Below are 288,358 nucleotides of genomic sequence, written 5' to 3'. Positions count from 1 at the left end.
CGTCGTGTGTGCGAGCGGTTTGCTGATGTCAACGTTGTGAACAGAGTGCCCACTGGTGGCAGGGGGGTTATGGTATGGGCAGACATAAGCTAAGGACAATAAACACAATTGCATTTTATCGATGGCAATTTGAATGCACAGAGATACCATGACAAGATCCTGAGGCCCATTGTTGTGCCATTCATCCGCCACCTTCACCTCATGTTTCAGCATGATAATGCATAGCCCCATATCGCAAGGATCTGTACACAATTCTGGCAAGCTGAAAACTGTCCCAGTTCTTCCATGCACTGCATACTCACCAGACATGTCACCCAATCAGCATGTTTGGGATGCTCTGGATCAACGTGAATGACAGCGTGTTCCAGTTCATGCCAATATCCAGCAACTTCGCACAGCAATGAAGAGGGGTGAGACAACATTCCACAGGCCACAACCAACAGCCTGATCAACTCTATGCGAAGGAGATGTGTCACGCTGCATGAGGCAAATGATGGTCGCACCAGATACTGACTGGTTTTCTGATCCAACAGATGCATTTCTGTATTCCCAGTCATGTGAAATCCATAGATTAGGGCCTAATTAATGTATTTCAATTGACTAATTTCCTGTAACTCACTAAAATCTTTGAAATTGCTGCATGTTGCATTGTATATTTTTGTTCAGTATAGTTACCAGCAGTGCATATAGGAAAATACTAATAAATAAATAATAAATACATTTTTGTCATTTGGCAGATGCTCTTATCCAGAGTGACTTACATTGGAACATTCATCTTAAGATAGCTGGGTAAGACAACCACATACCACAGTCATACATTTTCCCTTAAAGTAGTTATCAGCAAAGTCAGTGCTAGTAGGAAAATACTTTCTCCCTCTCTCTCTCTATCGCTCTCTTCTCTCTTTCATTCACCATCTGTCTTCTCCCCCTCATCTTTATCCATCTCTTTCTATCGCTCTCTCAAGAATTATCCCATAATAACTCATCTGTGCCATCAGTTTACCTGTTAGGAGAAACATCGTCAATACTTGGCAGCTGTGGATGTCTCAGTGTAGAGTGACTGCTCAATATTCTCTCTCGCTATCTTTCTCTCTCTCTCTCACACACAGAAACACACACACACACACACACAGTAATGGCTGGAATGGATTTAATGGAACGGTATCTAACACATCAAACATATGGAAACCACATGTTTGACTCTGTTCCAAAAATACCACTCCAGCCATTACAATGAGCCCATCCTCCAGTAGCTCCTCCCACCAGCATCCTATCACACACACACACACACACACACACACACACACACACACACACACACACACACACACACACACACACAGTCAGTCAGTCAGTCAGTCAGTCAGTCAGTCAGTCAGTCAGTCAATGCCATCCGAGTGAGGGAGACTGACCTTTTAAGAACCAGTGTATCTTTCATTTGCCATACAACAAGTATTTTTATGTAAAGTTTATGATGAGTTCTTTGGTCAGATTAGGTGAGTGTCCAAAATAGCTCCGGACATTCTGGGGAAATGTTGCTACATATTCACAATGTATAACCACGGTTTGCAGCTCTAAATATGCACATTTTCGAACAAAACATAAGTGTATTGTATAACCTGATGTTATAAGACTGTCATCTGATGAAGTTGTTCAAGGTTAGTGATTCATTTTATATCTTTTGCTGGTTTTTGCGATAGCTACCTTTTGCGGTGAATAAATGCATTTGTGTGTTTGGCTATTGTGGTAAGCTAATATAATTCTATATTGTGTTTTCGCTGTAAAACACTTAAATAATCGGAAATATTGGCTGGATTCACAAGATGTTTATCTTTCATTTGCTGTACACCATGTACTTTTCATAAATGTTTTATGATGAGTATTTATGTATTTCACGTTGCTCTCTGTAATTATTCTGGCTGCTTTGGTGCTATTTGTGATGGTAGCTGCAATGTAAAACAATGATTTATACCTCAAATATGCACATTTTTCGAACAAAACATAAATGTATTGTATAACATGTTATAAGACTGTCATCTGATGAAGTTGTTTCTTGGTTAGTGACTAATTATATCTCTATTTGGTCGGTTTTGTGATAGCTACCTATGCGGTAGAAACATGGTGAAAATATGCGGTTGAGTCTTTGGCTATTGTGGTTAGCTAATATAAATACATATTGTGTTTTCGCTGTAAAACATTTTAAAAATCGGAAATGATGGCTGGATTCACAAGATGTTTATCTTTCATTTGCTGTATTGGACTTGGGATTTCATGAAAATTATATTATATGATATCCCTGTCCCGTTAGGCTAGGCTATGCTAGTCAGCTTTTTTGATGAGGATGCTCCCGGATCCGGGATGGGTATCACTGAAAGGTTAATGCAACCGCCGTGTTAGATTTTTTAAAATAACTTTACCATAACAAACAGCTTGCGTTATTGCAAGACAGTGCTCGCCAAAATGGTGGAGAATAGGAATCAACATTTTCCACAGAAATACGAAATAACATCATAAATTGTTCTTACTTTTGCTGAGCTTCCATCAGAATCTTGTACAAGGAGTCCTTGGTCCAGAATAAATCGTTGTTTGGTTTTAGAATGTCCTTTTCTTCTGTCGAATTCACGCCACAATGCTAGCCAATGTTGATAACGTTCCCATTTTCTCTCGACGCAAAGAACGGAAAACTCCAAAAGTCCCAATAAACGTTGAATAATCTGATAAAACTCGGTTGAAAAAACCTACTTTACGATGTTATTATCACATGTATCAAATAAAATCAGAGCCGGAGATATTCGCCGTGTAAACCGAACACTTATCAGAAGACAATATCGAGGTACTTCGCGCGCCTTGGTAGACAAAGGACATTCCTGACCTGCCACTCCAAAAGCTCTTGTTCGACCTCAGATCAAGCTAGACACCCCATTCCACCTTCCACTGCCTGTTGACATCTAGTGGAAGGCGTATGAAGTGCATGCATATCGATAAATATAAGGCAATTGAATAGGCAGGCCCTGAAACAGAGCCTCGTTTTCAGATTTTTCACTTCCTGCATGGAAGTTTGCTGCAAAATGAGTTCTGTTTTACTCACAGACATAATTCAAACAGTTTTAGAAACTTCTGAGTGTTTTCTATCCAATAGTAATAATAATATGCATATTGTATGATCTAGAATAGAGTACGAGGCAGTTTAATTTGGGCACGATTTTTTCCAAAGTGAAAACAGCGCCCCCCTATTGACAAGAATAAGCTCTGTGTGTTCATCCATCCATTTAGTTTGTTGAATCCTAATTACTTCCAGAAATAATGTGCAGACAATAAAACAGTCTTTCCCTCAGCATCTGTATTTCTCTCCAGGCTCTGTTTGGGCTCATCTCCAAAACAACTCACTGAGGAAAATGTTGCCAGAAAAATTACTTCTCTGCATGCAGACATTTTTTACATCTCATCCAGAAAAAGGGAAATAGCATCTACAGTGGGGATTTGTTGATATCAGAGAATCACTAATTTGCTTAGAAAGCATAAACTTCCCTTACTGGGAAAGGCAAAAAAGAATGGCAAATAAGAAATGTACAGCATACATCAAGGAGCAGACAGTTCTTTGGATTGGACACTTGATGTTTGACCGGCGCCTCTGATAGGCCTACTGGCAGCTCTACAAAGCTAAGGCCAAAAATATTTATTAACAGAGGATAAATTGATAGACCGACAGATCTCGGATTAAATCCCCCACAAACCTTTATTTATTGCATTAATAAAAAGGCGCTGAGACGGAGTTTGGTTAGCAGCTCACAATGCCAGAGCCGTGATAATGCACATTGCATTGGCACCTTGGCTACTTTGCCTGGCAGTGCTATCAGAAGGGAGAGGACCCAAGAGGGAGAGAGTCAGGCTGACACTTCATCAATATCTCAATCCTTCAATCTCCCCCAGACACCCCATAACCCCCCTCGGCTCAGCAGGAACTGGATGTTTTAAAAGACGAGTCATCCTCTGTCCCCATAGATCATAGAGGCTGGTGTAGATGAGGGAGGGACGACGGCTAATAACAATGGCTGGAAAAGATTCAAAAATTGAATGAAACGGTATCAAAAACAAGGAGACCACATCTTTGTGTTTGACGCCGTTCCATTAATTCCATTCCAGCCTTTACAGTGAGCCTGTCCACCGATATCTCCGCCCACAGGCCACGCTTCCTTCCCTTCACCGCCCACGGACCAGTCAGTACTGATGGTTGAGTGACGTCACGTCTACAACCTGTCGTGACCCCTTCATTGGAGGAGGGCGCATCAATTACTGGTGTGTAATGGCATGACTAATGAATTCGTAATTAATCTGCCAGGATTCATTTGCTCTCTATCGCAATTTGTGTCATCCGGGGTCCAGTAGACAAAAGACAGTTAATCAGAGTCAATTAGGAGTATTGTTGATGAGATTAGTGTGGCTCACCACCACCTGAGAACTTCCTAGTCATCAAAACAACTTGAAATATACACAAGACCAGAGGGACATTACAACTGACACATAATGTGTGTCACAAATGGGACCCGATTCCCCATATTGTGCACTATGCATATGAAGACCTAGCACACAGGGTTAGTCCTGTGACCTCCTCTTCATTTACAGTTTAAGTTTACATACACTTAGGTTGGAGTCATTAAAACTTGTTTTTCAACCACTCCCCAAATTTCTTGTTAACAAACTATAGTTCTGGCAAGTCGGTTAGGACATCTACTTTGTGCATGACACAAGTCATTTTTCCAACAATTGTTTCCAGACAGATTATTTCACTTATAATTCACTGTATCACAATTCCAGTGGGTCAGAAGTTTACATACACTAAGTTGACTGTGCCTTTAAACAGCTTGGAAAATTCCAGAAAATGATGTCATGGCTTTAGAGGCTTCTGATAGGCTAATTGACATCATTTGAGTCAATTGGAGGTGTACCTGTGGATGTATTTCAAGGCCAACCTTCTAACTCAGTGCCTCTACCAAACTCAGTGCCTCTTTGCTTGACATAAATCAGCCAAGACCTCAGAAAACAAATTGTAGACCTCCACAAGTCTGGTTCATCCTTGGAGCAATTTCCAAATGCCTGAAGGAACCACGTTCATCTGTACAAACAATAGTACGCAAGTATAAACACCATGGGACCACGCAGCCATCATACCGCTCAGGAAGGAGACACATTCTGTCTCCTAGAGATTAATGTAATTTGGTGCGAAAAGTGCAAATCAATCCCAGAAAAACAGCAAAGTACCTTGTGAAGATGCTGGAGGAAACAGGTACAAAAGTATCTATATCCACAGTAAAACGAGTCTAATGTCGACATAACCTGAAAGGCCGCTCAGCAAGGAAGAAACCACTGCTCCTAAACCACCATTAAAAAGCCAGACTACGGTTTGCAACTGCACATGGGGACATAGATCGTTCTTTTGGAGAACTGTCCTCTGGTCTGATAAAACAAAAATAGAACTGTTTGCCATAATGACCATCGTTATGTTTGGAGGAAAAAGGTGGAGCTTGCAAGCCGAAGAACACCATCCCAACTGTGAAGCACGTGGGTGGCAGCATCATTTTGTGGGGGTGCTTTGCTGCAGGAGGGACTGGTGCACTTCACAAAATAGATGGCATCATGAGGGAGGAAAATTATGTGGATATATTGGAGAAACATCTCAAGACATCAGTCAGGAAGTTAAAGCTTGGTCACAAATGGGTCTTCCAAATGGACAATGACCCCAAGCATACTTCCATGGTTGTGGCAAAATGGCTTAAGGACAACAAAGTCAAGGTATTGGAGTGGCCATCACAAAGCCCTGACCTCAATCCTATAGAAAATTTGTGGACAAAACTGAAAAAGCATGTGCGAGCAAGGAGGCCTACAAACCTGACTCAGTTACACCTGCTCTGTCAGGAGGAATGGGCAAAATTCACCCAACTTATTGTGGGAATCTTGTGGAAGGCTACCCGAAACGTTTGACCCAAGTTAAACAATTTAAAGGCAATGCTACCAAATACTAATTGAGTGTATGTACACTTCTGACCCACTGGGGATGTGATGAATGAAATACATCATTCTCTGTACTCTTATTCTGACATTTCACATTCTTAACATAAAGCGTTGATCCTAACTAGCCTAAGACAAGGAATTTTTACTAGGATTAAATGTCAGGAATTGTGAAAAACTGAGTTTAAATCTATTTGGCTAAGGTGTTTGTAAACTTCCGACTTCAACTGTATCTTGCTTAGAAAATACATTGACCTTGAACAGCTCTACAGACCCAGGCATACTATTCAGCTCTTCTTACCTGGTTAAATAAACGTAAGCAAAAGAAAACCACAAAAGCGGCCTTTGAACGTTCTCCTTCCAATATTCAACAGCAGATGCCCAAGGCCATCGCTGAAAACATCAAAAACCTGAGGCAAATAAAGGTGCTAGCTGCGAGGAAAAACAACCAATGTTTTCACAACCAACGTTTCTCATTCAGACCAGCCAATTCATTATGAAATGTCTGCGCTCCACCACAAACTTTGATCTAGTGTTCCTGTGAATTTGAAGTAGTGTGGACGTCTGAGTCACGTGTAAACTCTACCACACCTATGGCTCAAGAGGGGTGATGTTTGTTCATCTCAGACTGTACAAATTTGCGTCCCAAATGGCACCCGATCTACGTCACAAATGGCACCTTAAGGGCTCTGGTCAAAAGTACTGTACTATGAAGGAAATAGGGTGCCAATTGGGACAAATGCTCTCTCCACAGAACACAATTAACTCTCAGAAACGCCACAGGGCATTCCACAGGATTAACACAGGCCTCACTGAGAGAGTCTCCGGTTACCTGGGCAGAGCTTCCTGACAGTCACTACCAGTCACATGCACACACCTGCGGTTACAGTACGTAAGCCAAAAACAAGGCTCTGTGTCTGAGTTGAGCTACAGGAAGCCTCCCAGGCAGCCAGTAAGAAGAGACGTGAGCCTGAGAGCACTTTGGCAGCAACCACACAGCCTTTACCAGAAACTCCTGTTGTTGATTCCCATCCTTGTCATACATCTTAATCAGCCCTCCCTATGCATGGTTTATCCGGGTCGTATACATTAGGCACCAAACGGAAGAAAACGGACTGAAACAGGGAGGGGACGCCTGAACTAGAGGTCTGCACAAGACTGATTCACTCGTCCCGCTCCGCTTCTTTTCATACTGCGCCCGCCCACTTCTGCTGACTTCTTGTCCGACGCCCACCTGAACTGGTCCCGAACCCAACCGCAGTCCCACAATGTTATTTTAGATGTGTAGTTTGCTTTGCAGCCCCGGTCTCAGAATTCTTGCCATGCAAGATCAATAAATTGTTTGAAATACCAGAGATTCTTACCCATTATGTTAGGCCATCGATATTATTGGCCTACATCTGCCAATAGGGTAGACATAGTTTGAAACAGAGTAGAGTTGGGCCAGAAAATAGGAGGAGAGTGGACACTTACCTGACTTGAGCTACATTTTGTATAACTTTTAGGAGCAGGACGATTTGCAAGCAGAGTCAAATATATTTATTTCCAGTCAATGTCAGAGTCTAAACTAAAGCCCATCACATTTGGGGAGTTAAAGACAACTGCACGGTGTTTCTCCGCCCACATAGCCTAGTCTACAGGCTATTTAATTGAGACTACACATACAGGCGCACTTGATCTCGCACACCCAGCAAAAGAGAAGAAAGATAGGATACTGAACATAAATCATCAAGAATTAGGCTATTAGGGTTGATGAATATTGCAACAGAGGTGCTTTTAATACAATAGATAGCAAATAGCCTACAAAACAGAAATAATCTTGCACAACTTTCTTTGGGAACGGGACCAATTTCAGGCGGAGAAAAAATAAACGTGTTATCAATATTTATTTCCAGTCAATGTCGGAGCCTAAACTATTGCCTATAATATTTAGGAAGTTAATTAACATGGAAAGACAACTGTGTATGCTTCTCTGCCCATGCATATAGCCTACAGGCTATTTCATTGGCACCACGCAGAAGCATATTTTATCTCGCGCACCCAAGAGAAGAGAGGAAGGCTACTGAACTTGCAGCAGAATCATCCTATGAGCGTGTGTGATTAGTGCGACAAAGAGGTGCTCGAAATACACTGACGGTGGCCCAATACTTTCTGTCGGGACACGCAGGTGCAGTGCAGCTCTCTAGCCTGAATTTATCTAATAAGAAACGCTCATTTTCCTTTTTCGAATACGACTCCGGTAAACAATCACAGTCATCGTGTTAACGAAGACTCCCAGGGAAGGTTTTTTGCTTAATTTTTTGTGTTTTTGTCATGGTGTCATAATATCAGCCAGAGGTTGATCACTCCTCTACATTGTGTAAATATTTCTAATCATCAGGTTAATGATCATTAGGTTAAGTAAGAATCCCAGAGTAGATATTTGGTTTGAGTGAGAGTCCAAGAGAAACACACATCCTGTGGATTGTGGGGAGGGAGGGATGAGTTCTCTGCCGACAGACATTGTCCCAAATGGCATCCTATTCCCTATGGGCCAGGGTCCAAAATAGTATAGGGAATAGGGTGCCATTTGAGACCCATTTAGACAGGGGCAGGGTCCCAACAGCTGGGAAACATCAGGACAGATCAGAAGCGCCAGGCAGCGAGCATTCGCTCAAACAAACACTGTTGGCGAGTCCTTGAACCAGGATCCTCCCTTTCCAGTCAGCTCCTCAGAGTCCCTAAGTATCTCCTGATCGGCTGGCCTACACCAAAACAGCAACCACTAAGTAGATCACCAGTGAAACTATCACACTTAGGGACAGGAGTTTTTTTCTAACCCTGTGACTAGGGAAAACTCCAAGCCTAACTTTGGAGCCCATACAAGCAGAGCTGCGCTCGTAATCCATCTAGTCACTTAGCCTGCAGTATACAGTATGCACAAACAAATGACCAAACAAAGTTTTCCTCTTGCTTTCCCACACACACGATAGGCGACACACTTTCTCAGTTCTCCCCCAGAGGCAGGTAGACACTAAATCGGAGCGAATTTATTTTCTGCTGCATTTAGTACTCCATAAAATCACATTTAACACAAATGACATGAAGAGGAGCACCCGCCCATCTCTGTGAATGGAGAATCTGACGACAACCAAAATAACACCCATACAGTAAACACCCATGTGACAATGAAATATCATCTCAAAGCTAACTGACTATGGGAATCGTCCTTATTATCCGTAAGGAAAATGTCTTAAAGTTATAGAGAGACAATATTTACCCATTTGCTGACAGAGGTGGTTGTTCACAAAAAATATGACTTTGATTTCAGCATCTGTCCTCCCCATTTCTGACCCAGAAATGTACTTGTGGTTGTGTGAATTATTTTCTTTTAACCCGACACACTTCATTGACTGTTATTGCTGCATGGCATGTTTGCTGGTTGTAAGGATGAGTTTGTTTGGGAGAGGGAGAGACATTTGGGCAGCAACACAGCCTCTTTCCAGGCACAGAAACAAAAACTGTGTTGTTGCTCCCAGAACGAAGGAATCCCATAGTTCTGCTTGTACTTGCAGACAGTTCAAAACATCTTTACCACTAATATCGCTGCGTACAGAGCAGCGTCAACAGTAGAACGACTCTACGTGAGAAGCTGGGAAGCTGGATACCCTTGGAACTTGTTTGGAAACCGTCCTACCTTTTACACTGAATTATTATTCCTGGCAGGTTTCATTTCATATTACAGGAAAAAGGAAAAAATAAATATGAGATATGAAAATATCTGGTGATTATCATTTCGAGTTTGATATTAAAACTCAAATAATAGATCAGGATACAGTTGGCATTGGATCAGGAGAGAGGTTTCTGTTTAACTTTACAGAAAATATTCTTAGTGCTGGAGAAAAGAAGAGGGGAAAATAAAACTTTGAGAGAATGACAACACCAAACACACACCTAAATACACTCTCTTACACACACACACACACACACACACATGCTACAAAGACATGTCGCATCATGTTGTTAGCCCCAGATAGTGACACAGCTTGGTCTGGTACAAAGGGAAGCCACTGCTCCTGCTGGGCTGGGGAAATGAAGCCTGCTGACGGGCCGTGGTGAGATGGTCCTCCCCTGGCCCTTTGTGTTCCGTTCAGCATGCCTGGGCACACTGAAAGGCCCCTGAAGGCCCTGGCCCTCCTTCATGAAACACCCAGATGGGTTATTCAACACTCCACACTCTCCCATGACTATCAACACTCAACACACACACCAAACACACAAAGAGAGAGAGAGTTAGAGAGAGACAGAGTCACTTGCTTTCGAAATGTAAACACATGTTTCCCATGCCAATAAAGCCCCTTTGAATGGAACTGAATTGAATTAAGAGAGAGAGAAAGAGAGAAATACAGAGACAGAGAGAGAGCGGTATATAACTGTCAACACAACACACACACACACAAAACAAAGCACGAGAGGGAGATGGAGAGGGAGATGGAGAGAGAGTGGTATATAACTGTCAATACTCAACACACACAAAATAGATGGAGAGAGAGAGAGTGGTGTATATACGCACATACAGAAACGCACACAGACACACAAAGTGAGAGAGAAAAGACACACAAATACACAGACACACACTTAACAGGACGTTTTCGGTTTCCCTCTCCACGGGGTCCGTCCCAAACAAACAACCCGATGTCCCATCTATGTTCCACAGCATTAATAAAAAAATATATTGACAGTACCAGTCAAAGTTTGGAAACACTTACTCATTCAAGGGTTTTTCTTTATTTTGCCTATTTTCGACATTGTAGAATAATAGTGAAGACATCAAAACTGTGAAATAACACATATGGATTCATGTAGTAACCATAAAAAGTGTTAAACAAATCAAAATATGTATTAGATTTTAGATTCTTCAAAGTAGCCACTCTTTGCCTTGATGACAGCTTTGCACACTCTTGGCATTCTCTCAACCAGCTTCACCTGGAATGCTTTTCCAACAGTCTTGAAGGAGTTCCCACATATGCTGAGCATTTTTTGGCTGCTTTTCCTTCACTCTGCGGTCCAACTCATCCCAAACCATCTCAATTGGGTTGAGGTCAGGTGATTGTGGAGGCCAGGTTATCTGATGCAGCACTCCATCATTCTCCTTCTTGGTCAAATAGAACTTACACAGCCTGGAGGTGTGTTGAGTTATTGTCCTGATAAACAAATGAGAGTCCCACTAAACGCAAACCAGATGGGATGGCATATCGCTACAGAATGCTGTGAAATTTCAATTAACACCTGTTAATTGAAATGCATTCCAGGTGACTACCTCTGGTTGAGAGAATGCCAAGAGTGTGCAAAGCTGTCATCAAGGCAAAGGGTGGCTACTATGAAGAATCTCTATTTTGACTTATTTAACACTTTTTTTGGTTACCACATGATTCCATATGTGTTATAGTTTCATAGTTCGGATGTCTTCACTATTATTCTACAATGTAGAAAATAGTAAAAAAAAAAAAAAAAACCTTGAATGAGTTTGTGTCCAAACTTTTGACTGGTACTGTATAATATGCCATCAGGCAAACGCTTTTATCCAAAGCAACTTACAGTCACGTGAGTATACGTTTTGTATGCATTACCTCATTGAGGCGGCGTGCTAACTGACGCTACCCACCTGGGACCACTAATACGGAGTATACAGAGTAGACAACACAACACATAACTGGCTGATATACCATTACACAGGCAGACAGTTCCTCCGAGGCAGCGAGCTGCTCTCTCTGCTCTTGTAAAACCCAGTAGTCTGCAGAGCTGACTCTTAGTTCAACTCAGGGAAATGTGTTCTACTTGCTGAAGTGTATCACGTTTCAGGGCTATGCTCCTTTATCTCTCTGTTGACTGGCTGGCTGCTTTAAGATGTTGCTTCAGCTAAGATCAAAGTAACGCTGGATCACTGTCTGAAGAACTACCCACTGCCCCTTTATGTACTCTGACAATGTCATGACTGTAGGACCAAGAAAATGTATCAAAAGTTGCTCCTAATGTTTCATTAATGTAGGTTCAAAATATGTTTTTCCCCACATTCCGGAAAAGTGTAATTTTTGGAGATAGACGTTTTTCCTCCGACAGAACGACTGATGTGTTCAGGTACTTCCTCTATGATACTGCCATTTCCAGCAGTTATGAGGTATTTGAGAGCTCAGCTACTTCCTATGGTTTTGTTGATCGCTGAGGACAACATGCAACCGTACATGATTGAGTATGGCCTTTCTAACACGGAACAGACTATACAGGTGCAACATACTTCCATTTATAGCCCGTGCCCTATTACCATGTGGTCTTGCATACTACAATCCCCAACTCACTCCACACTATCACCCCTCTACACTAGTACCCTTGCATGCCCAGGAAAGAAAGGAGAATATGGGGGAGAGGTAAGGGAGTGCACTCTCCCCAAAATCTCCTCTCCTCCTTTGTCATCCCACACTCACATCTGCCCTGCATGCGAATGAAGCCTGGTGCAAAATCCTTCCATCTCAGAAACACATTTATCTTTCTTGTTAAGACTATCCAGCTGAGCCAAAGGAAGCATCGTACAGATGCTGGGACAGCCAGACGACAGATAAGGCTCTACCTGTGGATTCAACTCCGTTTTGGTGGCTGGTCTGAGATCAGTTGTCATAGACTATGATAAGCCTTTCCTGCTGGGTTGTTTATCAAAGGATTTATCATGCATGGCGAATTGAATTCTAACACTTCAGTTCTATTAACAGAGCGGGCACTCAGTTAAGCCCATTCAGATCCAGGTTATTCAATAAAAGTCACTTATAGCCAACACCAATCCTTCAATCCACCAATTCCTGCTTTCTCAACCTTTTATAGGGGGCCTAATAAACCCAATCCAGTCTTAAGTGCTTATATTTATCTAAAAAACACAAGAAAAAAGCACAAAACACACCCCACTGAGAGTGATTACTGTAATTCTAAGAAAAGGCTAAGACAATGACTGTGTGAGACAAAGGGCAGAGACGGACACGAAAGAGATTGGAAACGGCATGAAAGACAATAGCTGTACATAAATAGCAGCTTAACTGCACCGGGTTTCATTAACCACTGCCTTCTTTACTTTGTCTCTGTACCTACTGAGCACCTCTCGCCCCTCTCTCTCTGGCTCTACCCTTAAAGATCTATCCCATGCCCCCTACCCCCCTACATCTAGAGGGGTTCTTCACAGAGCGAAGGGGCGGACCCGAGATGACAGGGTCCGTGGTGTGACTAACGCGAGAGCCTGGTGTTGCCCTGTTGCAGTATGGGACCGCACCATCGAGGTCCTCTGTGGCATAAAGGGCTTGACACCACATATAGAGCAAGAAAGACAATGACCCACACCACCCATTCCTCGGCTCCTACCACCCCACCCCCGTCCGTCCATTCATGGAAGCTTCAGAGAGCCAATAAAGAGACTGGAGTTGCATCACAAATTGCCCAAGCAGCCCTAACGGCCCTGTAGTGCACTACATAGGGAATATGATGCCATTTGGCACGCATCCTGGTTCATTGTGACCGGATAGAGAATGTGCAGTGAGAGAGATAGAGAGAGAAATTCCTTCCGAGAAGGCTTATAAACTTCCCGCACTTCTCCTCTTTCTGACTCAACATCATTTTCTTTCAGAACAGACAGAAAGAGCTCTTTTGTGACCCGTTTTGCCAGTAAGACACCGTAAGACACCTCGCCAGAAAAGTTAGATAGACTGTATTAGCCGTGAAGGTCAAAACTGTATTCGCTTTTTGAAGGTTATGTGTGGCGCTGCTAAGAAACCACTGCATCAACTCTGCGTCTGAGTGCGCACAAGTGTGGCTTGTATCTGTCTGTGTCAGTGTGTGTCAGTGTGTGTATCAGTGTGTGTGTGAGAACGGAGGCAGCCTGTGGCACTATGATGGATGAGAAGCAGGGGTCCCAGAACTAGGGTCGTGGATAACTGCCTGTCATGGTTAAGTCACTCGCTAACTGAGAACCCATTCAACTCTGCATAGCACAACGTAGCATTGAACAGCACTGTCCCTGAATCCCACACAGCAGAGCACTCCACTTCCACATGGCATTCCACAAACAACCACAATCTTAGCACATTAACAGTCGTCAACGCAGGCATTTAAATCAGACCGCATCGTTAGCGAGCAGCACACACTGAAGTGGCCTACACTATCTCTCTCTGAGAGGGAACCGGAGTGAGAATTAACCCCAAAATCATACCTCCGTGTTCTGTTCTGATCAGTGTGAGCGTGCCACTGGCATCCCCACAAGCATCACGTCCCATGGCTATGAGGATGAGTGGGAATGTTTCAAAGAAATGTGTTGAGCCCATGGGGTCATCTAATGCCGTCCAGATGTAAGCCACAGCTCCTCTCACTGATAGCTATGAGAGGAAGTGTGTGTGTGTGTGTGTGTGTGTGTGTGTGTGTGTGTGTGTGTGTGTGTGTGTGTGTGTGTGTGTGTGTGTGTGTGTGTGTGTGTGTGTGTGTGTGTGTGTGTGTGTGTGTGTGTGTGTGTGTGTGTGTGTGTGTGTGGCTGTGCGTGTGCGTGTGCGTGTGCGTGTGTGTGTGGCTGTGCGTGTGTGTGTGTGGCTGTAGCCAATAAAATGTGTTTATTTTCCCTGTCCTCTGCTGCTGTGGATGCTGGCTAATGACAGAACCAGAGTGTGTGAGTAAGTCTCCACGTGATTTGTACACAACATGGTTCCAGATATCAGTGAACTTCAGATTGGAAAGACAGTGTAAAGCAGCGGGTGGCCGTCCTATCGCTCCTGACCACAGATCATCGGCCATCATTTTCTATGAATCTTCCAATGATTCTACATGTTGAATCACCACCGTTCATCAACACCCAGCATGTGATCTACTGTCTGATGTTGATGTTCATTATCGTATTTCTTGTCTTTTACTCCCTGTCTATTATTAATGTACTATCTAGGAAAGGAGAAAGACTCTACTCGCCATAAAACAGGGGTCTTCAACCTGTTCTTACCCAGGGACCCTGTCCCAGGCAAACTAGCAACCCAGGGACCCCCATCATTTATTAGCAAAAAATAAATAAATGAACATCTTGTCTAATAATCAGGTAAATGATAATGGCAAGGATAAGTTATCAACATTCTAAAATTAATAGATTTGGTAGATTGTTTTTTATTATTTTGACCTCCCCACATTATAATTGAAAGTGTAAACTTTAACATAGCCTCCTATGCCGTGTTCACTTGCTAGTCGGAACTAGGAAACCATGACATCTCCGACTGGTTGTAGTTATACACGTGCCACGTTCAACCAGTTAGCAAGTCGGCAATGTCCAAGTTTCGAAAATGCACGTGAAGGCGGCACTGGCTAGAAAGGTTATTTCAAACACATTATCACTAAGAGCAGCTGTTTAGCTGGTTAAATGATGGTTAGCCATGTGTTAGCAAAAATGTACAGTGGCTTTCGAAAGTATTCACCCCTTGGCATTTTTGTTGCCTTACAACCTGGTATTAAAATAGATTTTGGGGGGTTTGTATCATTTGATTTACACAACATGCCTACCACTTTCAAGATGCAAAATATTTTTTCTTGTGAAACAAACAAGAAATAAGACAAAAAACGGAAAACTTGAGCGTGCATAACTATTCACCCCCCCAAAGTCAATACTTTGTAGAGCCACCTTTTGCAGCAATTACAGCTGCAGGTCCCTTGGGGTATGTCTCTATAAGCTTGGCACATCTAGCCACTGAGATTTTTGCCCATTCTTTATGGCAAAACTGCTCCAGCTCCTTCAAGTTGGATGGGTTCCGCTGGTGTATAGCAATCTTAAAGTCATACCACAGATTCTCAATTGGATTGGAGGTCTGGGCTTTGACTAAGCCATTCCAAGACATTTAAATGTTTCCCCTTAAACCACTTGAGTCTTGCTTTAGCAGTATGCTTAGGGTCATTGTCCTGCTGGAAGGTGAACCTCCATCCCAGTCTCAAATCTCTGGAAGACTGAAACAGGTTTCCCTCAAGAATTTCCCTGTATTTAGTGCCATCCATCATTTCTTCAATACGGACCAGTTTCCCAGTCCCTGCCGATGAAAACATCCCCACAGCATGATGCTGCCACCACCATGCTTCATTGGGGGGGGATGTTGTTCTCGGGGTGATGAGAGGTGTTGGGTTTGCGCCAGACATAGCGTTTTCCTTGATAGCCAAAAAGCTCAATTTTAGTCTCATCTGACCAGAGTACCTTCTTTCATATGTTTGGGGAGTCTCCCACATGCCTTTTGGCGAAAACCAAACGGGCTTCCTTATTCTTTTCTTTAAGCAATGGCTTTTTTTCTGACCACTCTTCCATAAAGCCTAGCTCTGTGGAGTGTACGGCTTAAAGTGGTCCTATGGACAGATACTCCAATCTCCACTGTGAAGCTTTGTAGCTCCTTCAGGGTTATCTTTGGTCTCTTTGTTGCCTCTCTGATTAATTCCCTCCTTGCCTGGTCTGTGAGTTTTGGTGGGCAGCCCTCTCTTGGCAGGTTTGTTGTGGTGCCATATTCTTTACATTTTTTAATCATGGATTTAATTGTGCTCCGTGAGATGTTCAAAGTTTCAGATATTTTTTATAACCCAACCCTGATATGTACTTCTCCACAACTTTGTCCCTGAACTGTTTGGAGAGCTCCTTGGTCTTCATTGTGCCGCTTGCTTGGTGGTGTCCCTTGCTTAGTGGTGTTGCAGACTCTGGGGCCTTTCAGAACATGTGACACTTAGATTGCATTTTATTTAACGAATTATGTGACTTCTGAAGGTAATTGGGGCTTATTTAGGGGCCTCATAGCAAAGGAGGTGAACACATATGCACACACCACTTTGCCGTTTTTAAAATTGTTTGAAACAAGTAATTTTTTTAATTTACCTTCACCAATTTGGACTATTTTGTGGATGTCCAGTACATGAAATCCCCCAAAAAATCAATTTAAATTACAGGTTGTAATGCAACAAAATAGGAAAAACACCAAGGTGGATGAATACTTTTGCAAGGCACTGTATGTCCAAGTGTAGAAAGCTTACAAGCAGCCATAGGCACTGGTAGCCTATTCACATGTGCTTTTTCAAAGCCTATGTTAGATATTCCAGTGAGTGTAATTGGCTCCAAGGTGTGTAGTTGAAAAATAAAGTTCACATCATTAGCAAGAAACATTGTCCTCTTTTCTACCGTAGGTATGTAATTCAACATTTGTTTATTCTGTTGTTGCTAGCGATATTTTTTTGCGGGACTCCCTGCAGTAACTCAGCGGACCCCTAGGGGGCTACAGATCCCCAGTTGAAATCCCCTGCCATACAATATAAAATATGGTCAGTCAATGCTATGACATGGGATGCACCTCACTGGATAGCTACTCTAAAAATAATGCCCTATATAGAACAGAGGCAGAGAGAGCAGCACCTGGAAAGATCTCTGAAGTTGTGGATTTCTCCCAGCCTTTTAGACGTTGACAGATAGATCCCTTTCCATGTGTTTGCTAGTAACTGTTGAGGTTGGAAAACTTTGCTGCATTTGAGGAAAAACGGGTCGTGGTTGGAATCGATGGCGTGGTAATTATTTGATTCTATAACCTCAGGGTGACATTTTAATCCACACCTTATCTCTGAAAGGCCCAGATCCTGAGTTCTCGAGATAGAGCGTGAGCTCATGATTATTCTAACAAGGATCTAATGTCAGATGATCCACATGCAACACTGGCTGACCAAGGAGATTGTTTGGCTCCATAAACCAAGACAAAGTACCTGACATGGTGAATAGTGCAGGAAAGACAACACAATATCTAGTGTGTGTGTGTGTGTGTGTGTGTGTGTGTGTGATAAGGTAGGAAAGCAAGAACTTTTTTCAGGTTAAGGGTTAGGTTTATGGTTTTGGGGTAAAGGTTAGGGTTAGGGTTAGGGTTAGGGTTTTTGGGGTTAGGGTTAGGTTAAGCGTTACGTTTTAGCGGTTAGGGAAAATATGATTTTGAATGATTTTGAATTTATACTGAAATTTCACGAAAACAAAGCTGTGCGTGTGCACGCGTGTGTGTGCATGTACATTTCAAACAATCACATACTAATAGTTGTTTTTCTCTCTCAAATAAAGACACGCATTCAGAAGAGCTCTCCACAAATGCCCCCAGACACACGGAGGCGGCTTTAATTTACTGTCGCTGTCAGGAACCATACATTTCTCTAACCACTATCCGATATGTGATGAAATTCCCCCGCCAGCAATTAATAGTCTCTGGGAAACGGGAGCATGTCTGCAAACAGAACCAGTGTTGGCATAAGGTTCTCAATAAGTTAACTTGAGAGTGTGCACTCATCCACTAGAGCCCTGTGGAGATTGGAGTCTTCTCTGTGTGGACAGTATGGACTCATCCACAAGAGCCCTGTGGAGATTGGAGTCTTCCCTGTTACAAAGGCTCATGGGCTGTGTTGAAATGAACGGAAACGATGCTGTACTACACGACCAGTTGAAAATGGGGGAGGGATTGGGTTGTGGGTTGGGGAACGCTGTCAGCATGGCTACTGCCCTTTAAATACATCACTCATTGCTTCAAGCCACACCTCGCCACGCTCACCAAATGGGAGCAAAAGTACCTCAAAATCTGTACAAAAACATTTTGGAGAAACGTGTCGTTTAGTACAAACCGTTCCACAACGTAGCAAACGTTCAAGCAAATTGAACACACCTCTGGTTTTCCCGCACCTCCCTTGCCACTCACTTCACCTGTCTCCATTGCTCATTAGCACCATTGACTATTTAAGCAACAGTGTTTTTGCTCCATTCTTCCTTATTCCTGTTGGTGAATACATGGGGCAGCCAGCTTATGTTTTCCTTTCCATGTGGTGTGTGACTGACAAGTGAGTACTTTCCATTATTGAAGAACATGTATAAATGTTCATATTAAGATCCTTTTAATTTCCTGTCAGTCCATGTATAGTAAGATCCATTTGTTATTTATCCCTTTTGCACTTGTCAGTCATGCTTGTATGTTAACATGTGTTTATCTCCCTCCTGAATTTCTCGAGTAAACTACAACGTTATCCTGCAACCTTTCCCCATGTGCTCATATGTCTGTGCAATAAACCCCCCTATTTGGATCCCTGCTTCATCTCCTGACCTCATTTCATCTGCATCTTATCAATGAGCCAAGGTGGCACTTTGAACTCTGCACCAGTCAAACCCTGATTACAGTCCACCTTTTCTATACATCCGCTAGAGGCCTGTGGAGATTGTAGTCTTCCCTAGGTGGACTCACCCACTAGGGCCCTGGTGGACAGTATGACCTTGTCCACTAGAACCCATACTGGAGAGTGTGGATCATCAAGTTTCCTCACTCAATTTAAAGATTTGCATCTCCTTCAGGAATATCAATACTTGCTACTCTAAATTATGGTTATTGATTAAAAGTGTGTGGTTGTTGAACTTTGGAAGTGGAGACTGACAGACTGGTACAGGTTGTTCTAGGTAAACTTAGAGGAAAGAGCAACTCTCCCATAAAGCTTAAATACCTGCACATCTTATCTCTCTACACTCCACAACAGACGTCCTCCAGTGAGGTTTGAACTTTTACTGTTAAATGATATCCCAAGTATAAATATAGTAAAGTACACACACTAAATAGTCCCAAACCCTAGGTAACACTGCGACTCTTTTGGGATAGAGGAACTTCGTCGATGAGAGAAAATAAATTCTGCGGACAAATCACGAGGCAGAACGTCATGATTCAAAACAAGTTTGCAGGCAAAACCTTTGCAGAGGTTTTAGTTAAGGTAGTTGGTGTAAACTAGCCACTTGCGAAGTTCACTCATTTAAAAATGACCTCTGTGATCTCCGTCTTGCTAGCTATTTTGTATTTTATTCAAGTGGATAAAGTATTGACATAGTTCCTCTATGCCAAGTCAATCATTGAAATCAGCCCCTTTTCCCTGTGTTGCCTAGGGTTTGGGTTTGAGACCACACACTAAAGGATAAAATGTTTTGAGCAATATATATATATATTTTTAGACAACTGCAAATTTCAAGGAGTAGGTAATTCAATGACTTGCAGTGGAGGCTCCTCAGAGGAGGAAGTGGAGGACCATCCTCATTGAATTTCATGAAAATAAAATGTTTAAAACATTCAAAAAGTTATCTTTTTTTAGATAAAACAAATATAATCACGTCACCAAATAATTGATTAACAGCACTCTGTATGGTAGCACCATGGTGTAGCTGGAGGACAGCTAGCCTCTGTCCTCCTCCGGGTACATTGAATTCAATACAAAGCCTAGGAAGCTCGTGGTTCTCAACTGCTTCCATAGACTTACACAGTAATTAACAACTTCAAGAGGACGTCCTCCAACCTATCAGAGCTCTTGCAGCATGAACTGACATACTGAAAGCATAAGCTACAGCTTGCTAGCACTGCAGTGCAAATGTGGTGAGTAGTTAACTGAAAGAGAGAGAAAGAACAGTTTTGAACAAATTAATTTCCTCCAAAATGAAGGAGAAGCAAGAGAGAAATAGAGGTCGAGAGAGTTTTCGTCATTTTGTTTTCAATTTCAGTATCACTTACTTAGCTAGCAAATGCAGTTAGCTAGTTTAGCCTACTCAAACAACCTGCTCAAACAGAGGGATGCTATGTTAGCTAGCTGGCTATGACTATCCAACACAATACTGGAACTCTTCCAAGTCATGGTGAGCTTTTGGTTTTACTAATTTATTGCCACCAGGGCCCGCCGGTGTAACTGCTTACTCACTGTAAACTGTAATGTTACTGCATGATTGTAGCAGGTTTACTAATGTATTAGTTCTATTAGCTATGTTGGCTATGACGTTACTTTAGCTAATATGGTGACAACGATGTAGGCTATGTGTGGCGGTTATGATATGGGTTGGCTTGGAAAGTTTTTTTCGCCTGGTCACATACAGCTGATGTGTTGTGCATTGAAGTCCAGAAGCAAAGGGACAAGGTGAGAGGAGGAGAGTGCATAGATGCGAGAAGGAATACAACGTGGTTACTATGAAAGTGAACTGTGTTTACACGTGATCAAGGGTGTATTAATTCCACCGATTCTGTTGAAAAACGTTTCTTAAAACGGAAGCAAATGGAACAAAACAGGGATGAACATACCTGAATTTGTCCAATAAAAACTCTCGTTTGCAACTGTTGGAGTAATGATTACACCCTATATCAGCTAGATGGCAAGAGTGTGCAAGGCGGCATTGAATGTGTCACTGTCTGTAACCTCCAATTTTTCTCTCAACCTGTGTGCACTTACATTGTAAACTTTCATTCATTGGCTAGGTTGTAGCAACCGCATGATGGGTATAGGTTAAATTCTAATATCATGTAGTAGCCTAAACCTATCGCTTTTACAATTGAACTAGGTGAATGGAATATGAATGACAGTCATCCAATATGCTGTAATAGAAATAAAAAAAGGACCGCCACTGATTACTTTGTGTAATGGAAATCTGATGCCATCGACCTCCCACCTTACTTGAGGAACAATGGAGAAGCACAAGAGGAAAGGCCAATCCCCCCCACCTGTGTGATGTCAAAACATACCTGGACCACTTGAGATGCGCCTGTTAAGTCATTTAAACTCAGAAGGTTGAAGGGGTGCACCACTGCCAAAACCCTATTGCTATTTCCTATCATGGAGACAATCATTTATTGAAGGATTTTGTGAACATGATAGTTGGGCCAAAGACTGCAGGTTGTTAGATTTTATGTAAATGTGAATGTAAAGCGTTTTTATTTGATTTTCAAAAATCCTACCCTAGATTGCTATATTCATCGAGCCCTTCATGAATCACATCTAAAACATTAAATGTGATAATGTAAAACGAGAAAAAAATTCAACACTTTTTACAATATACTATTATATAAATAACTATGACAACACGTTGGGACACAGGCTGTGCTGTGCTAATTGTTCTAGTAAGACTAATAAAGTCTCTGACGTAGCCTATATAACAGCTGGATCGATCACTGAAATAAAAATAGCAGAGAACAATAGCTTGCACACATTCAATAACAGCAGTCTTCAAACGCGGACGCGCGCAGAACACACACACACACACGGACGCACACCACGAATCTCATCAACCCTCACAAGCACACAAATCTTTATAACCCATTTACAACGTGATAAAAAACATGGAAATTATTTCTGGTGGTCATGGATGGTGATGGTTAGATTTTTTGTAAATCGCAATATCACAGCATGAATCAAAACTATATACTCTAGGTTATCATATAAGTTGGTCTTTGCCATACAAAACATTTTCTGACAATCTTAAAGACAGTCGAATATAGAGTAAATGAGTCTACAAATAACCTCGTTTCATTATTGTACACCATTAGAGCTATAGTGAAAAAAATGGCACCATATTGAACCATATTACACCACAGCGCACTTGGCAATAATACATAAAGCAAGGTAAACGTTCCTCTACAGGACATCATGCATAGTGTTATATTTTATCATTGTCTATGAAAATATGGAGAGGTCTTCATGGTGAAAATATTAGGTAGTGCGAGGTCTTCTTACCGTTTGTCAGGTCCCCTCCAGGCACGTGAAACGCATTTCCAAGAGACTGCAAAACTAAAACAACTCCAACAACAAGGTTGAATATTTTCAACCCCGCCATATCCGAGATTCACGACTGATTGCACTGCTCCTCTTTTTAGAATGTATTTTCTATACACCAAAGTCGTAGGGGGTCCAAAACGTACACTCCACTCCGTAACTCTTCTCGAGTGTAGTCTGCAAGACAGCCTTCTGCAGAGAAAACCCTGTCTGCGCTGTTCGCTGGTTTACAAACGGCAAATGTGATGTGTGGTGTTTTGTTTGTGTGTGTGTGTGCGTGTGTGTGTGTGTGTGTGCGAGTGGGTGAGTGAGAGAGGACCCTAGCCACCACTAAAACAAGCAACACGGTTCAAAATATTGAGGTCATCCCAGCTCCGCAAACATAGGTCTCATTCCTACCCGGGAAAGAGGTGTAATGTGAGTTGCGTTCTCAGAGAGGACGGTGAGCTGCCCCCGCTCCCTCGTCACACCAATTCCCCACCACTAATATAGTGTTTTGCTTTTGACAGTCAGTGCAAACCACCAGTCCCGCAACAATACCGTGCCAGACTCGCAGTTGATGCGCGTATTCTCTATTCTGGAATATGGTATCCACCAATAACTACATAGTAATGGCCTTTGCTGTGACACACAACAGGGACATATCAAACTCTAAGGCAGTTTCTTTCATTAATTTTTATTTTTATTTTTTACAATCAACCATCAAATCTGTTGATAAAGCGCTATCCTTATCAGTCATATGCTGCTTGTGCTTGCGCGCTCACTTTGCGCGCTCCTAATGACCTATGCTAATGTCTGATATTGAATTGTCTAATATTTCTGTCTTTTCCCGAAATAGTAGTATGCATACATTTTTTGGCACGAGTCTTGTGTGAAAATATTTTGTCATTACAGTCAAGATATAGTACAGGTAGGACCTTCTTAGCGCCTGATTGGACGGTAATGGCGCCCTCTTTTGGCGAACGACTGGCCAATTTCCCCAAAAAGGTCAGGAAAAATAGGGACTGTAGGCGTTATCATTATCTTCCAATAAATCATGATGAAATAATTTAATAATTTAATATTATTTCAAGGTAACAATACAGATCACCAGACAACGTAGACATTTACGGTGTCCACATTAGGACAGCCTCAGTCTCAGCAGGACTTGTTTCAATCTCAGCAGGAGTTGTGCTGTGATCAAGGGACAAGGTTGTATTCCTTCTGAGGAGTTTGTCGTTTCACCTTTTAAATAACTGGCAACCATTATTACAGTAACGTGTGTCTGGCAGCAGGCTCGGAAAGTCTTGTTTGGTGCCTTTGCCAGACGGCTCCGTTTGGTCTAAAATGGCAGCACTCCATGTCTTAGAACTCACCGTCTTTTTCTCCCCCTGTACTTGGCTCTGCTGTTCAGGAAAGACAAGTTGGACCACAGAATCTTTCCAATTAAGACTTTTTCCCCCAAGGGAATTCAGAGGGCTGTGCGACTGTAGGCTACCGCAGTCATGGAAAAGCTTGATGATGAACAAGTCATTTTCTGGTCATAAAGGGGTCCTTTTACATGTGATTTAGGAGACTTGGAAATGGAATGGAAATAATCATTTAGGCAGGTCATGATTTCCCACACATCCTTTCAAAGTAAGCTCTGCATATCAGTCATTTGGCCACAGTTGAATTATGTCAAGTGGAATATTTAGTATTTTCTTGTTGTATAGCAGAGGTTTTCATGCCTTTTGTTGCAGAGGGACCCCCTCTCAGGCAAAATGGTGACCCAGGGACCCCCATAATATATTATAAGAAGAAAAAAAAGAATGTCTTGTCTTATCATCAGGTGAATGATAATGGCAAGGAGAACTAATCATTTTAAAATGAATAGATTTGGTGTATAGTTTTTCATTATTTTGACCTCCCCACATTATAATTCAGGATTGTAAGTTGGTGGTTGAAGATATCCCTCTAGTGGTGCGGGGGCTGTGCTTTGGCAAAGTGGGTGGGGTTATATCCTTCCTGTTTGGCCCTGTCCGGGGGTATCATCGGATGGGGCCACAGTGTCTCCTGACCCCTCCTGTCTCAGCCTCCACTATTTATGCTGCAGTAGTTTATGTGTCGGGGGGCTAGGGTCAGTTGGTTATATCTGGAGTACTTCTCCTGTCTTATCCAGTGTCCTGTGTGAATTTAAGTATGCTCTCTCTAATTCTCTCCTTCTCTCTTTCTTTCTTTCTCTCTCTCGGAGAACCTGAGCCCTAGGACCATACGTCAGGACATGATGACTCCTTGCTGTCCCCAGTCCACCTGGCCTTGCTGCTGTTCCAGTTTCAACTGTTCTGCCTGCGGTTATGGAACCCCTACCTGTCCCAGACCTGCTGCTTTCAACTCTTAATGATCGGCTATGAAAAGCCAACTGACATTTATTCCTGATTATTATTTGACCATGCTTGTCATTTATGAACATTTTGAAAATCTTGGCTCTCTCTAATTCTCTCCTTCTCTCTTTCTTTCTCTCTCTAGGACCTGAGCCCTAGGACCATACGTCAGGACTACCGGGCATGATGACTCCTTGCTGTCCCCAGTCCACCTGGCCTTGCTGCTATTCCAGTTTCAACTGTTCTGCCTGCGGTTATGGAACCCCTACCTGTCCCAGACCTGCTGTTTTCAACTCTTAATGATCGGCTATGAAAAGCCAACTGACATTTATTCCTGATTATTATTTGACCATGCTTGTCACTTATGAACATTTTGAACATCTTGGCCATGTTCTGTTATAATCTCCACCCGGCACAGCCAGAAGAGGACTGGCCACCCCTCATAGCCTGGTTCGTCTCTAGGTTTCTTCCTAGGTTTTGGCCTTTCTAGGGAGTTTTTCCTAGTGTAACAGTATAACTTTAAACCGTCCCCTCGCCCCGACACGGGCGCGAACCAGGGACCTTCTGCACACATCAACGGTCGCCCACGAAGCATCGTTACCCATCACTCCACAAAGGCCGCGGCCCTTGCAGAGCAAGGGGAAACCCTACTTCAGGTCTCAGAGCAAGTGACGTAACCGATTGAAATGCTATTAGCGCGTACCCGCTAACTAGCTAGCCATTTCACATCCGTTACACTAGCCACCGTGCTTCTACACCTGCATTGCTTGCTGTTTGGGGTTTTAGGCTGGGTTTCTGTACAGCACTTCGAGATATTAGCTGATGTACGAAGGGCTATATAAAATAAACTTGATTTGATTTGATTTGATAATTGGGATCACAGACAATGATGGGACAGCCTATAGGGCGGAGGTCAGAAACCTGGCCGTGTGGTGCCAGGATAACAACATCTCCCTCAACGTGATCAAGACAAAGGAGATGATCGTGGACCACAGGAAAAAGAGGTCCGAGCACGCCCCCATTCTCATCGACGGGTATGTGTGGAGCAGGTTGAGAGCTTCAATTTCCTTGGTGTCAAGGCACTAATTGATCATTAGAAAACCCTTTTGCAATTATGTTAGCACAGCTAAAAACTGGCCTTCTAGACAGAGTTGCAAAGAAAAAGCCATATCTCAGACTAGCCAATAAAAAGAAAAGATTAAGATGGGCAAAAGAACACAGACACTGGACAGAGGAACTCTGCCTAGAAGGCCAGCATCCCAGAGTCGCCTCTGAGTCGCCTCTGTTTTGCGGGTACTATTTAATGAAGCTGCCAGTTGAGGACTTGTGAGGCGTCTGTTTCTCAAACTAGACACTCTAATGTAGTTGTCCTCTTGCTCAGTGTTGCACCAGGGCCTCCCACTCCTCTTTCTAAACTGGTTAGAGCCAGTTTGCGCTGTTCTGTGAAGGCAGTAGTACACAGCGTTGTACGAGATCTCCAGTGTCCTGGCAATTTCTCGCATGGAATAGCCTTCCTTTCTCAGAACAAGAATAGACTGACGAGTTTCAGAAGAGTTCTTTGTTTCTAGACATTTTGAGCCTGTAATCGAACCCACAAATGCTGATGCTCCAGATACTCAACTAGTCTAAAGAAGGCCAGTTTTATTGCTTCTTTAGTCAGAACAACAGTTTTCAGCTGTGTTAACATAATTACAAAAGGGTTTTCTAATGATCAATTAGCCTTTTAAAATGATAAACTTGAATTAGCTAACACAACCTGCCATTGGAACACAGAAGTGATGGTTGCTGATAGTGGGCCTCTGTACACCTATGTAGATATTCCATAAAAAATCTGCCATTTCCAGCTACATTAATGTCTACAGTGTATTTCTGATCAATTTGATGTTATTTTAATGGACAAAAAAAAAGTTATTTCAAAACCAAGGACATTTCTAAGTGACCCCAAACTTTTGAACGGTAGTATACATATTACCTCAATTACCTCGACTAACCTGCTCATTGACTTTGTACTGGTATCTCCTGTTTATAGCCTCGTTACTGTTGTTTTATTGTTGCTCTTTCATTTTATTTTTTATATTGTTTAAAAAAAATCTTTATTATATATATATTTTTTTAAATCAAAGCCTATGTCAGGTACTCAAGTGAGTGATTGGCTCCAATGAGTGTAATTAGCTAAATATAAGGAGTTGAGAAATAAAGTTGACATCATTAGAAAGAATATATTATCCTCTTTTCCACTTTTTTTAAAATCCACTTTTTATATAAAAGCACCCAGGAATAGGCTAACAGTCACTCCCACATCTAACTGTGCTGCTCACCAGGTATACACAGACTGAGTGACTGCCAACAAAGCAAATGCAGCAGTGCTAACGGGATTTATCTCTGGAAGGCATAACGCGGCATTAAGTGAATGGAGCTCATGATCTGTGCCAGGTTCTGTAAGTGTCTGTGACAGCTAAGTGTCCCAGAGCTGAGGGAAGTGGTGCATGAATCTCACTTTAGCTTTGAGAAATGTACCTTACCATGCTTTGTGAGACAATGGGTACACCTTGGTATGGGCTCTTTCCTTGTGTCTGACTTGATTTGTAATGTGTTACAGAGTACTTTCTGTTCTGCCCTGAGCAGGGCTCAAACTATTGCTCAAGTGCAGCCTGGACTTGAAATGGGGATCTGAGGAAACGATTTTTGAGGGTATTGTTGAAGGGAATTTCTTTCACTTCTCTGTGACAATGTTTTTACCACCAGACTATGAGGTCACCTCAGAAGTCCTGACCAGGTTACTTTCAGATCCTCTCTCCCACAGTTTTGAAATGCATACAGTGCATTCGGAAAGTATTCAGACCCCTTGACTTTTACACATTTTGTTATGTTACAGGCTTATTCTAAAATTGATAACATTTATTTTTTCCTCATCAATCTACACCCAACATTGGAGGCTCCTCAGAAGAGGAAGGGGAGGACCATCCTGCTCAGTGAATTGTCATAAAAATACAAATAGTGAAACATAAAAAAAGTTATCCTTGTTAAATAAAACGATACTAAATATATTAATATGTCACCAAATAATTGATTAAAACACACTGTTTTGCAATGAAGGTATAGTACCTTCAACAGCACTTTCCGGGGTAGCACCATGGTGTAGCCAAAGGACAGCTAGCTTCTGTCCTCCTCTGGGTACATTGACTTCAATACAAACCTAGTAGGCTCGTAGGCCTCCCCCCCTTCCATAGACCTACATAGTAATTATGACCACTTCCGGAGTACGCCCTCCAACCAATCAAAGCTTTTTCAGTATGAACTGACATGTTGTTCATCCAATCATAGGATCAGGATCGGAGAACGGACCTAGTGCGTTGTATTGGGGTTGTGCCGCAGAGGAGCAATATGAGAGGGTTTGTGTTAAGAACCCTTTCATTCTCTGGGGTACAAGGAAAAGGTGCGAATTAAAACCAAGGGTCGACCTCTGCCTGATATCAGTTTCATGAAGAAGGATGAAAAGGTAGCTGGTAAACAGGGAGCGTTTCATCAAGCCGCCTGTATTGCTCGCCTTGCCTGCTTTTTAGAAAATCTGAGCCTTGTGGTTACAGTGACCTGAAGAACATTGATCGTTCAGCTAAACGGCAAAACAAAAGCAGGGAGCATATAAATGCCCACATCAGATTCAAGCTTCTGAGGAAAAGCCATATTGATCATGACGAAGGTTTGCGTATTCAAACTACGAAACACAATGAGAGAGTAAGAAGGAACAGGGATGTCTTCATGCGACTTATCAACACCACCACGTTTTTGGGCATGCAAGAATTGGCTTTTAGAGGACACGACGAGAGGGAAACTTCCACTAACAAGTGCAACTACAAGGAGCTTGAAGGGTTAATCGCACGTTACGATGCTTTACTTGCTGAACATATGGAACTTTCTACTGTCTATTCTGGGATGTCGAAATCAATTCAGAATGATTTGATATCGTCCATCTCATCATCCATTAAAAGTTAGATTAAAGAGAGAGGTTGATGCAGCATTTGTGTGTCAGGAGAACATGTGAATGTAATCAAATTGGGTTTATATTCAACATTGGTCTGGCTAGGCTGCCTATATGTTTTCAATCCAAAATGATTAACTGGAATTAATCAATCAACATAATAGTGCTGACAGATGTGAGTTAACAATGTTTAAAGGCCTACAGTTGCATAGGCCTGCATGATGCAAACATTCATGAAGCAAGCTCCGCCCTGCGAGTTACATTGTTGATCATTTGTTGTCTCTGTGTCTGGGTAGAGGAAATTCCCTTCCTAATCTAGTATAAATATAATTCATAGAACAAGTATTAGGTTGCTGCAGTTTGACAGGCCAGGAGTTTCCCCCAGTTTTTTTTAAAACCATGTGAGAAACTGGTCCCATCATAGCCCTTATAAAACCTTTTTGCAACTGATTAATCACTGTCATACTCTATAGGGTCTGAAGTTTTTCTGGTTAGGTTACCAGATAAATTAAACTCCTGGCCCCAGGGGGAACAAATTGCCCCACCACTCTGGGCCGCATGATGCCACCAGTCTGCTCCAGTCTGCTCGCAGTTGTTAGTTATCGCCAGGCATGTGGGGGATCGGGGCTTTATTCAGGAACGTTTCTTGGGCTACTTTGATGTGTCAAGTGGGTGAGATGCGTAGTCTGTGTTTAACTTCATGGACAAACGTGTTGTTCAAACCTACGAGGGCACAGCTGTAATGGAATGTATCTGCTATTTGTATTCCCAGCTAAGTCCCCTCCTGTTCCCTGTTCAAGAGGTGATGACCACTCCACTCCACTACCATAGTCAACTCTCTCCTGACGTGAACTGAAGCTGCGTCTCATGTGCCCGCTCATCCACTGGCACATTGACTGTTTCCTCTCCAAGCACTGTGAGTACCCCTATAAATGTCGAGTCAGTCACATACAGTCAGTCACATACACATCATTACACATCAATGATTTTACTCCTTGCTTGGACTAACACATTCTTAGCTCTGTTGTCTAACTCTGTCGTGTGTTGTGTTATTGTCTTTTGTCTTCCCAGTCAAATCCTGTCCCCCTCTGAAGTCAAGCCTCTGAATGAACACTTCAACTCATGCCTCATACCCTCATTCAATCCCTGCTGTGATCCCTTCCCAAAACGGTGTAAGTAGCCCTCTGATTCCCATTCCCCATAATATTGTACTATAAATGTCTTTATTACATGCTTTAGGTTAAAATAAATATTATTTGACGATTTTTGAAACACACTTTGACGTCTCCGTGCGTTCCGCGCCTATACCGTGGGTCTCCCATCCTCCTCAAATTTTCAAGTCACCAGCCTCCACTGATACACAATACCCATCATGACATTTTTCAAATGTATTAAAAATAAAAAACTGAAATATATAATTTATATCAGTATTCAGACCCTTTACTCAGTACTTTGTTGAAGCACCTTTGGCAGCGAATACAGCCTCGAGTCTTCTTGGGTATGACACTACAATCTTGGCACACCTGTATTTGGGGAGTTTCTCCCATTCTTCTCTGCAGATCCTCTCAAGCTCTGTCAGGTTGGAATAGGAGTATCACTGCTCAGCAATGTTCAGATCTCTCCAGAGATGTTTGATCGGGTTGAAGTCCGGGCTTTGGCTGGGCCACTCAAGGACATTCAGAGACTTGTCCTGAAGTCACTCCTGTGTTGTCTTGGCTGTGTGCTTAGGGTCGTTGTCCGATTGGAAGGTGAACCTCAAATCAAATAAAATGTTATTGGTCACATACACATATTTAGCATATGTTACTGCGAGTGTAGCGAAATGCTTGAGTTCCTTCGACCCAGTTTGAGGTCCTGAGCGCTCTGGAGCAGGTTTTCATCAAGGTTCTCTCTGTACTTTGCTCGGTTCATCTTTCCCTCAATCCTGACTAGTCTCCCAGTCCCTGAAAAACATCCCCACAGCATGACGCCATGCTTCCCTATAGAGATGGTGCCAGGTTTCCTCCAGACGTGACACTTGGCATTCAGGCCAAAGAGTTCAATCTTGGTTTAATCAGACCAGAGAATCTTGTTTCTCATGATCTGAGAGTCCTTTAGGTGCCTTTTGGCAAAGTCCAAGCGGGCTGTCATGTGCCTTTTACTGAGGAGAGGCTTCCGTCTGGCCACTCTACCATAAAGGCCTGATTGGTGGAGTGCTGCAGAGATGGTTGTCCTTCTGGAATGTTCTCCCATCTCCACAGAGAAACTCCAGAGCTCTGTCAGACTGACCATCGTGTTCTTGATTATCTTGGTCACCCCTGACCAAGGCCCTTCTCCCCCGATTGCCCTAGCAAGAGTATTGGTTCCAAACTTCTTCCATTTTAAGAATGATGGAGGCCACTGTGTTCTTGGGGACCTTCAATGGTGCAGAACTGTTTTGGTTCCCTTCCCCAGATCTGTGCTTCAACACAATCCTGTCTCGGAGCTCTACGGACAATTAATTCGACCTCATGGCTTGGTTTTTGCTCTGACATGCACTGTCAACTGTTGGACCTTATATTGACAGGTGTGTGCCTTTCCAAATCATGTCCAATCATGACTCCAGTGGTGTTGTAAAAACATCTCAAGAATGATCAATTGAAACAGGATGCACCTGAGCTGCATTTCAAGTCTCATAGCAAAGGGTCTGAATACTTATGTAAATAAGGCATTTCAGTTTTTAATATTTAATACATTTGCAAATGTAATACATTCGCTTAGTCACAATGGGGTATTGTGTGTTGATTGATGAGGGAAAACATTTATTTAATACATTTTAGAATAAGGCTGTAACGTAACAAAATGTGGAAAAGGGGAAGGGGTCTGAATACTTTCCGGGAACCAACTCAATGCACCCCCCTCCCCAACATAAAAAAATATTTTCACAAACCTCTCCTTGTACTGTAAAATAAATTGTAAACCCTCCCCTTTCATGGAATTAAGTCAAAATAATGTTTACGGCCACAAATATCAATCATTGTAGCGACCCTGTTTATACACATGCTAACACACACTCTACACACACGTACACATGGATCCTGTACTGTAAATATGTGGTAGTAGAGTCCTGGCTAGAGGGAATACACTTAATGTATTGTGAAAAGTGTTATGAAACGCACACCCTAATTGTAGTCTAAGTTTCTCTTAGAATAAAACACCTTAGTGTAACAACAGTTTTAGTAAGTAATACCGACAAGTAGTAACAAAAGAATAAGTGTCTTTTTAGAGATACAGTAGCGACTTGGGGCCGAAAAGCATAATCAGTGGTCTAACTCCCCCTTGCGCTGGTCTGGAGCAATGAAGTAGTGAGGCAGGGTACCGCACTAAACCACAAATTACCTCTCAGTCCCGCAGCATAATCGCAACATTTTTAGTTGAGCAACCACTGTAATGTCATGTCATATTGTTAAATGTATATAACTGCCTTAATTTTGCTGGACCTCGGCTAATGGGGATCCGTAATAAATACAAAATACAAAAACCCTGTGTTTATTAACGTGGATATCGACTTTGCGGCACAGATGATGCAACGCAAAGCTACGGGCCAGAAGGTTGAGGGTTCGCCGACCACCACGCACGAGCTCACTCTCCCTATCTATTTCATTACACTACCATCAGACCCAGGAAATCAGATTTTCAACATTTTTATGCCATATTAATAATTATATAAAATATATGCAACGAATTGTCCACCAACAGGTTTCGGTGCCAATGCACCACGCAACCAATAAACAAAACATACCGACTTCGGGGACATCAATATCATGGTTTACGTTTTCAACACCACAATAAATAGACTATGTCAATCTCCACAAACAGAAAACACATCCCTCCCTACTTTGTAGGCTTACCCAGTAGCGAAGGCTTGGCTTGACAATCTCCGAATGTCATTAAACTTGTTGGTGTTATGTAACAGATGTCTCTTTCCCTTCATCAAATGGCCTCTGCACAGTTTGGATTGATTGATTTTATTTGTCAGTTAACAAAATACATATATAAAGTACAAAGATTTCACAATAAAGTCGGGGACTTATTTCCATTGAAGTCTCTATTTTTTACATAAATACATACAATTACAGAGATACAGACACATTACAGAGATACAGACGCATTACAGAGATACAGACGCATTACAGAGATACAGACGCATTACAGAGATACAGACACATTACAGAGATACAGACACATTACAGAGATACAGACACATTACAGAGATACAGACACATTACAGAGATACAGACACATTACAGAGATACAGACACATTACACTGATACAGACGCATTACACTGATACAGACGCATTACACTGATACAGACGCATTACAGAGATACAGACGCATTACAGAGATACAGACGCATTACAGAGATACAGACGCATTACAGAGATACAGACGCATTACAGAGATACAGACACATTACAGAGATACAGACGCATTACAGAGATACAGACACATTACAGAGATACAGACACATTACAGAGATACAGACACATTACAGAGATACAGACGCATTACAGAGATACAGACGCATTACAGAGATACAGACGCATTACAGAGATACAGACGCATTACAGAGATACAGACGCATTACAGAGATACAGACGCATTACAGAGATACAGACGCATTACAGAGATACAGACGCATTACACTGATACAGACACATTACAGAGATACAGACGCATTACAGAGATACCGACGCATTACAGAGATACCGACGCATTACAGAGATACAGACGCATTACAGAGATACAGACGCATTACAGAGATACAGACGCATTACAGAGATACAGACGCATTACAGAGATACCGACGCATTACAGAGATACAGACACATTACATAGATACAGACACATTATAGCGACACAGACACAATACAGAGATACAGACACATTCATGCTCTACCACCAGAGTAGTATGAGGGGACATGCCTACAGGAGACTTTTGAGGTAGCTTAATCAGAATAAAACATTGTGACTGGTTGTGTTTATGCCACATATCAAAAGGTAACACATTTGAACAGTGAAATTAGAAACATTTTGACTATATTGAAGCGCTAGGTTCTCGGTGCGCGAGGAATAGCTGCTTCGATTGGGGAGGAGGGAGAGCGCGTGTTAAGCTTTCCTAAATAACTGGGAATGCCGGGAGCATATGTGGCCAAGTTAATAAATGATAGGACGACTTGGGAGAATGATAATCTGCAACAGAAAGCATCTCAGTATCAGAAGTAAAAATAGAGCCGGACTGGCCTGCTAAGGTGCCTTTCTAGACCTTCTGAACTGTAGAGTAGACCCACAACTGATCCAAATGGAATGAAACATTCAAATCTCAGGGCTTTTGCGCCGTTATAATTGGTATTGTTGTAACGGTTCTCCTCTTCCTCTTCATCCGAAGAGGAGGAGCATGGATTGAACCAAGACGCAGCGTGATACTTAGACATGATATTTATTTAGACACGACAAAACAACGAAGACAAAAAACGAACTATACTTGAATTAACTAACAAAATAACAAAACGAATGTAGACAAACCTGGACTTGGCTCAATGCTCAATCTAGCCCTACCAGTGCGGGGAGGTGGAATAACCCGCACCGGGCTATGCACACGTACAGGAGACACCGTGCGCTCTACTGCATAATACGGTGTCTGCCCGTACTCCCGCTCTCCACGGTTAGCCTGGGAAGTGGGCGCAGGTCTCCTACCTGCCCTTGGCCCACCACCTCTTAGCCCCCCCCCAAGACATTTTTGGGGTTTCTTCACGGGCTTCCGTGCTAGCCGGGTACCTTCATAAATCCGGTCTCTCTCTCCCGTTGCCTCCGCTCTCCTAATCGCCTCCAGCTGTTCCCATGGAAGGCGATCTCTTCCAGCTCGGATCTCCTCCCATGTGTAGCAACCTTTTCCATTTAACACGTCCTCCCATGTCCACTGCTCGAACTCACGCTGCTTGGTTCTGGATTGGTGGGTGGTTCTGTAACGGTTCTCCTCTTCCTCTTCATCCGAAGAGGAGGAGCATGGATTGAACCAAGACGCAGCGTGATACTTAGACATGATATTTATTTAGACACGACAAAACAACGAAGACAAAAAACAAACTATACTTGAATTAACTAACAAAATAACAAAACGAATGTAGACAAACCTGGACTTACGAACTTACATGTAACACGAAGAACGCACGAACAGGGAAATGACTACATTAAAACCGAACGAACAAAATGAACAAACAAACCGAAACAGTCTCGTTTGGTGCAACATAGACAGACACTAACACAGGAGACAACCACCCACAAACAAACAATGTGACCCCACCTACCTTAATATGATTCTCAATCAGAGGAGATGAAAACCACCTGCCTCTAATTGAGAACCATATTAGGTACCCAAACCAACATAGAAACAGAAAACATAGACTGCCCACCCAAACTCACGTCCTGACCAGCTAACACATACAAAAACTAACAGAAAACAGGTCAGGAACGTGACATAACCCCCCCCCTCAAGGTGCGTACTCCGAACGCACCACCAAAAGTCTAGGGGAGGGTCTGGGTGGGCATCTGACCACGGTGGTGGCTCAGGCTCAGGGCGAGGTCCCCACCCCACCATAGTCAATCCCAGCTTACATCTCCCCCTTAGAATGACCACCCTCTTTTTCCACCCACCTAATATAAGGGGCAACACCAAGATAAGGGACAGCTCCGGGACAAGGTAGCTCAGGACAGCGAGGTAGGTCGAGATAGAGAGGTAGCTCAGGATAGAGAGGTAGCTCAGGATAGAGAGATAGCTCAGGATAGAGGGGCAACTCCGGACTGAAAGGCAGCTCCGGACAGAGAGACAGCTCTGGACTGAGGGGCAGTTCCAGATTACTGGCAGCTCCGGGCTGGCTGACGGCTCTGGACGCTCATGGCTGGCTGACGGCTCTGGACGCTCATGGCTGGCTGACGGCTCTGGACGCTCATGGCTGGCTGACGGCTCTGGACGCTCATGGCTGGCTGACGGCTCTGGACGCTCATGGCTGGCTGACGGCTCTGGACGCTCATGGCTGGCTGACGGCTCTGGACGCTCATGGCTCACTGGCGGCTCTGGCAGATCCTGTCTGGTTGGCGGCTCTGGCAGATCCTGTCTGGTTGGCGGCTCTGGCAGATCCTGTCTGGTTGGCGGCTCTGGCAGATCCTGTCTGGTTGGCGGCTCTGGCAGATCCTGTCTGGTTGGCGGCTCTGGCAGATCCTGTCTGGTTAGTGTCTCTGGCAGATCCTGTCTGGTTGGCGGCTCTGGCAGATCCTGTCTGACTATCGGCTCTGACGGCTCGGGACAGACGGGCGGCTCTAATGGCTCGGGACAGACGGATGGCTCAGACGGCGCTGGGGAGACGGATGGCTCAGATGGCGCTGGGGAGACGGATGGCTCAGATGGCGCTGGGGAGACGGATGGCTCAGATGGCGCTGGGGAGACGGATGGCTCAGATGGCGCTGGGGAGACGGATGGCTCAGATGGCGCTAGGGAGACGGATGGCTCAGATGGCGCTGGGGAGACGGATGGCTCTGGCCGGATAAGGCGCACTGTAGACCTGGTGCGTGGTGCCGGAACTGGAGGCACCGGGCTAAGGACACGCACCTTCATGCTAGTGCGGGGAGCAGGGACAGGGCACACTGGACTCTCAAAGCGTACTATTTGCCTGGTGCGTGGTACCGGCACTGGTGGCACCGGGCTGCGGGCACGCACATCAGGACGAGTACGGGGAGAAGGAACAGTGAGTACAGGGCTCTGGAGACGCACAGGTGGCTTAGTGCGTGGTGCCGGAACTGGAGGCACTGGGCTGGAGACACGCACCATAGGAAGAGTGCGTGGAGGAGGAACAGGGCTCTGAAAACGCACTGGAAGCCTGGTGCGTGGTGTAGGCACTGGTGGTACTGGGCTGGGGCGGGGAGGTAGCGCCGGAAATACCGGACCGTGCAGGCGTACTGGCTCCCTTGAGCATTGAGCCTGCCCAACCTTACCTGGTTGAATGCTCCCCGTCGCCCACCCAGTGCGGGGAGGTGGAATAACCCGCACCGGGCTATGTAGGCGAACCGGGGACACCATGCGTAAGGCTGGTGCCATGTAAGCCGGCCCAAGGAGACGCACTGGTGGCCAGATATGTAGAGCCGGCTTCATGGCACTTGGCTCAATGCTCAATCTAGCCCTACCAGTGCGGGGAGGTGGAATAACCCGCACCGGGCTATGCACACGTACAGGAGACACCGTGCGCTCTACTGCGTAACACGGCGTCTGCCCGTACTCCCGCTCTCCACGGTTAGCCTGGGAAGTGGGCGCATTTCTCCTACCTGCCCTTGGCCCACCACCTCTTGGCCCACCACCTCTTAGCCCCCCCCCAAGAAATTTTTGGGGTTTCTTCAAGGGCTTCCGTGCTAGCCGGGTACCTTCATAAATCCGGTCTCTCTCTCCCGTTGCCTCCGCTCTCCTAATCGCCTCCAGCTGTTCCCATGGAAGGCGATCTCTTCCAGCTCAGATCTCCTCCCATGTGTAGCAACCTTTTCCATTTAACACGTCCTCCCATGTCCACTGCTCGAACTCACGCTGCTTGGTTCTGGATTGGTGGGTGGTTCTGTAACGGTTCTCCTCTTCCTCTTCATCCGAAGAGGAGGAGCATGGATTGAACCAAGACGCAGCGTGATACTTAGACATGATATTTATTTAGACACGACAAAACAACGAAGACAAAAAACGAACTATACTTGAATTAACTAACAAAATAACAAAACGAATGTAGACAAACCTGGACGTACGAACTTACATGTAACACGAAGAACGCACGAACAGGGAAATGACTACATAAAAACCGAACGAACAAAATGAACAAACAAACCGAAACAGTCCCGTTTGGTGCAACATAGACAGACACTAACACAGGAGACAACCACCCACAAACAAACAATGTGACCCCACCTACCTTAATATGATTCTCAATCAGAGGAGATAAAAACCACCTGCCTCTAATTGAGAACCATATTAGGTACCCAAACCAACATAGAAACAGAAAACATAGACTGCCCACCCAAACTCACGTCCTGACCAGCTAACACATACAAAAACTAACAGAAAACAGGTCAGGAACGTGACAATTGTCCCTAAACAAGATCAACAGCGGAGATTTTTTGAGCTGCATCTTCACTGTTCTTTCATGCGCACTGATGCACCGGGCCCCTCCGGTGCATGCACCGGGCCCCTCCTTATGGTAAAACTAAAATATCATCTTCAGCATTAAGATCATTGTTCCTCCATTGCCTATGGACAAACATTTGTAATTGGACACATGTACTGTACATTGACTCATTTAGGCTTTAAAGCTGATTGAGATCAAATTGTGTTTTTTAATACCAGGAGTGACTTCACTCAGTAGCCTGCCTATAATGGGAATTAGGCCTTGTCAATGTGGTTGCCCAGGCCAACGCTTGGTGCCAAGACGCCTGCCTGCCCGCTCAACCCAAAGGCACTATATCTCCCTGCTGCTGAGCGAGCATTTCTCCTCTTCTCCCCCTTCGCTCCTTTTTCTTCTCGCTTTGTAAATCACTTCTCTTTTCAAGCAGTTAAGTCATCACACGGCGGTTGAGACAACGGTCACAGTCGCTCCGTTGTTCGCCCTAATCATTGTGTTGTGTTCCACAACTCAGGCAGAAGGAAGAGTAGTGTGGTTAGGTCAGGAACTCCCTGTCCTTCTATTTGTTCCTTCTCTTCCTCTCTTCTGTCTCTCACTTCCTTTATCATAACCCTGATGCCCTTCTCTCTCCACCTCAGTGTGGCTAGGTCAGACAACCCCTTTGCCTGTCTTTGTCTACCTCTTCCTCTCTATCTCTCACTTTCTGTATCATAACACTGGCCTTTCTCTCTCTCCTTTCTTTTTCTCCATCCTCAGTAACATAGTTGCTCTCTCCCCCTTTTCTCTGACATCAGAGAGATCAGTGACTTATTCCATAAACTTCTGCATGGTGGGAATATTTTGTCGGGAGCCATCTTTGAAATACATATATAAAGGGAGAAGAAATGTAATTAAATAGGAAAAATATATTCTTGTAACACCCAAACTCTCTACGTCTCTTCCTCCTCCACCTCAGGGCAGCCTTCAGGCAGGTTTCGTGAGCATCCCAACAAAATGATTTGAGGTTTTCAACAACATTAAGGCCTACTGTTTTTGAGCCCAGCGGTACGTGTTCATTTTCCTGAGTCTGTTTATTGTTTGGAAATGCGTCGTACTTGGTGAGTGTCAGCGATTCGTTTCGCCACAGCATTTATGATGCTTGGCTCCTTGCGTCCCAAACGGCACCCTATTCCCTATATAGTGGCAGCAGTGGGCTCGGGTCAAAAGTAGTGCTCTATTTAGGGAATACGGTGGAATTTGGGATGCGGATCCTGACTGTGTGGCAGTGTCACAGCAACAGCAGCAAAAGTCAAACATGCTAACGGCGGTTAGCCACAAATGAGGACAAGGTCAGCTCTGTCTTTGTCTTTCCATTTCACCGTCGCCTGCCCACCGTTAGCTTTTCCACTTTACGATAGGGAATTTTTGCCAAGTTGGGAGTCTATCATTCGGCCGGCTTGGGTGGAGATGGAAGCTTCAGACGCATTGTAATTCACTTGGGAAAAAGGGCGCGCCATTTGCAAGCCCTATCTGTGAGTGGTTTAACATTGACGAAACAAAACACATCTTCCATAGACTTCATTGTCTTTCGAGCAGGTTAAAAAAGAGTTAAATCGCACATCCTTTCATAGAAGGATCAATCCATAGAGGATTTCTTGTCAAGAGAAGTTCTGTCAGGAAGTGATTGCCAAAGGGACAAGGCAAGGATGTCCTCTCAGCAAGCTTACTCTTTGCTTTAGCATTAGAACCCCTAGCTCAGGTAATCCGTCAGTCCACACGCTCCTATCACTGCTCACAACTCTGACCATCATATCTTCCTTTATACAGATGATATTGTATTATATGTTCGGAACGTTCCTCGTTCTCTACCTCTCCTTCTTAAAATGTAAAAAAAACTTCAGTTCAATCTCAGGTAAAAAAAAATTATTGGGCCAAATCCGCACTATTACCGCTTAATGAATTGATGAGAAATACCTCCCTGTCCCCTACAACCCAATAGTAATACCTACAGTTGAAGTCGGAAGTTTACATACATAGCCAAATACATTTAAACTCAGTTCTTCACAATTCCTGACATTTAATCCTAGTAAAAATTCCCTGTCTTAGGTCAGTTAGGATCAACACTTTATTTTAAGAATGTGAAATGTCAGAATAATAGTAGAGAGAATGATTTTTTTTTTTTTTCTTTCAACACATTCCCACTGGGTCAGAAGTTTACATACACTCAATTAGTATTTGGTAGCATTGCCTTTAAATTGTTTAACTTGGACCAAACACTTCGGGTAGCCTTCCACAATAGGTTGGGTGAATTTTGGCCCATTCCTCCTGACAGAGCTGGTGTAACTGAGTCAGGTTTGTAAGCCTCCTTGCTCGCACACGCTTTTTCAGTTCTGCCCACAAATTTTCTATAGGATTGAGGTGAGGGCTTCGTGATGGCCACTCCAATACCTTGACTTTGTTGTCCTTAAGCCATTTTGCCACAACTTTGGAAGTATGCTTGCTTTCGGAAGACCCATTTGCGACCAAGCTTTAACTTCCTGACTGATGTCTTGAGATGTTGCTTCAATATATCCACATAATTTTCAAGCCTCATGATGCCATCTATTTTGTGAAGTGCACCAGTCCCTCCTGCAGCCAAGCACCCCCACAACATGATGCTGTCACCCACTTGCCTCACGGTTGGGATGGTGTTCTTCGGCTTGCAAGCATCCCCCTTTTTCCTCCAAACACAAAGATGGTCATTATGGCCAAACAATTCTATTTTTGTTTCATCAGACCAGAGGACATTTCTCCAAAAAGTACGATCTATGTCCCCATGTGCAGTTGCAAACCATAGTCTGGCTTTTTTATGGCGGTTTTGGAGCAGTGGCTTCTTCCTTGCTAAGCGGCCTTTCAGGTTATGTCGACATTAGACTCGTTTTACCGTGGATATAGATACTTTTGATACTACAAGTGATGTAACTGATTGAAACGCTACTAGCGCGTACCCGCTAACTAGCTAGCCATTTCACATCCGTTACACTCACCCCCCTTTCAACCTCCTCCTTTTCCACAGCAACCAGTGATCCGGGTCACGGCACCAATGTAACAGTATAACTTTAAACCGTCCCCTCGCCCCGACATGGGCGCGAACCAGGGACCTTCTGCACACATCAACAACGGTCACCCACGAAGCATCGTTACCCATCGCGCCACAAAGGCCGCGGCCCTTGCAGAGCAAGGGGCAACACTACTTCTAGGTTTCAGAGCAAGTGACGTAACTGATTGAAACGCTACTAGCGCGTACCCGCTAACTAGCTAGCCATTTCACATCCGTTACACATGGATGAACCAGACTTCTGGAGGTCTGCAACTTTTTTTGGAGGTCTTGGCTGATTTCTTTTGATTTTGCCATGATGTCAAGCAAAGAGGCACTGAGTTTGAAGGTAGGCCTTGAAATACATCCACAGGTACACCTCAAATTATGTCAATTAACCTATCAGAAGCTTCTAAAGCCATGACATCATTTTCTGGAATTTTCCAAGCTGTTTAAAGGCACAGTCAACTTAGTGTATGTAAACTTCTGATCCACTGGAATTGTGATACAGTGAAATAATCTGTCTGTAAACAATTGTTGGAAAAATGACTTGTGTCATGCACAAAGTAGATGTCATAACCGACTTGCCAAAACTAGTTTGTTAACAATAAATTTGTGGAGTGGTTTAAAAACGAGTTGAATGACTCCAACCTAAGTGTATGTAAACTTCCGACTTCAACTGTATGTATTGACGTCTATCTGTTCTTACAGATCAACAGCACTATGAATTGTAATAGTTTATAAACAGGTAGAGTCAGACCTACAAATATGATCTCAATGCACAAATTCACACCCAAAGGTGTTTGATGGAGTTGAGGTCAGGGCTCTCTGCAGGCCAGTCAAGTTCTTCCACAATGATCTAGACAAAACATTTCTCTATGGACCTCGCTTTGTGCACGGGGGCATTGTCATGCTGAAACAGGAAAGGGCCTTCCCCAAACTGTTGCCACAAAGTTGGAAGCACAGAATCGTCTAGAATGTCATTGTATGCTGTATCGTTAAGATACAGCATACCACCCTGCATACCACTGCTGGCTTGCTTCTGAAGCTAAGCAGGGTTGGTCCTGGTCAGTCCCCTGGATGGGAGACCAAGTGGTGTTGGAGGGCCAGTAGGAGGCACTCTTTCCTCTGGTCTAAACAAAGATCCCAATGCCCCAGGGCAGTGATTGGGGACACTGCTCTGTGTAGGGTGCCGTCTTTCGGATGGGACGTTAAACGGGTGTCCTGACTCTCTGAGGTCATTAAAGATCCCATGGCACTTATCGTAAGAGTAGGGGTGTTAACCCCGGTGTCCTGGCTAAATTCCCAATCTGGCCCTCAACCATCACGGTCACCTAATAATCCCCAGTTTACAATTGGCTTATTCATCCCCCTCCTCTCCCCTGTAACTATTCCCCAGGTCGTTGCTGCAAATGAGAACGTGTTCTCAGTCAACTTACCTGGTAAAATAACGGTAAAATAAAAAAATAAAAAAATAAAAGATTTCCTGGAACTAAGGGGCCTAGCCCAAACCATGAAAAACAGCCCCAGACTATTATTCCTCCTCCACCAAACTTTACAGTTGGCAATATGCATTTGGACAGGTAGCGTTCTCCTGGTATCCGCCAAACCCAGATTTGTCCTTTGGACAGCCAGATGGTAAGGTATCACTCCAGGGAACGCATTTCTACTGCTCCAGAGTCCAATGGCGGCAAGCTTTACACCACTCCAGCCGACGCTTGGCATTGATCATGGGGATCTTAGGCTTCTGTGCGGCTGCTCGGCCAAGGAAACCCATTTCATGAAGCTCCCGACGAAAAGTTATTGTGCTGGCATTGCTTCTAGAGGCAGTTTGGAACTCGGTAGTGAGTGTTGCAACCGAGGACAGACTATTTTTACGAGCTACGAGCTTCAGCACTCGGCGGTCCCGTTCTGTGAGCTTGTGTGGCCTACCACTTCGTGGCTGAGCTGTTGCTGCTCTTAGACGTTTCCAATTGCCAATTTACAGTTGACCGGGGCAGATCTATCAGGGCAGAACTTTGACGAACTGACTTGTTGGAAAGGTGGCATCCTATGGCGATGCCACGTTGAAAGTCACTGAACTCTTCAGTAAGGCCATTCTACTGCCAATGTTTGTCTATGGAGATTGCATGGTTGTGTGGTCGGTTTTATACACATGTCAGCAACGGGTGTGGCTGAAATAGCCAAATCCACTAATTTGAAGTGGTGTCCACATACTTTTGTGTATATATAATGTACAGTACTTCCTCGGATAAACTTTTACAGCTCTATGATTCCCTTCTAGCTGAGGCTGGGATATTGGAAGAAACGGCACACTTTGATTTCCAAATTTATATGGAGGGGATCAAAATGTCCACTTTACAAAGACAGAAGTGTTCTGAAGGCCCCAATCTTAAATTATATTTTGGGGCCTTTATTTTACGCTCGCTACTTGTGTGGTTGAACCCCAATGTCCCAGTGGCCTGGAGACCCCTTGAGGAGAATTTAGCAAAGCCATATAGTTTTCAAGATCTGGTATATTCCAACATCTCTATCAAAAAATCCGAACTCACCTTTGGGCCTATCATCACGCAAATGCTTCCAGTACAGTGTTCAATGGGGAGCCATTGCAAATATATTCCAAGACTTGAAAAAGCAATACGATCTGCCTGGTTCATCTTCTTCTTTTTTTTGCAGCTTCGTTCGGCTCTACGTGCTTATGGAGTAGCCTGGAGTTCAGAACTAGTATCTCATCCTATCCACAAAATAATGACAGCAAGAGTAAGGGCATAGTCTCCTAATGGTATACAGTAAGGGCATAGTCTCTAAATGGTATACAGTACCAGTCAAAAGTTTGGACACACCTACTCAATCAAGGGTTTTTCTTTATTTTTACTATTTTCTACTTTTTCGAATAATTGTGAAGACAACAGAACTTTGAAGTAACACATATGGAATCATGTAGTAACCAAAAACGTGTTAAACAAATCAAAATGTATTTTATATTTTGGAATCTTCATAGTAGCCACCCTTTGCCTTGATGACACTCTTGGCATTCTCTCAACCAGCTTCATGAGGAATGCTTTTCCAACAGTCTTGAAGGAGTTCCCACATATGCTGAACACTTGTTGTCTGCTTTGCTTTCACTCTGCAGTCCACCTCATCCCAAACCATCTTCATTGGGTTGAGGTTGGGTGATTGTGGAGGCCAGGTCATCTGATGCAGCACTCCATCACTCTCCTTGGTCAAATAGCCCTTACACAGCCTGGAGGTGTGTTGGGTCATTGTCTTGTTGAAAAGCAAATGATAGTCACACTAAGTGCAAACCAGATGGGATGGCGTATTGCTGCAGAATGCTGTGGTAGCCGTGCTGGTCAAGTGTGCCTTGAATTTTAAATAAATCACAGACAATGTCACCAGCAAAGCACCCCCACACCATCATGCCTCCTCCTCCATGCATCACGGTGGGAACCACACATGTGGAGATCATCCGTTCACCTACTCTGCGTAATCACAAAGACACGGTGGTTGGACCCAAAAATCTCATATTTGGACTCATCAGACCAAAGGACAGATTTCCACTGGTCTAATGTCCATTGCTCGTGTTTCTTGAACCATTGGTGTCGTGTTTCTTTTTATTGGTGTCCTTTAGTAGTGGTTTCTTTGCAGCATTTCGACCATGAAGGCTTGATTCACATAGTCTCATCTGAACAGTTGATGTTGAGATGTGTCTGTTACTTGAACTCTGTGAAGCATTTATTTGGGCTGCAATCTGAGGTGGCGTTAACTCTAATGAACTTATCTTCTGCAGCAGAGGTAACTCTGGGTCTTCCTTTCTTGTGGCGGTCCTCATGAGAGCCAGTTTCACCATAGCGCTTGATGGTTTTTGCTTCTCCACTTGAAGAAATGTTCAAAGTTCTTGAAATTTTCCAGATTGACTTACCTGTTCTTGACATAATATGAACTTGGTCTTTTACCAAGTAAGACAATCTTCTGTATACCACCCCTACCTTGTCATAACACAACTGATTGTCTCAAACGCATGAAGGAAAGAAATTCCACAAATTAAATTTATCAAGGCACACCTGTTAATTGAAATGCATTCCAGGTAACTACCTCATGAAGCTGGCTGAGAGAATGCGAAGCGTGTTCAAAGCTATCATCAAGGCAAAGGGTGGCTACTTTGAAGAATCTCAAATCTCAAATATATTTAGACTTGTTTAACACTTTTTTGGTTACTACATGATTCCATGGGGTATTTCATAGTTTTGATGTCTTAACTATTATTCTACAATAGTACAAATAAAAAATTAAAAAACTGTAATGAGTAGGTGTGTCCAAACTTTTGACTGGTACTGCATATTCCTACTCAAACCAACATATTACCATTACCAATCTATTCTAAATGGAACAAAGATATACCTGCAGTAGATATTACTTGGAGTACTGTCTGGTCTAATATCACGTTCGTCAAGAAACTCAAATCGCCAAATTACCCACTACAATTTTGCCCATATGAGTTATGCGACTTCAAAAAAACTCAACCCCTGTCTGTGTGCTCTGGCACATTTTATTCATATGGTCTGGAAGCGCCCAGAGGTTTTCTCCCTTTGGCAATCTGTGGCTTCATCATTATCAGGCATTTTGTCTAAACCCATCCCATGTCTGCCCAATGTGCTACTGCTTAATGATGACTCTTCACTGAACGTAACATACAGTACAGAGAAACAGCAGCCGAGAGAATGGTTGCCTTACAATGGCAAACCCTACCCTGTCACATCAGAAATGTATTTATTTATTCATGGTACAGCTTATCTTGAACTGTCAGTCTCTTGACTGCACGTTTCAAAATCATAGAACGTTAACATGTGGACTACAACACTTGGCAGCATAAAATCATTACTTTAAGATGCAATATATTCTTAGTTCTCGCTAGCGCAGATTAGAATATGTTCCGTGATTCATCCGATGGCATTGAGGAGTTTACCACATCAGTCAGGCTAGTAACGACTGTGTGATCACGCTCTCCGTATCTGATGTGCGTAAGACCTTTAAACAGGTTAACATTCGCAGGGCCAGATGGATTACCAGGACACTTACTCAGAGAAGGCACTGACCAGCTGGCCAGTGTCGTCACTGACGTTTTCAACCTCTCTCTGACCCAGTCTGTAATACATACGTGTTTCAAGCAAACCACCATAGTCCTTGCGCCCAAGAACGCCAAGGTAACCTGTCTAAATGACTATCGCCCCGTATCACTCATATCTGTAGCTATGAAATGCTTTGAAAGGCTGGTTATGGCTCACATCAACACCATCATCCCAGACACCCTGGACCCACTCCTACTTGCATACGGCCCCCAACAGATCCACAGATGACGCAATCTCTATTGCTCGCCACACTGCCCTTTCCCACCTGGACAAAGGGAAGACCTATGCGAGAATGATGTTCATTGACTACAGCTCAGCGTTCAACACCATAGTGCCCTCCAAGCTCATCACTAAGCGAAGGACCCTTGGGCCGAGCTCCCTGCCATCCAGGACCTCTATACCAGGCGGTGTCAGAAGAAGGCCCTAAAAATTGTCCCCCCAAGCCATAAGACTGCTGAACAGTCAATCAAATGGCTAACCTGGACTATTTGCATTGACCCTTTTTTTTAACTGGCTCTATGCACACTCACTGGACTCTTCCCACACACTCCCACATACTACACTGACACTCCAACACACACATACACACACTTACAAACACATCCACATACACACACTACAAATGCTGAGTAGAGAAAACATGAGGAATGCCTGCTCTTTCCATGACATAGACCAAAGGTACTCAACTCCCACCCTACGAGGTCCGGAACCTGCTGGTTTTCTGTTCTACCTGATCATTAATTGCACACCCCTTATGTCATGTTTAAATCAGTCCCTGATTAAAGGGGAACAATGAAAAAATGCAGTGGCACTGACTTCGAGGTCCAGAGTTGAGTTCGAGGGACATAGCTTTCACCTGGATTCACCTGGTCTGTCTATGATGCCTTATTGATGTCACCTGTTAAATCCATTTCAATCAGCGTAGATGACGGAGAGGAGACAGGTTAAAGAATGATGTTTAAGTTTAAGGTATGGTAGTAGGTGCAGACACACTGGTTTGAGTACGTCAAGAACTGCAATGCTGCTCGGTTTTTCACATTCAACAGTTCCCCTGTTTATCAAGAATGGTCCAGCACCCAAAGGACGTCCAGCCAACTTGACACAACTGTGGGGAAGCATCGGAGTCAACATGTGCCAGCATCCCTGTGGAATGCTTTCGACACCTTTTAGAGTCCAAGCACTTACACATAGATACACTTTCACACTCTTCACTGCTGCTACTCTGTTTATTATTTATCTAGATTGCCTAATCACTTTCACCCCTGCCTACATGTATATATTACCTCAATTACCTTGTACCCCTGCAAATCAAATCAAAGTTTATTTGTCACGTGCGCTGAATACAGTAGACCTTACAAGCCCTTAACCAACAGTGCAGTTTTCAAGTAAAAAATACGTATTAGCTAAACAATAGATAAGTAAATAAATAAAAAAAACTGTAAAAAATAACAGTAACGAGGCTATATACAGGTGGTACCGATACAGAGTCAATGTGCGGGTGCACCGGTTAGTCTGGCTATTTGAGGTAATATGTACATGTAGGATTAGTTAAAGTGACTATAGATGATAAACAGAGAGTAGCAGCAGCGTAAAAGAGGGGTTGGGGGGGAGTGGCGGGACACATTGCATAGTCCGGGTAGCCATTCGATTAGCTGTTCAGGAGTCTTATGGCTTGGGGTAAAAGCTGTTGAGAAGCCTTTTGGTCCTAGACTTGGCGCTCCGGTACCGCTTGACATGCGGTAGCAGAGAGACCAGTCTATGACTGGGGTGGCTGGAGTCTTTGACAATTTTTAGGGCCTTTCTCTGACACTGCCTGGTATAGAGGTCCTGGATGGCAGGCAGCTTAGCCCCTGTGATGTACTGGGCCGTAAACACTACCCTCTGTTGTGCCTTGCTGTCGGAGGCTGAGCAGTTGCCGTACCAGGCAGTGATGCAACCAATCAGGACGCTCTCGATGTTGCAGCTGTAGAACCTTTGAGGATCTTAGGACCCATGCCAAATCTTTTTAGTTTCCTAAGGGGAAATAGGCTTTGTCGTGCCCTCTTCACGACTGCCTTGGTGTGTTTTGACCATTCTAGTTTGTTGGTGATGTGGACACCAAGGAACTTGAAGCTCTCAACCTGCTCCACTAAAGCCCCATCGATGAGAATGGGGGCATGCTCTGTCCTCCTTTTGCTGTAGCCCATAATCATCTCCTTTGTATTGATTACGTTGAGGGATGGGTTGTTATTCTGGCACCACCCGGCCAGGTCTCTGACCTCTCTATAGGCTGTCTAGTCATTGTCAGTGATCAGGCCTACCACTGTTGGGTCATCTGCAAACTTAATGATGGTGTTGGAGTCGTGTCTGGCCATGCAGTCATGGGTGAACAGGGAGTACAGGAGGAGACTGAGCATGCACCCCTGAGGGGGTCCAATAATGAGGATCAGCGTGGCTGATGTGTTTTTACCTACCCTTACCACCTGGGGGCGGCCCGTCAGGAAGTCCAGGATCCAGTTGCAGACGGAAGTGTTTAGCCCCAGGATCCTTAGCTAAGTGACGAGCTTTGAGGGCACTATGGTGTTGAACGTTGAGTTGTAGTCAATGAATAGCATTCTCACGTAGGTGTTCCTTTTGTCCAGGTGGGAAAGGGCAGTATGGAGTGCAATAGAGATTGCTTCATCTGTGGATCTGTTTGAGCAGTATGCAAATTGGAGTGGTTCTAGGGTTTCTGGGATAATGGTGTTAATGTGAGCCATGACCAGCCTTTCAAAGCACTTCATGGCTACGGACGTGAGTGCACGGGTCTGTAGTCATTTAGGCAGGTTACCTTATTGTTCTTGGGCACAAGGACTATGGTGGTCTGCTTGAAACATGTTGGTATTACAGACTCAATCAGGGACATGTTGAAAATGTCAGTGAAGACACCTGCCAGTTGGTCAGCACATGCCCGGAGCACCCGTCCTGGTAATCTGTCTGGCCCAGCAGCCTTGTGAATGTTGACCTGTTTAAAGGTCTTACTCACGTCGGCTACAGAGAGCGTGATCACACAGTCGTCCAGAACAGCTGATGCTCTCATGCATGCCTCAGTGTTGCTTGCCTCGAAGCGAGCATTGAAGTGATTTAGCTCGTCTGGTAGGCTCGTGTCAATATGCTGCTCACGGCTGTGCTTCCCTTTGTACTCTGTAATGGTTTGCTGGCCCTGCCACATCCGACGATGTGTAGTACAATTCAATCTTAGTCCTGTATTGGCGCTTTGCCTGTTTGATGGTTCATCTCAGGGCATAGCGGGATTTCTTGAAGCGTCTGGGTTAGAGTCCTGCTCCTTGAAGGCAGCAGCTCTACCCTTTAGCTCAGTGTGGATGTTGCCTTTAATCCATGGTTTCTGGTTGGGGTATGTACGTACAGTCACTGTGGGGAAGACGTCATCGATGCACTTATTGATGAAGCCAGTGACCGATGTGGTGTACTCCTCAATGCCATCTGAGGAATCCCTGAACATATTCCAGTCTGTGCTAGCAAAACAGTCCTGTAGCTTAGCATGTGCGTCACATGACCACTTCTTTATTTATTGAGTCACTGGTGCTTCCTACTTTAGTTTTTGCTTGTAAACAGGAATCAGGAGGATGGAATTATGGTCAGATTTGCCAAATGGGGTGCGAGGGAGAGCTTTGTACGCGTGGTGTAAAGGTGGTCTAGAGTTTTTTCCCTCTTGTTGCACATTTAACATGCTGATAGAAATGAGGTAAGACTGATTTCAGTTTTCCTGCACTGACTTCCCTGGCCACTAGGAGTGCCGCCTCTGGGTGGGCGTTTTCCTGTCCCCGGCCACTAGGAGTGCCGCCTCTGGGTGGGCGTTTTCCTGTTTGCTTATTTCCTCATACAGCTGACTGAGTGCGGTCTTAGTGCCAGCATCCGTCCGTGGTGGTAAATAAACAGCCACGAAAAATATAGATGAACTCTCGTGGCAAATAGTGTGGTCGACAGCTTATCATGAGATACTCTACTTCAGATGAGCAAAATCTAGAGACTTCCTTTTATTTCATGCACCAGCTGTTGTTTACAAACATACACAGACACCCCCCCCCCCCCTCGTCTTACCGGAGTGTGCTGTTCTAGCAGTGTATATCCCGTCAACTGAATGTTATCCATGTCGTCATTCAGCCACGATTCGGTGAAACATAAGATATTACAGTTTTGATGTCCCGTTGGTAGGATATTCGTGATCGTACCTCATCTAATTTCTTGTCCAATGATTGTACATTGGCAAGTAATATTGATGCTAAAGGCAGATTTCCCACTCGCCGTCAGCGGATCCTTACAAGGCACCCCGCCCTGTGTCCGCTATACCTGCGTCTCTTTCTCTTGCCAATGACGGGGATATTGGCCTTGTCGGGTGTCTGAAGTACATCCTGTGCATCCTGCATTGTTGAAGAAAAAATCTTTGTCTAATCCGAGGTGAGTGATCGCTGTCGTGATATCCAGAAGCTATTTTTTTGCCGTAAGATACAGTGGCAGAAACATTATGCTTATTTATTTATTGAATTTAACCTTTATTTAACTAGGCACAAAATGTACATGTACAAAATAAGTTACAAATAACGCGGGAAAAAAACACATAACAGCACAATTGGTTAGGCCCGTAAAACGACTGCCATTTCTTCCGGCGCCATTGACTTGGTACCGGTACTCCTTGTACATAGCCTCATTATTGCTATTTTATTGTGTTTCTATTTCCTATTTAGCTAAACGTTTGTACTTTTTAACTCTGCATCGTTGGGAAACGGCTCGTAAGTAAGCCTTTTACGGTGAAGTCTTCACCTGTTGTATTCGGCGTATGTGACAAATAGCATTTTATTTTATTTCTGATTTGAATGATTAACCTTTACGGTCCATTGTTGGAGGCAGTTAAAAGTAGTGTTAAAATGGACTGATGGAAATCAGACCATTCGCTCAGTTTTATATTCCCTGTGCTCTCTTGGAGACAATGGGAGCTCCAATAAAACTCACTCTGAACATAGTGACAACAGTACTGTACTGAGTGGCAACAGGTCTTCAGCCTAGAATGCTTGAAGACAACACACAACATGCGTCTGTCTCTCTGATGGTTGTCGTTTGCAAACATCAAGTCATTAGTGAAGATAGAGGTGAAAGATCGGAGTGTGCTGAATGAACAGTGGGACGGATTCGAAACCATGCTGGCAGCCATACGTCGCGGTACACAGTGGGGCATTGCAGTACGTGTGTACTCTTATTTTTGTATTTCTTTTATATGACTTAGTATTACTGCGTTGTTGAGGAGGAGCATGCAAGCAAGCGTTTCCACTATACATGTTGACACCTGCTGTATCCTGTGCACGTGACAAACAAACGTTGATTTGATTTGTACATGTGCTTCAGAGGCAGAGGCTTAGATCGCTAGACCACCCAGGCCACCCTCAAGCCATTCATACAGTTATACTATCGCAGCGATGGTAAACTTCATTGTGCCAACAAAAAGTACTACGCAGCCAATTCTTTAAGGTTCTCATTTCTAATCCGCTCCTGGGGTTTCGAAATCGCTTTGGTTAGACAAGCGCCTTGGGCATAAATAAAACAATGACCTTTTAGTTTCACTCCGTCACCAACATAATTGGAACAACAATAGCCCTGTTTTAAAAAAAAGGCTGACTCCTGTTTGCTTTATGAAGTGGCATCAACAAGCGGACAATGGCTTTGCATGCTGGTCTGGCTGCAGCATGGTTCTAGCAGCACTCCTCTCTCCTATTCAGCACATTGAATAATATCCACGCTTCCAGAAACTGACTGAATGACTGACATGGCTGCGCAGCACAAAGAAAAGGCAGATAGGGAGACAGGAGCTAGGGGGAAAAGCCTGATGGCTGCACATTCCCAGTCAGCTGGTAGGTAGGTGAAGAGGGGCGGTGAGAGGGCTCTGTTGTTTGTGTTGTTTTGTTATAGGTCAAATGCCACCGGGTCGAAATAAATACAAACACCATTAACCATCAGCTGAGAAAGGGCTGAGCTGATGTGTTTTTGTAATTGTGTGAGAGAGAGAGGGAGAGAGGGAGAGAGGGAGAGAGAGAGGGAGAGGTAGAGGGAGAGGGAGAGGGAGAGGGAGAGGGAGAGGGAGAGGGAGATATATATATATATGACCTTGAGGTTATTGGCTTGGCAGTACCTGAATGGAATGTTGGCAGTCTACAGTGGGTCATGAATGGAAATACAGTCAGGAGGGACAGAGAGACAGGCAGGCACACAGACAGGCTAAATTACACTTTAAACTCAGCAGAGGCTGATCAATAGACCTTTCTATAGACAAGGGGAACGATAGGATGACTATCACAACAAAAGTGTGCGTGTGTAGCAGCCGGACTGGTAAACAGAACAACAGTAAAACAGAGCCAGTGATGAAACTGTGATCGATCCTGTGACGCTATGACCCATCAGTGGATAGGGGGCATTTTCCATCATAAACCTAAGCCTTTGTGTCAGGACCCGGTGCGAGAAACAGTCACTAATAATCGTCAGAACCCAGAAGATGAGGCAGACACAGCAGTACTAGAGATGGTGGTTTAATTAAAGAACAAAATCTTCAGGCAAAGAAACTAAATCCACAATGTCCAAAAATAGAGCCAAAAGGCACAAAATGGAAATCCTCCAAAATACAAAAGAAACTCCACAAAGTGGTAAAAAACAGCAGGGAAAAACAAACCTCAAAAGACTACTCAAATAATACACAAGAACTAAACCAGAGAACCTCTGGAAAATCCAACAAGGGAAATATCTGAATAAAACAAGGCTTGGGCTGGGGCTGGGTGCTAACTTACACTGGATGAACTCCAAGGTGCGACCTACGCCCGGGTGACAGGTGAGGCGAGAGGAGTGCCCCCACAGAAGGACTTGGGACCTTGCTGCCTTGGGAACAAACAACCGATTAGCAGGACCTCCTCCAGGGCCCGGTTCGATGGCTTGAGCTTGTTTCACGGTATCCTCCACTTGCCACGAGATCGGAGCCACGATCTTAGCGGCCGGAAGGACAGTCATGTCAGTATCTTCTCGAATGGCAGGAGAGTAGATTCGTGACAAGGCGTCCGGTTTGAGATTCTTCGACCCGGGTCTATAGGTGAGGATAAACTGAAATCGGCTGAAGAAAAGAGACCATCGAGCTTGTCTGGAGTTCAACCGCTTCGCCTGCTGGATATACTCCAGATTTTTGTGGTCCGTAAGCACTTGAAACGGTTGAGAAGCCCCCTCGAGCCAGTGTCTCCATTCCTTCAATGCCATCTTAACCGCTAGGAGTTCACGATCCCCCACATCGTAATTCCTCTCGGCCGGGGTAAGCCGGTGAGAGAAGAAGGCGCAAGGATGAAGCTTCTTGTCTTCACCCCTCTGAGACAGGACAGCTCCAACCCCAACCTCTGATGCGTCTACCTCCACCACAAAAGGTTCATCCGCCGTTGGTAGTGTCAGGATGGGAGCAGAGAGGATGCGCTGCTTGAGTCCTTGGAAGGCCGTCTCAGCTTCTCTTCCCCACAGAAACCTTGTGTTGCCACCCTTGGTTACAGCTGAGAGAGGGGCTGCCACCGAGCTGAAGTTCTTGATGAACTTGCGGTAAAAGTTGGTGAAGCCCAGGAAACGCTGAACTTCCTTAACGGACTTGGGGGTGGGCCAATCCGCTACCGCCCCTACCTTCTTGGGGTCCATCTGGACTCGACCGGGTTCCACTATAAATCCCAGGAATTGTACTCGAGAGGAATGGAATTCACACTTCTCCGGCTTAACATACAAATGGCTGTCTAGGAGGCGTTTGAGCACTTGTCTGACATGCTTAGTGTGTTCTTGAAGGGAGCTCGAAAAGATGAGGATGTCATCCAAGTAAACAAACACGAAGATGTTAAGCATATCCCTAAGCACATCGTTTATGAGCGCTTGGAACACAGCCGGAGCGTTGGTCAGGCCGAAGGGCATCACCGAGTATTCGTAGTGACCAGTAGGCGTGTTGAAAGCGGTCTTCCACTCGTCCCCGGGTTTGATCCGCACAAGATGGTATGCGTTCCGCAGGTCAAGCTTAGTGAAGACAACTGCTTCCTGGAGCAGCTCAAAGGCTGTGGCCATAAGGGGTAGCGGGTAGCGGTTACGGACGGTTATGGCATTGAGTCCCCGGTAGTCGATGCAAGGTCGTAATCCACCGTCTTTCTTGGCCACAAAGAAAAACCCTGCTCCCGCCGGCGAGGTAGATGGACGCATGAGGCCTGCTGCCAGAGCGTCCTTGATGTAGGTATCCATAGCAGCTCGTTCGGGAGGAGAAAGGGAAAAGATCCGACCCCTGGGAGGGCAGGTCCCCGGAAACAGGTCGATGGTGCAATCGTAAGGTCTATAGGGTGGTAGTTTGGTGGCCCTCTGTTTGCTAAATACCAGTTTGAGGTCATGGTAACACTCGGGAACTCGGGACAGGTCGATGGATTCTAGAGACTCGGAAGGGGAACTCGGGGAACTCGGGAAGATACAAGTGGCTTGGCACGTAGGACCCCACTGCTTGATAGTGCCCACAGACCAGTCGATGTGAGGGTTATGGCTGTGAAGCCAGGGATAACCAAGGACGAGAGGGAACTCGGAACAGGAGATCAGATGAAAGTTCATCACTTCCTGGTGTTGGGAAACTGAAAGTCGCAAGGGGGTAGTGGCACGAGTAACAAGTCCAGATCCCAAAGGGCTTCTATCCAACGTAGTAACCCTTATGGGGTCACTCAGAGGTTCAGAAGGAACGCCATTCTCTTTCGCCCAGACCCCATCCATGAAGTTACCTGCGGCTCCAGAGTCTACCAAGGCTTGAAGAGAAAACTCGTAGTCGTCCCAGGAAAGGGTAACTGGAATGAGCAGGCGGGAGTTGGATGGATGGGAGGAGGTTATGTTTCCCGTTACAGTCCTCCCAGGCCTGCACGGGAGAGTGCGTTTCCCTGGAGCCCGGGACACGTGGAGCGGAAATGGCCCGGTTTGCCGCAATATAGACAGCATCGCTCCCTCATCCGGCGGTCTCTCTCAGCCTGGGAGATGCGTCCAACCTGCATGGGTTCTGGTGGAGCCAGCGAGGATAAAGGTGGAGACTCGGAGCTGGAACCGATAGGAGCTAGGGTGAGCGGTCTACGGTTGAGTTCTCTCTCTCTCAGACGCTGGTCTATGCGTGAAGCCAACTTGATAAGGGACTCGAGGTTGTCCGGTGGTTCCCGAGTGGCCAGTTCATCTTGGATGGTATCAGAAAGACCCTTCAAAAAACACACTGTGAGCGCCTCGTCGTTCCAGCCACTTGCTGCTGCCACAGTGCGGAACTGGATGGCATAGTCCGTCACGCTGCGCCGACCTTGGCGGAGAGTCAGGAGCTGTTTGGCTGAGTCAGGGCCGTTAGTAGGACCTTGAAACACTCGCTTGAATTCTTCAGCAAAGGTAGAGTAGCTGGCACAGCAGGGACTTTGGGCATCCCACACAGCAGTAGCCCAGGCTAGGGCCTTTTCCGACAGCAGGGTGATGATATATGCTATCTTGGACCGGTCGGTGGGAAACGACGATGGTTGCAGCTCAAAGGAGAGAGAACATTGGGTGAAAAACCCCTTACAAACACTCGGATCCCCTGAGAACCGTTGGGGAGGCGGCAGACGAGGTTCAGCCAGGGGGTTAACTGCCAGGGGCACTTGAATCGGATGAACTGGAGCAGAAGCGGTTGCCGGGGAAAGTCGATCCGAAATCTGCTTTATGGAAGTCAGCATCTCTGACAGAAGTTGAGAATGTCTAGCCATTAAGGCCTCTTGCTGAACCAGAGCAGCTTCGTGGCATTGGACAGTCCCCTCGTGGTGGGACAGCATGGGAAAAAAATCCTGGGTACTGGCTGCCTCTGGGTTCATTATAATGGCTCAGTGTTTCTGTCACTTTGGAGTTGATATTGAATACTCTAACCCAATGAGTTTTGTTAAATGTTATATGTAAGTGTGCCGTTGCAACATAAATAGCAGAGTTGATCACACAAGTTACGTTTGCTGAGAACCCGCAACTTAAAATACTGTGTTGGATAAAAATAAATGCGTCTCATTGACTCATTTCCCAGTGGGCCTTTTGGCAAGTTGTATTCTATTTTATTTTTGCCAATTTACTTGTCAGGGGCCAGTTCCCAATTAAAACACATATTTCTGAGTCTAAAATACAATTAATTTAACCAGATATAGCAAAAAGGTATATGGATTTGTTCAAACCATTAGTGAGATTGTTGTACCTGTGTCACGACTTCCGCCGAAGTCGGACCTTCGCCTTGTTCGGGTGGTGTTCGGCGGTCGACGTCACCGGCTTTCTAGTCACCATCGATCCATTTTTCAGTTTCGTTTTGTTTTGTCTGTATTATACACACCTGGTTTCAATTCCCCTATCATGTTCCCTATTTAACCCTCTGGCTTTCATTTCTGTTTTGTCCATGATTGTTTGTGTGTTAGTGGTTGTGGTTTATACGTTGTGTTTGTGATTATTTCCATTTGTGGAATTTTTGCCATTAATTTTGAGTGAAACACTGTGGTTTCGCTCAACACCTGTGTCCTGCGCTTGACTCCGATAATTCTCCGCACACAACCCTGACAGAATCACGGACCTCTTCAAATGGAGTCAGCAGGCGCAGCCAGCCCTTCTCTACCAGTAGAGGAGCAGGTTCAACAGCACGCGACCATGTTGCATAGTTTAGGGACAGCCATGGATCGCGTGCTGCAAACTATGGACAGATGGGAGAGAGGAGGTTTCCCAGTAAATCAGACCCCAGCACCAACACCCGCACCTCTACCTACACCACCGTCCATCCCTCCACCGGTCGGACCCAGTGGGATTCGGCTCTCGCTCCCAGGAGCGTATGATGGAACAGCAGCCGGGTGCCAGGGGTTCCTCCTACAGCTGAAGCTCTACCTGGAATCTGTTCATCCGTCCCCTTCGGGATCCGAGAGGGTGGGCGCCCTCATCTCCTGTCTGACTGGTAAAGCCCTGGAGTGGGCCAACGCCATCTGGGGAAGAGAAGGTTCTACCCGGGATAACTATGATGACTTCTCTCGCCGCTTCCGGGCAGTTTTTGATCATCCACCTGAAGGGAGAGCGGCGGGAGAGCGATTGTTCCATCTAAGACAGGGGATGAGGAGCGCTCAAGAATTCGCCCTGGACTTCCGTACTCTGGCCGCTGGTGCGGGATGGAATGAGCGGGCCCTGATCGATCATTACAGGTGTAGTCTACGAGAGGACGTTCGTAGGGAGCTAGCCTGCAGGGACACCACTCTCAACCTGGACCAGCTGGTGGATTTATCTATCCGGCTGGATAACCTGTTGGCCTCCCGCGGGCGTCTAGATCGGGGTCCGCCCATTCCATTACCCAGCTCCTTGGATCCAACCCCTATGGAGTTGGGAGGGGCTGCTAGGAGGGAGACCGGAGGGGGACCCACTCCATGTACCAACTGTGGACGCAGAGGGCACACTGCTGTCCGGTGCTGGGGTGTTTCTCCTGGAAGTCGAGGTAGCAGGCGGAGCACTGGTGGGTTGTCTCAGGTGAGTAGGCACATAACTCACCCAGAGCCTTCTGTTGCACACATGTGGTTACCTATAGAATTTCCTGAGTTTTCCCCACATCCCCAGCATAAGGCGCTAGTAGATTCAGGCGCAGCTGGGAACTTTATTGACCGCTCTTTGGCTCATAGCTTAGGGATCCCTATTATTCCTGTTGATGTTCCCTTCCCTGTACATGCCTTAGATAGTCGTCCTTTGGGGTCGGGGCTGGTTGGGGAGGTCACAGCGCCCATCGCTATGAGAACGCAGGGGGATCACGAGGAGAGAATTAGTCTCTTCTTGATCGACTCTCCTGCGTTTCCTGTTGTGTTGGGTCTTCCCTGGTTGGCCTCTCATGATCCGATTATTTCGTGGCAACAGAGGGCTCTCAAGGGATGGTCCTGTCAGTGTTCAGGGAGGTGTGTAGGTGTTTCCTTAGGTGCCACTACGGTGGAAAGTCCAAACCAGGTTTCCACCATGCACATTCCTCCCGAATATGCCGATTTGGCACTCGCCTTCTGTAAGAAGAAGGCGACTCAATTACCACCCCATCGACCGGGGGATTGTGCGATAGATCTCTTGGTAGACGCTACACTTCCCAGGAGTCACGTATATCGTCTGTCACAGGAGGAGACGGTGGCTATGGAGACATATGTCACCGAATCTCTGGGACAGGGATACATTCGGCCTTCCATCTCACCTGTCTCCTCAAGTTTATTTTTTGTGAAGAAGAAGGATGGAGGTTTGCGCCCGTGTATTGATTATCGCGGATTAAATAAGATCACGGTAAAATACAGTTACCCGCTACCACTCATAGCCAGTATGACCGAGTCATTACACGGGGCGCGCTTCTTCACAAAATTGGACCTCAGGAGCGCGTACAACCTGGTGCGTATCAAGGGGGGAGATGAGTGGAAGACAGCATTTAGCACCACTTCTGGGCATTATGAGTACCTCGTCATGCCGTATGGGTTAATGAATGCTCCATCAGTCTTCCAATCCTTTGTGGGTGAGATCTTCAGGGACCTGCACGGGCAGGGTGGAGTGGTGTATATAGATGACATTCTAATATACTCCGCTACACGCGCCGAGCATGTGTCCCTAGTGCGCAGGGTGCTTGGTCGACTGTTGGAGCATGACCTGTACGTCAAGGCTGAGAAATGTCTGTTCTTCCAACAGTCCATCTCCTTCCTAGGGTACCACTTTTCAGCGTCAGGGGTAGAGATGGAGAATGACCGCATTTCAGCCGTGCGTAATTGGCCGACTCCAACCACGGTAAAGGAAGTGCAGCGGTTTTTAGGGTTTGCCAACTACTACCGGAGATTTATCCGGGGTTTTGGTCAGGTAGCGGCTCCCATTACCTCACTGCTGAAGGGAGGACCGGTGCGACTGCAGTGGACAGCTGGGGCGGACAGGGCGTTTGGTCACCTGAAGGCTCTGTTTACCTCAGCTCCCGTGCTGGCTCATCCTGATCCTTCCTTAGCATTCATAGTTGAGGTGGACGCGTCCGAGGCAGGGATAGGGGCTGTGCTGTCTCAGCGCTCGGGTACGCCACCAAAACTCCGCCCCTGTGCATTCTTTTCGAAGAAGCTCAGCCCGGCGGAGCGAAACTATGATGTGGGGGACCGGGAGTTGCTGGCTGTTGTCATGGCCCTGAAAGCGTGGAGACATTGGCTTGAGGGGGCTAGACACCCTTTTCTCATTTGGACTGACCACCGCAATCTGGAGTACATCCGGGCGGCGAGGAGAATGAACCCTCGCCAGGCAAGGTGGGCCATGTTCTTTACCCGTTTTGATTTCACCCTTTCCTACAAACCAGGTTCCCAGAACGTTAAGGCAGACGCACTGTCCCGGCTGTATGATACTGAGGAGCGGTCCACAGATCCCTCTCCCATAATTCCAGCCTCTCGCCTGGTGGCACCGGTGGTGTGGGAGGTGGACGCGGACATCGAACGGGCGTCACATTCAGAGCCCATTCCACCTGACTGTCCAGCTGGGCGTATGTACGTTCCGTTTGATGTCCGCGATCGTTTGATCTGTTGGGCTCATACGTCACCCTCCTCTGGTCATCCTGGTATCGGTCGGACGGTGCGCTGCCTTGCTGGGAAGTACTGGTGGCCCACTTTAGCTAAGGACGTGCGGGTTTATGTTTCCTCCTGTTCGGTATGTGCACAGTGCAAGGCACCTAGACATCTGCCCAGAGGGAAATTACAACCCCTTCCCGTTCCACAACGACCGTGGTCACACCTATCGGTCGATTTTGTGACGGATCTTCCCCCGTCGCAGGGTAACACCACGATCCTGGTCGTTGTGGATCAGTTTTCTAAGTCCTGCCGTCTCCTTCCTTTGCCCGGTCTCCCTACGGCTCTACAAACTGCGGAGGCTCTGTTCACCCACGTATTCCGGCACTACGGGGTGCCTGAGGATACAGTTTCTGATCGGGGTCCCCAATTTACGTCTAGAGTCTGGAGGGCGTTTATGGAACGCCTGGGGATCTCGGTCAGCCTTACCTCAGGTTTCCACCCCGAGAGCAACGGGCAGGTGGAAAGAGTCAACCAGGATGTGGGTAGGTTTCTGAGGTCCTGTTGCCAGGACCGGCCGGGGGAGTGGGCGGTTTACATACCCTGGGCGGAGATGGCCCAAAACTCCCTCCGCCACTCCTCTACCAACCTATCACCGTTTCAGTGTGTGCTAGGTTACCAGCCGGTCCTGGCACCATGGCATCAGAGCCAGATTGAGGCTCCTGCGGTGGATGAATGGTTTCGGCACTCAGAGGAGACTTGGAACGCTGCCCATGTGCGGTTACAACGGGCCATCAGAAGACAAAAGGCGAGTGCCGACCGCCACCGCAGTGAGGCCCCGGTGCATCGGGGGATCGGGTCTGGCTCTCGACCCGAAACCTACCCCTTCACCTGCCCTGCCGGAAGCTGGGTCCGCGGTTTGTGGGGCCATTTAAAGTCCTGAGGAGACTGAACGAGGTTTGTTATAGGTTACAACTCCCCCCCGATTACCGTATTAATCTCTCGTTCCATGTGTCTCTCCTCAGGCCGGTGGTGGCTGGTCCGCTCCAGCAGTCTGAGGTGCGGGAGGTTCCTCCGCCCCCTCTTGACATCGAGGGGGTCCCGGCGTATATCGTAAGGGCTATCATGGATTCTAGACGTCGGGCGAGGGGCCTTCAGTACCTCGTGGAGTGGGAGGGGTACGGTCCGGAGGAGAGATGCTGGGTACCGGTGGAGGACATTCTAGATCCATCCATGTTACAAGAGTTTCACCGTCTCCACCCGGATCGCCCTGCACCTCGCCCTCCGGGTCGTCCCCAAGGCTGGTGTCGTCGCGCTGCTGGAGCCGCGCGTCAAGGGGAGGGTACTGTCACGACTTCCGCCGAAGTCGGCCCTTCTCCTTGTTCGGGTGGTGTTCGGCGGTCGACGTCACCGGCTTTCTAGTCACCATCTAGTCACCGTGGTTTATACGTTGTGTTTGTGATTATTTCCATTTGTGGAATTTTTGCCATTAATTTTGAGTAAAACACTGTGGTTTCGCTCAACACCTGTGTCCTGCGCTTGACTCCGATAATTCTCCGCACACAACCCTGACAACCTGATTTTCTGTTCTGTGGTTATTCTTTTTTAAACACTGTCCGGTCAATTAATTGGATCATGGCTGAAACTGGAAAGGATTCAAAGATACAACATCAACATACTTGTCTCAAACAAAATAGAATAGCAGCCATCTGTTAATAAGAAAATCATTTCCAAAGTTCAGCAAACATCTAATATGTTTCATAGTTCATCCAACGTAGAATGTATAGTTCAGCTGATGATATCTTTAAATGTTTAAGTTGAGAGGACCTGAAATCAAAACTTCAGTCACTTGAAAAAGCAGAAATGTACAGTGTACATAGTGCACTACTTTTGACCAGAGCCTATGGTCTAAGCCATTTGCTATGCCCCCTATACCATGCAGAATAGCTGGAGTTTGAATACTGTATGTGGATTTACAACAGTACAATACACAGTATACAGTTTAGAAGGGTGGATAACTGGACTGAATATAAATGTGGTCCCTGTCGTTAGGTGATAACTCTGGCATTTCCAGTCAGAAAGCCCTGGCTTCGTGAAATTGGCAAAGAAATTCTGTAATTTGTTATGAGTGGAGAAGAGACATCATTGTTCGCGATGGGAAAGGAGTCAGAAATTGCTCAATGCTTTCAAACCATTTCCCTTCCCTGTTTCCAACCCACGCATACTTCATATAAAGCAAAGACAAAGAACGCAAGATTACAATACATGAAGCTAAACACCTCCTGTCACCAACCAAGGTGATCTGATATTTTATTAATATACGGTGCTTTCAGAAAGTATTCACCTCTTGACTTTTTTTTCACATTTTGTTGTGTTACAGCCTGAATTTAAAATGGATTCAATTTAGATTTTTTTAGTCAAAGTTAAAAATTTATAAAAAATGAAAAGCTGAAATTTCTTGAGTCAATAAGTATTCAACCCCTTTGTTATGGCAAGCCTAAATCAGTTCAGGACTAAAAATGTGCCTACAAAGTCACATAATAGGTTGCATGGACTCACTGAGTGCAATAATAGTGTTTAACATGATTTTTGAAAGACTACCTCATCACTATACCCCATACATGCAATAATCGGTAAGGTCGAGGGCTGTTGCAGTGACAGTATTACGCCACACCGGCGGTCACGAGTCATGAAGGCAGTCAAATTCCATGTGACTGTTTAGTCACGGTAATTAGGCTTCTCCAATCTCTGATGCTGCTGATGGTCATTAGTAGCCTACCAAACTTGCTAACTGGCTGGTACTCAGCACTCTATTGTCCCTCTAATCACTCTGACATCAATGCAAATGTAATCAAAAATGAGAGCCCATGAGCTCAAGTTGCGCAACATTTCTATAGGCTATGCAATTGCGCGAGAAAACAGAGTGATGGCCTTCACAAAAAGAGGAGGACCATCAGCTTTCTATAAACTAGGAATACTTTATTTATTTCTCAACTTTCCTAATATTAAGCACATTGTTTATCTTTACAACAGGAGTATAGCCTACCTGGCAGGCATGACAATGAACCACAGGAAAAGCATCCTCCATACTAAATCAAAACAAATTTCACACATATATTGTTTAGTATATGTAAAGATTAAATCAAGAATTGTCACGTTCCTGACCTTATTTCCTTTGTTTTGTCTTTGTTTAGTTGGTCAGGACGTGAGCTGGGTGGGCATTCTATGTTATGTGTTTCTATGTTGGGTTCATTGTTATTAGCCTGATATGGTTCTCAATCAGGGGCAGGTGTTTTACGTTTCCTCTGATTGAGAACCATATTAAGGTAGACTGTTTCTCACTGTTTGTTTGTGGGTGATTGTTCCTGTGTCAGTGTTTGTGCCACACGGGACTGTTTCGTTCGTTCGTTCGTTCGTGTTTTCCTTCCTGTTCGTGCGTTCTTTCCTGTTCGTGCGTTCTTGTTATATGTTCTCAAGTTCAGGTCTGTTAACGTCGTTTATTGTTTTGTAGTTTATCAAGTGTTTTTTCGTGTTCGTCTTTCTTTAATAAATAAATTACTGTTAATCTAACTGCACTGTCCAATTTACAGTAGCTATTACAGTGAAAGAATACCATACTATTGTTTGAGGAGAGTGCACAATTATAAACTTGAAAATGTATTAATAAACCAATTAGGCACATTTGGGCAGTCTTGATACAAATTTTGAACAGATATGCAATGGTCCATTGGATCAGTCTAATACATTATGGCCTTTCTCTTGTATTTCAAAGATGATGGTACAAAAAAATTCATGTTTTTTCTTTGTATTGTGTTTTACCAGATCTAATGTGTTATATTCTCCTACATTAATTTCACATTTCCACAAACTTCAAAGTGTTTCTTTTCAAATGGTATCAATAATATGCGTATCCTTGCTTCAGGTCCTGAGCTACAGGCAGTTAGATTTGGGTATGTCATTTTAGGGCAAAATTGAAAAAAAGGGTCTGATCCTTACTGGCATACATAAGCAGCGCGTGAGTTTCAAGTTTGGGAAGATCATTTTCACCATAAAAATGCACCTTTATAATAAAACCATTACATGCATAATCACATTTCCAGTCACTTTTGATAGTGGTGTTTTCCCACTAATGGAACATTCACGCTTATAGCCTACTGCCACGTGCACATTGCTGCGCTTATAATGTGAAGAAATAGCCTAATAGTTTATAAATATTTTAAGCTAAATGTTTAAGCAAATTGCGCAAAACAAGTTTTTTGATGCTAGTGGTTGTATTAATTTGGGATCTATTGCACCCCACAACTGTCCCAGACTATGTTTGGTATATTTATTTATTGCACAGAATAGAATAGGTCGACTTTTTTACTAGGGGGGATAGTAGATTGACATAGGCTAGTGCTTTTGCTGTTCGTTAGGCCTACTCATCTTGTTGGCTGACGAAAAGTTAATGTGGACAGTATCTTCAATATGCTCCTCAGAATTGGATAAGGATACTCGCAGACCCCGATGGGTCGGTCTTCACTTGTAGCCTGTGAGAAATACCTGATCATGTGATGGAGAGCCATGTGAGTGAGAGGCACTTCGGATTGCACAGCACTCAAGGAGAAGGGCACAACTCAGCAGTCTAGGCCGCAAAAGGCATGGATTTTTTTGGGGTGCATTACGGCCACAAAGTGGATGCTGCCGTGAAATTCAAGGCATTATCAAGTGCTTGTCAAATTGTGAATGAGAGACTATTCAAGTGTACAGCCTGCTCAAAAAACAAAATGCCTTTCAAGCTACATTTTTCAAATCATCATTAGAGTCTCGTCACGCAGCCTTACAATGTATTACAGAACATATAGCCCAACGTTTGTAGAACAACTAAAATTACATTTAAAAACTCTAAATTTAGCTTATAAGAGTACATATTTCTTTGTTAAGCGCTCAACACAGAATAGCTGTCAGGGAATTCTAGGAGTGGTGGGTGTAGAGTCAGACGCAAAGAGCAATACTTCCAATGGATGTGTTTATTTCCCTTGGTCTAGCCAACAATCAGGCAATGACCACAAATAAGGTATGTCTCCAAAAACCAGGAAATAACATACAACAAATTACACAGGAGAACAACTACTTCACCACTGACAGTAGGAATAAGCCCGCACAAAAGCAGGCGGGCACTGGAAGTTTAAATAGACCATTGATGAACCAAAATAAGCAACAGGTGAAAACAATCAAGACAAAACCAACAGAAAAGAAAAAGGGATCGGTGGCAGCTAGTAGACCGGTGACGACGACCGCCGAGCGAACAGGGAGAGGAGCCACCTTCGGTGGAAGTCGTGACAATAGCCGCATGCTCAAATCGTTTGGAGAAAATATTTTTTTTTCAGCTTTGTTCAATTGTATTCTTCATACTATAAAATACTATAAAATAACGCCATGGAATTCTAAGCAAATCTTGTCTGCTAAATGAACAAGTGTAGCCCACAGGCATTTGGCATAGCCACATCAGGACCTAACATAAGGACAAATCAGAGTATGCTATTCTTTTCTTCTGAAATAGACTACGATTTCTTCTTGTCATGCTTCTTTAGACCTGTCTAAAATAAATAATGGATTTATTGTGAAGGTGTAGGCTTTATTACATGGATTTATTAGACTTTTTCAAATGTAGATGTTCCAAATGTCTGCATCAGTGGCTTGTGTGGAAGCCAGGAGATGCTAAATGTGTTTATGTTAATTAACGGTCAATTACCGTGAGACCGACAGTTATTTGCTTGACAATCACCGGCTGACAAAATTTTGTGACCTTCACAGCCCTAGTAAGGTCCCTCAGTCGAGCGGTGAATTTCAAACACAGATACAACCACAAAGACCAGGGAGGTTTCCCAATGCCACGCAAAGTAGGGTACCTATCGGTAGAAGGGTAAATAAATAAATAAGCAGACATTGAATATCCCTTTGAGCATGGTGAAGTTATTAATTACACTTTGGATGGTGTATCACTATACCCGGTCACTACAAAGATACAGGCGTCCTTCCTAACTGAGTTGCCGGAGAGGAAGGAACCCGCCCAAGGATTTCAACAGCAGGCCAATGGTGACTTTATAACAGTTACAGAGTTTAATTGCTGTGATAGGAGAAAGCTAAGGATGGATCAACAACATCGTAGTTACTCCACAATACTAACCTTCACTTGACAGAGTGAAAATAAGGAAGCCGGCACGGAATAAAAATATTCCAAAACATGCATCCTGTTTGAAACAAGGCACTAAAGTAATACTGCAAAAAACGTGGTAAAGCAATGAACTTTTTGTCCTGAATACAAAGTGTTATGTTTGGGGCAAATCCAATACAACACATTACTGAGTACCACTATCCATATTGTCAAGCATAGTGGTGGCTGCATCATGGTATGGCTAACTTTGTAATCGTTATGGACTGGGGAGTTTTTCAGGATAAAAAAATTAACGGAATGGAGCTAAGCACAGGCAAAATCCTTGAGGAAAACCTTGTTCAGTTTGCTTTCCACCAGACGCTGGGAGATGAATTCATCTTTCATCAAGACAATAAACCAAAACACAAGACCAAATATACACTGGAGTTGTTTACCAAGACGACAATGAATGTTCCTGAGTGGCCGAGTTAGTTTTGACTTAAATCCGCTTGAACATCTTTGGCAAGACCTGAAAATGGTTGTCTAGCAATGATCAACAACCAATTTCACAGAGCTTGAATCATGTTGAAAAGAATAACGGGCAAATGTTTGCTTGCCAACCTATTCCAGTCAGAATAGTTTTTGGTATTTGCTAGATGTTAGACATGATATTGTAATTTATTGTATGCATCTGAACCCTTCTGGACCCATATAGCAAGGCCAATGACAGCAGCTATTAAACAAAATAAAACAGAGCAAAACAACAGTTGGTTGGAGTACAGAAACCACAATCCCAAGGGCACAATGAGACAGAGAGAACGAGAAGGTAAGACTACAACATTGGTTTGGATCATCTGTATCATTTTATTACCAAACACGATGATCTCAGACTCATATGATTTCATTTACATTTGAAATGCAGTCAAATTGTAGTCAATATAAAGTTCAGAATGAAAGGATTATACTATAATTACATTTGATCTGTGCTTTAATAAGAGACATTATGCTGCATGACATTCCCAAGTTGGTAATACACACCACATGCACTGGAAGAGAGTCAACTTAAATCCAGTTCACACTGGTTGGAACGGTAAAACTAATGTGTGAGTTATGTTCCAGGTTAAATTAATATTGACTCTTACATGCACACTCATGGTTTCCCCTAATGTGGTCTAAAGAAGAAAATAGTATAAAGATTTCCATTAACATGACACCATGAAAAAATGTATGTCATTGTGAGCCAATAATAGACTGACAATTACTGCTAAGAGGACCCATAACCCCAAAGAGATCTTCATTTTCCATGCCATGGGATACAAAACGACCAGGTTGCAATGTAAAATCGTAATAGTGTATTGAATTCCATTTAAAGTGACAGCATGCTATTATATGTCTTGTCTTCTGCTCTCAGAACATGGACATTGCAAACAGTCACCAGATACACTTACTGTAACATTTCACTCAACAGCTGAGCTAAACTTCAACCTTGGCTATAGCCTGTCCTGTTTTTTTAGATAGTTACTCCTACCATGTACGTGTTTCCGAGAGCAGAAGACAAGGTTGAAGTTTAGCTATTGAGTGAAATGTTACGGTAAATGTATCTGGTGGCTGGTTCTTTGCTGATGATTCGGTCAATGTGACTCGTTTTAGGAAACTGGGCGTATGTCGCACGTCACTACTTCACAGGAGATGTATTTGGACGTGGATCTTTTTTTTAATCAAAATTTGTTTTTTGCTAGAAATTCCTTCTGGAACATGTGGATTCTCATGTGCCTTAATAACAAACTTGTATCCATCCGTAAATGCGAATAAAATTGTTCAATTACGAGCCTAGTTGGTTTAGCCACGGAAAAAGACAGGAACCTTCCCGCTAGCCATGATTGGCTGAGAGAATGGATCAGCTGAACATGCCGAGAGATGAGTTTGGATTGGTCGGCCATGTAGCATGAGCTGCTCAGTATGTGTTCATAGTCCTTTCCACCGCGCCGTTTTTGAAAGATATAACGTTAGCCATCGAGAAGTACACAAGTTTTGCTACTTTTCTCAACAACATTGATGCCCTGAATTTATCAGGTGCTATCGACAGATCAGTTGGACAAAGTGATGGGCTACTTTCTGCGCACGCCAGTCAGTGTGAACCGGAGTGACTTGACACAATACTGTCCAAACAAGACGTAGCTACAAACAAAACTGAGTTAAATGGTTCCAGTCTGCCGTGAAGCGTTCATCCATGTATACGGGAAAGAGTCTAGCTACATTTTCAGATATTATACGTTTCTAATTTGGTCAGAAAGTCGTTTTCATTGCAAGTTAAAGCGTACTGTTAGCTGTACGTCTAGACAATAGTGACCCATCCACTTAGCTAGATGTGGCTGGGGGGTGGTTATATCATTTCTTTCACATGACCCATCAATTTAGACAAGTGTGTCGGGTAAGGGTCATCTAATAATTATACAATATTTTTATCTGGACACTTTCTGTTTTTGATACTGCTACTACGCAAGTAAGCATTTTACTGTACTGTTTACATATTGTGTATCTTGTGCATATTACAAATAAATGTGTTTTTATTTGATATAGTGTGTGTTTACCAGAGATGGTAATGTGAAGAATAACATGACCTGCACCAGTCAGATTAGGATATATGCCAAGGACTAGATAAAGTGTATTTTTACCTGGAGGTTTCCTTATGGTAGGCTACTACTTTTACCACTTTTAGTCTTGAAACCTTTGGTTGTTTACTAGACTACTCACTCTGTTTAGCACATGGCCTCCTGTGTGTATCCTTAAAGAGATGGATGGGGCTAAGGCTTAAGAGGGTGTGAATGATGCTGAATGGGTGTAGACAAAGAAGAGCTCTCCAGGTGGTGCACCAAATTATTCAAGGGACGTTTTCTCAAAAGTGGGGTTACAAGTTTATCCACTTTCAAAGCAGAATTGCTTTTCCATTGTTCCTCAACTGCAGTATGCGATATACCATTTTCTAGCTCTGAGTCTCTACTTTTATCCAATGTAACAAACAATTTCAAATGTTGCTACGTAAGACCGAATCGAGGTGGTCGGTCACAAATGTATACAGTAAAGTTGACATGAGTATTGGCTATGGCACAGTAGTGTATGTAGAGTATCTGTTGTTTTTATGCTTCAGAGCTGCTGCAGTCAGCCCCATTGGCAGTGGAGGGGTACTGGTACAGAGGGTTTGGGAAGGACAGTTTGGCATCTCTCCGGACTGGACCCTGCAGAACACACACACAGCATTACAATTTGACAGAGAGACAGTGAGACAGTTGGCAGACAGGTCAACAAGAGATGGAAGCCTACCTCCCACTCCGCGTCCCTCCTCCAGGGGTAGACACTGATGGGATGCCCAGGACCCTCCCTCGTCTTGGGGTTAAGTCTAGGGCAAGTTCCCAGACTGGGGAGCTGAAGGGAGAGAAATAGTGAGAGACAATAGAGGAACTACCTTTGTCTCTAATCACTCAACCCACACCTCTGACTTCTTTTTGTTTCTAAAGGTTGCTCTTTATACAGAGTGAGCTCATGATAAAATTTCCCATTGACATCAGTCATCCTCTTTTTCCTTGTCAAATAGGCTGTGTCTCAAATGCCAGTATTCCCTCTATAGTGCATCACTATTGACCAGGCCCATAGGGCTCTGATCAAAAGTAGTCCACTATATCGGGAATAGGGTGCCATTTGAGCGACAACCATAGACTCCTCTCCTGTCCACTTCTCTGTGGATAAGGTGAGTGTTGCTCGCAGTGTGAAGCCTGTGTGATTGAGGTACCCTCTGTGTTGTAGCCTGTTATAGTATGCACAACGGAGAGAGACGGATGAACCACACATACCTCTACCCGTCACAGCAGAAATCAACACCCTCCTGCGCACACACATGCACATGCACATACATACACACACGCACGGACGCAGAGAGACAAATGCACGCACGCCAGAACACACGCGTGCAACGTTGTGACCCCCGTCATCGACACTGTGACAGTGATGACTCTCGCAATCACTCCCGCTTTTACTACCGCTCAATAACACACACACAAATATAAACACACTTCAGAAAATGACAGCCATCTCCTGAGTGAAATTGCTGTGATGGCATCTACTCCCCTGCAGGGTACGTTCTCAGTGGTGGTAGAGGAGAGAATGATTGCGCACGCGCGCACACACACACACACACACACACACACACACACACACACACACACACACACACACACACACACACACACACACACACACACACACACACACACACACACGTATCATTGAAGAAGCGGAGGTGTAGGGCTTTGCAGACATTCCACTGACCACAATTACAATCATGTCTGAGAAAGATGTCATCCACTCACACACAAACTAAATGAGTATCTAATGAATTCTAAATCATATGGTTTAAGAACGATACATTTTATATGGGAGCTTGATTGTCATTGAACAGAGAAAGGCGGTGTGCTAACCTCTGCCCTCCAATCAAAGGCTGGGTTGTCCATCACCTCAAAGTCCTTCAGGTCACGTTTGCTGTGGAAGCAGACAAAAATCGGATTCGTATTTTTCAGTAACAGTAATAATAATAACAGCAACAGCAGCAATAATGGGGCGTCAGGTAGCCTGGTGGTTATAGCGTTAGGCCAGTAACCGAAAGGTTGCTGGATCGAATCCCCGAGCTGACAAAGGTAAAAATCAAGACAGATCACACAGGTGTTTGATTGAAATCACAGTATTTTCCGACGTCATTCATGAAAGCAACGTCATTACCATCCCCTTTATCAACATTAACATCCTAACCCATGACTTACTTCAAAGAGTGTCTCTTTAGGAATACAAACAGGACACAGACAGCAATACCAAGAATCAGCAGGGTCAATCCAATGGCTATGCCAGCATACACAGTCTCTATGGGTGAGACAAATACATGGATTTACAATCAATAAACACCCCAGAGACTCACACAGTCTTACGGTACATATAGGGTTGCAACATTCTGGTAAGTTTCCCAAAGTTCCCAGGTTATCCTGAAATCCTGGTTGGAGGATTCCTGTATATCCTGCTTATTCCCTCCTGATACCGGAAAACTTCCAACTGCGATTTATGGAAAACCTTGGAATTTTCAGAAAGTTACCAGAATTGTGCAACCCTAAGTTCATATAATAATAGGGTATGTCCATATTACCTAGTCCAGGTTCCTCTGGCAGGGCTGTTGAGATTGAGGAAGAGGGAGAGGGCTTTGGTCTCACGTGGCAACGGTTTCCTGTCCAACCATCCTGGCACCTGGAAAGGGTTAATATTAAGGTGAAGGGAGAACCGGCCACCTTTTCCCTCCATTCTACTGGCCAGTCTCTTGATAACAAGATGGATGGATTTGCTACAAATGGGACTATCGAAACTGGAATATTCTCTGCTTTTCTGAAACATGGCTCTCTGACAAGATACCCCCTATGGCTATCCAACTCGATGGATTCTCCATTCACCATGCCGACCAGACAGTGGAGTCGGGAAAATTGAGGGGGGGGGCTGCCTCTTCATCCACAACAACTGGTGTGCTGACTCGAGTGCGGTAGAAGTGACGACCCATTGTTCACCTGTCTTGGAATACCTGATGGTCAAATGCTGACCCTTTTACCACACGAGGGAGTTTTCAGCTGTTGTATACATTCCACTTTAGGACAAGACAAATAACAATCTGGCACTTAAGAAACTGTACTAGGCTATAACCATCCAGAGGCTGCTTTTCTGGTTGCCTGCGATTTTATTTCAGCATCATTAAGACATTTCCATCAACACTTCTCCCTTGCCACTAGGGGTGATACAGTCTAGAGCACTGTTTTTCTACCCACAAGCAAGCACACAAGGCCCTCCCTCGGCCGCCGTTCGGCAAATCAGATCATGACTCCGTACTCTTGCTTCCTGTTTACAAGCAGAAGCTCAAACAGGAATTACCTGTGACTTGCATGGTTGAGAAATGGTCTCCAGGATCAGAGATTATGCTACAGGACTGCTTTGCTAGCGCTGATTGGAATATGTTTCGGGACTCCGCAGATAACATCGACAAGCTAACCACCTCCGCCACCGGCTTCATTTGGAAATGCATCGGCAACGTTGTCCCCGTAGGATAGGGCTACCACACACAGAGCTATCGCGGACAACCCCGAGGCTACGGCTGAGGACAGGAACAAGTACAAGAAGTCCCACTGTGACCTCCACAAAGTCATCAAACGAGCAAAAGGACAATATAGGAATAAAATGGAATCATATTACACAGGCTCTGACGCGCGCCGCATGTGGCAGGGGCTACAGTCCATTTACGGATTACAACGATGTCTCTCTACCAGACGAGCTCAATGCATTTTATGCACGCTTTGACAACAACATCGTGCCGGGTGTGAGGGCCGTCACCAACCCAGAGGATTGGGTGATCTCGCTCTCCAAGGCTGATGTGAGTAGTCTTTCATCAGGTCAATACCCGCAAGGCCGCAGGGCCCCATGGTATTCCAGGGTGCGTTTTCAGAGCATGCGCAGAACAACTGGTATATTCACAGTAATTTTCAACCTCTCCTGGTCCCAGTCTGTAATCTCCACAACTTTTAAGATTACCACTATCATCCCTGTTCCCAAGAACTCTAAGGCTTCATGGTATCTGTAGTCATGAAGTGCTTTGAGAGGCTGGTTATGGCACACATCAACTCCATCATCCCAGACACCCTAGACCCACTCCAATTTGCATACGGTCCGAACAGATCCATCGATGAAGCAATCTCAACTGCACTCCACACTGCCCTCACCCACCTAGATACGAGGAATACCTATGTGAGAATGCTGTTCATTGACTACAGCTCAGAGTTCAACACCATTGTCCCCTCCAAGCTTGTCACCAAGCTTAGGACACTGGGACTGAACACCTCCCTCTGCAACTGGATTATGGACTTCCTGACAGGCCGACCCCAGGTGGTAGGCAACATCACCTCCACCACGCTGACACTCAACAAGGGTGTGTGCTTAGACCCCTCCTGTACTCTCTGTTCACCCACGGCTCCAACACCGTCATCAAGTTTGGTGACGACACGACGGTGGTAGGCCTGATCACCGGCGACCATGAGACAGCCTACAGGGAGGAGGTCAAGTTCCTCCGTGTCCAAATCCCTAAGAGCTTAAAATAGTCCACACACGCGCGCAGTCGTGAATAAGTCGTGACAGCATCTCTTCCTCCTTAGGAGGTTGAAAAGGTTAGGCATGGGCCCTCAAATCCTCAAAAAGTTATACAGCTGTACCATTGAGAGCACCTTGACTAACTGCATCACTGCTTGGTATGGCAATAGGACCGCCCTCGATCGCCTGGCACTAGAGGGTGGTGTGGACAGCCCAGTACATCTCCCTGCCATCCAAGACCTCTATATCAGGCGGTGTGAAAGGAAGGCCCGGAAAATCATTAAAGACTCCAACCACCCAAGCCATAGACTGTTCTCGCCGTTTCCCCAAGGCAAGCGGTACCAGTGCATCAAGTCTGACACCAACAGGCTCCTGAACAGCTTCTATCCCCATACCATAAGACTGCTAAATAGCTAATAAAAGGGCTACAAGGACTACCTGAGTTGACCTTTTGTATTTTATTCTCTCTGCACACTCACAGGGTCATACACACTACGCACACTGCTACTCCAACACACACACAAACACTCACTCCATCACTTGCTCACACACACACACACATAATATGTACATACATTAATACTGACTCTACACATACCGACTCACATACAATCATCATATACGCTACTGCTACTGTTTATCATATACGCTGACGTCTAGTCACCTTACCCCTATACATATTTACCTCTATCACTCCAGTATCCCTGCACATTGGAAATATGGTACTGGAACTTATCCTGTATACAGCGTTCTTCTTCTTTTTATATATTTTTTGGTTTTACCTCGTTATTTTTAGTATTACGTTGTTATTGATTACTGCATTGTTGGGGTTAGAGCTTGCAAGCACGACATTTCACTGTACTTGTGCAAGTGGCATTGAAACTTAAGCACAAACCTCACACTGAATGTCCACACTGAATGAGCGAACAAAGGCTTGGAAGAAAGTAAAGGAGGTGCAACCTCCTCAACGGAAAACAATGTCCCTCTTATGTGGAGAATCCTACATGGACAGTACCAGTCGACGGAACAAGGAGCTTCATTCAGACACCTCAGTTGAGTGATTAGGGTGCCTCTCCATGGCACTGCCGTTGAGAAAACAACCCATTTATTCAAGTCCACATCTGCTTAATAGTTTTCGGGGTAGAAATGTGCCGCCGTGGGATTTTTCTAATGCAAAACAAACATTCCTGGACGAAACATACGGCTTGCATTAAGCTGTGTTATATTCTCATTCCGAAGGGTCTCTTTGCATATTGTGTGGCAGGCTGGCCAGGACTGTAGGCTGGGCTCTGGTCCAGCTTCTCGGAGGATCCTGCCCAGAGGACCAACATGACCTGCTAAGTCTGAACCTCTGACTCCCTGACATATATAGGCCCCAGGCACCACTACATGCTCGGGTCTCTGACTCCATATTAAAGCCTGCCGTGGCACAGCACTGCACAGTCTGTCACATAATCATGAAAGAGAGAGTGAGAGAAGGAGAGAAATGGGAAAGGGGCAGCAAGAGATTGAGCAAGGGAGGGAGGATGAGAAACAGGAAAGAGGAGAGCAAAGAGAGAGAAAGGTGAGGGAGGGAGAGAGAGAGGGGAAAGGGGGGTGAGGGAAATAGACAGTATTTTTACTGCCAAACACCAGTGAAATATCACCTCCCCAGAGTTTGGCCGATTTAAAAAATGTGGAACCATTTGCATCTCAATGTGACATTCACATAGCATTGTGGGAAAAGACACATAATATATTCCAGTCAGTCATGTGGCTTTGGAGTGCAGATACCAGGAAGAATGTGAAATGCCAGGTAGTAGTCAACATTAAAGAGAGAGTTCACCCAAATTACAGTAGTCAGGTAAACAAAGTCAGGTAAGCAAAACCATGGATTGCTGTCTTATCTTGTCCATGTATTGCTTACAGGTTAAGGAATTTAGTCATTTGGGTGAACTTTCCCTTTTATGTTGACATCAGCAGGTAGCTATAGTAAGTATATTGCCTAATGTTTAGACTAGGCGTTCTATCGAATGCAGAATATTTTATTGAAGATTTCACAGCGGTTAACTACCACTTGTCTTGCATGTCGTCAACTCTTTCCCTTTAATATCTCAAGTTCTAGTTCCTTAGCTCCTTAGCCCAGTATGTGGTTTGTGTAAGATAAAAAAAATGTGTGTGTGTGTGTGTGTGTGTGTGTGTGTGTGTGTGTGTGTGTGTGTGTGTGTGTGTGTGTGTGTGTGTGTGTGTGTGTGTGTGTGTGTGTGTGTGTGTGTGTGTGTGTGTGTGTGTGTGTGTGTGTGTGTGTGTGTGTGGTGGGCGACCACAAAGAGTTGGAGTTGAACTCTATCCACACGGGGTCACGCTAGCCTCCCTAAATCCAACGGATTAATCTAATGTGAAGGTCTTACGCGCTCTTCCCTCAAGACAATTTGCGGTGGGGGAACGTTCAAATATTGACCAGCGAGTGTCCATTGCAAAATCCCTCTGGGAACGTTCTGGGAACGCTGCGCTTGTCCGTGGCGGATAAATGAGCAGTGAGCCCCCCTCTAAAATCTGTCTGGGATAAACCGAGATTCCCCCATGGTCCGCCGAGCGTGTCTTTTCCAGGGTTGGAAACAAGACTGATGGGATTTCCATGTTTTGAGGCAGAGAGAGAGAGAGATAGAGAGAGATATATATATACACTGCTCAAAAAAATAAAGGGAACACTAAAATAACACATCCTAGATCTGAATGAATGAAATATTCTTATTAAATACTTTTTTCTTTACATAGTTGAATGTGCTGACAACAAAATCACACAAAAATTATCAATGGAAATCAAATTTATCAACCCATGGAGGTCTGGATTTGGAGTCACACTCAAAATTAAAGTGGAAAACCACACTACAGGCTGATCCAACTTTGATGTAATGTCCTTAAAACAAGTCAAAATGAGGCTCAGTAGTGTGTGTGGCCTCCACGTGCCTGTATGACCTCCCTACAACGCCTGGGCATGCTCCTGATGAGGTGGCGGATGGTCTCCTGAGGGATCTCCTCCCAGACCTGGACTAAAGCACCCGCCAACTCCTGGACAGTCTGTGGTGCAACGTGGCGTTGGTGGATGGAGCGAGACATGATGTCCCAGATGTGCTCAATTGGATTCAGGTCTGGGGAACGGGCGGGCCAGTCCATAGCATCAATGCCTTCCTCTTGCGGGAACTGCTGACACACTCCAGCCACATGAGGTCTAGCATTGTCTTGCATTAGGAGGAACCCAAGGCCAACCGCACCAGCATATGGTCTCACAAGGGGTCTGAGGATCTCATCTCGGTACCTAATGGCAGTCAGGCTACCTCTGGCGAGCACATGGAGGGCTGTGCGGCCCCCCAAAGAAATGCCACCCCACACCATGACTGACCCACCGCCAAACCGGTCATGCTGGAGGATGTTGCAGGCAGCAGAACGTTCTCCACGGCGTCTCCAGACTCTGTCACGTCTGTCACATGTGCTCAGTGTGAACCTGCTTTCATCTGTGAAGAGCACAGGGTGCCAGTGGCGAATTTGCCAATCTTGGTGTTCTCTGGCAAATGCCAAACGTCCTGCACGGTATTGGGCTGTAAGCACAACCCCCACCTGTGGACGTCGGGCCCTCATACCACCCTCATGGAGTCTGTTTCTGACCGTTTGAGCAGACACATGCACATTTGTGGCCTGCTGGAGGTCATTTTGCAGGGCTCTGGCAGTGCTCCTCCTGCTCCTCCTTGCACAAAGGCGGAGGTAGCGGTCCTGCTGCTGGGTTGTTGCCCTCCTACGGCCTCCTCCACGTCTCCTGATGTACTGGCCTGTCTCCTGGTAGCGCCTCCATGCTCTGGACACTACGCTGACAGACACAGCAAACCTTCTTGCCACAGCTCGCATTGATGTGCCATCCTGGATGAGCTGCACTACCTGAGCCACTTGTGTGGGTTGTAGACTCCGTCTCATGCTACCACTAGAGTGAAAGCACCGCCAGCATTCAAAAGTTACCAAAACATCAGCCAGGAAGCATAGGAACTGAGAAGTGGTCTGTGGTCACCACCTGCAGAACCACTCCTTTATTGGGGGTGTCTTGCTAATTGCCTAGAATTTCCACCTGTTGTCTATTCCATTTGCACAACAGCATGTGAAATTTATTGTCAATCAGTGTTGCTTCCTAAGTGGACAGTTTGATTTCACAGAAGTGTGATTGACTTGGAGTTACATTGTGTTGTTTAAGTGTTCCCTTTATTTTTTTGAGCAGTGTATATATAGAGAGAGAGCGATAGATAGAGAGATAGAGAGAGAGCCAGAGAGAGAGAGAGAGCTATAGAGAGCGATAGAGATAGAGAGAGCTAGAGAGAGAGAGAGCTAGAGAGAGAGAGAGAGCTAGAGAGAGAGAGAGAGAGCTAGAGAGAGAGAGAGATCTGTATAGCGAGAAGGGTCGGAAGAGAAAATAAAAATAGAAAGCATCCACTGTATATCATATGTGTGGCAGGAGGGTTGTGTGTAGTGAGTGTGTGCATGTGTGTGTGTCCATGTGAATGCATGTTTGCTGTACTCATACTCACATGCACATTGGCCCATGCCTCTCCACATGGCACTCTCCATGATGCAGACAGTATCTTGGTGGGCATTCTGCAACGAAACCAAACATATGTTTCAACAACACCCCTCTCTCATCGTACAGAGCCAGTTGAGACCAGGGCAACGTCCCAAACGAGTGTAGGTTTTTCAGAAGGGGTGCAACTCTCGCTCTCTTGAAGACGGAAGGGACGTAGCCAGCGGTCAAGGATGAGTTGATGAGCGAGGTGAGGTAAGGGAGAAGGTCTCCGGAAATGGTCTGGAGAAGAGAGGAGGGGATAGGGTCAAGCGGGCAGGTTGTTGGGCGGCCGGCCGTCACAAGACGCGAGATTTCATCTGGAGAGAGATGTCCACCATGTTCACACCCCATTCCCTTTGTAGTGCACTACTTTTGATGGGCCCTGGTCAACATAGTGCACTACATTAGGGTGCCATTTGGGGTGCATTTCCAACTCTTTTGGTGTAAACGATTCTCCCAATCTCCTCTCAGCCCCCCTTCTCTCCGTCTCTTGACACCACCTGTTAATCATGTCCACACCTAGGAAGTGGGAAATATGATCCACGCATCCACAATGTTTCTCTGACATCACAACATGCCTGGCAGAGAGACAGGGAATTGCCTACGGAGAGCAAAGTGGAAAAACCTCTTTAGTGAGAGTGTCAACATGTTACAGGTTTCTCCTCTCTTCCATCACAACTGCTTTTGTCGCTACATTTCTCTCTCTCTTCCCTTACATGAACAACACATGGTTTCACATGTGGAAACGTGTTATTGGAACACTTCTCGAGTTCACTTGTGAAATGCATGTTTTTTTCCCCTGAAGCGATGCTCTCCTCTCTCTCTCTCTCTCTCTGTGTCTCTCTCCTCACTTTCGTCTCAACAGCATTGCTTATCTGGATTGTTCAAGTGTTGGAAATGATATCTCAGACCTGAATCCACTTAATCCTCCAATCACTGTACGGAGCGATTTGTCCAATCCCTAATCGTGTAACTCCAGGGTTGCATTTCAGGTGGATTCCAACCAAATGGGCGGTTCCGTTTGGTTTAATTTCTCGAAGGCAACGGAAAAGCTGAGGTTTTGAAAAGTGGTTTTGGCACTGCACAGAATGACCTATGAGGTGTGCTTTGAAGGCAGAATTGCTGTAGTTGAGAATGTCATTACAGCCAAAGTTGGCACATTTGAGAGCCACAAATGGAACAGAGTAAAGATGGGAAAATAATAATACATTGGAAATTCAAAGACGGACCTTTACAGTGGGAGCCAGGAGATAACTTTATTAATCCCTTTTACGGTTGCAAAATTCCGGTAACTTTCTCAAAATTCCCAGGGTTTCCAGAAATCCTAGTTGGAGGATTTCCTAAATCTGGGAATTTTCTATTTGAGAAAACCTGGGAATTTTAGTAAAGTTACTGGAACCCCCCCCCCCCCCCCTCTCCAAGTCCCCCCTTCCCAACACCCTCCACCCTGACAGACCATGTAACATAAGAAAAAGGGAGACAATATGAAAGACCGTTCAAGTCTAAGCAGTCTAACTTGGAGGAAAGACGAAGATAGAGTATGGGTGTGAGAGAGAGACAAAGAGAGAGAGGGAGACATAGAGAGCGAGAGAGTGTGATAGAGAGAGAGTGTGATAGAGAGAGAGAGAGAGAGAGAGAGAGAGAGAGAGAGAGAGAGAGAGAGAGAGAGAGAGAGAGAGAGAGAGAGAGAGAGAGAGAGAGAGAGAGAGAGAGAGAGAGAGAGAGAGAGAGAGAGAGAGAGAGAGAGAGAGAGAGAGAGAGAGAGAGAGAGAGAGAGAGAGAGAGAGAGAGAGAGAAGACAAAGTATAGTAGAAGCAGTCAAACGTTACCATGGCAGCTGGACTCGTCAGAGTCAAAGGGTAGACAGTCAACGATCTGGTCACAACGCTTCTGGAGCGGGACACAACTGGACGAACTCTCACACACCAGAGACCCCAACGCACACTGCTGGAGAGCTGGGGAGGAAGAGGGAGATAGAGGACCGAGAGATAGAGAAAGTCAGCTCTGTTCTCAATCGCTTTCAATGTATTATTCAACACAATAGTGCTAAGAGAAGAGGAGCGTTCACACTGGTTTAAATGAAAATATTTCATCATCCATAATCATGTACAACTGAGTATGAGTGTGAAGGTGAGGCTGTGAAAACACTCTACATTCTAACTGTAAATGTCATGTTCTGACACTGTATTTTTCTTGTGTAATTACAGGGTAACGACACACATGTGCGCGCACACACACACACACACACAATCCCCCCTCAACACACAGAGTCAAGGACCCTTACGGCAGCTGTATTCATCCTCTCCATAGGGGCAGTCAGAGACTCCATCGCATCGTAGTAGGGAGGGGAGACAGGTGTTGTTTAAACACTGGTACTGGTCAGGGTGTGGACAGTGGTCCTGGGGAGGCAGGGTGCCTGGGACAAGGCTGGGACACTGCTCCTCATCTGACTGGTCACCACAGTCCTCCTCCCCATCACACCTCCAGGACAGAGGGACACACTGGAAGGAGTGGACACACTGGAACTGACCCGCGCCACAGGTCAGAGGCTCTGGAGTCACAGGACCTGTGGGAAGACACACATGGGAGTTGATGTTCTCTTTAATGGTCCAACTATTACACATGAACAAACACAACAATGCTAATGTTCTCTATGATCTTCATGGGCTGCGTCCCAAATGGCACCTTATTACCCCTAGGGCATGTAGGGCTTTGGTCAAAAGTAGTGCCCAAAAAGGGGTGCCATTTCAGCTGCATCCCATGTGAGAGGTGACTGTATACAGCTGAGGATAAGAAGCGGATGAAGCTACAGTAGCTAGAGGAGGGAAGGGGAGGGAGGGGTGTGTGAAAACAACACAATACAAAATGTAATTGCTTTTCTCCTCCATTGCTCTCTCCTCTCCCCCAGCGGCAAACCCAGACTCCACAGTGAATTTATACAGGCCCGCAGGCCAACAGGCTTCATTAGTTCCCTACACTACTCTACTCTTCCCCTGGCACAATGGAACCCGTTTATTGTGAGAGAGGGAGGGAGGCAGGGAAGAGGAGAGAGAGATGTGCACATCAGAGGAAACGGCAGGAATGTAGGGTGTCAAGACGGGTAAAGGAAAGGAAAGGAGCAGAGGGAGGAGGAGAGGGAAAATATAATCGAGGAGTGAAATGGGGGAGGGAGAGCGAGAGAACACGACAAAGAGAAGAGAACTCTCACCCCCCACCACACACTGAGTGGTAAAGGAGATGTCATCCAGGGCGATGTCCGTCCACACGTCACCCCCCACCTCTGCCTGGAAGGTCACTCTGAAGGGAGTTGTGTTGGACAGGATCACACTTGCGTAGGACCACCGGTCGCCATGGTTACCACTGGCGGCCCACATTAACAGGCGGGCTCCGCTTGAGCCGACGGTGTAGACCTGAGAGACACGCCAGTGAGATTACAGCACTATAAATGTCACTTAGCTGTGGCTTAACAAGGGACACACACACTTATTGTAACAACCACAGAGTGTGGAGGACAGGGATCCATGGCTACAGTTAAGTTATTTATTTTTTGTAAATATTTATAGTACCTGTCAAAAGTTATTGAAGGGTTTTTCTTTATTTTTACTATTTTCTACATTGTAGAATAATAGTGAAGACATCAAAACTATGAAATAACACATGAAATAATGTAGTAAACATAAGTGTTAAACAAATCAAAATATATTTTAGGTTTTAGATTCTTCAAAGTAGCCATCCTTTGCCTTGATGACAGCTTTGCACACTCCTGGCCTTCTCTCAACCAGCTTCACCTGGAACGCTTTTCCAACAGTCTTGAAGGAGTTCCCACATATGCTGAGCACTTGTTGGCTGCTTTTCCTTTACTCAGTGGTCCAACCCATTCCAAACCATCTCAAATGGGTTGAGGTTGGATGATTGTGGAGGCCAGGTCATCTGATGCAACACTTCATCACTATACTTCTTGGTCAAATAGCCCTTACACAGCCTGGAGGTGTGTTGGGTCATTGTCCTGTTGAAAAACAAATGATAATCCCACTAAGCGCAAACCAGATGGCAAATCGCTGCAGAATGCTGTTGTAGCCATGCTGGTTAAGTATGCCTTGAATTCTAAATAAATCACAGACAGCGTCAACAGTAAACCATCCTCACACCATCACACCTCCTCCATGCTTCACGGTGGGAACTACACATTCGGAGATCATCCGTTCACCTACTCTGTGTCTCACAAAGACACAGTGGTTGGAACCAAAAATCTCAAATTTGGACTCATCAGACAAAAGGACAGTGCATGTCAGCGCAAAAACCAAGCTATGAGGTCAAAGGAATTGTCTGTAGAGCTCCAAGATAGGAATGTGTCGAGGCACAGATCTGGGGAAGGGCAACAAAAAATGTCTGCAACATTGAAGGTCCCCAAGAACACAGTGGCCTCCATCATTTTTAAATGGAAGAAGTTTGGAACCACCAAGACTCTTCCTAGAGCTGGCCGCCCGGCCAAACTGAGCAATCGGAGGAGAAGGGCCTTGGTCAGGGAGGTGACCAAGAACCCGATGGTCACTCTGACAGAGGTCCAGTGTTCCTCTGTGGAGATGGAAGAACTTTCCAGAAGTACAACCATCTCTGCAACACTTCACCAATCAGGCCTTTATGGTACAGCACCCAGACGGAAGCCACTCCTCAGTAAAAAGGCACATGACAGCCCACTTTGAGTTTGCCAAAAGACACCTAAAGGACTCTCAGACCAGGAGAAACAAGATTATCTGGTCTGATGAAACCAAGATTGAACTCTTTGGCCTGAATGCCAAGCATTACGTGTGGAGGAAACCTGACACCATCCCTACGGTGAAGCATGGTGGTGGCAGCATCATGCTGTGGGGATGTTTTTCAGCGGCAGGGACTGGGAGACTAGTCAGGATCGAGGAAAAGATGAACCGAGCAAAGTACAGAGAGATCCTTGATGAAAACATGCTCCTGAGTGCTCAGGACCTCAGACTGAAGCGAAGGTTCACCTTCCAACAGGACAGCGACCCTAAGCACACAGCCAAGACAACGCAAGAGTGGCTTCGGGACAAGTCTCTGAATGTTCTTGAGCGGCCAAGCCAGAGCCAGGACTTGAACCCGATCGAACATCTCTGGAGAGACCTGAAAATAGGTGTGCAGCAACTCTCCCCATCCAACCTGACAAAGCTTGAGAGAATCTGCAGAGAAGAATGGGAGAAACTCCCCAAATACAGGTGTGCCAAGCTTGTAGCGTCATACCCAAGAAGACTCGAGGCTCTAAACGCTGCCAAAGGTGCTTCAACAAAGTTTTGAGTAAAGGGTCTGAATGCATATGTAAATGTGATTTCTAAAAACCTGGTTTTGCTTTGTAATTATGGGGTATTGTGTGTAGATTGATGAGGGAAAAAACGGTCAATTTTAGAATAAGGCTGTAAGGTAACAAAATGTGCAAAAAGGCAAGGGGTCTGAATACTTTCTGAATGCACTGTATTTACCATATATTTTAACTGTGCTGTGATCTTTCATAATAGTTCTGAACCATTCTCATAGTTTCTACAGATTGTAAATTAAAGATATTTGCTCAGGGTATTATTATATTATTGATCGATTGACTATGACTTTTTAAATAACCCATTCCTGAACATCAAAAACAAGCTACATATGGACTGTACCAAAACAAATGATCTAATAATGCTGTCTCTGCAGCAAAATCTGCAGAGCTGGGATGGTTGTATCCCCTATCAGTCCGTCTGTCCGTCCGTCTATCTATCTATCTATAAATAACATTCCATTGGTTGCAAGAATACGTTTTGAATCTTGCATCGTTTTGTGTATCAGTTTATAAACCATGTGCCATTGAATCGGTACATTGAAAATCTCTTCCCAACTATTTTGAAATCTATATGGCACAGCTGTCAATTTTTTGATCCTTAAATTAATCTGGTATACTTTTTTTATTCATCACAATTTTCTTTAACCAATTTTGGTCTTTAATGCAGGGCCTTACTTTCTCCCCGTTCCACTTGCCTCTTCCATTTTTTTCATTAAAATTAGTTGGTTATAATTTTGAGTAGAGCAGACATTTCCATATATTTTTGTTAGCTGCATGTGTGACATAACACCACCAGTCCTATTTATTATATAATTTATAAAGATTATAAAATTTAAAAAAAATTATTCAAAATATATATATATTTTTTAAATCAATTAGCATATTTGAGTTTAACCATAATATTTTTTGTAATATTTGTTCTATCTTTTCTGGTGGATTAAACTGATTTTGCAACAAACTTCAGTTTTATCCAGTGGAAAAGACAGAACAAATATTACAACAAAATGATTTATTAGGGCTTGACTTAAAGGGCAAATTCAGGTTATTACTACTTAATGTTAGATGGTTGTTCAGCCTGAAAGGAGTCTTTAGGAAAGGAGAATCGGTAGTCCATGGTTCGGTTTTCCTAAAACAGCTAGCTACATAACAAAGGAAGTTATGTGGGAACCATCTATGTAAAATACTGAACTACCTTTAATTAAGCTTTCCTCCTACCTTTAACGTCCCCATCCTGTCTGATCCATGCATGTAGAACCAGAATCGTAGGTGACATAGGCCAATACTGGCTGGGAATGGGTTCCGCGTCGTAACCTTGGCGATGTCACCTTCTCTCTCTGTGGCAGAGTGCACATACAGAAACTTCCCTTCTCCACCTGTGGATCATGGAGAGAAATATGGAACCACATACGTCTCTAGCCATATCTCCAGTAGTGAGTCAAATCAAATGTGTTTGGAGACTAGCTATGCTTACAGGTTCAAACTTAGACCCAGAATATTTCCTGATAAAGTCATAAGACAACTCTCTGCCCTAAATGTGAACAGTATCGGACCACCCAAAACAACTGGAAGTCAAAGAACATTTTGTGAAGACGGTGTTACTGTCTAAAAGCCTGTTTCCTGCAGACATGCGTTGCTGAGAGTGTTCTTCTGATCTGCTTCTATTTAGTCTCTCAGACTGAGACTGAGAGGCCACTGAGGCGACGCCAGAACTAAGTGGGAGTTTTCCACATGAGCTAGAGGGGATTTGGGATCGTCTCAATGCGTGGTGAGTCCCACACCACAATATTCCCACCCGAAATACTGTATTTCCCTGGAGAATCTTCTAGAATCTTCAAAGTTCTTTATTCCTCATTTCTGTCTCTTTCATTCTAGGAAAGAGCTGTGTGCTGGTTTTTATTGTCTTCTAAACTTTTAATCAGCTTTTAAATGCAACGGTTAATCAGCTAATGCATGACTAGGGGATGCATGTCCTCTCCACCCCTACCATTCTGATGGTGGAACTAAGAGAGGTCCACCACTCACTGTGTGTTACCCATTTTCTTTGTGTGATGTTCTGCATTCTCTCTATTCTCTATTGTAGAGTATCTAAGCAGTGTGTGTGTGTGTGTGTGTGTGTGTGTGTGTGTGTGTGTGTGTGTGTGTGTGTGTGTGTGTGTGTGTGTGTGTGTGTGTGTGTGTGTGTGTGTGTGTGTGTGTGTGTGTGTGTGTGTGTGTGTGTGTGTGTGTGTGTGTGTGTGTGTGTGTGTGTGTGTGTGTGTGTGCGTGTGTCTGTGTGTGTGTTGCCTGACTGTGTGTATGTGATACAGCTGGCTAGGCCCATTGATCTGCCTCCCCAGTGAGATCATAAGGTCAGCCTGTGCCACAGAGCCTGGTGTCCACATTCATCTCCACGATCAATGAGTTGGGTGGCCAGTCACTATGAGCTACGTCCCAAATGGCAACCTACAATCGTTGTTATAGGTGAACACATTCATCCAGAATGTATAGCATTTTGTGTCCATACACTATTCCCTATATAGTGCACTACCTTAGTTTGTGGCCACAATATGCTATACATTCTGGATGAATGTGTTCCACTATAACAACGATTGTCCTTGTAGAGTTCATGGGTCGACGTGTTGTGATGTAATGCATCATTGGATGGTGTAAAGGTTGGCTTTCTACTTGGTGTGTGTGACCCAGCACACATAAACACACACAGACAGGCATAGAAAGTCTCACACGCACGCACGCACGCACGCACGCACGCACGCACGCACGCACGCACGCACACACACACACACACACACACACACACACACACACACACACACACACACGCACACACGCACACACACACACACACACACACACACACACACACACACACACACACACACACACTCTTCCAGGCTAACACTAGCCTGGGCAGCCGTGCTTTTTTTTAACAGTACACAATCCAAACAGCTGTAAATACCCCTTTAGATTCCTAATAAACGGAAGAATGCCTGAATTTCCGGTGCGGAAATCCTCTCATTGCCACAGGAACATTGTCAATCTGCTCCAATGCTTTGGGAGCGTCTTAAAACCAGCCACAGAAGATTGCATTCTGTGTGGTATACAGAACTAATAAGTAATGGACTCCCTGAACTCAGGCAGAATGATACTCCATGGCTGTGTCCCAAATAGCACCCTGTTCCCTTTTGTAGTGCACTACTTGGACCAGGGAAAATAGGGTCCTGGTCAAAAGTAGAGCACTGTATATGGAATAGGGTGGGACGCATTTGGGACGCATCCCACTACTGTAGTGGTATAGAACCCAGAGTTTTCCCTGGACATGTGATCTGTTAGTTACAGCCTATTTGTCCTCTTCAGGTCATTTGGTCCGGAACAACTCAAGTTATATGCTATTCTACCTGTTCAGACCATGTGCACTCAGAACAAATGCTGGGTTGCATGCATTGGGGACATTAGTTGGGTTGTTTTCTTTGGGTTGTTCATGCCGGGTTGTTGAGATATGACCCTTCTGTTCAGATCAGAAAACTAAAGGTGTGGCTTTCAGGGGGCGGTTCATCTGTTCTGTTATATTGTTAACATACGTTCAGGTTGAACACTGACAGTTTGGTAGCTTTAATGAAGTTCCATAAAAGCCAATGCAATCCCAATGTTGGGATATTTACCACTTTGTTACAATATGTAAATAATGATGTTACTAATATAACATTAGAATATATAAGGTATAAAAAGTATTGAATAGAAAATTGAAATTTGCACTGTACCAACTTAACGTGATGATCAAGAATGACATTTACTCTCCTGGGTGGCAAAAAAGAACTATCTGAAAGCCACACCCCTAATAAGCCATGCCTCCTGTAAATAACATTGCATTAAAAAGACCCAGCTGCTGGGTCAGCCCAGCATGAAAGTGATATATCTCAATTGATGGTTAAATTAACCCATGTTTGGGTAATCCCAACAACCCAACATGTTGGGTTATTCACGCAACCCAACTGGCTGGGTCAAAATAACCCAGCGTGTGTTCTGTCCAATATTTACCCAGCGCTGGGTTAACAAATTTTAACCCAGCTTTTTTCAGAGCGTGGTCAGTAAAATATCAATGTCCAAGGAGGGCAGTACTGACCAGGGCTGTGGTCAAATGGGGGTCCAGTTCCTGGGGTGTCTCTCCTCTGACCAATCCTCCAGTCAAGGTCATCATCAGGGTCCTGAGTCAGCTGGCAGATCTCCTCCCACATGTCCTTTGGCATGTCAAAGTTACAGGCACCTGGTAGGCCTACAATGTGGCCTGGGAGCGAGAGAGAGATTGGGAAGAGGGAGGAAGAGCGAGACAGCGAGAAAGAGAGAAAGACAGAGAGGGCAAAGAAATAGCAAAGTTGCAGATGACTCCTTAATAGCTCTCTATTGTATAGTTCAGTACTCCCTAGTTCTGGTCCAGGGCGTTACCTGCGGCTTGCTGACGCTGAGCCATCAGCAAGCCGCACGTAACGCCCTGGACCAGAGCTAGCTCTACTCACCACAGTCTACCTCATCCGACTCGTCTGCACAGTCAGCCTTGCTGTCACACACCAGGTGGGACTCGATGCAATCACCGCTCTGGCAAACAAAGTCTGTGACCGCCGGACATGACGCTGGCACCATTGCACCTGGACCACACACAGACACACAAACACGCGTGCACACGTTCAAACCATACACTGATGTCTTTCATCATAACAAGAAAGCCTTTGCTGTTTCCGCTGTTAGAGGCTGTTTCTGCTGTGAGCCAACTACCAAGCTGAACGAACAACCCCCCATAGTGGATCAAAAGACAATGTTCCTGAATAAGAATCAGAGAGTGTGTGCTGAGATGAGGTGACGCTCTGGATGACAGTGTTCTCAAGGTGTGTGCCAGAGAATTTGAGCAGCTAGGAAGCCTACAGAGCAACGCACACACCTCTGTGTTAAATTCAGGACCGGTTACACAACAAGAAACTAGGACTACAATCAAAGTATCCTCCTGCAGCTCAGCCACTTGTTTGAGAAGAGGGAGTACAGAACACGAGAGATGGAGATCAGGTGGATCAGAGGTGTGTGTGTATGTCAAAGGTGCTTGTACAAAGTATTGACTCACGGGTGTGAATATCTATGTAAATTAGATATTTCCGTAATTTAGATTTCAATAAATTTGCAAAGATTTCCCCCCAAAAAAATTTACTTTGTCATTACGGGGTATTGTGTGTTGATGGATGCAAATTAGTGTATTTTTTATTCATTTTGAACTCTGAAACACAACAAAATGTGGAATAAGTCAAAGGTATGAATACTTTCTGATGGCACTGTAAATTACAGAGTGAAAGGAAGTGTGTACAGAATAAAAATATTCAAAAACATAACTCCTGTTTGCATTAAGGTACGAAAGTAATACTCATGGTGGTGGCTAAATCATGTTATGGGTATGCTTGTCATCGGCAAGGACTAGGGAGTTTTTTAGGAAAAAAATAAATAATAGAGCGAAGTACAGGCAAAATCCTAGAGGACAACCTGGTTCTATTTGCTTTCCAACAGACACTGGGAGACAAATTCACTTTCAGCACGACAATAACCTAAAACACAAGGCCAAATATACAATGGAGTTGCTTACCAAGATGACGTTGAATGTTCCTGAGTGGCCTAGTTACAGACATAAATCGTCTTGAAAATCTATGGGAAGTATTGAAAATGGTTGTCTAGCAATGGTCAACAACCAACTTGACAGCGCTTAAAGAGTTTAAAAAATAATAAATGGGCAAATATTGTACAATCCAGGTGTGCAAAACTCTTAGAGATTTATCCCAACAGACTCACAGCTGTAATCGCTGCCAAAGGTGATTCTAACATGTTTTGACTCAGGAGGTTGAATACATATCTAATCAATATTAGTGTGTTATTTTTCATAAATCTTAAAAAAAAATTATAATATGTTTTTCCATTTTGACATTACAGAGTATTCTGTGTAGATAAGAAAAAGGGCAAATAAATCAATTTTAAGCGCAATTTGTAACACAACAAAATGTGGAAAAAGTTGAGGAGTGTGAATACTTTCTGAAGGCACCTCCATCAAAGCTACAGAAACAAGAAAAAACCCAGTTGCACGTTGATAAGCAAAGACAAACCTGACTATTTTAATTCAACGTCTATAGAACCTGAAAAATTAGAGTATGAGCAATTTGAGAGCAGACTGGGTTTGAGTTAATAAAGCTTGTTTGATGAAAGTGTGTGTGAAAGTGTGTGTGTCTGTGTGTTGGAGGGAGCATTGCAGGGGTCTGGACAGTTGCCACACATTGCAAAGCCCTCTGCCAGCCCCTGCTTAATGTAAGGTTGATCTAATGTGGAATACCTATCTGTAGCAGAGCCTCCTAATAAAAAGCAATGGCGTTACAACAGGGTTGTATTCAGTAGGAACCAAACGGAAGCAAGCTGAAATGGGGAAGGACCTACTTGAATATACTACTACACTATTCTCTTGGTTACACTATTAGTGAGGTTGGGCACTGATGTTGGGCAATTAGGCTCGCAGTCGGCATTCCAATTCATCTCAAAGGTCTTCGATGGGGTTGAGGTCAGGGCTCTGTGCAGGCCAGTCAAGTTCTTCCACACCGATCTCGACAAACCATTTCTGTATGGACCTCGCTTTGTGCATGGGGGCATTGTTATGCTGAAACAGGAAAGGGCCTTCCCCAAACTGTTGCCACAAAGTTGGAAGCACAGAATTGTCTAGAATGTCATTGTATGATGTATCGTTAAGATTTCCATTCGCTGGAACTAAGGGGCCTAGCCTCGAACCATGAAAAACAGCCCCAGACCATTATTCCTCCTCCACCACACTTTAGTGTTGGCACTACACATTTGAGCAGGTAGCGTTCTCCTGGCATCCGCTAAACCCAGATTTGCCGTCGGACTACCAGATGGTTAAGCGTGAATCATCACTCCAGAGAATGCGTTTCCACTGCTCCAGAGTCCAATGGTGGCGAGCTTTACACCACTCCAGCCTGGTGATTTTGCGAGCAGCTTGTGTGCAGCTGCTCGGCCATGAAAACCCATTTCATGAAGCTCCCTGACGAACAGTTCTTGTGTTGACAGGCGATTTTTACGCACTTCAGCACTCGGCAGTGCTGTTCTGTGAGCTTGTGTGGCACTTCAGCTGAGCCGTTGTTGCTCCTAGACGTCTCTAATTCACAATAACAACACTTACAGTTGACCAGGGCAGCTCTATCAGGGCAGAAATTTGACGAACTGACTTTTTGGAATGGTGGCATCCTATGACGGTGCCACGTTGAAATGAGCTCTTCAGTAAGGCCATTTTACTGCCAATGTTTGTCTGTGGAGATTGCATGGTTGTGTGCTTGATTTATACACCTGTCAGCAATGGGTGTGGCTGAAATACTTCTGTATTTATAGTGTATCTACCTAGATAGTTATTTCTTGATTAGATTTGTTTTATTATTTGAGGATTTGTTTTGTATTTGCAAGACATTCTACTGCACTGTTGGAGCTAGTAACATAAGCATTTTGCTACACCTGCCATAACACCTGCAAATATGTGTACGCTTTCCAATACATCTTGATTTTATTTGATTTGAAGAGAGATGCGCATTTAAACGCTGCTGGACTACTTGAATGTCTTTTATCCACATTATTAAAAGTGAATCTAGCCTCAGGTGCTAGTCTGGCCTTTTGTTGCTTTTCTCTACAGATTTCAATGGGTTCAACTCCAATTTCAAGGCATAGAATCTGACATGACTTAAAACGAATTCAATTTATTTTCATGCCAGGGAATTATATATTTATTTCCACGTTGTCAGAGGATCCCGGGAGCTTCGTTGGAACTAGCCAATGAACTTCTGTTCACTTCTAATTAACTTGTACATTTTAATCCCTGATTCTTGGGGTAATGGTTTTTAGAGTCATGTTCTGTGTCCAGAACATCTTCAAAGACTAGAGCGAGCCTTTCCAAGAGAAAGTTACATTGTGCATTGCAGAACTGTGTCAGTACCAAGAGTAACTCTAGGAGTAACTCCTAGCACAAGGAGTAACAAATCCAATCCTGATAGGAGATTCCCAAGAAAGACAGTACACACCTGACATGTGTGTACTAACATATAAGACAGAGATGAATACGAGATATATAAAGATGTGATATAAGTCCTGATGAGACTGAGGCTGTCCTAATATGGACGCCGTAGAACCTGTTATACAGTATACGTTCACGTTGTGGATGCATGGCTCACTTACTGGGGTCACAGTCTGTGAACTGGAGGTCATCCAGTGCAGCCCCTCCGCTCACGTCTCTGGAGCGTATCCCCTCGAAGATCAATTCAAAGTTCCTCAACTTCCGCAGGGGAACCTCCGCCCAGTTCCACTCCTCCCCCTGGTTCCCCGTCTTGTTCCACACCTCCGTCACCCCATTGTTCTCAGTCTGTGGAGAGGTGGAGAGGTCAGGCGTAGAGAGGTCAAACACAATGTTCCATAGCATACATTGGTACGCTGTCCATATTAAGTACTCCTGCTGAGGCTGTCATAATATGGACGCTGTACATTGATTATTCTACCGCAAGGCTCTCCAACCCTGTTCCTGGAGAGCTACCGTCCCGGAGGTTTTCGCTCCAACCCTAATCTCGCACACCTGATTCGAATAATTAGCTGGTTGATAAGCTGAATCAGGTTAGTTACAACTGGGGTTGAAACAAAAACCTACAGGAGGGTAGTTCGCCAGGAACAGGGTTTGAGAGCCCTGTTCTATAACCTATATACTGTATATAAATGACCTACTCTGAGTCATTCAAAAGTGATTTATATGAAAATATACAGCACTGCTGATTATTCTGTAATGTAATCATACAGAGCCCAGATCATTCAATCACATACAGTATGGAGGAGTACAGAATATGAGGTCGCATTGAATTGAGGACGAGTTATGGAACGCTTTCCGCCGCTGAGTAGCACGGAGGTCATTTAAGAAGAGTCATTATAGTCACATTAGCATAACATCACAGTAATAAATGCTCTTGCCCTTAGACCTCCTATTAAATCTGTAACGGGCCGGTTCTCTCCCAGGCTGAGTCTCAAATCGCACCCTATTCCATAGGGCTCTGGTCAAAAGTAGTCTGCTATTTAAGGAATAGGGTGCCATTTGGGACTCAACCCCAGTCATCTTTAATGTATTAGACTCATGCCACATATGGAACAGATTAAAAGCCAGGCCAAATGGCATTAGTTGGTAAATCCTTTCTGTCTTTTCCCATGGCACTGCAGAGGCACTGAATGATATCTAATAAAGCTGACATTATGAATGCGACTTAGAGCAGGGTACTGTATATCACGACAGGCTAGATGATCAGGTTTTGAACATAATGCTGTGGAGTTGCAGTTGGACACCTCCCCAGTCAAATCAGGCAAAATGTCATTAAACATGCTAATGTTAGTTTAGGGACAAGAGGTTTTCCTCATACCCTACGTTATAATAGGTGAAGTGTTCAGGAAAATCTCTTGGCCCTAGTTATTCTGTCTTAATGAACTATGTTAGATTATAGATACATTAGTATTTGTTGTTTCTTATATTTGCTCCACCCACACAGTAATAAAGAAAATTCCATTCAGTTGTCCAAGCAGGCCTAATTACGCTTATGGGGCTATTTCTTCGTCCCTCTGCGATTAAAGGGGTAATTTGGGATTCAGTGGTCACTCCACTTAAAACTCAACAAAAATCGATATACTAATCCTATATTACCCCTTTAATGCAGTAGGATTGATGCATATCAAAGTAGTGTAGTGGATGTATACAGTACGCTGTATCAATTATGTAGTACAATAGAGAACTCATGCACAAAGTAGCCAACACATCGCAAAGCAACATAGCCTAGTTTTAGGGTCAAGTAGCAAGAGAGGGCCGTTCTCAACTGGTTGTGCCACCTGGTCTTAGAGCGTTCAGTATTATTCTGTACGTAAATCCGAGGCACTCCATTTAGTATGAAATGTTACGTTTGGTATGGTTACATAAAACAGATGGTTACTTAAAGGCAAAAACGAAAGGAGGGTGGTTGTTCGGGGTAGATGGGTGGGCGTATAATGTGAACGTCTAGCAACCAAAAGGTTGCGAGTTTGAATCTCACCAAGGACAACTTTAGTATTTTACCAAATGAGCAACTTTTCAACTACTTACTACGTTTTAGCTACTTTGCAACTACTTAGTATGTTAGGAAACCCTTCCCCTAACCCTAACCATTTTAGCTAACTCTTCACCTAACCCTAACCTGAATCCTTTTAGCCAACCCTTCCCTTAACCCTAACCCTAACCTTAACCCTTTAACCTTACTCCTAAACTTAACCCTAACCTCTAGCCTAGCTAACGTTAGCAAGCCAGCTAACATTAGCCACCTAGCTAGAATTCAAACTGAGCAATCAGTGTCAAACTGAGCAATTGGGGGAAAAGGGCCTTGGTCAGGGAGGTGACCAAGAACCCGATGGTCACTCTGACAAAGCTCCAGAGTTCCTCTGTGGAGATGGGAGAACCTTTCAGAAGGACAACCATCTCTGTAGCACTCCACCAATCAGGCCTTTATGGTAGAGTGGCCAGACAGAAGCCACTCTTCAGTAAAAGGTACAGGATCGTATGAAAGATGAACAGAGCAAAGTATAGAGAGATGGAGAGACCTGAAAATAGCTGTGCAACGACGCTCCCGATCCAACCTGACAGAGCTTGAGAGGATCTGCAGAGAATAATGGGAGAAACTCCCCAAATACAGGTTTGCCAAGCTTGAAGCGTCATACCTAAGAAGACTCAAGGCTGTAATCGCTCCCAAAAGTTGCTTCAACAAAGTACTGAGTAAAGGGTCTGAATACTTATGCAAATGTGATAGTTTTTTTGTTTTTTATAAATTTAACCAGTGTTTACTTTGTCATACTGGGATATTGTGTGTAGATTAAAACAATTAGGTTAGGTTGTAGCATGGAGCATCTTAAAGAACGACATCGGTAGCCAGTAGAGTAGGTGGGAAAGACATTTCAGCTTATGAAATCAACCAGTTAATGCTAACTAAGGCAACAATGGGTATTTGGTATTTTGGTATTTTATTAGGGTCCCCATTAGCTGTTGCAAAAGCAGCAGCTACTCTTCCTGGGGTCCACCTTAAACAAGAAACATAATACAGAATGACATAATACAGAACATCAATAGACAAGAACAGAACTACATTTAAAAAAATGAAAGGCACACATAGCCTACATATCAATGCATACACACAAACACACAAACTAAGGCGTTGTGCCGCGAGGTGTTGCTTTATTGTCACGAATCCTGCCGAAGATGGTGCCTCTTCCTGTTCGGGCGGCGCTCGGCGGTCGTCGTCGCTGGCCTACTAGCTGCCACCGATCCCCTTTTCTGTTTCATTTAGTGTTGTCTGATTAGTTGCACCTGTTTCTTGTTTAGGTTTTGGTTTTGGGCTATTTAAACCCGATAGGCCCGCCGGCTTTTGTGCGGGCTTGTTTTTCTGTTATTTGCTGTGTGTGATTTCTGTGGATGTTATTTTTTCCCGAACCGTTTCGTCGTGTTGTTTTGGACTGGGTATTTTTGCACCCGTGTGTTGACCGCCACTGTTGCTTTGGGAATAAACTATCCCCGTATCTACTACCCTGCTCTCTGCGCCTGACTCCTCCACTCACTACGTCTAGAAGTACATGACATTTATCTGTTTTTTTAAACCAGGTTTGCTGTTTATTTGAGAAATATGAGATGGAAGGAAGTTCCATGCAATTAGGGCTATATATAATACTGTACGCTTTCTTGAAATTGTTCTGGATTTGGGGACTGTGAAAAGTCCCTTGGTGGCATGTCTGGTGGGATAAGTGTGTGTGTCAGAGCTGTGTGTAAGTTGACTATGCAAACAAGTTGGGATTTTCAACACATTGATGTTTCTTATAAAAAGAAGAAGTGATGCAGTCAGTCTCTCCTCAACTCAAGAGAGACTGGCATGCATAGTATTTATATCAGCCCTCTGATTACAATTAAGAGCAAAATGTGCCGCTCTGCTCTGGGTATGCAAACCAGTTATTGAAAAAGTTTGGTCCGATGTCTTGGTTGAATCTTTGCCTTGCACAATACAGTCATCACGCACTGTTTCAACAAAAAAAACGTCCCAATTTAATGTTATCTGCAGAGTAGGCCTACAACGGCAGATTGATATCATGATGATTTGTGTCAATCCAGAGGGCATTTGTTTTGCAAACTCTGCCATCACAAGTGCACTGTAAGCCAGGAGTCGGCAAAAGGTGGCCTGAGGACCAAAACCGGACAGTGAGTGATTTTATTTAGGCACACCAAAAGTTTTAAACAATATTTTATTTATTATTTTACAAAAGTATATGGACACCCCTTCAAATTAGTGGATTTGGCTATTTCAGCCACACCCGTTGCTGATAGGTGTATCAAATCAAGCACACAGCCATGCAATCTCCATATACAAACATTGGCAGTAGAATGGCCTTACTGAAGAACTCAGTGACTTTCAACATGGCACCGTCATAGGATGCCACTTTTCCAACAAGTCAGTTCGTCAAATGTCTGCCTTGCTAGAGCTGCCCCGGTCAACTGTAAGTGCTGTTATTGTGAAGTGGAAACGTCTAGAAGCAACAACAGCTCAGCCGCGAAGTGGTACGCCACACAAGCTCACAGAACGGGACCAGCGAGTGCTGAACCACATAGTGCGTAAAAATCGTCTGTCCTCGTTTGCAACACAAACTACCTTTGGAAGCAACATCAGCACAATAACTGTTCGTCGGGAGCTTCATGAAATGGGTTTCCATGGCCGAGCAGCCGCACACAAGCCTAAGATCACCATGTGCAATACCAAGCTTCCGCTGGGGTGGTGTAAAGCTTGCCGACATTGGAACGCAGAGGCTGTACAGTAACATGCTATACATGACGTCAGAGCTCAGGTTTCCGCTTATAAACTTGAGCACCGCGTGTCACAAGAAGATGCCCCCATCCCTTCTGCTAATTGGGCAACTTTTGCATATTTGTTGCGGTCAGAGTGAGGGAAATGCTGTAAATTGAGAGGAGTCAATGTGTTCTGAAAGATTAGACGTTGGAGAATTATAATAAATACCACTTTGATGTCATACAAGCAAACCACACATCCAAATGTGCACTTCACATTTCCATATTTGAAAACTTATCCCACTGGGCACACACTGGTTGAATTAACGTTTTATCCAAGTCATTTCAATGAAATTAAGCAGAAACAACGTGGAATAGACGTTGAATTGACTTCTCTGCCAGTGGGATGTAATTTACTATGATTGCTATGTTTAATGTACAGATACAAGGATGACATGGGTTATACCCTGGGTTGTCCTGAACAGAACGAGTCTATGTTTTTGGTATTGTGAAGAACATTTGCCACGGAACACACACTCATGACTCCATTCTACGTGCATCAAAATTACATCATCTGTTTGTCTGATAAGCCTGATCAAATCAAATTTTATTTGTCACATGCGTCGAACACAACAGGTGTAGACCTTACAGTGAAATGCTTACTTACAAGCCCTTAACCAACAATGCAATTTTAAGAAAAAAAAGAAAAGAAAAAGACATGAAGTAAGAAATAATTAAAGAGCAGCTGTACTGGTACAGAGTCAATGTGCGGGGGCACCGGTTAGTCAAGGTAATTGAGGTAATATTTACATGTGGGTAGAGTTATTAAAGTGAATTATGCATAGATAATAACAGAGATTAGCAGCAGCGTAAAAGGGGGGGGGGGTGGCAATTCAAATAGTCTGGGTAGCCATTTGATTAGATTTTCAGGAGTCTTATGGCTTGGGGGTAGAAGCTGTTTAGAAACCTCTTAGACCTAGACTTTGTGCGCCAGCACTGCTTGCCGTGCGGTAGCAGAGAGAACAGTCTATGACTAGGGTGGCTGGAGTCTCTGACAATTTTATAGGCTTTCTGGATGGCAGGAAGCTTGGCCCCGGTGATGTACTGGGCCATACACACTACCCTCTGTAGTGCCTTGCGGTCGGAGGCAGAGCAGTTGCCATACCAGACGGTGATGCAACCAGTCAGGATGCTCTCAATGGTGCAGCTGTAGAACCTTTTGAGGTTCTGAGGACCCAAGACAAATCTTTTCAGTCTCCTGAGGGGGAATAGGTTTTGTCATGCCATCTTCAAGACTGTCTTGGTGTAATTGGACCATGTTAGTTTGTTGGTGATGTGGACACGAAGGAACTTGAAGCTCTCAACCTGCTCCACTACAGCCCCGTCGATGAGAATGGGGGCGTTTCCTGAAGTCCACAATCATCTCCTTTGTCTTGATCACGTTGAGGGAGAGGTTGTTGTCCTGGCACCACACGGCCAGGTCTCTGACCTCCTCCCTATAGGCTTTCTCGTTGTTGTCGGTGATCAGGCCTACCACTGTTGTGTCATCTGCAAACTTAATGATGGTGTTGGAGTCGTGCCTGGCCGCGCAGTCATGAGTGAACAGGGAGTACAGGAGGGGACTGAGCACGCACCACTGAGGGTCTCCTATATTTGGGGCGACAGGTAGCCTAGTGGTTAGAGCGTTGGGCCAGTAACCGAAAGTGGCGGCGGACTATATATTTTTGTAAATAACAGTTGGTGCACAATATATAAGGTAGTCTCGAGGTTTTGCTCGCCTGAGGTAGAGTACCTCATGATAAGCTGTATATCACACTATCTACCAAGAGAGTTTTCATCTGTTTTTTCGTAGCTGTCTACATGCCACCACAGACTGATGTTGGCACTAAGACCGCACTGAATGAGCTGTATTCCACCATAAGCAAACAGGAAAACGCTCATGGAGAGACAGCGCTCCTAGTAGCCGGGGACTTAAATGCAGGGATACTGAAATCAATATTAAATTCACATACTTTTTGCACCCTACACTGTGAATGTTTACACGGTGTGTTCAATAAAACATGAAAACATATAATTGTTAGTTTAAGCAGACTGTGTTTGTCTATTGTTGTGACTTAGATGAAGATAAGATCACATTTTATAGATCACATTTTACAGGTACCCCCTGTACAGTATATAGCCTCGTTATTGTTATTTTATTGTGTTACTTTTTATTATTTTTTACTTTAGTTTATTTGGTAAATATTTTCTTAACTCTTCTTAAACTGCACTGTTGGTTAAGGGCTTGTAATTAAGCATTTCACGGTAAGATCTACACTTGTTGTATTCGGTGCATGTGACAAATAAAGTTTGATTTGATTTGAGAGGGATGATGTGGGAGAGTGGATGGGGACTGAGGAGGGGAACGGTCGGGGTAATCTTTGTATGCATTTCATTGATTGTTTTTGTACCTGCAATCCCCCCATAAAACAATTTAAACGTTACAAATGAATAAAAAGTTGGTCACAAATGTTTTTTTAATTGTGTGATGGTGGGGATACAGAATATGGATTTAACTATCCGTTTCCCATAACATTTCATGATTCACATAATCAGATCATTTAAAATGTAGGCTGTAACACACAAAAAACATTTTTTATCGTGTGATGGTGGGGACGCAGGGCTGTGTTCCAAACAAACAACTACAAGTGTGCTTCATTTCCCCAATGGCAAAGCTAGGAGAGGTCAAAAAAGCACCTTATAGTTGAAGGCTCTTTCCTTAAGTCATAAAAGTGCATTGAAATTACATAGGAACTGTGCACAGTTTGGAGACGTGTGTGGCCACTTGGAGACACCAGTTAGACCTCTCACTCAAACCCTTGTAATCATTTAAATACACATAAAATCAACAGTGTAATGTTTGGATTCAGTCTTGTTTAATCTCCAGTGTTCCAGTTTGGCAAAAGTAGAGTATACCCACTTTTCCAGGCACCATCACAGTACTGGTTGGACTGAAGCAAAAACACAATATACTGTATCACCTCCCAGTTTGCTGCCAAACCACCTAATCGTGGACTAATTGGAACACAAGTGAGGATAAAGTGGAATGGACTGAATTGTCGTCTCTGATTGAGACAGAGGGAATATAGATTTTTAGAGGTCTGGGCCGATGGTGTGGGGACTGAGGATAGAGCTCTTAGTAGTTGTCACATGCAAATGGTGATCCATCTGCCCCCCCCCCCCCCCCCCTCCATCGCTACCCTTCTAGTAGGATCATTTATACAGACAGACCTTGTCTAGATCCCAAATGGCACCCTATTCCGTATATACAGTACCTTCAGAAAGTATTCACACCCCTTGACTTTTTCCACATTTTGTTGTGTTACAAAGTGGGGTTAAAATTGATTTTTAAAAATTGTCAACAACCTACACAAAATACTCTGTAATGTCGAAGTGGAAGAAAAATGTATGGAAAACAAACACTAATATATCTTGATTAGATGCTTATTCAACCCCCTGAGTCAATACATTTGAATTACCTTACAGCTGTGAGTCTTTCTGGGTACGTCTCTAAGAGCTTTGCACACCTGGATTGTACAATATTTGCCCATTATTCGTTTTAAAATTCCTCAAGCTCTGTCAAGTTGGTTGTTGATCAATGCTAGACCGACATTTTTAAGTCTTGCCATAGATTGTCAAGCCGATTTAAGACAAAACTGTAACTAGGCCACTCAGGAACATTCAATGTCGTCTTGGTAAGAAACTCCAGCCTTGTGTTTTAGGTAATTTGTTGCAGTATTACTTTAGTGCCTTGTTCCAAACAGGATGCATGTTTTGGAATATTTTTATTCTGTACAGTCTTCCTTCTTTTTACTCTGTCATTTATGTTAGTATTGTGGAGTAACTACAATGTTGTTGATCCATCCTCAGTTATCTCCTACCACAGCCACTAAACTCTGTAACTGTTTTAGATCCCTGAGCGGTTTCCTTCGACTCCGGAAATGGAGTTAGGAAGGACGCCTGTATCTTCTTTGTGTCTGGGTGTATTGATACACCATCCAAAGTGTAATGAATAACTGCAACATGCTCAAAGGGATATTCAATGTGTGTGTTTCTTTTACCCATCAATCAATATGTGCCCTTCTTTGCGAACCATTGGAAAAACTCTGTGGTCTTTGTGGTTGAATCTGTGCTTGAAATTCACTGCTCGACTGAGGAACCTTACAGATCATTGTATGTGTGAGGTACAGAGATGAGACAGTCCTTCAAAAATCATGTTAAACATTATTATTGCACACAGAGTCCATGCAACTTATTATGTGAGTTCTTAAGCACATTTTTACTCCTGAACTTATTTAGGCCTGCCATAACAAAAGGGTTGAATACTTATCAAGACATTTCAGCTTTTCATTTTTAATACATTTGTAAGCTTTCTAAAAACATAATTCCACTTTGACATTTTGGGGTATTGTGTGTAGATCAGTGACACAAAATCTCAATTTAATCAATTTTAAATGTAGGCTGTAACACAACTGTCACGACTCCGACCGAGGCAGGCTCTCCTTCCCGTTCGGGTGGCGCTCGGCGGTCGTCGTCACCGGCCTATTAGCTGCCACTGATCCTTTTCTCCCCCTCCTTATGTGTTTATTGGTTACACCTGTTTTGTATTAGGTTTGTAATTAGTTGGTCTTATCAGTCAGCCGGCCCGCCCGTTTCTTTGTGCGGGATTGTTAGTTGGTAAGAGTGGTGTTTGTTTCGATCTACGTTGTTACTGGACTGTTTTCGTTCCCCCCCGTGTCTGGGGTTGTTTTATGAGAACACCCAGTGTATAGAAGGGTGGCCTAGTTTCTCAGTGTTCATTAAAAGAACATTTGTTATTGCACCTGCTGTTTCCTGCGCTTGACTTCGCACTCCGACACCCAGTCCTTACAGAATCCCGCACCCCAACAAAAAAATGGAGTCAGCAGGAGGAGCGGCCAACCCTCTCCCATCGATGGAGGAACGGGTGCTCCATCATACCACCGTTCTCCACCGTATCGGATCGGCGATGGATTCAATGATGGAGCGAATGGACCGATGGGAGAGGAGTGGTCTCCTCTCTCCACCTTCGGCTCTTCCAGCCCAGGACTCTCCATCCCCCGGCTCCAGCGCTCTCCGTCTGACACTCCCGAAGGGATTATGATGGAGCGGCGGCGGGGTGCCAGGGGTTCTTACTCCAACTGGAACTGTACCTTGCCACCGTAAGACCCACTCCCTCGGGAGCGGAGAGGGTGAGTGTCCTCGTCTCCTGCCTCACGGGTCGTGCTCTGGAGTGGGCGAACGCAGTCTGGAATGGCCCAGACTCAGCGAAGGAGCACTACCCCGAGTTTACCCGCCGTTTTCGTGCCGTGTTTGACCACCCTCCAGAGGGCCGAGCGGCGGGAGAACGACTGTTCCACCTTAGGCAGGAGAAGAGGAGCGCCCAGGATTACGTGCTGGAGTTCCGGACCCTGGCTGCAGGATCTGGGTGGAACGACAGGGCCCTTATTGACCACTACCGGTGTAGTCTCCGGGAGGACGTCCGCAGGGAGATAGCATGTCGGGACACTGCTCTTTCCTTGGATGAGCTGATTGACATGTCCATCCGACTGGACAATCTGCTGGCTGCCCGCGGGCGTTCTGAGAGGGTCCTGTACGTTCCACCACCCAGCACCTCCGCTCCTATTCCGATGGAGTTGGGAGGGGCCGTGCCGAGAGGTACCGGAGGAGGAGGCTCTCCCTGCACCAGCTGTGGTCGGAGAGGACACACGGCCGATCGGTGCTGGGGGGGTCCGTCTGGGAGTCGAAATGGCAGGCGGAACGCTTCTCGATCACCCCAGGTGAGTCCGCACCAAACTCACCCAGAACCCCCTGTTGGTCACATGTTTGTCTTAATTTTTTTCCTTACATTTTTTCCCTCTTCCCAGCATAGGGCGCTAGTCGATTCAGGCGCAGCTGGGAACTTTATGGATTGCGGACTCGCTCTTAGGTTAGGGGTTCCGCTTGTGCCGATAGATTCTCCCTTTCCCGTGCACTCCCTAGATAGCCGGCCATTAGGGTCAGGGGTGGTCAGGGAGACCACGGTTCCCCTGGACATGGTGACGCAGGGGAATCATAAGGAGCGTATCAGTCTTTATATTATTGATTCGCCTGCGTTTCCAGTGGTGCTAGGGATTCCCTGGCTGGCCCGGCACAATCCTAAAATTTCGTGGAGACAGGGGGTTCTCCAGGGGTGGTCAAAGGAGTGTTCTGGAAGGTGTTTGGGAGTTTCCATCGGTGCCACGTCGGTGGAAAGTCCAGACCAGGGTTCCACGGTGTGCATTCCCCCCGAGTATGCCGATTTGGCAATTGCTTTCAGTAAAACGAAAGCGACTAAAATACCACCTCATCGACCGGAAAGGGATTGTGCGATAGATCTCCAGGAAAACGCTGCGCTTCCCAAGAGTCACGTGTACCCATTGTCCCAAGAGGAGACGGTGGCTATGGAGACATATGTCACTGAGTCTCTGGGACAGGGGTACATTCGGTCCTCCAGCTCACCCGTCTCCTCAAGTTTCTTTTTTGTGAAGAAAAAGGAGGGAGGTTTGCGTCCGTGTATTGATTATAGAGGTCTAAATGCCATCACCGTGGGGTTTAGTTATCCACTACCTCTCATTGCTACGGCAATGGAATAATTTCACGGAGCGCAGTTCTTCACAAAATTGGATCTCAGGAGCGCGTATAGTCTGGTGCGTATTCGGAAAGGAGACGAGTGGAAAACCGCATTTAGTACCACATCGGGCCATTATGAGTACTGCGTCATGCCGTATGGGTTAAAGAATGCTCCAGCCGTTTTCCAATCCTTTGTAGACGACATTCTCAGGGACCTGCACGGGTAGGGAGTGGTTGTTTATATCGATGACATTCTGATCTACTCAGCCACTCACGCCGCGCACGTGTCTCTGGTACGCAAGGTGCTTGGTAGACTGCTGGAGCATGACCTATATGTCAAGGCTGAGAAGTGTGTGTTCTCCAAACGAGCCGTCTCTTTTCTGGGTTATCGCATTTCCACCTCGGGGGTGGTGGTTGAGGGTGACCGCATTAAGGCCGTGCGTAATTGGCCGACTCCGACCACGGTAAAAGAGGTGCAGCGGTTTTTGGGTTTTGCCAACTACTACCGGAGGTTTATCCGGGGTTTTGGCCAGGTAGCAGCTCCCATTACCTCACTGCTGAAGGGGGGTCCGGTGCGGTTGCAGTGGTCAGCAAAAGCGGACGGAGCTTTCAACAGGTTGAAGGCGCTGTTCACGGATGCGCCCGTGTTGGCGCATCCGGACCCCTCTCTAGCATTCATAGTGGAGGTGGACGCGTCCGAGGCTGGGGTAGGTGCCGTGCTATCACAGCGCTCTGGTACGCCACCAAAACTCCACCCCTGTGCTTTCTTCTCGAAGAAGCTCAGCCCAGCGGAGCGTAACTATGATGTGGGGGACCGGGAGTTGTTAGCAGTGGTCAGTGCTCTGAAGGTGTGGCGACACTGGCTTGAGGGGGCTAAGCACCCTTTTCTCATCTGGACCGACCACCAGAATCTGGAGTATATTCGGGCAGCTAGGAGACTGAACCCACGTCAGGCAAGGTGGGCCATGTTCTTTACCCGATTCCGGTTCACGTTAACGTATAAACCGGGCTCCCAGAACGTAATGGCGGATGCACTGTCCCGTTTTTACGACACGGACGATCGGTCCACCGAACCTACTCCCATCCTTCCCGCCTCAAGGCTGATAGCACCAGTGGTGTGGGAGGTGGACTCGGACATCGAGCGGGTGTTACGGGCGGAACCTGCTCCTCCTCAGTGTACGGTGGGTCGGAAGTACGTGCCGCATGGTGTTCGGGACAAATTGATTCGGTGGGCTCACGTTCTACCCTCCTCGGGTCACTCTGGGGTGACGAGGACAGTGGGGAGCCTTCGGGGGAGGTATTGGTGGCCTACCTTGGCTAGGGACGTTAGGGTTTATGTTTCCTCCTGTTCGGTATGCACCCAGAGTAAGGCTCCTAGGCACCTTCCTAGAGGGAAGTTACAACCCCTCCCCGTTCCACAACGGCCTTGGTCGCATCTGTCCGTAGATTTTCTGACCGATCTTCCCCCGTCTCAGGGGAACACTACGGTACTGGTGATTGTGGATCGGTTCTCTAAGTCCTGCCGTCTCCTCCCGTTGCCCGGTATCCCTACAGCCCTACAGACTGCGGAGGCATTATTCACCCACGTCTTCCGGCACTACGGGGTGCCGGAGGACATCGTTTCTGATCGGGGCCCCCAATTCACGTCCCGAGTATGGAGGGCGTTCATGGAGCGTTTGGGGGTCTCGGTCAGCCTGACCTCCGGTTATCACCCCGAGAGTAATGGGCAGGTGGAGAGAGTGAACCAGGAGGTGGGTAGGTTTCTGCGGTCGTATTGCCAGGACCGGCCAGGGGAGTGGGCGAGATACATCCCCTGGGCCGAAATGGCCGAAAATGGTAGCAGCCGGTCCTGGCACCATGGCATCCGAGCCAAACCGAGGCTCCTGCGGTGGAGGAATGGGTGCAGCACTCCAAGGAGACATGGAGGGCCGTCCAGGAATCCCTCCAACAAGCTAGTGGACGGCAGAAGAGGAGTACTGACCGCCACCGCAGTGAGGCCCCCGTGTTTGTACCGGGGGACAGGGTCTGGCTCTCGACCCGAAACCTGCCCCTCCGCTTGCCCTGCCCGAAGCTGGGTCTGCAGTGTGTAGGGCCCTTCAAAGTCCTGAGGAGAATAAACGAGGTGTGTTATCGATTACAACTCCCTTCCTATTATCATATTAACCCCTCGTTTCATGTGTCTCTCCTCAGGCCGGTGGTAGCTGGTCCCCTGCAGGACGGTGAGGTGCCGGAAGTCCCTCCTCCCCCTCTGGACATCGAGGGGTCCCCGGCGTACACGATACGGGCCATTCTGGACTCAAGACGCCGGGTGAGGGGCCTGCAGTACCTCGTGGACTGGGAGGGGTACGGTCCGGAGGAGAGGTGCTGGGTACCGGTGGGGGACATTTTGGATCCGTCTATGCTGAGGGATTTCCATCGCCTCCATCCGGATCGCCCTGCACCTCGTCCTTCGGGTCGACCTCGAGGCCGGTGTCGGCGCGCTGCGGGAGCCGCGCGTCAGAGGGGGGGTACTGTCACGACTCTGACCGAGGCAGGCTCTCCTTCCCGTTCGGGTGGCGCTCGGCGGTCGTCGTCACCGGCCTATTAGCTGCCACTGATCCTTTTCTCCCCCTCCTTATGTGTTTATTGGTTACACCTGTTTTGTATTAGGTTTGTAATTAGTTGGGCTTATCAGTCAGCCGGCCAGCCCGTTTCTTTGTGCGGGATTGTTAGTTGGTAAGAGTGGTGTTTGTTTCGATCTACGTTGTTACTGGACTGTTTTCGTTCCCCCCCCGTGTCTGGGGTTGTTTTATGAGAACACCCAGTGTATAGAAGGGTGGCCTAGTTTCTCAGTGTTCATTAAAAGAACATTTGTTATTGCACCTGCTATTTCCTGCGCTTGACTTCGCACTCCGACACCCAGTCCTTACAACAACAAAATGTGGAAAAAGAGGTGTGAATACTCCTGAAGGCGCTGCAGTGCAGTACTTTCGACCAGAGTCATATGGACCCGGGTCAAAATTAGTGCACTATATAGCAAATGGAATGCCATTTGGGACGAGGCCCGTTTCTCAAACACTGTGACAGGGAATGATAATAAACAATATTATTAAAAAGCTCCTCAGACAGATTAGGTTAATGGATACCTTGGCTGGTTAGTTCAAAAAGTATGTAAATGGTGGAGAATATGGATTTAACTATCTGTTTCCCATAACATTTCATGATTCATATAATCAGATAATTTAAAATGTAGGCTGTAACACAAAAAAAAACATTTTTCCGGAGTTCCAAATTAAGCAGCAGCAGCTGAAAAGATGAGCTCCTACAAATATTGAAATTTAAATGTTTTTTTAGAGTAAAGTACATCGAAAAAAATCAAAAGAAAACTGCAAACTGAATAGGAGACCAAACAAGCAGCTAACAAAGAAGAAAGGCTTTTGAAAAAGTAACAATTTTTCATAAAATTATACCGTTTTCTTAGCTAGCTAAGTTGTTTACCTGTTGCTAGGCAGTTGCTAGGGACATTCCTGGAAGAAGCTAGCTAGCTAACAAGGAGTGTCTAGTTGGCAGAAGGGACAAAGAAGGGACAAAGTGGGACAAAATAAGGACAGAAGAAAAGGGAAAGGGGACATTAAGGTGAAGCAGTCCTCTAAAGACACAAAAGACAATAATACAAGAAACAACACTTCTATTGCCTCTCCCTCTACGATACGCACTTCCGGGTTGGAGCGAGTAGTTGCATTCTGCTTCGCTCCACAGGTAGTATTACATTTCATTTCATTACAGTACAACAGTTTGATTTGTTTGATCTTAGCTGGCTACATAGCCGTCTTTGTATCCAAGATAATTGTGTAGTCTAGAGTAATTGTCGAGGTTACCTAGCCAGCTACACTTTCAAACAAAGTCAACAACGCAGCCACTGCTAGCTAGCCTATTTCACCAGCCAGCAGTACTATATCATTTTAGTCAATAAGATTTTTTGCAACGTAAGCTTAACTTTCTGAACATTCGAGACGTGTAGTCCACTTGTCATTCCAATCTCCTTTGCATTAGCGTAGCCTCTTCTGTAGCCTGTCAACTATGTGTCTGTCTATCCCTGTTCTCTCCTCTCTGCACAGACCATGCAAACGCTTCACACCGCGTGGCCGCTGCTACTCTAACCTGGTGGTACCAGCGCGCACGACCCACGTGGAGTTCCAGGTCTCAGGCAGCCTCTGGAACTGCCGATCTGCGGCCAACAAGGCAGAGTTCATCTCAGCCTATGCTTCCCTCCAGTCCCTCGACTTCTTGGCACTGACGGAAACATGGATTACCAATGATAACACTGCTACTCCTACTGCTCTCTCCTCGTCTGCCCACGTGTTCTCGCACACCCCGAGAGCTTCTGGTCAGCGGGGTGGTGGCACTGGGATCCTCATCTCTCCCAAGTGGACATTTTCTCTTTCTCCCCTGACCCATCTGTCTATCGCCTCCTTTGAATTCCATGCTGTCACAGTTACCAGCCCTTTCAAGCTTAACATCCTTATCATTTATCGCCCTCCAGGTTCCCTTGGAGAGTTCATCAATGAGCTTGACGCCCTGATAAGTTCCTTTCCTGAGGATGGCTCACCTCTCACAGTTCTGGGTGACTTTAACCTCCCCACGTCTACCTTTGACTCATTCCTCTCTGCCTCCTTCTTTCCACTCCTCTCCTCTTTTGACCTCACCCTCTCACCTTCCCCCCCTACTCACAAGGCAGGCAATACGCTTGACCTCATCTTTACTAGATGCTGTTCTTCCACTAATCTCATTGCAACTCCCCTCCAAGTCTCCGACCACTACCTTGTATCCTTTTCCCTCTCGCTCTCATCCAACACTTCCCACACTGTCCCTACTCGGATGGTATCGCGCCGTCCCAACCTTCGCTCTCTCTCCCCCGCTACTCTCTCCTCTTCCATCCTATCATCTCTTCCCTCTGCTCAAACCTTCTCCAACCTATCTCCTGATTCTGCCTCCTCAACCCTCCTCTCCTCCCTTTCTGCATCCTTTGACTCTCTATGTCCCCTATCCTCCAGGCCGGCTCGGTCCTCCCCTCCTGCTCCGTGGCTCGACGACTCATTGCGAGCTCACAGAACAGGGCTCCGGGCAGCCGAGCGGAAATGGAGGAAAACTCGCCTCCCTGCGGACCTGGCATCCTTTCACTCCCTCCTCTCTACATTCTCCTCTTCTGTCTCTGCTGCTAAAGCCAATTTCTACCACTCTAAATTCCAAGCATCTGCCTCTAACCCTAGGAAGCTCTTTGCCACCTTCTCCTCCCTCCTGAATCCTCCTCCCCCTCCTCCCCCCTCCTCCCTCTCTGCGGATGACTTCGTCAACCATTTTGAAAAGAAGGTCGACGACATCCGATCCTCGTTTGCTAAGTCAAACGACACCGCTGGTTCTGCTCACACTGCCCTACCCTGTGCTTTGACCTCTTTCTCCCCTCTCTCTCCAGATGAAATCTCGCGTCTTGTGACGGCCGGCCGCCCAACAACCTGCCCGCTTGACCCTATCCCCTCCTCTCTTCTCCAGACCATTTCCGGAGACCTTCTCCCTTACCTCACCTCGCTCATCAACTCATCCTTGACCGCTGGCTACGTCCCTTCCGTCTTCAAGAGAGCGAGAGTTGCACCCCTTCTGAAAAAACCTACACTCGATCCCTCCGATGTCAATAACTACAGACCAGTATCCCTTCTTTCTTTTCTCTCCAAAACTCTTGAACGTGCCGTCCTTGGTCAGCTCTCCTGCTATCTCTCTCAGAATGACCTTCTTGATCCAAATCAGTCAGGTTTCAAGACTAGTCATTCAACTGAGACTGCACTTCTCTGTGTCACGGAGGCGCTCCGCACTGCTAAAGCTAACTCTCTCTCCTCTGCTCTCATCCTTCTAGACCTATCGGCTGCCTTTGATACTGTGAACCATCAGATCCTCCTCTCCACCCTCTCCGAGCTGGGCATCTCCGGCAAGGTCCACGCTTGGATTGCGTCCTACCTGACAGGTCGCTCCTACCAGGTGGCGTGGCGAGAATCTGTCTCCGCACCACGTGCTCTCACCACTGGTGTCCCCCAGGGCTCTGTTCTAGGCCCTCTCCTATTCTCGCTATACACCAAGTCACTTGGCTCTGTCATATCCTCACATGGTCTCTCCTATCATTGCTATGCAGACGACACACAATTAATCTTCTCCTTTCCCCCCTCTGATAACCAGGTGGTGAATCGCATCTCTGCATGTCTGGCAGACATATCAGTGTGGATGACGGATCACCACCTCAAGCTGAACCTCGGCAAGACGGAGCTGCTCTTCCTCCCGGGGAAGGACTGCCCGTTCCATGATCTCGCCATCACGGTTGACAACTCCATTGTGTCCTCCTCCCAGAGTGCTAAGAACCTTGGCGTGATCCTGGACAACACCCTGTCGTTCTCAACTAACATCAAGGCGGTGACCCGTTCCTGTAGGTTCATGCTCTACAACATTCGCAGAGTACGACCCTGCCTCTCGCAGGAAGCGGCGCAGGTCCTAATCCAGGCACTTGTCATCTCCCGTCTGGATTACTGCAACTCGCTGTTGGCTGGGCTCCCTGCCTGTGCCATTAAACCCCTACAACTCATCCAGAACGCCGCAGCCCGTCTGGTGTTCAACTTTCCCAAGTTCTCTCACGTCACCCCGCTCCTCCGCTCTCTCCACTGGCTTCCAGTTGAAGCTCGCATCCGCTACAAGACCATGGTGCTTGCCTACGGAGCTGTGAGGGGAACGGCACCTCCGTACCTTCAGGCTCTGATCAGGCCCTACACCCAAACAAGGGCACTGCGTTCATCCACCTCTGGCCTGCTCGCCTCCCTACCTCTGAGGAAGTACAGTTCCCGCTCAGCCCAGTCAAAACTGTTCGCTGCTCTGGCACCCCAATGGTGGAACAAACTCCCTCACGACGCCAGGTCAGCGGAGTCAATCACCACCTTCCGGAGACACCTGAAACCCCACCTCTTTAAGGAATACCTAGGATAGGATAAAGTAATCCGTCTACCCCCCCCCCCCCTTAAAAGAGTTAGATGCACTATTGTAAAGTGGTTGTTCCACTGGATAGCATAAGGTGAATGCACCAATTTGTAAGTCGCTCTGGATAAGAGCGTCTGCTAAATGACTTAAATGTAAATGTAAATGTGTGATGGTGGGGACGCAGGGCTGTGTTCCAAACAAACAACTACAAGTGTGCTTGCTTCATTTCCTCAATGGCAAAGCTAGGAGAGGTCAAAAAAGCACCTTATAGTTGAAGGCTCTTTCCTTAAGTCATAAAAGTGCATTGAAATTACATAGGAACTGTGCACAGTTTGGAGATGTGTGTGGCCACTAGGAGACACCAGTTAGACCTCTCACTCAAACCCTTGTAATCATTTAAATACACATAAAATCAACAGTGTAATGTTTGGATTCAGTTTCGTTTAATCTCCAGTGTTCCAGTTTGGCAAAAGTAGAGTATACCCACTTTTCCAGGCACCATCACAGTACTGGTTGGACTGAAGCAAAAACACAATATACTGTATCACCTCCCAGTTTGCTGCCAAACCACCTAATCGTGGACTAATTGGAACACGAGTGAGGATAAAGTGGTATGGACTGAATTGTCGTCTCTGATTGAGACAGAGGGAATATAGATTTTTAGAGGTCTGGGCCGATGGTGTGGGGACTGAGGATAGAGCTCTCAGTTGTCACACGCAAATGGAGATCCACCTGAAAGTCAAGAGGTGTGAATACTTCCTGAAGGCACTGTAGTGCAGTACTTTCGACCAGAGTCCTATGGACCCCGGTCAAAATTAGTGCACTATATAGCGAGTGGAGTGCCATTTGGGACGAGGCCACTTTCTCAAACACTGTGACAGGGAATGATAAGAAACAATATTATTAAAAAGCTCCTCAGACAGATTAGGTTAATGGATACCTTGGCTGGTTAGTTCAAAAAGTATGTAAGTGGTGGAGAATATGGATTTAACTATCCGTTTCCCATAAAATGTCATGATTCATATAATCAGATAATTTTTTATGGTGTTCTCTTATCCAGTCTTTTTCTGTCACAGCCGTATGAATATCTTGTGGTTCAGGTTATTGCTGGCCATTCTTATAGCACTTTATACTTGTACCTGAATACGGGTTGAAAATGGCAGATTTTGGCACTGATAAATACCTTCATTGGAACACAGTGGCTGTACAGTAAAATGCTATACATGACGTCAGACCTCAGGCTCTGCGCTACACAGCGCTGTATGGGTTTTGACTGACAGCCGTTCTGACCTTGAGCACTGCGCGGGGACAAGAAGTTGCCCCCATCCCTCCCGCTAATTGGAAACTTTTGTAAATGTTTAGTTGACTGGGTGAGTGAAATGCTGTAAATGTATTTGTAAAGATGAGCCGTTGAGGATTATAATAAATACCGCTTTGATGTCATATAAGCAAGCCATACACCCGTGAGTCCAAATGTGCACTTCACATTGTTTGTCTACTCTGAAGAAAACCGGGGGCACAATTGTCCCAGCGTCGTCTGGGTTAGAGGAGGGTTTGGCCTGGAGGGCTTTGGCTCATCGCGCTCTAGCAACTCGTGGCGGGCTGGGCGCCTGCAGGCTGACTTCGGTTGTCAGTTAAACGGTGTTTCCTCCGACATGTCCGGGTTACGCGGGCGGGTGTTAGGAAGCACGGTTTGTCTGTTCACGTTTTGGAGGACGCATGACTCGACCTTTGCTTCTCCCGAGGCCGTCTGGGAGTTGCAGTGATGAGACAAGATCATAATCACAAAATTGCGGAGAAAAAGGGGGTAAAAAAAAAAAGTACATTGAAATGACTTAGTTAATGTGCACACTTTGGAGAGGTGTGCAGCCACTTGGAGACACCAGTTAGTCCTCTCACTTAAACCCTTGTACTTTCTTTAGTCTTATAGCAAATTTTTCAGGAATATTCTTATCATGTTAATGAATGTATCCAGAGTATTTTCAGATTTCGTTATCAACAAATGTGGCAAAAGGTACAGTAAATGTAAAATGTACATAGAATCAACAGTGTAACGTTTGGATTCAGTCTCGTGTCAGGTGAACTGTTGTTCCCTCACCTTTGGTCTAACAATTTTCCCATCATCTACAAACTGTTCCCTTTCAATTGCTACCACGGTTATGCATTTTCATATTTCTTCTGTAAGAAACATTTTAATTTACCCCTATCCATATTGGCCAACTCCCAACGAGTGTAAAGGGTTAAGATACATGTCTCACCTATGATATGTGGTTTATGGTCAGGGACAGAGGTAAGCTCAGCAATTTACTGTAGCTTCATGGTTACCAAATCTTTGCCAAGGGCCTTAGTTTACATAGCCATTGCAATGAAAGAGTCTGGGCCTAATCTACTCAAAACAGAGGACAGGCAATGTCATGTTATACTCTGCAGTTTAAAAGTATATTAAAATGCACCCTAGGCTGAGCCATGCACAGTCTGTGTCCTCTCTACCAGCCTGCTGTATGCCAATGGAGTCCTTGCTATAAATAATCTTGTTACGGCGAATGTAAAAGATGAATAGCCAATTTTACCACATGATTTATCCAGATTTGTGTGTGTGATATAGAAAGGGAGCTCCATCCATAAAACTAGTCTCGGTGCGGTGGCTGACTGGTGGATCATACCGGCATAGCTCATATTTGATGTCTCAATGCGATATCTATCGAGGCACTTATCAGATACATTTCAGAGTTCGTTCAAAGAGTTCCCAGTCGCCACAGCGCAACCCGCAAAATCCACTATGCATAACGAGGCCAGGTAGACATTTACATAAATGTATCATTGGCATCATTTGATCACATTTGATGACAGTCGCAGTAGCCTAAACGGACAGGGGAAAGTTGCAATCGCCATTAAAATCTCCCTAATAACGTACTATTATATTAAATGTCCTGCTAAGCTGAAATCCCATTTATATTCATGGGGTTTTCATTTTACGGGGCTGCTGGCAGCTGTTTGGTTGTCGGCTCACCTTCAAATCAGAGTGCATTATATTTTTTTCTGTTCTCTGTTTGAGGATTAAGTGATTGAGAGAAATGTGTCACCGTGTTTCTATCTTATACCATACCTCCTAACAGCTCAGATTCAAATGCTGCATCCCAAATGGCAACCCATTCCCTACATAGTGCCCTACTTTTGACCCATAGGACTCTGGCCAAAATTAATGCACTACGTTTGGGACAGGCCCAGTGTCACAGACTGCCTAGAGTATTTCTGTTCCCTCCCGGTGGGCTGAGCCATTGATAGAGAAGTCTGATCAGGACTGATTGCTGTCACGCCCTGATCTGTTTCACCTGTCCTTGTGCTTGTCTCCACGCCCCCTCCAGGTGTCGCCCATATTCTCCACTTATCCCCTGGGTATTTTTACTTGTGTTTTCTGTCTGTCTGTGCCAGTTTGTCTTGTTTGTTCAAGCCTACCAGTGTTTTGTGTCTCAGCGCCTGCTTTTTCCAGTCTCGCTTTTCTTTTCTTGCCCTCCTGGTTTTGACCCCTGCCTGTCCTGACTCCGAGCCCGCCTGCCTGCCATCCTGTACCTTTGCTCCCTTTCTGGATTACCGACCTCTGCCTGCCCTGAGCCTGCCTGCCATCCTGTACCTTCGCCCTTTCTCTGGATTACCGACCTCTGCCTGACCTGACCCTGGGCCTGCCTGCCGTCCTGTACCTTGGCCCCTTCTCTGGATTACCGACCTCTGCCTGCCCTGAGCCTGCCTGCCGTACTGTACCTTCGCCCTTTCTCTGGATTACCGACCTCTGCCTGACCTGACCCTGGGCCTGCCTGCCGTCCTGTACCTTGGCCCCACTACTCTGGATTATCGACCCCTGCCTGCCTTGACCTGTCGTTTGCCTGCCCCTGTTACAATAAACATTGTTACTTCCACACAGTCTCCACTTGGGACTTACCTGAAACCTAATAGATTGCTCAGAAATGACCAATCCTGATATGAATAGACAGCTCTACGGAATAGAAATTACAGTGCCTTCAGAAAGTATTCACACCCCTTGACTTTTCCCACATTTTGTTGTGTTACAAGTTAGATTAATATGGATTTAAATGTTTTTGTCCAATCTACACAAAATACTCTGTCAATGTATACAAAAACATTCTAACATTTGTAAAATAATATATATATAAAAAAACAATGCTATATCTTGATTAAAAACATTCATCCCCTTTCTGGGTAAGTCTAAGAGCTTTGCACACCTGGATTGTACAATATTTGCACATTCTTCTTCAAATTCTTCAAGCTCTGTCAAGTTGGTTGTTTAATCATTGCTAGACAGCCATTTTCAAGTCTTGCCACAGATTTTCAAGCCGATTTAAGTCAAAACTGTAACTAGGCAACTCAAGAACATTCAATGTTGTCTTGGTAAGCAACTCCAGTATATATTTGGCCTTGTGTTTTAGGTTATTGTCCTGCTCAATGGTGAATTTGTCTCCCAGTGTCTGTTGGAAAGCAGACTGAACCAGGTTTTCCTCTAGGATTTTGCCTCTGCTTAGCGCTATTCCATTTATGTGTATCCTAAAAAAACTCCCTAGACCTTGCTGATGACAATAATACCCATAACATGATGCAGCTACCACCATACTTGAAAATATGAAGAGCGGTACTCAGGGATGTGTTATGTTGGATTTGCCCCAAACATAACGCTTTGTATTCAGGACATAAAGTTTTAGGTAATTTTTTACAGTTTTACTTTAGTGCCTTGTTGCTAACAGGATGCATGTTTTGGAATATTTTTATTCTGTTCAGGCTTCTTTCTTTTCTCTCTGTCATTTAGGTTAGTATTGTGGAGTAACTCCAATGTTGTTGATCCATCCTTAGTTTTCTTCCATCACAACCATTAAACTCTGTAACTGTGTTAAAGTCAGCATTGGCTTCATGGTTTCCTTCCTCTCCGGCAACTTTGTAGTTACTGGGTGTATTGATACATCATCCAAAGTGTAATTCAGAACTTCACCATGCTCAAAGGGATATTCAATGTCTGCTTTTTAAATGTTTTGCTCATCTACTAATAGGTGCCCTTCTTTGCGAGGTGTAGGAAAACCTCCCCGTGTCACCCTGATCTGTTTCACCTGTCTTTGTGCTTGTCTTCACCCCCTCCAGGTCTCGCCCATCTTCCCCATTATCCACAGTGTATTTACACTTGTGTTCTCTGTTTGTCTGTTGCCAGTTCGTCTTGTCAGGTCTTACCAGCGTGGTTTCCCTTCTCCCTGCTTTCTCAAGTTCTGTTTCCCTGGTTCTGACCATTCTGCCTACTCTGATCCTGGGCCTGCCTGCTGTTCTTTACCTGCCTGACTCTGACCCGATAAAGAACCTCTGCCTGTCTTGACCCCGAGCATGTCTGCTGTTCTGCACCTTATTGACTCTGACCTGGATTACGAACCTCTCCCTGCCATCTGTGACTGTAACTGTCTGCATCTGGCCCCTGTTTGGGTCAGATACCCTGGTCTTTGTGGCTCTACCTGTCTGCATCTGAAGTTCTCTACTCTGCATCTGAGGGACCCTACGGATCATTGTGTGCGTGGGGTACAAAAATGAGGTAGTCATTAAAAAAATCATGTTAACACTATTGCACACAGAGACCGTGCAACCTATTATGTGACTTGTTAAGCACAATTTTACTCCTGAACTGATTTAGGCTTGCAATAACAAAGGGGTAATAGCAAGACATTTCAGCTCATTTTAAATGAATTTGTAAAAAATTCTAAAAACATAATTCCACTTTGACATTATGGGGTATTGTGTGTAGGCCAGTGACACAAAATCACAATTGAATACATTTTAAATTCAGGCCGTAACAGAACAAAATGTGGAACAAGTCAACCGTGTTGATCATTTCTGAAGGCACTGTAAATTCAGAGGAAAAGTGTTTAGTGATTAAGGCCAGGTATATGCAGTTCACCCTCCTACCTACCCATCAAGGACTCCTGAGTCATAATTGCAGTTCAGTTAGTTCCCTTTGTTCTGCAAACACCTTTGAAGACCACCTCTCTGTTCATATTACACTGTGTCCTTCAGAATGGCTTAGGCCATTACCTAAGTTTTAATGTCACATGCACAAGTACAGTTAAATGCCTTTCTTGCAAAGTCACAGCCCAACAATGCAATAATCAATAACAATGCATTAGTAAAAGGGAAAAAAACACACCAAAAAATAATAAGAAATACACACAGTAATTAAGCATACTATTTAAAGGAAATATTTAAAAACTGAGTTCCAATACTATATTTACATGTGCAGGGATACTGAAGTGATGGAGGTACAGTACCAGTCAAAAGTTTGGACAGACTTACCTCATTCAAGGGTTTTTCATATTTTCTACATTGTAGAATAATAGTGAAGACATTAAAACTATGAAATAACACACATGGAATCATGTAGTAACCAAAAAAAGTGTTAAACCATTCAATATATATTTCTTCAAAGTAGCCACCCTTTGCCTTGACAGTGTTGCACACTCTTGGCATTCTCTCAACCAGCTTCACCTGGAATGCTTTTCCAACAGTCTTGAAGGAGTTCCCACATATGCTGAGCACTTGTTGGCTACCTTTCCTTCACTCTGAGGTCCAACTCATCCCAAACCATCTCAAATGGGTTGAGGTTGGGTGATTGTGGAGGCCAAGTCATCTGATGCAGCCACCTATCACTCTCCTTCTTGGTCAAATAGCCCTTACACAGCCTGGAGGTGTGTTTTGGGTCATTGTCCTGTTGAAAAACAAATGATAGTCCCACTAAGCTCAAACCAGATGGGATGGCGTATCGCTGCAGAATGCTGTGATAGCCATGCTAGTTAAGTGTGCCTTGAATTCTAAATAAAAAATTGGCAGTGTCAACACCAAAGCACCCCCACGCCATCACACTTCCTCCTCCATGCTGTGGAAAAAATCCATTCACCTACTCTGCGTCTCATAAAGACACGGTGGTTGGAACCAAAAATCGCGAATTTGGACTCATCAGACCAAAGGACATATTTCCACCGGTCTAATGTCCATTGCTCGTGTTTCTTGGCCCAAGCAAGTCTCTTATTATTGGTGTCCTTTAGTAGTGGTTTCTTTGCAGCAATTCGATCATGAAGGCCTGATTCACGCAATCTCCTCTGAACACTTGATGTTGAGACGTGTCTGCTACTTGAACTCTGAAGCATTTATTTGGGCTGCAATTTTTGAGGCTGGTAACTCTAATGAACTTATCCTCTGCAGCAGAGGTAACTCTGGGTCTTCCTTAACTGTGGCGGGCAATTTTGTCATAGCGCTTGTTGGTTTTTGTGACTGCACTTGAAGAAACGGTCAAAGTTCTTGACATTTTCCGCATTGACTGACCTTCATGTCTTAAAGTAATGATGGACTGTCGTTTCTCTTTGCTTATTGGAGCTCTTCTTGCCATAATATGGACTTGGTCTTTTACCAAATAGGGATATGTTCTGTATACCACCCCTACCTTGTCACAACACAACTGATTGGCTCAAACGCATTAAGAAGGAAAGAAATTCCTCAATTTAACTTGACAAAGCACACCTGTTAATTGAAATGCATTCCAGGTGACTACCTCATGAAGCTGGTTGAGAAAATGCCAAGAGTGTGCAAAGTTGTCATCAAGGCAAAGGGTGGCTACTTTGAAGAATCTCAAATATAAAATATATTTAGACTTGTTTAACACTTTTTTGGTTACTACATGATTACATATGTTTTATTTCATAGTTTATGTCTTTACTATTATTCTACAATGTGAGAAATTAAGAAAAACCCTTGAATAGGTAGGTGTTTCCAAACTTTTGACTGGTACTGTTTAGAGTTAAGGTGACTAGGCTACAGGATACAAGATAAACAGAGTAGCAGCAGCTTGTATGTGAGTGTGTGTGCAAGTGTGTAGAGTCAGTATAAATGTATGTGCATATTATGTGTGAGTGAGCAAATGATGAAGTGAGTGTTTGTGTGTGTGTTGGAGTGACAGTGGGTGTGAGTGTGTAGGGCCCTGTGATTGTGCATAGAGACTAAAATAAAAGGTCAATAAAGATACAAGGTAAACTCGGTCTGTGTAGCTATTTTGTTAGCTATTTATCAGTCGTTTTGCTTGGGGGATAGAAGCTGTTCAACAGCCTGTTGGTGTCAGACTTGATGCGCTGGTACCTCTTGCCATGCGGTAGGAAAGAAAATAGTCTATGGCTTGGGTGGTTGGGGGGTCTTTGACGATTTTAGCCAATATCCACAGCACACAGAGCAGTGTGTGTGTGTGTGTGTGTGTGTGTGTGTGTGTGTGTGTGTGTGTGTGTGTGTGTGTGTGTGTGTGTGTGTGTGTGTGTGTGTGTGTGTGTGTGTGTGTGTGTGTGTGTGTGTGTGTGTGTGTGTGTGTGTGTGTGTGTGTGTGTGTGTGCTCTCAACTTGGCCTGTACAGACTAGAGCTGCCCTTGCTCCTCATACTTCCTACGAACACAGTGACAAAGAGGTCAGAGTGTCGCTCGGTCGCATACACAGACACACACACACTACATCTACATTAATACATGGCTCGCCATGACTCCCTTTTTCTCCCACTCTGATCTGATACTACTATTAACTTAGAACTCATGTCCATGATCACGTGTGACATTTTGTCCCCACACCTCCATCACGACAGTGACCTTTCAGAAAGGTCATGTTCCGTCTACATGAAAGAGGGCGATATGTAAAGTAATCAGCACATCTCCCGAAGATCCTACATGTCAAGCTGCCACTCCACAGGTCACAGTCCAATCAAACAGTCAGCGGGTTGGGGTCAAATTCCAGGTCCAATTGTGCACAGTACGCTGTCTCGCAGTAATGCTCATGGCTTAGACACATTTACACTCGTCTCCTCAACAAAGGCCGGGGTTCAATCCCAATTCCAACTCTTTAATATGTTACTGTCACCTGCCTGTCTCCCCCCCCTCGGTCATTTCATAAATGGTTCAGTAAAGTGGAGAAAAAAAATCCCAGGTCCAGCACTATGACAAATATTACCCCAGCAGTCTGCACTATCCTATGAGTGGTGCGTGGTGGGATAAAAACCAAGCAATGCAGCTCAGTTAAATGAGTGGGGTTAGTACAATGAAATAATGTACACAGCACATTACCACATTATATGGTACTGCAATTCACAGACCCATATGTGATTCCCGATCTGTGATGTGAATAATGTTGACCGTCCCTTCTGTCACTGCACGTGTACAGTCCCCTGTCCCCATATGTTTTTTTATTACGTGTCTGTTGCTGTTTTTTATATCCTGTAATGGCTTTTTTATGATGCAAGGCACATTTCTGTGAAAACAGATTATTAAATTCTGTTATTTTAACTTATTACAGTCATCTAGTGTAATCACAGAGATGACACCATTGCCAAAAATTGATGTTGTGGGAGTTTAAATCATTTCTAAACATCCATCCCCTTAGCAACCAACCTCTGACAAGGCACGGTTAGCTTCAGGCTCTGGTGCATTGGACTCCTTAGGTGCATCTCAAATGCACCCAATTCCCTGTATAGTGCACTACTTTTAACCAGGCACTATATACATGTAGGAAATAGGGTGCCATTTTGCCCTCATCGCCTGTAGCTCTCTCTCTTACACACTCACCATGCACCATGAGCTCTGTTACGCTAGCTAGTGTTACCGCAGGCAGTCCAGTTTCTTGCATAAGGCATTATCTGGGTTATTAGCATAACAGTCGCCTCCTTTATCAGGGGAAGCTTAATGAAATGCTAATTCCTGTAGGTGGGATACCACCCCTTGCTGCTAGAAGAGGGATAAGAGGCTTTGCTGAAATTTACATGATGACTTCCTGACCTGCTTTGCAAATTGCACAGAATGGTTCTTGCTGTGTGTGCAAGCTCACACACACAGGGAACCATTTGTGCACGCTCACACACACGGTGTCAAGCACACATACACACAGTACCACACGTGTACGCTAACGCACAGAACAGTGTGTGTGTTTGCGTGCGTGTGTATGCTCAACATGCATGGCCTGTACACTGCCGTAGCTAAACAACAGAGTATCACACACACAGACACTCACAAACCTGCTGATCTAAAGAATTGTTTGCACCTTAACCTTGAGCACTACCTTGCCAAGTTTAATCATGTTTGAGAGTAAACAAACAATGCACAGCACGAAACAAGAGAACCCTACAATGGCAAAAAGATTAAAAAAAACACACAGCAACAACTTGCAAGTCAAACACACAGTCAAGAAAAAGAAAAATGATGGTGGGTCCGCTTAACAAGCGGAGCTGGCAGGGGTGCTGGTGTACCCTCGGCCCAGATGGTGGGGTGGGTTTGCCCTGGTCTGGGAAGACCAGGGCATTCAATGTAAATGCACATAGAGTTGAAGTCGGAAGTTTACATAAACTTAGGTTGGAGTCATTAAAACTCGTTTTTAAACCACTCCACACATTTCTTGTTAACAAACTATAGTTTTGGCAAGTCGGTTAGGACATCTACTTTGTGCATGACACAAGTCATTTTTCCAACAATTGTTAACAGACAGATTATTTCACTTATAATTCACTGTATCACAATTCCAGTGGGTCAGAAGTTTACATACACTAGTTGACTGTGCCTTTAAGCAGCTTGGAAAATTCCAGAAAAGGATGTCATGGCTTTAGAAGCTTCTGATAGGCTAATTGAAATAATTTGAGTCAATTGGAGGTGTATTTGTTGATGTATTTCAAGGCCTACCTTCAAACTCAGTGCCTCTTTCCTTGACATCATGGGAAAATCAAAAGAAATCAGCTAAAACCTCAGAAAAAAAATTGCAGACCTCCACAAGTCTGGTTCATCCTTGGGAGCTATTTCCAAACGCCTGAAGGTAGCACGTTCATCTGTACAAACAATAGTACGCAAGTATAAACACCATGAGGTGTTTACAAATGAGGTAGGATAAGTGAGGTAAGGCAATAAATAGGCCATCGTGGCGAAGTAATTACAATATAGCAATTAAACACTGGAATGGTAGATGTGCAGAAGATCAATGTGCAAGTAGAGATACTGGGGTGCAAAGGAGCAAGATAAATAAATACAGTATGGGGTTGAGGTAGTTGGATGGGCCATTTACAGATGGGCTATGTACAGGTGCAGTGATCTGTGAGCTGCTCTGACAGCTGGTGCTTAAAGCTAGTGAGGGAGATATAAGTCTCCAGTCAGTGATTTTTGCAGTTCGTTCCAGTCATTGGCAGCAGAGAACTGGAAGGAAAGGCGGCCAAAGGAAGAATTGGCTTTGGGGTGACAAGTGAGATATACCTGCTGGAGCGCGTGCTAAGGGTGGGTGCTGCTATGGTGACCAGTGAGCTGAGATAAGGCGGGGATTTACCTAGCAGAGACTTGTAGATGACCTGGAGCCAGTGGGTTTGGCGGCAAGTATTAAGCGAGGTCCAGCCAACGAGAGCGTACAGGTCGCAGTGGTGGGTAGTATATGGGGCTTTGGTGACAAAACGGATGGCACTGTGATAGACTGCATCCAATTTGTTGAGTAGAGTGTTGGAGGCTATTTTGTAAATGACATCGCCAAAGTCGAGGATCGGTAGGTTGGTCAGTTTTACGAGGGTATGTTTGGCAGCGTGAGTGAAGGAGGCTTTGTTGCGAAATGTTCTCAACTAACATCAAGGCGGTGACCCGTTCCTGTAGGTTCATGCTCTACAACATTCGCAGAGTACGACACTGCCTCACGCAGGAAGCGGCGCAGGTCCTAATCCAGGCACTTGTCATCTCCCGTCTGGATTACTGCAACTCGCTGTTGGCTGGGCTCCCTGCCTGTGCCATTAAACCCCTACAACTCATCCAGAACGCCGCAGCCCGTCTGGTGTTCAACTTTCCCAAGTTCTCTCACGTCACCCCGCTCCTCCGCTCTCTCCACTGGCTTCCAGTTGAAGCTCGCATCCGCTACAAGACCATGGTGCTTGCCTACGGAGCTGTGAGGGGAACGGCACCCCCGTACCTTCAGGCTCTGATCAGGCCCTACACCCAAACAAGGGCACTGCGTTCATCCACCTCTGGCCTGCTCGCCTCCCTACCTCTGAGGAAGTACAGTTCCCGCTCAGCCCAGTCAAAACTGTTCGCTGCTCTGGCACCCCAATGGTGGAACAAACTCCCTCACGACGCCAGGTCAGCGGAGTCAATCACCACCTTCCGGAGACACCTGAAACCCCACCTCTTTAAGGAATACCTAGGATAGGATAAAGTAATCCTTCTAACCCCCCCCCCCCCTTAAAAGAGTTAGATGCACTATTGTAAAGTGGTTGTTCCACTGGATATCATAAGGTGAATGCACCAATTTGTAAGTCGCTCTGGATAAGAGCGTCTGCTAAATGACTTAAATGTAAATGTAAATGAAATAGGAAGCTGATTCTAGATTTAATTTTGGATTGGAGATGCTTAATGTGTGTAAGGGAGTGTGTAACTGGCGGCAGGGAAGTCAGGCGCAGGAGAGCAAAACTTGGTAATCAATGGAGCAGTTTTATTCATAAAACCACCGGTAACCAGAACCACAAACAAATCGGTACAACACCCGTCGCGCACCAGAGAAAACGCGCACATGCACTTACAATAAACAATTCCGCACAAAGACAAGGTTCAGAGCTTGCAGTAGGAATCCGGGGATATGGAGAGAAAATAGGTCCGGTATGCTCTGGTTTGAGTCGCGTTGTACAATCTGGCGAGAGCTTTCCGAGCTAAAGGTTAGCTGATGACCGCTAGCAGTGGTTAGCTGACTACTAGCTAGTAGCTAGTGAGCTGGCTAGCTTCTTTTGGGGGATTCCGGTTCCGAGGTATATAAAAATACTTTAGAAAAACAGATCCATACCACATTGGGTGAGGCGGGTTGCAGGAGACTATTTTGAAGTTGAGGTTTAGAAAAATATAATGTTGTGGGGGTGCTTTGCTGCAGGAGGGACTGATGCACTTCACAAAATAGATGGCATCATGAGGCTTGAAAATGATGTGGATATATTGAAGCAACATCTCAAAACATCCGTCAGGAAGTTAAAGCTTGGTCGCAAACGGGTCTTCCAAATGGACAATGACCCCAAGTATACTTCCAAAGGTGTGGCAAAATGGCTTAAGGACAACGAAGTTAAGGTATTGGAAGGGCCATCACAAAGCCCTGACCTCAATCCTATAGAACATTTGTGGGCAGAACTGAAAAAAAGTGTGTGCGTGGAAGGAAGCCTACAAACCTGACTCAGTTACACCAGCTCTGTCAGGAGGAATGGGCCAAAATTCACCCAACTTATTGTGGGAAGCTTGTCCGAAACATTTGACCGAAGTTAAACAATTTAAAGGCAACTCTACCAAATACTAATTGAGTGTATGTAAACTTCTGACCCACTGGGAATGTGATGAAATAAATAAAAGCTGAAATAAATAATTCTCTCTACTATTATTCTGACATTTAACATTCTTAAAATAAAGTGGTGATCCTAACTGATCTAAGACAGGGACATTTTTACTAGGATTAAATATCAGGAATTGTGAGAAACTGAGTTTAAATGTATTTGGCTAAGGTGTATGTAAACTTCCTACTTCAACTGTATACTATTCCATATTATGTCCATACCTCAACAAGAAGTAAAATAACATTTGTACCTTGACCAGTAAGCGGATGGTGCCTGATGCTTTGTGGGAAATGTAGTACCAGAAGGTGAGCTTGCAGGTGGCACTGGACTCCTTCCACACAGAGCTCTTCATGTGAGCCTTATCACCTTTAAATCCCACTGGAGTAGCTTCCAGATAGACAAAATGACCTGGGTGAGAGAGAGAGAGAGAGAGAGAGAGAGAGAGAGGTGTGAAGCAGATTGATAGCCACCTCAGACTGTTCTTGCTTCTGATGACAAATTACAGTGAGGTCATAGGGGTGCGAGGGAGAGTCATGGGGTGGCGATCACTGCAATTGCCCCGTGGTGCCTTCGGTGGTTGCCATTACAGAGGGCACAGAAAAGTTTACCAAGTCAATGATCAAACCTCCAATGTTAAAAAAGAACATGCTGGATTCAACGTGAGTCAGTGATCTAGAACATTCAACAGACTGGAAGATACTAATCAGTCATATATGTGGCTCTAAGTCAATTCAAAAGCTTCTCAAGACACTGCAGATGAATAGCCATTCAATACCTTGTCTGTGATGCATCGAAGGAGATGCATCCCTAATGGCATCCTATCCTATTCTCTATATAGTGCAATACACTACTGTATTGAATGACCAGAGCCCTATGTATGGAATGCACTTTTTAAAGAATAGGGTGCCATTTGCGACACGTCCATAGCGTTCATTCTGCTCAAATGTATTTCTCTATCAAAGCTGCTATGACGAAATTATGAATTTCCATTCCAGACACAAATGTTAAAACGCATAAATATTACGAATGTTCTTTTTCTTATCTATACTGTCCATCTTGAGCCAAGAAATGTGATCGAACTATCTCATAAAATTCTGCGATATGGGTTTTAATTTATTCGCAAAGCAGGTAGGGAATGTAAAAAAGCTAACTTTTATACACTTCCTCAAATGTATGTTATTGGACTCTATTCTATGTTTTCATGTTTGGTTCAGCAGATACAGTATGAAGAAAAAAATACATTGTTCGGTTATGGTGGGATAGAGAAACAGCCACCATGGCAAGAGGATGTTTTATTGTGCTCAGAGCTCCAAACTGTTCAGAGCCCCAAACTGTGCAACTGTACCAAGTTTCATGTTTTTATAAAAAGTGGTGGAAAAATTCACATATCGGGGAATTGACATAGAAATTGCAGAGAGAAATACACTAATACACTACCATGCTCATTCTTCAGAGTGTGGTCAAATGGAGGTCTTATGCCCTGGACCGAGCCCACTCCCAATGCCCAATCAAAGTTGTCAGCCAGGGAGCTCTTCCAACCACAGCGACCATTCTCGAAAGAGCAGGAAGTCCCACAATCCTTTTCATCGGTGGCGTCGCCACAAACGTCTATGAAGTCACAGCTCTTGTCTGGATGGAAACACTGGCCGTTCTCACACTGCAGGTGGCCAAGAGGACAGGAGCCTAGGGAACACACACACTGATTATAATGCATAATATTTGCATGAGACAGACACACACACACACACACACACACACACACACACACACACACACACACACACACACACACACACACACACACACACACACACACACACACACACACACACACACACACACACACACACACACACACACACACACCAAGTGAGAGGCCATGTATTGAGAATTACACAAAGTCAATCTATTGTATAGCATTCGGTGGCTTGCACATGTAGGCAAAGGGAAACTGCAGCAGTGTCAGGATCTGTGCGTGTGTAGCTAGCATGATGTTGGCATGCATTAGCTTACATCATGTAGAGCAGAGGTCAGGGGTCAGCCATTAGTGAAGTGAAGCACCACTCAAATGAAAGAGGGTACGGTCAGGCTGCCCAGCACTAGGGCTGTGTCCAAAATGGCACTCTATTCCCTATAAAGTGCAGTACTTTTGGGCCTTGGTCAAAAGTAGTGCACTATACTGTAGAGGATATAGGGTGCCATTTGGGACACAGAGTGCTGTAGAAATGTTATGGATCATGCTGCAACATGCAGCCAAGAGACTAGGGTAATAAGCAGGACCAGACTAGACAAAAGGACAGTGAGATAGGAAATCAATGATGTATTGAAATCAAAACAAATAGTGCACAACTAAAAGTCGTATCCATTCAGTGCACAAACAGCTGTGTGAATTCCCTGTGGATTTGGGTTGGCTCTGGTCTTAAGACCTAACAATCATCAGAAATACACTATATATATATACACTGCTCAAAAAAATAAAGGGAACACTTAAACAACACAATGTAACTCCAAGTCAATCACACTTCTGTGAAATCAAACTGTCCACTTAGGAAGCAACACTGATTGACAATAAATTTCACGTGCTGTTGTGCAAATGGAATAGACAACAGGTGGAAATTCTAGGCAATTAGCAAGACACCCCCAATAAAGGAGTGGTTCTGCAGGTGGTGACCACAGACCACTTCTCAGTTCCTATGCTTCCTGGCTGATGTTTTGGTCACTTTTGAATGCTGGCGGTGCTTTCACTCTAGTGGTAGCATGAGACGGAGTCTACAACCCACACAAGTGGCTCAGGTAGTGCAGCTCATCCAGGATGGCACATCAATGCGAGCTGTGGCAAGAAGGTTTGCTGTGTCTGTCAGCGTAGTGTCCAGAGCATGGAGGCGCTACCAGGAGACAGGCCAGTACATCAGGAGACGTGGAGGAGGCCATAGGAGGGCAACAACCCAGCAGCAGGACCGCTACCTCCGCCTTTTTGCGAGGAGGAGCACTGCCAGAGCCCTGCAAAATGACCTCCAGCAGGCCACAAATGTGCATGTGTCTGCTCAAACGGTCAGAAACAGACTCCATGAGGGTGGTATGAGGGCCCGACGTCCACAGGTGGGGGTTGTGCTTACAGCCCAACACCGTGCAGGACGTTTGGCATTTGCCAGAGAACACCAAGATTGGCAAATTCGCTACTGGCGCCCTGTGCTCTTCACAGATGAAAGCAGGTTCACACTGAGCACATGAGCACATGTGACAGACGTGACAGAGTCTGGAGACGCCGTGGAGAACGTTCTGCTGCCTGCAACATCCTCCAGCATGACCGGTTTGGCGGTGGGTCAGTCATGGTGTGGGGTGGCATTTCTTTGGGGGGGCCGCACAGCCCTCCATGTGCTCGCCAGAGGTAGCCTGACTGCCATTAGGTACTGAGATGAGATCCTCAGACCCCTTGTGAGGCCATATGCTTGTGCGGTTGGCCCTGGGTTCCTCCTAATGCAAGACAATGCTAGACCTCATGTGGCTGGAGTGTGTCAGCAGTTCCTGCAAGAGGAAGGCATTGATGCTATGGACTGGCCCGCCCGTTCCCCAGACCTGAATCCAATTGAGCACATCTGGGACATCATGTCTCACTCCATCCACCAACGCCACGTTGCACCACAGACTGTCCAGGAGTTGGCGGATGCTTTAGTCCAGGTCTGGGAGGAGATCCCTCAGGAGACCATCCGCCACCTCATCAGGAGCATGCCCAGGCGTTGTAGGGAGGTCATACAGGCACGTGGAGGCCACACACACTACTGAGCCTCATTTTGACTTGTTTTAAGGACATTACATCAAAGTTGGATCAGCCTGTAGTGTGGTTTTCCACTTTAATTTTGAGTGTGACTCCAAATCCAGACCTCCATGGGTTGATCAATTTGATTTCCATTGATCATTTTTGTGTGATTTTGTTGTCAGCACATTCAACTATGTAAAGAAAAAAGTATTTAATAAGAATATTTCATTCATTCAGATCTAGGATGTGTTATTTTAGTGTTCCCTTTATTTTTTTGAGCAGTGTATATATATATACAAAAGTATGTGGACACCCCTTCAAATTAGTGGATTTTGCTATTTCAGCAACACCCGTTGCTGACAGCTGTAAAACATCGATCACACCCATCCAATTTCCATAGACAAACATTGGCAGTAGAATGGACTTTTAACGTGGCACCGTCCTCGGTTGCAACGCTCACTACCGAGTTCCAAACTGCCTCTGGCAGCAACGTCAGCACAGAAACTGTTCATCGGGAGTTCATAAAATGGGTTTCCATGGCCGAGTAGCCGCACACAAACCTAAATTCACCATGCGCAATGCCAAGCGTCTGCTGGAGTGGTGTAAAACTCGCCGCCATTTGACTCTCGAGGAGTGGAAACATGTTCTCTGGAGTGACAAATCATGCTTCACCATCAGGCAATGTGACAGACAAATGTGGGTTTGGTGGAACCCAGGAGAATGCTACCTGCCTACATCTATGGTGCCAACTGTAAAGTTTGGTGGAGGAGGATTTATGGTCTGGGGCTGTTTTTCATGGTTCGGGCTAGGCCCCTTAGTTCCAGTGAAGGGCAATCTTAACGCTACAGCATACAATGACATTCTAGATTATTCCGTGCTTGCAACTTTGTGGCAACAGTTTGGGGAAGGCCCTGTTTCAGCATGACAATGCCCCCGCGCACAAAGCGAGTTCCATACAGAAATGGTTTGTCAAGATCGGTGTGGAAGAAATTGACTGGCCTGCCTAGAGCCCTGACCTCAACCCTATCGAACCCCTTTGGGATGTATTGGAATGCCGACTGCCAGGCCTTATCGCCCAACATCAGTGCCCGACCTCACCAATGCTCCCCGCAGTCCCCGCAACAAATGTTCCAACATCTAGTGGAAAGCCTGGAGGCTGTTATAGCAACAAAGGGGTGGGGGGGGGGGACTCCATATTAATGCCCATGATTTTGGAATGAGATGTTCGACGAGTAGGTGTCCACATACTTTTGGTAATGTAGTGTACATGCACACACACACAGACTGGATAAAAAGGCCCAAGGTGACAATAAAGAGGCAGTTGCTTTTAAATAATGCAGGTATTGAGATGGTGAGCTCACCTCTGCACGATCAGAACTTCACCTTCATAATGTCGGGCTAATGACGTCTAGTGGAGTTCACAAAACTGTCAAATCCATACAGTTGAGTCAAGCCATTCGTCGAAACGACATCAAGTGTCTCAGACTAGGAGTGCTGATCTAGTATCAGTTCCCCCCGTTTGTGCATGTAACGTTATTAATTGTGATCTAAAAGGCAAAGCTGATCCTGAATCGCAAAACAAGCAAAGAGACCTGAAAGGCCAAGAATTCAAATTTAATATAAAAAGTAAGCCAAGCAAGCAGACGATCTGAATGATACATTAGCCTCTCTTTCAGTCAGTGGCTTAGGAGGACAAAGGAGGGGAGCAGTAAGGCTTTGTATCAGAAGGAGGGGGAGTAGACGGCTGAGAAGAGGGGATGTGGGACTGCAATTGTGGCTGTATAGGAGCCAGGCATTCCAGTGCGGTCAGACTTGGTGTTTGGGAGTATTAGAGAGGCGTGATGATGCGTGATGAAGAGGGGTGGTCCCAGTAATTCAAGCAAAGAAAGGGGGATAAATCCCCTCTAATATTTTCTTCCACTTCTTCAGGTGCACAGGACCAGAAGGAATATGGTCCCACCACAGTGGCATGATGTGCACCCTATTCCCTACATAGTGCACTACTTTTGACCAGAGTCCTACTGTCAAAATTAGGGCATCACAAAGGGAATAGGGTGCAATTTGGGGCCATCCATGGATATGGAAAAACAGGAAACCATTTTGGCTCTCAAAAGTAACGAAGAAAGAGTTTGGTCTACCATGACAATCATTTCCATACATTCAAGTCATTTCAAATGTTTAAAGTTGTTTCTGCCTTTGTAAATAGCTGATTTTGTACTTGTATGATCCAGACCAGGGTTCAAAGGGTAATAAATAATTTAAAATAATGTATATGTGCTTGATTGAGCTAGCCGGGCTTAATGGACCAAACAGAAAGGTCCCAAAACTGCAAACCCTGCCCACTTAGCACTCCAAGCAGGATAGAGCAAACACTCAAAGCATTTGAAAGATTTAAAATAGTTTTTGAACCCAGGTCTGATATGTTCTACCATAACAGCAAGCCAAACTCTATTTATTTATTCCCCCATTCACCTCTACTGCCACCTCTCCCACCCTCTGCATGAAAGACTGAATGTTAGTGCAGATTATACCGAGGATTAATGGACTTTCATATGATGATCATTATGGGATATGATGGCTCAGAAGCCTGTACATTAAAAGTGGATCTAATTTAGTTGATGCCATTCCATGCACTCCATTCAAGCCATTATTATGAGCTGTCCTCCCCTCAGCAGCCTCCACTGGTACACAGGTACTGTAATGACCCACTGCCCTTCGACCCCATATACTCACCCAGGGTAGGATATTGTCCCCTGGTGGATTGAGGAGTACAAGAATCTGTGGATTCTGTCTTTATTGTCTGGTGGGTTGTGTGTTACTGACAACATGATCCATAACCATCACAGAGCAACCACATCCAGACTCTCAACAATCTTACGGTAATGACCTGTTACAGTCATGAATCTCTTCTTGGATCAGGTGCCGTCACACTGCTGTCTGATTACATTTGTCCCACGTGGCTTTCCATCACTTTGACTCATTCCCTCTCATCTAAATAGACTGTCTTTCATCTCCCTGTCCTCCTCAACAACAGGCCCATTCTCCACCGCTTTTGATGTGATTAGTCCACGGTCGTTACATACCATTATACATCATACGCTACATATTAAATGGCAACATAGGGCCCTGGTCAAAAATAGTACAATACATAGGGAATAGAGTACCATATGGGAGACAGCCATAGAGTAGCATCTCATAAAAGGCATGGATTCTACATTTGAGCTTGATTTATCTGAGACAATTGCTCAAATGTTTTCTGATGCTATCACGCTCTTTCTGAGGAAGAGGGGGGAGAGGAGGAAGAGCGAAAACAAGTTCAGCCGCATTTCATTCATCATAGAAAATGGATTCGAAAAAGGAAGAAGAGAGAAAGCCAGGTCGACCTTGCTTGCCTGGTGATCGGATTTCTTTTGTAATTGATCTAGGAGATTGTGGGGCTGCCGTCCTTGGGATTGACTCGTTCCAAATGGAATAATAATGTTGGGGTAATGATAGTAGAAGGACGAGTGGCCTCGTCTTCTGATGCACATACAGATGGTTGGTGTACCTCTCCCTTAGATCTTCCCCTCCTCTCAGTTGCTTGTATCTCATTTTGTTTTATTAGACATTTGACTACATTGTGTTATTCGGACTATATTACACCGTATTAACAGCCCGTATTCCTTCCCCATTGCTATCAATGACCACGGAATATAATATACAAGTGTGTTTAACATAAAAAGTCCAGTGAGAGGACTAAAGCGTACTGCCATTGGTCTGGCCAAAATCATATTTCATGTAAGAGGAAAGACAGCCATTTTCTCAACTACATCCGTCAAAGCCATTTTGGCATAGGTCTCTCTCTCCATTGCAGGGGTTTCTTAAATTACGGGTTTGCACATAGTTCCATTTGGGAGACACAAATCATTTTGTTTTCTTGGTGGGGGATGTCATAACGCACAAATGTCTGTGAGCCAAAATCTCCGACTGACATAAGGATAATCCCGAAACAAGTGTAACATTTCAGCAAACGCAAATGCACGCACAGCAATTGTAAAAAAAAAGAGCAAGCTGGATATCAACATATCATTACCAACATCCTCATATTCACACTGACTCCCGCCGACTCCCGCTAACTCCCGCTGACTCCCGCTGACTACCATTGAGCTGAGACTCCATTAAAGTCATGTGATGACTCATTAATGCCCCTGCCTGTTGGCAGACTCACAGCAGGCTAGGTTGCATTCTCAAACACATTCTGTGGCTGTGAGTAAGTCAGAGAGAGAGAGAAAGAGAGAGAGAGAGAAAGGAAGAAAGAAAGAGATATAGAAGCACACAACAGGACTATTGTGTATAAGGCCCCTATAGTCCAGCCCAGCAGATCACTAGGGGTCCCTTAAAGAGGCCACACACAAAGCCTTCCCCATCCCCTCAAAACCCCCCTCTTCTCTCCCTCTCCTCTTCTCTCTTCCACTCTGACACCCAATACAACAGTAAAGCTATACATTAGAAAGGGCAATTATAGCTGCTATGCACCACTGTGACAATGGGGCTAAATCAGTTCACGTTGTTGTCCCTTTCTCTCGTCTCTCAAGGGTTGGCTCGTAAAGAACAGGAAGAATGCAGAGGAAACGTACAATCATCTGAATGGAGACCAAGCCGTTCTTTATTCACTGACTGATACCGCTTGGTTCACTCAGTCATTTATGCCCGCAAAACCATGACTAACCGTCTCAAATTAAACCCTATTCCCTAAATAATGTAGTACTTAGTTCTTTCTTCTCCTTCTATCCTTCATCTACGCTAATGCGAAGAAACTGAACAGGCCAAAGTCAATTCCCAGTGGGTAGGTTTTCAGACTATTATGAAGGAGAGGAAACAAGGAGACGAGGAGGCCACTTAAGACTATTGAGATGCACCCGGAGTGACATCATGACATCATACCTGATGGGGGTGGAGTCTCCAGTGCTTCTGACGTAGACGAGAGTAGGCAGCCTGGTGAGAAGGTGATGTCATCCAGACAGATGTCCCCCTTGGCGTTGCGGCCCACCTTAGGATATAATAAAATAGCATAATTGTTCCACAGGGAACTTTAGTTGTGGCAAGACGGATAAGATAAAGATAGTAAACATATACAGTGCCGTGAAAAAGTGCTTGCCACCTTTCTAATGGATCCCATTATGCCTGGCGAAAACCAAACACTGCATTCCACAGCAAGAACCTCATACCAATGGTCAAGCAGGTCCCCAGTCTGCTGTCCTAACTTGCTTCAAGATGTCCACCATTGTTCCTGTACCCAAGAAAGCCAAGGTAACTGAACTAAATGACTATCGCCCTGTAGCACTCACTTCTGTCATCATGAATTGCTTTGAGAGGCTAGTTAAGGATCATATCACCTCTACTTTACCTGACACACTAGACCCACTTCAATTTGCTTACATCCCCAATAGATCCACAGACGATGCAATCGCCATTGCACTGCACACTGCCCTATCCCATCTGGATAAGAGGAATACCTATGTAAGAATGCTGTTCATTGACGATTGCTCAGCCTTAGTAGAACCCTCCAAGCGCATCATCAAGCTTGGAGCCCTGGGTCTGAACCCCGCCCTGTGCAACTGGGTCCTGGACTCCCTGACAGGCCGCCACCAGGTGGTGAAGGTTGGAAAAAACACCTCCACTTCACTGATCCTCAACACAGGGGCCCCACAAGGGTGCGTACTCATCTGCTAAATATGTGTATGTGACCAATAACATTTGATTTGATAGTGTGATGGTTTGGGGATGCTTTTTTGCCTCAGGACCTAGACAACTTGCCTTAATAGAAGGAACCATGAATTCTCTGCTCTGTATCAGAGAATTCTACATGAGAATGTCAGGCAATCCGTCTGTGAGCTGAAGCGCAGCTGAGTCATGCAGCAAGACAATGATCCAAAACACAATCAAGTCTACATGAAAATGGTTGAAAAGCAACACATTTGGAGTTTTGGAATGGCCTAGTCAAAGTCCAGACCTAATCCCAATTATGATGTTGTGGCAGGACTTGAAACGAGCAGCTCATGCTTGAAAACCCAGAAATGTCGCTGAGTTAAAGCAGTTCTGCATGCAAGAGTGGGCCAGAATGTCTCCACAGCGATGTGAGAGACTGATCAACAACTACAGGAAGCATTTGGTTGCAGTCATTACAGCTGAAGGTGGCACAACCAGTTATTGAGTGTAAATGGGCAATTACTTTTTCACATGGGGGAATTGGGTGTTGCTTAACTTTGCTAATTAAATAAAGAAATAATAAATAATGTTTTATTCTTTGTAAACTCAGGTTCCCTTGATCTAATATTAGGTTTTGGTTGAAGATCTGATAACATTCAGTATATAAAATATGCAAAAAATAGAGTAAATCAGAAAGCGGGCAAATACTTTTTCATGGCACAGTAACAGCAACATTCACAGATACAAATGCTATATCAGATATGCACAAGATGAACATAAGTCACAAGAATTCAATAAAAAAATGTCATCACCTTGCCCTCGAAGGTGACCCGGAAGTCTTCCTGAGAGGTCAGCTGGATGTCCCTCCTCTGCCAGTAGTTTCCCTGGTCTCCAGTCAGGTTGAGGAGGAGCTGGTGACCTGAGGAGCTGGTGACCTGGAACACGTTCAGCGTTCCTAAGGCGTCTCCAGACATGTGCAGGTAGAAGCGGATCTGGAGAAGGGAAGGGACACACACACAGGAAAGTGACAAACATAGTGAAGTCATGCAAGTGTGGCCAAGTTTAATTGGTTAAACTAACTCGTAGCCTAGTGGTTAGAGCGTTGGACTAGTAACCGAAAGGTTGCAAGATCGAATCTCCGAGCTGACAAGGTACAAATCTGTCGTTCTGCCCCTGAACAAGGCAGTTAACCCACTGTTCCTAGGCCGTCATTGAAAATAAGAATTTGTTCTTAACTGACTAAAATCTTAAAATACCTCCATCTGTACCATCAAATTTTTAGCTGGATAAGCACAGACAGTCGGAGAAATACCATGCTATTTAAGCAATGACAGACTTTCCTCTACTCATTAAAGTGAAGTTTAAATACCCCTGACTTGTAAAGGACCAAAAGGCTCCTTAACAGCTTCTAACCCCAAGCCATAAGACTGCTGAACAATTAACATTGACCCCCCCCTCCATTTGTTTTGTACACTGCTGCTTCTCACTGTTTATTATCTATGCATAGTCACTTCACCCCTACCTACATGTACAAATGACCTCAACTAACCTGCACCCCCGCACACTGACTCGGTACCGGTACCCCCTGTATATAGCCTCGGTATTGTTATGCTATTGTGTTACTTTTTATATATTTTTTTACTGTAGTTCATTTGGGAAATATATGAACTTTTCTTGAACTGCACTGTTGGTTAAGGGTTTGTAAGCATTTCACGGTAAGGTCTACACTTGTTGTATTCGGCGCATGTGACAAATACAGTTTGATTTGATTCAGTAAATCTGACCAAAGTAACAAGCACCTGAGACTCATGCTTTCTGCATTACCATTGACCTTTCACTGCAACACTCTTATTATGATCATTCCTTTCACCTCCCCGTAGACCATGAAAGCAAAGCAAGAGGTCTATCTATATACAAAAGGTCATCTCCGTAGCTCCATTCATTTCCTTCTATTTCCCCTGTTCATTACGGCTAGCCCACAACGTCAGCCACTCAAACGCAGTGCTAAGGAGTTCCACAGGGGTTTTCTACCAAATGCAACTCGATGCAGAGGGAGGGCAGGAGGCAGCGAGAAGACTAAACTACCGCTTCTTCTCTCCTCCCTCTCTTCCCCTCCTCCCCTCGCTCTGTTTAATTGGCGCCTGTCAGCTGCGTGTGTGATTGGTTGGCAGGTCCAGCCCGAGATGAGATAGACACAGTTCCCTACAAACGAGGCACTCAATAAGAAGGCCGGCCTCAGACAGACTGACTGACGTGAGCTCAGTCAGAGAGAGAAGAGAGATGGCCCCTGGACTCACCCACTGCACTGGCTGATCTCGTCACACACAGAGGGAGGAGATACTGACTGACCCAGTCCTTTATACATAATCCCCCAATTCTACTTCATAATCCACCTAAACCTCCTCCCTTAATCTGTCTGTAGGTTTGTATGGTGGATTACACCATCACACTGAATTTGACTTTAAAACAAATTAACCAAATCATTACACACCGTATAACCCTCACCTATGAACCCTATGTTTATTTATCCCTTATTTTACCAGGTAAATTGACTGAGAACTCATTCGCATTTACGGCAATGACCTGGGGAATAGTTATAGGGGCGAGGAGGGGGGATGAATGAGCCAATTGGAAGTTGGGGATAATTAGGTGGCCATGATGGCATGATGGCCAGAGTGGGAATTTAGCCAGTACCCTGGGGTTAACACCCCTATTCTTACGATAAGTGACTTAGGATCTTTAGTGACCATAGAGAGTCAGGACACCCGTTTAACGTTGAATCCGAAAGACGGCACCCTACACAGGACAATGTCCCCCATCACCGCCCTGGGGCATTGGGATATTTTTTGGGGGGGACCATAGGAAAGAGTGCCTCCTACTGGCCCTCCAAAACCACTTCCAGCAGCATCTGGTCTCCCATCCAGGGACCGACCAGAACCAACCCTTGTGTCCATGTATTGATCAGATGACACTTTTATCTCGACCGAGTAACACCCACATGGATCCCGAACTGTTATCTACAGTCTCTGCCCTGACCTTTGCCTGACCTTGCACTGCTTGCTCCTGCGGCTGAGGAGGGGTCCTGAGATTCTAGCGGCGTCTCCGGTTGCCTGGGGGAAAGAGCTCTCCACATAGAGGTAGTGGCCAGACGGGTCCCGCAGGGTGTGGTCAGTAGATGGACCTGTGCCAGTGGTCGGTGTGCTGCCCGCTTTGATAAGCCAATCGAAATTGTCCTGCCGGCACTGGCGCCAGGAGCAGAGGTCAAACTCAAAGTTGCAGTGTCCACTGAAGCCCTCTGTAAGAGAGTGAGAGAGAGAGACAGAGAGGAAGAGAGCTTAATTAGTCATTAGTATACTCACCATGACATAAATAACTTCCACACTTGGCACACCACGTCATTTCGATGTGGATAATTGAGTAATATTTGGTTGAGACGTTGATCAATGAGATTACAACCAAAAGGGATGATACCAAGGACAGCCACATGATTTTAAGTAACATTAATTGGACTAAATAGTTTAAGGTATCTTTAAGTTTGATTTCAGTGTATAAGCATATATAGCCTTGTTAAAAAAAATGTTGAACTTGCAACCTTTCGGTTACTAGTCCAATGCTCTAACCACTAGGCTACGCTGCCGCCCTAATTTGATGATGTTTAAATGTTTAAGTTGAAACGGTGCTGGAATAGCTGAGGCAGTTCCCCTGTCGTCTTTGTGCTGACGTGCGGTAACTCTGTGGTTGTAAATCAGTAGTTGTTAATTAAACTGTCAAAAACATTAAATTACTTGACCATGCTGCAGATTATATAACTATTTGTAACATGCAATATTTGGTTCGGGGACTTCAACTGACAGATGTTGCTCTCCGGTTTTGTGATGAAACAAACGTATGTATAGTTGAATTTATTCCGCCACTGTGTGACTGTTGTCTTGTTGTTGTAACGGCCTTATTGTACATCACGGTGGCATACGAACGAATGTGTTTGTAACGGCTGTCTTCGGGTGAAAGAGAGGAGGACCAAACTGCAGCGTGATGATAATCCATATTTTAATAGGCTACTTAAACAACGAACAAAAAACAACAAACTGACAGAAAGAACTGAAGACACTACAGTCCCGAACTAGTGAACACAGACCAGATGAACACACGAACAGGAATAATCACCCACAAAACACACTACAAAAACAGGCTACCTAAATATGGTTCCCAATCAGAGACAATGACTAACACCTGCCTCTGATTGAGAACCATATAAGGCCAAACAAGAAACCCCACATAGAAACAGACAACATAGATAATACTCACCCAGCTCACGTCCTGACCAACTAAATAAAGACTAAACAAAGGAAATAAGGTCAGAAACGTGACAGGGTTATAGAGCAAACGCCGCAATTATCACAACAAAGGTTGTAATATGGCATTTTTACTGGCTTCGCTTCCTCAAGAGATTTTACTCACGTACCTCTACCGCTCAAATGAAAGCTGACAGTCTGCACTTTAACCTCGTAGTCATTGTATCATTTCAAACCCAAAGCGCTGGAGTACAGAGGCCAAACAACAACAAAAAAGCACTGTCCAAATACTTTTGGAGCTCACTGTATATTCACCCACTCAAAAATCAGCCTAAAGTTATTACAATTTATCACTATACTTTTAACTATGTAAAAGTAGTCTCGCAAACCCGACGCTAGGCAAGAGCAGTGTATACCGTAGCATTGGATACATCGTGGGAGGCAACTGTCTGCCTAGGGAGACTAATCTAATAGCACAACCAAATTCCAATGGAAAAACAATGTCAGATTTTTTGGTTTAGTTGTCACCGAAATGTTTATCACTGTGCTTTCAATTATTTAAAAGCACAGCAAAGTTCAAATGGGAACACAATGTCAGCTATTTTGTTCACTTATACAACAGATGAATGTGTTATCACTGTGCTTCATCTAATAGCAGAACCGAATGACTTGGATTGCAGTTGAGAATACATTAGAAAAGTAGGCTACATGGTGCAAGTGATTGTCATTTGAGATTCTGCACAGATAATGACAGCAATTGAGAAGATAATAGGATTACATAACAAGACATTCATATTTACATAATGCTCAAAATGTGGCCATGGATGTGTTACTCATTTTAAGGTTGAATGTTACATTAGATTGTACACTTAATTAAAAACACCATTGCCACCACAGTAATGGCCTATTTATTGCCTTACCTCCCTACTCTTCTACATTTGCACACACCGTACATACAGTTGAAGTCGGAAGTTTACATCCACCATAAACTCAGTTTTTCACAATTCCTGACATTTAATCCTAGTAAAGATTCCCTGTCTTAGGTCAGTTAGGATCACCACTTTAGTTTAAGAATGTGAAATGTCAGAATAATAGTAGAGTGAATGATATATTTCAGCTTTTATTTCATTCATTACATTCCCAGTGGGTCAGAAGTTTACATATACTCAATTAGTATTTGGTAGCATTGCCTTTAAATTGTTTAACTTGGGTCAAACAATTTGGGTAGCCTTCCACAAGCTTCCCACAATAAGTTGGGTGAATTTTGGCCCATTCCTCCTGACAGAGCTGGTGTAACTGAGACAGGTTTGTAGGCCTCCTTGCTCGCTCACACTTTTTCAGTTATGCCCACAAATATTCTATAGGGTTGAGGTCAGGGCTTTGTGATGGCCATTCCAATACCTTGACTTTGTTGTCCTTAAGCCATTTTGCCACAACTTTGGAAGTATGCTTGGGGTCATTGTCCATTTGGAAGACCCATTTGCGACCAAGCTTTAACTTCCTGACTGATGTCTTGAGATGTTTCTCCAATATATCCACATCATTTTCGTCCCTCATGATGCCATCTATTTTGTGAAGTGCACCAGTCCCTCCTGCAGCAAAGCACCCCCACAACATGATGCTGCCACCCCCGTGCTTCACGGTTGGGATGGGGTTCTTCGGCTTGCAAGCCTCCCCCTTTTTCCTCCAAACATAACAATGGTCATTATGGCCAAACAGTTCTATTTTTGTTTCATCAGACCAGAGGACATTTCTCCAAAAAGTACGATCTTTGTTGCAAACCATAGTCTGGTTTTTTTATGGCGGTTTTGGAGCAGTGGCTTCTTCCTTGCTGAGCGGCCTTTCAGGTTATGTCGATATAGGACTCGTTTTACTGTGGATATAGATACTTTTGTACCTGCTTCCTCCAGCATCTTCACAAGGTCCTTTGCTGTTGTTCTGGGATTGATTTGCACTTTTCGCACCAAAGTACGTTCATCTCTAGGAGACAGAACGTGTCTCCTTCCTGAGCAGTATGACGGCTGTGTGGTCCCATGGTGTTTATACTTGCGTACTATTGTTTGTACAGATGAACGTGGTACCTTCAGGCATTTAGAAATTGCTCCCAATGATGAACCAGACTTGTGGAGGTCTACAATTTTTTTTCTTAGGTCTTGGCTGATTTCTTTTGATTTTCCCATGATGTCAAGCAAAGAGGCACTGAGTTTGAAGGTAGGCATTGAAATACATCCACAGGTACACCTCCAATTGACTCAAATGATGTCAATTATGCTATCAGAAGCTTCTAAAGCCATGTCATCATTTTCCAAGCTGTTTAAAGTCACAGTCAACTTAGTGTATGTAAACTTCTGACCCACTGGAATTGTGATACAGTGAATTATAAGTGAAATAATCTGTCTGTAAACAATTGTTTGAAAAAGGACTTGTGTCATGCACAAAGTAGATGTCCTAACTGACTTATCAAAATTATAGTTTGTTAACAATACATTTGTGGAGTGGTTGAAAAACGACTTCAACTGTAGATTTTTCTATTGTGTTATTGACTGTACGTTTGTTCATGTGTAACTCTGTGATGTTATTTTTGTCGCACTGCTTTACATTATCTTGGCCAGGTCACAGTTGTAAATGAGAACTTGTTCTCAACTGGCCTACCTGGTTAAATAAAAGGTGAAATTAAAAATAATCACACAAAATTCAACAAAAGCTGCTGTAAGTAACACTGTTTTTTAATTAATTATTATCAAACGGGCAGGCGAAGGGTCTCTCACTCACTGCAGATATAGGGGTCCTCGTCGGAGCCATCTCCACAGTGGTTGAGGAAGTCACACAGGTTGTCCTCTGGGATGCAGTATCCATTGGAGCAGGTGTACTCCTCAGGCCCACACGGCTGCTCTGGGCTGAGGGGAGGGGTGCAGTTCTGGAAGGTCACGTCATCCACCACCACATCTCCCATGTAGCTGATCCCCCGCTTGGCCTGGAAGATCACCTAAATGACAGTCAGGATGGAAGTCAGCCATCTGTCCAAGTCGTTCAATTCTTGAAGTAATACCCAAATACTTATAAATCAACAAAACGGTCTAGTACCGTATATAAACTAGCAAATTCACAATAACACGTCATTAGTCTCGTTCTCAGCCATCTTCACTATAATCCTGGTAAGCAAGGCTAAACATTACATAAACACAATTAAACCCAACATACCAGGGCATCCCAAATGGTACCTGGTCAAAAGAAGGGCACTATAAAGGGAATAAGGTTCCACTTAGGATCTAGCCCAAAATCACCAGCTGTATACTACACAAGCAGCTCATCCTTCAAATTGCTGAGTCATGTACAAGTAACTGCCAAAATAAAGGAAACACTTGAGTAAATGAGCGACACAAAGTATATTGAAAGCAGGTGTTTCCACACAGGTGAGGTTTTCTGAGTTAATTAAGCAATTAACATCCCATCATGCTTAGGGTCATGTATAAAATGCACAGTTGCCTATTATTTTGGCTACCGTGGCTAGAAGAAGAGATCTCAGCAATTTTGAAAGAGTGGTCTCAAAGGAGCATAGGAGGTCTAAAGGGTGTGTGTATGAACACTTATGGGAGATTCTAGAGAGACACCTAAGACAGTGTTTTTCACCACCATCAACAAAACACCAAATTATGGAATTCCTCATGGACTAATGGTGTCGCATCCCTCCAATCGAGCTCCAGACACTTGTAGAATCTATTCCAATGCGTATTGAAGCTGCTTTGGTGGCTCGTGGTGGCCCAACGCCTTTAAGACACTTTAAGTTGGTGTTTCCTTTATTTTGGCAGTTACCTGTATTTCACATGAGAGAGAGGACCCGGGCTGATTAAGTGCTTTGTGGGAGAGCGAAAGGGCACTGAAGCTCTGATGGTAAGAAAGCTGCTCTTGAACACACCGCTTCAGTGCTAAAGGACACACTGATTGCTCTATCTGAATGGCTGATCTGACTGGGCCTAGTTGACAAAGGTTAATGGACATCAGTACAAAGGTCAGGGGATTTGTGGCTAAAATTGCTATTTCACTGTTGATGTCAGGTCTTTGTCTTGTTTCTGGTTGGGTGTACTCAGCCATTGGATAGCATGCAGTGATAGCATGCAGTTTCTTCCGAGATAACTTCCGTCGAGGGAGATTTTCCTGGCCACTGTGCTTTTGCATTTGCTTTGCTTGCTCTTTGGGGTTTAGGCCAGGTATCTGTAAAGCACTTTGTGGCAACTGCTGATGTAAAAAAGGGCTTTATAAAATAAATGTGATTAATTATCTTTACAGAGTCAAACAATCAATCTGTGGCTGTGTGAGTCGAAATCCTCTGAGTGTAACAGTCAAGCATGAATTGCAAATGAACCCCCCCCCCAAAAAAAAGAGTCCACAAAACAAAACCGTTTTATATTTTTGTCATTTAGCGGACGCTCGTATCCAGCATGGAACAGCATGAATAAGAATGAATCACTCCACAAGACCTGTGACAGATGGATTTATGGACATGGTTCTCTCCAAGACAAGATGATTGACAGACCTGGAAGTCATGGTCGATTCCGAGAAACACTTCTCCACGTCTCCATTTGTTGCCTTGGTTACCAGTCTGGGACCACACTTCATGGGTGACATTTCCATACTTCAATAACACCTGTGAAATACAGTAAGAAAATCTCACAATTGTACCACAGCTTTGTGATAAAACATATTTTTTTTTTTACTTTGTCATGGCCATTAGCCGTATTTTATTCACCATATGGTATATTGTGGTGCAAAGTACTTTTGAGAGACTGAGAACAAAATATGTTTAAGCTTATGTAAAAAAAAAAATACTTAAAGCCTGCCATAAAAAAACAATAAAGGCTTTTTAATTTAAATGACAAAATAAGTGCCATGTTTTTTGTTGCAGGCTTTTAGTTTCACCATTGTTTTTTTTGTACATAAGCTAAAACGTATTCTCAGTCTATTTAGACCCTTGTCTCCTATGAATACCATTTATATATTTTTTCACAGAAACAACGCAACGCTTCTTATTTTCTCTTTTCTTGATGATACATCTGAGAGACTCTATGGGATTCATTCACCTGCAGGGTTCCCACAGTGAAGCCGCTCATGTGATACCAGAATCCCAAGGTGCACTGGGGTCCGGTGGAGGAGATGACAGGGGTCTGCAGGTCGGTGATGTGGCCGTAACCACCGTTGGAGCTGTCTGCATACATGTACCAACCCTCTGGACTGCCACTAGTGTAGAGACAAGAAGAGGGGAGGTTAGAGGTTCACATTATTAACACAATTCAATTGAATTCAAACAACTTTATTTGTCACCATGGGGCAATTCTATTTAAGGCTATAGCCGTGGTTCAGACACATACAACAAAAAGAGACAATAAATAGAGATGACCATGAAAGACAATTACCTTAAAGTGCAATACAATATATATGATAATTAATAAAAAATGCAGAAAGTATTAGTTTATGGGAAATAGGGTTGGGTAAGAACAAATACACTGTAGTTGTCACACCCTGATCTGTTTCACCTGTCTTGTGCTTGTCTCTACCCCCCTCCAGATTTCCCCCATTATCCCCTGTGTATTTATACCTGTGTTTCCTGTTTGTCTGTTGCCAGTTCGTCTTGTCTTGTCAAGCAGACCAGCGTGTAATTCCGTGTCTCTTTAGTCCCTGTTTTCTAGTTCTTCCGGTTTTGACCATTCTGCCCTTCCTGACCCTGAGCCTGCCTGCCGTTCTGTACCTTTTGACACTGCTCTCTATTACTGACCTCTGCCTGCTCTGACCCTGCCTGCCGTTCTGTACCTTACGGACTCTGCCCCTGGAGTGGAAGACAGCCTTCAACACGGCTAGCGGACACTACGTATACCTGGTGATGCCATTCGGTCTGACCAACGCTCCTGCTGTGTTCCAGGCCCTGGTTAAATGACGTTCTCCGCGACATTTTGAACCGGTTTGTGTTCGTCTACCTCGACGGCATCCTCGTCTTTTCCCGCTCAGCTCAAGAACACGCTCTCCACGTCCGACAAGTCCTCCACCGTCTCCCACCCCACACATAGAGTGTCCGCCCACAGAGGCAGAGGCAGGTCACTGAAACTCATCTATCTCTCCCTGTACTAGACCCAGGCCCCTACAGATTGTCAATCACAGTCATCCTTTACAACCATGGGAGAATAGAGTAGAGGGCTGCGATTCGCTTGACAGCTTTCATCCATCTCCATAAGCTCACAGCTCCCTGGATACCATGCCTCTCCACCCTTCCTACCCAAGAGAGGAGAGGCTCCCCTTGGGTTTGGAGAAGACAGAGTTCCCCCTCTCACTTCCATGGCTGCTGGAGCTTAATGATCGTCTGTTACTGAAGAGTAAAGGACTGCAGCAGGAGTGAGGGAAAGAGGGAGGAGGGGAGGGAAGAGGGATGATTGCACCTGCACTCTGGCCCACTGGCTACAAGAGGAAAGGAAATGACAGAAATAGAGTGGAGGAGTTGATTTCTGCTCTCACTGTCAACCCCTCAGATAGGCAATCATAGCCCAGACAGGTAACCATCTGAAACATCATTACTCAGTTTCAGAGGATGTCTCAGAGGGCTGTGATGGAGTTTTTGACCCCGGTGTGTGTGTGTGTAGAAATGGTAATCGAAATTGTTATTGTAAAATATATATATTTCTTTACATTTCCTAAAGAAAAGTATGTGACTCATTTGCATATATACACTGGGTGTATTTCCCACATTAATAAATTCATATAAATTGGTGGAACAGTGCTGCAACCACAACACACCTGCTGTGTCTAGGCCTACCTGCACTCACCTGCTGTGTCTAGGGCTACCTGCACTCACTTGCTGTGTCTAGGCCTACCTGCACTCACCTGCGCGGTCTAGACTGCCTCATTAATTACTGTTGTCACATTCTCTTGCATAATTCAACAAGTGTGTCAAGAGAAGGATACCCACGCATTTAAAAATTGAAATGCTTGGCTCTAGATTACACCCATCTATACATACGTTACATTGTCTGCAAGATTAGACATAATATCACTATAATCCGAGTGTTCATTTTCAGAAGTTGATTTCGTTTCAGCGCATTTCATTTGTAAACCTTTCAACTGTATTAAATCATTAGTTTTTTCAATTGGGGCGGCAGGTAGCCTAGTGGTTAGAGCGTTGGGCCAGTAACCGAAAGGTTGGTGGATTGAATCCCCGAGCTGACAAGGTAAGGATCTGTTGTTCTGCCCCTGAACAAGGCAGTTAACCCACTGTTCCTAGGCCGTCATTGTAAATTAGAATTTGTTCTTATTGCCTAGTTAAATAAACGTTAAATAATATATATATATTGTTTTTAATTGCACAAAAAATCAACACCAACTAAAATAAAGTTATCTTTCTTGTGATGTAATTGCCGAGCCGGTGCGTTAAATCCCAGACGAAGCATCAACATTCTTATAGATGCATCACAAGCCAATGAATTCCATGGAGCCCACTTCAGCCATTAGCGTAGTGTGTTTGACAGGTCATTACAAACTTTGCGCGGTCGCTACGTTAGTAGGAAAAAACTAAGCAAGAGTCACTACAGTAAAATGTAAGCCATCAATCCAGTGATATTTAAGTGACAAGTGGATTTTCAGATGGCTGAAAAGGAGTGATCCTCAGGTGGGCATGCACGTTGCTAGTGTGTGTGCACGTATGTGTGCCTGTACTGTATGTGTACATGGGTGCCTGTGTCTGTGCATGTGTTTGTGGCTCACAGTGTGTGGTCGATGACTGGCCGGTGGTACTGCTGTCCGAGGTGTACGGTGTTTCCCTGGTCGGGGAGCCAACGGAATGAATGGAGCAGGACAGAGGGAGCAGGACAGACCCTCTCCCAGCCACATGCAACGCCCCCCTCAAAATCACATACCTCCTTCACTGGGGGACACACAGAAAGAAAGAAACAAACAAACAAACAAACACCATTAGACAATACCTATGGTCTTTGAAAATTCTAAACAATTCCATTTCTGATTCAAGACAATTCTAGTGGTCTCTGTGGATGAAGAGAGTGCACAGCAAGGACAGAAAGAGGGTGGGAGAGGAAGAGAGAGAAGGGAAAGATTCCAATAATCCAGTTCTGGTCAAATCACAGCCCAGGGGCCATATGTATCAAGCAGATTTGCCTTTGAGACACACAGTTGAAAAAGTTTAAATGGGGAGGCAAGACCTTATCCTATATACACACGGCCCCAGATCTGAGGGAACAAGGTCACTACCCACCACAGTGCTGTTCATCCAACCCATCGGAGCAGTCATGTCTAAAGTCACACACCCTGCTCTGGTCCACACACTCTCCGTGCGCCCCACACACAAACTTCCCCTCTGGGCAGATGTGGGGCTGGACTGTAGGGGCTTCCGTCGGGGGGAAGGGGGTGGTGGGGCTCGCGGAGGGCAAGTCCCCTGAAACAAACAAATGAATAACACACAACACATCCAACAAACTGTAACTCAATCTAGAGTGGGACACAGTTTTATATGCTGGTGGTAAGGTACAACTACAAACGTAAAACTTCCTGAAGAAAAATGGTGTGCTTGCCTCAGCTGTCCCAAAAATGTTTTATGGCAGGGGAAGTGGTCTAAATAATAATAATAATAATAATAATAGATGTTGAATATCTCAGAGTCTTGCTGAAGTATGTATACTAATTACCATTATAGAGCACACAGTCCAGGAAGGACAGGTCATCAATGGCGATGTCTCCATTGAAGTCGTCACCGACTGTGCCCTCGACCAGAATCTGCCAACACAAACAACAATGTATGGCTCTGTGTGTGTGTGTATGTTTGTTTTCCATCTAAGTGCAGTGTGTTATACTGTACTTTATGGCAGTGTCCCAAATGGCAACTGATTCCCTATGTAGTGAACAGCTATATGGGCACTGGTCAATAGAAGTGCACTACATAGGGAATAGAGTGTAATTTGAGATGCAGCCATATGTCTCTTTCAGCCACACAGGTAGACATCTTATCATAGTTCTGACCTCCTCAGCAGGTTCAGCCTATAGCCTGGTAACTGCCGCTCTACCAGGAGAGCAGCACAGTACGGAGAACAATTTACCTCAGAACACAGTTGTAGATTGTCGTTTCAGCACAAACCCAAAACGAGTCCTGAACAAGTCAAGCACTACAACCAGAGATGTAGGGCTGTCGTAGCGCGGGGGGGAGTGGCACTCCCTCACTTTTTCCTATTAGAGAATACACGAAGCTGGTACAAATATTTCTGGAAAATAGATTCCGATCAATTCTAAATAAATTCTATTTAATTACCACTAAAATTCCATGAAAACGGTAGAATGGCAAACTAAATAAATGTGTAGACTATAGCAGCCTATAGGTAGGTAAATGGTGATTTCTTCCTTGTCTTCTCTCTCTCTCTCTGGGCCAAACGAGTTGGCCAAATCCGATGTAACAAGAACAGTTACAGACAGAAAACTCTACCAGGGGTTGCTAAAACATGTCGTACGCACTTGAACTCGCCAAACTGTCCATGTGCAAAAATACTGATTCACCATATGAACCATACCATCATACCCATGTGATTTAGGATCCAAATTCACTGCCTGTCCTTTCTGCACCACGAATCGAAAGGGGCTCAAATCACTCAATAACCTTCATGAAGATTTGACCTACATCTAATAGTCCTACTCATCACTTATTTGTATTGTTATTACAAATAGAAGATTATCACTTCTCACAATGGTGCTCGTTTACAAGATCACACGATTCATTATTATTTTACATAACAGTACTGAACATAGTAGCATATCCTGTAGAATAGTAGGCCTACAACACCAAAACCACCTCCTCAGTCATTTCTTATCTGAAACTGAATAGTAAAAAATAACTACTAATGAGGCCAAAACTCAACAACGAGCGCCACTAGGCAGGATATGCAGTGCATTCGGACAGTATTCCGACCCCTTGACTTTTTCCATATTTTGTTACCTTTCATCAATCTACAAACAATACCCCATAATGACAACGCAAAAAACGTAAATATTACATTTGTATTCTGACCCTTTATTTAGTACTTTGTTGAAGCACCTTCGGCAGCGATTACAGCCTTGAGTCTTCTTGGGTATGACGCTACAAGCTTGGCACACATGTATTTGGGGAGTTTCTCCTATTCTTCTCTGCAGATCCTCTCAAGCTCTGTCAGGTTGGATGGGGAGTGTTGCTGCACAGCTATTTTCAGGTCTCTTCAGAGATGTTCAATCGTGTTCAAGTCCGGGCTCTGGCTGGGCCACTCAAGGACATTCAGAGACTTGTCCCGAACCCACTCCTGCGTTGTCTTGGCTGTGTGCTTCTGGTCATTGTCCTGTTTGAAGGTGAACCTTTGCCCCAGTCTGAGTTCCTGAGCGCTCTGTACTTTTCTCCGTTCATCTTTTCGATCCTGACTAGTCCTCCAGTCCCTGCCGCTGAAAAACATCCCCACAGCATGAACCACCACCATGGTTCACTGTAGGGATGGTGCCAGGTTTCCTCCAGACATGACGTTTGGCATTCAGGCCAAAGAGTTCAATCTTGGTTTCTGTCTGGCCACTCTACCATAAAGGCCTGATTGGTAGAGTGCTGCAGAGATGGTTGTACTCCTGGAAGGTTCTTCCATCTCCACAGAGGAACTCTGGAGCTCTGTTAGAGTGACCATTGGGTTTTTGGTCACCTCCCTGACGAAGGCCCTTCTCCTCCGATTGCTCAGTTTGGCCGGGCGGCCAGCTCTAGGAAGGGTCTTGGCGGTTCCAAACTTCTTCCATTTAAGAATGATGGAGGCCACTTTTCTTGGGGACCTTCAATGCTGCAGACATTTTTTGGTACCCTTCCCCAGATCTGTGCCTCGACAATTCCTTCGACCTCATAGCATGGTTTTTGCTCTGGCATGCACTGTCAAATGTGGGACCTTATATAGACAGGTGTGTGCCTTCTAAATCATGTCCTATCAATTGAATTTACCACAGGTGGACTCCAATCAAGTTGTAGAAACATTAAGGACGATCGATGGAAACAGGATGCACCTGAGCTCAATTTCGTGTCTCATAGCAAAGGGTTTGAATACTTATGTAAATAAGGTATTTCTGTTTTTTTTTTATACATTTGCAAAAACATTCTAAAAGCCTGTTTTCACTTTGTCATTTGGGGTATTGTGTGTAGGTTGATGAGAAGAAAATGGTACTTAATCCATTTTAGAATCAGGCCGTAACATAACAAAAAGTCAAGGGTCTGAATACTCTCCGAACGCACTGCATGCTTTGATTGAAACAAAATAGGCCTACGAGAAAGGATAATAGATTGATAACGCTGTATGCTTAAATTCGCTCACAAAACAGTAATTCAACATCTAAATGCATATTCCCATGAAACTGATTGAGATCAAATGATTGGCATGCAGTTTAACTTGGTGTTTGAGGGAATTAAATATGTAAATGTTCTTGTGACAATACGTGTGGGCATAGGCAGACATTGCAATTGGAGGATGCATTTTATGCATAGACCAACTCTACAATGATATTCAACAGGCTACAAATTTTGATTCAGAAATGATTAAGTAATTCTGTTTTTATTGCGCTCTCTCACCTAAAATAAATTGCACTACACCATTTACTCCAACGCCTCTCTTCAAATCCAATTAACTGGTAGCTAGCAGGCTAATGAAATACTCCACCACTGACCATCCCCAGGTCTGTTCTATACTGAACAAAAATATAAACGCAACATGTAAAGTATTGGTTCCATGTTTCATGAGCTGAAATAAAAGACCCCCAGAAAGGTTCCTTTCCATACGCACAAAAATCTTATTTCTCTCAAATGTTGTTTACATCCCTGTCAGTGAGCATTTCTCCTTTACCAAGATAATTCATCCATCTGACAGGTGTGGCATAACAAGAAGCTGATTAAACAGCAGGATCATTACACAGGTGCACCTTGTGCTCTAAAATGTGCAGTTTTGTCACACAACACAATGCCACAGATGTCTCAAATGTTGAGGGAGTGTGCAATTGGCATGCTGACTGTAGGAATGTCCACCAGAGCTGTTGCCAGAGAATATAATGTTCATTTCTCTACCCTAAGCCACCTTCAATGTAGTTTTAGAGAATTTGGCAGTACATATTACATTTACGTCATTTCTTATCCAGAGCGACTTACAAATTGGAAAGTTCATACATATTCATCCTGGTCCCCCCGTGGGGAATGAACCCACAACCCTGGCGTTGCAAGCGCCATGCTCTACCAACTGAGCCACACGGTCTCCCAACCACAGACCATGTGTATGGCGTTTTGTGGGCGAACAGTTTGCTGATGTCAACGTTGTGAACTGAGTGCCCCATTGTGGCGGTGGGGTTATGGTATTGGCAGGCATAAGCTACGGACAACGAATACAATTGCATTTTATCTATGGCAATTTGAATGCACAAAAATACCGTGACGAGATCTTGAGGCCCATTGTGACCCCTTAAGGTATCTGTGACCAACAGATGCATATCTGTATTCCCAGTCATGTGAAATCCATAGATTAGAATCTAGTGAATTAATTTAAATTGACTGATTTCCTCATATGAACTGTAACTCAGTAAAATCTTTGAAATTGTTGCATGTTGCATTTATATTTTTGTTCAGTATATTAGAAATCCACACAGAGTGCGAATTATACAATGACATTCGGGGGAGCCTATGGGGCCTAATATTTTGTATGGGCCTAATAATAAAGACCTAATTTAACAGTAAACATGTATTACATTTTAATGTGGCACGAACACAACCATTCATGATGTTTTCATCTGATTGTGAAGCAAATCACTTCAAAAAGTAGGCTACCTGCGGCTGTGCACGCTCGTCCATAATTCCAGCATCCAAACAGTGCACTGTGCACGTGCCATTTGATAAATGTTAAGAGATATCTGTTACAAACACCATAAGTATAATGACATTTGGTTATTGTCACTACAGTGGTGTGTATTCATGGATGCCACGGGAAGCCACGCTTCCCCAAAAATGTGAACGACAAAAAAAGTATGGAAGAATGTTTCATAATTTTCCTTCAATTTGCAAGTGGCTCAATCTATCTCACTGGAGAGAGCGGTGAATTGTCATACTCTTTTTGGCCAGACAGTATCAGATACATGGGCTACACATACTGAGACAAAGGGGCGCTGTTTCGCTTGCTCAAATGTTTTCTTCTACGAGGTTGATGCATCTTGCTGTCGGTGCGCGTCCCGGTCAAATTATCAATATTTAGATACCATCCCCCAAAGTTAGACTTTTGTTGAGTTTAGAGGAAGTCATGTCTCATTCAGCAGATCTTACCTCTCCCTGGCTCCCCCGTAATTCGGACTGATAGAGCAACGTGTGAGTGAGTGAGTGAGTGAGTGAGTGAGTGAGTGAGTGAGTGAGTGAGTGAGTGAGTGAGTGAGTGAGTGAGTGAGTGAGTGAGTGAGTGACTGAGTGAGTGACTGAGTGACTGAGTGAGTGAGTGACTGAGTGAGTGAGTGAGTGAGAGAGTGTATGTAGTGAGCCTATCTCCTCCACCCTTAGAGGGCTGCTTTTACTCCTCCTACAGCTCACCTCAGGCCTGAGCCAATTAATCTGGACTGTTAATTGGATGTGAGCTGGAATAAACCCAAGTTTATTGGACAGAGGGGAGATATGCCGAGTCTAGGGAAGAACGTGACAACCCCTGACTACAGCATATTAGCTAGTGACTTAAATCAGGCCCTCTTTGCTTCAGTGCAATTAAGCCTTGTTCACACCGCAGACCTTAATGCTCAAATCAGTTTTCTTTTTCAAATCTGTTTTGGAATTCTGACTGCCCAAACAGCAAGTTACAAGTGACCAAATTGAATTTGTGTGTGTTCAGACAGCAGTCATTTGCTATCATGGCTACGCTAGTTGTCATAGTAACAATGGGTGTGTGCGCAGAAGTGTAGGTTGATTGGTGGTGGTGCTCATGCTTTTTTATCACTCAGAGGTTATGTAGCTAGCTAAGGTGACAACAATGCCTGCCATGGACGCTTCCCAGTTGTTTTGAGTGTTCAAAATCATACTGTAAGGGAGATCACGGGACTTCATTTCCAATTCTTAATCTTACCTCCACTTCAAGTTAAACCCCATTAGCTATAGTCAAAATAGCCATGGCGGCCACAAAAGGCAACATTACATGTGACATTTTTAGCCGGACTCGAGCAATAGCCACGGAAAAAGCCTCCAAGAAACAGCTAGCTTCAGAAAAAACTAGCCCCATTAGCCAGGAGCATGAGAACACGTCCCTTCCCAAGGCCCAACAACTGCCAACCTCATCCTCTGTTGAAGACATCCTTTTATTTATTTTATTTTGGCTGCGAGAGGGATATGCCCTATAGCCTAACCTAGGCCTACTAACGTTTTATCTTAGAGAGGAATATGCCCTATAGCCTAACCTAGGCCTACTAATGTTTTATATAAGAGAGGGATATGTCCTATAGCCTAACCTAGGCCTACTAACGTTTTATATGAGAGAGGGATATGTCCTATAGCCTAACCTAGGCCTACTAACGTTTTATCTGAGAGGGATATGCCCTATAGCCTAACCTAGGCCTACTAACGTTTTATCTGAGAGAGGGATATACACTATAGCCTAACCTAGGTCTACTAACGTTTTATATGAGAGAGGGATATGCCCTATAGCCTAACCTAGGCCTACTAACGTTTTATATGAGAAAGGGATATGCCCTCTAGCCTAACTTAGGCCTACTAAGGTTTTAGCCTTCTTTTATTTCACATTTTATGTGAAGTGAGAAAATTAACCATTTACAGCGTGTTATCTTGTCTGTAGAACATATAGGCTATTTGGCAGACACATCAACAGACCTAACGAGAGGATCAGTGTGTCAAGTTGATGTTGATGTGTATGTTTGCCTTATTATTCTGTTGATATAACAAATAACTTATCCTATAGATTCCTCTTAGGGATTTGTTCCCTCATTTCTGTTTTTTTAATTTAACCTTTATTTAACTAGGCAAGTCAGTTAAGAACAAATTCTTATTTACAATGACGGCCTACACCGGCCCAACCTGGACGACGCTGGACCAATTGTATGCCGCCCTATGGGACTCCCAATCACGGCCGGTTGGGATACAGCCTGGATTCGAATCAGGGTGTGTGCAGTGACGCCTCTAGCACTGAGTTGCAGTGCCTTAGACCGCTGCGCCACTCGGGATTAAGCCTATGTCCTTTGGAGGATTTATTTGTAGGCTGGGATATTGCTTGTACTTACTTTATTTCTCCCTCTCTTTTTTTTTTTATCCCATTTTCTCCCCAATTTTCGTGGTATCCAATCGCTAGTAATTACTATCTTGTCTCATCGCTACAACTCCCGTACGGGCTCGGGAGAGACGAAGGTCGAAAGCCATGCGTCCTCCGAAGCACAACCCAACCAAGCCGCACTGCTTCTTAACACAGCGCGCCTCCAACCCGGAAGGCAGCCGCACCAATGTGTCGGAGGAAACACCGTGTACCTGGCCCCCTTGGTTAGCGCGCACTGCGTCCGGCCCGCCACAGGAGTCGCTGGAGCGCGATGAGACAAGGATATCCCTACCGGCCAAACCCTCCCTAACCCAGACGACGCTATGCCAATTGTGCGTTGCCCCACGGACCTCCCGGTCGCGGCCGGCTGCGACAGAGCCTGGGCGCGAACCCAGAGACTCTGGTGGCGCAGCTAGCACTGCGATGCAGTGCCCTAGACCACTCTCCCTCTCTTTTTAACTGTGGCCTGGACGGATGCTACATTGTCACTCAGTTAATGCGGGGCGGAGAGGATGAGGCATTGTTCGCATTTTTCGGAAACAGAATTGTGACTAAGTTTGGGGTTAACAGATCCAACAGGAAACAATATGTCGAGTTGTTTGGGAATTCGGCTGGGGTGTTCAGAGATTGTTCTTTTTTTAAATTTCATGCGATCGCAGCTGTAACTATTATCCACCCATGCCCAGAGATGACTTGCACTAGAGTTTGATAACTGTACAATGACTTTGGCTCGTACCTTAGATCTACTGACATGGAACCGCCATGGGCTAGGTCCTGCAATAAAACGGAAAAAGATACTATGTGCTCTCAAAAAGGAAAAAGCAGACATTGCGCTATTACAAGAAACACACCTCCTGTGGTGCCAGTTTAGCGAACACGCTAAACTGAGCAGAGCTTGGGTGGGACAGGTGTATTTCTCATCTTTCAAATCTAACAATAGAGACACAGCCATACTTATCCATAAGCATGTTCCATTCATAATTGACAAAAACATATCTGATCCAGAGGGAAGATTTACTATAATAACTGGGTCACTGTATGGGCAACCAATTACTATCTTAAATATATATACGCCCCTAACACAGATACTCCTTCATGTTAAAAATGATAACCCTGTTCAATGAGCATTGTGTTTCTTTTGGCAGACTGGAGATTTTAATTGTGCCCTCAACTCAACTCTGGACAAATCATCTCAAGTCCCCACCACAAACCCTAGATCGGCAAAGATGTTGAACTCTCTTACTAAAGCGATGGGACTGATAGATATCTGGAGAGAGACTAATAGCTCATCTATGGACTATACACACTACTCCGATGTCCATAACACCTACTCTCGTATAGATGACAATTTTATCCCAGTGAATTTCATGACTTCTGCCACTTGTACAATCGAACCCATAGCACTTTCAGATCATGTCTTTGTCCGACCTCTGCTTTGACCTCTGCAAAAACATCCCGAGGTCAAAGAATTTGGAAATTCAACACCTCCGTGTTATAAAACAAAGCATTCCATACATTGGTCACTTCATGGACAGACGACTACACACAAGACAACAAAGACTCTACTGTTTCTCCGGCCACAATGTGGGACGCTCCCAAAGCCACACTAAGAGGTTATCTAATTGCATATGCTTCCTCTAAGAAAAAAGCAATGGAAGCACACAGGTGCAGGTGCTTCCAAACAATCAACAGACAGCTCCTTCTGGAGTCAACTAAAAGCAGCCAAAGCCAAACTAAACTTGGACTATACTCGAGAGATAAAAAAATATGTTTTCTTCACCATGAGTGAAGAAATACCATGAGTATAGCAACAAGCCTAGCAGATTGCTTGCATACCAGTTTAAAAAAGAGCAGTCCAAGCATGCAATCATAACAGAAGATGACGAAGTCACTTACGATCCAGATAAGATACATTTGACTTTTCATGATTTCTACTGCAAATTATATACTTCTGAGAGAAAACATACAGAAGCAGAACTCGCTTCCTTCATAGAGGAATCTCGCTACCAAAACTATCGGAGACCGACCAAGAAGATCAACTCCCCCTTCACTCCCGAGGAGGACCGAGAGGCAATTATCTCCATGCCACCTAACAAGTCCCCAGGCCCAGATGAATTTCCCAGAGAGTTCTACAAAGCTTTTTGGTCCCAGCTTAGCCCCATTTTCATGCCAATGCTGGATGGTTTTTGTGAAAACTGAGCTGTCCCAGACTCTATGTACACAGCTCGCATTACAGTGTTGCTCAAAAAAAGACAAGGACCCTCTATCCTGCTCGTCCTTCTAGCCCATAAGCTTGTTGGTTTTCGACTACAAAATAATTACCAAATTGCTCGCCAAATGACGAAACACTTTTCTTCCCAAAATAATAAAAGCGGACCAAACCGTCTTTTTGATATTATAGATCATGTAAACGCACAAAAGACCTCTGGCCTGCTGGCTTCACTGAATGCTGAGAAAGCGTTTGACAGGATGGAGTGGAGCTTTCTGTTCTCAGTCTTAGAAAAGTTCAATATGGGCACCAAACTTTAGTAAATGGATGAAGTCCCTATATTCTCATTCAAATGCCATGGTGTCTACTAACGGTCTGAACTCACACAGATTCCCTTTGAGATGTGGAACAAGACAGGAATGCTCGCTGTCCCCCCTGCTCTACTTGTTGCGGGTGGAGTTGATGAGGAGCGATCCAAGTATCATGGGGGTTTCTGCAGGCGGCCTTTAGAACAAGATTTCCCTCTACGCAGATCATGTCTTGCTCTACATATCCAACCCTGAGAAATCCCACCCTCCCATTTTAGACACAATTGCTCAGTACGGCAAGTTGTCAGGATATAAGATATATTTGAACAAATCCATTGTTTTCCCTTTCAATCTTCGACTCACCAGCTCTATGAAGACACTCTTCCCGTACCTTGGAATCTTTGTAACACCAGACCTGAATTGCCTTTTCAAGGAAAATGGTCTCCCACTCCTGGATCGAATCAAGAATGATCTCCTAACCTGGATTTCCCTCCCAATTAGCTTAGTCGGAAGAATCAATGCTATCCAGATGAACATCCTCCCTAGATTGAACTATTTATTTCAGATGCTCCCATGTTATCTCCCAGTTTATTTTTTCTAAACAAGCAACCAAAGCATCACTAAATTTATATGGGGCAATAAAAAACCTAGGATCAAGTTCTCCATTCTATCGAAACCTGAATATAAGAGTTTTGCACTTCCCGGCCTTCAATTGTACTACAAATCCACAACATGTTAACATGGATCACAAACAGACAAGACTCAATGTAGGTTCAGATAGAGGCCCAATCCTGTGGTCCATTGCCCCTACGCTCAATTACATTCAGGAATAACTTTAGTGAAGTGGGCAACATACCCAAAACCTTTGTGATTTACAATGTCCTACTTGCATGGAAGGACTGTAAGAAAATACCTTGGCATTTCCTCACAGATATGCTCTCACTCACCTATAATATGCAACCCGGACTTGCCCAAAGCCCTGAGTGATGCCAACTTTCATCTTCGGCATACTCTAGGGATTAGGACCATTTCAGATCTGTTTCATCAGAACACAACTATACTGAAATCCTTTCAAGAGTTCTGCAGTGAATTCAATGTGCCAAGATCCAATTTTTTTTCAAAAACATCTTCATATTAGACACGTCATTTCCTCATTCACTTCCAAGGGGAGCTTTGGAGCTCAGCTGAATGAAGTCGAGACCCTTCTTGCCACAGCACAATCCACCAAAGGCAAAATCTCCTATATCTATAGACTCCTTTTTGAGAATGTGGGCTCCTCCTTTACCCCTTTGAAAATAATCTGGGAAAAGGACCTTTGTCTGACTCAGTGAAGAGTTATGGGGCGGATGTTTGCGACAGGGTATACTGCTCCTCTACTAATATAAAAAAAAATATATATATCTTTTTTTTTACAGATTTCTCTATAGAATGAATACAGACATTTCTCCTGATTGTAAAAGATGTACCTCTGAAAGTGGAACTTACTGTATATGCATGTATTTTGGAGTTGTAGAGAGATGATCAGATTTGGGCAATCCATACATACTGCTGCACAGAACATACTAGATGTACAGTTTGATATGACCCCGTGTCTCTATCTTCTTAATGTCCAACAGGACTTTGTTCTTGATCCAGACAGAGAAAATGTGTTTAGGACTATCACATACTGTAACGGCAGATTTCCTCCTCTTCGTCTTACTAACACGAAAGACAAACACCCACAAACACACACGTGAACCCCGGCTGCCTAAGTATGATTCTCAATCAGGGACAACGATTGACAGCTGCCTCTGATTGAGAATCATACCAGGCCGAACGCACAAAACCCCAACATAGAAAACAACACATAGACAACCCACCCAACTCACGCCCTGGCCATACTAAATAAATACAAAACAAGAGAAAACAGGTCAGGAACGTGACATAACCCCCCCCTCAAGGTGCGAACTCCGGGCGCACCCCCTAAAACTCTAGGGGAGGGTCTGGGTGGGCGTCTGTCCGCGGTGGCGGCTCTGGCGCGGGACGTGGACCCCACCTTAACAATGTCTTTGTCCGCCTCCTTACTCGCCCCCGTGGCCTCCTCCTAACAACCACCCTCCATGTCAATCCCACTATACCAAAGGGCAGCACCGGACTGAGGGGCAGCACCGGACTGAGGGGCAGCACCGGACTGAGGGGCAGCACCGGACTGAGGGGCAGATCCTGGCTGGCTGGCTCTGGCGGATCCTGGCTGGCTCTGGCGGATCCTGGCTGGCTGGCTCTGGCTGGTCCTGGCTGGACGGCTCTGGCTGGTCCTGGCTGGACGGCTCTGGCTGGTCCTGGCTGGACGGCTCTGGCTGATCCTGGCTGGCCGGCTCTGGCGGATCCTGGCTGGCCGGCTCTGGCGGATCCTGGCTGGCCGGCTCTGGCGGATCCTGGCTGGCCGGCCCTGGCGGATCCTGTCCGGCGGACGGCACTGGCTGCTCCTGTCCGGCGGACGGCACTGGCTGCTCCTGTCCGGCGGACGGCTCTGGCTGCTCCTGTCCGGCGGACGGCTCTGGCTGCTCCTGTCCGGCGGACGGCTCTGGCTGCTCGGGACAGACGGGCAGCTCTGACGGCTCGGGACAGACGGGCAGGTCTGACGGCTCGGGACAGACGGGCAGCTCTGACGGCTCGGGACAGACGGGCAGCTCTAACGGCTCGGGACAGACGGGCAGCTCTGACGGCTCGGGACAGACGGACAGCTCTGACGGCTCGGGACAGACGGACAGCTCTGACGGCTCGGGACAGACGGACAGCTCTGACAGCGCTGGGCAGGCAGGCAGCTCAGACAGCGCTGGGCAGGCAGGCAGCTCAGACAGTGCTGGGCAGGCAGGCAGTTCAGACTCTGGCTGCGCTGTAGAGGATTAAGGCTCTGACAGCGCTGGACAGGTGGGAGCAACTGGAGAGAGAAAATGGAGAGACAGCCTGGTGCGGGGGGCTGCCACCGGAGGACTGGTACGTGGAGGTGGCACCGGAATTACCGGACCGTGAAGGAGCACACGCGCTCTTGAGCACCGAGCCTGCCCAACCTTACCAGGTTGAATGGTCCCCGTAGCCCTGCCAGTGCGGCGAGGTGGAATAGCCCGCACTGGGCTATGCTGGCGAACCGGGGACACCATTTGTAAGGCTGGTGCCATGTACGCCAGCCCGAGGAGACGCACTGGAGGCCAGATGCGTTGGGCCGGCTTCATGACACCCGGCTCGATGCCCAACCTAGCCCTACCAGTGCGGCGAGGTGGAATAGCCCGCACTGGGCTAAGCACGCGTACTGGGGACACCGTGCGCTCCACCGCATAACACGGTGTCTGACCAGTACGACGCCCTCTCACTCCACGGTAAGCACGGGGAGTTGGCTCAGGTCTCCTACCCGGCTTTGCCACACTCCGCGTGTGCCCCCCCCCAAGAAATTTTTGGGTCTGACTCTCGGGCTCCCAACCGCGTCGCCGCGCTGCCTCCTCATACCAGCGCCTCTCTGCCTTCGCTGCCTCCAACTCCGCCTTGGGACGGCGATATTCCCCTGGCTGAGCCCAGGGTCCTTTGCCGTCCAGGATCTCTTCCCAAGTCCAGGAGTCCTGGGTTTTTGGCCGCTGCTGCTGCTGCTGTTGCTGCCCTTTTCCACTCCGCTTGGTCCTTTGGTGGTGGGTGTTTCTGTAACGGTAGATTTCCTCCTCTTCGTCTGAAGAGGAGGTGTAGGGATCGGACCAAGACGCAGAGTGGAAAGTGTCCATAATTTATTATAAAATAAACTGAACACTACAATGAAACAAATTAACAAATAGAATCCAACCGAAAAACAGTCCCGTGTGGCACGAATACTAACACGAAAGACAAACACCCACAAACACACACGTGAACCCCGGCTGCCTAAGTATGATTCTCAATCAGGGACAACGATTGACAGCTGCCTCTGATTGAGAAACATACCAGGCCGAACGCACAAAACCCCAACATAGAAAACAACACATAGACAACCCACCCAACTCACGCCCTGACCATACTAAATAAATACAAAACAAGAGAAAACAGGTCAGGAACGTGACACATACTATCACTACCTACTGTGGGCTTCTAATTCTTCTCCTACATTTAACATGTTGATTTTCTTCCTCTTGAAAAGCTCACTTATAACATCTGCAAGAGACAGCCCAGGTTTGATAGATTGGTCTCCACTACACAACTATATTTCAAAACTGGACAGAGTGAATGGGGTGATTAGAGAAATGTGTGTATATACTGTACATGTTTTGTAAGGTGCTGCAAAACAAATTCCTTGCTCGTTGTCTCAGCTAAAGCTGGAAATAGCTATGATCACAGATAGTGCTGCTGCAAATATGTTTTTGTTTTTGTTTTATTTATTATATTATTTATGTCTGCCACATTTGAATGTGGAATGTGTTTTGTTTGTTAATAAAACTTTAAATCTTAAAAAAAAAAAAAATCATAGTATAAGAACACTTAAAAAATATGCAACTTTCAAAACAAGTCCTTTTTGACTATCCACAGCAGTCAACTAGCTAGCTAGGTAGCTGTTACGCTTTCTAGCACATTCACTAATTTGTTTGTAAACAATTAACAAGCCCGTTAGCTACAACTTGTTCTTGTCAAAAATGTCAGAGTAGCTAGCAAGCAACAAGATGTGCCAAATAACAGTCTAAAAACCACTTGAGGACTAATAAATCAGATCAAGTCGCATGGCCAAGAATCAGATTTGTATCTGATTTCAAACCACCTACAAAAGTGGTTTGAAATGTCGATTGAAATATCTGATTCAATGTGCTTTTTTGGCTATTCAGACTGCAGGAAAAAGAACAGCTTCCAATCAGATATGCAAAAAAATGGGCTTTAGAACCACAAGGAACTCAAGTGAAGACTTTTTTTAACTACAGCATGCAATTTGTGTTGTCCGATTGGAAGTGAACAGTTGACCTGCTGATGTCAATGTGGACTGTTTTCGGTTGAGTCTCAGAGCAGTGACGGGCATCTCTTTAGGAGGTACAAGTGTGGTTTGATAGCAGAAACACCACTAAACCAACCATCCCTCAGAAAGGCTCACCAGACGACAACATCAATAAACCATCACATATAAAGATTCTCTCTGGCACTAATTTGAAGAGTTTTGAATGAGTTACCTATAGGTTTGCAAAAGAGGGAACTTTCCCCAAATTCCCTGTTTGTCCAGAAATCCTGATTGGAGGATTCCCCAATTTCCTGCTTATTCCCTCCTGATTCCAGGAAACGTCCAATCTGGGATTTCTAGAAAACCTGGGAATTTTGGGAAAGTTTACCAGAATTTTGCAACCCTAGTTACCTGGAAGGGCTTGGCGCTGTTGAGGTAGAGAGTTTTCCTGTGCCACAGGTTGCCCTGGTCGCCGTAGCGCACCCACAGCATGTGACCGTGGCCGGGCTTGGTGGTCCTCATGTACACGGCCAGGCGGAACACATGAGACCCAAACATGTGGTAGTGGAAGCGGAACACACAGGGGTGGCGGGGGCCTGTGGCGAGGCTGGGCATTCCGTTACCACGGTTCAGGGTAGGCTGGAACACTGGGCTGACCAGCACAGCCGTGTCCTTAAACTCCTGGGGGGCAGAGGACTCGATGTACAGGTAGTGACCGTTGACGTTGCCCAGGGTATGGTCCTTCCAGGGGCCAGTTTGGAGGGTGGGTGTTGGGCCCTGGATGTGCGTCCAGTCAAAGATGTCACCTCCCTTGTGGCTCTGCTCCTGGGTCCAGCTACACAGTCCCTGTTCAAAGTCACAAATCAGCTCAGCGGCTGAGAGAGGAAGAGATGGAGAGGAAGACAATATTGACAGAGAGAAAGAGTTTTCCTGTTATCGTCCCACAAAATATGGTGCTATAAGAGCCAAGTGCTTAGCCAAAACGTTCCTATTTTGTTGTATGTTCTAGTATCTCACACATATACTGTACATTCTATTTTGATTGTATGGTTGCCTATGTGTCTGTCTGTGTGAGTATGACTCACAGCAGTCCTCCTCGTCCGAGCCATCCCCACAGTCGTCCACCAGGTCACAAAGCTGCAGGTGCTCCACACATGCCCGGCTCCGCAAGCAGTGGAAGTGGGTGTGGCTGGGGCACTGCCCCGCCTCCACCGCTGGGGGCAACAAGCAGTTCTGGAAGCTGATGTCGTCCAGGGCGGAGACTCCATCAAACACGCCCAGGCTGAGCTTAGCCAATAAGAACTGGAAGGGCTGAGTGATTCGGCCCAGCTGCACCGTGACCCGGTTCCAGTGGTTCCCTTGGTTATAGAGGGTTTGCCACAGCACGGTGGTGTTGTCCATGCCAGCGATACGCAGGTACATTTCTGCAGCCCCCACCGAGATGCCTGAGTTATAATGCCTGGGTGTGTGGGGGTAGAGAGGGATAATAGTTTGCGTCCCAAATGGCAAACTATTCCCTCTATAGTGCACTACTTGGCTCTGGTCAAAGTAGTGCACTATGTAGGGAATAGGTGGCCATTTGGGATGCAGTCATTACATACTACTGATACATAACAGCCATTTGACCAGGCTGATTTGCAACCCATCACAGTTTTCTGTTGAAGTGTACTTCATTTCTTGAGATGAGGTAATGATTTGTCTAGGAATGATAATGTAACATGCCGGACATTAAACGTGAACATTTCTGCTTGCTCTGGAGAAAACGAAATTGATAAACCCTTGAACTGCAATTTTCTGACAAATGTAGCATTCCAATCATCCAAAGGAAATATACCATCTGTCTTCTGACAGGGATGTTAAACAGCCATAAAAGTGTCATAATGTGACCGATTCAGATGCACGTCTCACTACTGACTGAAGCTACGTAATGGGATATGCTCATAGAGCAAAAAGAGAGGGAGAGAGAGAGAGGCAGAGCTAGTGAAATACTGCACTTGAACATCTATAACTCAAATTGGCAGTTTTAAACAGCAGAGCTTTAGATAGGCATGTGATATATCTACAGACCAATGAGTTCAGGAGAAATTCAGCTTTATCTCAATTCATGCCTATTTTCTTGAGAGAGACAGCGGTAAATATTTTGTATGTACCACAATGTCACGGTGCCCCATAGAGAAAGTGAGCTACTGAACTGAGATAATCACAAGCTATACCCTGAGGCACCCCAGTGTGGAAATAACATCAGGCCCATTACTGAACCATGAGGAATGGAATCTTCTAATGGCGTTTGTAAGATAACAGGGTCATCATCCTCACCAGAAGGTCATGGTGCACCCAGAGGCTGACTGGCGGTACTGGGGGCCCCGGAGAAAAGCCTTCTGGGAAATACTGCTACTGTTCTTCAAGACAAACATAAAGTGGCCTGGAATGAGAAGGGAAAGCTTTTCAAAACCAGAGGCAGAGGAGAACTTTACAACAGCATAAAAACCTGAAAATAGCAGAGCTGAGAGAAATGGACGGAGAGAAGGAAGGAGGGGGGAGAGAGGGAGGGAGGAATATAAAAAATATATCCCATATAAAAAAAAACATGAGGAAGAAACCATAAACGTACAACAATTAACCTGATTACAAAAAAATATATATTTGAAAATGCAGAGGAAGAAGAGCACGTAAAGTTTGGGAGTGGGTGAAATACTGCGCAGAGGTGTGTGGTTTTTAATACCAGGCGGGGGAGATGTCGATTTCCCCTCTATTATTCAGATGGCTGAGAAAGCGTTTCTCTCTCTCCAGACGCCGCTGCTCTCTCCGGCTCTGTACTTACAGAATCACCAGCCGGGGCATTTTCTGAAGAAGTGATTGATTTAATCTGTGAGTAATATTATTTTATTCTGCCTCTTATTTCCAAACCGACAGCATCGAGCCGACACCACACAGCCTCTTATCGGGCAATCACACCTCTGTGCTTATTCCATTAGCTCGCTCTGTGGGGGGTGGGGGAGATAACTATTTTCAGACCGCAGTCGCAGTGTTGCCTAGCTCTGGTTCAAGGTGCTAGGTGCGATTTTCTGACACTGATGCTGTTAGGAAGCAGCACGTAACACCCTGGACCAGAGCTAAGCGTTACTCTGCTGTGTTTGGAGTGTTGTGTGGTCTTGTGTTGACAGCGACACCTCCCTCCTACCCTGGCTGCTGTTGGTGGAGTGGTCCAGAGGAGGGATCTGGCCCTGGTGGTCCAGTGGTACGGTCACTGCTGAGCCCCTGACCCAGTCGAAACCATCGCCCTGGGCAAAGCCATACTCATGCCAGCCACAAGAGTCACTCTCAAAGTCACAGAAGGAGCCTGGGTGAAGAGAGAGCATATGTAAGTAAGTGTATCTCAAGCTTGCTTGTGTTATTCTCTGGGATTTCGGTGTACTTTTTAAACTGTAGTAACGTTTTACCGCAAAATAAATCAAATCAACAAGACAATGGATTCAATGGCATCTAGCAGAGGGAGGGTCAATGCCATCTACGTTCCAGTCAATGCATGGATTTAAATGCTTTCCTACGGTGAAATTCAATAGGAATGGAACTGACCCCCTTTCTGGCCTCCGGACTACATTTGACTAATTCATAGCTTCGACTACATTGGACAATGAAGAAGTACTCTTACATCAAACGTCAAAAACCTGAAGGATCAAACGTGATCATTACTGATATAGCCTACAACTGTAGCAGAAAAAATGATGATAATTGAAACTACAAAAAGACATAAGCTTGAGCACAGCACCTGGGATACGCCCAGGGTTGTTTATGGGATTTGGAGTTTGGTGTGTTTGTTACTTGGCATTTTTGGCAACAGGGTTCTTACGGCAGCTGGCTTCATCCTCCCCGCCAGGACAATGTGGGGTGAAGTCACACACCTTGCCCTCATCAATACACTCCCCACTGACACAGGTAAAGGAGGAGGGGGGGCACAGAAGGACTGGGGACAGAGGAACACTGTTATCTGGGTCTGGGAATGAAAGCAGATAAAGAACATAGAAAGGAAGGAATACACATATCACATGACAAGACAATGCTATTACTGGTAGCAGTACACAATGTGGACTAGGGACAGTGTAGAGGCCTTTCAGACAGTGTCCCAAATGGAATCTTATCCCCTATATAGTGCCCTACTATAGGCCCTGGTCAAAAGTAGTGCACTACAGTGACTTCAGAAAGTATTCACACCCCTTGACTTTTTCAAATTTTGTTGTGTTACAAAGTTGGATTAAAATTGATTTATTTGTAATTTTTTGTCAACGATCTACACAAAATACTCTGTAGAGCTTTGAGGGCACTAAGGTGTTGAACGCTGAGCTGTAGTCAATGAATAGCATTCTCACATAGGTGTTCCTTTAGTCCAGGTGGGAAAGGGCAGTGTGGAGTGCAACAGAGATTGCATCATCTGTGGATCTGTTGGGGCGGTATGCAAATTGAGTGGGTCTAGGGTTTCTGGGATAATGGTGTTGATGTGAGCCATGACCAGCCTTTCAAAGCACTTAATGGCTACAGACGTGAGTGCTACGGGTCGGTAGTCATTTAGGCACATCGGCTGCGGAGAGCGTGATCACACAGTCTTCAGGAACAGCTGGTGCTCTCATGCATGTTACAGTGTTATTTGCCTCGAAGCGAGCATAGAATTCGTTTAGCTCGTCTGGTTGGCTCGTGTCATTGGGCAGCTCTCGGCTGTGCTTCCCTTTGTAGTCTGTAATGGTTTGCAAGCCCTGCCACATCCAACGAGCGTCAGAGCCGGTGTAGTACAATTCGATCTTAGTCCTGTATTGATGCTTTGCCTGTTTGAGGGTTCGTCGGAGGGCATAGCGGGATTTCTCATAAGCTTCCGGGTTAGAGTCCCGCTTATTGAAAGCAGCAGCTCTAGCCTTTAGCTCAGTGTGGATGCATCTTGTAATCCATGGCTTCTGGTTAGGGTATGTAAGTACGGTCACTGTGGGGACGACGTCATCGATGCACTTATTGATGAAGCCAATGACTGATGTGGTGTACTCCTCAATGCCATTGGAGGAATCCCAGAACATATTCCAGTCTGTGCTAGCAAAACAGTCCTGTAGCTTAGCATCTGCTTCATCCGACCACTTTTTTATTGATCTAGTCACTGGTGCCTCCTGCTTTAATTTCTGCTTGTAAGCAGGAATCAGGAGGATAGAATTATGGTCAGATTTGCCAAATGGAGGGCGAGGGAGAGCTTTGCATGCGTCTCTGTGTGTGGAATATAGGTGGTCCAGAGTTTTTTTCCCCCTCTGGTTGCGCATTTAACATGCCGATAGAAATTTGGTAAAACGGATTCAGGTTTCCCTGCATTAAAGTCCCCGGCTACTAGGAGCTCTGCCTCTGGGTGAACATTTTCTTGTTTGTTTATGGTGGAATACAGCTCACTCTGACTGTGGTGGTATGTAAACAGCTACGTAAAATACAGATGAAAACTCTAGGTAGATAGTGTGGTCCACAGCTTATCATGAGATACTCTACCTCAGGCGACCAATAGCTCGAGACTTCCTTAGATAGTGTACCAGCTGTTATTTACAAAAATATATAGTCCGCCGCTCCTTGTCTTACCAGACGCCGCTGTTCTATCCTGCCGGTATAGCATGTAACCAGCCAGCTGTATGTTGATAGTGTTGTCGTTCAGCCACGACTCCATGAAGCATAAGATGTTACCGTTTTTAATGTCCCGTTGGTAGTTTAATCTTCCGCGTAGCTCGTAAATTTTATTCTCCAAAGATTGCACGTTTGCTAGCAGAATGGAGGGAAGTGGGGGTTTATTCGATCGCCTACGAATTCTCAGAAGGCGGCCCGCCCTTTGGCCCCTTTTTCTCCGCCTCATCTTCACGCAAATCGCGGGGATCTGGGTCTGTTCCCGAGAAAGCAGTATATCCTTTGCGTCGGGCTCGTTAGAGTTGTGAAAGTAAAAAATTATTCTGCTAGTCCATGGTGAATAATCACAGTCCTGATGTCTAGAAGTTATTTTCGGTCATAAGAGACGGTAGCGGCAACATTAGGAACAAAATAAGTAAAAAAATAAAGTTACAAACAAAGAAAATAAACAAACAAAAAACACAAAAGGTTGAGGACACATAAAACATCTGCCTTCCTCTACGGCACCATTGATACACCATCCAAAATGTAATTAAGAACTTCACCATGCTTAAAGAAATATTTATTGTCTGCTTTTTTTATGTTTACCATTCTACCAATAGGTGCCCTTCTTTGCAAGGCAACCTCTGTGGTCTTTGTGGTTGATTCTGTGCTTGTAATTCACTGCTCGACTGAGGGACCTTACATATAATTGTATGTGTGGGGTACAGAGATGAGGTAGTCATTCACAAATCATGTTCAACACTATTATTGCACACAGAGTGAGTTCATGCAACCTATTATGTGACGTGTAAGCAAATGTTTAGTCCTGAACTTATTTAGGCTTGCCATAACAAAGGTGTTGATTAGTTATTGACCCAAGACATTTCAGCTTTTCATTTTTTCATCAGCTTTTCATTCCACTTTGAGATTATGGGGTATTGTGTGTAGGTCAGTGAGAAAATTCATAATTTATTCCATTTTAAATTCAGGCTGTAACACAACAAAAGTCAATGAGTCAAGGGGTGTGAATACTTTCTGAAGGCACTGTATATAGGGAATAGGGTGCTATTTGAGACGCAGTCTTCGTGATTCAGACAGAGCTCTATGTTATGTCTTGTACACATGCAGGCACTTACAGACATGATATCTATCCCGTGCACGTTTTTCATAAAGCTCCACTCATGGGAAATCACTGTGCACTAAAGAGAGCTACCCTTAAATCAAGTCTTCATCCTCCATAAGAGTAAGTACATTATGTTGTTATGGCAGAGAGGATTTTGATTGGACCATGAAGTGATGAGAACCAATGGGAGCGTAGAGTTATTTAGATCAATATTGAGCCGTAGACTCTATCTCTTAATTGGACTGAAATTAAATTCTGGCTTTTATATGAGAAGTATTGGAAACACGATTAAATAAAATAGTCCAATTTTCAGATGGGTTCTGGCTGGATATTGAAAAAAAAAGGCCTCTCTTCTCATTTCTTTGAGTAAGAACAGTTACTCGCAAACATTGGAAAACTTGAAAAACAGAATATACAGACATGTACAGGAAGTTCATGCATAGTTCCTCTGTTGCACTTGGATACTGTGGACTATAGTGCCGCCTGTGAGTTGTATCTGTTCGAAATACAGTAGGACCATCAGGCTGTGTTTTAGAACAGATAGCAGGTCTATGGTAGCCTGGCAATCCAGACCGCATGGTACAACGCAAGCTGTCTACTTTGAGTTTGATATTAGTCAGGCTACATAAATGTACAGGAAGGTCATGCTTAGTTCCTCTGTTGTACTTGGTTCTCAAACCTCTGCTCTGGAACCCCCAGACTATTCACAATTTGTTGTAGCCCTGATCTAGCTCACCTGATTCACCTAGTCAAGGGTCGATGATTAGCTGACAAGTTGTATCAGGTGTGCTAGCTCTGCAATAAATCAAATACACGTGTAACGGATGTGAAATGGCTAGCTAGTTAGCGGGTACGCGCTACTAGCATTTCAATCAGTTACGTCACTTGCTCTGAGACTTAAGTAGGGTTTCCCCTTGCTCTGCAAGGGCCGCGGCTTTTGTGGAGCGATGGGTAACGACGCTTCGTGGGTGTCAGTTGTTGATGTGTGCAGAGGGTCCCTGGTTCGCGCCCGTGTCGGGGCGAGGGGACGTACTAAAGTTATACTGTTACATTGGTGCCGTGACCCGGATCACTGGTTGCTGCGGAAAAGGAGGAGGTTGAAAGGGGGGTGAGTGTAACGGATGTGAAATGGCTAGCTAGTTAGCGGGTACGCGCTACTAGCATTTCAATCAGTTACGTCACTTGCTCTGAGACTTAAGTAGGGTTTCCCCTTGCTCTGCAAGGGCCGCGGCTTTTGTGGAGCGATGGGTAACGACGCTTCGTGGGTGTCAGTTGTTGATGTGTGCAGAGGGTCCCTGGTTCGCGCCCGTGTCGGGGCGAGGGGACGTACTAAAGTTATACTGTTACACACGGAGTGGCAAGGATCCCCTACAGGAGAGGTTTGAGAACTACTACTATACACTATAGTGACTGAGTTGTATATGTTTGAAATAAAACCATACGGTTCTGTTTTGGAGGAGGTATCAAGTCTATGGCCTGGCCCTAGTATCTTGTGAATGAATGGGGTAAAAAATAAAATGTCCCTTCCCCTTGTAGCCTTCGCTAATAAAGACGCCTATCTCCTGGATCGACTCCAGCAACATGAGTTGTGACTGACAGAGAGATCCAGGCTGCGTACCAAATGCCACCCTATTCCCTACATAGTGCACTACTTTTAGTAATGCATTATGTAGGGAATCGGGTTGCATTTGGGACACAGGCATAGAGAGATCCACACTGAGGAACCAGCAGCCAGAAAGACACCCATTCAGTTCCTCTCCAGAGCCCCAGACAAAAGAACTAAGAAAATCACTGGAACGGGTCAAAATGATTAATTTGGAGCAGCGTGTTCCACACACACATGCCCACCCACCCACCCACCCACCCACTCACAATCATCCAAAAAGACAAGACATCAAAATCCCTTTCAACTCACACAAAAGTACACGAGCATCCACTGACATCTACCTAAGCAAAGTGTGTTTGTGTGTGTAAGTGTATGTATATATGTGTGTGTGTATGTGTGCATGCATGTGTGTCCCTTTGGAGATACACTGAGTGTACAACACCTTAAGAACACCTGCTCTTTCCATGACATAGACTGACCAGGTGAATACAGGTCAAACCTATGATCACTTATTAACCCAAATTTGATTCAGGGGACGGGAAGATTTACAAGAACCTGTTTCTGTCATGTTTCATCCTGTATCCATGGTTTCCGTTTAATCGTGGGGTATTATTTATGGTTCTAAGCCCATTACTTGTGACAAAGCACTGTATTTATAACCGTTGTGGGGAAATATTTAACTGCTGCAAATTTGCAGCCAAACTGGAGGTGAGATGAATAATAAAGAAGCCAATGTAACTGAACAAAATGACACGTGGTTAGATATAAAAGACGTGAGCTACATATCCAAAGAGGCTTTTCTTGGCTAAAAACACAATAATTAGTTTGTAATCTGTTGTGTATTCCTATTAGGCGAAACTGTAATATAGAGTGCATTCGGAAAGTATTCATACCCCTTGACTTTTTTCACATTTTGTTACGTTACAGCCTTACGCTAAAATTGATTAAATCGTTTTTCCCCCCTCATCAATCTACACACAATACCTCATAATGACAAAGCAAAAACTGGTTTTTAGAAATACAGGTCGCAGTGGTGGGTAGTATATGGGGCGTTTCAGACAAAATGGATGGCACTGTGATAGACTGCATCCAATTTGCTGAGTAGAGTGTTGGAGGCTATTTTGTAAATGACATCACCGAAGTCAAGGATCAGTAGGATAGTCAGTTTTACAAGGGTATGTTTGGCAGCATGAGTGAAGGAGGCTTTGTTGCGAAATAGGAAGTCGATTCTAGATTTAACTTTGGATTGGAGATGCTTAATATATTACATTTACATTACATTTAAGTCATTTAGCAGACGCTCTTATCCAGAGCGACTTACAAATTGGTGCATTCACCTTATGATATCCAGTGGAACAACCACTTTACAATAGTGCATCTAACTCTTTTAAGGGGGGGGGGGGGGGTTAGAAGGATTACTTTATCCTATCCTAGGTATTCCTTAAAGAGGTGGGGTTTCAGGTGTCTCCGGAAGGTGGTGATTGACTCCGCTGACCTGGCGTCGTGAGGGAGTTTGTTCCACCATTGGGGTGCCAGAGCAGCGAACAGTTTTGACTGGGCTGAGCGGGAACTGTACTTCCTCAGAGGTAGGGAGGCGAGCAGGCCAGAGGTGGATGAACGCAGTGCCCTTGTTTGGGTGTAGGGCCTGATCAGAGCCTGAAGGTACGGAGGTGCCGTTCCCCTCACAGCTCCGTAGGCAAGCACCATGGTCTTGTAACGGATGCGAGCTTCAACTGGAAGCCAGTGGAGAGAGCGGAGGAGCGGGGTGACGTGAGAGAACTTGGGAAAGTTGAACACCAGACGGGCTGCGGCGTTCTGGATGAGTTGTAGGGGTTTAATGGCACAGGCAGGGAGCCCAGCCAACAGCGAGTTGCAGTAATCCAGACGGGAGATGACAAGTGCCTGGATTAGGACCTGCGCCGCTTCCTGCGTGAGGCAGGGTCGTACTCTACGAATGTTGTAGAGCATGAACCTACAGGAACGGGTCACCGCCTTGATGTTAGTTGAGAACGACAGGGTGTTGTCCAGGATCACGCCAAGGTTCTTAGCACTCTGGGAGGAGGACACAATGGAGTTGTCAACCGTGATGGCGAGATCATGGAACGGGCAGTCCTTCCCCGGGAGGAAGAGCAGCTCCGTCTTGCCGAGGTTCAGCTTGAGGTGGTGATCCGTCATCCACACTGATATGTCTGCCAGACATGCAGAGATGCGATTCACCACCTGGTTATCAGAGGGGGGAAAGGAGAAGATTAATTGTGTGTCGTCTGCATAGCAATGATAGGAGAGACCATGTGAGGATATGACAGAGCCAAGTGACTTGGTGTATAGCGAGAATAGGAGAGGGCCTAGAACAGAGCCCTGGGGGACACCAGTGGTGAGAGCACGTGGTGCGGAGACAGATTCTCGCCACGCCACCTGGTAGGAGCGACCTGTCAGGTAGGACGCAATCCAAGCGTGGGCCGCGCCGGAGATGCCCAGCTCGGAGAGGGTGGAGAGGAGGATCTGATGGTTCACAGTATCAAAGGCAGCCGATAGGTCTAGAAGGATGAGAGCAGAGGAGAGAGAGTTAGCTTTAGCAGTGCGAAGCGCCTCCGTGACACAGAGAAGAGCAGTCTCAGTTGAATGACTAGTCTTGAAACCTGACTGATTTGGATCAAGAAGGTCATTCTGAGAGAGATAGCAGGAGAGCTGGCCAAGGACGGCACGTTCAAGAGTTTTGGAGAGAAAAGAAAGAAGGGATACTGGTCTGTAGTTGTTGACATCAGAGGGATCGAGTGTAGGTTTTTTCAGAAGGGGTGCAACTCTCGCTCTCTTGAAGACGGAAGGGACGTAGCCAGCGGTCAAGGATGAGTTGATGAGCGAGGTGAGGTAAGGGAGAAGGTCTCCGCAAATGGTCTGGAGAAGAGAGGAGGGGATAAGGTCAAGCGGGCAGGTTGTTGGGCGGCCGGCCGTCACAAGACGCGAGATTTCATCTGGAGAGAGAGGGGAGAAAGAGGTCAAAGCACAGGGTAGGGCAGTGTGAGCAGAACCAGCGGTGTCGTTTGACTTAGCAAACGAGGATCGGATGTCGTCGACCTTCTTTTCAAAATGGTTGACGAAGTCATCAGCAGAGAGGGAGGAGGGGGGAGGAGGGGGAGGAGGATTCAGGAGGGAGGAGAAGTTGGCAAAGAGCTTCCTAGGGTTAGAGGCAGATGCTTGGAATTTAGAGTGGTAGAAATTGGCTTTAGCAGCAGAGACAGAAGAGGAGAATGTAGAGAGGAGGGAGTGAAAGGATGCCAGGTCCGCAGGGAGGCGAGTTTTCCTCCATTTCCGCTCGGCTGCCCGGAGCCCTGTTCTGTGAGCTCGCAATGAGTCGTCGAGCCACGGAGCAGGAGGGGAGGACCGAGCCGGCCTGGAGGATAGGGGACATAGAGAGTCAAAGGATGCAGAAAGGGAGGAGAGGAGGGTTGAGGAGGCAGAATCAGGAGATAGGTTGGAGAAGGTTTGAGCAGAGGGAAGAGATGATAGGATGGAAGAGGAGAGAGTAGCGGGGGAGAGAGAGCGAAGGTTGGGACGGCGCGATACCATCCGAGTAGGGGCAGTGTGGGAAGTGTTGGATGAGAGCGAGAGGGAAAAGGATACAAGGTAGTGGTCGGAGACTTGGAGGGGAGTTGCAATGAGATTAGTGGAAGAACAGCATCTAGTAAAGATGAGGTCAAGCGTATTGCCTGCCTTGTGAGTAGGGGGGGAAGGTGAGAGGGTGAGGTCAAAAGAGGAGAGGATATACAGTGGGGAGAACAAGTATTTGATACACTGCCGATTTTGCAGGTTTTCCTACTTACAAAGCATGTAGAGGTCTGTCATTTTTATCATAGGTACACTTCAACTGTGAGAGACGGAATCTAAAACAAAAATCCAGAAAATCACATTGTATGATTTTTAAGTAATTAATTTGCATTTTATTGCATGACATAAGTATTTGATCACCTACCAACCAGTAAGAATTCCGGCTCTCACAGACCTGTTAGTTTTTCTTTAAGAAGCCCTCCTGTTCTCCACTCATTACCTGTATTAACTGCACATGTTTGAACTCGTTACCTGTATAAAAGACACCTGTCCACACACTCAATCAAACAGACTCCAACCTCTCCACAATGGCCAAGACCAGAGAGCTGTGTAAGGACATCAGGGATGAAATTGTAGACCTGCACAAGGCTGGGATGGGCTACAGGACAATAGGCAAGCAGCTTGGTGAGAAGGAAACAACTGTTGGCGCAATTATTAGAAAATGGAAGAAGTTCAAGATGACGGTCAATCACCCTCGGTCTGGGGCTCCATGCAAGATTTCACCTCGTGGGGCATCAATGATCATGAGGAAGGTGAGGGATCAGCCCAGAACTACACGGCAGGACCTGGTCAATGACCTGAAGAGAGCTGGGACCACAGTCTCAAAGAAAACCATTAGTAACACACTACGCCGCCATGGATTAAAATCCTGCAGCGCACGCAAGGTCCCCCTGCTCAAGCCAGCGCATGTCCAGGTTCGTCTGAAGTTTGCCAATGACCATCTGGATGATCCAGAGGAGGAATGGGAGAAGGTCATGTGGTTTGATGTGACAAAAATAGAGCTTTTTGGTCTAAACTCCACTCGCCGTGTTTGGAGGAAGAAGAAGGATGAGTACAACCCCAAGAACACCATCCCAACCGTGAGGCATGGAGGTGGAAACATCATTCTTTGGGGATGCTTTTCTGCAAAGGGCACAGGGCGGCTGCACTGTATTGAGGGGAGGATGGATGGGGCCATGTATCGCGAGATCTTGGCCAACAACCTCCTTCCCTCAGTAAGAGCATTGAGATGGGTCGTGGCTGGGTCTTCCAGCATGACAACGACCCGAAACACACAGCCAGGGCAACTAAGGAGTTGCTCCGTAAGAAGCATCTCAAGGTCCTGGAGTGGCCTACCCAGTCTCCAGACCTGAACCCAATAGAAAATCTTTGGAGGGAGCTGAAAGTCCGTATTGCCCAGCGACAGCCCCGAAACCTGAAGGATCTGGAGAACGTCTGTATGGAGGAGTGGGCCAAAATCCCTGCTGCAGTGTGTACAAACCTGGTCAAGAACTACAGGAAACGTATGATCTCTGTAATTGCAAACAAAGGTTTCTGTACCCAATATTAAGTTCTGCTTTTCTGATGTATCAAATACTTATGTCATGCAATAAAATGCAAATGAATTACTTAAAAATCATACAATGTGATTTTCTGGATTTTTGTTTTAGATTCTGTCTCTCACAGTTGAAGTGTATCTATGATAAAAATTACAGACCTCTACATGCTTTGTAAGTAGGAAAACCTGCAAAATCGGCAGTGTATCAAATACTTGTTCTCCCCACTGTATATAATATATGTGTCTGGAAGGAGAGTTTACAGTCTAGCTAGAAACCTAGGTATTTATAGCTGTCCACATATTCTAAGTCAGAGCTGTCCAGAGTAGTGATGCTAGTCGGGCAGGCGGGTGCGGACAGCGATCGGTTGAAGAGCATGCATTTCGTTTTACTAGCATTTAAGAGCAGTTGGAGGCCACGGAAGGAGTGTTGTATGGCATTGAAGCTCGTTTAGAGGTTTGTTAACACAGTGTCCAAAGAAGGAGCCAGATGTATACAGAATGGTGTCGTCTGCATAGAGGTGGATCAAAGAATCACCAGCAGAAAGAGAGACATCATTGATATATACAGAGAAAAGAGTCAGCCCAAGAATTGAACCTTGTGGCACCCCCATAGAGACTGCCAGAGGTCCGGACAACAGGGCCTCTGATTTGACACACTGAACTCCTTCTGAGAAGTAGTTGGTGAACCAGGCGAGGCAGTCATTAGAGAAACCAAGGCTGTTGAGTCTGCTGATAAGAACATGGTGATTGACAGAGTCAAAAGCCTTTGCCAGGTCGATGAAGATGGCTGCACAGTACTGTCTTTTATCGATGTAGGTTATGATATCGTTTAGGACCTTGATCGTGGCTGAGGTGCACCCATGACCAGCTCGGAAACCGGATTGCGTAACGGAGAAGGTACGGCAGGATTTGAAATGGTCGGTAATCTGTTTGTTCACTTGGCTTTCGAAGACAGGCAGGGCAGGATGGATATAGATCTGTAACAGTTTGGGTCTAGAGTGTCTCCCCCTTTGAAGAGGGGGATGACCGCGGCCGCTTTCCAATCTTTAGGAATCTCAGACGATACGAAAGAGAGGTTGAACAGACTAGTAATAGGGGTTGCAACAATGGCAGTGGATAATTTTAGGAAGAGAGGGTCCAGATTGTCTAGCCCAGCTGATAGAGATCCAGATTTTGCAGCTCTATCAGAACATCAGCAGTCTGGATTTGGGTGAAGGAGAAGCGGGGGGGGGAGCTTGGGCCAGTTGCTGCGGGGTGTGCAGAGCTGTTGGCCGGGGTTGGGGTAGCCAGGTGAAAAGCATGTCCAGCCGTATAGAAATGCTTATTGAAATTCTCGATTATCGTGGATTTATTGGTGATGACAGTGTTTCCTAGCCTCAGTGCAGTGGGCAGCTGGGAGGAGGTGCTCTTATTCTCCATGGACTTTACAGTGTCCCAAAGCTTTTTGGAATTAGTGTTGCATGATGCAAATTTCTGTTTGAAAAAGCTAGCCTTTGCTTTCCTAACTGCCTGTGAATATTGGTTCCTGACTTCCCTGAAAAGTTGCATATTGCGGGGACTTTTCGATGCTAGTGCAGTACACCACAGGATGTTTTTGTGCTGGTCAAGGGCAGTCAAGTCTGGAGTGAACCAATGGCTATATCTGTTCTTAGTTCTACATTTTTTGAAAGGGGCATGCTTATTTAAGATAGCGAGGAAAGAACTTTTAAAGAACAACCAGGCATCCTCTACTGACGGGATGAGGTCAATATCCTTCCAGGATACACAGGTCAGGTCGATTAGAAAGGCCTGCTCGCAGAAGTGTTTTAGGGAGCGTTTGACAGTGATGAGGGGTGGTCGTTTGACCGCGGACCCATAACGGACGCAGGCAATGAGGCAGTGATCGCTGAGATCCTGGTTCAAAACAGCAGAGGTGTATTTAGAGAGCAAGTTGGTCAGGATGATATCTATGAGGGTGCCCATGTTTACGGATGTGGGATTGTACCTGGTAGATTCCTTGATAATTTGTGTGAGATTGAGGGCATCTACCTTAGATTGTAGGATGGCCGGGGTGTTAAGCATATCCCAATTTAGGTCACCTAACAGTACGAACTCTGACGATAGATGGGGGCAATCAATTCACATATGGTGTTCAGGGCACAGCTGGGAGCTGAAGGGGGGTCTATAACAAGTGGCAACAGCGAGGGACTTATTTCTGGAGATGGATTTGTAAAAGTAGAAACTCGAACTGTTTGGGCATAGACCTGGATAGTATGACAGAACTCTGCAGGCTATCTCTACAGTAGATTGCAACTCCGCCCCCTTTAGCAGTTCTATCTTGATGGAAAATTTTGTAATTGGGGATGGAAATTTCAGAATTTTTGGTGGCCTTCCTAAGCCAGGACAAATGAGAGCACCTGGGGACACACAGGGCCTGGGTTAACCTCTACATCACCAGAGGAACAAAGGAGGAGTAGGATGAATGTACGGCTAAAGGCTATAATTACTGGTCGTCTAGAGCGTTGGGAACAGAGAATTAAAGGAGCAGATTTCTGGGCGTGGTAGGATAGATTCAGGGCATAATGTACAGACAAGGGTATGGTAGGGTGCGAGTACAGTGGAGGTAAACCTATGCATTGAGTGACGATGAGAGAGGTTGCATCTCTGGAGACGCAAGTTAAGCTAGGTGCGGTCTCCGTATGTGTGGGTGGTGGGACAAAGGCGCTATCTGAGGCATGTTGAGCGGGACTAGGGGCTTAACAACAGTATACAAGGCATATTGACATTAGAGAGAGGCATAAAGCAATCACAGGTGTTTATTGGGAGAGCTAAGACAACAATGGGTAAGACAACAACAGGTAAACAGCTAAGACAACAACAACGGGTAAATGGCGATAAATGGGCAGAGAGGGTCAGTTAGCTACACACAGGGCCTGAGTTCGAGGCTGGGGCCGACAGATAAACAAAATTAATTACCGTGTTAATGAACAGTCCAGCAAGCATCAGCTGTGTAGCCGAGTGATCATAGGGTCCAATGAGCAGCAATAGATGAAACAGGGAGCCATTCGGTAGTCGTTACTACGCTAGGCGAGCGGGAGACACAGCGTTCAGAAAGCTAGCCGGCCGGGGCTAGCAGATGGGTCTTCACCGACATCCACAACGCAGTTGCCCGGTTGAGAGCACATCGGCCGAATTACGTCAACAGACCAGCAGACCAGTCGTGATGGATCGGCGGGGCTCCGTGTCAACAAAGGGTCCAGGCCAATTGGCAAAGAGGTATTGTAGTTGGTGTACTTCGTTTGTTAGCCGGGAGATGGGCCTAGCTTGAGGCTAGCTCGAGGCTAACTGGTGCTTGCTTCTGGACAAGGGCGTTAGCCACAATAGCCACTCGGTAGCAGCTAGCTAGCTGTGATGAGCCGGTGTAATGGTCCAGAGCTTGCGGCAGGAATCCGGTAAAAAGCAGTCCGATATGCTCAGGGCTGATATCGCGCTGTGCAGACTGGCAGGTATTATCCAGGGCTATCCGGGCTAAAGCGGCTGGCGTCTGAGCTAAAGGTAAAGACCACTAGCAGTGGCTAACAATGACTAAATAGCTAGTAGCTAATTAGCTGGCTAGCTACTGATGGCTAGCCTCTGATGGAGGTTCCAGTTAAAGGTTAAAAAAAAATAGCAGATCCATACCACATTGGGTGAGGCGGGTTGCAGGAAGGTATATTTAATCTGAAAATGGAAAAAAGAGACTGAAATATATTGTAATGTATACAATTTTTTTTTTTACACGGGACAAAAACAAACACGTCTTACTGCTACGCCATCTTGGATCCATCCCCACAGCAATGATGTCGCCACCAACATGCTTCACCGTAGGGATGGTGCCAGGTTTCCTCCAGACATGATGCTTGGCATTCAGGCCAAAGGGTTCAATCTTGGTTTCATCAGACCATGTGCCTTTTACTGAGGAGTGGCTTCTGTCTGGCGACTCTACCATAAAGGCCTGATTGGTGGAGTGCTGCAGAGATGGTTTACCTTCTGAAAGGTTCTCCCATCTCCACAGAGGAACTCTGGAGCTCTGTTTAAATGACCATCAGGTTCTTGGTCACCTCCCTGACCAAGGCCCTTCTCCCCCGAATGCTCAGTTAGGCAGGGCGGCCAGCTTTAGGAAGTCTTGGTGGTTCCAAACTTCTTCCATTTAAGAATGATGGAGGCCACTGTGTTCTTGGGAACCTTCAATGTTGCAGAAATGTGTGGGAGGGCTTCAGCGAGATGTTGCTTCTTAAAGTGCATGCTGTCCATACCATCAATGTGGTTTCTAAAGCATCTTAAACAGACAGCAGCACCAGCAGAGACCGAGAGAATGTAAGTGAACCAGTAGCTAAGTGAAAGAGCTAACTTCCTACCTCAATTCTAACATTAGCTAGCTATAGCGCATTTAGCTCACGTCTTCCATCTAAACAACACTAATAAAACTAACCAAATGTAAACATGTCTGCCAGCTGTTGGGTGCTAACTGCTGATGATGTCATACTATATATAGTACAAGCTTATGGGAAAGAGTAGTTTTGGCCACCGTCGCGGTGGTCACTGTTAGTTTATAGTTCTCGTGGTGTTTATGGGGGTTGCGGTAATTCGGTCATTCTGTGGTTCCAGGAGAGTTTTTCTATACAGCCTGCTGAGTGTGGGATATACTGAAATATGACGCTTTGGGCATGGATCCGATCGCAGAACTGGTGGCATTTCGGAGAAGCCCCAGAGCCATGCTTTCTTTGTATTGTCGATTATGATCAATGGGAAAGTCCATTTCTTTATCTTAGGATCAATGTTGTCAAAGTTGCTTCTTGTTGAAGAGGCAGCCGCTAACGTTAGCTTGCTATAGCTAGCTATTGTAAACCAGGTCAACTAATGGGTTAATAGTCCATGAAACTCAACTAGAAGTGCGCAAATCCTTTAGGTCTAGCCTTTAATTGTGAGTTCAATCATAGCAATCTCTTCAGAGAAACGCCGATAATTTACTGTCCATTCATCTTGAGAAGCAGTTGAATGCATTTGTGGACCATTTACTTGGTCAGTTTTTTTATGGTTTGAGTCTTCAAGAGGACAATTTCTTGAATGACATTTAAGTACTCTATTCTCCACAGCTCTACTTTATTTGTTGGGACCGATCACCCCATGTTATGGGAAAGGACTGAAATATTGAATGTGTATTTGAATGTCATTTTGTTATCTGAATTTAACTTTACTGGTGATAATTGATACTATAGAAGGGTGCACCTGATTTTATCTGAGATATTGAAATAGAAACCAATTTTACTTGAGGCATTGAAATAGACCCATAGATTATTAACTAAATCAAATAAAATGTTATTGGTCACATACACGTGATTAGCAGATATTATTGCGGGTGTAGCGAAATGCTTGCGCTTCTAGCTCTGACAGTGCAGTAATATCTGACAAATTACACAACATATACCCAATACACAAAAATCTAAGTAGGAATGAATTATGCCTATATACATATGGACGAGCGATGTCAGAGTGGAACGGACTAAGATACAGTAGAATAGTATAGAATACAGTATATACATATGAGATAAGTAATGCAAGATATGTAAACATTAAGTGAATGAGATACCGTAGAATAGCATAGAAAACAGTACATACATATGAGATGAGTAATGCCAGATTACCCAGGGTATTTCAATACTGTTAATTTGTTTAAGGTGAAATACAATTATTGTGATTTGCATTTTTTACTTTCAGAACTACAACTTTTTCTAAAATAAACTAGCCGGCATTAGTACCATGTTAAAATTGTATATCCTGGTCTCTGGTCTGATCTTTTAATGCTAATCTCTTTACTGCTCTTCCCGAATCTAGTCCTTTGGTCAGTTTCATTGTTAGCATATTCCATGCTAAGCACATGCTACACTATCCTCTTCCTCCGTTACTGAATTAATTTGCGGCTATTTCTTTCTAGCTGGCAAAATAAGCGAGCTAGATTTTGTTTGTGTACTGCCATATGTAGATAACATAGCTAGCTCAATTTGTCATGTACAAGCTAGTTAATATCCTAAATCCTAATCCTAATAGCCGCAAGCTAAAACCGGGGAGACAGGGAAGAGATAATTCACTTTCATCTCCTGCTTGCTTGCTAATGTTCACTCAAATACGTATTTCCAAATGTAATTGATGAAATAAGATTTTTATTCAAAAAAGATTGTAATTGTGTCAATATATGGTGAATATTGTAAAAGAAATCCTCACAGATGTTTTCCATACAAAAAAGTGAAGTGCCACTTACAGCCTACCATGTACAGTAGGCTACAGGCAATATGTTCCTCCACCATGTACTGTAGGCTACAGGCAATATGGTGCTACAGATGCAGGATCTTAATTTGAGCCAGTTTGCTACAGGAGGGAAATGATCCTGCAGCAACAGAAAATATGAATTATTATCAGGGTTATAATTAAATGGACAAGTCGGAAATTTCAAAGTGGAAATCACAAACTTCAGAATCCTTTTTAATCCTGAAATATACTACAAATTGTACATTTCCTACAATAGGGTGATCAAATGAATGAATGATGTGTTTATAGCTCATAGAGAAATGTCAACATCTCATGTGCTATGGATCAAAGTCAAGCTACTAAGCTATAGCCTACTTTTCACAAGTGTTGGTATAACACAGGTTCTTCTGCTCTGTCCAAGAGTGTTTAATTAAAACATGCTGGCATTATTCATAGGCAGTAAAGTTTAGTAGGAGTCGAGATGACCGACCAGACACACCTGAGAGAAAATAACACGGACACTAAGATGAAGTCACTAGCGTCGGGATCTTGCACCCGCCCCGGCGTTAGCAGTTTGTGTGTTTTTACGTCTTTGTCATTACGGTTGACCAGGACAATTCCCAGGCTTGATGAGTCATAGCACAGTCGCACAGTTAAACATGGCACCACAGGAGCAAGAAGACAGATGGAGGCAGAGAGATAGCATGCCTGGGATGTCATTGACCTGCCCCATCCACTTAGACACGCTAAACTAGGCCCGGTGCTGGTGGCTAGTAGCTGGCCCTGCTGTGGGCAGACTAAGGGAACCACGCCTCAAAGCACCGCTTTAGGGGTGTTACGTTAAATGACAATACCGACTCTCTCTACACACATCAAACCATGAGAGAAGACTTTAGGGCCCAAAGGCACCCGGCGGATGGTAAAATAGGAAAATCGATGGCGAACTTATGACCTCCATTTGTTTTATAGACACAGAGAAAGGGTAAGTAATACTATCGGGTGAATTATGTTGGTCGTAAACCGCACCGTAAAGATTCTATAGTGTACTTGGTGCTGAGAAATATTGCTGTAGTATCATGTGAAAAGAAAACGTCAAAAACATTGGCTTGTGGGTACAGATTTGAGTTCCATTGTCAATGCACACAGACAAATCCAAGGTCTGTAGGCTACTACTAAAGATGATATGCCAAGGCTGAGTGTCACACTCAGGAGTTGAATATCTGTGTGCAATGTGTACTATTGAAGGAGGTAACTCAATTGAGACACACAGTGGCTTGCAAAAGTATTCACCCCCATTGGCATTTTTCCTATTTTGTTGCCTTACGACCTGGAATTAAAATAGATTTTTTGGGTGTTTGTATCATTTGAATTACACAACATGCCTACCATTTTGAAGATGCAAAATAAAAAAAATTGTGAAACAAACAAGAAATAAGACAAAAAAACTGAAAACTTGAGCATGCATAACTATTCACCCCCCCAAAGTCAATACTTTGTAGAGCCACCTTTTGCAGCAATTACAGCTGCAAGTCTCTTGGGGTATGTCTCTATAAGCATGGCACATCTAGCCACTGGGATTTTTGCCCATTTTTCAAGGCAAAACTGCTCCAGCTCCTTCAAGTTGGATGGGTTCCGCTAGTGTACAGCAATCCTTAAATCATACCACAGATTCTCAACTGGATGGAGGTCTGGGCTTTGACTAGGCTATTCCAAGACATTTAAATGTTTCCCCTTAAACCACTCAAGTGTTGCTTTAGCAGTATGCTTAGGGTCATTGTCCTGCTGGAAGGTGAACCTCCACCCCAGTCTCAAATCTCTGGAAGACTGAAACAGGTTTCCCTCAAGAATTTCCATGTATTTAGCGCCATCCATCATTCCTTCAATTCTGATCAGTTTCCCAGTCCCTTCTGATGAAAAACATCCCCACAGCATGATGCTGCCACCACCTTGCTTCACTGTGGGGATGTTGTTGTTGGGGTGATGAGAGGTGTTGGGTTTGCGCCAGACATAGCGTTTTCCTTGAAAGCCAAAAAGTTAAATTTTAGTCTCATCTGACCAGAGTACCTTCTTCCATATGTTTGGGGAGTCTCCCACATTTTTTTATTTCAGCAATGTCTTTTTTTCTGGCCACTTTTTCTGGCCATTCCATAAAGCCCAGTTCTGTGGAATGTACGGCTTAAAGTACTCCAATCTCCACTGTGGAGCTTTGCAGCTCCTTCAGGGTTATTTTTGGTCTCTTTGTTGCCTCTCTGATTAATGCCCTCCTTGCCTGGTTCGTGAGTTTTGGTGGGCGACCCTCTCTTGGCAGTTTTTTTGTGGTGCCATATTCTTTAAATTTTTTAATAATGGATTTAATGGTGCTCCGTGGGATGTTCAAAGTTTCGGATATTTTTTTATAACCCAACCCTGATCTGTACTTCTCCACAGCTTTGTCCCTGACCTGTTTGGAGAGCTTCTTGGTCTTCATGGTGCCGCTTACTTGGTGGTGCCCCTTGTTTAGTGGTGTTGCAGACTCTGGGGTCTTTCAAAACAGGTGTATATATACTGAGATCTTGTGACAGATCATTTGACTCAGTAATTATTTTCATTTCACCGATTTGGACAATGTTTTGTATGTCCATTATATGAAATCCAAATAAAAATCAATTTAAATTACAGGTTGTAATGCAACAAAATAGCAAAAATGCCAAGGGGGATTAATAGATTTGTAAGGCACTGTAGTGTAGACTCACTGAGTTGGATTTGGAAACGCATCTCAAGAAGAAAGCCCACGACAAAATGAACAGTTCTAAAGAAAAGCAGATGGCACTAAGTGAACTTGAGAAGAATGCCTCTGTTGTCATAAAACCTGCCAGATAAAGGAGGCGCAATTGTGGTTATGGACAAATCCAGATATGACCAGGAGGTCCTAAGACAACTTAATGACTCTTGTTTCTATGAACAGATGAACGCATATCCTTCAAGAGTATTCCAAACAGATCTCAGACTCTTACTTGAGGAGGGTGAGTTTAATTCAGATATCACCCCTAAAGTTGCACAGTTTCTCCTGAATGAGTGCCTCCTCAAGCCTCTTAACCATCCTGACACACCAGTTGTCTCAGGTTTGGTAGACTCACAGAAAGGGTCTCCAGTTTTTGTAGATCATCACATTAAAGAGTTTGTCCCTAAGCTGAAGTCATACATCAAGGACAGCACTCAGTTCATTGTGTTCATCAATAGCCTCCCCTGTTGAACCCAGGAACTGTATTGTGCTCCTTGGATTTTAAGGCCTTGTATACCACCATGCCACATCAACAAGGCCTGGAGACCTCTGAACACTATTTTGATACCAGACCAGTACACAACCTCCCCACAAGCTTCACCAGCAGCCTGGCTTCTTCTGTTTTGAAAAGCAACTTATTTTTTTCAATAATAAGCCCTACCTTCCACTGGCAAGGGAACAAAGATGGCTTTTATATTGTTATCCTAATCTTTTTGTCAGCAGACTAGAATAACGTTTTTTATAGGACCCTAACATTAACTATTTTCTCCCCCAATATTGTTACTTGGAGACGTTATATCGATCATGTTTTTTTACTACAACAGGGAGACATTACAATGTTGGAACAGAGGTTTATACATGATCATTTTAGATGTCTGAAATTTACTATGAATTATAACACTGAAACGATTACCTTTTTTGGACATGATGGTCACTAAAAAATTTGTGTTTTATTCTGCGATCTGTATACCAAACCCACAGGCTGCAACAACCTTTTACATGAAAACCACTATCACCCTACCTCTGAAGAAAAGCCTTTAGATTTAGCCGGTGGTAACTTGTGGAATAGATACCGGCTAGAATGCAGTTTGAACCAATCAGCATTCAGGATTAGACCCACCCGGTATATAAGAAAGGAATTAACAATGTAGGCTGGATAAATTGGAAGATTTGTATTTTTAAAGGGAATGGCTACAAGAAGCTGAAGTCAAATTAAAACAGAGAACCCGGGAAAGCTCCCACTGGTTCAGAACAAGAGAAGAAAAAGCCATCTCTTATATATTGCACCACCCTTACTCCCAAGACAAGTACTATAAAGAATGTTATATTTAAACACGGGTATATTTTACAAAGTCGTCCCCTTTAAGAAAATGTATTTAAGGAGAAACCGCTGGTTACTTTTAAGAAAGGAACATAAGAAACAGAGTGGTGAAAGCTTGTCCCTCCCAAGACCATACGTCCAATAGTCTTACAGGATGCCCAGCAGTGGGGAATTTTAAGTGTGTTAATTGTATTAATTGTCAACTCATAAGAAATATTAAATGGTACAATCACCCTGTCAGAGCAAGAGAATGGAAATGAACCGTTTCATAACTTGTGAGACCAAGAAACGTTGTTTATATGATAAAATGTTGTTGCGGGAAAGTATACATAGGTGAGACTGAACGTTCCCTTAATTAATCCCTTAAGGAAAGCATCACTGAACACAGACGGTCTATCAAAAGAGAAGATCTTAAAAATCCAGTGGCCAGACATTTTAAAGAAGCAAATTATTTGTATTGAAAAAATGTCCCTGGGTCCAAGAGGTGGCGTCATTAATCAATTTAGAAAGCGTAGAGAGGCGTTTTATAGATTCCATTTTAAAATGTTTTTTTTTCCTAATGGTACTGTATGAATGAGCAATTCATTATCAAGGATTTCCTCTAGTAAGCATATCTCTTCTTTTTCCTTATTTATCATTGGTAATGTCGTGAGTGTCTGTTTACATTGCCAGGTGGTAATATTCTCAACTGACTTCATCATTGGGCGGATTCGATTATCTGAGCCGCATGGAACCAGCCAAAGGCCGGTCACCAGGTGAACACGGGGAGAGAGGAGCCCCATTCTCAAGTCGATCTTCTCCGCTCTAACATTTTGTCAACAAGGCAGCATGGTGCATCCTCCAAAAACATACAACATTTATTTTCCATAAAATAAATATTTGAATTTTCTAACTCGATTTCATTGGGAAGCCAGATAAAGCTCCAAGGCAATCACTTTTGCACGTGAAACAGAATCCTACTCATTACTCCACGCGCTCCTATGTCACTTTGTTTTGAGCCAACTTCGCTGTGGGCTTTGAATGGGGCACCTGGCTCAAGCCCCGGAGGCAGCCCGGTTCCAAAAAGAATGCAATCAACTTCACCAGGTGCAAAACATGCCTACACGGGCACCCGGGTGAGATTAATAGAACCCCCTCACAGAAAACAAATGTACTATTGTTCTATTGTTCAGTACAACATAATATCACAATCTATTGGTCAGTCTACACTAATAATAATTGGTTAGATTCATGTAACTCATCCAACCTAATGTTTGATGTAATTTTAGTGTTTTCACATTCCATTGGTCAGTGCAACATGTACTCACAATCAATTGGTCTTTCTACAACTGTTTTAACCTATCGCATTTTTTATTAGCATATTCTTTGTGATTGGTCCCTGAGGCCATTTTGAAACGTTCAAAATCTTCATTCCTTCTTATTTCTGTAAAAACCCTATAGGACAAATCTGAAACATGTTGGTACTATTCATTGCAATAAAGCTTTTTTATTTAATTCCATTTGTTCTCCAAGTGTTGCTGATCTCCTCTACCTCTACTGAAGGAGCGCACTGAGGCAGAGATTATGGAAATCTTTCTCTAGCGGGTTTAAAATGTATTTTGCTCATAGTATAAGGTAATACGATCCGCTCTAATGCTGTGCAGCCCTGGGGCCTCTCACATTCAGTGCTGTCATTCACAAATCCATGTCCAGCAATCTCACACACACACAGCCCTGAATTATGGTTTCACGAGGCCACATGTCTCTCTTGTCGACTCCATCACGCCAACAGCCATAAATTAAGATGGTGAGCTCACACTTTGGGGTGAATTTATTGTCTCATGATTAAGAGGCCTCAATTTGAGGCCAGTTACAGTAGGTTTATAAGGCAAAAAACAACCAAACATTTCCACATTTTGAGTAATGATTGACAGCTCGGGCCATGTCTACCTGCCTCTTCAGAATGCCAACACACAGAACAGGATTGTGTGTGTGTTGATATTTGTATTTCAACTACAGTATATCCCCCTCTTCTTGGTTTTTCTCATATGTAGCCCTATAGGGATATACTTTACTGTTTAACGCTGATTCTGATCATTTTAACCCTTGCCATGGCCTGACATTTGTGTGTACAGTGAAGTGGTATGGAAGAAGACCTTACCAGGGACAGTCACACAACCATCACTGAAGGAGATGTCATCTATGGCCACGATCTCAGAGGGGTCACTGTCACCAGAGAGCTCCCCTAGAATGATGACCTGTAAAACACAGGACAGAGGAACATCATACAGTGTGTGTGTGTATGTGTGTGTGTGTGTGTGTGTGTGTGTGTGTGTGTGTGTGTGTGTGTGTGTGTGTGTGTGTGTGTGTGTGTGTGTGTGTGTGTGTGTGTGTGTGTGTGTGTGTGTGTGTGTGTGTGTGTGTGTGTGTGTGTGTGTGTGCAGTGGCATGTCCAGGGAGTGGCCCAGGGTGGTCACGGCCCTCCCTGAAATCTGATTGGCCACCCCAGTGGCCCCCCCACAAATTCTGAGCTCTGATAGGTCATCTCTAAACATATTGATAATTTTGACCAAGACGCTCACCGACAGCGAGACTCCTCAATCTCACTGGAGAAAGCATCCGAACGAGCGAAACAGCGCCCCTGTCTTAGTATGTGACATGTCATATTATTTTGGGTCAGACATCATCAGATACATGGGTTACAGATACGAAGACAGAGGGGCACTGTTTGCCTCGCTCAGATGCTTTCTCTGGTGAAATAGCCTCTTGCGAATTGAAGGACAATTATGAACCACGGATAGACACGAATGAGAAATAATTTATACGTTTGTTTCTCTTTGTATTGTTAAAATTGTTGGGGAAGCCTGGCTTCCCTTGGCATCCATTAATACATGCCACTCTGTAGTCTGAATGTCATTAAACGCCCACATCAGTAGAATACCTTTTTGAGTTGAAAGACAAATGGTAAGATAAGTCATCGTTTTAGTCAAAGTATGACATATTTGGGCTTGAAGTGCCAAATCCGAATGTGTAACTTCAAATGTTTCCGTGAGTCTTACGTGTCTTTTCCTATGAGATAATGTGCAAATTCTTTTCAGCCAACATTTCGTTTCAGGGCTGGGTTTTATTTAAATGTTATGCCGTGCTCAGTGCATTCAAGGCAAATCGGTCATCCAACTCGGAATTCCAAGTTGGAAACTCTGGCATCTTTTTAGAGCTCCGCCTTTCTAACCTGAAGATCGCTGACATCATGATTTGACCTAGTTTTTTCCCTGAGTTCCAAGTTGTTTTGAAAGCACCATTAACACCCACCCGCATTACAATGTTTAATAATCAGAAACACCTGTTGTCCTCTGAGAGCCAAACAGCTTTTCTATGTAGCCTACACCTGGGTTTCCATTAGATAAAACAGCCACAAAGTCAAAATAGGCTATATTGTACAAATTCATGAAAACAAAATTGCTTTTTGAGTTTAGATTTAGGCTAATGGTAGCAGTGTGGTAAATGTTAGGGTTAAGGTGAGAGTTAGGTTTAAAATCTGATTTTAAGAAAATTGTAAGGACCGACGCTGGAGACGAGAAGCAGGTGCAGGGAGTGAACATTTAATGACCATGGACAGGAACAGAATACGGACAGCGTCTGGACAGGGGAAACGGAAACGACAATAATTCTGACACAGGGAAGAGAGTGAGGAGCAGACAGAAATAGGGAAGTCAATCAACAAAGTGAAGGAGTCCAGGTGAGTCCAGTGAGCGCTGATGCGCGTAATGATGGTGACAGGTGTGTGTAATGAAGCGCAGCCTGGCGCCCTTGAGCGCCAGAGAGCGGGGAGCAGGCGTGACAGAAAATCATGACTTTGTGGCCTTGTTAACTAGTGACTACCCTACACTTGGCCGCCTTGCCATGGAGCAAATTAAAATAGGGGGTGCAGCAAATTATAATTTGTCAAGATTGACTTATTTTTTAGCTATTCTGCAAAAAAAATATATATGAATATTTTATAAATGGTAAAATTGTGTGATACTGTATGATTGCATTTTATAACCCCGCTGCCCTGTCGCCCCAAGATGAACAGTTTTGACCACTAACATTTTAGGCAATTTCGTTTTGCATAGCCCAGTGCCGCAGGTGTGTAGTTTTTGCTCATTTTCAACAATTCCGTTGATCCTAAAGAGAAATCTCCACCCACCCGGGGCACCGGGCCATGCAAAACTCGCCCATTGCTTAAATACAAGCTCCAAACCATTCATTAGGCTATCCATATTACCGGAGCTTATATTCTATTTCTATGGCAGATACGCAGCCACAATTTATACACTGCTCAAAAAAATAAAGGGAACACTTAAACAACACAATGTAACTCCAAGTCAATCACACTTCTGTGAAATCAAACTGTCCACTTAGGAAGCAACACTGATTGACAATAAATTTCACATGCTGTTGTGCAAATGGAATAGACAACAGGTGGAAATTATAGACAATTAGCAAGACACCCCCAATAAAGGAGTGGTTCTGCAGGTGGTGACCACAGACCACTTCTCAGTTCCTATGCTTCCTGGCTGATGTTTTGGTCACTTTTTAATGCTGCCGGTGCTTTCACTCTAGTGGTAGCATGAGACGGAGTCTACAACACACACAAGTGGCTCAGGTAGTGCAGCTCATCCAGGATGGCACATCAACGCGAGCTGTGGCAAGAAGGTTTGCTGTGTCTGTCAGCGTAGTGTCCAGAGCATGGAGGCGCTACCAGGAGACAGGCCAGTACATCAGGAGACGTGGAGGAGGCCGTAGGAGGGCAACAACCCAGCAGCAGGACCGCTACCTCCGCCTTTGTGCAAGGAGGAGCACTGCCAGAGCCCTGCAAAATGACCTCCAGCAGGCCACAAATGTGCATGTGTCTGCTCAAACGGTCAGAAACAGACTCCATGAGGGTGGTATGAGGGCCCGACGTCCACAGGTGGGGGTTGTGCTTACAGCCCAACACCGTGCAGGACGTTTGGCATTTGCCAGAGAACACCAAGATTGGCAAATTCGCCACTGGCGCCCTGTGCTCTTCACAGATGAAAGCAGGTTCACACTGAGCACATGAGCACATGTGACAGACGTGACAGAGTCTGGAGACGCCGTGGAGAACGTTCTGCTGCCTGCAACATCCTCCAGCATGACCGGTTTGGCGCTGGGTCAGTCATGGTGTGGGGTGGCATTTCTTTGGGGGGCCGCACAGCCCTCCATGTGCTCGCCAGAGGTAGCCTGACTGCCATTAGGTACCGAGATGAGATCCTCAGACCCCTTGTGAGACCATATGCTGGTGCGGTTGGCCCTGGGTTCCTCCTAATGCAAGACAATGCTAGACCTCATGTGGCTGGAGTGTGTCAGCAGTTCCCGCAAGAGGAAGGCATTGATGCTATGGACTGGCCCGCCCGTTCCCCAGACCTGAATCCAATTGAGCACATCTGGGACATCATGTCTCGCTCCTTCCCCCAACGCCACGTTGCACCACAGACTGTCCAGGAGTTGGGGGATGCTTTAGTCCAGGTCTGGGAGGAGATCCCTCAGGAGACCATCCGCCACCTCATCAGGAGCATGCCCAGGCGTTGTAGGGAGGTCATACATGCACGTGGAGGCCACACACACTACTGAGCCTCATTTTGACTTGTTTTAAGGACATTACATCAAAGTTGGATCAGCCTGTAGTGTGGTTTTCCACTTTAATTTTGAGTGTGACTCCAAATCCAGACCTCCATGGGTTGATAAATTTGATTTCCATTGATCATTTCTGTGTGATTTTGTTGTCAGCACATTCAACTATGTAAAGAAAAAAGTATTTAATAAGAATATTTCATTCATTCAGATCTAGGATGTGTTATTTTAGTGTTCCCTTTATTTTTTTGAGCAGTGTATAATGCATTGATATACACTGAGTGTACAAAACATTAGGTACACCTTCCTAATATTGAGTTGCACCCCCTTTTGCCCTCAGAACAGTGTCAATTCGTCAGGGCATGGACTCTACAAGGTGTCGAAAGCATTCCATAGGGATAATGGCCCATGTGGACTGTCAGTTGACTAACTGTAGACCGTCTGCGTCAGCCTCCTTTGCCCTCTTTTATCAATTGGGGCGGCAGGTACATTAGTGGTTAGAGTGTTGGACTTGTAACCAAAAGGCTGCCAGATTGAATCCCCGAGCTGACAAGGTAAAAATCTGTAGTTCCGCCCCTGAACAAGGCAGTTAACCCTCTGTTCCTAGGCCGTCATTGAAAATAAGAATTTGTTCTTAACTGACTTGCCTAGTTAAATAAAGTTGTTAAAAAAAAATGTGTTGACCGTTTTTGACCACTGGCCTGCCGTTGACTGGATGTCCTTTGGGTGGTGGACCATTCTTGATACACACGGGAAACTGTTGAGCGTGAAAAACCCAGCAGGGTTGCAATTCTTGACACACTCAACCGCTGCGCCTGGCACCTACTACCATACGCCGATCAAAGGGACTAAAATCTTTTGTCTTGCCCATTCACCCTCTGAATGGAACACACATCCATAGCTGTGTTCGAAAACTCATACCAACATAATGTATACTACACACTTAATGAGTATATACTACATACTATTAGTTAATTTTAGTATACTGTAAACGAACTGTATCCTTTTAGTTGAGTGTACTAGTGCTTCGCCTGTCTATTGAAAGTTGATGCTGTTGCTATGCAACTTCTTGCTAGCTTGTTAGCATAACAAATTACTAGCTAAACATCTTACAACTTCATTAACCATGTCCATTGAGAACGCACAACGACAATTTTTATTTTATGTATTTAATTTAACCTTTATTTAACCAGTAAGGGCTCATTGAGATTTGAAATCTCTTTTTCAAGAGCGTCCTGGCCAAGATAGTCAGCACCAAGTCATTACACAATTACAGACAGACAACATTAAAAACTACAAGTAATCTAGTAAAAACCATAGAATTCACAAGAGTATAACAAAATCATAAATTAGCAAATTAAAAACATTTGCAGGTCAGGGAATCAGCCTCAAAATCCTTCATCAGTGATTTAAAAACACCAATCGGGACAAGTTCTTCCAGTATAAAAGTATTTTGTAAGGCGTTCCAAGCCGATGGCGCAGAGTACATACAAGCCCTTTTACCAAATTCAGTTCGGACATTTAGCAGGATAAAGTCCTGCGAACGAAGAGAGTACAGTACCCACCACATTTCTGAACAATAAAAATGCCCAAATAAAATGGTAGTAAACCCAAAATGGCTTTGACTATACGGTTTAGCTAAGCTAAGAATGACGTGAATAATCAAGTCAATAAATGTTGGGTAGTTTGATAGCATATAGTTATACCGGAAAGTTCAATGTATTAGTAGCCAACTAACATTAGGTAGCTAGCTAACATACGGGTACATACAAGCAACTGCTGTAATGACATGCTTTGCGGTTCGCAAGGCTAGCGTAGCTAACAAATTGTCAGTCAACATAATGTGTAACGTAACTCATTTGAAAAGTCATGACTTTATTACACTGCTCAACATTTTCTTAACATTTGTCATAATTAGTTAAAGCAATCAATATGTATCCGCTCTTGTCGGACTTCAGCTGCATATTTTCCACCATGTTCTTCAAATCTGAAAACATTGTGAAGCCAGGCTCATTTCTGAAGAATTGCATCATGGACGGAAATAGTGTCCTCTTGTATACTTCGTATTTTGGAACTTTTGGCATACTAACTATCTCCATACTATGACCAATAAGCATTCTACATGCTCAATTTACATCACGAATAGTATGGTTAGTGCGGTTAGTATGAGTATTTGAACACAGCTCATGTCTCAATTGTCTCAAGGCTTAAAAATCCTTCTTTAACCTGTCTCCTCCCTTTTAATTACACTGATTGAAGTGGATTTAACAGGTGACATCAATAAGGGATTATAGCTTCACCTGGATTCTCCTGGTCAGCCTATATCATGGAAAGAGCAGGTGTTCCTAATATGTTGTACACCCAGTGTATAGCAAGCTAGCTTCCTGAAATGATAAGAGAGAACAAAGAATATAGCTATTTGGTAATGTCCGTCCAAATATTAATGACGTTAGGAATACGACACGGTATCACTGGAATTATCAAACAGCAAGAGTCAGACAAACGTCAACCCTCAACATGTCAAAAGGTTGTATAGGCACGGTTTAGCTGAGACTCATCTCCTGCCAGGTAGACTGGTAGTCTTTTTCTGAAATAGTTATACAGTAAAGTTATACAGTAAAGGAGCCTGTCTTAACTGATGGTGCTTTCACCTCTAGGATAATATCCGCTCTAGGACAGGAATTACTTGAAATAGGTGGGGCATCTTCCTCTGAGGTGGGCCTTTAAGATGATGGTGGTTGTAATAGATGTCCCTTTCCATTCAAATGGCGGGTGCATCCATTCGGACGCACCATTCGGACGCACCATTCGGACGCTGGACATATTTTGAGGTGCATGAACGTGCGCAGGTAACCTACTTAATCTACTTTTGAAGTGATTTGTTTGACAACCAGATAAAAACATTATGACTGGTTGTGTTAATGACACATTAAAAGGTAATACATTTTTACAGTTAAATTATGTGTCTTTACTATAAAAGGCCATATAGGAGGTCCCATGAAAAAGAGACTCCCGAATGTCACGGTATAATTTGCACTCTGGATGGCACTTTCCAGTGGATTTACTGCTGTAGGCTAATACCCTTATATAAAATCCTGACCTTGAATGCAAGCACTGTAACAAGACTTTTGGAATCGATTTATGATTTATTTGAAGAGGAAAAGTTAAGGGGTGGCCAAACCTATGCTGAAGCATTTCATGTGTTGAACCGTCATAATTATATAGAACAAAAATCCACCTTCCATCGATTAAGGTGCAAAATGTTATTGCCCCCCTCAACTGGGTCTGTGCCCCACCTTGGCCACCCTATTCAAAAATGTTCTGGACATGCCACTGTGTATGTGTGGTGTTCATGCACACTTGTGTCCACCAGTGTGTACGGTTAATAGTGCACTTAGCTAAGGCATCTTAGGACTGTGTTCATCTGACCAAACCTTTATCTCTCTTTCCTGTCTCTGCTATCAGCCTAATTCGCCATTGTTCTGTTCAAAGTCCACAGGCTACATCTTCCACAGTGGGGGTTTACAACTCATCTGATTAGGACTGATTTATGACTACATGAATCAATGGCTTGTGTCATACCCACATCAGCATTATGCTATGACTCAACATTTCATATTTCTGTCAACAAGAGACTGATGCATGTTGCATATCACCCTCATTCTGATGGATAGATCATTGGACAGATTCCAATTCCAAGTCACTGTATCGATATAATTCAAAACTCTAATTTCATCAAACTGAATCCTCTGACATGTACTGTATGGTCGGAAAATGAATTTGCGTCTCAAAGTGAAACTGAGCGTCAGCATACATGCAGAGTTGACCTCTATTACATGAAATCATTTCAGCCATTTTGGAGCTGTGGAGATGTGGAGCTGGATAGTCCCAGTAGCAGGTGGTCGAGACAAAGACAGAGAGAGGGGTAACAGAAGGGGTGAGGGACCAGACTACAGGGCTGTGAGACCCGGTCTGTGTCTGTAGAGCAGAGGAGGACACTATTAGTAGGTTTCAGCTCAGTCCAGATGGCTAGAGTAGAGTCTATTTGGGTCAGAACAATCTCAGAGGCTCTGGACCCCAATTTTATGCTACACGCTATGCCTGACAGCTTTATGCCTCAACGCTCAAAAATGACAATACATGCAAAACCCACAAACAGGGACAGGGGGATACCTAGTCAGTTATACAACTGAATGCCTTCAACTGAAATGCGTCTTCCGCATTTAGCCCAAACCCTCTGAATCAGAGAGGTGCGGGGGGCTGCCATAATCGACATCCATGTCTTCGGCGCCTGGGGAACAGTGGGTTAACTGCCTTGCTCAGATGCAGAAAGACAGATTTTTACCTTGGCAGCTCGGGGATTCGACAAGATAGTTAGCTCTTGATCTGTGATGTCTGCAATCCAATTGATGGTTGCATGTACACTATATATATATACAAAAGTATGTGGACACCACTTCACACCCGTTGCTGACAGGTATAAAATTGAGCACACCGCCATGCAATCTCCATAGACAAACATTGTCAGTAAAATGTCCTTACTGAAGAGCTCAGTGACTTTCAACGTGGCACTGTCATAGGATGCCACCTTTTCAACAAGTCAGTTCGTCAAATTTCTTAGAGTTGTTAGAGTTGAAAGTGCTGTTATTGTCAAGTGAAAACATCTAGGAGCAACAATGGCTCAGCTGCGATGTGGTAGGACACACAAGCTCACAGAAAGGGACCGGCAACACTCACTACCAAGTTCCAAACTGCCTCTGGAAGCAACGTCAGCACAAGAACTGTTAGTCGGGAGTTTCATGAAATGGGTTTCCATGGTCGTGCAGCCGCACACAAGCCTTAGGTCACCTTGCGCAATGTCAAGCGTCGGCTGGAGTGGTGTAAAGCTCGCCACCATTGGACTCTGGAGCAGTGGAAATGCGTTCTCTGGAGTGATGAATCACACTTCACCATCTGGCAGTCCAACGGATCAATCTGGGTTTGGTGGATGCCAGGAGAACGCTACCTGCTCAAATGCGTAGTGCCAACTGTAAAGTTTGGTGAAGGAGAAATAATGGTCTGGGGCTGTTTTTCATGGTTTGGGCTAGGGCCCTTAGTTCCAGTGAAGGGAAATCTTAACGCTACAGCATACAATGACATTCTAGATGATTCTGTGTTTCCAACTTTGTGGCAACAGATTGGGGAAGGCCCTTTCCTGTTTCAGCATGACAATGCCCCATATGCACAAAGCGAGGTCGATACAGAAATGGTTTGTCGAGATCGGTGTGGAAGTACTTGACTGGCCTGCACAGAGCCCTGACCTCAAACCCATCGAAGACCTTTGGGATGAATTGGAATGCTGACTGCGAGCCAGGCCTAATCGCCCAACATCAGTGCCCAACCTCACTAATGCTCTTGTGGCTGAAAGAAAGCAAGTCCCCGCAGCAATGTTCCAACATCTAGTGGAAAGTCTTTCCAGAAGAGTGGAGGCTGTTATAGCAGCAAAGGGAGGACCAACTCCATATTAATGCCCATGATTTTGGAATGAGATGTTCGACTAGCAGGTGTCCACATACTTTAGTCATGCAGCCTATGACCTACCAAACTGTACAGCCAGTAACTGTATGGTTTGTGATTGTGAATGACAGGTGAAAGTTGTGAGGCAGGTTGATACAGACCTGGAATTGGTGAGCACTGGTGAAAGGTATCACTGTCCGTAGCCATGTGTGTGCCTGTGTTTTTGACCGGTTCCACACCGAGTGGCTCCAACCTAGTGGGTATTTTTGGGTCAGGACCTGTAAAGACCCACTCTCCACCCCCACATGGTGATAGAAGGTCACCTGTAGAGGGGAGGACATTTGGCAAGTCAGTAAAGGAGGGTGACAGCCAGTTAACACAATGGCAGGATTAACCGGGTCTTATTAAAGGTGTGTTTTACCCAGCATGTCTTTGAGGGCAGGAACACAGGACTCCTCAAGTAAGCCCGTGCTGTCTCTCCTGTCACAGGCCACAGAGCCAGGTAATGAGCTGGAGGAGCGAGAGAGAGAGTGTGAGAGAGAGATAGAGAAAAGAACTAGACAGAATCTTATAAAATGTACAATGTTCTTGAGTGCTTGGAGTTGGCAAATCTGTGCATCATGTTCCAGAATGGCCCAAATCATTTACCAAAGTAGCTTCTGAAATTCTGAGTTCATCAATGCGGTACCTGATTGGTTGTTGTGGTCGTGTTTGGGTCCGGTGGTGTTGAACCCTGTTCTTCTGGTCCATCCTAAGTGTGTTTCAGAGCTGGGTAACAGGTCACAGAACCCCTGCTCAAAGTCACACCTAGTGTATCCAGAACCTTCACCCCAAAAAAATATTATAACCACCCAAGAACATTCATAAACACAGAACACAGCAGGTCGGCCAGTGGACATCGTGAGTTTGTGTCCCAAATGGTACCCTATTCCCTATATACTGTAGTTCACTACTTTTGACCACAGCCCTATGGACTACATAGTAGTTTAAGAGCCCTCTGAGGTGCAGTGTTCCACTGTAGGTTGTATTGTAGGCATTATGAAGAACCATTTGTTTAGCAGATCTGCTTATGCTCCCTAAAGTGCTACTTTACGGCCCTATGTCAAAACTGCGGTGTTGGCCTCCCGAGTGGCGCAGTGCACTGCATCGAGGTTGCTAGCTGTGCTACTAGAGATCCTGGTTTGAGTCCAGGCTCTGTCGCAGCCGGCAGCGACCAGGAGACGCATGGGGCGGCGCACAATTGGCCCAGCGTCGTCCGGGTTAGGGGAGGGTTTGGCCGGCAGGGATATCCTTGTCCCATCTCGTTCTAGTGACTACCGTGGCGGGCCGGGCGCATGCAGGCTGACACGGTCGCCAGGTGTACGGTGTTTCCTCCGACACATTGGTGTGGCTGGCTTCTGGGTTAAGCAGGCATTGTGTCAAGAAGCAGTGCGGCTTGGTTGAGTCGTGTTTCGGAGGACGCAGTGCTCTCGACCTTCGCCTCTCCCGAGTCCGTATGGCAGTTGCAGCGATGAGACAAGACTGTAACTACCAATTGGATATCAAGAAATTGGGGAGAAAAAGGTGTAACGGTAAAAAAAAATGAAATGCTGTGTTAATATTTTTATTTGGAGTTAACATACTACTTAGGGTCAAGTGAGGGAACCTTGTGAATAAAACTCAGGGAGAGGTGGTTTATGAGAGAGCTATAGGTCAAGCTAAATGGCTGTACATATCCAAAGCATCTCTAAATACATAGGATGTGTTTCAAATGGCAACCTATTCTCTATGTAGTGCACTACATATGGGCCATGGTCAAAAGTATTACACTATATAGGGGACTAGGGTGCCATTTGGGACTCAGCCATATTGGAATGCATGGAGCTGAAGCAGTGGAGGACAGGTTCCATAAGTATTAATCTGTCTCTCTTTACTAGGGCTACTCTAGGTAGTCATGTGGTTCGCCAGCCTAGGTGTTAGAACATGTGTATGTGGTAAACATTCTGTGCATTTCCATTGGTGCAAAACACAGGAAATCTCCTCATTTGAATACACATCTCTCCCCCATTTCATGTGACCATATAATGGGAATTCTTTATATATATATATATTCCATAAACATGAACCTGTTTATAGGTCCACTGTGAAATAGGGTCTATCTATGTGATGAACACTTTAAGAATTTAAATTGCTCTGAGATAGAGGTGATAGGTATTCTAGATTTCTAGGAATGAGGTGTGGAAAACCTTCTCGTGTTTTTCATATCTGAAGGGACAAATATCGTCAAAAATATAAATCAAAGACCTCTTCAAATATCTCTTCAGCTCACAGTTAAAATTATGTTTTGGACAGTGCCACGTTCTCTTCTGTAGGACTGCATTTAGATTGAGCAAACTGAACACAGGGTCTGATTCTCATAATGTAGTGTTGTTTGGTTTGGTAAGACAGTCATGACACAGCACATACAATCTCTGATCAAATCATCTTTAGCTGTGTCCCCTCAAAGATGGAGGCTACTTTTACATGTTATGTAGGTTTTACGCATAATCTAAGAACGTTTCATCTAATCACACAATTCCAAATTTACATACACACATCCCCTAATTAGTGGTTTATTCTTTGGTCGAATAATCAATGATTCCACAGTAGTCTGTAATCAACAATAAAGGAAAGACAAACTATTAATGTAAATCACTGACTCATTGAGCTGTATACTCACAATTTCTCTCATCGCTGCCATCCCCACAGTAGTCAGTGAAGTCACACACATGGTCCTCAGACACACACCAGCCCTGTTCACATGTAAACTCTCCTGGCCAGCAGGTCCCAGCACACACAGAGACACAGAGCAGAGAGCAGGCCAGCAGGCACAGAGGCCTCCGCAGTAAAGTCATCAGGTAGGTTATTCCAATACTCAGGCTAGTTCGCAATCACACGCTCACCCTTCACTTCCATAAAACCATGTTATTTTTACAAAATAACGAGTAAGATACACGACAAAGGTAGCGCCTCGCGAATCACAGTTTACTGAGATTGACAGCGAACGCGTTTTCCAGCTGTTGTTCCTGGTCAATAAACGGCTTTTATGACTGTTACTCATTGGCCTGTGTGTGTGTACCTGAGTCTGGGACTGTAAGGCTGTCCCTGTGGTTGTAATAAAAGCATTACAGAATGTAAGTAGTCAAATGTATACCTCTCAACAATGTGTTTTTCAAGCTCTAGTCATTTGCATAGAATGTTTTGTATTTATTGCGCTGTCAGTGCAATTGAAGACCGCTAGCACATAATCTACATTTGTCTTTTCGCAGACACTCTTATCCAGAGTGACTCACAGGAGCAGATTTGGGTTAAGTGCCTTGCTAAAGGGCACATCGGCAGTGTTTTCACCTAGTTGGCTCAAGGATTTGAATCAGTGACTGGCCCAACACCCTTAACCACTAGGCTACTTGCCACCCTAGTCTAGAAAGTACACTTTACGTTGTGGGGTCCAGGTAAGGACATTTACCACAAACCAATTATACGTCTAAGGGCTTTGTAGCACAACACAGGAGAGAGATTAACTCTCCATGGAAATATGAACTACGTGCAAGAGGACCATTAGTTCTGCCCGACAGGGCCACTCGTACTTACAAATGTATGTTCAAACATAATTTCATTTCACATGAATCAATAAGTAAAGGATATCATTCAGATGTACGCGCGGCAGACGGCTACACGGGGCCAGGAGCCCAAATGAAATCAACGCTGGGACAAGAGGGACGATCAACAGCTCGCTGGAACTAAGAATGACACCATGTTCCACAAATATAGTGCACTACTTTTGACTAGATCTCTTGCCAAAAGTAGTGCACTATATAGGGCAGAGGTGTCAAACTCATTCCGTGTAACACAGTTGGTAGAGCATGGTGCTTGTAATGCCAGGGTACTGGGTTTGATTCCCGGGACCACCCATATGTAAAATGTCCACATGGACCTAAAGCACAACGTGCCTTGTTCTGTATCACATTCCAATGATAAAAATGTGGGGGACAAAAATGCCATTTCAGAATGACCCCCGTCCCAAGTGAAAGTTGCCAATAACAGCAAAACAGCTTGACATAATTCTTTGCCTCTTTTGCAGGAAGAAACTCAGAATGACAATACAGTGTAGCGGAGGTGTCTCATCTAAGCATATTTCATTGACATCGTCAGCAGAAGTCATTAACTGCCCCAACGAGCCAAGGAGCTCATTTACAGTAAGTAAAGTTGGACTTCATCAATGGATACATTTAACTACAAGCATTCAGTGTTCATATTCGTAGACACGATGTCATGTATCCTCTATGCAAAACACCAATTGGCCGTTAACCTGAATGCATTCTATTCAGGTGGGTTGGCGTAGACTGGGGGTTAGTTACCTTCATTCTCCTCCAGTGCATCTTCGCACAGATTAATGCACTGACGACGTGTCTTAAAATTCGTAATGTGCTTTCAAGTGTATTCTTCTGTAGAAAATGAGAAACTTTGAGGTGAAGCAATTGATGAAATCAACAAAAGGTTGATTAAACCACAACACGGGTTTCCTCCACACGCTCTCTTGTTAGGCCAGCATCTGGAAATTGAGTCCAGGTATCTTTCCCCTCCCTCCATCCCTCTCTCTTCCTCCCTCTCTTTTCCAGCTTATGAATTTGTAACTCCCGTGAATCAATTAACCTTCACAAGCAAGAGAGAGGTCAACTTGGTAGGTCAACCATAAAAAAAATACATCTAATTTAGGTCCACAGGGCTGGGGGAACCACTGCAACCATTTGTCAAAGTATGGCAACAATCTTCTTTGCCCAGTGTCTGGTATATATTAAAACCTAGGTATGATTGAATTCTCATTTGCAACCAGTCTGTTAAGGATGTTAGCACATGCACCTTTGACCTTTGTTCCTGTCATCGAGTATGTCCCAAATGTAACCCTATCCCTATATGAAGAGTTTATTTCCAAAATGCTACCTCCACATTTGTGTTTTTCCCCCCGAAATGATTGCTTATGGGTACCTTCATGTGTGTGTAAAATATGACTGTTCTCAGATTTAATTCATATATTTTAGGGTGTGTATTAAAATGTTTTTTGAAAAACACTACACATCCATTGTTTAGCTGGAATGGAATGTTCGTGTAATATATATTTTACTATATGTGGTTATCTCACCTAGCTATCTTAAGATTAATGCACTAACTGTAAGTCGCACTGGATAAGAGCATCTGCTAACTGACAAAAATGTCAAAAGCACATGTTTTACATACATAGCTCATTACTCTATTGATTAATACAAATTTAATTGAAAGAGCGTGGACAACCCTTCAAATTAGTGGATTCGGCTCTTTCAGTCACACCCGTTGCTGACAGGTGTATAAAATTGAGCAAATAGCCATGCAATCTCCATAGACAAACATTGGCAGTAGAATGGCCCGTACTGAAGAGCTAAGTGACTTGGAACGTGGCACCATCATAGGATGCCACCTTTCCGGCAAGTCAGTCTGTCAAATTTCTGCCCTGCTAGAGCTGCCCAGGTCAACTGTACAGTGCCTTCGGAAAGTATTCAGACCTCTTGACTTTTTTCATATTTTGTTACGTTACAACCTTATTCTAAATTTTTTTTTTTTTTTAAGTAATCCTCAGAAATCTACACACAATACCCCATAACGACAGAGCGAAAATAGGTTTGACATTTTTGAAAATGTATTAAAAATAAAAAACTGAAATATCTCATTTGCATAAGTATTCAGACCCTATGAAACTCGAAATTGAGCTCAGGTACATCCTGTTTCCATTGATCATCGTTGAGATGTTTCTACAACTTGATTGGAGTCGACCTGTTGTAAATTCAATTGATTGGAAAGGCACACACCAGTCTATATAAGGTCCCACAGTTGACAGTGCATGTCAGAACAAAAACCAAGCCATACGGTCGAAGGAATTGACAGGATTGTGTCGAGGCACAGATCTGGGGAAGTTTATCAAAAAATGTCTGCAGCATTGAGCAGAACTAAGCAATCAGTGTCAAACTGAGCAATCGGGGGAGAAGGGCCTTGGTTAGGGAGGTGACCAAGAACCTGATGGTCACTCTGACAGAGCTCTATAGTTCCTCTGTTGAGATGGGAGAACCTTCCAGAAGGACCACCATCTCTGCAGCACTCCACCAATCAGGCCTTTATGGCAGTGGTGTAAAGAACTTAAGTCAAAATACTTTAAAGTACTACTTAAGTAGTTTTTGGGGGTATCTGTACTTTACTATATATATTTTTGACAACTTTTACTTCACTACATTCCTAAAGGAAATAAGGTACTTTTTACTCCATACATTTTCCCTGACACCCAAAAGTACTCATTACATTTGGAATGTTTAGCAGGACAGGGAAATGGTCCAATTTATGCATTCATAAAGTAAACATCCCTGGTTATCCCTACTGCCTCTGATCTGGCGGACTCACTAAACACACATGCTTCATTTGTAAATTATGTCTGAGTGTTGGAGATAGCCTCTGGCTATCCGTAAATTAAAAACGAATTATTAATATTTTACTTTTGATACTTCAGTATATTAAAAACCAAACACTTTTTACTTTTACTCAAGTACTATTTTACTGGGTGACTTTCACTTTTACTTGAGTCCTTTTCTGTTCAGGTATCTTTACTTTTACTCAAGTATGACAATACGGTACTTTTTCCCACCACTGCTTTATGGTAGAGTGGCCAGACGGAAGCCACTCCTCAGTTAAAGGCACATGACAGCCCGCTTGGAGTTTGCCAAAAGGCACCTAAAGACTCTCAGAAGATGAGAAATAAGACTCTCTGGTTTGATGAAACCAAGAATGAACTCTTTGGCCTGAATGCCAAGCATCACATTATGAGGAAATCTGGCACCACCCCTACAGTGAAGCATGGTGGTGGAATCATCATGTTGTGGGGATGTTTTTCAGCGGCAGGGACTGGGAGACTAGTCAGGATCAAGGCAAAGATGAACGGAGTAAAGTACAGCGAGATCCTTGATGAAAGCCTGCTCCAGAGCGCTCAGTACCTCAGACTGGGATGAAAGGTTCACCTTCCAACAGGACAATGACCCTAAGCACACAGCCAAGACAATGCGGGAGTGGCAAGTGGACAAGTCCCTGAATGTCCTTGAGTGGCCCAGCCAGAGCCCGGAATTTATCCCGATCTAACATCTCTGAAGAGACCTGAAAATAGCTGTGCAGCAACGCTCCCCATCCAACCTGACAGAGCTTGAGAGAATCTGCAGAGAAGAATGGGAGAAACTCCCCAAATACAGATGTGCCAAGCTTGTAGATTCATACCCAAGAAGACTCGAGGCTGTAATCGCTGCCAAAGGTGCTTCAACAAAGTACTGAGTAAATGTGATATCAGTTTTTTTTTTATTATACATTTGCTAAAATTTCTAAAAAACGTTTTTTCCTTTGTCATTATGGGGTATTGTGTGTAGATTGATGAGGGGGAAAAACGATTTCATCCATTGTAGAATAAGGCTGTAACGTAACAAAATGTGGAAAAAGTCAAGGGGTCTGAATACTTTCCCAAGGCACCGTCAGTGCTGTTATTGTGAAGTGGTAACGTCTAGGAGCAACAATGGCTCAGCCGCGAAGTAGTAGGCCACAAGCTCATAGAAAAGGACCGCCAAGCGCTGAAGCGCAGAGCACGTAACAATCGTCTGTCCTCGGTTGCAACACTCACTACTGAGTTCCAAACTGCCTCTGGAAGCAACGTCGGCACAAAAACTGTTCGTCAGGAGCTTCATGAAATGGGTTTCCATGGCCAAGCAGCCGCACACAAGCCTAACATCACCACGCTCAATGCCAAGCTTCGGTTGGAGTGGTGTAAAGCTCACCGCGATTGGACTCTGGAGCAGTGGAAATGCGTTCTCTGGAGTGATGAATCATGCTTCACCATCTGGCAGTCCAACAGACAAATCTGGGTTTGGTGGACGCCAGGAGAACGCTACCTACCTAAATCCATAGTGCCAACTGTAAAGTTTGGGGGAGGAGGATTAATGGTATGGGGTTGTTTTTCATGGTTCGGGCTAGAGCCCTAAATTCCAGTGAAGTGAAATCTTAACGCTACAGCATACAATGACATTCTAGAAGATTCTGTGCTTCCAACTTTGTGGCAACAGTTTGGGGAAGGCCCTTTCCTGTTTCAGCATGACAATGCCCCTATGCACAAAGCGAGGTCCATACAGAAATGGTTTGTCAAAATCGGTGTGGAAGTTCTTGACTGGCCTGCCCAGAGCCCTGACCTCAACCCCAACAAACAACTTTGGGATGAATTGGAATGCCGACTGCGAGCCAGGCCTAATTGCCCAACATCCGTACCCGACCTCACTAATGCTCTTGTGGCTGACCGGAAGCAAGTCCCCACATGCATATTATATACTTTTGGCTATTTATTGTATATTGTATCGTTTGTACAGTTCTTTATTACAAATGTAATTATTTGTTACATTTGACTGTCATATTCTTTTGGCCATGCATTGTATATTGTATCGTTTGTACAGTTCTTTATTACAAATGTAGTTATTTGTTACATTTGACTGTCTACTTATACTTATTTATCTGAGAGAGGTGGATATATAGCATTTTGCTAAAAAAACTGATTGTATCTCTGAAATTAAACCATCAAGTGATAGATTTCAAACAAATACGTCTATCATTGAACAACCCCATGCCATGATTAGGATAGTGAAAAACACACCAATCTCTTTCATAAATTCTTTAACCTTTCTAGGGCACACGTTCCGCTAGCGGAACCCCTGAGAACATTCCGCTGAAAAGGCAGCGCGGGAAATTAAAAAATATATTTTTTAAATATGTAACTTTCACACATTAACAAGTCAAATACAGCAAATGAAAGATAAACATCTTGTTAATCTACCCATCGTGTCCGATTAAAAAAAATTAAAAATGCTTTACAGCGAAAACACAACATATGATTATGTTAGATCGCCGCCAAGTCCAAAAAACACAGCCATTTTCCCAGCCAAAGATAGGAGTCACAAAAAGCAGAAATAGAGATAGAATTAATCACTAACATTTGATGATCTTCATCAGATGACACTCATAGGACATCATGTTACACAATACATGTATGTTTTGTTCGATAATGTGCATATTTATATCCCAAAATCTCAGTTTACATTGGCGCCATGTTCAGAAATGCCTCCAAAATATCCGGAGAAATTGCAGAGAGCCACATCAAATAACAGAAATACTCATCATAAACTTTGATGAAAGATACATGTGTTACATAGAATTAAAGATACACTTGTTCTTAATGCAACCGCTGTGTCAGATTTCAAAAAAACTTTACGGAAAAAGCAAACCATGCAATAATCTGAGACGGCGCTCAGATATAAACAACATTTCTCCGACATGTTGGAGTCAACAGAAATACAAAATTACATGATAAATATTCCCTTACCTTTGATGATCTTCATCAGAATGCACTCCCAGGAATCCTAGATCCACAATAAATTGTTGTTTTGTTCGATAATGTCCATTATTTATGTCCAAGTAGCTACTTTTGTTAGCACCTTTAGTACGCATATCCAAAACGCTCGTGCAGGTCCAGGCGAACTTCGGACGAAAACTTCAAAAGGTTATATTACAGGTCGAATAAACTTGTCAAACTAAGTATAGAATCAATCTTTAGGATGTTGTTATCATAAATATTCAATAACGTTCCAACCCGAGAATTAATTTGTGTCTATAGAAGTAATGGAACGCAAGTCGATATCATGTGGAATGCGCATGACCAGGACCTGGCACTCTGCCAGACCACTGACTCAAACAGCTCCCATCTGGCTCAACATCACAGTAGAAGCTTCATTCAACGTTCTACAGACTGTTGACATCTAGTGGAAGGCGTAGGAAGTGCAAACAGATCCATATTCCACTGGGATTTCAATAGGCGATGAGTTGAATATCGACCAGCCTCAGAATTCTCACTTCCTGTTTGGATTTTTTCTCAGGTTTTTGCCTGCCATATGAGTTATGTTATACTCACAGACATCATTCAAACAGTTTTAGAAACTTCAGAGTGTTTTATAATAATATGCATATATTAGCATCTGGGACAGAGTAGGAGGCAGTTCACTCTGGGCACGCTATTCATCCAAAGTGAAAATGCTGCCCCCTATCCCTAAAAAGTTTTAAACCACAAAATCAAATTTACCAACATTTCTGAATATGGATATATAGATTTTTGGAAAGGAACTTCCTAAAGTGCACACCTTTTTGTGGGGAAAAGGGTGCCATTTGGGATGTACCCATCCTCTGTAATGGCATGCCAGTTAAATAGTGGTGAGTCCATAAACAGAAATCACATGAATACGGGTGCACAATAGTGTATGAGGGACAGACAAGGTAGGCCTGGCTACAACATACACACATCGATATATGAAACTTTAAAATCATACCTACAAGAGAACTCACAACATGAAAATAGTGGCAAAATAATACCGATATACAGACAAAGACATGGGTGAAAACACACCAGAGCCCTTAAAAACGCTGGCCTTGCAAAAGGCTCTAAAATGTCCATTGCCGTTCTCCTGAACCACTGGACCAACATTGCCATTCAGCAGATGCAGGGAAACTGATTACTGTGTCTGTTGAGCCAACTACACAACAGTTCACAGAGAAATTCATATTTATGGGCAACAAAGGAGAAGGGAAAAACAGACCAAAGCTAAGTCCTGTTGACTCTTCATTCGTCTTCATAATAACTTTTTCCATCCTGCTGCCTTTAGACAGCCTGTTAATTAGAATGTATTAAAAGGGAAGAGCGTTCGCATTCCGTTTCCACTCCGTTTGTTTTGGAGATGGTGCATTATTCACTGCTTTGATGTCATTGCTTCTTTTACCCCGACTAAGTCCCGGGATGATTCCCAAATCGCACCCTATTCCCTATATAGTGCACTATTTTTGATCAGAGACCTATGGGCCCAGGTCAAAAGTAGTGCACTGTAAACGAGGTGCCATTTGAGACGCACACCAGTTATTTATGGCAGGCTGAAGTGAACTCATCATGTGAGAGGGTTGTTTCATCTTCACACCTACAGACAACGGCTGTAAGAGCGGCCCTTCTCTTTTGGCACTTTAACTCTCTGATCAAGGGAAAGGTGCCTGGAGCACTGCTCAATGTATTGTATACTTCTATGTGCAGCAGCAATCATGCCCTAATTTTTATACCGTAAATCTAAAATATAATAACTGGAGAGATGTGATAAGTGCAAAAGAGCACCAACTCTTCAGGTAGAATCTGCTGGGAGGTGAAAACCTTGGCTACACTGTGGACCAACTGAGCCTTATGAATTCCATCTGTCTGCCAGTGGTCCATGTTATATTCTCACAGCCGTCACTGTCCGTAGGACTCTGTTCAAAAGTATAGTAACTAAAGGGCATAGGGTGCCATTTAGGACACACCCATAGTGTATGAGTCAGAGGTGTTTGCTACGAATTAAAAAATGTGTCAACAGCCAAGCTATTCAGCTTAAGATTCCTCTCCCATGCATGACGTCCCTGGGTTTATGGTTTCGGGAAATTGTAAAAATATGAATAATCCTGCTCTAATTCCACTAATTAGCAATTCATTCGTTTGCAACACACACCCATAAAATGTTGATTTTGGCCATACAACAAAGCGAGCCACATTTATTAATGTGCCTAAACAGGAACCTGCTCATAATTTGTGAGAAGCAAAGAGGACAAATAGGTTCTGGCTCCAGCAGATACCTTCTCATGCCACAGACTCTGTGTGACATACGAGATGAGACAGGATGTCGAATGGTGTCAGATAGGATGGTGCGTTACCGCCACCAACAGCATGGGTGGTTAAATTACATTTAAATTAGAAGCTAAGTACTTTCTAGTGTTTACTAGCTAGACCCAGGGGTGGGCAATTCCAGTCCTCGGGGGCCTGATTGGTGTATTTGTGTGAGACACACGCACATGGCTTTGAGGTACACAGACCACACCGTGTCAGCCTGCATAATCTGCAGCTGGATGCTTCTCGATTGGACAGACACCGGAGTTGCTACCCCTCTACATATTCATTCCGGCTCCACCATGACACAGCTTCGTCAGTCACCAGGCTACCAAGGGAGAAGAAAAGAGGAGATATGGAAAAAGGGAGTGAAATGTTGTGCATGTGTGCCCTCAGTAGGAATCTGAGAATACGTCATCCTAGTGCTATTAACCCTTTGTAGCAATTATGTGAGTTACATTACATCCTCCCCTCCCCCTTGTAGGCCGTCATTGTAAGTAAGAATTTGTTCTTAACTGACTTTTAAGGTCATTGACGCTCTTAAGGATCGGACCCTTTTTTAAATATTTTTGCCTAAAATGACATACCCAAATCTAACTGCCTGTAGCTAAGGCCCTGAAGCAAGGATATGCATATTCTTGGTACTATTTGAAAGGAAACACTTTGAAGTTTGTGGAAAGATGAAAGGAATGTAGGAGAATATAACACATTAGATCTGGTAAAAGATAATACAAAGAAAAACAATTATAAAAAGTATTATTCCAGCCCAGGTGTTATTTAGATTTTGGTCACTAGATGGCAGCAGGGTATGTGCAAAGTTTTCGACTGATCCAATGAACCATTGCATTTCTGTTCAAAATGTTCTATCAACACTGCCAAAATGTGCCTAATTTGTTTATTAATAACTTTTCATGTTCAAAACTGTGCACTCTCCTCAAACAATAGCATGGTATTATTTCACTGTAATAGCTCATGTAAATTGGACAGTGCAGTTAGATTAACAACAATTTAAGCTTTCTGCCAATATCAGATATGTCTATGTCCTGGGAAAAGTTATTGTTACTTACAACCTCATGCTAATCGCATTAGCCTATGTTAGCTCAACCGTCCCACAGGGGACCCACCAATCCTGAAGAAGTTTTTAAATGTAACCTTTATTTAACTAGCCAAGAACAAATTCTTATTTAGAATGACGGCCTACCGGGGAACAGTGGGTTAACTGCCTTGTTCAGGGGCAGAATGACATATTTTCACCATGTCAGCTTGGGGATTCGATCCAGTAACATTTCGGCCCAACGTTCTAACCACTAGGCTACCTGCCGCCCCACTTGCCTGGTTAAATAAAGGTTAAATAAAATAAAAATTTGCATGCATCCCTGCATATACTTCTCCTACATTACTTGTGGAATAAGGAGAGAAAGCAAGCACAAACTTCCCCTTTCATTAGATGTTTCAAAGTGAATTAACTGGGTAATTCTGGAAGCTAATTGATCATTAGCGGGAAGATTTTGTTGATTAAACAGACACTAACCTACATGCTCGAGGAGTTTAAGTATGGTTCCTTTAATTACAATGTTATTATCCACAGTAAATTAAAACCCACCCCTCAATGACATCCACTCTCTTCTCTGATAATGTCAATTAAAAACAAAAACAAAAACAAAAATGCTTAAGTGAGAAGTAGGCATTGGTCTGAAGCCGAAAAAAAGAAAGGAAATCCACACACAATCCACAATCCATTCCACTACATTTTCAAGCTTGATTGAGTGAGCCGTTTTGTCTTGTAGTAATGTGGTGCCTGCCTGTATTTCCTTAAACATGTATTTTATGACCTTTACATGTCATTGAAAAATACTTTTATTTCATAACATATTTTTGGGTCAGTAGGTACCCAACATAACAACAGGTGGTGGGTGGTGTGTTCGACATAGTCACTATTATACTGTAGATATAGAGGTCTATAGAGCATGTCTGCATTACGGATTTCTGTAACCGTTGGCTTACCTGTGTAATATTGACGTAAGCTCAGAACCACTTGTTTTTCAAACACGGTACTGTTTTATCAATTGCTGTGCTGAACAATGGACAGTTCATTACCTCGGTCAAATGACTATGTAGCTTAACGTTGTGTGTATTAGTATTTATTTTAGCAAAATAGATGACGTTACAATGACACATTTATAATAGGCCTATATCTAAACAATACATACAACCTAATGAGATATACAGTATATACAGTACCGGTCAAAAGTTTGGACACACCTACTCATTCAACGGTTTTTCTTTATTTTTACCATTTTCTACATTGTGGAATAATAGTGAAGACATCAAAAATATGAAATAACACATTGGTTACGACATGATTCCATATGTGTTATTTCATTGTTTTGATGTCTTCACTATTATTCTATAATGTAAAAAAATAAAGGAAAACTATTGAGTGAGTAGGCGTCCAAACTTTTCATTGAAACACACAGTTGAAGTCGGAAGTTTACATACACCTTAGCCAAATACATTTAAACTCAGTTCTTCACAATTCCTGAACTTTAATCCTAGTAAAAATTCCCTGTCTTAGGTCAGGATCACCACTTTATTTTAAGAATGTGAAATGTCAGAATAATAGTAGAGAGAATGACTTATTTCAGCTTTTATTACATTTACATTCCCAGTGGGTCAGAAGTTTACATACACTCAATACGTAGTTGGTAGAGTTGCCTTTAAATTGTTTAACTTGGGTCAAATGTTTCGGACAAGCTTCCCACAATAAGTTGGGTGAATTTTGGCCCATTCCTCCTGACAGAGCTGGTGTAACTGAGTCAGGTTTGTAGGCTTCCTTCCACGCACACACTTTTTCAGTTCTGCCCACAAATGTTCTATAGGGTTGAGGTCAGGGCTTTGTGATGGCCACTCCAATACCTTGACTTTGTTGTCCTTAAGCCATTTTTCCACAACTTTGGAGGTATGCTTGGGGTCATTGTCCATTTGGAAGACCCATTTGCGACCAAACTTTAACTTCCTGACTGATGTCTTGAGATGTTGCTTCAATATATCCACATCATTTTCATGCCTCACGATGGTATCTATTTTGTGAAGTGCACCAGTCCCTCCTGCAGCCAAGCACCCCCACAACATGATGCTGCCACCCCCGCGCTTCACGGTTGGGATGGTGTTCTTCGGCTTGCAAGCTTCCCCCTTTTTCCTCCAAACATAACAATGGTCATCATGGCCAAACAGTTCTATTTTTGTTTCATCAGACCAGAGGACATTTCTCCAAAAAGTACGATCTTTGTTGCAAACCATAGTCTGGCTTTTTTTATGGCGGTTTTGACGCAGTGGCTTCTTCCTTGCTGTTCGGCATTTCAGGTTATGTCGATATAGGACTCGTTTTACTGTGGATATAGATACTTTTGTACCTGTTTCCTCCAGCATCTTCACAAGGTCCTTTGCTGTTGTTCTGGGATTGATTTGCACTTTTCGCACCAAAGTAGATTCATCTCTAGGAGACACTCCTTCCTGAGCGGCATGACGGATGCGTGGTCCTATGGTGTTTATACTTGCGTACTATTGTTTGTACTGATGAACGTGGTACCTTTAGGCGTTTGGAAATTGCTCCCAAGGATGAACCAGACTTGTGGATGTCGACAATTTTTTTTCTGAGATCTTGGCTGATTTCTTTTGATTTTCCCATGATGTCAAGCAAAGAGGCACTGAGTTTGAAGGTAGGCCTTGAAATACATCAACAAATACACCTCCAATTGACTCAAATGATGTCAATTAGCCTATCAGAAGCTTCTAAAGCCATGACATCCTTTTCTGGAATTTTCCAAGCTGTTTAAAGGCACAGTCAACTTAGTGTATGTAAACTTCTGACCCACTGGAATTGTGATACAGTGAATAAATGAAATAATCTGTCTGTTAACAATTGTTGGGAAAATGACTTGTGTCATCACAAAGTAGATGTCCTAACCGACTTGCAAAAACTATAGTTTGTTAACTCTTGGATATGTGGGATGCTAACGTCCCACTTGGCCAAAAGCCAGTAAAAATGCAGAGTGCCAAATTCAAATAAATTACTATAAAAATCAAACTTTCATGAAATCACACATGAAAGACACCAAATTAAAGCTACACTTGTTGTGAATCCAGCCAACATGTCTGATTTCAAAAGGATTTACGGCAAAAGCACACCTTGCGATTATGTTAGGTCAGTACATAGCCACAGAAAAACACTGCCATTTTTCCAGCCAAAGAGAGGAGTAACAAAAAGCAGAAATAGAGATAAAATTAATCACCAACCTTTGATGATCTTCATCAGATGACACTCATAGGACTTCATGTTACACAATACATGTATGTTTTGTTCGGTAAAGTTCATATTTATATCCAAAAATCTGAGTTTAGGCGGGATGCTACTGTCTCACTTGGCCAAAAGCCAGAGAAAATGCAGAGCGCCAAATTCAAATAAATTACTATAAAAATCTAACTTTCATTAAATCACACATGAAAGATACCAAATTAAAGCTACACTGGTTGTGAATCCAGCCAACATGTCAGAATTCAAATAGGCTTTTCGGCGAAAGCAAAACGATGCTATTATCTGAGTTAGCACCATAGTAAACAAAGAGAGATAAGCATATTTCAACCCTGCAGGCTCGACACAAAACGCAGAAATAAAAATATAATCCATGCCTTACCTTTGACGAGCTTCTGTTGTTGGCACTTCAATATGTCCCATAAACATCACAAATGGTCCCTTTGTTCGATTAACTCCGTCGATATATATCCAAAATGTCAATTTATTTGGCGCGTTTGATCCAGAAAAACACCGGTTCCAACTTGTGAAACGTGACTACAAAATATCTCAAAAGTTACCTGTAAACTTTGCCAAAACATTTCAAACTACTTTTGTAATACAACTTTAGGTATTTCTTTACGTAAATAATCGATAAAATTGAAGACGGGATGATCTGTGTTCAATACAGGATTAAAAAAACTGTAGCTAGCTTTCTGGTCACGCGCCTCTAACTAACAGGACACTTCCAGTGACCCTCGTTCAAAATGGCCGTACTTCTTCATTACACAAAGGAAAAATCTTCAACCAATTTCTAAAGACTGTTGACATCCAGTGGAAGCGGTAGGAACTGCAAGAAGGTCAATTAGAAATCTGGATTCCCAATGAAAATCCATTGAAAAGAGAGTGATCTCGGGGCTAAATAAATTCTGTTATACTCAGACATGATTCAAACAGTTTGAAAATAATATGCATATCTTATCTTCTGGGGATGAGTAGCTGGCAGTTGAATATGGGTATACTTTTCATCCAAATGTGAAAATGCAGCCCCTTATCCTAAAGAAGTTTTAACAAGAAATTTGTGGAGTGGTTTAAAAAACGAGTTTTAATGACTCCAACCTAAGTGTATGTAAACTTCCGACTTCAACTGTATATACACACACACACACACAGTACATACATACAAACATAATGAACAAAAATATAAATGCAACATGCAACAATTTCTACGATTTTACAGTTCATTTAAGGAAATCAGTGAATTTTAAATCATTTCTTTAGGCCCTAATCTATGGATTTCACATGACTGGGAATACAGATATGAATCTATTGGTCACAGATACCTTTAAAAAATTAAGGGGCGTGGATCAGAAAACCAGTCAGTGTCTGGTGTGACCACCATTTGCCTCATGCAGCACAACACGTCCTTCCCATAGAACTGATCAGGCTGTTGATTGTGGCCTGTGGAATGTTGTCACACTTCTTTTCAATGGCAGTGCGAAGTTCCTGGATATTGTCAGGAACTCGAACACGCCGTTGTACACGTCATACACATCGAAACATGCTCAGTGGGTGACATGTCTGGTGAGTATGCAGGCCATGGAAGGACTAGGACATTTTCAGTTACCAGGAATTGTGTAAAGATCATTGCGACATGGGGCTGTGCATCATCATGCTGAAACCTGCGGTGATGGCGGCGGATAAATGGCACAACAATGGGCCTTACGAGACGTATTTTATGCCTGCCCATACCTTAACCACACGATGGGGCACTCTGTTGACAAAGTTGACATCAAGTCTGTGATTGTGAGGCCAGTTGGATGTACTGCCAAATTCTCCGAAACGACGTTGGTTGCGGCTTATGGTTGAGAAATTAACATTAAATTCTCTGGCGACACAATTGGTCCACCGTGGTTAGGGGAGGGTTTGGCCAGCATAGATGTCCTTGTCCGATTGAGCACTAGCAACTCCTGTGGCGGGCCGGGCGCAGTGCACGTTGACACGGTCGCCAGGTGTACGGTGTTTCCTCCGACACATTGGTGCAGCTGGCTTTTGGGTTAAGTGGGCATTGTGTCAAGAAGCAGTGCGGCTTGGTTGGGTTGTGTTTCGGAGGACGCACGGCTCTCGACCTTTGCCTCTCCCAAGTCCATACGGGAGTTGCAGCGGTGAGACAAGACTGTATGTGTAGTGCAGACATGGAGACCTCGTTGATGGAGATAAGAGAGATTGTGCAAGAGGGATAGAAAGCAGTTGCTTGCGACGTAGCTCTACCTGAAAATACATCTAAGTCATTGATAGTTGGTATTCAGCAGTCATAAAATTCTGTCTTAAATTAATGTCTTAAAAAAGAAAAACTGTAAAAAGCATTCTCTCTCTCTCTCGCTGTCTCTCACATGGTTCATTCAGAATAGCACCATAGGAGACGAAATGTCTAAGGAGAACACTCAAATCCCATGGCCAACACTCTGCTGGTCCTGAGTCAAGCATGCTGTCCACTGAGTCTCACTAGAATGAAAACCTTTGCTCTCAACACACTTACCAAGGCTAGGATCGTTACAAAGCGTGTTCTCAATTTGTGAGACATCAATAATGCCTTATTGAAACCTATGTGAAGTACAGTGACATTGTCTAAAGAACATTCAACATGTCTTGTAGCCTGCTCTGAATTAACATTTGGAGAAGAATATGGCTGGCGTAGTTTCATTTCATTCTCACGTTACAGCAATAACAGAATGGAGAGAAATTAAGGTGAAGAAAGGCGGCTAATTGAAGTGATGAAATAGTGTTCCACGTGGCTGAGCGCTAATGGAGTGCCATTCATTTACCGATGCCTCAGTTCCAATTGGACATTAAACTTCTGTTACTGCCAACAAATGAGAAGAGAAGGTACAATAGACTTCTGGATTGACATTTCCATAACCCCAAACACATGTAGGCCTACATGTGTAGACTATGTGAGATGTTTTACAAAATGTGTTTTTCCTCAAATCTCTATTGGCATGGGGTCCTCTGAAGGAAATTCACAGAGTTGCTTTTAACCTGTCAAAACACATGAATCAGTTTTTACCTTGGCAAAACCCCCAAGGGAACGTCCCTTTCACCTTGTAGATTAGCACCTCTGAACTTGGCCTCAGATACAGTCTGTAGTTAGGTTTCCATCCAATTGGCAAAAGCTTTTCATGCAAATATTCAAAAATCTGCATAAAACTCAAGGTTACTTTCGTAACCCTGGTTCTCCGATAATTAGTAAGATGTATCACATATGGTAAATTGCCTTTCAAAACGGAAGTAACCAATCACACAGTCTGTCGGTGACAGACAGGTCGAGTGGCAAATGAGGTGAGCCCATCCCTCCCTATAAGGTGCCACTCCCACCGCCCAATGGTCATTATTAAGCATGTCTCTCTTCCTTGAGCTCTGCGAGGAGGGAAAAGCGGTGATACATCTCACTCATATTATCATTGAATCAGGGTTACGAAAGTAACTTTGAGTTCTCTTTCAAATACTATTTTTGATGTATCACATATGGGATATGACGAACTGTCAAATAGTCAAATATAGTTAATATAGAGTTTCAACTAAAAGGCAATCATTTTTGGGGATATTCAAATATAGATCTCAGAAAACCAGATAATATTTGAAAGTATTTTGCACACTGCTCAAGAAAAACGAGTCATATATGAATGTATGCAAGTTATTTGAAAGCAAAACAAATATTTATTTGATGGCTGGCAAATATTTGATGAAGAACCAAAAACTACAATAGTTAGTTGAATTAGTCTAAATATATGATCATTAGCACATGGTTTGGAGGGCTCTCAGATATTAATGTTAATATAGCCTTTAGCTTAGAATTAAATTCATGAGGGACAATCACCTCAACATTAGAATAGACCACTTTTGCAGCTTGAAAATGGCTAACAAATATATGGTGCTATGATCTTCAGTGCCAGGCACGTCGGATTCAGTATCTCAGAAACGGCCGCCCGACTGGGATTTTCACGCACAACTGCCTTTGATACCGAACCTGACCACTGCCCTTCTGCAGACATCGATGAGCCTGTATTTGTCATTGGGCGACGATGCTCTGCCGAGGGCCGGACGAGGGCCTTGAGCGGTGGGCTTGGGCATCCTCCTCCTCGTCTAGCTGGAAAATATCCATGCTATCATGACGAGGCCTCCATCCCCCGCCGCTAAATCCTGAAACAGCAAGTGGATATCTGTGGGGTACCCATCCAAAACCTCTGCCCATGTGGGTTGGCTTTGTTATGTTCTCCCTGTGTAGAGGTAGCAGGCTCCATGTCTTCCGAGATATAGTATTTCTCGGGCAAAGGGTAAGCTAGCTAGCGTTCACCTCATGTGCTAATAGTCTAGATAGCTATTAGCCGGAGAACTTGTGCTTCCTTTGTCTCTCGATGAACATAGCGTTTCTCTCATCCATCGAGCTGTGACGCTTAGGACGGTCAGACTAGTCAACATGACACAGGGGTCGTAGGTCAAACTAATCGAGAGGAGAGTTAGCTAGGTAGAAAAGCTAGTGGGTTAGCCAAGCCTTCCGGTGAGAGACAGATAAGTCTCAGTAGCTAACTGTGTGATGATAGCTACCACAGGAGACGTAGAAAAGCAAAATAGCTAATTCTACATTAAGCAAAAAACGTCCCTTTCAGTCAAAATGACGAGAGCTGAAGCCCTTCGTTCCACAGAGTTAACCTCACGGTTCGCTTGAGAACAGTTAAACAGGAATACAGGTTTCAAGTCGTGCGGAGGAGAGCTTCAGGACCGTAGTGAATGAGTTTCTAGTGAGCAGGCAAGAATGACCAGTGGGCGGGCAAGTGACCCCTTATAAGGAGGGAGGGGCTCACCTCCTTCGCCCCTCGACCTATGTCTCAGACACTGTGTGATGGGTTACTTCCTGTAGTGAAATGCGCTAAGGTGATTTCCAATATGTGATACACCGAAACTAGTATTTGAAAGAGAACCGAATGCACATTTTCCCACCAGAAATGTGTTCCCATCAAACTGACTTGTTATGGATAAAAGGCTGTACGTGATGACGTAGTGCACATAAAATTGACTTTTGGGATTAAATTTCCATGTATTAAATAAAAAATACAAGTTAAATGAGTTTCCATCGCATTTTCAACTCTACTGATGGTTTTGTCACAAAAACTCTTGCGTTATATAGCAAATGTGCCCACTCTGGTCTTCTGGTCAACTACTTGCAGACACAGTGCGGGTAGGCTAGCCAACATGATGATACTATTATAGATAACAGAGAGATTATTTTTTTTTGTCAATCAGCATCCAACATCGATCATCATGTTACCAGAATAAGACCCTCGATATTTATTGGAAAGGAGCATCAAGCTCCTCACCGTGCACGTTCACCCTAGACTGCATGCTTTCCCGAGTCATACTGGGAGGACCACACAACATATCATCACGTGACTCCATGTTTACTTTGACATGATGGTTATTATATCCTCCGCCATTTCTCGCATAATTAATTGTAGAGACACTAAAAGATCCCACCATAGCGAAAAAACTAACAAATTGTATGTCGAAATGTATGAAATTGTACCGACATTTCCGGTTTCCATCAGCCCGGTGTTAGGTAATTCATCTGCAAGAAATGGATGGAAAGAAACCTGGTTTGTGACTACTGTGAATAGAATAACAGTCTTGTCCCATCGCTGCAACTCCTGTACGGACTGGAGGAGATGAAGTTCGAGAGCCATTCGTCCTTCGAAACACGACCCTGCCAAGCCACACTGCTGCTTATCCCAGAAGCCAGACGCACCAATGTGTAGGAGGAAACACTGTATAACTGGCAACTGAAGTGGAGGCGCCCGACCCGCCACAAGGAGTTGCTAGAGCACGATGGTACATCCCGGCCAGCCAAACCCTCCCTAAGCCAGACCACGTTGGGCCAATTGTGCAGTGTCTCATGGGTCTCCCAGTCACAGCTGGCTGTGACACAGCCTGGGATCGAACCCGGGACTGTAGACGCCTCAAGCATTGCGATGCAGTGCCTTAGACAGCTGCGTCACTCGGGAGGCCCAGAATAAAACATTTTGATATAGAATTAGAATAGAATTTCTTTGCTCCACAGATAACTTGCCCAAGTCATAGGCTGGCCGTCAGAAAACAAACCCTTTCTCAGAAACAAAGCAGAATTCTGATTGACTGCATTCTTAATCTGATCCTGCATTATGAACTCTCTTTGCATATTCTCTCAGCTGGAAAGAGATGAGGCCAGGCATCTGTGATAAACCGGATGGACAAGGATACAACAAGGGGCTTGCTCTTACAGTGAGCTTGCTCTTATCTGGAGGCAGGGAGCCGGGTCAGAGTAGATAACGCCAGCACAAGCAGCATAGCTACTCTCTTTAGCCCAGCCCAGTCTGATAAAAATATCCTTTCTTTCTCCCCCTTATTCAGAGTTTGAGATAACACAGAGGAATTCACTCAGGACAGGCCTGGGTTATGGAGTAGTCTCATCAACGATTTCAGCCACGTTTGTTGCAGGCTGCCCAGGTGCCTCCTGCCCCAGCCAAGCTGTATTACCCATACCTCCTCTTCTCTGTCCAATATCTGACTCCTGCCAGACCAGACTCAGCCAATGCCCTCTGACTCCAGCTATCTCCTCCAATCACCAGCATCGCCTGGTGTCTGCTACAAACGGCCACTTAAAGCCACTGCTGTTGGCGAGGGATCTGAAGGAGGAGAAATTCTCAAGAATTGACCATTATACTGCAGAAAAGCTATTTTCATGTCTACTAACCTCTCTGACTGAATTGCAGTTTGCACTTTTCTTCAGTCTTTGTGGGTATATCACAAATCTGTTTGAGATTCATAGAGATGAAATATGATGTCAGCATTTAATCTGTTTGCACAAAGGATCCATTGTGTTAAATCCCAGGCCTCTATTGTTCAGTATGCTCACCTGTTTGAGTTACAGTTTAAGACACGGCAGGGGCAAAAATTGGACCTTCACAGTTTCTTGTGTACATTTTCACAAAGATTTTAGTCAACATCAAGAGGAATTGACACCAGAGCAGTATACACAAGCAAAATGATAGAAACGGCAGGGGGAGAAAGCCTTTTCAAAAGATATTTTATCCAGAGAGTTTAATTTCCATGAGGAAAGATCATATACAGTAGAGTCCTGCACGGGTCAGTTTTTTTGGAGCCACACCCGCCCTGAACTGGCCACATCAATTCCGAGCCCCACCCGAAATCTGACATCAGGACAGACTTTTCTATGCAATCCGACCCACGCACATAGAATTGTTCCAAGACCCGATCCGTGACCCGCCAAATAACATCAATATATTGAATTGCTTTTATGACTTCAGAGTAGTAAGCTATTAGGCTTTTTCCCTTCCTGAATTAATTTAGCCTCATGTCTATTCAATATTTGGATAAAAGTAACCATGCCAGGAATTACAAACGATAGGCCTATCTTCTTATTTTCACAATGCGATGCGGCACATTGACAACTCAAATCGCTTTGAAAAATAGCCTTCTAATAAGCCTCCTAATGAAAGCCTATAGCTGACATAACAATATCATTCCATTCAATATTGCCTAGATAATCAAATAGTTTATTTGAAACTTAAATAAACAATTCCCAGGATCAAATAGGCTATAGGCTGCAAAAATAGCCTGCATTCATTTGGTAGGCTTTTGGATACTCAAAGTTTACCAGCCGCAGGGGTTCAAACTGTATATGGCCTGCGTATGGTCTAAATGAATAAAAGCCTGACAATGTAATAATTAACTGATAATTAACGGAATTATCGTAAACAAATACCTGTTTGCACTTTCACGGTTGTTGTCTCCAAAATTCCAAACTGGGAATTTCACTCGTGCAGCACCTGTTTCCACGATGGTGTATTCCACCATCATAATGTTTATTTTTATTTATCCTGTTACGTTAGCCATTTCCGCGTGACCTAGGAGCAGTAATGGAAAAAGTACCCAATTGTCATACTTGCGTAAAAGTAAATATACCTTAATAGAAAATGACTTAAGTTAAAGTATAAAATACTACTTGATTAAAAGTCTAACAGTGCTTGGTTTTCAAATATACTTAAGCATCAAAAGTAAAGTTCATTTCTAAAAGTAAAAGTGTATATATTTTCAAATTCCTTATATTAAGCAAATCAGACGGCATGGCTAGATGGGGGCACACTCCAACACTCAGAAATCATTTACAAACGAACCATCCGTTTAGTGAGTCCGCCAGATCAGAGGCAGTAGGAATGACCAGGGATGTTCTCTTGATAAGTGCGTGAACTGGACCATTTTCCTGTCCTGCTAAGCATTCAAAATGTAATAAGTACTTTTGGGTGTCAGGGAAAATGTAGTGAAGTAAAAGCACAAGTAAAAAAATACATAAATAGCCAAGTAAAGTACAGATACCCCAAAAAATGACTTAAGTCAGGTGTGCCCAACCTTCTTTGACGTGAGATCTACTTTTTCATTTGCCAGCCTGATGAGATCTAACAGTCTCTAAATCTAAACCAACCAACAAAATGTATGTAACGCAACACACCACTGAGTATGGACCTGCCGCTATGATACCTATTTGATACCCAAATATAATGTGGACCAATAACATGTTTTCCACAAATACGTGCAACTAATTTCATTTCCTACCTTAGTGTGACTTTTGGCATTGGATGGAGGAAAGTCGTTTTTCATAGTCAGGGCTGTAGCAGCTTGTTGCAAGTCTCATGCAGGCCACAAAGTGGTCATCGGTCATAATAGATATGTACTTGGACTTTATTATCTTCATGTGAGAAAATCTTAGACACAAAGAGGCAGGTTGATCCAAAAAGGGCTGATAAGAGGAGAGCACATCTTCTTATGTTGGGATACTTCTCCTCCAGCAGCAGCTCCCAGAACTCTTCCTTCATCTCAGTGGTTGCCCTGGGTTTCAGCTGAATGTCATTTTGAAGGGTGAGAATTTCAGTTCCTGCTATAGTTGTGTCCAACTGTCATTGGAGGCAATGACTCCCACATTTATGTCTGTGCCAAACGGAAAGCACATATAAGTGGCAATAGGCTCAAGTGATGCGAACGACTGTCAAACTCAGATAAGATGCTCTGGACTTGCTCCACGTAACGTGCACTGTCAAGCTGTGCTGTATCCTCCCTCAAAATGTACCCCGGCTCAGCCATCCGTGTGCAGCAGCAGGTCTGTGTGCTCCGCTTCAGTCTCTTCTAAGTGAGTGCAAAATAGCCTACGCTGTAGGCTTCTTGCTCGAGTAGAACACACGATCTTCATCGCAACATCCATCACCTCTTTCATGTTTAACATCTTCCCTCGCAAAGCTTGCTGATGAATTACGCAGTGATAACTAAGAAAGTCTGGGAAAGAATCATCTTGTTTGCACAATGCAACGAACCCACTAATGCGGCCTACCATAGCGGGTGCCCCATCGGTAGTAATGGAGACAGGCTTACAAAAGGGCAGTTGGAATTTGTTATCAAACTCCATAAAAGCTTGAAACATATCTTCGCCCCTTGTATGTCCTTTCAGTTGCAAAATGGCGAGTAGTTCCTCCTTTGTACTCATGTTGTCAAATACCATTCCGATGAAAATGCAAAACTGTGCCACATCTACCATATCTGTGGACTCGTCAAACTGGAGGGAATAACACTCGCAGTGGCCAATATCCTTCTTCAGTTGATCCTCAAGGTTCTCCGCTATTCCCTCACATCTTCTCGTCACCATATTTCTGGACAACTGAATGTCATTGATGGCAGCCATCATTTCAGTCTTATTCTTAAAATCCCCAAACAGCGAGTTTGCTGCCTCAATAAATGCTTCCTTGATCATCTCCCCATCTTTGAACAACTTTTTATGCTTATCGTCTCCCCATCTTTGAACAACTTTTTATGCTTATCGTCTCCCCATTTTTGAACAACTTTTTATGCTTAGCAAGAACGCGACTCACACAATAAGATGCTATGGTTGCTGCCTCCCTTTGGTCACAGGCCTTGTGAAAACTGACTGCTGCGTTGCCAGTTGATGTGTTTGTTCTTGTACCTTTCTTCTTCATAATTCAGTATTTGCTGTAAAATCTCTTTCCTGGGTTTTGTGTGTGGTTTTAAAATGTCATTCTATGTTACCTTTCTTTGGGATAGCGATGCTATTATGGCAGATGAGGCACACACATTTTGAGTTTGACATGACGAAAAAAAATGATCCTCTTCCCATTCCTGGTGGAAATGATACGTTTTCTGTTATTTTGTATCCTTCCCTTCACTCATTATTGCTGCTGTCGACCACACAACTTAATTAAGAACGAATCTGGCTACAAAGTTAGCTAGCTAGCTACCTGCCTGGCATCACCGTGACCTCGACTTGCAGTTGACGGGCGGCATCTGACCTCGCTAACTAGGTATACGTCAATAAGTGGGCAGGGACTGGTCATATTTTATGTAAGTCACATGACTTTTCAGACATTGCTGTGAATGGAGGACTGTCGAACGTTTAAACAGAAAGAGATTATAGGCATTGATTTGTGTGGCTGAATTTTTGTAGATGTATAATCATCTCAAGCGCGAATGGCAAGGACTCCGCGATCGACCAGTAGATTGCGATCGACGGGTTGGGCACCCCTGACTTTAAGTAGTACTTTGAAAGTATTTTTACCTAAGTACTTTACACCACTGCCTAGGAGTCAGGGAAAATACAATTGTCAACGTATTGTCACGTGGTGTCAGGGAACATAAGCTCTGCACATCGACATGTTAGGAATGTAAATATTGGACAGTTCCCTGCTCCATTCTCTTGTTACTTGGATGGTAGCTTAGGCCAGATCTGCCCAATTCCGGTCCTGGAGGGCTGAGACGCTTCTGGTTTTCATCCTCTCCTTCTAATTCAGACCTGGGACACCAGGTGAGTGCAATGAACCATTGTAAATTATGTGTTTCTAGGCCTACGGTATATTTAATTTTTTATTTAACCTTTATTTAACCAGGAAAAGCCCATTGAGACCCAGAGTCTCTTTTTCAAGGGAGACCTGGCCAAGAAGGCAGCAACAATCAATACATTACAGAATTAAAGCATACAACAATAAAATACAACAACATGATCCAGCCACAAAAAAAGCATTTCCGCTACTCTGTAATTTACACTCCTCAGTCCTCTGAAAAGCAGTCTGGAGCTCTTCAACAGCCTGAACCAGAGAAGAAGCACATGAATATATGATTGTAACATCTGCATATAGATGTAACTTTGCTGGTTGCATCCCATTTCCCAAATCATTCATAAAAATGAGAACAACACAGGAGCATATGATGTAGCCTAATTGTATTTATGATTGTATGTAATTTTTTATGTTATATTGATATTTGTAAATCGACCAATGAAATCATGCCACAGCTGGCCATGATTACAGATGATTACCCTGATGATGTGGTAGATGGTAGGCCTGATCACCGACAGCAACGAGACAGCCTACAGGGAGGAGGTCACAGACCTGGCCGTGTGGTGGCAGGACAACAACCTCTCCCTCAACGTGATCAAGACAAAGGAGATGATTGTGGACTACAGGAAAAAGAGGACAGAGCATGCACCCATTCTCATCGACAGGGCTGCAGTGGAGCAGGTTGAGAGCTTCAAGTTCCTTGGTGTCCACATCACCAACAAACTAACATGGTCCAAGCACACCATGACAGTCGTGAAGCGGGCACGACAAAACTTATTCTCCCTCAGGAGAGAGAAAAGATTTGGCATGGGTCCTCAGATCGTTAAAAGGTTCTACAGCTGCACCATCGAGAGCATCCTGACGGGTTGCATCACTGCCTGGTATGGCAACTGCTCGGCCTCCGACCGCAAGGCACTACAGAGGGTAGTGCGAACGGCCCAGTACATCACTGGGGCTAAGCTGCCTGCCATCCAGGACCTCTATACCAGGTGGTGTCAGAGGAAGGCCCTAAAAATTGTCAAAGACTCCAGCCACCCTAGTCATAGACTGTTCTCTCTGCTATCACACGGAAAGCGGTACCGGAGCGCCAAGTCTATGTCCAAGACGCTTCTAAACAGCTTCTACCCCCAAGCCATAAGACTCCTGAACATCTAGTCAAATGGCTACCCAGATTATTCGCATTGCCCCCCCCCCCCCCACCTCTCCACACCACTGCCACTCTCTGTTGTCATCTATGCATAGTCACTTTAATTAACTCTACCTACAAGTTTATTTATTTTTATTTCACCTTTATTTAACCAGGTAGGCCAGTTGATAACAAGTTCTCATTTACAACTACGACCTGGCCAAGATAAAGCAAAGCAGTGCGACACAAACAACAACACAGAGTTACACATGGGATAAACAAACGTTCAGTCAATAACACAATAGAACATCTGTATACAGTGTGTGCAAATGAAGTAAGGAGGTAAGGCAATAAATAGGCCATGGTGGTGAAGTAATGACAATTTACATACTACCTTAACCAGCCGGTGCCCCCGCACATTGACTCTGTACCGGCACCCCCTTGTATATATTGTTATTTTTTACTGCTGCTCTTTAATTACTTGTTACTTTTATCTCTTATTCTTATCTGTATTTTTTTAAACTGCACTGTAAGTAAGTAAGCATCTGGGCTTGTAAGTAAGCATCACCTGTTGTATTCGTCGAATGTGACTACTACATTTTGATTTGATTTGACTCGAGGCTGTAATCGATGCCCAAGGTGCTTCAACAAAGTACTGAGTAAAGGGTCTGAATACTTATGTAAATGTGATATTTCAGTGCATGTATGCTTTTTGTCTCCCCACTTTTTTGTAGATTATAAGTGTTTGAACTAGTAATGTATCAATAATTATATTTAAAAAAATTGTTATGACATATAGCACACCTTAGGATGTCACCACCTTTTTAAAATCAAATGTTTGTGATTGTTTGGACCTTTTTACGTTCCTCTGCCCAGGCTGACGCATGCCAGATCTTACAATGCCTGGATAGGTATTTTACATAGCAGCTAACCACATGATATGTTTTAGCAATCTGTCAGTCGATGACACAGTCGACGTGGCACACAAACATTCGACGTGGCACACAAACATTGGTTGATGCATGCAAGGCCTGAGCAGGGGAACGCAACGAGTGAGCTACCCTTCACATCTTGATATCATTCATCTGCGCTTATGGACTGCCCTTTTCAATTCAAACCACAGGGTTTCAATGTGGTTCAAATGCCAATTTCACTGATTATATGATTTGTTGCACTGTATTCATTCAGCCAACCCGGGGGGAAAAACGGAATAGAGGAAGAGAAAAAGGGGTCCGACACCTCCAGCTTTCTCCCCAGCAGAGGAGTTGGTCCTACACCACAATAAAGGGAGACCGATAACGGAAGGCATCATTGGGGATAGTTCATCTGACATGACTGCCACCCTAGACAGGTGCTCCTTCAAATAAAGGGTAGACCTATCACATTTAATGTTGAGATTAATGTTTTTCCTATCTCTTTATTGTTGAGATTAATACATGTTTATATTTCTCCATCTCTTTATTTCAGTGACTGGTCGATCAAAACACATTCTGGAAGAATTGCCTCAGGGGCCAACAATGCATTGAGGTTAGTGAGTTTATAGGGAAGGATGAGCATGATGTGGAGGAGGAGACCATCTCAGCATGTCCTAAGAGGCCTTTAGAAGTAAGAATCTGTAGTTTAGGCTGACTCTAGAAAGTACTTTAGTGGCAATAAAATTAATGCTAATGAATACCATGCCTTTAATGTATTTCATTAGGAAATCTACCCTTCCTCTTTCGAGATGTGCAACTCAGCCGGACCCACTAACTCTGCCTGACCTTATGCTGCTGGACCCTAAAGTAAGTGGTGTAAGTGTTGGTGAAAAAAGACATTAACACTTATATCCATTATAATTAGCAACACCAATGAGTACATGCTGAACGTTCATGCTCTAGTCTACCGAAAAATGTCTGCACTCTGCAGGGACAATTAACGACAGGATCTGTCCCCTTTTAGATTACACCATGAATACCAACTCGTCATTTTCCATTTTGTTTTTTCCCAGGTTGATATTAAAGAGGTAAGAGACAGATGGAGACTGATATTAAGCACAAACTGGTATCAATGCAATACATTGACTTGAAGATAAAAAAGGCTCGGGCTAGAATATATCTGCTGTAGAAGAGAAAGGTAGACTATAGTGAGGAATGACAGAATGAAATGCGGTTGACAATTTGTTTCTTTTACAGGAGCAACTTGAACAACAACAAAATAAAGATGATTAGTTTGGAAATAATGACTGTCAAGCATTCATTTGAAATTGGTTAAAAAAAAAATGCATTTGCAAAACAAAACAATTTCCATTTATTTAGGTAGCCTAGAAATAATGGTTGGCAATTCCATCCCTCACAACTCTACCATCTCTGTGGTTGATGTGTGGGCCGAAGGGGTCATCATCAGGGCCCAGCGGGGGAACAGGGGGGACTCTCTCTCTAATGTGAAAATCACATGCGGAATCAAAAGTTCACATGTGATAATCAAATCACATTGATAATCAAATTTAACATGTGTGTCGGATGAATCAGAATTAGTTGGGTAACATAGATAAATAATATGTTTTATTTACATAATATGCTTATGTGAGATACTTGTCATTAGAATGTATCCTTTTGGACTATAGTGTTGGCAGTTGCACTTTTTTCTAAGCTGGGGCTCAGTCATTTGGGGCCCAGAGAGGGGAGAGGTCAGGCGTGTCTTTCACATGTCTCTGGTGCTATGCAGAATATCAGAAAGGGAAGAGGACAGGATGGAACATTGTCTTCATATGTGAATGTATCTGTTAAACCATGTGAAGGGATGGCGTGATTAAGGGGGAACCAATTACTTGTCTCTACAATGTCTGTGCGCAAGTCACTCCCCTCAGTGAGCTTGTCCAGGAGTGGGGTCAAGAGGGGGTTTACTTGAGATGGGAGTATCTAGAGTTGACAATTCAGTTATGCCTTGGATGAGGTAATGTTTTTGTACTATGAAGTACCAGGAACGAGATTAGAACCTCGTCTTAGAGACCAAACTGAACGATAATTTATAGCGAATGCTATCTGGCTATGGGATACTCCTCTCTCAAGTAAAAGTCTTTCTTTGTGAACTGTTCCTAAGATCTGTAGTTCGTCATGTAAGTTGAGAGGGTTGTATCTTGGCTATAAAAGATCTTTGTAGGGACTCTCAGAATTCATTATAGACACTGAATTGATCTGAGAGTCAAAGGGCTATTGTAAAGGTCATATTATTAAAGATGAAGTTTAAGTATAACTCTGACTGGTGTGTGGTCTGTAACTCTCCTCATTTGCTAATACAGGAAATTGCCACAACACATGTAAGAAAATTCCACATGTGAAAATCTCACTTTCTCACATGGAATTGCATTTTCACATGTATAAAATCACATTTGCAGTTTTACATATAAGAAAACACCACGTGAAACTTCTCCTCGCATGTGAAAAGGTGGTGTTACCATAATGTAGTAGCAATGGTTCCACATATGGAATGCAAATTCTGTAATGCCATTCTGTAAAAAGGTAACTTAGCCTACCTGAGTATTATAATTAAAGTGTTTTAAAAAGTATTATTACTTATTTCTGAGCCATCCTTCCGGAGTATTACTACTGCAGGCACACGCCTCTCATTCATATGTTGGTCAGTGACTGTTGGAAGAAAATAACAGAGAAACTAGCGCTCTGTCTCCTTATTTAACCTTTTTAACATGTTAAAATTAGCAGAGTTAATCAGTCATTTTTTAAATGTATTTAGTACACAATGCAAAATACACTGAAAACATCCAAAACACATCATCTATACAGCTAAAAACAAATGCAATTTCAAACAAATTGACTTTGAGGTTAAAGTGTTAAAATGTCCACATTTTTCAACTTCCTTATCTTCAGCACCACCCCAACATCAACATATGTGAAAATGATGCATTTCTATCTTTTGTAGTAAAGACAGAGGAAGATAAGTGTTTCCAATGACATCATCAACCAATTATTAGACAATTAGTAGGCAACTCCTACTCATTATTGGTTAAAATCCCACGAAGCGCACAGATGATGTCATTGGAAACACTTCAATCAATCAAATGTATTTATAAAGCCCTTTTTACAACATCAGTTGTCACAAAGTGCTTATACAGAAACTAAGCCTAAAACCCCAGAGAGGAAGCAATGCAGATGTAGAAGCACGGTGGCAAGGAAAAACTCCCTAGAAAAGCTGGAACCGAGGAAGAAACCTAGAGAACCTAAAGAGACAGAGAGACAGCAGGTCCGAGACAAAGTAGCATGACCGGCGAAGAGGTCAGGCTTCCATACCCACAGGCAGAACAGCAGAAACTGGATAAGCAGCTTGACCATCAGCAGCACGACCAGGTGGACTGGGTCAGCCAGGAGTTGTCAGGCCAGGTGGAGATGGGAGAATTAGAGGGAGCATAGCTAAGATCACACTGGACACCAGATAAGACAGGAGAATTACACCAGATATGACAGTGACCCTAACCCCCAGCACATAGACTATTACAGCATAAATACTGGAGCCTGAGACAGGGGGGGTTGGGGGACAGTGGCCCCATCCAAAGTGGCCCCATCCCCCAGACAGGACCAACCAGGCAGGATATAACTCCACCCACTTTTCCAAAGCCAGCCCCCATACCACTAAAGGGATAACAACTGACCACTAACTTACTACCCTGAGACAAGGCCGAGTATAGCCCAAGAAGATTTCCCCCACCGCACGAGCCCAAAGACAGGAAGAATGGGAGAGCGAGCGCAAGCCAGTGACCCCGTAATAGGGTCAGAGGCAGAGAATCCCAGCAAGCAATTCCAGTGCCTTGCCGTTCACTTTCGCACCCCTGGGCCAGACTACACACCAAGCATAGGACCTACCGAAGAGATGAGTCTTCTCACATGGATCGGCAGAACATTCCATAAAAATTGAGCCTCCAGCTGTTTGCTTAGAAATTCTAGGAACAACAAGGAGGCCTGCGTCTTGTGACCATGGCGTATGTGTAGGTATGTATGGTAGGACCAAATCGGCAGGAGCAAGTCCATGTAGTGATTTGTAGGTTAGCAGTAAAACCTTGAAATCAGCCCCAGCCTTAACAGGAAGCCAGTGTATAAATTTTTTTGGTTCTAGTCAAGATCCTAGCAGTCGTATTTAGCACTAGCTGAAGTTTATTTAGTGCCTTATCTAGGTAGCCGGAGAGTAGAACATTGCAATAGTCTAATCTTGAAGTGACTAGCTTTGGATTAGCTTTTACGAAGATGGAAAAAGGCTGCTCTTGAAATATTATTGATATGTTCGTCATAGGAGAGATCAGGATCCAGAGTAACGCTGAGGACCTTCACAGTTTTATTTCAGACAACTGTACAACCATCGAGATTAATTGTCAGATCCAACAGCAGATCTCTTTGTTTCTTGGGACCTAGAACTAGCATCTCTGTTTTGTCTGGGTTTAAAAGTTTTAAAAAATGGTCTGAAACACAGGCTTCCAGGGTAGGACATTTTGGGGCTTCAACATGTTTCATAGAAATGTGTCGTCCGCATAGCAGTGAAAGTTGACATTGTGTTTCCAAATGACATCACCAAGAGGTAGAATATATAGTAAAAACAATAGTGGTCCTAAAACAGAACCTTGAGGAATGCCAAAACGTACAATTGATTTGTCAGAGAACAAACCATCCACAGAGACGAACAGATATCTTTTCGACAGATAAGATCTAAACCAGGCGAGAACTTGTCCATGTAGACCAATTAAGGTTTCTAATCTCTCCAAAAGAATGTGGCATTCGATTGTATCAAAAGCAACGCTAAGGTCTAAGAGCAAGAGGACAGATGCAGAGACTTGGTCGGACGCCATTAAAATGTTTTTTACCACCTTCACGAGTGCAGTCTCAGAGCTATGATGGGGTCTAAAACCAGACTGAAGCATTTCATATACATTATTTGTCTTCAGGAAGGTGTAACGATGTGCGCTGAGAATCGGGAAGCAAGTGTGAGAGTTTTAATAAATATATGCAACATAAAACAAAACAAGAAACACATTTTTTGAAAAATTTAAATTTGCTGTCATAAATGTTAGTATCACCTCCGCCTTTGCGGGATGCGCAGGGGATATGGTCACTAGTGTAACCAGGAGGAGAGGCCTCATTTAATGGTAAATTCATCAGGTTTGAGCCATATTTCAGTCAGGCCAATCACATCAAGATTATGATCAGATTAGTTCATTGACTATGACTGCCTTGAAAGTGAGGGATCTAACATTAAGTAACCCTATTTTGAAATGTGAGATATCACAATCTCTTTCAATAATGACAGGAATGGAGGAGGTCTTTATTACAGTGAGATCACTAAGGCGAACACCGCCATGTTTTGTTTTGCTCAACCTAGATCAAGGCACAGACAGTCTCAATGGGGATAGCTGAGCTGACACTGACTGTGCTACTGGCAGACTCCACTAAACTGGCAGTTTTGGGTCGATCCCAGAACCCGACCCATAACAATGGCGCCGCAGAAGGGGCAGATGGAGCAGCCTCCTGGTCAGGCTCCATAGACGTGCACATCAGTGTAGCTATTCCCTCCGCAAGGCAATCAAACAAGCTAAGTGCCAGTATAGAGACAAAGTAGAGTCGCAATTCAACAGCTCAGACACAAGAGGTATGTGGCAGGGTCTACAGTCAATCACGGATTACAAAAAGAAAACCAGCCCAGTCGCGGACCAGGATGTCTTGCTCCCAGACAGACTAAATAACTTTTTTGCTCGCTTTGAGGACAATACAGTGCCACTGACACGGCCCGCTACCAAAACCTGCGGGCTCTCCTTCACTGCAGCCGAGGTGAGTAAAACATTTAAACGTGTTAACCCTCGCAAGGCTGCAGGCCCAGACGGCATTCCCAGCCGCGTCCTCAGAGCATGCGCAGACCAGCTGGCTGGTGTGTTTAAGGACATAGTCAATCAATCCTTATCCCAGTCTGCTGTCCCCACATGCTTCATGGGCCACCATTGTTCCTGTTCCCAAGAAAGCTAAGGTAACTGAGCTAAACGACTACCGCCCCGTAGCACTCACTTCCGTCATCATGAAGTGCTTTGAGAGACTAGTCAAGGACCATATCACCTCCACCCTACCTGACACCCTAGACCCACTCCAATTTGCTTACCGACCCAATAGGTCCACAGACGACGCAATCGCAACCACACTGCCCTAACCCATCTGGACAAGAGGAATACCTATGTGAGAATGCTGTTCATCGACTACAGCTCAGCATTTAACACCATAGTACCCTCCAAACTCGTCATCAAGCTCGAGACCCTGGATCTCGACCCCGCCCTGTGCAACTGGGTCCTGGACTTCCTGACGGGCCGCCCCCAGGTGGTGAGGGTAGGTAACAACATCTCCACCCCGCTGATCCTCAACACTGGGGCCCCACAAGGGTGCGTTCTGAGCCCTCTCCTGTACTCCCTGTTCACCCACGACTGCGTGGCCATGCACGCCTCCAACTCAATCATCAAGTTTGCGGACGACACTACAGTGGTAGGCTTGATTACCAACAACGACGAGACAGCCTACAGGGAAGAGGTGAGGGCCCTCAGAGTGTGGTGTCAGGAAAATAACCTCACACTCAACATCAACAAAACAAAGGAGATGATTGTGGACTTCAGGAAACAGCAGAGGGAGCACCCCCCTATCCACATCGACGGGACAGTAGACGGGACAGGAGAAGGTGGAAAGTTTTAAGTTCCTCGGTGTACACATCACGGACAAACTGAATTGGTCCACCCACACAGACAGCGTTGTGAAGAAGGCGCAGCAGCGCCTCTTCAACCTCAGGAGGCTGAAGAAATTCGGCTTGTCACCAAAAGCACTCACAAACTTCTACAGATGCACAATCGAGAGCATCCTGTCGGGCTGTATCACCGCCTGGTACGGCAACTGCTCCGCCCACAACCGTAAGGCTCTCCAGAGGGTAGTGAGGTCTGCACAACGCATCACCGGGGGCAAACTACCTGCCCTCCAGGACACCTACACCACCCGATGTCACAGGAAGGCCATAAAGATCATCAAGGACAACAACCACCCGAGCCACTGCCTGTTCACCCCGCTATCATCCAGAAGGCGAGGTCAGTACAGGTGCATCAAAGCAGGGACAGAGAGACTGAAAAACAGCTTCTCAAGGCCATCAGACTGTTAAACAGCCACCACTAACATTTAGTGGCCGCTGCCAAAATACTGACTCAACTCCAGCCACTTTAATAATAGGAATTGATGGAAATTATGTAAAAATGTATCACTAGCCACTTTAAACAATGCCACTTAATATAATGTTTACATACCCTACATTACTCATCTCATATGTATATGTATATACTGTACTCTATATCATCTACTGCATCTTGCCATCTTTATGTAATACATGTATCACTAGCCACTTTAAACTATGCCACTTTATGTTTATATACCCTACATTACTCATCTCATATGTACACTGCTCAAAAAAATAAAGGGAACACTTAAACAACACAATGTAACTCCAAGTCAATCACACTTCTGTGAAATCAAACTGTCCACTTAGGAAGCATCACTGATTGACAATAAATTTCACATGCTGTTGTGCAAATGGAATAGACAACAGGTGGAAATTATAGGCAATTAGCAAGACACCCCCAATAAAGGAGTGGTTCTGCAGGTGGTGACCACAGACCACTTCTCAGTTCCTATGCTTCCTGGCTGATGTTTTGGTCACTTTTGAATGCTGGCGGTGCTTTCACTCTAGTGGTAGCATGAGACGGAGTCTACAACCCACACAAGTGGCTCAGGTAGTGCAGCTCATCCAGGATGGCACATCAATGCGAGCTGTGGCAAGAAGGTTTGCTGTGTCTGTCAGCGTAGTGTCCAGAGCATGGAGGCGCTACCAGGAGACAGGCCAGTACATCAGGAGACGTGGAGGAAGCCGTAGGAGGGCAACAACCCAGCAGCAGGACCGCTACCTCCGCCTTTGTGCAAGGAGGAGCACTGCCAGAGCCCTGCAAAATGACCTCCAGCATGCCACAAATGTGCATGTGTCTGCTCAAACGGTCAGAAACAGACTCCATGAGGGTGGTATGAGGGCCCGACGTCCACAGGTGGGGGTTGTGCTTACAGCCCAACACCGTGCAGGACGTTTGGCATTTGCCAGAGAACACCAAGATTGGCAAATTCGCCACTGGCGCCCTGTGCTCTTCACAGATGAAAGCAGGTTCACACTGAGCACATGTGACAGACGTGACAGAGTCTGGAGACGCCGTGGAGAACATTCTGCTGCCTGCAACATCCTCCAGCATGACCGGTTTGGCGGTGGGTCAGTCATGGTGTGGGGTGGCATTTCTTTGGGGGGCCGCACAGCCCTCCATGTGCTCGCCAGAGGTAGCCTGACTGCCATTAGGTACCGAGATGAGATCCTCAGACCCCTTGTGAGACCATATGCTGGTGCGGTTGGCCCTGGGTTCCTCCTAATGCAAGACAATGCTAGACCTCATGTGGCTGGAGTGTGTCAGCAGTTCCTGCAAGAGGAAGGCATTGATGCTATGGACTGGCCCGCCCGTTCCCCAGACCTGAATCCAATTGAGCACATCTGGGACATCATGTCTCGCTCCATCCACCAACGCCACGTTGCACCACAGACTGTCCAGGAGTTGGCGGGTGCTTTAGTCCAGGTCTGGGAGGAGATCCCTCAGGAGACCATCCGCCACCTCATCAGGAGCATGCCCAGGCGTTGTAGGGAGGTCATACAGGCACGTGGAGGCCACACACACTACTGAGCCTCATTTTGACTTGTTTTAAGGACATTACATCAAAGTTGGATCAGCCTGTAGTGTGGTTTTCCACTTTAATTTTGAGTGTGACTCCAAATCCAGACCTCCATGGGTTGATAAATTTGATTTCCATTGATCATTTTTGTGTGATTTTGTTGTCAGCACATTCAACTATGTAAAGAAAAAATTTCATTCATTCAGATCTAGGATGTGGTATTTTAGTGTTCCCTTTATTTTTTTGAGCAGTGTATATACTGTACTCTATACCATCTACTGCATCTTGTCTATGCCGTTCTGTACCATCACTCATTCATATATCTTTATGTACATATTCTTTATCCCTTTACACTTGTGTGTATAAGGTAGTAGTTGTGGAATTGTTAGGTTAGATACTTGTTGGTTATTACTGCATTGTCGGAACTAGAAGCACAAGCACTTCGCTACACTCGCATTGACATCTGCTAACCATGTGTGTGTGACAAATAAAATTTGATTTGATTTGGGTGGAGGAGAGACCTGAGAAGGCTCGGCCTCTGACTCCGACTCGTTGCTTAATGGGGAGAACCGGTTGAAAGTTTCTGTCAGCCGAATGAGCGACACCGGTTGAGCATTCCTACAGCATTTCTTTCCAGAAACATTGAGAAAATTGTCCAGCTGAGGGGACTGTGAGGGGCGATTTATACTACTATCTGTACTTACTGGTGGCACAAGATGCTGTTTCATCCTCTCCTACACTTAAATTGCCCTTGCCTAGCGATTGCATCTGAAGCTGTGCTTGCAACACGGCTATCCTCATCATAAGGCGATAGTTCTCCTGTATATTATGAGTACAGCGACTGCAATTAGACGGCACAGTATTAATGCTACTACCTAGCTTTTTCGGCTGGTGGAGGTCCTGTAGAACCATGTCCAGATAAAGCGTCCGGGGGAAAAAGTTGAATGAAAAAAGTTGAGCAAGGATAAAAACCCAAAAGTTTGGCAGATAGCCAAGTAGCAACAAACAGCACAATAGCAAGGAGAAAAATCCAGAAGTTGAGGAAGGAGCGATTGATTCTCTGCAGCACTCCACCAATCAGGCCGTTATGGTAGAGTGGCCAGACGGGAGCCACTCCTCAGTAATAGGCGCATGACAGCCTGCTTGGAGTTTGCCAAAAGGAACCTAAAGGACTCTCAGACCATGAAAAACAAGATTCTCTGGTCTGATGAAACCAAGATTGAACTCTTTGGCCTGATTATGGGGTATTGTGTGTAGATTGAGGAGAGGATAATTCTTTTTTTTAGTTCATTTTAGAGCAAGTCTGTAACGTAACAAAATGTGTAAAAAGTCAAGGGGTCTGAATACTTTACAAATGCATCGTGTGTATATGTATATATTTTTTTTTTTACCTTTATTTTATCAGGGAGTCTTACTGCGACCACGGTCTCTTTTACAGATGAGCCCTGAATTACAGAAATGACAGAAAATACACATATCAATATAAATAAAAAATGCAAGCAGAAAGAAAACCACGGTCATAAAAAACAAACACATTCAGAGACAACTGCAGGTCTTGACAGGTGGTCTTGCAGTCAGCAACCATCTTCTGGTAGACAGAGTGCTCACTCTGAACAAGCAGGAGATGCTGCTCTTGCTTCTTCAGCATGGCTAATTTAACAGCTTCTGGCAGATTGGCAGATCTGAAGACATGATAGTTGTTCTTCCCGCACTGTAAGCACAGGTCTGTCCTCTGCTTAGTGCTCAAGATGTGGGGCAGCAATTCTCTCCACAGATTCCTGAAGGGAGACAGCTAGACTACACATACCTCTGAAAAACACACAAATAATGTGAAATCAATAAAAGTTTTGGCAATTTATGTTGGAAGTAAATGAAATAATCAAAATGTATGTTGTTTATGCTTTACATACCAAGTGTTGTCATCGATTCCTTGTAGAGACGCTTTCCACCAAAGTGTTTGTGTCAAGGGTGGCATCCTCGTAAAACTATTGCATAGTTGTTGATGAAGTTCACAACTCGCTGCAAGTCCTTATGCTTCAGATGTAACCTGTGCTTGCTTGGGCCAGCTCTCATTTTGATGGGAGGCATTTGACCATTCTCCTTGTATGACTGGTAGAGGAGAGTCAGGTGTGTTCTACTGACGCTGAAAGACTAATTCGTGATACAAATATTTTAGCATTGTTATACAATAGATGGCCCTAATCACCGCCAGACACACCTGGCTAACTTGATGGGTCATGTAATCATCTGGCAAAGAGGAGTATTTTGTTTAAGCATGTAGCTAGCTAGCTAGCTAGCTAAACAATTAATCATAATCCCAGTACTAGCAATAGAAATCGATTGTCATAGCTAGTTAAAGGTAATCAACAGTATTACTTTAGTGCCATGTTGCAAACAGGATGCATATTTTGGAAAGTGTATTATTCTGTACAGGCTTCCTTCTTTCACTCTGTCAATTATGTTAGTATTGTGGAGTAACTACAATGTTGTTGATCCATTCTCAGTTTTCAATTATCACATCCCTTAACTGTTTTGAAGCCACCATTTGCATCATGTTGAAATCCATGAGCATTTTCCTTCCTTTCCGGCAACTGATTTAGGAAGGACGCCTTTATTTTTGTAGAGACTGGATGTATTGATACACCATCCAAAGTGTAATTAATAACATGCTCAAAGGGATATTCAATGTCTGCTTTAAAAAAAACAAAAAAACATCTACCAATAGGTGCCCTGACCTCCCTGGTCTTTATGGTTGAATTTGTGTTTGAAATTCACTCATCGACTGAGGGACCTTACAGAGGTAATTGTATGTGTGGCGTAACAGAGATGAGGTAGTCATTCAAAAAGCATGTTAAACACCATTATCGCAACTTATGTGACTTGTTACATTTGTACAGCTGAATTGATTTAGGCTTGCCATAACAAAGGAGTTGAATACTTACTGACTCGACATTCAAGCTTTTTATTTTTAATAAATTTGTGATGTCCACTTTGACAAAATGTTTTTTTTGTGTGTGTAGGCCAGTGACAAAAGAAATCTCTACTTAATCCATTGTAATGAATTTGAGGCTGTGACAACTCAAAATATGGGAAAAGTCGAGGGATGTGAATACTTTCTGAAGCTGCACATTCTCTATGAAATCATAGCAGCCAGAACCTCCAGAGTGAGACAGACCTGCCCAAAAAGCAGTGCCTCAGACTTGTTTACTTAAGACAACATGTCACCAATATTATGGATAATATAACTCTTGGCCCTAAGCCCTTACCACTTTTTGGGGCAAAATGAGAATTGAGATGATCAGAATGCACTTGTATTCTACCTGCAACTTGTCAATATTCCAAAACCCATTCGAAAGCATCTTGTCCCCCCCCCCCCCCCCAAGACCTGTTTTGTAACATGATTCCCTATGAAACACTGCCAGACGGATGCACACTCGCCAATGACTTGCAACCAGGTTCAGGTTGTCAGTCAACCTACCAGGGTAGTTACAAACAGCACAGGAATGAAATCATCAACATGTATTGATCACATCTTTACTAATGCTGCAGAAATTTGCTTTAAATCAGTATTCAAATCCATAGGATGTAGTGATCACAATATAATAGCCATACTGTATCTAGGAAAACCAAAGTTCCAAAGGCTGGTCCTAATATAGTGTATAAGAGGTCGTACAATACGTTTTGTAGTGATTCATATGTTGATGATGTAAAGAATATTTGCTGGTCTGTGGTGTGTAATGAGGAGCAACCAGACGCTGCACTTGACACATTTATGAAACTACTTATTCCAGTTACTAATAAGCACGCACCCATTAAGAAAATGACTGTAAAAACTGTTAAATCCCCTTGGATTGGTGAGGAATTGAAAAATTGTATGGTTGAGAGGGATTAGGCAAAAGGTATGGCAAATAATCTGTCAACTCAACTGACTGGAAAACATACTGCAAATTAAGAAATAATGTGACTAAGCTAAATAAAAATAAACTATACTATGAAACAAAGATAAATTATATAAAGAATGATAGTAAAAAGCTTTGGGGCACCTTACATGAGATTTTGGGGAAAAAAAGCCAACTCTGCTCCATCATTCATTGAATCATTGATGGCTCATTTATCACAAAACTCACTGATATTGCCCAGTACTTTAATTACATTTTAATTGGCAAGATAAACAAACTTAGGGATGAACTGCCAGAAATAAACGCTGACACTACACATCCAAGTATATCGGACCAAATTATGAAAGACAAAATTTGTACTTTTGAATTCCGTAAAGTCAGTGTGGAAGAGGTGAAAAAAGTATTGTCTATCAACAATGACAAGCCACAGGGGTCTGACAATCTGGATGGAAAATTACTGAGGATAATAGCAGAAAATATTGCCACTCCTATTTGCCACATCTTCAAATTAAGCCTACTAGAAAGTGTGTGCCCTCAGGCCTAGAGGGAAGCTAAAGTCATTCCGCTACCCAAGAATAGTAAAGCCCCCTTTACTGGCTCAAATAGCCGACCAATCATTCTGTTACCAACCCTTAGTAAACTTCTGGGGGAAAGATGTGTTTGACCAGATACAATGTTATTTCACAGAAAACAGACTTTCAGCACGCATGTAGGGAAGAACACTCAACGAGCACGGCACTTACACACATGACTGATGATTGGCTGAGAGAAATTGATGACTCAACACTACACACGTCAGCTACTACAGCAACTGAAATGACTGAAACACTTAACAAAGAGCTGCAGTTAGTTTCTGAATGGGTAGCAAGGAATAGGTTAGTCCTAAATATTTCCAAAACTAAAAGCATTGTATTTGGGACAAATCATTCACTTAAACCTCAACCACATCTCGTAATGAATAATGTGGAAATTGAGCAAGTTGAGGTGACTAAACTGCTTGGAGTAACCCTGGATTGAATACTGTAATGGTTAAAACATATTGATAATACAGTAGCTAAGATGGGGAGAAGTATGTCCATAATAAAGAGCTGCTCTGCCTTCTTAACAACACCATCAACAAGGCAGGTCCTACAGGCCCGGGTTTTGTCGCATCTGGACTACTGTTCAGTCGTGTAGTCAGGTGCCACAAAGAGGGACTTGGGAAAATTGCAGTTGGCTCAGAACAGGGCAGCACGGCTGGCCCTTAAAGGACACGGAAAGCTAACATTAATGACATGCATGTCAATCTCTCATGGCTCAAAGTGGAAGAGAGATTAACTTCCTCATTACTTGTTTTTTTAAGCGGTGTTGACAAGCTGAAGGTATCGAGCTGTCTGTTTAAATTACTAGCACACAGCTCGGACACCTATGCATACCCCACAAGACATGCCACCAAAGGTCTCTTCACACTCCCAAAGTCCAGAACAGACTATGGGAAAAACACAGCACTACATAGAGTCATGACTACATGGAACTCTATTCCACATCAGATAACTGATGCAAGCAGTAGAATCAGATTTAAAAAGCAGGTAAAAATACACCTTATGGAACAACGGGGAATGTGAAGTAACACAAACACAAACATAGGCACAGACACAAACACATGATAACATACGCACAATACACACACGTACACATGGATTGTGCGTTGTAGATATGTGGTAGTGGAGTATGGGCCTGAGGGCACACACTTAGTATGTTGTGAATTCTGTAATGAAGGTATTGTAATGTTTTTAAAATTGTATAACTGCCTTAATTTTTTTAAATCTTAATTTTTAATTTATAAATTGTATTATGTGAGCTAAAAATAAAAATAAAAATGTGTTGTTGTTGAGAGTACTAATGTTACTGTTCCCACTCAATATTGTTTTGGTCCTTTTAATTGAAATACTGCTGAATTCCATTCATTCGGTCATGTGTGCTCCCTCTCCGGCCTCTAGGTCACCAGGCTGCTCGTTATGGCGCACACCTGTCACCATCATCAGACTCACCTGGACTCCATCACTTCCCTGATTACCTTCCCTATATATGTCACTCCCTTTGGTTCCTTCCCCAGGCGTTATTGTTTCTGTTTCTGTGTCATGTCTGTGCGTTGTTCTTTTTAAAAATGTTGTATTATGTTGTGTTTATTTATTAAAACACTCACTCCCTGAACTTGCTTCCCGACTCTCAGCGCACATCGTCACACATTCTTATGGAGGACTGCCCATACTGGGGAGTGTCAATATGGCCGACTGGTGGCTTCAAAGCCTCTCATTGGCCAGTACATAGCATTAACAATCCAGGGTTTGTTATACATTGTTTTCACAGCCAGACTTTCCCGACTAGATAGACTGTATGCAGTGCACTGACTGGTTCTATGTACATTTTGTCATTTGACCAAAAACCTTAGCTATATCTAAAATTGCGTGACTAAAACCTCCTTGGCAAAAAAACATTAAATAAATTACAGATTTCTTGATTCTTTTCTTAGATGAATTCTTACTATTTTAGGGAAATTATAATATTTTGAGGAAGTGGCTGAGAACTGATCTCGCATATAATCCAAAAATTATGATCCAAAATCTAGTAAAGAGCCAACTAGTTCAGTGACTTGGAGGGCTTTGCCTTGATTGTTTTAAAGAATTTCTCATGGTATTTTCTTTCTGTAGACTAGCGGATCAGTTGTAGTTCAGGAGGGTTCACATTTAAGTTCCATGCTCCCTGAATCTGTGAGCTTGTACAAGAATAATTAAGTCATAGTATCAAGACATAGTCTGCATCCCAATTGGCAACCTGTAACCTTCATAGTTTATTGCCTTGGTGCTGGTAAAAAGTAGCGGACTATAAAGGGAATAGGGTGCCATTTGGGTTTAGCTAGATCTCAAGGAGTGTGTAAAAGACGCTATTCTGCTCCTGTAAAACCTGTCGGGAGACCGGTCATCAATCAACGCAGGCATCGACTTGATTACCAGGACAGAGTACTGAGGACCGTTCGTCATTTTTATGTCTCTCCGTTCAGCGACACAGAACACCATAAAAAGGCTTCATATATCATACAACTCTACCCAGTGGGCTTACATGCCAAACTGAACCACATGTTCACCCAAACTACAGTACATACACTATATATACAAAAGTATGTGGACACCCCTTCAAATGAGTGGATTTGGCTATTTCAGCCTAAACCGTTGCTTACAGGTGTACAAAATCGAGCACACTGCCATGCAATCTCCATAGACAAACATTGTCAGTAGAATGGACTTACTGAAGAGCTCAGTGACTTTCAATGTGGCACCGTCATAGGATGCAATCTTTCCAACAAGTCAGTTGCCAAAAATGCATAGTGCCAACTGTAAGGTTTGGTGAAGGAGGAATAATGGTCTGGGACTGTTTTTCATGGTTCGGGCTAGGCCCTTATTTCCAGCGAAGGGTAATCTTAACGCTACAGCATACAATGACATTCTAGATGATTCTGTGCTTCCAACTTTGTGGCAACAGTTTGGGGAAGGCCCCTTTATGTTTCAGCATGACAATGCCCCCGTGCACAAAGCGAGGTACATACAGAAATGGTTTGTTGAGATCGGTGTGGAAGAACTTGACGGGGCTGCACAGAGCCCTGACTTTAAACCGATCGATGATATTTGGGATGAATTTGAACGCCGACAGCTAGCCAGGCCTAATCGCACAACATCAGTGCCCGACCTCACTAATGCTCTTGTGGCTGAAGACGAGCAAGTCCCTGCAGCAATGTTTCAACATCTAGTGGAAAGCGTTCCCAGAACAGTGGAGGCTGTTATAGCAGCAAAGGGGGGGACCAACTCCATATTAATGGCCTTGAGTTTGGAATGAGATATTCGACCAGCAGGTATCCACATACTTTTGGTCATGTAGTGTATATAAAATAGCCAAACGTCACATCGATAGCTAAAGTGCTGGGCAAATGTCGATTCCATTCCAATGTCGATTCCATCCTGCCTGGCAGGATGTTGATTTTTATGGATAGGTTTTGCTATCCATAGTTTAATCACCTTTTTATTTGTGAAATAGAGCTTACTCGCCTTTTTATATATACGTTTGTCATGACATCTCATAGCTAGTTCATTCTCACAAAAGTGAGAACTGCTCTAGATTGGAAATGTATATTACTGAGTGTAAAGCCATGCTGGCTTTATGGAAACGATATACAATATATGGGGCAGAATATCGTTCAGTAAGTAATACAATCCTAGTTCTGCCTAGTTGGACATAACTTTAGCTAGCTAGCTCATACAACGGTCAAAACCGGCTTTCTAATGTTTACGTTCATTCTTCTGAACTACAGTAGCTAGCTAACTTGACAGCTAATGTTATGGAAGCTATTCACAGAAGACCATAATTGGCTTTGTTATGCATTAGTATTTTATATTATTATATGAATTATTTCAATACATATTCAGAGCCAAACATCTACCCAACTTTTACCTTTTTAGCTATTGTCTCTTTCAAACTTGGCATGAACGTTTTCAGTTGCAATTCCTCGATGAACCCTACCTCGTAAGAAGTTATTTGAATAACCTTTGGGGCTGTTTTTCATTGCCAAGAACCCAAAGGTTCTTCAAGGATATTTGAGGATTTTAGAACTCAAGTTGAAGCCCACATTTTTTGAGTGTATTTAAAATGTGCAACTACATCCAAGTCAATCAGGGGACTGAGTTATTTGTGCCAGAAGGGCATGTGCTGCAATCGAACACTCGCCGACACGGTAGGATTATACGTGCACGCTGAAGGTAGCAGCCCTAACCACTAGACCACGATTGAACTCAATTTTGACAGGACATTCGTAACCTTCGGATACGCTAGACACTTGTATCTATCTTGTTATTAAGCTATATAAAACGACGGTTGTTGATGTGTATGATTTCAGATACATTTTTGTACATTTGAATGTTGCGGTAATAGAACCTAAGCTTAGCATTTGTGTGTGCGAGAGAGAAAACCTTATTTTACTTAAAGAAGATATTGTCTGATTTGCTAATTTCACCAATAAGCCAATGATTGCCAATATCGATTTCTAGCTACTAGCAACACTCACGTTCATGCAACAAAGTTAGCAATCGCTGTAACTGCCTGTGCTAACCTACTTAGCTAGCTATCAGATTTCCTAATGTTGTCTGTTAATTAATCATCCATACTGCCTTGTTAGTTAATGTTTAAAAAAATGCAGATTGTCAATTGCATTTGTATTGTTGGTGGAGGTATGTGAGATTAATTGTGATAACCTAATGAATTAGCAATAGAAACTTCACTTGAGTAATTTTTCTTGTAGCTTAGCTCAAGTTCATGTCATTTAGATGTTGAAATGTCACTTTTTAACTCAGTCATGTTTGAACGATAGTTACAGAATTTGTAACTCCAGTTCTATGAGTGGAGCTCCGCACAATAGGGGAGCTCTGCTCCTATTGGTTTACCCCGCTGCCTAGACAGCGAATAGTCTGATAGATTAATTATGCTCACACCTGCAGCCAATGGGAGTACAGGTGTCCCTATATAAGGGGACACGTCCCCACAATCAGCATCCCGAGAATTATCTTCAGCGAGACTGGGGGTCAGCAGGGCCCTAATGTAATTAACATTACATTCTCTGGCAACCTCTCTGGAGTCAGCATGCCAATTGCACACTCCCTCAAAACCTGAGACATCTGTGGCAGTGTGACAAAACTGCACATTTTAGAGTGACCTTCTATTGTCCCCAGCACAGCGAATAGCCTGACAAATTAATTATGCACACACTTGCAGCCAACGCGTCCCCACAATCAGCCTCCCGAGAATCGCTGGCTTTGACAGGGATTAGACTCTGATGGGTTAATATATTCGACAGGTATTCGATGTGGCGTCCAAGCAGGCCAGAGTGTACGACTCAAAAGGCTCCCGCCAAGGCATCGGGTTAGAGGATCTGGACTGCTGAGGTTCCTCAACCCTCTTCATACTACAGTTCCAAAAACATGGAAAATCGTGCCTGTGGTATATTGAATAACAAAATTCTGTTTTATTGCATCAATGCCTTCGGGAATGTCTGGGATCTGAGTGAATGGACCGCCGTGTACCCATCACAATGGCATCAGGATCAGGACAACTTTGCAGTCTTTGTCTGCTCAGTAATTTGTCATGTTATTTAAATACTCATCCTGTGTGTTCCAGGTAGAGGTCTGTGCGGTACTGATTTTTTCCACAGAGCTGGTCTCAAACCCAATGGCAACCCCGCAATGTTATTTAAGGTGTATTTGACGAAGCTCACTTGTCAGCCATGGTCCCAGCAAATTTTGCATCGTATAAGCAATATCAAAAATAACCTAAGAAATAGGTTAAATTACCATAGCCTAATATAATGGACCAAGTGAGAATCTATCAGTATTACTGGGCTGCTCTCTACTGTTTGAAGAGAGCAGATTTGGAGACTTGCACTTTCTCTTGAGCTATTTTATAGCCTACCTTTCAGGATTGGGAAGATTTTCAGACTGAGAAATATGGGTGATCAATATTTATTTCAAGGCAATGTAGTATGGTTGCTTATGTATTACAGATTCAAGGTTCACGGCCTTGTGGTGGAGACACAAGAACTTGATGAGTCAGAATTGTGGCATCTTCGTCGATATCATGCCTGTCTCTGGCAGAATATGCGTTGACAAAGATGACATACGACCGGTATGTTATTGGAGTCACCTCATACTGTAGTTAATGCAGAATTTATCACAGAAAAAATAACTTTATTACATGCTATTTTCCAGAACTCTTGCTCTCCATCTCGGAGTTGATGCCCTCATCACTGAGGAAGACATTGAGGTAATTTTCTTTTCTGAATAAATTATGATTTGTAGTTAAGAGACTCATCAAGACATTTGATACAGACACCCACTTCCACTTCATCTCTGAAGTGATGTTCTGTGAGGTAATTGGACATTTTTGTGTCTTCTATAAGTGTACTTTTTGCAGTCAATCTGTGTGCATTCTTATCTAACAGGTCAGCTAGCCAACAATCTCTGCCTCATCAGATGTACATTGTGTTCAACTGTACTCATCCACAGTGTAGTTAGGCCAGTAATTGAATTGCTCTCAACCCACTTCATTATATCCTCACACATAATGTGTGTTTCTCAAAATGCATGCTACCGTTCTCCAAGCACGCAAATTGGAGCACTGGAGGGTCAAAGAATAAGTCTAAATCAAAGTATGCGAAATGGAGCACGGAGGGCACTTCTCGAATGTGTACTCCGTTTGTACATACTTTAAAGCATTCATCGATGCAAGCTTCAACAAAGTATGCAAAGAAATATGACGCAACCAAGAAGAAGAAAAAAAGCGAAATTTGCAGTGAAGCGATAGAAAATATACTCCGACTTCGGAATTACATACTGCCTATTCACATCTCCTATGTTGCCTGACTACAATATTTTATCTTGATACGTTAATAAATACATGCTGTGTTCATTTTGGCATGTTTACCTGCCTACATAGCGTATATCACAAGCCCATAATAGGTCAATAGGGCTAAATGGCTAGGTACTACTGTTAGATAGCCGCAAAGAATTGTTAGCTAGCTACCCACGAAGAATTGACATCTATCTTGCATAATATTCGTTTTAGGTCATTTTGCCTGTTAAACTATCTGGTTAGCTACATTATTACGATTCACATATAGCTAGCTGATAGTTCTGAAGTAAAACAGTCTATCTTGTTTCGTCTATTGTTGCCATTGTCCTGGTTGGACGAAGGTTCAGTGAATGGGGAGGTGAAGCATGAGGTAATACAGTAGTGGGAGTGTGAGTGTTTCTCAAATGTAATGTTTATGGATTCGAACGTACTCAAGAGAATGTCGTCGGAGAATGCACTCGGAGCATGAGAGTTTAGAGCACAGTAGTATGCAGATTGAGAAACACCCATTGCCTCAGTCAGTTATTGCGTCTCCACTACAATTACTTTTCGATTTGTTCTCGGCCTCCAAGTTACTTGCATTCCTTTTATTTTAACTGTAGTTAGGTCCGTAATCATCATCATCTTACCTTTCAATTTGTTCTCAGCCCACACTGTCGTATCCTCACACATATTTTCTCCACGTAGTTTACATAATCAGTTATCACATTATAATCACAAGACCTGAAACACACACGTTTCCAGGAGTTTTGTCGATCGTCTTGTAAAGAGGTCAGGTTCACTCTGGGGAAAAACATCCACCTTCACATCTTACTGCCACAATATCCATTTTTTATTTTTATTTAACGTAAATGTAATGCCACCATCATATTGTAACACCAGCACACCGTTCTTGTCTCTCTCGTCAAATTAAACTCATCAATGTATTATAGTTGCACATATGTCATAACTTTGTTTTCATAAAAAGCCTAGATTTCTTATTGTCTTATGTTCAGGGGTCTGTCTCTTAGTTCAAAAGGAGCGCACGCGCACACACTTTTAATCTTTTGTTTCTGTGTATTTCCCAGGAGCTTTCTCGACCGTCGTGTAATAAGAGGTCGGGAAAAAATGTATTCGATACTTTCTTCTGGTTTTTGCTTCCCTCTGGAAAAAAAACACCCACCTTTCACATCTTACAATATCACATTTTTTATTTACTTAACATGAATGCTTTTTATTTTGTATTTATGCAATCCCAACATCATAGTGTAACACCGGCACACTGTTCTTATGTCTCCAGTGTCAAGTTAATCTCATCAATATGTTATAGTTGCACATATGATTTCAGAACTGTTTTGTTTTCTTAAAGAGCCTACATTTCTTGTTGTCCTTTATTTTAATTACATTTGTTTTCTTTCACCATTATTTAACTAGGCAAGTCAGGGGTTTGCTTCTTGTTACTTTGTTAGCACTTACTCTTACCTCAAAGTAGCCTACGGTTTTGTATATAATAAAGTCATTCACACACTGTATACTCTAATCATTTTAATGCACATTCTATGGAGGGCCTGGTGTCTGCGGGTTTTCGCTCCTCTGTACTTGATTGATATTAAGGTCACTAATTAGTAAGAAGCTCCCCACCTGGGTGTCGAAAGGAAAAAAACAAAAACCAGCAGACACTACGCCCTCCATGGAACGAGTTTGACACCCCTGATTTAATGGAAAGCACAAACATTTCAGCACCTTCTTCAGGGAGGTTTGAGGAAGCCACAGTGTTGAACATTAGTTCTTTCTTTTCGCCTAAATCAGGTGCGTCGAACTCATTCCATGGAGGGCCTAGTGTCTGCAGGTTTTAGCTTTCTTTTGGATAGCCTGTAATGTATTTTCCCCTCATACCCTGAAATAGTATCTGTTTAATCAAATATTTCCCTGTCAATTTCTGTTATCAACCTATTAATTACGCATATGGCCATAAATTACATCAAGTACTTGCTTTCTCCTTGGTAATATTCCGGAGACAAACTTGTAAGACACAGTCGCAAGTTGAGTCTTCCGTTCCATATTACGGCAGTAGAGTTCACTCAAGGGACATAAATGATAGCAAAAACAGATGCTTTTAGAGAAATGGCAGTACCATGGATTAGTTATAAAAATCTTTGGTAGTAGTGTTGATAGTTGATCTGGCTTTACCACAAATTAGCGTTATATTTATTTGCAGTGCTGCTATTTACTCTCCACTCAAAGATTGCTCTAGCAGAGAGGCTACCACGGTGCTGTTGGCTTCGGGTAATGTGAGAGATGGTCAGTAAAGTTATAAGTTAGTTAGGTAATTGTGGACATAAGCTAGTTGTGCTAGCTAGTGTATCATGTGATGCACGGAATGGCAGATATATAGCTCAATACATTTAGTTATCAAAATAACATCTGTGAACAATGTCAAAGTAACTAGTGGAGATGTGAAACAGTTGTTTATGCTTTGGCTAGCTGTACATACAAGTCAAAAGTGCACACCTCTGAGAACAAGGCATCTTGAACAGCTTACGGCTAATTATGCTGGCTAAATCGAGGGTGTGAGAGAGACATCCGCACAAGCTCAGCCGTCCACATAAAGAGACGCACGTGCAATTATTGAACCTTGGAAAATGTTCACGCTGTGAGAAATTGTACAACATGACGTCACAATCGCAACACAATCAGAACGATTGGGAACTATTTCACACTGGGAAGACGTTTACATGACACCCTGCATAACCCAGCTAACTCATGTGTATACTTTTCACAGGACCCTTAACCTCCCAGTCAAGTAGGTGTTAGAGTTAAGAACGTACCATAAGCTCACTCCACAGCTAGTTTGAAATGTAGCTGATGGGGCTGTCAAATTGGATTATTTTTCTACAGCTGTTTTGCGAAGCAGAGGATCACTGGTTCGAGCCCCGTTTCACTGGTGCCTGTGACCCGGGTCGGCAGAAGTGAGTTTAGAAGGGGTGAGTGTAACGCAGTTAAAATACCGTTAGATCATTCCACAGAGCTAGCGTGAAATGTCGCCGATGGAGCTATCCAATTGGATCCTTTTGGTACTTTGCCAAGGAGGGCGGTCACATGTGTAGCGAAGCAGTGGATCACTGGTTTGAGCCCGGTATGGGGACAAGGACAGTGGAGGAAGCTTAACTGTTAACACCACACTGACGTCCATTTCATAGGCTATTGCCCTTTGATGAATCATTACCTTGTCCAGGTACATCAACAATTCATAGTTGGCCTTAGTGGGAGTGACCATATAATTCTTACATTTACTACACGACTGCGAGACGTGGCTCTGTGCTTGTGGTCTGCCAGCGTACGGTGGAGAGTTAGGGAGAAGGTGTTGTGGGAGATGATTGGTTGGCAGAGTAAGCCAATGCGAATTTCTCCCGGATTTCTGTCTTTGGCTAACATAGGCCAAGTTTGACACGTTGGTTCACCAGACTCTTTGCACATTTGGGCGGAAGTGTCTGGGAAACGAGATCAGATAAATCACAAACCTCGACACTAGTCACTCACCACACGAACTGACTCCTGCTAAATAGTTAATTGGAAAAGGCTAATGGTGGTGAATGTAGAGCACCTGACGATATCCTCAGTTAACGTTTTAACAGCATCCTCTCCAGACTGGGTGAGGACTTCGCCATCTGTCCCAGTCCCTGAAGTGAGAGCAACAAGAGGTAAAGACTTCAATGGAACACGATAAAACACTGAAGGCGACACCCCTGAGTGAAAATTCGAGACGTTGCCCGTAGACCCCCCCCATTCAAAATTATGCTCCACAGATGTAGGCCTATGTTCCATTACATTTAGGGAGCAGCAAGATCACCAGGTGCCATAGTGTCTTTTCATTATACTCAAGGTAAGACACTGTTCTTTGTTTAGTCTTTTATTTATAAGTATTCAAGGTGACATTAACAGTCACAGCAAGGCATGGTGCACCTGTTGTAGGTGAGATGAACAGCCACAGCAAGACATGCAAACAAAAAAAATGGCATATCCCTCCCAATTACAATATCCACTGAATAGCAAAAAACTATAAAACGTTAAATACAACGTGCAATGCAAACATAACTGCAACAACAAAGAAGTGCAAATAGTGCAAGCATAAACGTGTCCCTTTTTAAAACTAAAACAGAACATAGGCCTAAGTATGCACGGGGCTGGGATCTGCCTTTTAAGAGGGGATTATCGATGCGACTGGGAGTCTCAGTCCCAGCTCTCTTGAGAGAATGTACTGAAGCTGTCATCCCAGCTATGTGTTGGAGACCTAGATTCTGGTGAGTATTGATCCCTGGGCTCATCGTACATGATTGGCTGCAGTCCACCTCTTCCGTGCGGAGTACTTGCGGGCCTTGGTGGTGGCCGTGGTGTTGCCTGCTGGTCATCCTAGTTACGTGTTGGAGACCTAGATCCTGGTGAGTGGGAGTATTGATGCCTGGGCTTGCCGTACATCATAGGCTGCAGTCCACCTCTTCCGTGCGGAGCATCAAAGAGCCATTGTGGTGGTGGAGGCAGAGGTGTTGCATGCTGGTCATCCCAGTTTTCAATCAGTGATAGTAGTTGCACTTTCAAACGTCCCTTGTTACAAATGCCTCATCTTCATCCTCCGAGGTAGCAGCAGAAGGGATTGGCTTCCTGATAAATCATCCACATCTTGATGGTTGAACTTTTCTTTTTCTTGCCTGCCAGTCTTGAGCCGTGTCTGTAGTGGTTGGTCTTGACTGCTGTTCAGGCATCTGAAGCACAGGGTCATGGCTCGGGAACACCACATCGTCCTCAGCGGCATCGGGCTCCACAGGTTGTGGCTGAGGCGAATCAGCATTTTCAAGGCTGAGGTTGCCTCTTATAACGGCACAAGGTGAGACCCAGATGCAGACACAGGAGGCAGATGGTTTGAGCTCTGATATTTATTATAGTCCAAGGGGTAGGCAAAATGCAGGTTGGGACAGGCAAGAGTTCATAACCAGGTCAGAGTCCAAAACGGTACAGGGTGGCAGGCAGGCTCGAGGTCAGGGGCAGGCAGAGTGGTCAGGCAGGCGGGCTCAGAGTCAGGGGCAGGCAGAGTGGTCAGGCAGGCGGGCTCAGAGTCAGGACAGGCAAGGGTCAGAACCAGGAGGACTAGAAAAACAGACACTGGGGTAAACAAGGAGCTAGGAGAAAACTGCTGGTTGACTTGGCAAACAAGACGTACTGGCACAGACAGACAGAAAACACAGGTATAAATAACCAGGAGATAATGGGGAAAATGGTCGACACCTGGAGGGGGGTGGAGACACGCACAAGGACAGGGGAAACAGATCAGGGTGTGACACCTCTTGAGTTGAAAATAGGTCAACATATAAATGAAAAGTTAAATGTGTTTAAGTAAACTTTAGAGCCCTCAGCTCAGGCTCAATTAATGATATTTCTCAAATCTGGGCCACAAATTCTAACACTGCTGCTTTTCATCATTCCTCAGTAATAAGAGACTGATTCATAATCTATAGGCCTATATAATCACTAATTCAGAGATGGGATACCAGCTGACATGAACCAAGTAGAAGGTAGAAAATAAGGCCAGCAATACTGCAAAACTACCATTCAAATGTTTTCAGGAATGTCCTTGTTTTTGAAAGAAAAGCCAATTTTTGTCCATTAGAATAACATCAAATTGATCAGAAATACAGTGTAGACATTGTTAATGTTGTAAATGACTATTGTAGCTGGAAATGGCAGATTTGTTATGGAATATCTACATCGACGTACAGAGGCCCGTTATCAGCAACCATCCCTCCTGTGTTCCAATGGCACGTTGTGTTAGCTAATCCAAGCATTTACAACATGAACAATGTCTACACTGTATTTCTGATCAATTTGATGTTATTTTAATGGACCTAAAAATAGTTTTTCTTTCAAAAACAAAGACATTTCTAAGTGACCCCAATCTTTTGAACGGTAGTGTATATTACTTACCTTCTTGGCTGGACGCAAGAATGATAATATTTTCATGTATTTCAATTCTTTCTGATTGGTTCCCCCAGAACTGTTGGGTTGGGCCTTCCGTAGGTGCTTTACAAAAGTGGCACGGAGGGACTTCCATCTGGTTTTGCACAAATCAATATCTGTGAAGAGTAAAATAGAATTGATTGTTAACCAATAACAAAAAAAAAAAATGTCATTACAGGTACTTGGCATCTGGAGAGTATTTGCCGCCTGGCCTTCACCTATCGTCTTGGATTCCAGACAGTGTTGCAGTGCATTATGGAGACCTGTGGGGCCATAGAGAGGAGGATGCTGGTGACCCATCTGCCACAACCCACTGAGGAAACCTGGAGACAAACCTCTCAAGAGTTTAATGAAAAATGGGGCTTTCCCAATTGTTTGGGATCGGATGATGGAAAACATATTATGATCACCAAACCTCCAAATTCAGGGAGACATTTTTTTATTCTAAAGGAACCTTCTTTGTGGTGCTACTCGCCCTTGTGGATGCCAAATACCGCTTCACAGCTATTCAGGTGGGGGATTTGGAAACAGCGACAACGGAGTCTATGCCAACTCCCCACTTGGTGTCAAAAACCCTGCAGGTGCCCCAAGATGCCTTTCCGCCTGGGGGTGAAGATTTGGGAAATATACTAAACACAATGGTGGGGGACGTTGCCTTCCCATTAAAGCCTGACCTGATGTCATATGCCGGGCACAACATCAGCTACGTGAAAGAAATCTTCAACTATCGTCTCTGTCGAGCTAGAACGACAGAGGTAGAAGGCATTAGGGATCCTTGCGGCCAGATGGAGAATCCTCTACAAGGAAATCAACCTACTGCCATGCAAGGTTGATACTCTAGTGGTTGCAATGTGCATCCTCCATAACTTCCTCACAAAGCCTTGTGATGTGGAGATGTGGCTACAGCAGAGTGGGACAGGGATGCAATGAGAAGCATAGCCATCCAGGCCAACAGAGCAGGTCAGGATGAACATTGGGTTGTTATACTTGACCTGAAATGCGCATGGTCATTGCAAACTCTCTCCAGACCACATCTTTTTATAGTGTCATACAAAAGTGAGTACTTCTCTACTTCCACGATGAATCTCCACTGAAACATGCATGAGAGCCTCAGCTGTTCTGGACGACTGTGAGATCACGCTCTCCACAGCCGATGTGAGTGAGACCTTTAACTTCTTATGGCTGCAGGGGCAGTATTGAGTAGCTTGGATGAAAGGTGCACAGAGGTGCCCAGAGTCACAGACATAATTCAAACAGTTTTAGAAACTTCAGAGTGTTTTCTATCCAAATCTACTAATAATATGCATATCTTTGCTTCTGGACCTGAGTAGCAGGCAGTTTACTCTGGGCACGCTTTTCATCCGAACGTGAAAATACTGCCCCCCAGCCCAAAGAGGTTAAAAGAAATCTTTCCGTGTCGATCAGACTGCAAAATTAGCTAGTAGCAAACAAATATGTGTCGGTCACTGTAGCTGAGCAGTCGCGTTCTATTTCGGCCTTTCTGTTCAACAGCTGCGCTATACTGCCATCTGTCTGCTGTCCATGGTAATTCAGGCCAGCATTAAACATATTGAATTGAAATTGTATCACTTATGTATTATGAATGGAAAACAAGAACTGTTTGTTAGGAGCTGCATGAAATGGGTTTCCATGGCCGAGCAGCCGCACACAGGTCTAAGATCACCATGAGCAATACTAAGCGGCGGCTGGAGTGGTGTAAAGCTTTCCGCTATTGGACTCTGGAGCAGTGGAAACACGTTCTCTGGAGTAATGAATAACGGTTCACCATCTGGCAGTCCGACGGACAAATCTGGGTTTGGCGGATGCCAGGAGAATGCTACCTGCCCCAATGCATAGTGCCAACGGTAAAGTTTGGTAGAGGAGGAATAATAGTTTGGGCTAAGCCCCTTAGTTTCAGAGGAAGGGAAATCTTAATGCTTCAGCATACAATGACATTCTAGAAGATTCTTTGCTTCCAACTTTGGGGAAGGCCCTTTTCTTTTTTCAGCATGACAATTCCCCCATGCACAAAGCAAGGTCCATACAGAAATGGTTTGTCGAGACTGGTGTGGAAGAACTTTATTGGCCTGCACAGAGCCCTGACCTCACCTCCATTGAACACCTTTGCGATGAATTGGAACGCCGACTGCAAGACAGGCCTAATTGCCCAACTTCAATGCAGACCTCACTAATGCTCTTGTGGATGAATGGAAGCAAGTTCCCGCAATGTTCCAACATAATGTGGAAAGTCTCCACAGAAGAGTAGCGGCTGTTATAGCAGCAAAGGGGGTACCAACTCCATATTAATGCCCATGATTTTGGAATGCGAGCAAGTGTCCCCATACTTTCGGTCATGTAGTGCATGTTTGCAGTAAACATTTAAAGGCAAAAATAAGTACAAATGACCTAGCTATTGCATATTGAACTATATTACGACTTACATACAAAAGTTTCTTCATTTCTGACTGTTTGTTTAGCTGTCACTCAATCAGCACTCACTACAGCTAACGTTAGCTAGCTACCGTAGCTACTATGTCAGCAAAGACAGAGACGGTAGCTAATGCCAGCTTAGTAAATAGACTGATAAATCTATGGTAATATCTAGTCATTACAATGACAATGTGAAGGCATATCACAATATCAACCAGAAACTTGTTTAGCCAGCCAACTGTTTCTAAACATAGCTAGCTAACTTAGTTAGCTTTGTATATTGATAGCTACACTCGATTATATTGTTGTAGGGTTGAAGAGAAATGAGCCTGACCATCTGGACGATGTACCCTCCCTTCTCCCTCATCGAAAGTGTCCCACCTCTGTCAAAACAAAAATACAACGAATAGCTAACAAAAGAAAACACAAACACCCTCTTGAAAGCACGCCCAAGAAGGGAGTCCCTGGAGAAGCAGAGGGGGAGAAAGGAATCCCCAGGAAAGCCGGTTCCCCGACTCAAACAAGTTCCCCAACACGAAGAGGTTCCATTGACCACAGCTGAGCGTGCAAAACCAGAAGAGGAAATCCTTACCTTGAGGGAAGAGAGGGATGCGGCCAGAAGAGAGTGGTGATAAGAGTTACAGCGAGCAGTGTCAAAAACAAGGACAATCATTGCAAACTAATGACCGGTCTTAATTGGTCAGTGTTTGTCGCTTTGCATGTTTTTCTAAAGTCCACTGGTCGCTTCAACTGCAAATTATCAACAGAAGACCAGCTGTTTGTCACCCTAGTCAAATTGAGGCAAAAACCCCTCCACAGCCCTATTAAGTCAAGTATTACATTTGAGTAAACCCAATATACAAAATGTTCTCTCCGATGGATCGATCTGATGTATGTCAATAGTACTTTTTTAATTCACTGGCCAGACCGGGGAGTGCATCAGATCCTCATCAACAGAAGCTCAAACTAAATTCCCCAGACTGACATGTATAATTGGCTGCTTTGACATCAGAATTGAGCATCCAAAAGGACTGAATTCCCGGTAAGTGATCCAAAAAAAAATTATCTCATTGAAATTAGCTCAAATACACTATAATGTTCATTAGTTTTCAATAAGTAAAATGTGTTTAGAGGACCTTTCAATTGTCATAAAGCACACTACAAATGCTGATGGTGGTATGTTAACTGCATATCATAACACACTGGTGGTTTAACAAGGCAATGCAGTTCATAGAACACAACATATGCATTGAAATACACATTGATATTCCACTACCCCCATATTTATAGCAGCTAGTTGTGCTGTGTCTATTTGTGAACAGTGCCACAGTGAAGTATTTAATCGCCTGCCACCCATCTGGCAGCATCAGCCACTGGGGAGGAAGAGCATCAGATGTTCCACATTGTAAGACAGTCAGGCTTTACATCCCACTCATAGCACCACTCTGGGGATCAGGCATGTAGTACAGTTTTTTAATATTTCTAGTTGCTATAGTGCTAGTGTACAAAGGCCCTCTGTGACCTGAGATGGCTACCATAGACAATAACATGTGTTGTATAAATGGTTGAAAGAATGTAACCTACAGTGCATGCTCATTGATCTGTGCTGTGTTCGTATGTCCTTTGTTTCAAATTTTGGCAGACAGGGGCTTCACATTTAAGGATGATTTTGCCCTTATTGGAGCACACCTCATAACCCCTGCCTTCATCTGGAGTCGGAAGCAGTTTTGTGGGGGGAGAAGTAGAGCACTCAAGTGTGAAGTCAAATGTGAGGATTCACACAGACGAGAATTCAAACGTGTTGAGAGCCTAAATGATGCTTCAGAATTGTACATTTGTGCCTAGTATTGAACTCCAATAGATAACAGTTCATCTTCTTCTGCTTCTATTCAACAAGAAAAACAAAAGTCGTAAGACCAGTATGTACGACCGTTGAGTGTGTTGCTCCAATGATTTGCAATAGAGAGACTGATAGGCGTGCTGATGACGCGGTTCCGCATCCTGGATGGGCCACTTAACCTGCGCCTGGTTAAGAAACTGAAGGATGAGAGCGAAGACAAAGAAGAGGCAACAATCGACAAAATTGTCCATGTCTGTGCCGCTCCGGTCAACATGTCTGGCAGTGTGGTTGATAATAACAACAAGAACAAAAGGGATTGTCACGGTCAAATGTTACAATCTTACTGGTGCACACAGATAGGAGTGCACTGCAACAATATTATAACTGGCAAGAGCATGTTTGTTTTAGAGGTTTAACTGCACTTCACTGCACTACCGCTACGGCTGTCTGCCCTGCTGCTGTTGCTGCCTGCCCTACTGCTGTCTGCCCTGCTGCTGTTGCTGTCTGCCCTGTTGCTGTTGCTGCCTGCCCTACTGCTGTCTGCCCTGCTGCTGTTGCTGCCTGCCCTGCTGCTGCTGCTGTCTGCCCTGCTGCTGTTGCTGCCGGCCCTGCTGCTGTTGCTGTCTGCCCTGCTGCTGTTGCTGCCTGCCCTGCTGCTGTTGCTGCCTGCCCTACTGCTGTTGCTGCCTGCCCTGCTGCTGTTGCTGCCTGCCCTGCTGCTGTTGCTGCCTGCCTGCCCTGCTGCTGTTGCTGCCTGCCCTGCTGCTGTTGCTGTCTGCCCTGCTGCCTGCCCTGCTGCTGCTGCTGCCTGCCCTGTTGCTGTCTGCCCTACGACTATTGCTGTCTGCCTGCCTTGCTGCTGCCGCACTGCATTGCCATCACCACTGGGGTTGTGATCAACCTCCTAATAAAATACAAAGTTATGAACACAAACGTGCAGACATGACTTTGTTCATTTGCATATTTGACGTACATACACATTTTGCACGTTCTTTTCCAAGTTATGACATCGGTTAGTATCATTCAAATGAAATATACTGAGCAAAAATATGAACGCAATATGCAACCATTTCATAGATTTTTACTGAGTTGCAGTTCATATGAGAAAACCAGTCAATTGAAATGAATAAATTAGGCGCTGATCTATGACTTTCACATGATTGGGAATACAGATATGCATCTGTTGATCACAAATACCTTCAAAAAAAATGGGCCTCAGGTTCTCGTCACAGTATTTTTGTGCGTTCAAATTGCCATTAATAAAATGCAATTGTGTTTGTTGTCCGTAGCTTATGCCTGCCCGTACCATAACCCCACTGCCACCACTCTGTTCACAACGTTGACATCAGCAAACCGCTCGCCCACACGACCTCATACACGTGGTCTGTGGTTGTGAGGCCGGTTGGACGTACTGCCAAATTCTCTAAAACGATGTTTGAGGTGGCTTATGGTAAAGCAACTAACAGTAAATGATCTGGCAACAACTCTGGTGGACATTCCTGCAGTCGGCATGCCAATTGTACGCTCCCTCAAAACTTGAGACATCTGTGGCATTGTGTTGTGTGACAAAACTGCACATTTTAGAGTGGCCTTTTATTGTTCTCAACACAAGGTGATGGTAATTACAAGGTAATGATCATGCTGCTTAATCAGTAGTACTCTTGATATGCCACACCTGTCCGGTGGATGGATTATCTTGGCAAAGGAGAAATGCTCACTAACAGTGATGAAAACAAATTTGTGCAATTTTTTTTAGGGAAATAATATTTTATTTCAGCTCATAAAACATGGGACCAACACTTTACATGTTGCGTTTATATTTTTGTTCAGTGTAGTTCTATACAGCAATGTTTGTATGTCGTAAAAGTATACCTGTGTAGCACTTACCTGTACATCGTGGTGTGTCAGTCTGGGGAATATGTGCCTCGCCCAGATGTCACCGAGGATGTTGATGGATCATTGGATTAAAACTTTATCTCTGGCGACACAGAAGATCAGGCAGTCTTGTGGAGTCCATGTGATAAAATCACAGTAAGTAACCTGAATCACGAGCATCTCCATCTGTCCTGGCGCTTGCTGGACTTTCTTGGGTGCCCTGACGCCATCACAACAATTGAACGGATCTCCTTGAAGTTCTTGATGATCTGATAAAAGGTTGATTTAGGTGCAATCTTACTGGCAGCAATATCCTTGCCTGTAAAGCCCTTTTTGTGCAAAGCAATGATGACGGTACTTGTTTCCTTGCAGGTAACCATGGTTGACAGAGGAAGAACAATGATTCCAAGCACCACCCTCCTTTTGAAGCTTCCAGTCTGTTATTAGAACTCAATCAGCATGACAGAGAGATCTCCAGCCTTGTCCTCATCAACACTCACACCTGTGTTAACGAGAGACTGATAACGAGAGAATCACTGACATGATGTCAGCTGGTCCTTTTGTGGCAGGGCTGAAATGCAGTGGAAATATTTTGGGGGGATTCAGTTCATTTGCATGGCAAAGAGGGACTATGCAATTAATTGCAATTCATCTGATCACTCTTCATAACATTCTGGAGTATAAGCAAATTGCCATCATACAAACTGAGGCAGCAGACTTTGTGAAAATGTATATTTGTGTCATTCTCAAAACTATTGGCCACGACTGTATATTTGAGTATATTTACTTCAGTGCTTAATGACGTTAATCATGTAATGTAATCATGGTAATTGTGTAAACAAACCTACTTGATGGCAGCACCAGGTATTGTGAACTTGGATAGCACAAGCAAGCTGGTCAGTTATGACAATGTTTTTCTTGATAAAACCTTAGGATCATTACAAGTAGTATACGACTACTAACACTGAAGCTTAATTCTTGATGCTGCTATCCTAATGTAATACTTATTCTGCCATGCAGGCGCAATGGGCTGCAGCAATTGCCCCGTCCCCCATGACTGCAACCAAAGTGTGATGGGGTGTGTCTGTTACCCTCCGAGTCGGCTTCACTCTGGCTCTAAACACTTTGTTGTTGTCAGAACCAGCAGCCGTGGCAGGGGGTCTGGGTGTTCTCCCCCACAATTTGTTGGGGCATCTAAAGCAGATTTTCTACATTGTTACACAATCCAATATGCCATCTCTATTTAGAACAAAAAGTAAGCAAAAATGCCCACAGTCATCAAGCTAGGTAAGAGATAATTATTAAATATGTTTAAGGGATTAATAAGACTGAACTAGATCAAAGGTAATTCAATAATAAATATTGTGTTGCACCTTTAACCAATAGCCTAACAAATTAACAACTCTTGAAAAAATACAAAGACTTTTGATTGTCTTTATTAAGACGTCCTCTATATCAAAATTCAGCCAGACGGATCCCTACCAGTCTAGTCAATAACTCATCTCTCTCCCAACACAATTTTCTTCCTAGTTCCCACCTTAAATGTTTTTAATTCCCAAGGGAAAGGTTTGAAAAAAAATATACATACACCTCAAATATACTTTAACACACAAACCGCAAATTCTCCGTATAATTAATCTCACAGGCCTAATAGTACTGTAGAGCTCTTTTTACTTGCACATAATATACCTGGGTCGCCCCATCCTGTCCCTAGGAGTCCACCACCCTGCAGCGCCCCAACCCAACAAAACCCACTCAGCTTTAGGATCTTAGTGAAACATTCATTATTGGTTTTCGGGTGTGTTAGACCAAGACCAGAGTGACAACCCACAGGACAGTAGAGTCTCCAGAGTCAACATTTCTAAGCAAACAAAAACAGGGATAATCTGTAGACTTGCTGAGATAAAAGTACATACTCAATGCCAGAATTCAGCCAGCCTTCACAAGACCATAACATACGCAGGTATGTCCCCTTTTGTGTTTTACACCTCCAGCAGAGGAATAACAATGTGTGAGTGCATGAAATTCAGTTTCACCGTCATATAGTATGTTATATGGATGGTAATTTATGTCTGAGATGATATGAACATGACTGGGCATTCAAACACATCTGTATCCATTCATCATCATCAATAGCTTCTACCAGATCTTCCTCACATTTTTGTTTGACATGTTTTGTGTCATCGGGAAAAGCCTCTATCAACCCTTGATACAGCTTGGAAATCAACTTGAGGTTTGTCAGACTGCCTTAAAATAGCATCTGGCTTGTCCAGTGTTTGCCCGCACAGAGAGAATAAAGTGTTTTATCTGCAAAACTTCACCTCAGCTCCGTCACAGCCTGGCCTCCCCTGGCTGCCTGACCCCGCTGAGACCCATCACCATCTGATTCTCCTAAGATGAGGCATGACTAAGAATTACCTTGGTGTACATTTATACATTATATTACCCAAGAATAGAATCAATGGTTCAATAATTGAAATGACCATTATTCCCAGATCCCAGACTGTAGCTTTACGCTTAAGATGCTGTCCTGTAGCTACTGTAGGTCTACCCATCAATACAAGATGGAACTTTGTATCATTCATGATCCTGCTAAGACATGATGAGCGTAGTGTTGTTGTAACGACCATCGTAATCCTCCTCGTCTGAGGAGGAGCAAGGATCGGACCAAAGCGCAGCGTGGTTAGAATACATAATTTTAATATATAAAACGAAGACGAACACGAAGAACACTTGACAAACTACAAAACAATGAACAAAACGAAACCACCAACGCTACAGTCCTGCACATGAGAACATAAATACATGAACGCACGAACAGGAACAATCACCCACAAACACACAGTGATAACAGCCTACCTTAATATGGTTCCCAATCAGAGACAACGTAAAACACCTGCCTCTGATTGAGAACCATATCAGGCTCGTTGACAACCCTAAACCAATAAAAACACATAACATGGAATATACCCACCCAGCTCACGTCCTGACCAACTAAACAAAGACTAAAACAAAGGAAATATGGTCAGGAACGTGACAGTTGTGTACTGACTGTGCACTAGATGGCTGCATTCCCGCGGGAAGCCTGCAGGACCTACGGGTCCTGACAGAGATAATTGCAGCACGGTCTGCGAGCGGAAGCGGGCGTTCAGACAGATGACTTTGGGATGACATTTTATTTTATTTTTGTTGTCCCAAAGATCATTTGGAAACGGTCCTCTTTATAATTTGTGTGCGTTAGCCTACCTTTTGTAATAAGAACACATCATTTTCACATTATTCACACACAGAATTCGCTGCTTCAACTTCAGTAGCCTACCTCTCCTAGTTGGGCGAGAGAGTTCGAGCGATTCAAGTTAGCAGGCTAAATGCCAGCACTGTAACGTTTGCCAGCGGTGTCGATAGGCAATAACGTTACAACCTGTCTGTATAATGTGATCATAAGACTTACGCTATTCTGAATTATAATAGGCGTGCATTAATGCTAGTTAATAAGTGACAAGGAGTTGGCATGATAGCACTGACTGGCACTCAGGCTATGCTACATGAGCATGGAGGAAGGCCAGAATAATTGTGGCAGTTTCATAATAAATTATTGAGGTTAATATTTAATGAGGACTGTTTATTGTTCTAGCTTTGTTTCTGGTATTTTATCCCCCCACAAAACAAGTGAAACCCTAACTACTAGCTTTACTGAGTTTAGTCCAAAATGAGGCTGAGCGATCAATCTCTGCTTTGACACATTGCATTCAATGCATCAATGGAAGCAATGACTGACAAGTCTAATAGCCCATAATATATCATAAGTCTCTGTTGTACCAGTGTTTGAATTTATATCTTGAGGTTCCAGACTTTTTTTTTTTTTTCATCTACAGACTTGAAACAATTTTTCACTTTCCTTCAACACGTTTTTGGACACCCCTGCAGAAAGCAGGCGATGGCACAGAAACATGATTAATGGCATCTAATGAACCAAAGAAAGCCATTTCTGCCTGCGGTAGAAAAGCAGTGTGCTTGAAAAAAATCTGAATCGTCTGAATGGAATCAAACTCTTCCTCTTCTGATGTTCAAAGGGGACGCAGCAATGCACCTTGAACAGGTTGCGGCTGATTATTTCCCAAACAGATTGGAAAATTAGGAAAATTGGGTGGTCTGTGTCAATGTGTAAGTCATTGGAAAGCCTGCAGTTAGTTGGACACGATAACGCAGATTATCAGCTGTCTGAAGGAGTCACAACCACTGGGTAATACATAGATACTGCATGGAGAGGCACTTTACTCCTACTCATGTCTCGCAGAATAGCACTGCATGTACTTATAGCACTGCATGAACCAGCATCAGCAATAAATGGCCCCTGTGGAAACACTAGAGATTGTCTGAATCTCATTGTGAAACATTGGCCGCCCCACCCAAGCCCCATGCCCAGCAGCACAGACAGACCACAGTACAATCACCATCCGGTAATGGTGCTACTTAACACAAGAGGTAAGGCCCAGTTAAGCTGCCCACCAGGCTGACCGTTAAAAGCCTGGCTCACCAGGCTGACTGTTAAAAGCCTGCCCCCCCCTGGCCCCAGGTTCTGTAATACTGTAAATGCTCTAAGTGGCCCCCCATCGATCAGAGAAATCATTTCCCTCTGCAAGACGCTATCTTCCTCACTCAGAGTGTGCATTCCAAATGGAACTATATAGGAAATAGGGTGGTATTTGGGACAAAACCTTACTCACTTAGACTCAGGCTCTCAATGCAAGATGGTAGATAGCAAGATCCATAAAACTAAATGGACCCTGTTAATAGGGACAAAAGTGCACAGTCATGCACAAACTAACAATATACATCAGGGATCATCAACTAGATTCATCCGTGGGACGATTTTTTTCTTGAGTGGATGGTCAGGGGGCCTGGAACATAATTGCAAATCATTTGTAGATTGCAAATTGACCGCAAGAAGCACAAACAGATATATTTGACTAAAACATTTGCTTATGATATTTTTGGGCATTGAAAAGATATACAATCACATATCTATCTTATGCGTGGGAATACTTTGGAACAGATTTCCAAAATTAAAATCACTTGGAGCTGATTTGCTGGTGGTTTTACAGTCTTTATTGTCCAACAACAACAAAAAACATATATAAAACCACCCAAATTAGACAAATGGGCCACCAGTTGGGGAACCCTGAAATACATGATGTGTGTATGAAAGTCTCATCAGGGAACAATCGTTTTAGCCCTCAAGGTCAATATTTAGCTGATTGGCTAAAGAGTTGGAAGCTTGGTATGTCATCCATTTTGTACCCACATGATGATGAGGAGATTCAGGATGAGAAGCAGGACGAGGAATAAGAACATCCTACCTCTGGCCCATAGACTGACTGATGATACAATGTCGCTACCTGGTGGACAATATATAGTTTCAAAGGCTAAATCACCAAATCTAAAATGCACCAAGAGGCAATTTATCAGACACATGATCAAGAATCTATGGCAGCTTTTAGACAGGCAGTCAAATTCTGATATCATTTCCACTAATTGGTCCAATCACATCAGATCTTTTCACATCAACTCACGCTTGAGCCTTTTACTTATGGTTTTACTCCACCAGCTTCAAACAGCTGTAAAAACGATATTGTTTTGTATTGAAAACATATTTCACAGCAATTTAGATCATACAGGGATTCCTTACACTATTCAGTGCTTGTTTTCTCACAAAAACTGAAATTGAGCGAACAGTGTCGAATTTTAACAACCGGGAAATTACAGAGTGATTTCCACTAGATAATATTACTGCAGATGTATTATGGACATTTTCTGAAAATCCTATGTGTTGCACCTGAAGGAAATCGACACCTTTGCAGCCTGAATGGAGAATGTTTTATGTATGAACCGGTCCACGGGGGATACGAGTGTATAGCCAGCTGCATACATGCCCTTCGGTAAGATGAAATGACTCAATATCCCCATCTGCCGGCCTTTGGGCTATGTTTACACAGATCAATTCTGATATTTTAACTAACTATTGGCAAAAGATCTGATCTGATTGGTTAAAATAACAATTATTGGCAAAAGATCAGAATTGGGCTGTCTGTGTAAACATACTACAGACAGTTAGACAGACTACTTGGACTTCTATTGGCCCTTGTAGAAATATCAGATGCAGAGAGGTGGTCACATAGAAAATGGAAGCGAAGATCCATTCATCTCTAACCAGTCTTATGTCACCCGAGACGTGGCGATACGTGGATAGCCTAGACCACAGAGGACACATGATCTACATCCCAAATTGCACCCTATTCCCTATATAGTGTACTACCTTTGTTTTGACCAGAGTCCTATGAAAAAGTAATGCTCTAAATAGGGAAACGGGTGCCATTTGGGACACAGACACAATCTAACCCAATGAACCTCCTTAATAAGCTAATATGAGCCTGGAGTACAGCCTTTTGTCTAATTAGTACGATGCAAATACTGGGCAGGATATGAACTGACATCTGAGCTCCTCTTGCAACAGAAATCCAAGGATATCCATTGGAAAAGGATGTGTGAATAATAGCATTTATTTAGTTCGCCTGGTTACAGAGAAGGGAAAAAAGGGCTAATATCAAATAGCTGTTTCGAGCAGATGACATAGAACAGGTGTTTTCTTCTTGTGTGAAATGAAATAGCTTAAGGCTCTAGCAGTGTGTCAGGTGTCAGTCTAAGGCCTTTCTAGTGTCACGCCTCTACTCGATTGATGGGGCAGGTAGCCTAGTGGTTAGAGTGTTGGATCAGTAACCAGAAGGTTGCTGGGTTATATCCCTGAGATGAAAAGTTAAAAATCTGTTGTTCTACCCCTGAGCAAGGCAGTTCACCAGGTGCTGAAGACATGGATGTTGATGAAAGCAGCCCCCTGCACCTCTCTGATTCAGAGGGGTTGGGTTAAATGTGGAAGACACATTTCAGTTGAACAACTGATTAGGTTTTCCCCAAATGGCTCCCTATATAGTGCACTACTTTGGACCCTATGGGCCCTGGTTAAAAGTAGTGCACTGTTTAGGGAATAGGGGACCATTTGAGATGCACGCCATTCTTGTAAATCGTCTGGCGGTGGGGACCTATGGTTAACAGAGCAAAGCCATTTTCTCAATTACAAAGCTGGATTTCAGCTGGATTTCTTGAAACACTATTAACAGATCAGTTGTTACCGAGTCAAATGATTATGATACAAGACAGCTGTGTCTATGTTCTCTACTCCAATGAAATATTGACCTATCAGGAGTATCGAATAGCCTGATGAATTTAAAAATACAAATAAGAATATACTGTAATTAGTAGTAAGCCTATTTTTCATTTAACCGTTTCACCTTAATTTTAAATGGCAAAATAATATGGATGTGTCTACACAGGCAACCCATTTCTGATATTTTTTCCACTAATTGGCCTTTTGACCAATCACATCAGATCTTTTTCAGAGCTGATCTGATTGCTCAAAAGATAAATTAGTGAAAAAAATATCAGAATTGGGTTTCCTGTGTAAACACATCCATATTATTTAAATTGGGCTGCCTGTGTAAAAGCAGCCTATGTGTGCTTTGAAATAACCTCATTACACTACATTTTCATTGGATAAAGAAAATATATTGATTATATAGGCCTAACTCATCACGATTGAGTTGATTTAATAGCCTACACATTTCCAATATGAACAGTCCAGGGATATTTCACACAGATCTTGATAAGAAATTACCATATTTTATAAGCAGGTTGACATTTATTGTCACAAAACTTGCCCTGGAGGCAGAACTAAGCGGCTTCCACCAGATGGACCAGCTGAAAAGAAATTGGCTATATTGTAAAAATTCATGAAAACAAACATTTTCTTAAGGTTAGGTTTCAAATCAGATTTGATAAGAAGTCCAGCAGGATGCAGGTCATGTTTCCTCTGTGGCCTAGGCTATCCACGTACTGTATAGCCATGTCTCTGTGCCATCTAGTGAGCACTCTGCAGAGCTGAGGGGTATCCTACGAAATAAGCTAGATCTACTCAGGGTTTTTCTAAAGCTAACCGGCATCTGTTAGCTTCACATTCCATGTCAGTCTTCATCCGCACTACAATGGTGAATATTGCTCATCCGCCTGCCAGTAACTCTAGCAGGCTTGACACTGCGCGTGCATGTCGCACATGGCTAATCGAACGCAAACTTTTCATTGAGCCAACGCTGAAATACCAGTACATGGGCGAGTCAGTGCTACTTGAAATTGTTGCCGAAATCAAAATGAAAGAAACGTTATCTTCACAGGCTATAGTGTGAAATAAGCTTTTTTAGAAGTGCCGTCTTTGTTTGATTTCTTATTTTTAATGCTGACTTTTTGGGGTGCTTATCAATGCACAACCACAAGCATGTTTCTCACTGCTATCGATAAAAAAAAATGTATTAAGTCATAAGTGTTACTGTGCGTGTAGTTTAAAATGATTTATGTTATTAAAATGTGTACTATTTAACACACAAAAAAACATTTGATTAATAACATATTTAATCAGTTGAAATCAAATTAAGGGGATGATGATGCAATCTTTGCAAGATTTCATTGGTCCTCAACTCATGGCTCAGTCATTTAATCCAGGGTAAGTGGAGTTAGCCGTGAGTTATCCTGCCCCGGAATTGTGAAGGATTTGTTACCATAGAAATTGACCTGGCTAAAAGGTGTTGAACTCAGTTGACCAAAGTTACCTGGCTAACTTCTCAAACCTTCTTCATAGGATAGCCCTCTGATCGGCACTAGTTAAAATAGTCACAAAGTCAGATTCCACAGCCACAACCTACAAAAATGAGCTTTTTGGTCTTCATTTCAGGTTAGGCATAAGGTTAGCTGCGTGGTTAAGGTTGCGTTTAAAATCACATTTTAAGAAATAGGCGGTGTTTAGCCATAATTGTGACTTTGTGTCTGTGTTAACTACTGATGACCTGCAGAGCTGCCTCCAGTACATGAGTCATCTCAATGAATGCCAACTTGCACTTTTTAAAGACAACTTGTAATTAAAAGGACTACAAAAATAAAATAGGAATAGGCTTCACCAACAGTACTTTTCCATTCATACAAGCTCTCGGGTAAATTGCCACAGTAGATTTGGGTGGTAAACAAGGAAATACTTTTTTCAATTGTACAGGATGACATCTCCCTTAGTCTACTAAAATAAAGGATACACTTGTTCAGATGATAATACCCACCAGAGGGTATATTTGAACAAAGTTGGCAGCAATCGGGACTGAAAGATAACCTCGACATCTGTTTTGAAGGTAGACTCTGCGAAATGACATGCACGAACAGCACAAGAGATATTGAGCTGAGCAAGATGCAAGACTTCACTCTCACGGTCATACACTGTATCTGCACATGTGCAGTGGGCTAAATCAGGGTCACAGAGTGTTTCTTGGTAGTCTTAAACAAATCTACTTTAAAACAAAAGTATACACCTCACATACATGGTTACGGGCACCTGTACCATGTCAGATATAGTTTGCATCCCAATATTACATTTTGTATACCTCACAGAAGGTTAAAATATAACAAAACCGTTTGACATAAACACTGGATCTGCATTAAGTTAATTAATTATGAATAACATCAACATTCCACCCTTCTGGCTACTAGGTCATTTGATTGCAGGAAAGGGTTTTAAGGAGCAGTAAATCGTGGCCAATGATGGTTGCAATCAGCTGTGCGAGTTATTTATTAGCACTTATTGATAGTTTAACGTGAAATTACCTTGTGTTAGTACGCTGGCCAACACTCATTGCAATAGGCCCTCAGTGTTATATTGCAGGCTAGAGTATATTTTTCACCTAAACTCAGCAAAAACTCCCCTCACTGTCAACTGCGTTTATTTTCAGCAAACTTAACATGTGTAAATATTTGTATGAACATAATTCAACTGAGAAATAAACTGAATAAGTTCCACATGTAACAGTATAACTTTAGTACGTCCCCTCGCCCGCGAACCAACAACTGACACCCATGAAGCATCGTTACCCATCGCTCCACAAAAGCCGGCCCTTGCACAGCAAGGGGAAACCCTACTTCAAGTATCAGAGCAAGTGACGTAACCGATTGAAACGCTATTAGCGCGTACCCGCTAACTAGCTAGCCATTTCACATCCGTTACACACAGACATGTGACTAACAGAAATTGAATAATGTATTCCTGAACAGGGGGGGAGGTCAAAATCAAAAGTCAGTATCTGGTGTGGCCACCAGCTGCATTAAGTACTGCAGTGCATCTCCTCATGGACTGCACCAGATTTGCCAGTTCTTGCTTTGAGATGTTACCCCACTCTTCCACCAAGGCACCTACAAGTTCCCGAACATTTCTGGGGGGGAATGGCCCTAGCCCTCACCCTCCGATCCTACAGGTCCCAAATGTGCTAAATGGGATTGAGACCCGGGCTCTTCGCTGGCCATGGCAGAACACTGACATTCCTGTCTTGCAGGAAATCACGCACAGAACGAACAGTAAGGCTGGTGGCATTGTCATGCTGGAGGGTCATGTCAGGATGAGCCTACAGGAAGGGAGGAGGATGTCTTCCCTGTAACACACAGCGTTGAGATTGCCTGCAATGACAACAAGCTCAGTCCAATGATGCTGTGACACACCGCCCCAGACCATGATGGACCCTCCACCTCGATCCCGCTCAAGAGTACAGGCCTCTGTGTAACGCTCATTCCTTCGACGATAAACGCGAATCCGACCATCACCCCTGGTGAGACAAAACCGCGACTCGTCAGTGAAGAGCACTTTTTGCCAGTCCTGTCTGGTCCAGCGATGGTGGGGTTGTGCCCATAGGCGACGTTGTTGCCCATGATGTCTGGTGAGGACCTGCCTTACAAGCCCTCAGTCCAGCCTCTCTCAGCCTATTGCGGACAGTCTGAGCACTGATGGGATTGTGCGTTCCTGGTGTAACTCGGGCAGTTGTTGTTGCCATCCTGTACCTGTCCCGCAGGTGTGATGTTCAGATGTACCGATCCTGTGCAGGTGTTGTTACACGTGGTCTGCCACTGCGAGAGCAATCAGCTGTCCGTCCTGTCTCTCTGTAGCGCTGTCTTAAGCATCTCACAGTACGGACATTGCAATTTATTGACCTGGCCACATCTGCAGTCATGCCTCCTTGCAGCATGCCTAAGGCACGTTTACGCAGATGAGCAGGGACCCTGGGCATCTTTCTTCTGGTGTTTTTCAGAGTCAGTAGAAAGGCCTCTTTAGTGTCCTAGGTTTTCATAACTGTGACCTTACAGACGGTAGGCAATTAAGCTGTTAGTGTCTTAACAACCGTTCCACAGGTGCATGTTCATTAATTGTTTATGGTTCATTGAACAAGCATGGGAAAGTGTTTAAACCCTTTACAATGAAGATCTATGAAGTTATTTGGATTTTTACAAATTATCTTTGAAAGACAGGGTCCTGAAAAAGGGACGTTCTTTTTTTGCTGAGTTGATATATTGTATCTAATAACATTGATAAAACATTGTTTTTAATAACAGTCAGTGCTATGCTTACTTTATTATGGCGGTGCAACACACCAGATGATGGCATACACAGGCAGCCCAATGCTGATCTTTTTCCCCATTAATTAGTGTTTTAATAAAGATCTGATTGGTCAAAATACCAATTAGTGAAAAAAATATCAGAATTGGGCTCCCTGTGTAAACGCAGCCTTGCTCATGACAGCTGCTAGGTTCTCTGTTCTGAGAAGGGTCTCTGCAGATGTTGTCCACATATGTTCATCAGGTCTTCCCCCATGAGAGGGTACAAACAGTATGAGACTGCTGGCGGCCAGCTGTGGATGCCTGAAACATTGAAAAGCAAATCGCAGCCTTCTGGACCTAGTCAGTGAACAAACCAGATTTACATTTCAAAATACAATATTTTATTTAAAAATAAAACTGAAATGCGCGACCCAGATCATACATGTCATTATCATCCTGATGTATGTGTCAGACCATTCCACTGTCTGACAGAGTATAAAGCACTAGATACCAATGGAATGCCACTATGATTCTGAAGAGACTGGGTATGTGTCCCAATTACAAATGGCACTCTACTGATAGTAGTACACTACATAGGGAATATGGAGCCATTTGGGACGCATCCTGGGTCCATCTGTTTCACGTAATGCTAACTGGGTGCCAGTTAAAACCAGTGGACTCAGATACTCTCCCGGACCAGGGTGGACGCCACTGCGCTTTGTAACAGGGCCCAGTTTCCCACTGGAACTTAGGCTTATGAGTGTTTTTAACAATCTTTCCTACAACAGTCAAAGATATAACATGCTTTTCACAAAACACCACACAGAGTACGTTCGATAAGTGCATTGAGACCTGTGTTGATACTGCCCCTCTCGGAGCAGCGTTCTCCCTTTCCAATCTTAACATTAGAATTACTGACGACGGATCAGCTCCTAGAGATATGTTATTTATTGTCTATGGCTACAAATATTGAGGCGGCTTATTCTGTTTACCCTATAATAACGCACTAAATCAAGATTTGGCAAATATTAGACAGAAGGCTAGTCTACAATTAGCTAAATATTCAAATACAGTATACTAGGTCTGTAGCCTATACTGTATTTATCTTTTAAAGTCACGCAGAAGGGCAAAAAAAAAGCATCTAATGACGTACTTAGCTGTTCTACAAGTGGTCTGATGTAGTCGTTAAATAAGTGTTTAAGAGCAACTTTATTAAACGGTGGTTTTGGGAAACAGCTTAGAGATTTAACAATGCTCCTACGAAGGTCCTAATGATGAACGTAGCCTTAGGATACTTTGGGGAAACCGGACCCTGAGCTACTCTGAATCTAGTCCCAATGAAAAGACTGAAGTTGTTTCCTTGACTTCACCACACACACTCATGCACCTGCAAAATGACACGTGCATAGATCTGTTAGCTATTTAAAATGAACTCACCCATCAGGCCAATGTAGTAACAAATCCAGGTGGTGAGAGGCCATATGTAGCAAGCTTCTCAGAGTAGGAGTGCCATTTTAGGATCAATTTAGTGTTTCAATCCACAATGAGTAAGATTGTGGAATGGGGCTGATCCTAGACACTGAGAATCTTGATACAGAGGGAACAAGGGATAAAATATTGTCAGGGCAAGCAGACAGACATTCAGACATAAGGAGAGCATCAACATCCCATTCATTCACATGCCTGTCTGTCTGACATGTGGCACATTTGACACAGGAGAAGCCCTAGCCCTGACTCCTTTTGAGGCCCGTCAGTAGCCTGGTCCCAGACCTGTGTGCTTCAGCCAATTTCTCTAACTAGAGAAGTTGGCTAAAACCCAAACCAATCTGGGATCAGGCTAGCCGTTTTGAGGGTACGCAACATAAGCTGATGGGGGCTGGATGGCGCGTTCGACACAATGCAGTCAAAAATGCACAAAAACTACCATATATCTAACGCTTGCTTGGTCCCAGATCTGTTAGTGCTTTTGCAAACTCCATTGCTGTCCTTGTCAAGCCAAACAAGAGGTGGCGTCATAGCACAAACAGACTGACACTCAAGCTACTTTAACTCTAAAGGAGTAATTTCTGTCAGAATAAGGTGATGCAGCTACATTTGTTGGTGTAATTACTGACCTGCTCAGTTCGACATCTCATCATATACTTGAGATGTATATACACAAAATGCTAAAATAATCTAATCAAAATGCTGCATCAACATGTGTACAATACTGTTATGAAACTTGAGCTTTGAACACTGATATTACCACTGTAGTGGTTGGTTGGCACTAGTGTCGAGCGATTAGTGCATTTGAGGTCTGTACGGTTTCGGTTTGATAAAAAAAAATAAAAAAAATCACGGTTTTCGGTTGATACAATTTTAACATTAAATGCACTGTGGGTTAAATGTTGTAACATAAAACAATGATGAAAATTCCCATTATAGTAGTGACTGCCCATTTACTGCGTATCACTTACTTTGTTACTTAAAAATATTTCATTGTGTATATTACATTTGTTTTATTTGATGACTATTTCATTCCAAATCATCTCATCTCTATAGAGCTGCTGCCTACGCTGTCTGACAAAAATCACTATTTTAGTAGTTCTTCAAAGTAAATAAGACATACTATCAATCACTTAGATACATGTATTTTCAGGTAGAGATACCTCACGAAGCAACTGCTCTCTATCCCTCTTGATCATGCATTTCTCGGTCTAAGTGTCTGCCCCACACTAACCTAACATAGCAGGAGTAACAGACCGTAGAGTCAGGGAACAGACCGGAAAAGTAGGATTATGGATAATGGTCATTGTAGTTAATTATCACGTTTTCTGCACTAAACTATGTTGAATATTGGCCTGTTGGAAAATACAACATCGCACAGATCGGGCTTGATCTTATTTATCTGTGGAGAAACTGTGAAATGTGGGCATTTAGCTCACAGGGACAAATTACATGGAATTCAAATAATTGAACCAACATTGGTCAATTAGCGGTTTAAAAAACAAAATAAACATTTTGGTAGATCGCTCAGCACTCCATTTGTTTCCGGTGTGAATGAGTGCTAAGGAAAACAGATCCCAGGGACATTTGCTTGAGAAGTCAAATGCTATACGACTATTCCCAATAATAATACAGTGGCTCCCAGTCAAAGCATCACGAGGCTTGTACCCAGTATGCATCCCAAACCGCACCCTATTCCCTATATAGCGCACTACTTTTGAACAGAACCCTCTGGACACTGGTTAAAAGTAGTGCACTATATAGGGAATAGTGTGCCATTTTGGACGTGCCCCCAGACTCACTTCTTCAACCACGGTTACAGTACCAACTAGTCCTTTTGTGAGTTCAGAACAACCACCACCTTTATAGCTTATGAAACAGACGGAGACCATGTACAATAAGCCCCGATGACAACTCACCGTGAAATAAAAAAATACATCAAAAAGTAGTTAAAAGTCTCGAATATGCCATCCTGCACACATAAGCCTAAACCAAAACACATGTATTGTAACAGACTTCCACTACTGTAACCGACATAGAATACCATTGTGTTACTGATACTACCCGGTGTCCATTCACCATGATTAAAACCCCTTCCTTTCCCTAACCTAAGTAAGTTAACCCGACTACCATAAGTGAGTAGGTAGACACTGTTTGGTATAGTAGGCATCAAAATAGACAGACAAATGAATACATGATTGAAGAAACACGTCCGCACAGAACATTTAAGAGACCTAAATGTTAATCCAGGTCCTAATATGGCATTATGATATATAATCATGATATGTAGTGGTGATGGTGTGTCCATCGCTTCAAGTGGACACTTAGTATTCCAGTCTTAGAGAAGTGTTCTTTCTGGCTGTGGTTCTACTGCAGTTTACCATCAGCTTGACCACATCCAGGTAGCAAAAAGTCCATGTGGTTTAGTAAGAGGGTCCAGTTAACAAGGACCTTATAATAGTGTGGTATTCATTACAGCACACCGTAGCAAAACGTTTTGCAAAGGACAATGGAAAGGAGCATTTCTAATTGGACAAGTTCTGTAAGTCCCTCCCTGTTTTGGCTTGTTTTCTTCTGTTTGGTGCCGAATGAACACAACCCACGTAAGGTCAAGTTGATGTAGCGGGGAGAGACGCAACACTTGCTTCCCGTGCAGCCTTAAGCTCAAAATCAAATTTTTTGGGGGGGGTTTATGTTTTTAAGAAGCCAATAGGGAGAGGCTGGGATGCCACCAGATAGGTGAGAACGGTAGTCAGTCAGTTCAACATCCAACTAGGGAGAAGGGGCTATCTTAGCCCCGCCCTCGAGGTCATCCACTCCAGGCCCTGGCATAAGCTGAAAAGAAAAAAAGGCAAACCATCTAAGTTGCAGATCCCTTTTGAAGTTTCAGAAGAAGTAATGTTAAGAGGCGAATCACATAGGCTATAGAAAGGAATGGGACAGTGTTAAGGTTGTGTGTGTGTCCGCGTGATGCCAAGGCCCCTCTCACCCTTCTCCTGTGAGCGCACAGCACGACTGGATGTGCCAGGGGTGGTCTTTGATGGAGCTGAGGGTGAGGTATTTGGAGATTTCCGCCGCCGACATGCAGTCCTTCATATCCTGCTTGTTGGCAAATATCAACAAAGCTGCCTTTCTTAGGTCCTGGGAAGAAAGGGGCAAAGAGAACAATGCAACTTCCACTACAACACATGCGTCCCAACTGGCACTCTATTCCCTTTTTAGTGCATGCATTTTGACTAGAACCTAATGGCTCTATATAGGGAAAAGGGCACCATTTGGGACGCAACCAAGCACAACGGAAACTTCCACTGAACAATGTGACAGGGAGGGAACGAGGAATCATTCATGTGGACTTGTGAGACAAGCTCCTTGTTTTTTTTAGGCTAGCAAAAAAATATCAATTACAGAGATAAGATAAGACTAGTTCTGTGTGGTTTCCCCCAGTTTTCTGTGCCAGCATGCGTGTGAATGAAGGTCAGAGTACTGCGGGTTAATATACGAACCTCATGAGCCAACATCTTGTAGAGCTCCTCTTTAGAGATCACCAGCCTCTCTCGGTCTGTGCTGTCCACCACCAAGATGATAAACTGGGAATTACAGGAGATAGAAAATGACAACTGAAATCACTTTATTAACCCTGCAAGGGGAAATTAGATGTTTCCGAATACACGTACTTGCGTTCTAAATAGTAGGCTTTTGAGGTATGCGAAAATAGATAGTATGGGATACTTAGATAAAAAAATGTATGCTTTAAATGCCAGGATGTCATACTCATTTCGGCTTTTCATCTAGTAGAATTCGTTGCACCCTTGAGGAAGAGAATAGTCTTTTCACACCCACCTGTGTTTGACAACAGCTGATAAAAATAGGGGTACTCTACAAAAATCAGATGGCAGGGAACAAGCGCGATCACGCATTAGATCACACATTCTCAGTATAGATGAGTATTTATGTTAATTTGTTGCTTACTGCATACTTTTTAACTAAACAATACGTTCTAAATAGTATGTACACTGAACAAAAATATAAAGGTCAAATGTTGGTCCCATGTTTCATGAGCTGAAATAAAAGACACCAGAAATTGAGCACAAATTGGTTAACATCCCTGATGGTGAGCATTTCTCCTTTGCCAAGATAATCCACCTGCCAGATTTTTTTATTTAACTTGGCAAGGCAGTTAAGAACAAAATGTACAATGACGGCCTACCCCAGTCAAACCCAGACAACTGGGCCAATTGTGTCACCCTACGGAACTCCCAATCACGGCCGGATGTGATACAGCCTGGATTCGAACCAGGGACTGTGGTAACACCTCTTGCACAGAGATGCAGTGTCTTAGACCGCTGTGCCACTTAGGAGCCCACAGATTTTGCATATCAAGAAGCTGATTAAACAGCATGATCATTACACATGTGCCCGTTGTGCTGGGGACAATAAAAGGCCTCTCTAAAATGTGCAGTTGTGTCACACAACTACACAAGAACATCTAATGGGATAGACCATATGACTGGACAGGAAATAGAAGGCATCAACTGAATGTTAAGTGTTTCCTGTCAGGTATTTTAAATTGTCGGTATTGTCTACTTGTTAAATGTTTGAAGTCTTGATTTGTAATTGTTTAATGTCTCATTAATTGGTCTTGGACCACAGGAAGATTAGCTAGCGTTATGGGGTTAGCTAATGGGGAGCCTAATAAAAATTACCAAAAAAATGGGGTTATGTTATTGTCAGGCATAAGCTACGGACAACGAACACAATTGCATTTTATCGATGCAGAGTGATAAGCGTGACGAGCATAAGCATTGTCGTGCCATTCATCTGTCTCAATCACCATGTTACAGCATGATAATGCACGGCTTCGTGTCACAAGGATCTGTACACAATTCCTGGAAGCTGAAAATGTCCCAGTTCTTCCATGGCCTGTAAACTCAGACATGTCACACATTGAGCATGTTTGGGATGCTCTGGGTCAACATGTATGACAGCGTGTTCCAGTTCCAAGCAACATCCAGCAACTTCACACATCCATTTAAGATGACTGGGACAACATTCCACAATCAACAGCCTGATCAACTCTATGCGAAGGAGATGTGTCGCGCTGCATGAGGCAAATGGTGGCCAGATACTGACTGGTTTTCTGAGTCACAGCCCTACCTTTTTCTTTTAAGGTATCTGTGACCAACAGATGCATATCTTTATTCCCATTCATGTGAAATCCATACAACAGGACCCAATTTATTTTGATTTACTGACTTCCTTATAAACTCATTAAATCTTAGCAATTGTTGTATGTTGCGTTTATATTTGTTCACTACAGTAACATTATTACAAAGTATGCAGTTTAAATAAGGCAAGACAGATTTTGGACACGGCCATTGGGTTTCGTCACCAGCAAGAAACTATGCTCGGACTCGTCGAGTAAACGAGACGGATTTGGAAAGATTGGCCACGTGCGACTGGGAAGACAAGTACAGCAACAGACACAAGTCACAGAGACAGAGCACGGATGGCTGGTGAAACAAACTCATGACTTCAATAGAAGCCAATAGATGCAATAGGACACTTAATCTTTTCAGATGCCATTTAGAACAGGTACAGTGAAACACGGTGGGTGGATATTTCCGAGCGGAGACCCTCACAATTGGGCTTGCTCCGGGGCTGGTGGCTAGCATGCTAATGACTCATTGTGTATCGTTCAGAGAGCATAGCAGATGTGGATGCAGTGTTTGTGCTGAAGTGAGCATGTGGACAGAGCATAGCAGATGTCAGGTTACAGAATAGGCAAGAGTGTGCGATACGGTTTGACGAGTCCTACTGGGGGTTTTAAAACAGAGCTCCAATGAAGAGCCACATCCCTCATCTTCCCCTCACTCTTACCATAAGCTGCTGAGGCAAAACGTGCCTTTCAGACAGGCCTCTGTCTGCGTGACCTTTGAACCCGGGGACGCCCCTTTGGTCCGTCTGTGCTATGAACAAACACGGCAGCTGGGCAATACTTTTGTTCCCCTCTCTGACAGCATCTATTAGGGATTAGGAGCCCCACTATTTACAACACATACCACTGGACCTTACGCACCATCTGTCTGCTACCACTAAAACGTAAAACAGCACTGGCCACTGGGTGAGTAGAGTATGTTGGGGTGGTGTGTGTGTAACTCACCTCTGTGTTGGAGTAATAGGTGTTCCAGGAGGAGCGGAGAGACTCCTGTCCCCCGATGTCCCACATGAGGAAGTGGGTGTTCTTCACCACTATCTCCTCCACATTACTCCCTATGGTGGGTGAGGTATGGACCACCTCGTTCATCAGACTGAGGAGGAAGTTACAAAACGTTGCAGTCATCTACCTCAGAGAGCAACAGTCATTATTAGGATGGCCAGGAGTTTCCCCTACACATTGAAAAACTATTGAGTTATAGTTAAAGATACATTGAGACAGCAGACAAGGGGGGGGGGGAAACTTTAGTAGTCCCGAGTGGCGCAGAGGTCTAAGGCACTGCATCTCAGTGCAAGAAGTGTCACTATAGTCCCTGGTTCTAATCCAGGCTGTATCACATCTAGATGTAATTTGGAGTCCCATAGGGCGGAGCACAATTGGTCCAGCTCTGGGTTTGGCCGTCATTGTAAATAAGAATTTGTTCTTAACCGACTTGCCTAGTTAAATAAAGGTTAAGTACTCACAATTGGTACAGTATGGTGGTCTTTCCAGCATTGTCCAACCCGACAATAATCACCTTGTGTTCTGCAACAAAGAAAGTGTGCACAGGTTACAGTTTCCCTTCAAGATACACTACCTTCTTGCCACACTAATGGTTAAGATTAGGGGAGGGGAAGCTGATCCTAGATCTGTACCTACGGGAAACTTCACCCCAGAGCCATTTTCAAAGCTAATTACCCTACCTCTTCAAGCAAATTATCTCTTAGCTTAGCTCCTAGCTTTAGCTGGCCTAACACAAGCGCAAGTAGCCAACCCCCCAAAATCACCATACAGGGTCTTCAGCTTCTGTGTTGCTTTAGGGCCTTTAACACTCCACTGTCATACAGAGGCGGTTGGCAGACCAAAGCCTGAATCAAAGTTGGCACGTCTGTGTTAGAATATCCCCCATTGGTGACTTCACCTTTGAAGCCCACGGGCGACAAGGAGGAAGGTAGTACTGTCAGAAGGCTGATGACTTTGACAGGCTTTGGCACACAACAGATGATGTCGTCAGATGTTCCACAGCTATTGCTTCCTGAGAGGATAGCTACCCTGGAGTGGCTGTGAGTGGGCCCGGACAAAAAAGCTCACAGAGGAGGGAGTTGAGACTTTGTTACATGCAAAGAACACTACCCAACATCTCCATATCCAATAACACATTCATTGGACTGGTGTGAACTTTATTTTTTTCCATTCAAACATTTTCAATATGACTAACACCATGATGGAAGTGGTCCAGAATGCACATTCCACAAGCATCTAGCCTAGTAGTAATCTCACTACCATTAACTCTGTTGGAATGAGTGAAACTGGTAGAGGTCTAAGACCCCGAAATTCCGTGATCCGACTTGTAAATTCTGACTTGTCTCTCGGATCTGATATAAATTGCCACAGATCTGTGCAATTAAAATTGATTTGTCATCTGGACCACATTAAATTTAATGTGCGTGAGATAAGAACCGCACAAGCTTTATCTGTGTCAGCCAACTGCAACTCAAAAACGTATAGCTTCTGTCCAGCTGAAAGTGACTCCGGCTGCTCGCCTCACGTCCGCCTGCTGCTGAGAGAGAGCGAGAAAGGAGCATTGGCCTAGGCTACTGCTGATTGCGAAGATGGAGGCCTTTTTCATTAAAATAAAACAAAGTTCAAGGAAAAAGAACAGTGAAAAAGAAGCCGGGAAGGGGAATGTCCTCGGGGACAAGTTTTAATATTGTAGTGGACAAAGATGAGAAGAACGTTGGCACGGCCAAATGGAACTCGCTATTCAGGTTTGATGCAGTTTTCTAACCCATTTGTTTTGGTATCCATTATCATTTGTTTTATCATTATTTTTGTATAGTATTATTAGCCTATTTAATAATATAAACCGGTTCTTTAAATATGTAATGTAATGTATCTTTTTGTATCTTTTTGTTGCCCAAATTAAATTCTGTCTTTTGTGCTCTGTATTTAGGTTATAAGTAGGCCTGTTATAAAAGAGCATTAGCCTATTGCTGTCAATTGTTGGGTAGGCCTACAGTAGGCACTCACCTTTGTTGGTAATTACTGTAATATAGGCCTGTTCAAGGTTTAAACCAGTTCTTTAAATATGCAACAAGTGTTTTGTTCCATTCTGTTCAACCATTTTCTTTGGCCAAATTTAGAGTTACGTTTTCTGCAATATAATATAATTATCAGAAGGCCTAGGGCTACTCACACTCAAACCATGAAAAGGAAAAAACTAAAAGAGGGCAAGATGCAAAACTTCATTTAATGCTGCAATATAATAACCTGTTTGTATTTTCCCTGTAAACAATGACTTGACTTAACTTTATTAGGGTAATATCAAAATTAACTTCTGTGAAGGTTTGGTATGGCTAGCTATTAGGCTTAGCTAATGGTGCACCAGGTAGCCTAGTGGTTAGAGCGTTGGGCCAGTAACCGGACGGTTGCAGGATCGAATCCCCGAGCTTTTAACCAAGGGGTTGGGTTAAATGCGGAAGATACATTCAGTTGGACAACTGCAAAGCAGTGCGCACCAGCGACACTTTATATTTCTTATAGCTCTTCCTTTATACTTATTTAAAAAATAAAATGGACACCTATGCCTTTATACTTAAGAAAATTATATATCATACTGATGCATTTAGCGCTCAAATCCCCTACATCTGAACCGTGAGGAGGACAATTGTTTTCAGAAAGTAGAAACTAATCAAATAGGCTATAAAGTTTTGAATATGCTACACATTGAAACAAATATATATATTTTCAGTTTAAGGACAAGTAACTATGGATCATTTGGCCAAGCTCGCTCGTTTATTGATTTCGCTGGCAGCGCCCAGCTTGGGGTCCTCTCGCTACCTCTTTCTACTCTCTGACCTGAACGAGCACGGGTCTTTTTCCACAGGTCTTTTCGTAACAGGTCCAACTGTCCTCGAGTCCATTCGGAACGGGTCTATTTTTTTAAATTTATGCATATCGGGTCAGGTGGGAATGCCATGGATCCATTTCAGAATAACTTTTTTGACCTGTAAAGTCCTCTAGTCTAAAACACTGGAGGCTGGGATTAGCAATTCACTGGTCCTCTTCTGTCTCACTGAGGGATTAGGCCAATGGGATACACAATTCCACAGGATTACCTTATGGCCCAACATTGCAGGACAGTAGTATGAGAGTTGTTCTACTATAGATGACCTCCATTGGTATACAGATCTGGGACCAGGCTAGCATGAGGCCAGTCTTTGTGCTATCATCATGCCAACTCCTTGTCCCTCATTGTCATGTTTGGCTTGACAATGAGAAATGGAGTTGGAAAGAGCACAAACAGATATGGGACCAGGTTTAAAGGGGCGGGAGGTAACCTAGAGGTTAGAGCATTCAGCCAGTAACTGAAAGGTTGCTAGATCGAATCCCCGAGCTGACACGGTATAAATCTGTCGTTCTGCCTCTAAATAAGGCAGTTAACCCACTGTTCCTAGGCCGTCATTGTAAATAAACATTTGTTCTTAAATGACTTGCCTAGTTAAAAAAATGTTTTTAAAGGCTCTGCCCAATTCCATTATATTGACATGTTCTTTCTCTGCATGATTGAAAAGACAGGAAAGGGCCATTACAACAAGTCTTTGTTATCCATTTAGCCCTATAAAACTCCAAACCGACTTCCACATCCTTCAAAAGTTGTCCCTTGTGTCCATTTCTCAAAGTCAACAGAAACAGTAGCCTAAACAGCAAGTCCGAAATTGGACCAGAGTGCATATTATTCCTCTCAAACATGCGGCTATTTGAGTGTTAACGTTACATCTAACAGTATCCTTAGCTGGCTGATTCTGTAAACCTCTACCACCATTAGATTATGTTGCCGACGGTAACTCCCTAACATTGAGCTACAATATATAAATAGTTAGCTAACTAACTAGACCACTACTGTGTGTTGTTTTACATGGAGCCACTGTCAAGGAACAACGTTAACGTTAGCTACCCATCGGGTCGAAGAACACCTGGCAACCAAAAACGTTAGCTAACTAACCAACGTTACTGAAGGCCCCATATTATTGTGTGTGTACTAGCTAACGTACTAGTTAGCTACTAGCAAGCTAAAAATGTTAGCTGGTAGCTAAGTACTCACCTTGATTGCAAAAGAAACTCCACAGTTTGGCAAATATAAGACCCATGTCGTCAGTGGTTTAAACTGCAAAGGGTGGACAGTCGACGTATCCAGGGCTAACTAACGTCGTTAGCTGGCACAACAAGCCCCCGTTAGTAGTTTTGAAATGAATAACCAGCTCCACAACAAGCCACGTAAATGAACTCGCTAGCTCCACAACACAACTCTAGTTAAGAAATGATTAGGTAACTAGCTACCTTTCTTTACTATCCGAGGTACCAGACTCAGTTATTTGTCTATGGGCTAACGTTAACTAGCATCAACAGAGTCACTACTAACGTTATCCGTTATGGCAAAATACGTTGACACAACACTCTTTACTGATGGTGCCTTTGGAATTATGTTTACGTGAGCTAACGGCCCGGAGATAAATTAGCTAGCTAAGGGTTTAACATTAATAACCACTTCAAGTCGACTTGTTTCCAGCTGCTAGCTAGCCAACTCCACTGTGAGAACCTTATATACACGAAGTTTTCCTTAATCAGAGATCTGCCTGTGTGTTGTAGCCTCTTCAAATTGACTGTTCGTGTAAACCCCGATGCAGTGTTTTTCAAAAGCCACCCACGGCCTAGGTGTCAGGTTACAATTGATGACGTTGACGCCAGGGGCTCAATAATTGGTTGAAAATATACAGAATTATTTTTCATTAAAAAATGGAATAAAATGTTTATTTATATATTCAGGAGTACTTTTTTTACAACAAGCGTGGGGGTTACTGTCGCCGGGACTGGCCGCGGTGTTGTTAAGAGTGAGCTATTGTGACATAAACTGTGTGCCAAAGCTGTGCCAGATGACATCATCATGTTTGACATATATATAGACATTTTGATGGTCAAATCAATCAAACGGGTCCACGACCTCATCGGAACCACTTCCTTTATTCACACTCCTGGTAGGTTGTACATTTGATTGACTTCAATGATAATCCAACCAGACCTGGGTTGAAACACTGTTTCAAATCAGGCCAATGGAACAGTCCTAAAATGACAAACCCTGCCTAATTTGGCACTCCATGTAAGCTAAAGCAAACAGTCATAGTAATAATAATAAATAGGTGGGTGTTTACATCTGTCCTATTTCATGTGTGTATTAAACATGTGTGAATTATATTATTGTGTGTCCATATGGCTCAGAGAGTGGTGCTGAGTGTTACTTTGCAAAGTATTTGAAAGATTTCAAATAGTATTTGAACCCAGGACTGAATTCAACGGAATAGGTTATGGTGTGAACAAAGTGTGTAAATGGTGTCTTAGATGTCAACAGCATATCCCAAAAACGACTGCAAAATTTGAAAAATATCATCAAAGCTTTCTTTCAATTGGTTTGTATTACCTTTGCCCTAGAATAGGCTAGATATAATTATTTTCACCATATTGCTTAGGCAATCAAATCATTTCAGACCTACACAATGTTATGGGGGCTAGTGGCTCTGGGTTTCTTTCTGTTCTGGACAGAGCTTATATATATCTATTACAATGGCAAGGTGGCTAATTGGTGCACTTGCAAATCACACTATTTTCTCATAAAGGTTATCACAAACATCCCAAAATAAAATGTTAGGACCGTCTGACTGTTTCAGAACAAGGGGCTGAGAATGAAGAGGAAGTGCAGGTTCAATGTGGACGGGGGCGAACGCCCAACCAAAAAACGGTCCAGCCAGCAGGCCATAACCAAAAGGCTTTCATTGGTGCTCCCTTGTACTCAATTGACACAGAGCACTCTCCAGAAACTGCAGATTGAGAGTGAGGCTGACCCTGACTGGCCCACTCCTATGGAGACCAGGGCAATTTCAAAGATGCCAAGGAGAAAGGGCCTACCAACCGCCAAGATGGAGGACAAGGGAGCCCAATGCAACATGGGATCAAAGAGGAAAAGGATGACTAGTTTCCAAGATTTAGATTCAGACGACCTTAGGACTGCTAAGAAGATCAAGGTCACCGTGGCATCCGGGTCATACAGCTCCCTTGGATCCTCCACATCAACAGACACATCCACCAGCAGCGAGAGAACCGACTCCAAATGTTCAGAAGTCTGCGATAAATGCAAGACCAAAGTCCGGCGCAACCCACCACGCAGAGGTCAGACACATTGGTCATAATCTGCCTTAGCTTTGAGTGACCAGACACCACAGAGTGTTTCAATGAGATAATTACAAACTGTGGCCAATTGTTATAAAATGCAAATACCTAAAGGCCTACAGGGCTGACAGTAAGTTAAGTGTACTATAAAGCCCCCTGTCTGATTAGTTTTATTGATAATGGCTCTGTTTGTGCTCTTCTAGATCTGGTTATTGTCCTCAATGAAGCCTCTTAGACATTGAATAGCCTGATAAACAGTGTGCGGTTAGGGGAGGGACTGGGCCGTGTCCTTAACTGTGACATTTGTGTTGCAGCCAGTTTCACCTCGCTCTATAACGTGGGCAAGTTGCTCGGACAAGGAGGCTGTGGGTCCGTCTATGAGGGAACGCGAAAGGAAGATGGGAGAGAAGTAATCATCCCTCCCTCTCTTTCCTCCCTCTTTAGATCTGTCCATCCACAGCATAAGACATTACCACAATTATGTTGATTATTCACAATGTGCTTCTCCCTTCTCCATCACTCAGGTCGCCATTAAGTACATCCCTAAGGGTGTATCGGAGTACTACCTCACAATCGTAAGTACAGTCTGATAAATGTGTACTAGTCTACCCAACAATCATAAAAACAGTCAGATGGATATACATCGGAGTGCTAGCCTACCTAATAATTGTATGTACAGTCAGACCAATATAACAGCCCACTGTGAGCTGCCAATGCATGAAACTGTTGTTAATCAACCTTCCCCCTTTAGCCTGGAACAACGTACAGGCTGCCCCTGGAGGTAGCCCTGATGCAGATCGTGTCGCGGCCCCCTGTCTGTGAACACGTGCTGGAGCTGGTGGATTGGTTCGAACAGCCCAAGAAGTTCATCCTGGTCCTGGAGCGTCCCACCTCCTGCATGGACCTGTACGACTACTGTGAGATGATGGGTGGGAAGCTCAACGAGGCCATGGCGAGGGTCATCATGCTCCAGGTGGTTCTGGCGGTACGGCACTGCCGCGACCGCGGCGTCATCCACCGCGACATAAAAGTGGAGAACCTGTTGGTGCAGACGGACACTCTGAACGTCAAGCTCATCGACTTCGGCTGCGGGGATCTGCTGAGGGAGAAACTCTTCAGGGACTTTGCTGGTGAGAAGAGACGAAGACTGAATAGCATTGGTGTTGTGAGTTTCGGCAAACGAATGTAACATCCCCCCATCTCTCTCAGGCACTACAGAGTTCTCCCCCCCTGAGTGGGTTCTGGATGGCAAGTACCAGGGGCGCAAAGCCACCATCTGGTCCCTGGGTGTGCTTCTGTTTGGCCTGGTCAACGGTGACCTGCCCTTCAGGAAGGAGGCCGAAATCATCCGAGGACGCCTGCGCTTCAAAAGAGGGATCACCAAAGGTATATAGTTGCAGCTGGGAAGAGAGTAGGCGTGTTTAGGGAGTAGGGTGCCATTTGGTATGGGTCCAATTACCAGTGCTTTATCTACACACTATCCAAAGCAATGGCGACACAGTAGAAACACAGAATTGAACTGAACTATTTTGCATTAAAAAAATGGTTTAGGGTAGGATACTTGATTAATAGAGTTTAAACTGAAGTTTGTAACAAGTGTGTTCTCTCTGTATACTTTTTTCTACTGTAACAAGATAACATTTGTGACTCTGTCTAACCCTATTGTTCCATAGAATGCAGAGACCTGGTCCGCTGGTGCCTCAAGCAAGACCCTTTGAAGAGGCCCGTTCTGGAGCAGATCCTCCTGCACGACTGGCTGTCGGACCGGGCTCGCCCCTAAGTCCGTGTCCGTTGCGAACGCCATAAGAAATACTGATATGAAATACATTTATTACTGTGTCATCAAGCAATGTCATATCGCATACTTTGTCATACCCATCAGATCTTTTACAAAATCTTGTCCATTCTCTAACTGACAGCTGTTGTTTGTTACTCTCGTTTTTTTTGCAGGTTCTATAGCAATGTAAGCAAATTGAGGAGGGTAGGGGTGGGAACTTGATTGGAGTGGGGAGAGATTTTGGTAATTTGGAATTAGTAGCTGTTGGTACCAAAACAACATCCCCTTTTATGGTACTTAACTGGACAATTAGTTCTTAAAAATCTTTACTGTTCAAAACCAAACCCTCCTCCAATGAGATTAGCCAAGGACAGCATCGAAAAAGCAGGAAAAAAAGGAGAAGGAAGAAGAGGACACCAAAAATCACCTGATATCACATTTGATCTGTGCAACCAACTGGGAATGAGGACTGAAATTCAAAGCAGCTCTCCAGGGAACAATTTTGCAGAACATGAAGGGACACTCCAATTCTAGATAGGACTTTCAAAACACCGCTGAGTTCTGACCCTCCTTTTGTGCTGCAAGGGCTTGAAGAGAGATTGTAACAGGGATAATGCTTGGAGATTTTGCTACTCTGATGAGAGAAAATATGGTTTTTATTCAACCCCTGTACAACATCCTACCTTCGCCTTTGAGCTGATGTTGACAAAGGGAGGATACAGAAACTCTCCATAGAATAACAACTTTATGTTCCCCTAGACTGCACTGAGCCAGCTACCACTGTTCTAGTACTGAGCTTGAAGAGAACAACAGCCGAACTGGAAGGGAACTCCAACAGGAAGAGACCTTCAGAAAGACACCGCTGAGACCAGGTCTGACCTCTGCTGCAAGGGCTTGAAGAGAGATAGTACTCGAGGGGAGTGAATTCCAATCGACCCCTTTACAGCATATTACTTTCGCCTTTCAGTGTCTCCCGAGTGGCGCAGCGGTCGAAGGCACTGCATCTCAGTGTAAGAGGCGTCACTACAGTCCCTGGTTAGATTCCAGGCTGTATCACATCTGGCCATGATTGGGAGTCCCATAGGGTGGCGGACAATTGGCCCAGTGTCGTCCGGGTTTGGCTGGCGTAGGCCGTCATTGTAAATAAGAATTTGTTCTTAACTGACTTGCCTAGTTAAATAAAGGTTAAATAATTGTATTTATTTAAATCAGCTGACACAGGAATGCCAATGACAGTTCTGAGCAGAAACAACAGTTTTGCCCCCCCCCTTAAAATGTAATACGATTGAAAACACATTTCACATCAGTGTCCTGGATGTAGTTAGGATTGTAATCTTAGTATTAATCTTAGTTTAAGTGAAGTAAATTAGAGCTGAAAAATGGTGTCCTCAAAAAAAAATTAAAAAACAATGAGGCATCCCAAATCTGTTGTCTGGTGTAGTTTTAGATGTCATATTTTATAGATACTATTATTGAGTAAGTAATAATAATCTGTAAGTGACTATCACATGTGAGTTGATTAATGTTTGATTAATGTACATAAACTCAAAACATATTTACAAAATCTCAGAATGTTCATTGAACTGAAATGTGTGTGTCAATAGCAACATGGATATAGAACAACATGCAGTACAGTATCTAAAGAACGAGAAAACGACTCCAATTAGATTTCCACAAAATAACTACAACTCCCAACATTACGATACAGACATGTTAATGACGTATGAGGAAATGCCATACGAAGATCCTTCACCCAAAAATGTAATGTGAGTAGCATGGAAACTGATTCAAAAAGACTTGTAAAATGCTTATCGCTTAGAATTTGCACACAAACGTACTTTGAATCAATACTTCATGCAAGCAACATGCTAGATAATGGAATCGCAAAGAAGCTTATGCGTTTGATGTCTTCATATCACCTACAATACTACTACTAGCCTCTTCGCTCCCAGTTCTTCCGTTAAAATGGTCAGATACTGACAATTCCAAGGGAATGGATGCAGTAATTAACAATAACTTGAATTTCTCTTTATGTAATAACCTAGGTTACATCTCAGGTCGAAATAGGTGTATTTTTTTCCATCTTCAAATTGCCATAACCAATGCCAGAAGAAATGTCAATTTTCCCAAGAATTGCTTTGAAGCCAGAAGTTCATGATTACTTGAGGAATGTCTTCATAAACAAGGAGGTGGGGTCCCCTTACCTGCTACACACACACATAGGGATATCTAAAGAATTGTGTTATTAAAGAGTTTCCAAGCCAGGGTCTGTTGTAGACCCACTTCCTGTCTGCTTACCTCATGTCAAAATAAAAGTCCTGCACATGCGCCATATGTGGACAAAAAAGGAATAATTTGTGGGGGATGTTTATTTTGACATGAATTAAGCAGAGATGAAGTGGGGTATATAACAGACCTAAGTTTGGAAAGTCTGTTTAATAATATGATCCTTTAGATATTTTCTCTCATAATGATCAACTGTCCTGCCCATCAGCAGGAAAGTTGAAATGGAATTGTATTTAATTTCTGGCTTCCCACGGACTGTTTTCGGGGGGTAGGCAATCATTGTAAATAAGAATTTGTTCTTAACTGATTTGCCTAGTTAAATATTTTTTTTTTAGTATGTAAATACACCCACGTTGCTAAAAGCACCTAGCACACACACACTAATTAATGTGTTTGTGTTCATTGTTTTGACAGTGACTACATTTATGTTCTTGTTCGAACAAGACGTTGGTTGACTTCTACTAGATGCAACTTTATTGTTCCTAAATGACACCTAAGCTTTTTCTCGCACATTATCAGATCTAATCTAGTTATGTACAGTATCTGGGAATGTATTTCTCCAGCTTCTCAGAGTAGCATTGCTGATCTAGGATCAGTTTGGCCTTTTAGATAATAATGAATCCAAATGTTATGGAAAGGGAGGCCCTGATCCTAGTTCTACTCTGACATGCTTCATGAATATGGGCCCTGAAGTTCAAGTGTCACCCAAAAATGATCTGTTGAAATAGAGAAGTAATGTTCAGCTACTCGAACCTGACACCCCCTGTCCTATGTTTGGGTGCAGGTGCTGGCTGCAGTGAGTCAAGGAGAGGCGGAGCAGAGGTTCCAGAGGCTGCTGTCCTGCCTGTCCCACCCGCCTGCCTTGACCTGTGTGCGAGCCAGCACTCACCTGGCTTCCCTGGAGGAGATCCAACACAGGCTTGGGGAGGAACTCAAACAGGTGGGGGGCAGTCTGCTTCCTGTGTTGCTGGCTTGTGGGGGTGGGATTGATTCACTGTAGTACGTTAACTGAAATGTGCTTAAGATCAAGGCTCCTTCTAGGCAATAGTGTGAGAGACAGATTGGCCTCAGTTTATTCCCTTCTACCGAAGTGTGCACTTGCACAGTTGCTCACTCTCCGTCATCAATCAATCAATCAATAAATCAAATATATTTATAAACCCCTTTTTACATCAGCAGTCATGGATTTAACAATGAGGAAACTCCCTCCAGCCAATGCTTACACCAATCCAATGCTTTTAAATACATGACAGGGTGCAAATGCACACTTTAGGAAAAGGGTGGAGAATCAGGACACAGCCATAGTGGACATGTCTATGGAGCAGTGTTGCCCGAAAACTTAACTACTTAAATTGTCTTTTTTCTTTTTATTGCTAAAGGTATTTTTTGTCCCGGTGGGTATGCTGTGTAAGAGCGTTTATGTCTGACTGTGTGTGTGTATACATTTATGATTTTCAACACTGTTTTCTGTGTGTTGACGCCTCAGTGCGAGCTCTTCTAACCCTGCTACCTCTGTTCTTGCAGCAGCAGAAGTGTGACTCTCAGTCTGAAGACATTGCCGTTACCATTCTCCCCCACCCACACATTCCAGATGTGCTGCTTCTTCCTGTCATCGGGCCTAGGTATGTCAGGAATGTCTGCAAAATGTCTGCCAAATACACTATATACAGTACCAGTCAAAAGTTTGGATACACCTACTCATTCCAGGTTTTTTCTTTATTTTGACTATTTTCTACGTTTTTGAATAATAGTGAAGACATCAAAACTATGAAATAACACATATAACACATATGGAATCATGTATTAACTGTTCAACAAATCAAAATATATTTTATATTTGAGATTCTTCAAAGTAGCCACCCTTTGCCTTGATGACAGTTTTATATACAAATGTATGTGGACACCACTTTGAATTAGTGGATTTCGCTATTTCAGCCACGTCCGTTGCTGACAGGTGTATAAAATTGAGCACAGAGCCATGCAATCTCCATAGACAAATATTGGCAGTAGAATGGTCTTACTGAAGAGCTCAGTGACTTTCAAAGTGGCACTGTCGTAGGATACTACCTTTCCAACAAGTCAGTTCGTCAAATTTCTGCCATGCTAGAGTTGCCCCGGTCAACTGTAAGTGCTGTTATTGTCAAGTGAAAATGTCTAGGAGCAACAACGGCTCAGCCACGAAGTTGTAGGCCACACAAGCTCACAGAACGGAACCGCCGTGTGCTGAAGCGTGTAGCACATAAAAATCGTCTGTCCTCAGTTGCAAGACTCACCGAGTTCCAAACTGCCTCTGGAAGCAACGTCAGCACCAGAACTGTTCGTCGGGAGCTTCATGAAATGGGTTTCCTTGGCCGAGCTGCCACACACAAGCCTGAGATCACTGTGCGCAATGCCAAGCATCGGCTGGAGTGGTGTAATGCTCACCGCCATTGGACTCTGGAGCAGTGGAACGTGTTCTCTGGAATGATGAATCACGCTTCACCATCTGGCAGTCCGACAGACAAATCTGGTTTTGGCGGATGCCAGGAGAATGCTACCTGCCCCAATGCATAGTGCCAACTGTAAAGTTTGGTGGAGGAGGAATAATGGTCTGGGGCTGTTTTTCATGGTTCGGGCTAGGCCCTTATTTCCAGTGAAGGGTAATCTTAACGCTACAGCATACAATGACATTCTAGATGATTCTGTGCTTCCAACTTTGTGGCAACAGTTTGGGGAAGGCCCTTTCCTGTTTCAGCATGACAATGCCCCCGTGCACAAAGCGAGGTTCATACAGAAATGCTTTGTCAGGATCGGTGTGGAAGAACTTGACTGGCCTACACAGAGCCAAGACCTCAACCCCATCGAACACCTTTGGGGTGAATTAGAACGCTGACTGCGAGCCAGGCATAATCGCCCAACATCAGTGTCTGACCTCACTAATGCTCTTGTGGCTGAATGAAATAAAGTCCCTGGAGCAATGTTCCAACATCTAGTGGAAAGCCTTCCCAGAAGAGTGGAGGCTGTTATAGCAGCAAAGGGGGGACCAACTCTGTATTAATTCCCATGATTTTGGAATGAGATGTTCGACAAGAACATGTAGTGTAAGAGTCCACTCCACAAAGGTAAGAGGGAGAAACACTCTTTATCGATGTAAAAATCGTAGCTCTTGTCCAGGACTTTTGCATGCAGCTTTCTGAC

General features: G+C 44.0%; 5 protein-coding genes and 1 long non-coding RNA gene across 11 annotated transcripts in view; 2 read left to right on the top strand and 4 right to left on the bottom strand.

Moving 5' to 3' along the window:
- LOC139531977 (plexin domain-containing protein 2-like) overlaps positions 1-23,058 on the bottom strand; it is a 176,073-nt gene extending 153,015 nt beyond the window's left edge. Inside the window, exon 1 of the mRNA XM_071329044.1 lies at positions 22,552-23,058. Within this exon, the coding sequence (XP_071185145.1) occupies positions 22,552-22,651 (100 nt within the window). The 5' untranslated portion in view covers positions 22,652-23,058. The remainder of the gene's footprint in view (positions 1-22,551) is intronic.
- A 43,558-nt stretch (positions 23,059-66,616) lies between these two features.
- malrd1 (MAM and LDL receptor class A domain containing 1) lies at positions 66,617-197,226 on the bottom strand. The gene is made up of 34 exons (XM_071329042.1): positions 197,052-197,226; positions 195,042-195,176; positions 194,775-194,863; positions 194,515-194,676; positions 185,382-185,478; positions 163,255-163,392; positions 162,586-162,744; positions 161,721-161,826; positions 160,490-160,863; positions 159,816-160,279; positions 145,346-145,433; positions 144,916-145,095; positions 144,411-144,570; positions 141,746-141,902; positions 141,202-141,312; positions 139,440-139,653; positions 135,423-135,670; positions 133,188-133,367; positions 131,611-131,716; positions 124,368-124,613; positions 123,181-123,338; positions 91,273-91,456; positions 87,537-87,665; positions 87,146-87,307; positions 84,241-84,398; positions 80,908-81,109; positions 79,984-80,265; positions 79,529-79,654; positions 77,668-77,734; positions 71,145-71,242; positions 70,771-70,867; positions 70,432-70,492; positions 69,281-69,382; positions 66,617-69,195 (listed from the first exon to the last, which is right to left on the bottom strand). The coding sequence occupies exons 1-34, from the start codon at positions 197,224-197,226 to the stop codon at positions 69,097-69,099; spliced, it is 5,514 nt and encodes a 1,837-aa protein (XP_071185143.1). The 3' UTR covers positions 66,617-69,096.
- A 50,227-nt stretch (positions 197,227-247,453) lies between these two features.
- On the bottom strand, positions 247,454-252,986 carry LOC139531351 (uncharacterized). Its single transcript, XR_011666338.1, has 4 exons — positions 252,333-252,986; positions 249,787-249,891; positions 249,536-249,684; positions 247,454-248,701 (listed from the first exon to the last, which is right to left on the bottom strand). It is a non-coding gene; the product is annotated as an uncharacterized lncRNA (long non-coding RNA).
- A 17,099-nt stretch (positions 252,987-270,085) lies between these two features.
- Positions 270,086-279,596, bottom strand: LOC139531994 (ADP-ribosylation factor-like protein 5B). Its single transcript, XM_071329075.1, has 6 exons — positions 279,002-279,596; positions 275,382-275,442; positions 274,864-275,011; positions 272,207-272,290; positions 271,693-271,844; positions 270,086-271,538 (listed from the first exon to the last, which is right to left on the bottom strand). The coding sequence occupies exons 1-6, from the start codon at positions 279,045-279,047 to the stop codon at positions 271,490-271,492; spliced, it is 540 nt and encodes a 179-aa protein (XP_071185176.1). The 5' UTR covers positions 279,048-279,596; the 3' UTR covers positions 270,086-271,489.
- Positions 279,597-280,625: 1,029 nt separating this feature from the next.
- Positions 280,626-282,964, top strand: LOC139531974 (serine/threonine-protein kinase pim-3-like). The gene is made up of 6 exons (XM_071329041.1): positions 280,626-281,118; positions 281,433-281,527; positions 281,643-281,693; positions 281,870-282,248; positions 282,328-282,504; positions 282,792-282,964. The coding sequence occupies exons 1-6, from the start codon at positions 280,635-280,637 to the stop codon at positions 282,896-282,898; spliced, it is 1,293 nt and encodes a 430-aa protein (XP_071185142.1). The 5' UTR covers positions 280,626-280,634; the 3' UTR covers positions 282,899-282,964.
- A 1,605-nt stretch (positions 282,965-284,569) lies between these two features.
- Positions 284,570-288,358, top strand: part of nsun6 (NOP2/Sun RNA methyltransferase 6) — an 8,729-nt gene continuing 4,940 nt past the window's right edge. For 2 of the 6 annotated variants that reach the window (XM_071329038.1, XM_071329035.1), the window contains exons 1-4: positions 284,570-284,661; positions 284,941-285,084; positions 285,966-286,121; positions 286,706-286,803. In XM_071329038.1, coding sequence (XP_071185139.1) covers positions 284,998-285,084; positions 285,966-286,121; positions 286,706-286,803 — 341 coding nt within the window. In that variant the 5' untranslated portion in view covers positions 284,570-284,661; positions 284,941-284,997. The remainder of the gene's footprint in view (positions 284,662-284,940; positions 285,085-285,965; positions 286,122-286,705; positions 286,804-288,358) is intronic. The other 4 variants (XM_071329037.1, XM_071329036.1, XM_071329040.1 and 1 more) reach the window with 4 other exon arrangements.

Source organism: Salvelinus alpinus, chromosome 10 (assembly GCF_045679555.1).
Source record: "Salvelinus alpinus chromosome 10, SLU_Salpinus.1, whole genome shotgun sequence".
Classification (NCBI taxonomy): Eukaryota; Metazoa; Chordata; class Actinopteri; order Salmoniformes; family Salmonidae; genus Salvelinus; species Salvelinus alpinus.
The sequence above is the reverse complement of the archived record's forward strand: the minus strand, read 5'-3'. Positions and strand labels throughout refer to the sequence as shown.

Bases quoted from the DNA above. Each gene is read 5' to 3' on its own strand.
- LOC139531974 (XM_071329041.1), top strand. From the start codon at position 280,635: ATGAAGAGGAAGTGCAGGTTCAATGTGGACGGGGGCGAACGCCCAACC. The intron at 281,119-281,432 runs GTCAGACACATT...TTTGTGTTGCAG, and splicing joins GCGCAACCCACCACGCAGAG to CCAGTTTCACCTCGCTCTAT. The intron at 281,528-281,642 runs GTAATCATCCCT...TCCATCACTCAG, and splicing joins GAAAGGAAGATGGGAGAGAA to GTCGCCATTAAGTACATCCC.
- malrd1 (XM_071329042.1), bottom strand. From the start codon at position 197,226: ATGACTTTACTGCGGAGGCCTCTGTGCCTGCTGGCCTGCTCTCTGCTC. The intron at 124,614-131,610 runs GTATGATGTCAT...TGTGTTCCCTAG, and splicing joins GGAGACTCCACCCCCATCAG to GCTCCTGTCCTCTTGGCCAC. The intron at 87,308-87,536 runs GTGAGTAGAGCT...TCTCGCTCCCAG, and splicing joins GTCGGATGAGGTAGACTGTG to GCCACATTGTAGGCCTACCA.
- LOC139531994 (XM_071329075.1), bottom strand. From the start codon at position 279,047: ATGGGTCTTATATTTGCCAAACTGTGGAGTTTCTTTTGCAATCAAG. The intron at 272,291-274,863 runs GTGAGTTACACA...TGTAATTCCCAG, and splicing joins CCTATTACTCCAACACAGAG to TTTATCATCTTGGTGGTGGA. The intron at 271,539-271,692 runs GTGAGAGGGGCC...TTTTCTTTTCAG, and splicing joins TGTGCGCTCACAGGAGAAGG to CTTATGCCAGGGCCTGGAGT.